Genomic DNA, 273,410 nt, shown 5'->3' with positions numbered 1-273,410 from the left:
TTTCCCTTCAGCTTCATTGGAATTTTTCGGTCACACAACACACCACTCGCTTCTTTCCACTTCATCCATCCAGCCCTAATTCTACTGCATGCATCTCCATCTATTTCTCCATTACTCTGTAATACCGATCCTAGGTACTTAAAACTATTGCTTTTCACAATCATTTCACCATCCAAAGATACCATTTTATTTGTAGTAGCTCCATCTTTAAATGAACATTCCAAATACTCTGTTTTTGTCCTACTAAGTTTTAAACCTTTTTCCTCCAGAGCTTGTCTCCACTGTTCCAGTTTTTGTTCTAAGTCTCTTTCACTATTTCCTACTAACACGACATCATCAGCATACATTAAGCACCATGGAATGTTACCCTGTAGTTTCGCTGTTATCTGGTCCAAAACTAATGAGAATAAATACGGACTAAGCACAGAGCCTTGGTGCAATCCTACTTTCACATGAAATTTATCAGTCTCTCCCACACCTGTCCTAACACTAGTCGTTACTCCCTCATACATATCCCTCACAATCTTTACATATTCACCAGGGACTCCTTTCTTATTGAGTGCCCACCACAGAATCTCTCGAGGAACTCTATCATATGCTTTCTCAAGATCAATGAATACCATATGAGCGTTTGTTTCTTTACTCCTGTATTTTTCCATCAACTGCCTTATAATGAAAATTGCATCTGTTGTTGATCTACCCTGCATAAAGCCAAATTGATTCTCGGATATTTCGGTCTCTTCACGTATCCGTCTGTCAATTACTCTTTCCCATATTTTCATGGTGTGGCTAAGCAGTTTTATAGCCCTGTAGTTTGTACATTGTTGTATATCTCCCTTGTTTTTGTAAACAGGTACCAGTATACTGCTTCTCCATTCGTCTGGCATTTGTCCGACTTCCATAATTCTATTAAATAGACCTGCTAGCCACCTTGTTCCTGTCTCTCCCAATGCTCTCCATACTTCCCCAGGAATATCATCTGGTCCTACCGCTTTTCCTTTCTTTATTTTTTGAAGCGCTTGAGCCACTTCCTCGTTGGTTATTTTGGTGACCATTGCTGCTACTGTCTCCGTTGACTCTACAGGCTGTCTGTCAAATTCTTCATTTAATAAGCTGTCAAAGTACTTTCTCCATCTCTTTTTGACTTCCCTTTCGTGAACTAGTATTTTATTATTTTCATCTCGGATACATCTAATCTGATTAAAATCTTTTGCTTTCCTTGCTCTCTGTTTGGCTATTTTATATATCTTCGTTTCGCCTTCCCTGGTATCAAGTTGATCATATAGGTTTGAATACGCTTCTGCTTTGGCTTTTGCTACTGCTACTTTCGCTTCCTTTTTCGCCACCATATAGTTTTGAAGATCTGTGTCGGATCTGGTTTCTTGCCACTTTTTATATAATTTTCTCTTCTCTTTTATTTTTCCTTGTACTTCGTTTGACCACCACCAAGTCTCTTTATCCTCAAACTTTTTTCCTGACGTTTTCCCAAGTATTTCAATAGCAGTCTCTCTAATACTACTGGCCATTTTTCTCCAAATTGTATTAGGGCTTCCTTTCATGTTCCAACATATTTTTTCTACTATTCTTCTCCTGAATAGACCTTCTTTCTCATCTTTCAGCAGCCACCATTTGATTTTTTGTGGTCCTCTCCGATATTTTTGTTTAGTTTCGCTTTTTACTTCGATGTCCAGAACAAGCAGCTTATGTTGCTGGCTTACTGTCTCACTCACTATTACCTTGCAGTCCTTGCATTCACGTATGTCTTCTTTCCTTATCATGAAGTAGTCTATTTGGGATTGATGTTGTCCACTTTTGTAGGTAATAAGTTGAGTTTCTCTCTTTTTAAAGAATGTGTTAACAATCGCCATATCCAATGCTGTTGCTAATTCAAGCATGTCATCTCCAGCTTCATTTCTAGTTCCAAAGCCTAATCCCCCATGTATTGTTTCATATCCTGTCTTGGTTTGGCCCACATGTGCATTGAAATCACCTCCTATTATAACTTTCTCCTGTGCTGGAATATCACTCAGTACGTCTCCTAATTGATCATAGAAAGCTCTTCTTTCATTCTCACCCAGACCTGTTTGGGGAGCATACACACAAACAACATTCAATACCTCTTTATCAATTACAAATTTCACTGACATCATTCTATCACTCGTTCTTACAACTTCTACTACGTTACCTTTCATTTCACTATCAGCAATTATACCAACTCCATTTCTAGTGTTACTACTCCCTACATACCACAATTTGTATCCTTCACCTAGTTCTTTCGCCCTTTGTCCTTTCCACCTAGTTTCTTGAATACAAGCAATTTGAACTCTTCTTCGTTTGAGCGCATCCACTAACTCCAGACTCTTACCTGTAAGACTACCAAGATTCCAAGACCCTATCCTGATTTTTCTAACCTGCAATGGTGTTCCCCCTGAGATAGTCCTCACCCGGAGATCCGAACGGAGGCTCATTTTACTTCCGGAACATTTTACCTCAGGAGATGCCATCATTTCAGTATAAGTTTTTACTACGTTTGGAGAAGGTCTTTTCATTATTATGGCCTGAAAAGATTTTTGGATATTTGATGCCTGAATGCCTTTTCTATCAGCACCATACCCTGCCCTGCACGTTTAGCCAATACACCACCAATGCAACCAAAGTGCAGTATTACCCCATATTGGGGAAAAATAATGTGAAAATGAATTCTTTCCCAAAAGAATCTGAACGACGGAAAGTGTGGATTAAAAATATAGGGTTAAAACAAGATCCAAACAAATATGCTGTTGTTTGTGAAGTAAGTTCTTCAAGTAAAATTAATTGAGTATTTGCATTTGATGCATTCTCTTTATAATATTTATATCATTAAAAAATATTGTATTCAATTTTTGAATGTTTAGGGACACTACTTGTGACATGTGGAAAAAAGTTAGACAAGATGGCAGCAGAAAATTAAAATGCAATGCTGTATTACCAACAATATTTAGAGAAGAAAGCGAAAGTATTTAATTATTTATATTGATTTTTTGTTTATTCACCAATTTAACACCTATAGATATTTGTATAACAAGAGAGCGAAGTGCACCTTTTCCTCCCAAGAATAAAGTTTACTAGTTTACTACAGTAATCATTCAAGGGAGGAAAAGGCACTTCTCCCATGTTATACATTTTTCCACCTCCCTCAAATAAGTCATTTTTTCATTTTTAAAATATTTATATAACTGTTGATTGAATACATGAATCATAATTGAATACAGGAATTTGTGTATTCAATAACAATAGAACTAACAAAATTTATTAGAGAACTAAAATTAACAAGTAGGTACAGTATAACTATCAAATTATTAATGAAAAATTTTTAAATCAAAATAACAATTTACTGTTTTTACCATTTTGCAACATCTTTAAATAAAATTTAAAATGTATGGATACTTACCTAATAGAAAATAGAGTAATAGTATAGGGTGTCAATAAGTTATTTCATCTATGCTAATAGAGAGATTTTAGACCCTCTACTTTTTGACGTACGTTAAACGTAAAACGTTATACTTGTCATGCGCAATGAGTTATAAATAAGGGATAACGTTTTCACTTCCTTTACTTCAAAAACAGTTTTTGAATCCTTTCAGAAACTACCCACAAAATACAAATTAACGTTAATTGACATTTGACAAACGTAACCTATAAAGCAGCAGTTTTGTGTTTTGTGTCAGTGTACTTATTTGTTTAATTATTTGCGATTTGTCACAATAATGGAACAAAATATTGAAAATGTCTTACAACGAAGAAGACACGGTGATCCAATAGATCACAATTTAATAAGAGGGATAATTCTTCATGACATTTTTGATCCGATAATACCTGTTGGAGTTGCACCAAGACCCCATTTTGTGTTAGAAACAGTTGACGAGAAAGATGCAGAACAAAATTTTCGATTCAAAAAAAGAGATATTCCGCTACTAGCTCGGTATTTACGCATTCCAAATCGCATTAGAACCAATTTTTTTTTGGTTTCATACTCTTTTAGAGCACATTGTCTCTCAGCTAATGCACATTTTCTTTCCTCCAAAGATAATCTTCTCTTCTCTAGATCCATTTCACCTTTTTTGATTTCCAATTGTTCTTTGTCATATTTTTCTAAATATTTTAATCCCTGCCTCTGGCTATTAATTTTTCTCGACTTTGATTTTACGGGCCCTAAAAAATTAGTAAGGTAACAAAATTACCCATAAGTATTTTTAACATGTTGATGGACAGAACGTCTATATATGTCCAATTTCCCTTGATGTAACGTGACAACGTCTATAGATGACATTTTTTAAAAAGCAAGGTTGTGACAAAATCCGTGTCCAAAATGTCACATTACGTCTACAGATACATATGAAAAGTGATACAACATCTATGGTTGTCGTCCACATGTTTACAATAACTTTAAAAAACTCATTATTTCCATAAACCAGTGATAGGCAAAGTATGGCCCGCGGGCCAACTCCGGCCTGTAAAAGTATTTACTCAGGCCCGCCGAGGGTCCATCGACATACATATTATGTATATTATAGCTTTAACACAAAATGCTTTCTTTTCTATAATTCTTTGGAAAATACACAGTGTCACAACACTATGTGTATATGCGTTACTTATACATTTGACGCACTGTCTATCAACATGTTAAAAATAAGTGTAGTAAAATAAAACTTTTAAATTGAAATAAACCTTTATCGCTACATTTACTATATTTTACTAATAAAGGTTTTTATACATAGTCTATAATACACTTTTAACAAAAAGCTGATTTACATACCTGCTATTCTAAACCCTTGTGATGGACCAGGACCAGGCAATTCGTCCATATCCCTCTTCATCTTTGGGGTTTCATTACTTTGATGCATTTGGGCCTTATCATTTGCAATATTTGGGAAGCTTGCATCTATATCGATATATTCGATATGAGAGGTCTGCATCTCGGCTTCACCCTCTTCTATAACTTCTATTACATCTAAAAATAAAAATGATTAAATGTAGTTAAGTGGGTAGGCACAAAATGTACTAAAAAAGATAAGTGAGAAAAACGAGGTCTGGGGTGCACATGCACCCCGCACCGCCTTACGAGGGTTAAATGTATTAAACTTTTTGGAATCCTATGAAGTTTAAACACAGAATGAAAGATTAAATTATTACCGAGGGCTGAAAGCCTCTGAAAACTTCTATAATGTTTATTTGAATAAGTTACAGGGGTGAAAAAAAGAAAAAATTCAGTGTAATTTTTAATTTCAAATATTTTATTCAAAAGAAACCTTTTGTTTATTCAAAGGTACTTTTGATTCTCGTTAGCAATGTAATCTTTCAATCTACATTTAGTTTTTTTTAAATATTAGCTCTTTCAGGATTTAAAAAAAATGCATGGATGCAAGAAAATGTCCTGGCTCTGAAACAGGGGCGTCATTTGATAGGGGGCAGGGGGGCATTTGCCCCCCCTAACCCTGAAAATTACTGAAATTTACAAGAAATAGATCAATTTTGTATTATGTTTGCATATAAATGTATTGTATATATAATGCTTGCCCCCCCCCCCCCTATCAAAATTTCAAATGACGCTCCTGCTCTGAAACATAAGGCAATGGACAGGAATTAACAACATACAATCTCTGACACACATTGTAATAAACAGAGAGTTAATGGAAAATGTGATCGCTAACATCCATCACTAAGGGCCGGTTGTTCGAACGCTAATCAACAATTATCACTATCAAATATTTAATTACTGTCAAAACTGTCAATGTCAACTTTGGTTGGGTTGCTAGAAACATAATTGATTACAATTCTGAGACTATAATCAATTAATATAACAATAATTATTAACATAATTGATAATAAATCTCATAATTTTAATTCATTATGTTTTCAGCAACCCAAACATTTTGAGCAACAGTTGACATTGACACTTTGGTGACAGTAATTAAATATTTGATAATGATAATTGTTGATTAGCGTTCAAACAACCGGCCCTTACTGTGTACATTCAGGGAATATCAGCTATTTTTGATTAACACTTCATGTATCAAATATACCAGTTGATTTCCATTAAATGCATTCATTGTGTTTGCAAATAATATACAGTAGGAAAAATGAAAGAATACCCATGAACGAACATATAAAACACGCTGTATTTTCTTGTCACCGTGTCACACAAAAAATTGGCCAGAGCAAGTACATGTAATAATTATTGTTACATGTACTTGTACTGGACAATTTTCTTTGTGACACGGTGACAGGAAAATACAGCGTGTTTTATATGTTCGTTCATGGGTATTCTTTAATTTTTCCGACTATAGAATAACTATTAATATACTTACCAGCATTATCATGGTTAATTGCATGACCTATGCTAGTTTCGCCATTGTCGGAATTTGTACTTTGCAGCAATGCCCATTTAGTTCGTGCCTCCACACCTTTTTGTTTTACCAAATTCGAAGTTTTATTTCTTTTTGGTTTTTGGGCTTTCGATTCATTCATAAGAAGGTATATGTTATGGCACAGAAGGTCTTTTTCTGTTTCCGTGACTTCTATGCCAGATCTATAATTAAAAACAAATGCAAAAGTGAATATTATCTATGAGTTAATTTTGACACTTTATTCATTCTCCAAATTCTTGGATACTTACTTGTTACGTAAAATTTTGTATTCCTGAAGCCATGATCTTATTAGTCTGTCGAGATGATCTTTTAGTGTTCTGGTACTAAACTGCTTTCCAGTAACACTACACAAATTCTCCTGAATTACGTTCCAGGCATTCGGATCAACAAACGGATTATTTCCCAGAACTTCCCTTAACAGAGTTAAATCGTCGTGATCCGAAAACCTCTGACGTTTTCTTAAAATATCCATATTTAATACACAGTTTTTTTGTTCCATTTTAAAAAAAAATACAAACAAATAATCACTTCCTTTTCTATGAGACAATTCACAAGACAAAAGACAATTGAATATTGAATTCTGAATTCAGTCACGTCAAATGTCAGATATCTCAAGAAGTGGCTATTTTAACAGGGTTGCCAAGCAGATTATAGCTTTTGTTTATTAACTGATCCTTCTTAAGAAAAACAAATTTTGACCACAAATTTTAATACATCATTACTATATTTTTTATTCTAGTTATCTTTGGTTACCCTTATGACTTTTTTTTCGTTTTTTATGATTTACATATATGGCATTTGGCAACCTTACAAATACGTAATCCCTTAATAACGTCGACCTTATTTCTACCTAAATAAGGGGATACCTTATCCCTTAATAAAGTAATACGTTATTTTTCGGTTAATGCGCATGAGCAGAATAACGTATAACGTTTAACGTAACTGAAATAAGGGGCTTAAAATCTCTCTAATAGCCACTTTACACCATGCAACTAATTGCGCAATTAATTGCACAATTTCTTGCAGCAATAGAAATTGCATCGTGTCATACGCGAATTGCACAGAAAAGCTGCAACTCCTTGCTGCAAGAATAAGTTGCAGCTAAATAGAACATGTCCTATTTTTCATGCAATTTTTTCTGCAATTTGGTTATATTTTTAGTAACTTTTAAGGCTACAGTGTTTGTTTTTACTTTTCTGCTGTCAACAAATAAAAGATTTTGATGACATTGAACTTCTGTCATCTTAAATTTCAAACCAAACAATTTATTAACAAAACTAGAGGAACTTTTTACCAATTTCACGCTTCACAGATAATATTATTCAGGTGAATAACTTTAATTATGCAACATAGGGATTAAAAAAAACTATTTTATTTCTTACAACTTGTTTCCTTTTGTAAATGAATAATATGTATTACATACTTGGATTAGGTATTAATTGATTTTGTTATACTTAATACATAATATTATAACTTTCTCAAATTATAATCTAACATCTTTAATCTAATATCTGATAATTCTACTCAAAAAATTACATTTAATTTGTAAAAACAAACATAACCTAAAATTTATGCTATTTTGTCAAAGTTTCTGTCTATTTCATGTCAGTTTATGCAATTGTTTGCACCGTGTAATCACTTTATTGCAGAAAGTTAGTTGCAACTTATTGCACAAGTTCTTGCGCAAGAAATTGTGCAATTAATTGCGCAATTACTTGCATGGTGTAAAGTGGCTATAATGACATAGTATGACGTCAACATCACTTTTACTTTTACTCCCTAGGGATTAAAAGTACTTTGTTTCCCTAGGGAGAAAAAAATATGACTATGCTCCCTACAATGAGGCCAGGAAATGTATACTTTGGATAGAGGTAGGTGGGAAAATCTGTTTTATTCTGTTATTGTGATTTGTTTCTTACAGACAATCGGTTTGTTCTAGCACAAGTTTCAAACGGTCTGAAACCATTAGCGAATAGTGGACCAGCGCGAGTAGAGTGGATAGCACTTGTAACTGTATTATGTTCTCTCACTGACCAACTGTTTGCTGACTAGTTCGACTGTTTGCTAGAACAAACCTATTATTCAAACAAAATGTCCTCTACGTCAGACTGATCAGAATTTTAAAAATATGTCATATCAATCAAATCAAAAAATTTCAAAAATTGTTCCTGTAACCATTTTTAGTGGAAATAATAACAGTACTTATATTGGATCAGAGAGCTACCCAATTCATTGTTAAAGTATGATAAACTAAAAGTTAAACAATTAGGCATGCACTTCATATTATATTTAATGAAATATAACCCACTGGTACTCGTACAAACTTGACGGCAAGCAAATTCAACAAATTTTTCCTCATTTATTAGTTTTTCACTACCGTTAAGTTTGGAAACAAGCGCTGTTGCCAAATAAAAACATATACAGTCAGAAAAATGAAAAAATACTCGTGAACGATCACATCAATCACATATTTTGTATTTGCTGTTTTTTTTTTCATAAATAATAAATGAGAGAGATAAATTATTAATAATCTGAATAATATGTGATTGATGTGATCGTTCATGGGTATTCTTTACCACAGCAACTACAGGTGACACTGTTTCTCTTTGTCTTGAGTGTGAAACAAAGGTAACTACAGTGGGAAAAATAAAGAATACCCATGAACGATCACTTATTTTGTGTTTCCTATCTTTTTCTATAACAAACGTTTATTATTTATAGAAAAAGACAACAAACATAAATTAAGCGATTGATGTGATCGTTCATGGGTATTCTTTCATTTTTCCAACTGTATCTGTAATATATGCTGAGCTCGTAGGTAGAGGGGATAATTAAAAAATCGCGAGAGCCAGTAGTGACAAGTCTGTAAACCTTTACTGGAAATTTGACATAAATGTCAAAGTGAATAATTTAAAATTGAAATTAAAAACATTAATTAGAAAAAATATTAGTTGGTCAAAGCTGTGGTATATATTTTTATCTTAAGTATACTTACGGTTTAAATACTGAATTAAGTTTTTTTAATATTTTGTAATATCTAATTATAATTAGATATAAATCATCTAAGCGCCATCTACATTTCATTAAGAGAACGTTAAAACAGTTAGCAAAATTTTTTAAAAATCGATTACAATTTAATTACTTTTTTGCGTTGTAAATATTAAGCGATAAAATTAAATAATAAATTTAAAAATTACTGGTAAAAGTTGAATTAGTAATCCGCTAGGAGCGACACCAGCGAAGCTCAGAGCGTGTAAGTGGGTGCATTTGGACGACCATAGCGGCTGACTGTCAGCAGAAATCGGCTGAGTGGTTGTATCCAGCTGTGATAGGGAAAGCTTAGTAAATCTCTCAGCGGCTGACTTCCAGCGGTGACGTCTGACAGCTACTGCTGGCTCAGCTGTCCAGCCGCTGTGGTCATCCGAACGCACCCAGTGTCAGTCATGTTTTCCTATAGTATAGAAGGCTTAGATAGAAGGTTATGTAAGATTTTTGTTTGTTTATTTTTTCTTCTTCTTTTGTGGCCTTTGGAAGCTGTGCCCATTTAGCCAGCAACATTTCGTAAAATTAATGCCTAACTAAACCTACCATACAAGAAAACCATTACGAACCTAAACGACCAATCAAGGATACGGAAGGGAAAGTAAAGTTATTTAAAAAATAAACTGTTGTTAAAATATAAACTAAATAAATAAAATATAAATTGAAAACAATAATTTGACATTATAAATGTAACTTCCAATATTATGACAGACGTCAGTTACCATGACATCATATATTATACTCGTCACTAATTCTTGCCAATGAAATGCTTGCTGTAATAGGAATGGCATATCAAAAAAATCTGACTATTCTCTACATATTTTTTCAAATTTAGAATATGGCAACAAGGGGAAAGTTCTGTGCATTCCTCATTGTTTGACTTTTCCTATATCTTTATTATCAGGTCATCGTACAATACAAATACTTCCTACAATGATTGGAAGTAATGCAGAACAAGAATTGAATTTGGAATCGCCGAGAAAAAGGATTGGTGTACAAAATAAGAAAGTATATAAAGGACAACAAACATCTTCCATAAGCGATCAAAATTGTATAACTGAAATTCAGGAAATAGATTCTGCTCCACCTTTATGTATAAAAAATATTTTGACATTTTTTTTTTATTTAATACACAATTTAATTTACCATCTGATCATGAAGCTATAAGTAAATGGTGTGAATGTTGAACACATGAGGGAGAAGCTGCCATGTGGCAACTCTCCTGTATAATATATTTTATATTAGTTCACATAACTAGTTAATTTATTAAGTCTGTTGGCCATGGTTTCTTCAGTCACCTTTCAAATCCAGGAGGGGTATTTAGCAGTCTTGATTCGTTACTTGGATGATCCGTTGTCCATCAAGGAAGTTTCTTGTGATTATTCTAATTTCTTCCTCTACCAGGGATGTGGCAGAGTCATCTTGTATAGGGTTTTGTTCAAGTGTAAACACTTTTTTGCGCCAGTCCAGAGCTGTCTGCCAGCGCTGTCTTGAATAGAAAGGTGGTCTATTTTTCATGCCACTGGCATTCCAGTGAGACTGGCACCAGTTTCTGGATACATGTAAACGTTACTTTATTTTATGTAAATATTATTTTCATTCTAGAATCAAAGGGAGACTCTTTTAACAGGTAAATGACGCTATCATTCTTTTTGTTCTAGAAAAACTGTAAATAGTATTTAAGGCAACGATTGTGAATGAGTGAGAAGTCTAATAAAGCGACGACAAGATACTGTATTAGAGCGTACGAATTGGAGGTATTTTTGATTAGATAAATTTTGTAAAGTACAATATAAATTAGATTTGATAATGTGTAGTATTTCCTAATAAGTTAAATACTATTAAGTGTTTATTGTTCTTGTAAGTTAGTGTGGTAAATAAATAATATGAAGTAAGTCTGTGTATTTAAATTAATATAAGTGTTCTTATTTTTTTTATGGCATAGACTTGGGTGTCATTTAGCCAGTCACAACTTTTTTTGTTTTCTGTTCATACATAAGGAAGGCAATGAGGTCCTTAGAGTTCCATAGCAAACTCTTCTACAGCTCTCTACTCAGAAAAGCTCTTATTTTATAATAAGTGTTCTTATTTAAAAATAAATAAAGTCAATTCAAAATAAATATTAATGCCTAAAAATCAAATTAGTAAAGTCGCTCACATGTCACTAGCAAAGAAACTTTGAAAACAGCTTTGAAAACCGGAAACAGCTTTTTGTTTCCGGTTAATTTGGACAGGTTAAGAATTTAAAGTGGTAACACTACATGTTAAATCAATCATTTTAAATTGTTTACAGTTTTACTTACAGTAGGAGATGTAACATACTTTTGTTTACCAGTATGCAAAAATTAAAAAATCTTTCATAGATATTGATTCACCACTCAAGAACTAACAAATTGTGAAGAGCACAAATATGCCTGTACTTCGTTATCTGTCCAGGGCCGATATCAATTGATTGTCACAATATTGTATAGGTATAGAATAATTCATTTTATTACAATTAACAGTTTTTAGGTTTCCATACTTCTAAAGGAAAATGGACCCTTATAGGCTCGCTATATACTTATACTATGGCCAAAAAGCAGTAGTGAGAATAGAAGACATAACATCAGAAGAAATAGAAATGAAAAAAAAGGTGTTCGACAAGGGTGTATACTTTCACCAATATTATTTAATATATAGGTACTCGGAAGACACATTAAGTAAGACAATGGATGAAATAAACATAGGCATTAGAATTAATGGCATGATCATAAATAACCTGAGATACGCTGATGATACAGTTCTTTTAGCCGAATCACATGAAAACCTACAGATACTGCTTACTTAATAAAGTGACCGCAGTAAGTGGAGAATATGGACTATTGCTTAACATAAGCTTTATTCCAGCAATGTTCCATTAATTTTATCTGTCTCTTCCACATTAACCAAGAAGAGGTGTTGAAATTTCTGATACATTTCCACTGGATACATTACCAGCTATTTGTGATGAATAATGAGTAATACAGACTTAAAAATTCATACAGACCTAGCAGTCATTACTTAGCTTTTGATTAAAATTGACAAATCTAAACGCACAAGTGGTCTATTACTTTTCTGTCCAAAAAACGTTTATATGTTTTTTGTCATTTTGAATTAAACACCTATAAGTTCGTTTATGCTTTATGTTTCTAGCTTGATTCTATTTTTGAAGTTATTAGGTGCGATTGGGAAAAATGTTGTGAGTTTTTTATAAAACTAACAGTATGCACTATTGTGCACACAGACAATATAAAGTTAGTTGCTAAATATAAAGTTACGTATCGGTGGAAATAAAGTGTGAACAAAATATATTGGTGTTTTTAGTAAATATATGTTTTATAATTTTTTAATTTGTGCTATTCTTTTAATGAAATTTTTTGGAAAGTAGTAAGTATTAAAATTTAATTTAATATTTAAATAAATTACAAATAAACTGTTTGTTTTGAATCTATTTATTTCCTTGAAATAGTTGAAAGCATATATACAGTAGACGCTCTCTTAACCGACCATGACGGGAGCTGCCCATAGGTCGGATAATCAAAAAGTTGGTTAAACCGAAAATCTTTAAAACCACCCTCAGAAAGACATTACATATGTAACTCTATTAAAAATATATATATTTTATGATCTATAAACAAAAAAGTAGTATGTACATATAGTCCATCCGCTATAACTTTTCCCATGGGTCACGATTCATTTTTAAACAAATTAAGTCAAAATATAAAGTGAAACGAATGTCGATGTGTATATACATATGTAATTAACAATATCACTCACAAGACAAATTATGAAACTTGTATGACCTCTAATCTAAAAATAGTATCATCCAAAAAGGTGTAGGGTCGGTCGGTTAAGAGGGCGTCTACTCTAAGTATAACTTACATACATAAAAGTACACACACTATTTTTTAATCCATGTTTAAACACTGGTTATGTCACTAGTATTAAAAGAGGCACCTAAACACATTTTGCAAATTATCACAAAAACTAATCTTGTAAGTAACAGACCAGTTTAGCCCCAGCATCCTCATCTGATCTTCCCCCTTTTCTAGCAACAGTTTATGCCTGGGAGAATCCACCTGCAGAATAACTGATAAATGCTTATACTTTTCATTAACAATAACCATACTAACTCCTTCCACGCTATGTATTCTGCTTTACTATTTTGACCAGCTTCTTATCTTATTCCCAGTATCTTCCACACATCCGAACCTAAATGACTTAAACTCATACTCTCACCTTTTCTATAGAATTATCACAATACCGTTTTAGCTTTTTAAGAAGCAATTGATATTTTTACATAATCAGTGTGAAACCAATTATTGCAAGCTCCACTGCAGCCCATCCATAATGAGACCAGAATTTTGTTTACAATGATTTGGTTCAGATTCATTTAGTTTCTGTTATGAATTAACGTCTTTTTTCTCCGAATCAATATTGCACTATCTATAGGCACTTCAGACTTTCTCAAAACAAGCAGTTCTAATAAAAGAACATAACATTAATTTAATCAAAATATAATTTTGCATTTTCTATTTTTTGCAATGTTTCTATATAACCTCAATCTTCTTTTTACAAACTGACAGTTATGTAAAATTTATATTTTTGTGTGCGACTAGGGCAACCAGTGATCACTGAGGGCGGCCATATTTTGCTCTGGTTTCCGGGCTTGGCTACACTCTCCCTGGACGCACTCTTGGTGTGACAGTGTTGCCAATGTTGCCACAAACCAACACGTCACAAACACAAACAAATATTTTGTGTTGTTTTAAGATTATTTGAACTGAATTTTTGCACATATTTTTATTGTCTATTAGCTATGGAATGTAAAGTTGAAATTAAGAAAGAAGTTGAAGAGTATGATCAAAAGAATATAGAGCTGTCCACATCAGTAGATCTGGAGGATTTGAAAAATGAACCAGGGGAAGATAACCCAGGTAAGAAAAGTAATCAAATGCTTTATTTTTATCTCGTATTGATAGTCTATTTCTATATCAAACACGCCTTGCTAGACTTGCCCATTCCTTGTTACTAAAATCAAAGAATATATTTTATAGTATTATATTCTCTGCCAAAATGTATACAGGGTGTCCAGAAACTCTTCTTACAAAAGAAGATTCCTCAAATAATTTTAAGACATTAATTTAACAAATTTAACTCCATTCACCTAGTCCGCAAACGCTTCCTAAGGGAGCTAGAGTTTTTTAAAGAAGCGTCTTGTAATTAGTTTTTTAAAATAAATCCAGAACGCTTCTATTGAGAAAAACAAAAACTGGTACGCCTATTTAACTTACAGAGGTCAATCATTTTCATCATCTTCAAAGAGCTCTAGCTCCCTTAGGAAACATTTTCGGACTAGGTAAATTGGGTTAAATTATCTGAGGAATTTCCAGTCTTCATTTGTCTGGACACCCTGTATGTATAGGGTCTTTAGCTGAACTCTACGTAGAGTTTGTATGAACGGCAAGAAAACATCACATTTCCTACATTTTAACATCTTTCATCTGGTTATTATATTTGAATTGTTTATTGTTGAAAGGAGTAAGCACCATTTTCAACTTTTCAAATTATTGAGCTCTAGCTCCCTTAGGAAAAATTTTCGGACTAGGTAAATTGGGTTAAATTATCTGAGGAATTTCCAGTCTTCATTTGTCTGGACACCCTGTATGTATAGGGTCTTTAGCTGAACTCTATGTAGAGTTTGTATGAACGGCAAGAAAACATCACATTTCCTACATTTTAACATCTTTCACCAGGTTATTATATTTGAATTGTTTATTGTTGAAAGGGGCAAGCACCATTTTCAACTTTTCAAATCTTTCTATATGCACGTCATTTGTTCTTAAATGCAATTTCGCAGTATTAACTATATCCATGCAGTGCATCAGTGCTTGCTTCCTTTTAACACTAAATGACAGCTCTAAAGAAAAAGATATGGGATTTTGATTGTAAACTCGAAAAGTAGAAAACGGTGCTTACCCCCTTTCAACAATAATTGATTCATTTATAAAAAAAAGAAAGTGTGTATGTACTTTGTACGCATGTAAGAAGTTATACTTCTATTATATGATTTCAACGAAATTAATATACTTTAAACAGTTTAATTATATTTTATTTAAATATTAAACTAATTTTAATACTTACTACTTTCCAAAATTTTTTATTAAAACAGTACCAAAAATAAAAGAATAAACACATTGAAAAATGCCACAAATGATTTCTGAACAATAATAATTATTGGCCAAAATTTTAACTAAATACCTTTTTTCTGAAAAAAAAATATATAATAAATATACTTACAATCATAAAATGGATAAAAAAATAAAAATTTGCATTGGGGATCGAACCCGCGTATATTAGGGCGGTTAGATTATAAATCCAAGCATCTTAGATTTTAGCTACACCCCTTATGTGGGAAGATAGACGAACTGAACATTTTAAACTTTTGACAGTTCTGAATTTAATGAAATTAGTTTGATTTTTGTGGAATTAAAATATTAAAATATAACAAAACGTTGAGTAAGAAAATAATATATTAGGTGAATATTGGTAGAAATTTTGTTGGTAATAAAATTATGTAAACGGAAAAAAGTTTTTTTAGGTTTTTTGGATCATTCCAAACAGAAAAGGTCTTTAGTGACTTTTCTTTAAAAATGATAGTTTTTGACATATAAGCGATTAAAAATTGAAAAATTGCGAAATCAGCCATTTTTAACCCTCAAAAACTATGTGAAAAACTGAAAATTTGAATGTTACCAAGCTAGGTAGATATTCTTTGAACATCGATTGATGAAATCCCGAAAAGTTTTTTGCAATACAATATTCAAAACTCCTTTGTTTTTTAATTGCTAATCAAGCGTGCTCGACACTATTTTCCACCGACGTATCGGCGACAGTATGGTGCAAATGAAAGGAATAAATTCGTTATTTCGTAAACCGGCGACTTTAAGGAAAAACCCGAAACAGGTCGATTTTTATTTTTAAGGTATGATATTGTGGCATATATGGTATACTAGTGACATCATCCGTCTGGGCGTGATGACGTAATCAATGATTTTTTTAAATGAGAATAGGGGTCGTGTGCTAGCTCATTTGAAAGGTTCTTCAATTCTCTATTTAGTAATATAAACATTTACATAATTATTTATACAGGGTGTCCAAAAAACTTTTATTAAATTAAATTATTTGACAAAAAAAGAAGTAGAAGGACACCCTGTATAAATAATTATGTAAATGTGTACATTACTGAATAGAGAATTGAAGAACTTAAAAATAAAAATCGACATGTTTCGGGATTTTTCCTTAAAGTCGCCGGTTTACGAAATAACGAATTTATTCCTTTCATTTGCACCATACTGTCGGTGGAAAATAGTGTCGCGCACGCTTGATTAGCAATTAAAAAACAAAGGAGTTTTGAATATTGTATTGCAAAAAACTCTTCGGGATTTCATCAATAGATGTTTAAAGAAAGGTACTCTTACTTTGAGTCGGTAGGGTGCACCATTTTCTAGGAAAATTGATTTGAATTTTTTTTTAATTTGGAAAAGATTTCCAAAAATACTATATAGAAAAACGGTAACTGGTACATTTATTTATCTTCCAGAGATGAATATATTTTATCAATTGTGAATTTCTAGTAGCGGTCATAGGCGTCCGTTTTGGGTAGGTCAACAATTATTTGATTGAATAACTTTTTTATCTTTAATTTGTAAGCATGTTTAAGACTAGATTATTAAATTATGAGGTATTCTAGTACTAAAAGTTACTCTTGCTTTAATTCGATAAAATACACCGTTTTTTTTTTTTTTAATTTAAATTTAAATTTTTTTCAAATTTAATGAACGAAAAATGTTCAACTCAATTTTTCTAGAAAATGGTGCATGCTATCGACTTAAAGCAAGAGTACCTTAAGTACTAGAATATTATACCTCAGAGTTTAATAATCCAGTGTCAAAAATACTTAAAAGTTAAAGGCAAACAATTTATGAAATAAAATAGCTGTTGCCCTATCCAAAACGAAGGCGTATGACCGGTACTAGAAATTTGCAATTGATGGAATCGATTTATCTCCGGAAGATAAATAGGAATACCACTTTTCGTTTTTCTAAATAGAAGCGTTCTGGAGCTATTTTAAAAAATCTAATTACAAAACGCCATATTTAAAGAGCTCTCTAGCTCTCTTAGGAAGCATTTTCGGACTAGATGAATTGAGTTAAATTATCGGGTATACTATCACAAGAGAGTGAGAATAAATTGAAAATAATGCGACAGTTTTTCGAAAATTTGTTGTCTGGCAATAGACACGAGAGCCCACAGGGCTCGAGTGGCTCAGCAACACAGCAACACTTATAGCACTTTTAATCATATTGGCCAATTATATTAGTCCTGGTTACTGGATAAATCTCAAGGCCATAGCCCAAAAAAGAATACGAAGAAAAAATAAGATTGAGGTTATGTTATTAAAAGGTAAACATTGTACTACAAGCAAAATACCATTAATTAAATTCACTTAATTAGTTGCATATCATATCAATATTGTGGAGTAACATTAATTTTTACAATTTATAACACATTTGCGAAATCCCATTTTCTTCATGAAATATACCTATGTCAATTTGACAATTTCAATTAACAGTATGAATTATTATTATTAAGGAAAAATATTGAAAGAGTTCTTCGCTATTCGCGCACGATCGTTTCTCGTATCCCCTCCAAGTACTTGCACACAGCGAATAAGTGTTGTTTAGTACCATTGTCTTTTTAACAAATTATAGTCAGGGATCCCAGGCCTATTTTCACCATTTACTACTAATAAGCTAATTTTTCGTGAGTAGCTTCATTTTGACGAGACACCCAACTTTTTTCCTTACAACACTTTCCGTATGCGGTAGATAACAAAGATAGCAGGGATAGTCCAGTCGGGTTAGACAAATAAGAGGCCTAACCTTGGATACCGAGCTACCCCAAATTTTATTTTTCTAATCTTTAGGGAGGGTCAGTAGTAGTGTAAATTTAAAATCTCGACTGAATTCCGCCGTTGCGTTAGCCGTCATTTTGATTTTAAACGGGAACCGTTTTTGCTCAATATCTCCGCCATTTTCATTTTCTCGACAAAAAGTATAAGAACTAAAATTGTTGAAAATGTGATTTTCTTTAATTTCTTTCATTACAATTTTTTTGTGTGGTCTATATTTTCAGAGTTATGGGGGAAAATAATGACAGTTATTATGTGCCTGGGATCCCGGACTATTAAGTGTATTTTGAACAAAAAGAAAATATTTTTGGTATATTTTGGTAGATGTAAATTACATATTAAATGATATTTACTTGTACAATATCTTTCTGGAACTCTTTTTACTATATAACTGAGATACGCCATAAAATGATTATTTTACAAGTAAACGAATATCAAACGTAATGAATTACAAATTATAATGATCTGACGTCACGACCAGTGACGGCGTTTTTGGCTGGCTGCTATAATTTGAATTTTCTCTCGACTTTACGGGCCAAAAACGGAAGACAAAAACATCTTTTTATCTTTGATACATGTTTCAAATAATTGTTAAAAAGGCAATATCCTAAGTGTCTACTATATACTAGTTCATGTTGTTTTATTAGTATGCTTTTAAAAGGTAAATAACTTCAATAATTGTCATTAGATTGTCTAGTTTATAAATACTTAAAATACATTTTAAATTCAAGATCCTGAACTTTATTTAACTTCTGCTGCGCACAATAGTATTATAAGATACTAATAATACTAATAGGTTATGGGCCGCTCCAGTTAGAAGAATATTTTGCAGCAAAAAAAAACTTAAAGATTTGTTTTTTGTACGATGGCTGAAAATGATCATTCGGGACTTGGAAGTGTTGAAAAACTCAGAGGCAGAGAAAATTACAGTACCTGGAAATTCCAAATGACTGCTCTCCTGAAGTATGATGGTTTATGGTATTGCGTTCAGCCAGAGATTCAACCAGCTGGTAATAATACTAATGATGGTAATAATGTTGTTAATTTAGACAATCCAGCAAAAAAGCGTCACGAGGAGAAAGCACGTTCAAAAATAATACTTTCTCTTGATAAGAGTACATCTACATATCCTCATGTAATGCAATGCAAAACAGCTGTAGAGACATGGCTTGCACTTGAAAAAGCATTTGAGGATAAAGGTCTTCATCGTCGACTTTGTTTACTACGAAATTTATGTTCAGTTAAACTATCCAATTTTAGTACAATGGAAGATTATGTAAACGAAGCGATTGACTTATCTCAGCAACTATCTTTTATTGGAAAACCGATGGATGATGAATTTTTGGGTGCAATCATGCTGCAGGGTCTCACAGAAGCATATGACCCAATGGTAATGGCTCTGGAAAATTCAAATGTTGACATTACAGCTGATTTTGTGAAAACTAAACTTTTGCAGGACAAAAAATGGCAAAAAGGTAAATGTAAAGAAGACAATGCACTCTCGGCGCAGAGATTTAATAAAGTACCACATTGTTGGGGTTGCGGATCCAAAGGACATTACAAAAATCAATGTACTAAGAAGAAAATGGAAAAATCGCCCGAAAGAAGTAAATATCAAAGCAAAAGTAACAAAAAAGGTGGTACAACATGTTTCGCTGCATTTGGTATCAACATGAAAGAAGATGTATGGTACGTTGACAGCGGTGCATCTTCACACATGACCGGAAAATACGAAATTTTAACAGATATTACCTACAAAAATTCTGGTCAAGAGATTGTGGTAGCAAACGACTCCGGGCTTACAGTAAAAGGAACTGGTAATGCTACAGGTACACTAAGAGAAAGTCGAGAAGAAAAATTGATACAAAACGTTAGGTATGTACCAAACCTATCGGTGAATCTCTTATCAGTGAACGCCTTAGTAAGCAATGGTTGGTCTGTTATATTTGACATCAACGGATGCAGACTTTTTCACAATCAAAAGATAGCAGTGAAGAAGAGACCTGAAGCCACAGCAACAAATCTCGATGGATTGTATAAACTTAATACAATGGCTAAGGAAAAAGTTAACATTGCTAAACCTCAAAATTCACAGATGTTATGGCATAAAAGATTGGGTCATTTAAACCATTTTAGCATGGATCTATTAAAAAGTGGTATGGCAACTGGTATACACTATGAAAAACAAGAAACACCTGAGCTTTGCGAAAGCTGTATTAAGGCAAAGCATGCCAGAAAACCATTTCCTAAAAATCCAAACAAAGAAGTTGCTAAAAATAAACTCGATTTGGTTCATTCAGATCTAGCTGGACCTATGGAGGTTCCATCATATGCTGGTTCAAAATATTTGTTTACCCTTATCGATGACCATACAAGAAAAGCATTTTGTTATTTTTTGAAGTCAAAGGACGAAGTTCCTGAGAAGTTTCAAGAATTTTGTGCAGAAGTCGAAACTGAAACTGAAAGAAAAATTAAAGTTTTAAGAAGCGACAATGGTGGTGAGTACTGCAATGCTCGTATGAACAAGTTTTTAAAAAGCAAAGGCATCAAACATGAACTTATTGTGCCATATTGTCCTGAACAGAATGGTGTTGCTGAAAGGTTCAACCGCACTATTTTCGAAAAAGTACGTTCGATGCTGTTCGAGGTAAATGCTGAAAAACAAATGTGGGCGGAATCTGCCAACACAGCAGTATATTTATTAAACAGATCACCGACCAAGAAACTGAAAGGTAAAACTCCAGAAGAAAAATGGTCTGGAAACAAAGTTGACCATACAATTCTACGTATCTTTGGATGTTATGCATATGCTCATGTTCCAAAAATAAAGCGGAAGAAACTCGACCAGAAAAGTAAAGAAAAAATCTTTGTTGGGTATTCACAAGCATCTGCCGGATACAGACTGCTAGATCCTGTTACACACAAAATTGAAATTGCACGAGATGTTGTATTTTTGGAAGAAAAAATGAATGACAAACCGTTTGAAGAAAGAAGCATGTCATTTCCTCTTGAGCAGCTTGACATTGAAGTTTTAATGGTTCCAAAGTTGTCTGAAGTTGAAACAGATGAACCTGCTGATCCTGAAACTGTTACAGTCCAAGAAAACAATCAAGTTTCAATTCGTCCAAGTACTAGTAAGAGTGTGAATGAGAATGATTGTGGCGAGAATGAAGCGAATGATTGTTTGGAAGTAAGTAATGTAGAGAGTTTCAATGATTTTGAGAAAGATATGACTGAAAGTGTGCATGGAAGTGTAAACGAAAATGATGTAAATACTAGAAAGTACGTTTCAGAGCAAAAGGTAGATGATACATGTAGTTCGCGATATCCGAAAAGAGATAGACGAATGCCAAAAATGTATGATGATTTTGCAGTTGATAATGAGAGAGTTAGTTATGCAATGCCTTGCCTTCCTATTGATGATTTAGAACCCACAATTGTTTCAGAAGCGTTATCAGGTTCGAGAAGTTTTGAATGGATTAAAGCTATCGAAAAAGAGATGAATGCGTTCAAAATTAACAACACTTGGGAACTAGTGGATAAGCCGTCTAACAAAAACATTGTAAAAAACAAATGGGTTTTTAAAATAAAAAGGGATCAGAATGGTGACATTTTAGCTTATAAAGCTCGTTTAGTAGCCAAACGCTTTACTCAAAAACATGGCAAAGATTAAAACGAGACTTTTTCACCTGTTATTCGTTACAGTAATTTAAGGTTTTTACTTGCATTGACTGCTGAACTAAATCTAGAAGCAGATCACATGGATGTAGAAACAGCTTTCTTAAATGGTAACATTGATCAAGAAATTTATATGTCTCAACCTGAAGGTTTTGAAGTGCCCGGTTTTGAAAACAAAGTTTGCAAATTAAATAAAGCAATATATGGGTTAAAACAATCTTCTAGGCTTTGGTATGAAAAGGCAACACAAGTTCTTCAAAAATTAGGTTACAAACAATCTAAAATTGAACCTTGTATTTTTGTAAAAATTTCTGATAAAATGCTAGTTATCATAGCATTATATGTTGATGATTTTTTCATTTTTTACATTGATGTGAGTGAGGTAAAATTTCTAAAATCAGAATTACAAATACATTTTCGTATGAAGGACTTAGGGACAATTTCATATTGTTTGGGAATGAAAGTTGAGCGAAATAGAAAGCAAAACGAGTTGAAACTTAGTCAAGATCAGTATGTTGTGAAATTGCTTGAAAAATTTCAAATGACTGATTGTAAGACTATTAGTACACCCCTTGAACAAAATCAAAAACTTTCGTTTGAGGGAGAATATCATGAAGTACCTTTTCAGCAGTTAAAGATATTTTAACAAAAGCTTTAGGTACTCAAAAGCACAAGTTTATATATAATAAACTTAGTTTAAAAGTATAGGTGACCTTAGGTATTGAGGGAGAATGTTAAAAAGGCAATATCCTAAGTGTCTACTATATACTAGTTCATGTTGTTTTATTAGTATGCTTTGAAAAGGTAAATAACTTCAGTAATTGTCATTAGATTGTCTAGTTTATAAATACTTAAAATACATTTTAAATTCAAGATCCTGAACTTCATTTAACTTCTGCTGCGCACAATAGTATTATAAGATACTAATAATACTAATAATAATGTTCTGTTGTGATTTATAGCATTTTTTTCGAATTTAAAATTTTATGCAAGTTCCCTATTAACAGCTAATAATTATAATGAAAAATTGACTTTTTCTGATCATTTTATTATGCTTCCTCTTGTCTACTAAATTTATTTTCTACATTTGTATTCATTTTGTTACTGTTTGCTATTTTTGTTGGTTATTTTTCCTTGTAAAAAATTTTGATCCTGGGTTTGTGTTTTAGGTTGCCTCCAAGAGAAGAACAAAATGAAAATTATGAAAACAACTGAACCTTCTTCTCCTAAAGAAACATGTAGCAGTAGAAACACTGAAGAAGCAACATTAAATACAAATATGAAACTTCCGACTGGCCGAGGACCCTACACGTGTCACATCTGTTTAAAGCAGCTTTCCCAAAAATTTAAGTTACCGCAACATTTGATGACACACACTGGGGAAAAGCCTTATAAGTGTGAAATTTGTTTAAAGCACTTTTCCCAAAAATGGTCTTTAAAACAACATTTGAGAGTGCACACTGGGGAAAAACCTTACAAGTGTGAAATTTGTTTAAAGCAAGTTGCTACAGGAGGTGAGCTGAAAGTACACACGAGAGTGCACACTGGGGAAAAACCGTACAAGTGTGAAATTTGTTTTAAGAGGTTTAGTCAACAAAGTTATTTGAAATCACATATGAGAGTGCACACTGGGGAAAAACCTTATAAGTGCGAAATTTGTTTAAAGCAGTTTAGTGAAAAAAGTACCTTAAACCGACATTTGAGATCGCACACTGGAAAAAAACCATATAAGTGTACACTTTGTGATAAGGAGTTTGGTGAGGCACACCTATTGAAACAACATGCAAATACGCACACGGGAGAAAAACCTCACAAGTGCGAAGTTTGTTTTAAACAGTTTTCTCAACTGGGACATATGAAACAACATATGCGATCCCATACTGGAGAAAATCTTTACAAGTGTGAAATTTGTTTGAAGAGCTATACTAGTATATGGATTTTTAAAAAACATTTGATGGTGCATACTGGAGAAAAACCTCACAAGTGCAAAATTTGTTTTAAAAAGTTTTCTCGACTAGGACATATGAAAGAACATTTGAGAATTCATACAGGAAAACAACCACATAAGTGAAATTTGTTTTAAGCACTTTGCTAGAAAAATTATTTAACTGAAGACATGAAAGTTCACACTTGAGAAAAACCTCACAACTGTGGAATTTGTTTTAGGCAATTTAGGAAGCGTTCAAGTATTACGTAACGAAGTTTGGGGGAGGGGGGTCTTGTAAAACGTTACGGCGCGTTACATGGGGGGAGGGGGGTTCGAACAGCGCGTTACGTAACATTCTTTTTTAACTTAAATAAAAAAAACTACATAATTTCTTTTATGTTTTACATAGACCCCTGAATTGTATTATGTTGCACCCTCACGCAGGGTTACCTAGGTCTACTGATTTTTCAACTCCGACCTACTGAAAACTGTATGAAACCTACTGATTTGAACTCCAATCTTCTTATCTACTGAAAACTGTATAAAATGTACCGAAAAATCTAAAAAAAAATTCATTGCTCAAATATAAACCATTTCTCATTCATATTATACAACCCAAAGCCTAACATCCAACAGCGCATTCTTCTTTCGTTTCACTTCACCTAAATTATATTTGATGGTAAAGTTAGCGACATAGGATTTTCAGGGTAAAAATGATGTCAAGTGCGTTTAAGATAACAAGGGACTCTTTCGTTGAGATTTGTTTTGTTTTCAATAGACCATGTGTCATATTATGTTTCCAATATCCGGAACTGTTCCCTTCGGAGTTATTTATGAGTTTAGGGTTTATCTGATGAATAGATAGGTAGGTACTTTATATTTTGATAAAAATGAAATGGGTAATTTTTGTCTTTGCTTTAGTTTAGTACTTATTCTGTTTCCAATTTCCAATAACTGCAGAGCGTGTTTTGTTAAGTTGTGGTAGTTAGACTTTGCGGTGCTGATTTTAATAATTAAATATCAGATAAGCAGTACTTTGTTTTTAATTTTTTAATTAGAAATGATTAATAATTTATATTTTTGTTGGGAATAAGCACTGAAGCACATAAGATGGGTTTATTTTGAAGTAAAATAAATAAATAAATAATAAAACGTCAAAATAAACTTACTTTACAGTGAAGTTGTAGCTTTTTTGTAGTATTTTATAACTAAAGTATGAAGGTTTTAAAAATATGAGATTATTTGGCCGCGTGCGTAATATAAAAGTGGTCGTTGATACCAGTTCATACGTAAGGGAATCTACATAAATATAATTGGTTTGGACAATTTTTAAACTGGCCGTTAGTTAGAAACTGGGCGTTAGTAAAGGTGGCCGATTTTAATAGGCTGCCGTTAACACAGGGTATTATACATGGTTTAAAAAATCTACTGATTGCTACTGATATTTTGAAATCAAAACTACTGAAGAAATCAAAAGTGACCTGGCAACCCTGCACCGATATCAGTAATCAGTTCGAAGTTCGATCTCTCAGTCGTTGTCGTCGTTAGGGCTCCCGCCTAGAGTTTTATTCATCAACCACTTATTTTCATAATTTAAGAAATTATATTATACCTATTTATACGAATTGTATAATATTATAAATATACTACATATATTATTATGTAACATAACACAGCGTCCGGCTGCCTCATCGGGTCATTTAGAGCATCAATGAATAGGTCCATCCAATGGATTATAATGTGCCCCTATGAGGCGCCCAACATTTTAATCAACTACGCTGAGGATTCCTGTTCCTGGAGTTTTTCTGAAGTGCCTAAGCAGTCCATGTTCCTGATTCCTCGACCGGATGAGGAGTTTTGGAAGTCATCAACCCCATACAGTTCATGGAGTTTACCAGGATAGCCAGTCACTTTCTGGTAGTAACTGAACGCCGAAGAGCATTCAGACTCTGCTACCACCGTCTGGACATAGCATATGGATTCTTAATGACCTAGAGGAGGACAAACGCCGAGGAGGATGACATCCAAACATTTTAAACAGTGAGATTTTTAATTTTTGTGTTGTGTTGTCCAAACCTTATTTTAATAAACAAAACATTTCTTTACAATTTTGTCATTATACATATTTGCATTTTAGCACATTTTTCGATTATTTTATACTTTTTTATACCTCATGTATATTTTCTATCCAATTTTAAATACTTTTTTTTTTTTGATAATTTACGATCTTCTACGCAGTTTCGTTGAATTTTTAATCTAGTTCGATATTATTATACATCTCACAATATGTTTTTCCTATTTTCTGACTTATTTGTCACTAAATCTTTTTACCTGCGAAAGCGTCGTTATTGTCTTCAAGTGCAGAATTTAAACAATTCTCCGTATTTGATGGTCAATATCCACCCATCGTTCATAGAATACAATACCCAACGGTATTAACTGTATGTTATTTATGTAGGTATAGAAATTTGCAATTCGTCTTATTTCTGTAAACTCGGAGGTATAATAAATTAGGTACCATTGTCACAGTATAAAGAGGGACCTCTATATACTGTGCCATTGTTTAAAAAATAATATTTTAAACAATGTAGATACATTATGTCGACATGGTGTTGTTTTGAATACGTTTAATCCAACTATTTTCTAGTTGGATTATTCAAATTTTTTATATTTATATTATCATTGAAATATGAATTTTTTACATAGTGTTCAGTAAATCACTGTTCATTTGGTCATTAGATATAAATACAGGGCGGTTACTTCAGATGATTTGTTACAGTAGCAATATTAATAGCTTTAGGTACTATTTGAAGCACTAAAATGCAAAATGTTACATTGTTTCAATAAATGTGTATCTACTTTATTATATTAATTTATTATTTTATTTTTATTTATAATTTTATATAGATAGTAATAGGTAATATTTGTATATTATGTATTTCTTTAATGCTGCATTCATGTATAATTTTGAAAGTTTGTTTGTCCAGTTTGTTATTAATAAATAAATATCAATAAATTAATATATTATAATGTAATTTGTAATAAAAGTTCCTTTTCCCTAAAAACTAAGATGTCCAATTTACATCCCCTAGGACGTCCCATTAAGGTTCAATTTACATCCGATTAAGTTCCAATTTACGTCATATTAAGGTCCAATTTACGTCCCCTCGGACGTTAGGTGGACGTCCATTGGACGTTTGGCAATGTGGCTTTGGACCAAACTAGGACGTCCTGTTAAGGTCCAATTTACGTCCCCTAGGACGTCCGATTAAGGTTCAATTTAAAGTCCCCTCGGACCTTAGATGGACGTTCGGTAGCGCGACATTTGGACCAAAATAGGACGTCCTTGGACGAAAACGGACGTCCGTGAAGGACGTCCTTGTGCTATTAGCAACAAGTGCGAAATTTGTTTTAAAATTTTCACACTGAAAAAAATCTTTACAAGTGTGAAATTTGTTTGAAAAGCTCTATTAGTATATGTAATTTTAAAAAACATTTGAGAATACATACAGGAGAATAACCACATAAGTGTGAAATTTGTTTTAAGCAGCTTGCTAGAAAAAATTATTTAACTGAACACATTAAAGTTCACACTTGAGAAAAACCTCACAAGTGTGAAATTTGTTTTAAGCAATTTATAGTGATACAGGTTCTTTGAAAAAACATTTGAGAATGCATACAGGAGAAAAACTTACAAGTGTGAAATTTGTTTTAAGCAGTTTAGCCAAACAAGTAGTTTGAAAACACATTGAACCACTGAAGAAAAACAAGTGTTAAAATTAATTTTGGTAATTTAGGGAAGCAGCTTATTTGAAAAAAAAAAATGTTAATGAAGACTGGTCCACTTACAAAAGTGTTATATGAGTAATTAATAAATTGGCAAATTTTACCACTAAGTTATAAAATAATTAAGATTTTTCAAACATGGTTTTTTTTCGTAATTGGATTGAGATATATAGCCACTAAGAAATGCTAGAGGTCAAGCTAAATACCTATAAAGTATTTTTCCCCTAAATTCAAAAAAATAATTTGTCCACGAACTTGACAATTTTTATTTCTGATATATATGTACGTAGAGTAAATAAAATATAATATGCATTATTTAATTCTGTAATAAGTTAGAAGTAAACTAAGTTAAACCTTTCCTTTTTATTTTGTTTTAATTAAATATAGTTTCACTTGTAAAATAAAATCACGTCCGTGGAGAACAAGAATCCACGGACGTGACGAAAAGCACGTTACTAAAAATCTGCACGTTATAGTGTAGTGTGGTCCCGTTTTAAAATAAAATATAATGTTACTTGTAAAATAAATTATTACGACCATGGATATTCTGCCACGTCCATGGAAAACGAGAGTCCACGGACGTGACGAAAAATACGTTAATAACAATCTACACATCACATTTTTGAGATTAGAAAATGTTTTGACTGGAATATAATCAGCTTCATTATATTGTGGAATTTAATGCAAATGACACTTAGTAGGTTTTAAGACATAGTTATTCCGCATTTTTTGACATACAGTTAAGAATTTTATATTCACCATTGACGTTCATACGGGTAATATGACCCGCAGAGGCGTGCGGTCCATGGAAGCGGGGGAAGCGCCGCTTCCCTATTATATACTTCGATATAACAAAATACATTATTAGTCCTGTCGCCAGGGGGGGTACAACGGCCTCCTTAATTCAGATGGACTTACCCAAGTTTTTTTTATATATTTTGACCCGCAAAATACGAATTTTTTGGGTAACAGTTGATCCGGATGTCGATAAGATTGTTATAGACAAAGAACTTGAGGAATTACATAACAGTGATTTCTCGCAAAACAAAACACCTTTTTGTATTTTTTGGGTCATTCTAGGCATAAAATGCTCTGACAAGTTTTTTCGTAGGATGCATAGTTTTCGAGATAACTGCGGTTAAACTTTCAAAAAATCGAAAAATTGCAATTTTTGAACCCGAATAACTTTTGATTAAAAAATAAAGTAGCAATTCTGCTTACCGCATTTGAAAGTTTAAGTCAAATTATATCGGTTTTGATTATTTGCATTGCTAAAAACTTATTATTTTATTGTTAAACAAATCTATAAAAACCCAGTGCGTGAGTGATGTTTTCAATGATTTCTCATTTAAAATCGAACGAGTAGGTAGAGTAGCTACAAGTGAAAGCGAGGCAATTCCTACGTAGCATGCGTTAAAACGCATGTATTAGGCACGGGAAACACTATGTGTTTATAGCTTTATTTAACAATAAAAAAATTAATTTTTAGCAATGCAAATAATCAAAACCGATATAATTTGACTTAAACTTTCAAATGCGGTAAGCAGAATTGCTACTTTATTTTTTAATCAAAAGTTATTCGGGTTCAAAAATTGCAGTTTTTCGATTTTTTGAAAGTTCAACCGCGGTTATCTCGAAAACTATGCATTCTACGAAAAAACTTCTAGGAATATTTTTTGCTTAAAATTACCCAAAAAATACAAAAAGATGTTTTGTTTTGCGAGAAATCGCTGTTATGTAATTCCTCAAGTTCTTTGTCTATAACAATCTTATCGACATCCGGATCAACTGTTACCCAAAAAATTCGTATTCTACGGGTCAAAATATATAAAAAAAAACTTGGGTAAGTCCATCTGAATTAAGGAGGCCGTTGTACTCCCCTTGGCGACAGGACTATATTAACTAATATTTAATTATCAAAAATTTTCCCCAATCCCAGTAATCTACATATTATTACTTAGGCAATAGGCATTGAAAAATATTAAAAATTAATCGCATAGGAAGGAACTCAATATGCACACAATTCAACTACTCGGTCCACCCCTGATAGAAGCGCATCTCAAAATCGCCGCTTGTCATGCAGTTGTCCCGTATAAAAATTGGTCAGGGTTCAATGACGGCACCCACTAGTCGCGAGTTACGCCACTGGATTCTGCAGATTCTACGATACTAGAATCTGCGCAATAATACCTTATAAATAGAGGGACTTTCATATCATAAGAACTTTTTGCTACTTGTATTCAACTTTTGCTTAACTTAGTTCAGTTTGTTTAACACTTCTGTTGTTTCACATTTTGATTTATATTTTGAAAATAAAATACTTTTTTAAAAACTCCTTCTCGAACATCAAATACATAATTGGCGCAGTCAGTAGGATACGTGCGGGATCGGAAAAGACAATTTTACGCATACAGTGATAAAACTTTTTCGGTCTTTGGTGTTTTTACATCGCAGCGCGTATCGAAAGAATCTCTACCCTACAGTGGTATCCAGCGAGAAGCAGAGTTCCAGAAGAAGTAAAAGTTCGGAGAAGAGAACCAGGTGCTCCAGATAACTGTAAGTGCCTTTCCTTTTCGCCTTTCCTTTCATATCTTTGTGAGGAAAGATAGATTAATTTTTGAATTTTGAAAAAGAATACATTTTTGATACAGTTCTGATACATTTTTGATATATTTATATACTGTTGCAAATATTGAATTTTATTGAATAATTTTTTGAAATATTTGAAAAATATTTATATTGCATATATATTTTTATTTATTTACATACGTATTATTTTGTTAGATATTTTGAATTTGAATTTATATTTTATCTGATAATATGGCTACTGCAGCTCAAGCTCAAACTCAAACTCCCCTTAATTGGGATTTTCTCAAATCAAAACTAAAAAATATTAGACCCTACGACGGAGATTCTAATAATCTGAACAAATTTATCTCAAGATGCGATGAATTAATGCGAACATATACTGTATATAAGGATGCAGATTTAAATAAACATATTTTGGAATGCATACAGGATAAACTAGTTGGAAAAGCAGAAGCACTAGTAGGAAATCGCATGGAATTAACGACATGGGATAGTATAAAGAAAGCATTACAACAATGCTTCGCAGATAGACGTGATTTAGACTGCTTAATGCAAGAACTAACACGAACAAAACCATATAAGAATGAAAGCCTCCATAATTTTGGAACAAGGATACAACTCTTAAGAAGTAATGTAGCCCAAAGAATAAGTAACGATACTAGTATATAACTTGCAGATAAAGTATGCCAAATTAACCATTGCGACAAGATCGCACTAAACACTTTTATTGCGGGATGTACAGGTGTTCTTAAAAATAATATGCACCTTAAGAAACCAAATTCTCTTGAAGATGCCATTGCATATGTCGACGAGTTTCATAATTTTGAAAATTTATATGGACATTCCAGTAATAATTTTCCAAAAAATAATCATAATTTTAAGCCACACAATTCTTTTAATCAATCTAGCAGGCAAACTCAGCCTAACAACTATTATCAACCCCTAAGTTCGAAACCCACACATCAATATCAAACAAATCCAAACTTTACTTATCAAAATCAAAACCCTTTCAATTCTAATTATTTTAATCGTAATCAAGGTTATCAAAACCAAAATCCTTCAGGACCCAGACATTTTGAAAATCATTCCACATCTCAGAATCGTTCCACAAATTTTCGACCAGAAAGTAATGTATTGCAGGCCCAACCGAATTTCTAGTGATAGGTTGCCTAAGCCACAACCGATGGAAATAGCATCCAGAAATACATTAAATTCAAACTCTAGATCAAATTCCAATAGATACAATAATTATCGAAAAAATTATTTCCCAAGAAGAATTCCCGATACTATAGCTGAAGAGCTATACACAAATAATTATCAAAACGAAAATATTAATTCAAGAGAGCCTCAACATACTAGTCAGTTTGACTATTTTAGAAATCCTGAGTACGATGATGATCAAAATTTTTATATGGAAGCATTGGAAAGAAAACCGTCAACAGAAATATATTTCAATAATCCCCATAGGCGTAACCAGGGGGGGGTTTTGGGGGTTGTAACCCCCCCCCCATTGGGATGTACTTTGAGCTCTATACGCTTAACACCATAGCCCTCAGAGACCTTCCAGTAGTTGTAACCCCCCCCTTCAGGTAGTTGTAACCCCCCCCCCCTTAGGATCATCCTGGTTACGCCTATGATAATCCCCTACCATATATTGAAGTAGGAAATTCAAAAATAAAATTATTGATTGATACCGGTAGTGCCAGGTCCTTTCTACGACCAAGTATTGCAAAAAAATATTTTCCTAATTGCATCTACCAGTCAAATGTAGATATAAAAACTGTTCTTAATAGTAAGACTATCAAATATCAAGCCGAAATACCAGCATTTCCAGAATTCGGAAGTGACTTTTATATCAATTATGTCCTATATGATTTTCACGAATATTTTGATGGAATCTTAGGATTAGAAGATATGATGAGAATGAATTTAGTTATAGATTTAACTAATAAACTAATTTATAACAACAATGTAATGATACCGATTAATTTATATCACCACAAAATAACGAGTATTAATATAAGAGAAGAAATGTATAATAATAAGAAGAGAAGATACAATAAAAATCAACATAGAAGAAATAATGGAAATAAAAGCAGAACATATAGAGGGTATAATAATTATAATGAAGGAATATATAATCAAAATTATGGTAAATATAACGATAATGGAAGAAGATATTATAATAATAATGATAGAAGGTATAATGGAAATAAAAGAAGAATATATAGACGATATAACAAAAATACGAGAAGAACATATCGAAGATATAATGAAAATAAAAGAAATATATATAATCATGAAAATTTTCTAGACCAAACTTCAAGGAATATCATTGCAACGAAGAATACGAAGCCATAAGTAAATTATGTAATAAGGACAGATATTGTTTATACAAACTCGGAACGCCCTAGGTTTTACGATTAAAATAAAGCATAAAATAGATTTAACTAATGATACCCCATTTTATACAAGAAACTATAAATATCCTGAAGTTTATAAGAAAGAAGTTAGCAGACAAATAAACGACATGTTAAAGATGAAATAATACAAAAAGAGATAGAAAACTTATCAATTCCAAATCAGGAAAGTACCGATCAATTATTTGATCCAAATGAACTTTATTTACCTGAGCTAAGTAATGAAGACGTTTCTGAAACATTAAAAGACAAATATGAACAAGAAAAAAGGATAAACGTAATATCTGATGTACAAATTAGACCTCCAGATATTAATCAAAGTGGAAACGAAGATAGCGAAGGAAATACAGTACATACTTCAGCCGAAAATCCAATTCTTAGCATACCAATAACAGATCGAGCCTTGAACTTATACAAGAACCAAATTTTACTAACTTATGGAGAAATTAACGAAATAAAAACTAAAAGAGAAAAGATATTCGACAACACAAGACTATTTGTTATCTTACCCCAAAGAGATTTACAAAAAGGAATAATAAATTTTGTAAAAGATTATATAGACCCAAGAAAATTATACGCCTTGTATTTTAGAGCACCGCTATCACCTGAAACATTTGTAGTTTCATTACAAAATTATTTTAAAAATTCTGCATTTAAATTTGTACACTGTACAAAAATATTAGATGATATTGAGACTACCGACGAACAAAAAGAAAAAGTTAATTATTATCATGTTTATAAAAAAGGACATCGTGGCATGAATGAGCTAAAAATGTCATTAAGTTCACGATACTACTGGCCCAATATGTCAGAAGATATAGAACAATATGTCAATAATTGTGAAGTTTGTTTAAAAAATAAATATGATAGAAACCCACCAGTCATTAAATTTAATCTTACGCCAACGGCTTCTAAGCCATTTGATCATATTCACATGGATGTATTTAGAATATCCAATACACCATTTCTTACAATAATCGACACATTTTCTCGATACGGACAAGCATATCAAATTCCCAGCATTAGTGGAATTTCAATAGTCGATGGTTTATTAAACTACATCACACATCATGGATTACCCTATAAAATAACAACTGACTCCGGCACTGAATTCAAAAATTATGACTTAGAAGATTTTTGCAAATTACATAAAATAGAATTACATTTTACCACTCCTAAAAATAGTAATTCGAATTCTCCGGTAGAACGCTTTCCTTCTTCCTTAATAGAACATTTTAGATGCCTTAAAGAATCAAATAAAGACATGTCAGTTGAACAATTAATGAAACATTGTATATTATCATATAATAATTCCATTCATTCTGTAACTAAATTTACGCCGTTCGAAATTATAAAAGGGCATATAAATAACCCAGATCCATTCGATAACAATGATCATCTTATTTTATCAGAATATGTGCAAAATCATAAAGAACAATGCAAGATATTATACGGGAAAATACACGAAAGGAATGCCAACGTGAAAACTCAGCAGATAGATAAACGCAATTTATCGAGGTCAGAACCTGATGAATACACAAATGAAGACAAAGCTTATATTAAAAGTGGAAACCGTAGCAAGGCACTTCCTAAATTTAAACAAACAACTATTCTTAAAGACGATAAGCTGACATTACAGACTAATAAAGGAGTTTATCACAAAAGCACAGCTCGCAAACCAAGATCTAATAGAAAAAACTTTTTACAGGTTCAACAAAATGAAGACGATAATCGTGTTGACTCTGATACAAGTGATATACCGGACGTCTCACCAGGTTAAAGGAGATGACATCGATATCAATATAACGCCCCTTGAAAACCTTTTACTCCCAATTAAATTAGGCACATGTAGATTAATTTATAGTAAACATACATTTATCCATTATATTAACTTAAACGAAATAGTTAGGCAAGTAGAATCTCTTAAAGATAATTATCAAATAATAAAAACTAGTGTAGTAAAAGTTAATGCCTCAAATCCTATTTCATACCATGGATTGGCAGAAAACATGTTAGAAAGAACAGAAGTTTTAATTAATACATTAGAGAAAAAATTAGAAAATATCTATCCCCATATTCGATCAAAAAGAGGCCTAATTGATGGCATAGGTAAAGTTAATAAATATTTATTTGGAAACTTAGATTCAGATGACGGAGATAGATATGATAAAGCGATAGAAGTCCTGGAAAATAATCAAAAACATATTATCCATGAGACGAACTTACAAATATCTTTGTATAAAAAACTAATCGATCACTACAACAAATCTTTAGCCACACTTTGGCAAAACCAAGAAAAAATGCAACGTAACTTACAGAAATTCCAATTAGAAATCCAAAACACTATAAATAGTTTAGGAAACTATATTACTTTTCAAGGTACCATAAGTCAGATAAATTTAGATTGTCAAAATATGATAGATTTTATTGAGAATTTAGCAAACGGAATTATGTTTTCAAAATTAAACTCATTGCATAGTTCAATTATCTCAAGTAAAGAAATTCAAGATATGATTGAATATTTGCACAGTATTTATCAACCTTCTCAAATCCCAAAATTTACAAATATTTTAACATATTACATGCTATTAGGGACACAAGTAACTTTTTCAAGTTCAAAACTGAGTCGTCGCTGGGCCATCGAGGTGTAAACATCGTTAAAGCGCTCCGAAAAACCGGTGATTAAGAATTCTAATTATCTTATCAACAACAATAAAAAAAAACCCATTAGCAGTAAGTGAGAAAAACAAAACAATATGTTCCCTTCGGGGAATCTTATTGGGTTCAGAAATGGACAACCAGTTTATCAACAACAAAACATACAGAGTGATCCAATAAATTTACAAATACCACAAGCAACCAATAACCAACTACAGTGGCAGCCAACAATGATGAAGCAACCAGAAAATGCAATGAACATGAATATGCCAACTATGCAACAACAGTATCATACAACTCCTATACAGACAGTAAATACCAACCAGTTCAGCTCTCAACCAGTTCAGCAGCAAATGCCGACATCAAGTAAAAATAGTGCAAATATCGAAGACAGAGAAACTCACTATATGACATCAACCAGTGAAGATGAAGAAGAAAATCAGACAAACAGTAAAAACGCTTGGCAAGTCATGGGAAGCAATAAAAGAAAGAAAATACATAACAACAAACCAAATCCAAGCGAAATTGAAACAGGTAACCGATTCCAACCGCTGTCGAAAGAAACAGAAGAAAATATTGGAAACGTCGAAACCAACAAAATACCAAAACCTCCACCAATATTTGTACACGGGGTACAGGATTTCAAAGAGATGACAAAGCAATTAGAGGAAATAGCCAAAAAAGAAGAATACCAGACAAAAAGTTTAATAAACAACGTTGTCAAAATAAATTGTGAAACACCAGAAATATACCGAAAATTGGTTAAGGAGTTCAAGGAAAAAAATATATACCATCACACGTACCAACTAAAAGAAGAACGAGCCTACAGAATCGTGATCAGATACTTACATCACTCAACCAATACTGATGACATAAAAAGTGAGCTATCTCAGTTAGGGCACAAAGTGAGAAACATAGTTAATGTAAAACAACAAAAAACCAAAGAACCACTTAATCTCTTCTTTGTAGATTTAGAACCCGCGCAAAACAACAAAGATGTCTATAATATAACAGGCCTACAGAACAGAGTAGTACACATAGAACCTCCACGAACTCAAAAAAACAGTATAATACAGTGCATGAGATGCCAACAATATGGACATTCCAAATCATATTGTAATAAACCATACGTCTGTGTAAAATGCGGAGGCTCACACAATACCACCACGTGCAAAAAGTCAAAGGAGACGCCAGCCATATGTGCGTTATGCAATGGAGGCCACCCAGCCAATTACAAGGGATGTGATCACTATAAGAAACTTACCAAAGGAAGCAATAAAAACAATGGAGAGCATCAAAACCCATCAGCAATCTACACAAATGATATATACACAAGAAACACACAACAACTATCCAATCCACTGCCCCAGGGCATGAGCTATGCTGAAGTAACTAAACGCAACCAAACAGAAGATACAACCACTGTGTTAAACAAGTTTTTGGAAGAATTCAAGAATCTATTCAACCAACTAATCCAACAAAATAGCATGGTCCTCAACATGCTTACCATGCTTATGAACAAAATGAAATAAATGGCTAAGTTTCTTCGAATAGCCCAATGGAATGCCAACGGCCTTCCAAGCCATACAGAAGAAGTGAAAATATTTCTAGACATAAATAAAATTGACATATTTTTAATTAGTGAAACACACTTCACAAACAGAACTTATTTTAACATACCTAAATATAAACTATATCATACTGAGCATCCTGACGGCACAGCCCACGGAGGTACAGCAATACTCATCAAAGAAAATATTAAACATCATGAACTACTGAAGTACAAAGAAGAACACATACAAGCAACGACAGTAAGCGTTGAAGCACTTCCATATAATGTCAACGTAACAGCTGTGTACTGCCCTCCTCGCCATAATCTAAAACGAGAACACTATGAAGAATTTTTCCAAACTTTAGGACCAAAATTCATTGCTGGGGGAGATTACAACAGCAAGCATACCTTGTGGGGGTCACGACTTATAACAACAAAAGGCAGAGAACTGGCACATGTTATACAAAATAAGAATTACTCATTTATCTCAACGGGAACACCAACATACTGGCCGACCGATCCCAACAAAAAACCAGATTTATTGGACTTCTTCATAACAAACGGTATCGGTATAACTTATACAGATATAACACCAAGCTATGACCTAACTACTGACCATAGCCCAATAATAGCAACGGTAAGTACAACAGTTATCACTAAAAAACCAAAACTCCACCTGCACAACAATAAAACAAACTGGGACACTTACCGACAAATAATTCACGATACTATCGAAATAACAACGAGGCTGAAAAAACCGGAAGAAATAGAAGAGGACTATAACAAATTTATAAACATACTACAGTATGCAGCTAAATCAGCTACCCCACAAAGTAGTCCCAACAGAAACATAAGTAATATACCTTTAGAAATAAAAAAACTGGTAGCTGAAAAAAGAAAGGCCAGATCTGCATGGCAACGAACACACACACCAGACAGCAGAACAAGATACAATCGCATCAGCAACAAATTAAAATCAAAGCTGCAAGAAGTCAAAAATGAGTCATTTACGAATTATATCACCAATCTTTCAAGACAAGACAACTCTATATGGAAGCCCATAAAAAGTAAGAGAAAGCCAATAACAGCATTACCTCCAATACGTAAAAATTCAACACCACCAGGACCATGGGCAAAAAGTGATAAAGAAAAGGCTGACCTATTTGCCGAGTATTTAGCAGAAGTTTTTACTCCACTAAATGACGACCAAGTACCAGAAGCGAACCAAATATTAGAAGAACCACTACAGATACAGGACCGAATAAAACTATTTACTCCAAAAGAAATTAGAGACGTAATTGCCACCCTAAACCCAAAGAAGGCACCAGGCGAAGATCTGATAACCGCAAAAATGTTAAAAGAAATACCCAAAAAGGGCATAGTTAAACTACTGCACATATTCAATGCAATACTTAGATGTGACTACTGGCCCAAAGCACTCAAAATTGGACAAATAATTATGATACCAAAGCCTGGCAAAAACCCTCTAGATGTCTCATCATATAGGCCTATCAGCTTATTACCAACAATCTCCAAGTTGCTTGAAAGACTTATCCTAAACAGAATAAATGCAGAAATAAATCCACAAAATTGGATCCCAGATCATCAGTTCGGATTTCGACAAAGCCATTCAACGATACAACAATGCCATCGCATAGTCAACGCCATTAACCAGTCACTTGAAAATCAGCAGTACTGCACAGCAGCCTTTATAGACATCAGTCAGGCTTTTGACAAAGTCTGGCATCCAGGCTTGTTATGCAAAATAAAAAGAATTCTTCCAGCAAGTTACTACAACCTACTGAGAGCCTACCTACACGAACGGCAGTTTAAAGTAAAAGTTAATGAAGAAGTCTCGGAATACAAGCCTATTCACTCTGGCGTACCTCAAGGGAGCATACTAGGACCATTATTGTACATACTATATACATATGACTTGCCTACAAATGATAAAACAACCATCGGGACATTTGCAGATGACACTGCTATTTTTGCCAAGCATGACGATCCTATTGCAGCAACACAAAATCTCCAAGAGCATCTAAACTCACTTGAAATATGGCTGAAGAAGTGGAAGTTTAAGGTAAACGAAACAAAATCATCCCATATAACATTCACTCTCCGGACTGGAACCTGCCCACCAGTAACCATCAATCAAATAAAAATACCACAAAGTAATCAAGTCAAATATCTAGGGCTACACTTTGACAATAAACTCAACTGGAAACACCATATAACAAAGAAAAGAATGCAACTTGACCTAAAAACCAAAGAACTTTACTGGCTCATTGGAAGAAATTCCCATCTTTCAATAGAAAACAAATTGCTAATATATAAAGCAGTGATAAAGCCAATCTGGACTTATGGCATTGAACTGTGGGGCTGTGCTAGCAAATCCAATACTGTGATTATCCAGAGAGCGCAATCCAAGATACTTCGAGCAATAGTTAATGCACCATGGTATGTATCAAACCAAACTCTACACACAGATCTAAAAATTCCATATGTAACCGAAGTCATCCGAGAAAACAACAGAAAACACCACAACAAACTAGAAGACCATCCTAATCCACTACTTCATCCACTACTGCAACCTGTCCACAATAGAAGACTAAGAAGAAGCTGGCCCTCCGACCTAAGAGGTAACTGAGGAAACATCGCTGGATGTTTACCTCTCCACGTCACCACATTTACAATAATTTAATTTAATGTAAGACCAACAAATTGACTTATAGATGTTTGTTTTATATCTGATTGTCAATAAAGGGAGATAATAAAAAAAAAAAAAAAAGTTCAAAACTGATCTTTGCTACACACATACCTATCCTAAAACCAAAAGTCCTTGATTTTTATCATATATACCCAATAATCCAAAAGAACAAAATGTATACTCCCACATACCCTTATTTGGCACGAACCTCCGACGAAATGCACCTAGAAAAAGACGAATGCCCAATTTTAGAAGAAATATATTATTGTAAAGAAGACACTATACTACAAGACAATTGTACTTTACGTTTCCTCAATGGTCAAAGTTCAACCCAATGTTTTACCACAGAAGTCACTCTTCAAGAATCCATTATCGAACAAGTAACCAATAATGAAGTATTGATAATGCCATTCACATCTGAACGAGTCCAATCAAAGTGCAAGAGAGACATTTTCGAAGTCCACAGTCCATCTCTCATCAGTATACCAGAAAATTGTGAAGTCACAATCAATCAATTGAAATTCAATAATAATATCAAAATACACAGAGGGAAAGCTCTAATTTTACCAAAAATAAAATATTTTTCTACAGAAAATCTACGAAAATTCCAAAACCATAATATTACCAAAATTGATTTTGAAAATCTTTACGCAATTAATAATATGGCGAAACAATTAGTACCAATAAGAGAAACAAATACTACATTGCATACAACTCCATTAGTGACAACCTCAGTCATAGCAATTATCCTAATCCTGATAATCCTATATATTATTAAACAAAGAAGACCAAAGCAACGGAACGAGAATGAAATAGAATTACAAGAAGATTCCGGTTTTGAAGAAGAAGATCCAGCAACCAGCAACCAGCATCCCAAAAATAACTCCATTATTTTTCGGACTCAGTGAGGGAGGAGTTACGCCACTGGATTCTGCAGATTCTACGATACTAGAATCTGCGCAATAATACCTTATAAATAGAGGGACTTTCATATCATAAGAACTTTTTGCTACTTGTATTCAACTTTTGCTTAACTTAGTTCAGTTTGTTTAACACTTCTGTTGTTTCACATTTTGATTTATATATTTTGAAAATAAAATACTTTTTTAAAAACTCCTTCTCGAACATCAAATACATAATTCGCGCGAATTTTGGTACCCTGCAGAAGCGATCGTTCGATCGCCTTCCAAGAGTGGGATGCTCTGACTGTTACTGCTTTTAAAGGGTGCTTAGACATACATTCGCTTAAAGAATATTTCGATTTAAATTTTTTGCAGAGATTTTTCCTTTTACTGATCTTTTATTTGACATTTTACAGATGAAGTCAATTGACATTGCATTTTGTATAAGACAAATTGATGACTTTATTAATACAATAATTAAACAACGAGAGCAGTTTAAAAATATTTGGGATAAAACTGAAAATATGGGGTTTGAACATGAAAGAAAAAGAATGAAGATTGATAATGTCGACATCAGAGAGACCCTTTTGATAACATTCTACAAAAAATGAATTTTCGCTTTCAAAATTTTAACGAATTAAAATTTGTAGAATTATATAATATATTCTTATTTAATATTTCTAATTATAATTCATCAAAATTTCCCACAGAGGAATTTATTTCACTACGATTAAATATTGAAAATATTTTGATATGCCAGCTTTGCATTATAAGTTAAGTGTTGTTTATGAAACAACTCACATTAGTGATAAAGATATACTCAGAAATCTGGGTATTTCTTATAACTACTGGTTTAAAAAAGTCCCTGTGTGAAGTGTCCAAGTTGTGTGAATTACTACATAACTATCCCAGTCACAAGTGCATCAGTTAACGAAGTTTTTCAGAAAATGCATTAAAAGTTTTACAAGAAATTCAACAAGCGAAAACAGACTTTACAAGTCCATTGAAAAAGACCGAATTCAACAATTATCAGAAGTTGATAGGAGAATAGAGCTCAAGTATAAATAAGTGTTATATTGTTGAAAGTTGTGTGTTGTGGAAAATGCCTCGGAGTTAAAAAAACATTTAAATAGATCTCTTCTTTAGGAAACGAAGCCCGGAGCGAGGACTTGAGGCCCGAGCAAGCAATACAGATCAATGATAGGTCACTATAGTCACTAGAAATAGCGGCAATAGAGTGCCTCACGCATTGATCGGGGTAGAATTTAGTGTGTGACTCCTTGTACCCAGGACGTCTCACATAAGCACTTTGCTGATAGAGAGCCCCTATAGCGCATCAGAGTGTTATCAGGTGCGAAGTGGCTCGACCCTTAAGAAAATATTTTTATATCCTTATTGAATCGCTTCCCCTTTAGAAAAAGTCACCGCACGCCACTGATGACCCGCGAAATTTATTTTAAGCAGTTCTCTATCAGGTAGTGTGAAAAGTCATATGAGAGTGCACACTGAGGAAAAACCTTACAAGTGTGAAATTTGTTTTAAGCAATATATACCGCAAAAAGTATGTTGAAAACATATATATTTGACAGTGCACACTGGAGAAAAAGAATAGGTACTAATGAAAGTGTAGTATATTTTATAGAACTTTATTGTTTTAAATTAAATATGTACATTATTATTATTTATTTACTCATACAATTGCTTTGTTTAACTCTTAAGGACTATCCCGTAAATAACAAAAGGCTGATTGAAATACCCAAACAATAATATACCTACATTGGTAATTATTATGCCCCTAACTAGAATACACACAGTAACTTAATCCAAGGTATTTTTATTTTCTATGCTGACACCAACTTTTTTTAACACTGTTAACTGAGGTGTAAAAATAGAAGGCCAGTGGAGAAGAAGAACCAATAAATAATTGGAAGAACTATATAATAGAGCCAACGATAACGACGACGATCAAAGCACAAATAATACGCTATTTGGGGCACATCGAAAGAATGGAAAGGAAAAGAATGCCAAAAGTGGTAGTCTCACGAAGACCAATACAAAAGAGAAATAAAGGCAGGACAAGAAAAAGTTGGAAGGACAGTGTATAGACCCATTATAGACCTGAAGAAAAGTAACATTGAGATATGGAAGGAACTAGCATTGGACAGAAGGAGATGGAGGGAGCTAATGAAGGAGTGTATAAAAAGACTACTGCGAAGTATAATTAAATAAAATTTAAACGACTAAAATAAAATGTAATCAGAAATGTAAACGTTTTAGCCCTAGGCCTACAAGACCTGTTGAGCTTAATAAATAAATATCTTACATAAAAATTGATAATAATGGAATAGGTCATAGCCACCTTTACTTAAAGTAAAGTAAAGGTGGCTATGAATAGGTATATATTTTTGAACCACTTTTGCTCAACCATGATGACGAGGCCAAATTTCGAAAATAGCCCAATAAAAAGAAGACTACTTAAAAAGCACGTGGTAAAGACATCTGACAGTTTGACACCGACAAGCGACAAGTAGGTGGCTGGCTAGAGCCACTGGCCAGAATTATTTATTTGTATTTTGTAATTTTGTATGATTTGTATCCTGTCTTTACTGTGATTTGTATCAGAAATGGTTCATTTTAGTTGCATATAATATACTTCCACAGTTTTAAATTACAAAAATCTATAATATGTCTGCGGTCAACCCAAGTAAAGATTCTTTTACTTGTATATCATGTAGAGTCGCCTTCAAAGATGCAGAGTTGCAAAGGAAACACTACACAACAGACTGGCACAGATACAATTTGAAAAGAAAAGTAGCAGAGTTACCTCCAGTTACTGCTGAAGAATTTCAGATAAGAGTGTTGAATCAGAGAAAAGCTGACGAAATAGCCACTCAGGATAAAAGTGTCTACTGTTCCGTATGCCGCAAATCATTTGGAAACCAAAATGCTTATGATAATCATTTAAACTCCAAGAAACACAAAGATAATGAAAAAAGTAGAAAGATAGAAAGCACTGACGGTAAGAATTTTGTTTTGTTTTTGGCCAATTTCATGTAATATTCACTTTTTTCTACTGTAGAATATTTAAAGATTGCACCATGATCTGCAATTGTTTTTTTTTTGGTCCATTAGGCATAAATCTGCCCATTTTTCAGTGTGTTTCTCGTTCTCTTGGACCATCACTACTAGTGGAATATTAAGTGCATCTGCGTTTCTTGGCCGATGGTGTAAGACAGCTGGTGGCCAGCTCAGCTTATCTTGGTGTGCTTCTAGGCACCATTATTCATTACCTGTTTTTTGACCATCTTATAGAGAGGTACCTATCCTTATTCTAAGGGCTTAATTAATTAATTAAAATATGTGTGATTTTAAATTTTATTATATTAGATTTTATCTTTCTACTGCATGTGTTTCTATAAATTTATTTCCACTTGTTTCTTCAATCATTTAAATCTAAATCACACTATTTTTATCATATCAATTTTTGCCTTAATTTCCTTTTCAATATGTCTTTGTGTTCCTCAAATGATTAATATTGCTCAGTGGAGATCTTTGTGATTATACAGGGTGATTGATTAGTGGGGTATAGCTCAATAGATCCGCTATAGTAATAGATAGCAATAAAAGTTAATAAACAAATTGTAGCCCACTTTAAGCTTCACATTTTAAAATTAATTAGAATGTTACAAGGTATTCGATAACATCGTGACAGACCAAACTTTTTTTTTAATGGAAAACCCTATATTTTATCTTATATTCGAAATCTTCTTAACTTCCCCATTATAAAAATATCAAGGTCTGTTATGTTATATAGGGTATTTACAAAGTTATAGCCAATTTTCTATGAAAATCGTTAACAAGTTCAGCTCCCTGTATAAATAACAAGCTGAAAATGCGAGCATTATCATAACGAAAACTTTGTATATTTACGTATTTTAATTCATAATATGGAAAATTTATATTATGAAAAGTAGTTCAGAATTAATAATTATGTTTTAATGTGCAATTATATCATTCTAATTTAAATGTTATGAACTATAAAGGTAGTTTACTCTTGATCGAAATTCATATTTTTTATATACCTCGTATAAAATTAATAAAATTTTATATATGATGGTTGCATCATAAATCTTAGAACATGAAGAGCTTTTTATGAAGAATAACTTTTCTTCGTCAAATTAAAAATAAAAGAGTTATAAATGAAAATGTTGGTATCCATATTTTGAGAAAAATCTTCAAATATTTTTTTCCATTAGAAGGATGTAATTGCACATATGAGACCATAATTTTTTATACCAAACAATATTATTTCATATACTGTCTGTTCGCTAAACTCAGACACAACTGGCTAGTGATTTTAGTCAATAATTTTGCCAATTCGACAAAAAAATAATTTCTAATTAGTTAATAATTACCAAATAATTAGTAATTTTGTCAATTTTGGCGAAATTCTCAAAAAACAAAAAAATTATCTACTAAAATCACTAGCCAGTTGTGTCGAGTTTAGCGAACCAACAATTTCATAGCAAATGGAACAGTCCATTTATCATAAAGGGGAAACCGTATACTGGTATAAACCTTTTTAACCTTTAACTACACGCGCTGGCGTACTTTGTACGCCAGATATAAGAATTCTACTGGAAATATATTTAAAAATTTAATTTTTGACCTTGCTTATTTTTCTAACCTATCACTGGAATGTGCTTTACAATTTGGTTTTAGTTTCGTTATAATCGGCGTTCTGGAAAGATCGTAATTTACATTTTATTATTTGTTGTTTCTGGTGGTGGACAATATACCCCAGGATTATATTACTATAAGTCGTAATATAAGTACATATTTTAATTGTTTTTTAGTCATTATGGCAAAAAATATATTTTTCTTTGTAAACAATACTTTTTCTCCTGTAAAAAATCACATTTAAAAAAATTTTTTATTAGTAATTTTATTTATCATGGAATCCAGTTATTCCATGATTCCAGTTATAAATCCCAATTGGCTTACTGAAAAGGAACTCCAAGTATTCACTGATGCCGAATAAGGTTTATAACAAACAACTAAGTGTATTTTTTCAAAAAAAATTAAACAAATCCGCTGTTTTTAAGTGTATTTTCTTGTGGCGTATAAAGTACGCCACGCGTGTAGTTATAACTTGATGCGCGGGTAGTTAAAGGTTAAAACTGTTAATAAATTATTGCTTTTAAAATATTATACTCAAATTGTATTTTTGAACATCTTATTTATTTTATATAATAATTAAATTCACTATCAAATGTCATTAATGTTTTATTAATACTTAATTTAAAATTTAGTTTGACATTCACAAAGTGTCAAATTCAAATGTAAATAACCTATGCTTTGCTTAACAAATCGAGATTTAAAAACTAGCCTTCTTAATAGCAACGATTTCAGCTGGATGTGTAGTGTGTCGGTAGAAAATAAACCGATTGTGACGTCACATTTAAGACTTTAAGGTTGATTATCTCGAAGACGGTTAGAAATATCTTTCTTTGAAAATAAGCACAACAGCAATGCTTTATTGATGCCATATTTTTTTTATTGTCAAAATTTTTAAAAATGATTGACATTGCTCATTTTCTTTATATCCAATACAGGGTGAGTCTAAACGCAAGTACATTATTTTCTCAGTAATTTTAAATGGAACACCCTGTATTTTATATCACTATTGAAAAGTACCATTATCGTACTTTAATTTATATACTTACAACATTCCCTATGTCTAAATTTATTAGTTTTCGAGATATTTTCATTTTTCAATGGACCAGTAGCGTGGCCACCCAGATCACCAAAATTTAATAAACTGGACTGATTTTTTTGGGGTTACGTTAAGAATGAAGGTTATAAAATGGCTCCAACAACAAGGGATGGGATTAAAAATAGAATACAAACTGTATTTCGAAGTGTTAACTTACAAATGCTTCGTAGTGTAAGTAACTCATTCACTCAACTCATTTTGAACACCTTATGTAATTAAATATATAAAATATTTTACTAAAAGTAGCTTTAAAATTTTTCAAAAATGTTGTATTTTGTGTTCATGTTTTTTTTTGTAAAATTTTTAACTGATAAATTATTTTTCGTTCTTTATTTGTTACATTGTTACATTTACATACAAAAGTAGTTTTTAATTGTTTTCACAAAATGTTGTATTTTGTGTTTGTATTTTTTTTTTGTATAATTATTTATAACTAATAAACTATTTTTCTTTCTTTATTTGTTACATTTACATACAAAAGTAGTTTTTAATTGTTTTAAAAATGTTGTATGTTGTGGTTGTGTTTTTTTTTGTAAAATTTATTACTAATAAATTAGTTTTCTTTCTTTATTTGCTACATTGTTACAATTATTACCGGATTGATAATCAGTTATCTTAAATTATCAGTTTTAAAAATTCAGTCATGGCTTACTTAAAATTTGGAAAGATTTAGACCCCTAATTAATAATTTGCTCTGAAAAATGAAAATATCTCAAAAACTAATAAATTTAGACATAGGGAATATTATGCAAAAAATAAAGTACAGTAACAGTATTTTTCGATAGTGACATAAAATACAGGGTGTTCCTTTTAAAATTACTGCGAAAATAATGTACTTGTGTTTTGACTCACCCTGTATTCGATATAAAGAATATTAGCAATATCAACCATTCTTAAAAATTTAAACAATCAACAAAAAAATATGGCACCAATAAACCATTGCTTTTGTACTTATTTTTACTTATACAGAGAGCTGAACTTGTTAGGATCTTCATAGAAAATTGGTTATAACTTTCTAAATACCCTGTATAACATAACAGACTTTTATATTTTTGTAATGGGGAAGTTAAGAAGATTTTGTATATAAGATAAAATATAGGGTGTTCCATTTAAAAAAACATAAGTTTGGTCTGCCACAATGTTACTGATTACCCTGTAACATTCTAATTAATTTTAAAATGTGAAGCTCGAAGTTAGTTACAATTTTTGTTCTTAACTTTTATTGCTATCTATTACTATAGCGGATCTATTGAGCTTTACCCCACTAATCAATCACCCTGTATATAGTCTTCTTCTTCTACTTCCCCTTTATAATCAATTTTGCTTGTTCATTGGTGGATTGGTACCTCTAAGGAAGGTTGTCACTCCAAATTTTGCGTGGTTGGTCTATACTTCTTCTACTGATTGGTAATTTAGGTATCTCTTGCTATTTTGACCACCTGTGTCTCCCCCATTCTGCTTTTGTGGTTATTCAATTTTTTTTATTTAGTGTCCATTCGTTTATACACTGTACATTACATTGTCTTCACTCATCTCTCCATCTCAGTACACTCATCACTGCCATTTCTAGTAGTCTTTGTGTTATGGCTATATGGGGCCTTGTTTCTGATGCATATCATTATTGGTCATACACAGGTTTTATAAATTCTTTACTTCATCTCAGTGTTAATACGTTGGTTTCGCCAGATAGTGTTATTAAGACATCCTGCCACTCATATTTGCTTTTTGTACTTGATTTCTCACCCCTTGACAAGGTAATTCGAAGGTATTTTATTTCCATTACTTGTTCAGTACTGATACTATCAATTTCTATTTTACATCTGATTGGTTCGTTATTGTTTTAGTTTTCTGAAATAGATTTGTCATATTGAATTATTTTGCTTTTATGTTAAATCTGTGGACTAATCTTCGCAGACTATAAGTATTCAATATTCATCTTGGGCTATCAATATTGCGTAATAGAGGATTTTTACTTTATTGTTTCCCATTCGGTATCATCTTATTTTGTTGACACTTTAGATTATTGCATCCATGATTGAATTGAAGAACATAGGACTCAATGAATCTCCCTGTCTTATTTCACTGCTTCTATTCTGTAAGTTATCCATCTATTCTGACTTCCATTTTTTTGTTTTGGTAGATATTTTCAATGGTTTTTATGATATCTAGGGGGATTTCTCTATTATACAGAAGATGCATTACATCTTTGAGTCTTATTCTGTCAAAATTAATGTAAAAAATCTGGATTTTCAGAAAACATAGAGATCATACCTACAAATAAACCAACAATTGATGTTGAAGATGAAGACATGGAAACTGAAGAAGTAGATTCAGATGAGTGGGATGATGTATCCGAAAATCCCATTGATAACAATGATTGCCTGTTTTGTTCACATCACAGTGGTAATTTTTACAAGAATTTGGATCATATGACCATTGTACATTCCTTCTTCATTCCTGACATTGAATATTGTAGTGATCTTCAAGGGTTGTTGAGATATTTGGGGGATAAAATTTCAGAAGGTAACTATTAAAACTTATGTATTATTATAAAATTATAGTAAAAATCTTCAAGGAAAATGAATAAGTTGGACTTTCAGTAGGTATAATTTCAATTTTAGATATTTTTTTTGCTTAAATAAATTTGGGCCATGGACCTGATTTTGAAGTATTACCTGATGAATTTCTTGATAAGTTCAGATACCTATCTTATTCTTTGGTACACACTGTCTTTGTGGGTAAATTCTTTATAAAGTTGGGTGTGCCAAACTTACCACATTCTGTAGGGTATATCTTGCATTTTGTTTTTTGTGAGAAGATTGTGAGTCATCATCATCATCATCACTGGCTCGACAACCCTTTCTGGATCTTGGCATGTTCCAGAATTCTTCTCGATTCTGATCTGTTTCGTGCTTTTTTTCTCCAGTTTTTTATTTTTAAGGTTATTATATCATTTTCTATTTGTTCTAAATATCTCAGCTTTGGTCTTCCTCTTGTTCTTTTTCCTACTGGCATTTTTTTGAATATTTTGTTTGGTATTTCGCCTTCTTCCATTCTTTCTACATGTCCCATCCAACGCAGCCATCCTATTTTAATGAATGTTATGATATCCATTTAATCTCCAGTTTCATATATCCTATCTTCGTAGTATTACCTTTGTCTTTTTCTTCTTTTGCCATTTTCCTAATTTTTGCTTGTATTTCCCTTTCCTTTCTTGTTAAATCTGATTCTATATACACCTTTTGTCCCTGTAGATTTTTCAGTTTTCCTTTGTTTTTTAGTACACTCATCTTATCCGTTAGGTTTTCCATTTCTGCTACAAAGATTTGGTCGCCGATCTTCACCGCTCCTCTCAGTCTGACCTCTAATTTCAGATTTCTTCCTATGAAGTGTTCTACTGACTCCTTTACAGGCTTTCCGTCGGTAGCATCTAGTGTTAGGCCTTTTAATACTATATTATTTCTCCGTCTATCTTTTTCCAATTGTTCTATTCTATTGTTTGCCATTTTTAAACCTTCTTCCAATTTTTCGTTTTTTTCTTTCAGCTCCTTAATATATTCCATCGTTTCTTTTTGGTCTTTCCGTATGGTTCTTATTTCTGCCATCATTTCATCATTTTTCCACATAACTTCCCGCATCATTTTTATCATCTCTTCATTTGTGTCGTTGCTTTTATTCGGTGTTCGTCTCGTCAGGTTACTCTTTTCAAAATATAATTTATCTTCTTTATATTTTTTCTTCTTAGATTCTTCGTCGCCACTATCAGATAGTTCTTCATTCTTTCTATAGGTTTCCTTTCGGATTGTTCCTGTTCCGCCACTGGCCATTTTAAATTAAATGTTAACCTCAGCACTAATATAAATATTATTATTATACACTTAGAAGTTTATTTTTATTTCGCACAAGAACGCTTTTTAAGTTTAACGATTATCGATAACGATAGGTCTTTTAAAAAACCGGTGTTTTTATTGTGATAGGTTTCGAATTCGAAATTACCTTATCGCCAATACACCTGCCACACGACCTCTCGCCTCGCTTGCCAAACTCGAACTCAAAACAGAGTAGCTCAAAACAGAGACAGTTTCGCCATGTTAATCGCCAACGTCAAGGGGACTTGATAGGGCACGTTAAGAAGAAGGACCCCTATAACCCAAACCTCTATATTTCCTGCAGTGGTTTCAGTGGACAACTAACAATAAGGCCAAAATGCCCTATTTTAAGAACTTTAGACTACCAGTAAAAATTAACGGTGCATTTCATGTCAAATCACTCAGGCAAAATATTTTGGATCTCCGATTTGTCTGAAAATTGGTATATAGCATCTGCGGGACGTAAAAATAAGATATTTAAGGTAAAAAAATCTTCTTTTTTTTCTCAAAATGTTATTTTATGCGATTTTACAGTGATTTGGTGTTTATTTAAACAAATTTGCATTTTGTGTCAAAGTATCAATGAGAAACATAATATTTTGAAAAGAGTAACCTGACGAGACGAACACCGAATAAAAGCAACGACACAAATGAAGAGATGATAAAAATGATGCGGGAAGTTATGTGGAAAAATGATGAAATGATGGCAGAAATAAGAACCATACGGAAAGACCAAAAAGAAACGATGGAATATATTAAGGAGCTGAAAGAAAAAAACGAAAAATTGGAAGAAGGTTTAAAAATGGCAAACAATAGAATAGAACAATTGGAAAAAGATAGACGGAGAAATAATATAGTATTAAAAGGCCTAACACTAGATGCTACCGACGGAAAGCCTGTAAAGGAGTCAGTAGAACACTTCATAGGAAGAAATCTGAAATTAGAGGTCAGACTGAGAGGAGCGGTGAAGATCGGCGACCAAATCTTTGTAGCAGAAATGGAAAACCTAACGGATAAGATGAGTGTACTAAAAAACAAAGGAAAACTGAAAAATCTACAGGGACAAAAGGTGTATATAGAATCAGATTTAACAAGAAAGGAAAGGGAAATACAAGCAAAAATTAGGAAAATGGCAAAAGAAGAAAAAGACAAAGGTAATACTACGAAGATAGGATATATGAAACTGGAGATTAATGGAAAGGAGTGGAAATGGGACCATAATAAAGAGAAACTTATACTAACTCACAGAAATATCGGGGAAGGGACTTCAAAAAACTAAAAGAAAATAATGAGACCGGACCCACAACAATGACAACCAAGGCAATGAATGGGAAAAGCGATAGGGAAAAAGATGATGCAAAGGTAAACAAGGATGAAAATAGGAAAAAGGGGAAAGCTAGATTGCAGAAAAAAGGAGAGATAAAAATGGGAACATGGAATGTGAGAAGCATCAATGGAAAAGAGGAAGAACTGGTAGAAGATATGATAAGACAAAAAATAGAAATACTAGGAATAACAGAAACGAAGATGAAAGGAAAAGGTCTTAAGAAAATACACAAAGGATATTGGTTACTTTGGGTAGGAGCGGATACAAAAGAGAGAGCAAAAGAAGGAGTCGGGATAATAATTGCACCGAATAGACTACAACACGTTATAGAAGAAACATATGTTAACCAGAGAATATTATCGGTGAAAATTAAACTGATGGACGAAGAAATATGGACAATAATAACAGCCTACGGAGTAAATGAAGATGCAAGAAAGGAAGAGAAAGATAAATTTTTCGAGGAGCTCCAAATGCAAATTGATAATGGGGAAGAAAACATAATTGTAATGGGAGATCTAAACGGTAGAGTCGGAAACAACAACAGCGGAATAGAGGAGTGCATGGGAAAAGAAGGAGAAGAAATGCTAAACAGAAATGGTGAAAGAATAATAGAAATATGTATGGAGAATAAACTAGTTATAACAAATACAAAATTTAAACATAAAGAAGTACACAAATACACGAGAGTACAAGACAGCAGAAACGAAAAATCAATCATAGATTACTTTTTGGTAAGCAGCAACAAATGGAAAAGAGTACAGGATACGAAAGTGAAAAGAGGCTCGGAGATTGGCAGTGACCACCATCTAGTAATAATGAGAATGAGAACAACAGAGGAAAAAGAAGAAAAGAGAAGAAAGGTAGTAAATGAAAAAATAAAAAGTTACAAATTAAAAGAGGAAATATATAAGAAGAAATTCCAAGAAAAATTAGATAATACTTTGAAAGGTAGGGCAAAAAATACAAATATAGAAAAAAAATGGGAATATCTAAAAACCAGCATAATCAAAACAGCTGAGGAAACTTGCGGGAAAGCAAAAATAGCAAACACTAACATGAGGAGAACAGAATGGTGGACGGAAGAAATACGAGAGAAAATAAAGAACAAAAAAGACAAATGGAAAAGATACCTAAGCACAAAACACCCGGAAGATTACGAAGCATATAAAGAAAAAAGGAAAGAGGTTAAAATAGCGGTGAAAGCAGGAAAGGAAAGGTCATGGGAGAGATTTGGACAAAAAATGACAAAAAATTATAGGGAAAACCAAAAACTCTTCTACGGCGCATTAAAACAACTCAGACAAAAGAAAGAGCACACGATGCCGAATATAAAAGACAAGAATGGAAACGTACTAACAGAAGAAAAACAAATAATGGAAAGATGGAGAGAACATTTCAAAGAGCTAACTCATGTAGACAAGGACAACATAGGGGAGATACAAGAAAGGAATGAAGAACAACAAGTGGAATCCATAACAAGAGAGGAATTAGAGAAAGCAATAGAAAGAGTAAAACTGGGCAAAGCACCAGGCAAGGATCATATCACCCCGGAAATGATAAAATTCATGGGGACAGAGGGAATGGATAGCATGAAAGAACTAATGAATGATATCATAAATAGAGCAGAATTACCAAAGGACTGGAAGAAAGACATTATATTACCAATACACAAAAAGGGAGACAAGAGAAACTGTAATAATTACCGAGGTATCACCATATCAAGTATCCCTGGGAAGGTATTAGCAAGAATACTAGAGACAAGAATAAAAACACAAATAGAAACAACTATGGAAGACACACAGTGTGGATTCAGGAAGGACAGAAGCACGCAAGACCTAATATTCACATTAAGACAAGTAAGTGAGAAGGTAATCAAGAAAAATAGAGAGATACATATGTGCTTCATTGACCTGGAAAAGGCGTTTGACAGAATCCGAAGAAAGGACGTTTGGAAGACACTAACAGAAAGGGGAGTCGACAGACACATAATAGAAGTAATAAAGGATATGTACAAAAATAATACAAATACAGTAAGAACCAATAACGAGGAATCCAGAGAATTTTCTACAAGTCAAGGCGTCAAACAGGGATGCGTGCTGAGTCCACTGCTATTCTCAGTGGTACTGGATGAAGCGATAAAGAAAGCCAAGAGAAGAATGAGAAAACTAACATTAGGATACTGGCAAATGAAACAGACTCAACTATCGGAGCTACTATTTGCAGACGACATGGTATTGATAGCAGAAAACAGAGAAGACTTACAGAACAATCTTGAAATCCTAGAAGAAGAACTATCAAACATAAATATGAAAATTAATACAGAGAAAACAAAAACAATGATAATTTCAAATACGAGGAAGACACACGCAATAGAATTAGACGGGAAACAACTAGAGCAAGTGGAATATTTTAAATACCTAGGAGTAATAATCGAATCAAATGGTAAACAAGACATGGAAATAAACGAGAGAATGGGACGAACAGGAAGCTTATTTAACACTATGAAAACAACATTTTTTGGGAAAAAAGGGATACCGGAAAAAGTAAAAACGGCAGTCGTTAAATCAGTAGTTAGACCAACAATTATGTATAGCAGCGAGACATGGACATTGACGGGGAGACAAAAATCCAGAGTCAATGCTATGGAAATGAGGTTCCTGAGGAAAATAGCAAACAGAAAGAGGACAGACAAAATACGAAACGAAACAATTAGACAAAACCTAAAACTAGAACCAATCAATGAAAAAATAGTAGAAGGACAACTTAGATGGTTCGGGCACGTGTGTAGAATGTCGAACGAGAGGCTAACAAAACGAGTGTTCGAAACGAGAGTGCAGGGGAAAAACAAAAGAGGGAGACCAAGAGTTATGTGGGTAGATGAAATCAGGAAAGAAGTCGAGAAGAAGGGATTGACATTGGAAAGTGCAAGAAACCTAGCGCAAGATCGGAAAGCATGGAGACTACAATGCCAAACTCAACTCCACCAGCCTTACACCTAAAGGTAGAAAGGCTTAGGACTAAGTAAGTAAGTAAGATGATATCCGGATCCTGGTATATTTTGTATAGTTCAAAGTTGTACCTTCTTCGCCAAATTCCGTTTTCTTTTGTGCCCTTATATATGTGTCGCAAGATTTTTCTTTCAAAGGTGGCAGCAATGTTTCCTCTCTTTTAGTGAGTGTCCAGGTTTTTGAGCTATATGTGAGAAGATTGTGAGTATGTATTGCATTTTATCCCGTAAATACTTAAACTCCTCTTATTTAGTCTTTTTGCATAAATATATCTATATATCTCTCTATCTCACAATGAGAAATTTGGTATTATTTATTATTATTTGGTATATTATCTGGTATTACTTTTTGTATTATTTTTGTATTAATTTTTTGTTTATATACTTACTAATCATTCTGTACTCATACTTAAGCATTTAATATTTTACAGGTTTCATGTGTTTATGGTGTAATGAAAAAGGCAAGACCTTCCACACTGCAGAAGCAGCTAAACAACATATGGTTGATAGAGGCCATTGTAAGATGATTCATGAGGGGGTAGCTCTTGCTGAATATGCAGATTTTTATGATTATTCAACATCATATCCTGATGCAGATGCAGAAAATATTGATGCTGATGAAGAGGTAAATATGGATAACACAAAATAACTCATATCTTGCATATAAAAGATTTGTCAGGGAAATAGTTTCCATGGGCACTTCGTATGGTGCTTACAATGTGTATTGCAAAAGAAATAATCCATAGAAGTCTGGCTAAGACACTACAACTAATAATACATCCTGATATGTCAGTAACTAAAATTTACATACTTATTCCACAACTATCTGAGCCAAAGAATTTGTTTGAAAAAACTTAAAACATGTACTGAATAAACATCCTATCATAATAATTAGCATTAACATCCTATAATAATTTATCCTATCCTACATAAATTATCAGTAGAATTCTCACAAAATACAGAATAAGAGAAATTTATCAACATATTATGTATGGGTGATTCCATTTCAAATCACTAAATTTTGGGTCAAAAAACTTTTGGATCTCCGATTTTTCTGAAACTTGGTGTAGAGCTTCTGCGGGACTTAACAATAAGATATTTAAGGTCAAAAAGTCTTCTTCTTCTTTTTTTCTCAAAATGTTATTTTATGCGATTTTACAGTGATTTGGTGTTTATTTAAACAAATTTGCATTTTCTACCGTAAAGTATCAATGGAAAAAGTAATATTTTAATAGAAGGGACCCAAAAATGTTATTATATGGCATTATAACAAGTTATTTTGATTGAAAACAAGTTTTTGATCAAATTTTATAGTGTAGAAAAGGTTAAAATACCCGTTTTTTACATTTTCCACCATTCCCAAAATACATCATAATCGATTTGGCTGAAAATGTGCCCACAGATAGCCAAAATATAGGACTTTAAGTGGTTAAAAGGATTTGAATTATATTACAATACTAAAAAAGTTACATGCAATATCATAGTCAAAAACATAGGTGCCTACTGCAAGTAAAATTAACCCGGAAAATATCGACCTCACGACAAAAATTGTTAAAAAGAAATAGCAAGAACTGTAAATACGATTTATTTGGAACAATTTCAGTTCCCACCATTTTTGTCGAAAAGTTAAAAATGGCGGAGATATTGAGCAAAAACGGTTCTCCTTTAAAATCAAGATGGCGGCTAACGTAACGGAGGAGTTCATTCGCGATTTTAAATTTAGGCTACTATTGAGCCCCCTAAAGATTAGAAAAATAAAATTTTGGGCAGCTCGGCATGGAAGGTCAAATGCTATCCCGACTGGACTAATATACTTTTGAGTCTGATATTATTGCATGTAACTTTTTTTGTATTGTAATATAATTTAAATCCTTCTAACCACTTAAAGGCCTAGGTGGGCAAATTTTCAGCCAAATCGATTATGATGTATTTTGGGAATGGAGGAAAATGTAAAAAACGGAATTTTAACGTTTTCTACACTATAAAATTTGATCAAAAACTTATTTTGAATCAAAATAACTTGTTATAATGCCATATAATGACATTTTTGAGTTCCTTCTATTAAAATATTTGTGTTTCTATTGATACTTTACGATAGAAAATGCAAATTTGTTTAAATAAACACCAAATCACTGTAAAATCGCATAAAATAACATTTTGAGAAAAAAGAAGAAGAAGACTTTTTGACCTTAAATATCTTATGTTTAAGTCCCGCAGAAACTATACATCAAGTTTCAGAAAAATCGGAGATCCAAAATTTTTTGCCTGAGTGATTTGACATGGAATGTACCATATATAAAATAAACTAAAGAGGACTGAAAGGGAAATCATACCACTACAAAAAATTTTTTCAGGTGACGATAAAAAGATGATTATTTTAAAGTTTATGGTTGTTTTAAAGTTTGGCCTATTGGGACCGTGCAAGTTGCGCAAAGCGACACCTATTTCTACGCTCTGCGCTTTTATTCGCACTTTTAATTGTAGTGACCAATTACGTTAGTCCTGGTTGCTGGATAATTGTCAAGGCCATAGCCCAAAAAAATAATAAGAAGAAAAAATAAGATTCAGCATAGGGATTACGAACACTCGATACGAATCGTATCCGCCATGTTTTCCCGTAAGGCGCTATGGGAAAACATGGCGGATACGATGCGTATCGAGTGTACGTAATCCGGGCCCAGGTTATGTGGTGAAAACGTAAACAATTGTATGTAGTAAATAAAATTAGTGATTTAAATGCAGTACTGCAAGCAAAATACAATTAATTAAATTTACCTTTATATAATAATTGCATATCATATCAATATTGTGGAGCAACATATAATTTTTCTCCTTCAATGACAGTAGATATGAAATGTACGTCAATTTGACAATTTCAATTGACAATATGAATTATTTAAGAAAATTGCAATATTTCTCCGCTATTCGCGCACGATCGTTTCACGTATCCCTTCCAAGTACTTGCACACCGCGAATACCCAAAAAGTTAATAAAAATCTTGTCAGATGCTTCTTTTTATGTAGGAATCTACTGTAAATATGCTAATGTGTAGATATCTGAGTATTTTTAACTACCCGTTCTTAAAAATAGAAAGCTTATCAGTAATTTAAAAAATAAAGATAATATATCTTTGTTCTTCTTTTATGAAGATTAATATACCTACATACAATCGGATTAATACATACAATCAACATTAAAAGAGGGGTACGACAAGGTTGCATTCTTCATTGCTATTTAACTTGTCCTGGGAATTTATTATGCAAGAGTTACTCGACAACAGAATTCCTATTAATAACTTGAAGTATGCATATGACACCATGTTAATGGCAGAAAATATAGATTTGCAGAGAACATGCCAAAAAGTTTATACAAATTTACATGACTTTTCAATTACATTCAATTTACTTTTTCTTTAGACAATTAATCATCTGGAAACATCTGAATTTGGCAATAGCAACTAAAAAATAACATATATGACCAGTTCAAAAGAATCAATACGATGTAAGTTATAAGTTGATGTCGATTACGACGAATTAAGAAGAAAAATGTTATCTATTCATAAAATTATCTTACTATTGACTAATTCTCGCTTGAAATAATAATATCTCTATTTCAGGTTACCGTTCCAGAACTAGATGGTTCAGATTACCAACTCGTTTTACCCTCCGGAGTGACTATAGGACATCGCAGCCTAATGCGATACTACAAGCAAAGTCTTAATCCCAACAAAGCCCTCGCCGTCGTGCCTTCCAAAAATAATAAAAAGTTGCATAAAGTTCTAGCACAATATCGAGCCTTAGGATGGACTGAAACTCAGCAAGCAGCTGCTGCTAAGTAAGTAAACATCATAATTATTAGAGCGCCGAGCCTAGTAGTCCGATGGGTTGATTGACCATTCTCCTCCATCATGGCTTTCATCCTCCAATTTGTGACGATGAATCTTTTTAGATCATCTATATCCATCTTCCACCTTGTTCTGGGCCGTCCTCCTGTTCTAATTGACGGAATAGCATTTTCAGTATTCTACCCTCTAGCATCCTCGTTGCCTAGCCATCTTACTCGTTAACTCTCTCAGATCTTCATTTGTTCTTCTGATCCAAACGCCGTTTTCCATTCAACCATGGTTTTGTAAATAGACATTTTTGTTTTGTTACTTATAGCTCCAGAGGATTTTTTTAATGTCTTGTTGGCTTGTCTCTCTGTAACAAGATCTTGATTGTTTTATAAAATAGATGTAGTATTAAGAACTGGGTTTTTAAAAATTTATAAATTTATCTTTTTAACCATAAACAAAAGGGAAAAATCTATCCTCGTTTTTAAACTAGGAAGAGTAATTCAAATTTACCGCTCTATAATGGTTGTTTGTAATTATTGGTCCAACCGCAGGCGCAGGCAAGTTTACTCCACTAAATTATGAAATTTTGACACTACAGTAGACTCTCTATAACGAACACGGATATTACAAAGTTTCGTTTATAACGAGGCACGCTAGATGTCCCATGAAATTCCTATTGAACTATAACACCTCTATAACGAGGCATAATTGGTTATAACGAGGAAAAATGAAATTGAAGAGAAGTTTTTTTTACCTGTTTTTAGCGAAGTAATGGCTATAAATAAATACAAAAACTGCTTGTATATAGAAATTCCCAACATCTGTGTTATCATCGAGGCCAGTGGTGTAATAAACACCGCCTGTAATAAACTTCTTTCTGTTTATCTATCGACCGATATTGAATACATAGGTATTGTAGGAAAGTTACAATTTACGATGGTACGAACTTTCATTGTTCAGGTCGACCATCGTAAGAGGCATCAAAACATTTCAATATTATTGTTGTCTGATATAACGAGATCCGCTTATAACGAGGTAATTAGTCGGCCATTTCAATTCTCGTTATAGAGGGAGTCTACTGTATTAACATTTATGAAATTTTGACAATATTGACTTTCTTAGTTTAATTAGTTATATCGGCGATTTTTTCTGAGTTATTTCTTTAATTTTTAGATTTTTAATCTGAATTTAAATAAAAAAAAACTAGTTTTTAGAACTCTTTAGCAAATTGTTATTAATTTTATAAGTTGTCCGATACTGATTACTGGATTACCGTCGACATCGTCTACCAAAAAAAAAAGATGAATCTGGTGATCTTTATAGTGACAATATTTGGTGTGAATCTGTCTTTTGAGTTTGTTTTTGTCCTAGTTTAAATCTTCTCTCTAATTTATTTGTCATTATTGGATATCTATAGAAATTACTTATACTTTTTTGGCTATTATTAGCATAATTATGGGGGAAGTCTACTGTGACAAGGGAAAAAACAGGCCGATTTTCCGGATTTTTTTTTCTAACAAAATATGACTCGTACGTTAAGTTAAATTAAACCATCATCTTTATTATACATTCAAGTATTTGTAAAAAAAATTTCAAGTCGAAATATTCAAAATGGCCGTCGTGCACTCCTTCAAGCGCAGGTCCGTTTTTTTAGGTGCCCAAACGGTGTACATGAAATCTCACGTCTGGGTGATCTGAAACAAAAAACAAAATATGGTTATCATCTACATAGTATTGACTCTCGTCCGACGGAGAATTTTGTCGATAAAAAATTTTGGCGCCGAAAAAAAAGTTCTTGAAATTTTTTTCTATTTTTTTGCCCAAATTTGATGTTATTATTGTTTATAACAATTAAACAAAAAACGATATCAAAAAAATCCTCCATCAGGCGAGAGTCAATACTATGTAGATGTAGATGATAACCATATTTTGTTTTTTGTTTCAGATCACCCAGACGTGAGATTTCATGTACACCGGTTGGGCACCTAAAAAAACGGACCTGCGCTTGAAGGAGTGCCACGACGGCCATTTTGAATATTTCGACTTGAAAATTTTTTTACAAATACTTGAATATACAGGGTGTCCAGAAACTCTACCGACAAACGAAGACAGGAGATTGCTCAGATAATTTTAAGACAATTTAACCCAATTCACCTAGTCCGAAAATGCTTCTTAAGGGAGCTAGAGCTCTTTGAAGATGGCGTCATGAAATTAGTTTTTCTTAAATACCTCCAGAACGCTTCTATTAACAAAAACTAAAATTGGTACACATATTTATCTTCCAGAGATAAATCGATTCCATCCATTGTGAATTTCTAGTACCGGTCATAGGCGTCCGTTTTGGGTAGAGCAACGGGTATTTTATCGCATAACTTTTTTGTCCTTAACTTTTATGCATTTTGACAAAGGATTATTAAATTGTGAGGTATTCTAGTACTAAAAGGTACTCTTGCTTTAAGTCGGTAGGACACACCGTTTTCTAGAAAAATCGTTTGAAAGTTTTTCGTTTTTGGAATTTGAAAAAAAATTGAAAGCACTTTTCAACAAGAAACGAAGTATTTTACCAACATAAAGTAAGAGTTACTTTTAGTACTCAAATACCTCATAATTTAATAATCTAGTGTCAAAAATGCTCAAAAATTCAAGACAAAAAAGTTATGCTATAAAATAACTGTTGACCTACCCAAAAGGGACGCCTATGACCAGTACTAGAAATGCGCAATTAATGAAATCGATTTATCTCTGGAATATAAATAAATGTACCAGTTTTCGTCTTTCTAAACAGTTTTTTTTTGAAATTTTTTTTTGATTCAAAAAGCGAAAAATTTTCAAATCGATTTTTCTAGAAAACGGTGTGTCCTACCGATTTAAAACAAGAGTACCTTTTAGTACTAGAATACTTCACAATTTAATAATCCAGTGTCAGAAATGCATAAAAGTTAAAGATAAAAAAGTTATGCGATAAAATAACCGTTGCCCTACCCGAAGCGGACGCCTATGATCGGTACAAGAAATTTGCAATGGGTGGATTAGATTTATATCTTGAAGGTAAATACGCGTACCAATTTTTGTTTTTCTAAATAGAAGCGTTCTGGCGGTATTTAAGAAAAACTAATTACTAGACGCGATCTTCAAAGAGCTCTAGCTCCCTCAGGAAGCATTTTCGGACTAAGTGAATTGGGTTAAATTATCTTAAAATTATCTGAAGAATCTCCTGTCTTCGTTTGTCGGTAGAGTTTCTGGACACCCTGTATAATAAAGATGACGGTTTAATTTAATTTAATGTACGAGTCACATTTTGTTAGAAAAAAAAACCGGAAAATCGGCCTGTTTATTCCCTTGTCACAGTAGACTTCCCCCTTCAGTAATTGTCCAACATTTATTTACCATTTTTGATAAAATTTGTTATACAAAGAATCGCCAAAATTGTCATATTTCGCCGCTACTGACGCCGGCATCGTTTTGTGTATCCCCACCATGGTCAAGCACGGAGCTAATATTGTGTCATTATTATTCCCATTTGGCCACATTTCCACCACCATATTTTAAGTGCCTTTCCAGGTATAATATAACCTATAACGGAGCTAAGGAATATCACTGTCTTAAGTCTTTACTAGTCTGAAAATCATCAACCTTCTTCTGGTCTATTTTGACTGCGCTTGTATATCCTGAGTATATTTTATATTACTACTTACTTTTCCTCGGAAATAGACTACATACTTTCATCGCAGAAGTCTGTTGTACAAGACGTAACCGTTCTTAACCATTTTACAACTGGTAGTGATCATAGATTAGTTAGAGCGAAAGTAGATAGACAACCTGCGTTCTGGCACATCCCCTAAATCGCAACCCTTAAATATTAATAAATGCCAAACGGCTTAACGTAGGATGACGTGTGACGTATCGTTGGAAAGGGGATGAAAAAGGGGGTTGAACGCAGTATGTGGCGTGCGCATCGGAATATGCCAAAAGGGCATTACGTCATATCTTCGTTTCTATTGGTCCGATTTTGACGTAAGAGGGCTCGTCGGAACGGGGAGGGGGTAACGAACACACAAAAACAAAGATGGCGGCAGTGCCAAAAGGGCATTACGTCATATATTCTTTTCTATTGGTCCAATTTTGACGGTAAGAGGGCTCGTCGGAACGGGGAGGGGGTAACGAATAAGTTGAGACAAAAAACAAAGATGGCGCCAGTGCCAAAAGGGCATTACGTCATATCTTCGTTGCTATTGGTCCGATTTTGACGTAAGAGGGCTCGTCGGAACGGGGAGGGAGTAACGAATAAGTTGAGACAAAAAACAAAGATGGCGGCAGTGCCAAAACGGCATTACAGCATATCTTTGTTGCTATTGGTCCGATTTTGACGTATGGGGTGTCAAATGAAAGCGGTGGCAACACAGAAGCCAACTGTCAATTCTTCTTCTTCTTTTCGTTTGTCAATTCTTCTTCTTTTCCGTGTAGTGCCTAACAGAACGTGACATTCGACATCTTTGTTGTCATTGGTCCGATTTTGACGTATGGGGTGTCAAATGAAAGCGGTAACGACACAGAAGCCAACTGTCAATTCTTCTTCTGTCAACGTTCAATATTAACTGTCAATTCTTCTTCTTTTCCGTATAGTGCCTAACAGAACGTGACATTTGACGTAGATATGTGACATTCGACGTAGGACGTGAATGACGTGAAATTCGACGCAGAACGTGAATGACGTGACGTGAATGACGTGACATGTGACGTAGGACGTAAATGACGTGACGTGAATGACGTGAAATTCGACGCAGAACGTGACATTTGAACGTGAATGAGTGACGTGAATGACGTGACGTGAATGACGTGTCGTGAATGACGTAAAATTCGACGCAGAACGTGACATTTGAACGTGAATGAGTGACGTGAATGACGTGACGTGAATGACGTGTCGTGAATGACGTGAAATTCGACGCAGAACGTGACATTTGAACGTGAATGAGTGACGTGAATGACGTGACGTGAATGACGTGTCGTGAATGACGTGACCTGAATGACGTGAAATTCGACGCAGAACGTGAATGACGTGACGTGAATGACGTGACATGTGACGTAGGACGTGACATTTGAACGTGAATGACGTGACATTCGACTTGCTATCTTCTGCTACCGTCTGCTAATCTCTATTACCTTCTGCTTCGCTCTGCTACACTCTGCTGACCCCTTATACCGCTCTGTGATCGTCTGTGCCTTCGTGAAATTCGACGCAGAACGTGAATGACGTGACGTGAATGACGTGACATTTGACGTGAAACATTAAACGTGACCTATTATCGGTTCGATTGTGACGTATGAGGTGTCAAATACGCAAGCCCAACATCAACTGCTCGTCACCAGCCTACTTATTATTGTTCTTTCAAATAAACTAGTCAAATGTCCACTATTATACAGAAGTCTTCCATTCTTTCGTCTATAAGTAATTTTTTTGATCAACACGGTATATACAAGTACTAATATTTTCACACACTAGAGTAATTCCAACGAAAATTTCTAATCTGGACTTTTAAAATTTCCTTATTTTATAACTTCTATTTCACGAATAAATTCGTGAGCCACCCCGTATATACAAATACTAATATTTTTCATACATTACAATTAAAATAGGTAAATAAATGCACAAGAAATGTCGTTAAAGAAGGAAACTGTATATGTGAATCATTTCCAATAACAAAGTAGTTTAAACAAGGATGTTGTCTGCCTCCGACTTTATTCAAAATATATTCAATCATAGCTAGAGCAGTGGAGGAAACAATTATCCGGAATGGGAATAGACAGAGGCGGTGGTAAATATCTAGCAACCTTGTTTTTCGCAGATGATCAGGTAGTCGTAGCGAATGATGAAGAAGACAGACTATATGTTTAGAAGAATACATAAAGAATATGAAAAATGAGACCTCAATATGAATATGTCAAAGACAGAGTATCTTTATGATAGGAGATAATTAAGAAGATCCAGATGTAGAAATTAGAACCACAAAAACATGTAAAGAATATAAATATCTCGGATCTCTAATATGTAAAGAAGGCACTACCAAAAGAGACATCGAAAACAGAACGCAGCAGGGCAAAGAAAAAGCGGTAAATATTCTAAGCTCTCTACTATGGTCTAAAGGTATTATAAGACAAAAAAAATGTTTGACATAAATAAGCGGCATCAATATCTTTATGATAGGGGATTAAGAGGATGATGAAGAAGTTCCAGATGTAGAAATTAGAACAACAAAAAATTGTAAAGAATATAAATATCTCGGATCTCTAATATGTAAAGAAGGCACTACCAAAACAGACATCGAAAACAGAACGCAGCAGGGCAAAGAAAAAGCGGTAAATATTCTAAGCTCTCCTGTATGGTCTAAAGATATAAGAAAATGAAATTGACAATCTAGCGTACCGTGGTAGAGATATTATGATTTATGGGGCAGAAGTGTGGCAAATCACGAAAAAAGATAGAAAAAAGGAAGGAAGTTGTAGAAATGGATTATCTAAAGAAATTAGAACCACAAAAACATGTAAAGAATATAAATATCTCGGATCTCTAATATCTAAAGAAGGCACTGTCACAAGAGACATCGAAAACAGAACGCAGCAGGGCAAAAAAAAGGTGGTAAATATTCTAAGATCTCCTGTATGGTAGAGCCTATTATGATTTATGGGACAGAAGTGTGGAAAATCACGAAAAAAGATAGAAAAAGGAAGGAAGTAGTAGAAATGGATTATCTAAGAAGAGCGTGTGGTATATCAAAAAAAAAAAAAAAAAATATATATATATATATATATATATATATATATATATATATATATATATATATATATATATATATATCACATCAGGAATGAAGATATTAGAAGGAGGCAAATATTACTACTAATAATAAAACACTTATTAATTTGAACACATTTTATTATGTATTTAAAAAACTACTTACGTAAAAACAAGCAACTCTTTCATGTTTATGTGAACAAAAAGTACATAGATACGTAAACAGCATTTATCTCTATTTTAGGGGAACAAAATTATATTCTACACAAAAAAAAAAAGACTATTTTAGCGAAACAATACAGCATCCTACATAAAAAAAATCAGTTAATACTATTAGTGGTACAAAAAGACATCCTACATGAAAAACAAGTAGCACTATTTAGTGATACAAAACTACATATTACGTAAAATAAAAGTAACTTTATATAAGTGAACAAAACTACCTACGTAAAAGCATTTTAACAATTCAATAGAAACCAAGATAACAGATGATCACAAAAGAAAGACGTAATCAGAAGCAGACACATAGCTAGAGCTGTTTACCGTCCAAACGCTGCATCACGTTTGGTCGCTGTGGTACACATATTTCACGAACCATCTAAAAACAAATTATACGTACAACACAACCGTATAATATGATTTTTACATTAAATATGTAAGGACGTAAAATATCTGAACCACTCGCACGCACGCACGCACGCACGCACGCACGCACGCACGCACCCACACACACACACACACACACACACACACACACACACACACACACACACACACACACACACACACACACACACACACACACACACACACACACACACACACACACACACACACACACACACACACACACACACACACACACACACACACACACACACACACACACACACACACACACACACACACACACACACACACACACACACACACACACACACACACACACACACACACACACACACACACACACACACACACACACACACACACACACACACACACACACACACACACACACACACACACACACACACACACACACACACACACACACACACACACACACACACACACACACACACACACACACACACACACACACACACACACACACACACACACACACACACACACACACACACACACACACACACACACACACACACACACACACACACACACACACACACACACACACACACACACACACACACACACACACACACACACACACACACACACACACACACACACACACACACACACACACACACACACACACACACACACACACACACACACACACACACACACACACACACACACACACACACACACACACACACACACACACACACACACACACACACACACACACACACACACACACACACACACACACACACACACACACACACACACACACACACACACACACACACACACACACACACACACACACACACACACACACACACACACACACACACACACACACACACACACACACACACACACACACACACACACACACACACACACACACACACACACACACACACACACACACACACACACACACACACACACACACACACACACACACACACACACACACACACACACACACACACACACACACACACACACACACACACACACACACACACACACACACACACACACACACACACACACACACACACACACACACACACACACACACACACACACACACACACACACACACACACACACACACACACACACACACACACACACACACACACACACACACACACACACACACACACACACACACACACACACACACACACACACACACACACACACACACACACACACACACACACACACACACACACACACACACACACACACACACACACACACACACACACACACACACACACACACACACACACACACACACACACACACACACACACACACACACACACACACACACACACACACACACACACACACACACACACACACACACACACACACACACACACACACACACACACACACACACACACACACACACACACACACACACACACACACACACACACACACACACACACACACACACACACACACACACACACACACACACACACACACACACACACACACACACACACACACACACACACACACACACACACACACACACACACACACACACACACACACTGAACTAAGAATGCCTAAAGACTGCAACGAATAGAAAGGCGTGCTGAAGCGGCCAGAGAATGTAGAAAACGAACCGAGTAAAAAAAAAGAAAAAAGCCTCAGATGTGCTACATAAAAACCCTTATGCGTTGGAAAATTTCAGATCGGCATATGCAACATTCCTCTAATTCGTTACTGCAGGATATGCAGACAGCTAGATGTCTGCAGGGTAAAAATAAAACATTCATTTCATCATTCAGACATACCTTGCACACAATTCTACCATCAATTTTTTTGGGGGGCAAATCCATATCTAGCATTACACATACGTCTGTATGTATCACCCTTTGATATACACCCGAATAGAAATAGCCGTTTTCGGCAGCTTTTTTCTCCTCTACCAATCTCGTAGACACGACCGGACCAGGCCGTAATGCAAGCGTTTGTAACCGCACGTTGGGTAAAAATATGTGTTGTTTCGTCACATACCGTAACGTCTCTCCTGTAAAATAGAAACCAGCTCTAGCATATGTCTCTGCTTCTGAACCTCCCCAGTTCTTAAATGTTTGGAGACGACCCTCGTAAGTACTTAAATGGTAAAATTCTTTAAATGCTTTTACATACGTGCAAGTCGGCTTATGGGCTTCCATTGGTTTGCTGCTACTTGGCCAGTTATGCAACCGTGTGTTGCAAAAACAACACAAGACCACGTCACTATTCCCTGTGTAACGGAATCCCGCAAGGCAAAATTCCAGAGGTTGAATAGGTAACGCGGCCGGCCATGTTGCATATGTTGCTAATCGCAGTGAAAACGATGGGAAGGATAGCATTGGTGGTACGTCTGCCATGTTATACTAAAAACAAAAGAAAAAAAAATCATAAAATATGTAGAAGAGAAAGAAGAATAACTGCTTATAAATGTGTTAAAAGTATGCGTATTGCACAAACAATAACATCAATGGAGTGCCTAAATGAAGTGTTCTAAATAACGTCTACATAAAGTGTAAAACTATTCTGTAGATACTAATAAAAAAGTGGTTATAAAAATGTCTAAAGAAGTCTTCGCCCATTCCAACGGAAATAGAACAAGCCTGCTGTGTTACACACAAGATAATAGAAACGTAATACTGACCTAAAATACCATTTTAAAAGAAGCAGACGTGGATAACAAAAACCTCAGAATAATTTCAGGCATCTACTGAAATCAGACCAGCATATATGAAAATTAACGGAGAAGAAACAGATCACATAAAAATTTCTAAATAACGTCTACATAAAGTGTAAAACTATTCTGTAGATACTAATAAAAAAGTGGTTATAAAAATGTCTAAAGAAGTCTTCGCCCATTTCAACGGAAATAGAACAAGCCTGCTATGTTACACATAAGATAATAGAAACGTAATACTAAACTAAAATACCATTTTAAAAGAAGCAGACGTGGATGACAAAAACCTCAGAATAATTTCAGACATCTACTGAATTAACGGAGAAGAAACAGATCACATAAAAATACTATGTGGAGTTAGACAGGGATGTATCCTATCCCGTTGATATTTACTATGTACTCAGAGAGAATTTTTAACGAGGCTCTATACGGAGTAGACGAAAACATCCTTCTAAATGGAGAAAGGGTAAACAATATTAGATATGCCGACGACACCATGGTGACAGCAGATAGTTTAGAGAGACTTCAGAGGCTAATGGACAGAATCAACGAGTACAGTCAGGGTAAAACTATTCTGTAGATACTAATAAAAAAAAAGTGGTTATAAAAATGGTATACAAGCGAATACGGGGAAGACGGCCAACGCTACGGACTGACGGTCTCAAAAGAATGGTGACATAGCGGATAAGAGAGGAACAAAACAGAAATAGATGGAAATGTGTGAACAAAATTGTATAAAATTATGATTTTTTCAAAAGTTACCAAGATACAATTTTGATTTTGATCAGAATTGATTACGGAAATATCTACTTGTAATAATCTTAAATAATTTTGTGGGTGGCTTTCATATGGGGTTAAAGTCGCTTGTACATTACCGTGGTATATTAATGTATGTTTTTTGCAGCGAAAATAAATAATAAAAAAAATACAAATGTTAGTTATTGATGTGCGTGTGTGTGTGTGTGTGTGTGTGTGTGTGTGTAGAAAAAGCTATTAGTTATTGGCTTTGTAGAAAATCTTTACGATTCTTGCTGGTATTGACCGATTGGTTTGGCTAACTGGTTAGATTTCTGCAGGCGTTTTCCAACAAGATAATTGCTACATAAATAGGAGAAAAGAATTAAGCTAACTAGAGAACTGCTTTATATGTTAGATTGATACAAATGTTACATACAAATTTAAAGGAGAGATGTTTGATAAGAATAGATATTACTAGATACAAAAGAAGTGTGGCAAACGTATCATAAAATGGATAACGTATGGCAAAGGTATACAAAAAAAAAATAATGAAAATGTACAGATGTCGCCAAACCAATAATTATTACATCAATATATTAAGCAATGGGGGTACTTACCAATTATTTTTTTTTGCCTCGATTTTTACACAGCACTCCTTTCAGCAGCAACACTAGCAGCTGTTTTCCAACAAGATAATTGCTACAAAAATAGGAGAAAATAATTAAGCTAACTACAGAACTGCTTTATATGTTAGATTGATACAATTGTTACATACAAATTTAAAGGAGAGATGTTTGATAAGAATAGATATTACTAGATACAAAAGAAGTGTGGCAAACGTATCATAAAATGGACACCGTATGGCAAAGGTATACAAAAAATAATGAAAATGTACAGATGTCGCCAAACCAATAATTATTACATCAATATATTAAGCAATGGGGTACTTACCAATTATTTTTTTTTGCCTCGAATTTTACACAGCACTCTTTTCAGCAGCAACAACAGCAACACTAGATACTAGTAATAGTGAAGGCAGCACAGTATGGGACTTTTTAGCAGGCTACTCATCCTTTTATACACAATAAATCTGCTGAATATAAAGCTTCGTTTTACTGCATCAGGAAATTTGATAAAATATTGCAACACGTTTGCTGAATTTGTACACTTATTACTACACATGCTTATTTGCCACGGATGTCCCGTATGTGGTTCTAGCTGAGTAGACGATGAAAACGGGTGCATACATATATCAGTAATAAGATTTTATTTCCCCTAACAACATTCCTTTTGAACATTTAGCTTTTCCATAGTAAGAAAATAATGTACAACAACTATCGCCGAAATACTTTGTTCCCTTAAATTTATTTAATTGTGTGGAAAGGGAGCTGTATAGATTGTTTATCCATACATAGTGGTATCTAATCGAAACTTGCACATCATATTATTTATCTTGAATAAGAAAATTCACATGTTTATCCTTCTTCTTTCTTTTTTTCTTATCGTTCTTTTCGTCAAATATGTTGGGTGGGTTTTCAAGTCTCTTTCATCTTTCTTAAGGTTATATACACATTAGTCGACATATTTTTTTTTTCGACTTTTTCCGCCTCTTATGGCTTTTTCCATGAACAAAATCATATCCTGAGTTTTCGATGGCCTCAGATGCTCAAGAAGAGATCATACAAATCAGCGGTAAAGTAAAGAATTCAGAAAATTGTAACTTATATCCAACCCCTTTGTTAATTTCCAAAGAAAAATATAGCGATCTGAATAAATTGTGCCAATCGAATGTCATACCCTTACCTAGAATATATACCCTTACATATAAATTACCTAGAGGTAATAGTGTAAATGATGCCCTTATAGATACTGACGAAGAAGATTGAGTTCAACTTTAATATATTGCTGATGTGTTTTTTATTGTTTTTGCCATGAACCTCACTTTTTTTTTTCGTAGAAATAAAGTATTTTCTAATAACTTAAACTATTTCTTTTTGTTTTTAATGTGGAATGTCTAGAATATCTAATAATTATGCAATAAATATAATAAAATAGTAGAATTTAAACCGAGAATGACTTATATTCTTGTAATTTCAAAAGACATTTCTAGTAGCTTGCACTCATAAGATAAATATATTATAAAACATTTCACCTTCTCATAAAATTACTCATAAATGGTAAATTAACCTGATTGCATTCAAGAATCACTTTGTATAATGCGCCATTAATTTTAAAACTAGATAATATTTCCTTTAGAAATTTATACCATGAAAGCATTCTATTATGAAACATTTATATTCCTAAGATTTATCAAGATAGTAAGCGTACAACAAAAATTATAATTTTTTTTTATAATATTTCAAACTTTAAAGGGTTCTCCTGTAAAATTCGTAGTTTGCGTATTAGCAGTTTTACCTTTCAAGCGTCGATATAATATCTATAATAAGCAAGGACTGCTTGGTGTGGGAATATTGATATTGAATTTGTATGTATTACTATCATTTTTCATGTCTACTTTTGCTGTATTCTACTGTATCGGATTTTGCCCAACATGCGTTAAATAATGTCGATATTAATTTATCAGAAACCACTAACCGTTTTTTTTTATTTTATTTCGAAATACACAACTACTATTATAGGCCATTACCCCCACGTAATTAACAACAAATTAAGTCATTAATGACCGCTAAAGGATTCCTCATCGTTTTGTGTGACTAATAATTCATATTCATTATGTATTCTTCTAAACATATAGTCTGTCTTCTTCATCATTCGCTACGACTACCTGATCATCTGCGAAAAACAAGGTTGCTAGATATTTACCACCGCCTCTGTCTATTCCCATTCCGGATAATTGTTTCCTCCACTGCTCTAGCTATGATTGAATATATTTTGAATAAAGTCGGAGGCAGACAACATCCTTGTTTAAACTACTTTGTTATTGGAAATGATTCACATATACAGTTTCCTTCTTTAACGACATTTCTTGTGCATTTATTTACCTATTTTAATTGTAATGTATGAAAAATATTAGTATTTGTATATACGGGGTGGCTCACGAATTTATTCGTGAAATAGAAGTTATAAAATAAGGAAATTTTAAAAGTCCAGATTAGAAATTTTCGTTGGAATTACTCTAGTGTGTGAAAATATTAGTACTTGTATATACCGTGTTGATCAAAAAAATTACTTATAGACGAAAGAATGGAAGACTTCTGTATAATAGTGGACATTTGACTAGTTTATTTGAAAGAACAATAATAAGTAGGCTGGTGACGAGCAGTTGATGTTGGGCTTGCGTATTTGACACCTCATACGTCACAATCGAACCGATAATAGGTCACGTTTAATGTTTCACGTCAAATGTCACGTCCTTCGTCAACCGACACGTCCTACGTCAAATGTCACGTCATTCACGTCACGTCATTCACGTTCTGCGTCGAATTTCACGAAGGCACAGACGATCACAGAGCGGTATAAGGGGTCAGCAGAGTGTAGCAGAGCGAAGCAGAAGGTAATAGAGATTAGCAGACGGTAGCAGAAGATAGCAAGTCGAATGTCACGTCATTCACGTTCAAATGTCACGTCCTACGTCACATGTCACGTCATTCACGTCACGTCATTCACGTCACGTCATTCACGTTCTGCGTCGAATTTCACGTCATTCAGGTCACGTCATTCACGACACGTCATTCACGTCACGTCATTCACGTCACTCATTCACGTTCAAATGTCACGTTCTGCGTCGAATTTCACGTCATTCACGTCACGTCATTTACGTCCTACGTCACATGTCACGTCATTCACGTTCAAATGTCACGTTCTGCTTCGAATTTCACGTCATTCACGTCACGTCATTTACGTCCTACGTCACATGTCACGTCATTCACGTCACGTCATTCACGTTCTGCGTCGAATTTCACGTCATTCACGTCCTACGTCGAATGTCACATATCTACGTCAAATGTCACGTTTTGCGTCAAATTTCACGTCATTCACGTCCTACGCCAAGTGCCACGTTCTGCGTCAAATGTCGGACGGAAAACTGAACAATGTCATATAAATGTCACGTCATACGTCAAATGTCACGTTCTGTTAGGCACTATACGGAAAAGAAGAAGAATTAACAAACGAAAAGAAGAAGAATTGACAGTTGGCTTCTGTGTCGTTACCGCTTTCATTTGACACCCCATACGTCAAAATCGGACCAATGACAACAAAGATGTCGAATGTCACGTTCTGTTAGGCACTACACGGAAAAGAAGAAGAATTGACAAACGAAAAGAAGAAGAAGAATTGACAGTTGGCTTCTGTGTTGCCACCGCTTTCATTTGACACCCCATACGTCAAAATCGGACCAATAGCAACAAAGATATGCTGTAATGCCGTTTTGGCACTGCTGCCATCTTTGTTTTTTGTCTCAACTTATTCGTTACTCCCTCCCCGTTCCGACGAGCCCTCTTACGTCAAAATCGGACCAATAGCAACGAAGATATGACGTAATGCCCTTTTGGCACTGGCGCCATCTTTGTTTTTTGTCTCAACTTATTCGTTACCCCCTCCCCGTTCCGACGAGCCCTCTTACGTCAAAATTGGACCAATAGAAAAGAATATATGACGTAATGCCCTTTTGGCACTGCCGCCATCTTTGTTTTTGTGTGTTCGTTACCCCCTCCCCGTTCCGACGAGCCCTCTTACGTCAAAATCGGACCAATAGAAACGAAGATATGACGTAATGCCCTTTTGGCATATTCCGATGCGCACGCCACATACTGCGTTCAACCCCCTTTTTCATCCCCTTTCCAACGATACGTCACACGTCATCCTACGTTAAGCCGTTTGGCATTTATTAATATTTAAGGGTTGCGATTTAGGGGATGTGCCAGAACGCAGGTTGTCTATCTACTAGCGAACCTAAGCATTAATGGTCAATTTGAAATGAAAAAGACAACAAAAAATTTACAAAATTTTAGATATGGAAAAATTAAGGGAAAATAAACAAGAGTATAAAGAGAAAATAAAAAAAACATCATGCCCGATAAAAATCAACTCGTAAATAAAGGAGTCGACGAAATCAATAACATTCTAACACAAACATTACTGAAAGCCGGGAAAGAAGTGGCACCCATGAGAAAGAAAAGACAAGAATGGATCTCACATGAAATAAAAACATTAATGGAAAAACGGAGAACACTAGCTCAACAAAACAAGAGATCAACAGCAGAGTATTCGAAGATAAACAAAAGCATCAAGAAAAAGATAAAAGAAGAGAAAAGAAAGAAACAAGAAGAACAAGTTGAAAAAGTTATTCAACAAAACAAGAATATGAAGTGCTTACGACCAAAACTGGGAAAAACAGAAATAAATGCCATCAAAAATACTCAGGGAGAAGAGACCAACGATATACATGAAATATTAGCAATATCACAACAGTATTACTTAGACTTATATCAAGAAAAGCAACCACCGACACAAGAAACTCTTCAAAAATTTAAAACTAAAATAAAAAATGTTAACTCTGACCTACAACCAGAGATTAGCAAATCAGAAATAAAGAAAGCCCTGAGAGAAATGAAAAATAATAAATCACCAGGAAGAGACGGCGTTACAGTGGAGATGATTAAAAATGGCGGAAAAATTACAAGGCAAGTCTTATATATATTATTGAACAAAATACTAAGTACACGAAACATACCCAGTAATTGGAATGAAGCAATCACTCTATTATTGTTTAAAAAAGGAGACAAAAAAATTTGAAAAAGTATAGACCGATTACCTTGCTTAATGTTATGTATAAATTGTTAACTAAAATATTAACCAACAGACTAACCCCTAAATTCGACAATTATCAGACCAAAGAACAGGCAGGATTCAGAAAAGGCTACAGCACATGTGATCACCTACTGACAATGAAGTTACTTATTGAGAAAATAAATGAATACCAAATACCCATATATATGGCATTTATAGATTTTGAAAAGGCATTCGACTCCATAGAACACTGGGCAGTGAAACAATCACTACGCAATAGCAGAGTAGATTACAGGTATACAGAACTAATCTCTAATATATACAGTAAGGCCACAACTACGATCCAACTTGAACAGAATACACACCCCATACCTATCAAAAGGGGCGTTAGACAGGGAGATACGATTTCGCCGATGCTCTTCAACCAAGCTCTAGAAGACATTTTCAAGAGATTACAATGGGAAGAATATGGAATCATCATTAACGGCCAATACTTAAATCACCTAAGATACGCTGACGATGTCGTCATTATCGCTACAGACAAGGAACAACTACAAATAATGATACAACAACTAGAACACGAAGCCAATAAAGTTGGATTAAATATGAACTACAGCAAAACAAAAGTGATAACAAATCAAGAGGATGAGTTAAAAATCGTAGTTAAACAAAACCAAATAGAGGAAGTGCATGAATACATATACTTGGGACAAATAATAAAATTGAATAGAGAAAACCAAACAGCAGAAATAAAGAGACGAACGAAGTTAGCGTGGGTCTCGTTTGATAAGCTCAGCTTCATATTGAAGAATAAAAAATACCCTCAATATCTAAAAACGAAAATCTACGACCAATGTATTCTTCCGGTCCTTACATATGGATGTCAAACATGGACGTTCAAACAAGCGAATATGGACAGAATTGCGAAAACACAAAGAGCAATGGAAAGACAAATGATCAACGTAAGACTGTCAGATAGAAAAAGGAATTCCTGGGTAAGAAATATCACAAAAGTTAAAGATGCTACTCGTCAAACAGCTAAACTAAAATGGAAATTCGCCGGTCATACGATTAGACAAAAATACGAAAGATGGAATAAAATTATTACAGAGTGGAGACCATGGACATATAAACGAAAGAGAGGAAGACCACAGATGAGATGGGTAGATGACCTAAAACACCAAGCAGGCTCGAAATGGATGCACATGGCTCAGGATAGAGAAAGATGGAGGAGCGAAGGGGAGGCCTATGTCCAATATTGGATATCGCAAGGCTAATAGATAGATTTTACATTACAGCTTTAATGTAACATTTACCGACACCATTGTTTTTCACGCACAATCACAATTTATTTAATGGTGCAGTAACATAGGTTTTCTGAAGGTCGACCAGGTTTTAATAGACAGTTGATCATGTTTCTTACAATTTGTTACAATATTTTTAATTATCATCCTTCCCCTCATAGGCCACCCCTTATTTCTTACAGTTCTGTTGGTCTTGAGCTTCCTGCAGCTAGTCCTCAGCTATTCTTTTTACCCAGTCTGTCCATATTGTAGGCGGTCTACCTCTGCTGTTTCTATCTGTTCGTGGTATCCACGTTGTAATTTTTTGAGTCCGTTTATGTAATTAAACCAATTATTAAAAAATATTTTTTTCTTTTAGGAAAGCTAGAGACCTCCACTTTTTGAAGAGAATGCAATCAAAATATAATATGAAGATGGGCATGAGAAATAATTCATTATTACAAACACATTTTAGAAGACAAGTTCAGTTTTAAATTGTGTACAATGTGTACCTATATTTCTACGACAATTATACCACGTTATACCATTTTGTTGTTAATATTTTCGATTAAATTGGGAATAATTTATACATACATTTATAATTTTTAAATCCTTATTTTTACTCCAGTTTCCCACTAGAATATTCATCGTAGACAATAACGTTGTAAGTATTTCAAAATACCGGACAGCAGAAACTCCGGTCTTGTGAGGAACTTATCCGCTAATATGACTCAATTATCTACACATACGTCTCCAAAGGGGAAAATTAAATTGGTTCCGCTGTCACCACTACAAACAATGTTATAAGCTACCTGCACTACTGTTTCCCATCTTATTGGGGGGTCCATTTAACCGAACTATATGCTATAAAATGAAAAAAACTCACATTTTCAATAAATAGAAACACAAACACAGCATTTTTTTCAGTTTGTTATGATCTTAGTCAATTAACCAGAGATAGAATATGAATCCAGGAATCACATCAAAGGACGGGTCACACAGAAATGAAGTGATGTGATAACCCACTGCAGAAAACAGGTTTCAGTTATCGAGGTCCATAAAACTCAAAAAAAAAGAATGTGTGTGTACTTTGTACGCACGTAAGAAGTTATACTTCTATTATAATATAATCTAACTTCATGATTTTTTTTCCTCTGGGAAACACCTGCACAATGCATGAGTGATGTGCAGGTGTGCCACTGCATGACCTGCCCATCTTATACGTTGGGATTTAATCTCTTGGGCCACGTCGCTAGCCCCATACATCTATCTGTTAACACCTCGGTATTTGGTCTCATTTGGTATTGGTTAGTATTCGGGTCGCGATAAGGTCCAAATATTCTTCTGAGGATTTTTCTCTCAAAACACCCGAGTTTTCTTTCGATTGCCTTTATCAGCGTCCACGTCTCACACCCATACATGAGCACCTGTCTAATCACTGTCTTTTGATGTTCGTGTTAGGCTCTTAGATTTAATAGTGTTGTAGAGGCTAAACACATATCTATTTACTGCCTGGATTCTCCCTTTTATCTCTTCCGTGATATCGTTATCTGTGGTAATTGTCGCTCCGAGATATTTAAAAATTTCTATTATTTCAAAGGTATATGCGTCTATTGTAACATTTTGCCCTATTTTATCTTGTCTCTTTTGTCTGTTAATACACATATTTTTGGTTTTCTGATACTTAGAGCAGTTTTGTTTTGTCTCTACCTCTAATTTATTGAAAGTTGCTTTCACGTTAGTGACTGTGTTTCCCACAATGTCAAGGTATTAATAAAGGGTATTAAATACAATTAAACATCAGATAACGTAACATGATTTATTAGATTATATCAAACAAACTGGTTCTATGCTAACTACATATCACACCTCCTCCAACAGTCGTTCTTTTTCAATACTATCATCCTGCACAGGCTTAGGAGGATTATGAACAGGATTTTGCGAATATAAGTACGTAGCACCCATAACAGTAGCAATACTTAATACTGTATTTAAATAAATCGGAATACTGAATAAAAGGTAACTTAATAGAGCCGTAAAAACTAGTTCTAGAGCACTAGCGAACGTTTTCAAAATAGAATTAAGATTCTTCAAAAAGAAGCTCGTTACAATTCCTATCGCTGCGTTATTGAACATCATTAATAAGACATAAAACTTTAAGAATATTTCCGCTTCTAGGATGTTTCCTTTCAGTATGAACAGAAGAACGTTGCAAACTATAGAACCCAAACACAGTCGGAAAAATGAAAGAATACCCATGAATGATCACATCAATCACTTATTTTGTATTTGCTATCTATTTCTATAAGAAACGTTTGTTATTTATAGAAAAAGACAGCTAATACAAAATAAGTGATTTATGTGATCGTTCATGGGTACTCTTTCATTTTTCCTACTGTACATGAATACGTTTTGCACGAAAATATTTATAGAAGCACCTTTATCTTTTAGTTGATATTGGTTGTCAACACGAGCTAGAGAAGAGCAAATTATCTGAATACATACAAATATGGCGTCTATTCCTAACAAAACGGATGCGAGTTTTGGGTATCTCTTGCCTAGATATGCCACAATATTGTGACTCCAGTTACAGCTTCCACTAATTTTGCAAGGAACCACTTAAAATTCAAACGTACCATTTAAGATTAACAAGTATTATTGGTACTAGCGGACCCAGATAACTTTCAACTTTCCAAGTCGAGATACAATAAGCACTTGTAATAGGTACATTACGAGATACTTACTTACTTTCCGTGTCCGGAACACCAACAACATTAAATTCTGTATTTCCAATGGTTGGCCACATAGATGGCCCTGTCATTTGCTATAATTAAGTCTTGTTCTGTGCAGGTCTCTCTCATCTCTGTGCATGATAGTAGATGCCGGCTGGTCTGAACCGCGCCACAGTCGCAGGTATCGTCCTCCTGGTATCCCCATTTTTTCAGGTTACTAGCACAACGTGAAACGCCGGTTCTTAGTCTGTTTCGCGCTTTCCAAGTCGGATACGGTAAATTGTGTCCAGCAGCCATTTCCTCCGAGGGAGGAAAATGTGTCGCGGTAGCTGACGCTTGCCGTAGGTGTATTCGGCGCGTCTCTGGCGCTTCGGGGATGGATCTTGATGTTTTCAGGAAGCTTTTCCGAGATCTTAGTCTGCTTGGCTGAGTTTGCTGGTCATATAAGGGGTGTCTTCGGTCCGTCTCCTGCTTTTTCCGTTCTACCTCTGACGTGACCTTCCTCCTGATAGGTGGTGGAGCAATTCCAGCAATGGGGTATACCTCTTCGATAAGTGTCGGTTTCAGGCAACCCGATATTATACGGACCGTTTCATTTAGAGCCACGTCGACGTTCTTTGCGTGAGCAGAGTTTGCCCATACTGGTGCTCCAAACTCCGCGGCCGAAAAACATAATGCCAAGGCAGAAGTGCGGAGAGTGTGGTTGTGCTCCCCATTTTGTATTAGTTAGCTTGCGGATGATATTATTTCTGGCACTTACTTTCTTCTTGACATCTTGACAGTGGCATCGGTAAGACAGTGTTCTATCCAGACGGACGCCAAGGTATTTTGGCGTCTTGTTGTGTTCCAGCATCTGACCACGCCATTCCACGTCCAGCGACCTTCGGGCATGCTTGTTTCTCAGGTGGAAAGCACATACCTGGGTTTTTGTGGGATTGGGTTTCAGATGGTTTTTATCATAGTATAGAGCTAAGTCTCCCAGGGCATCTGTCAGTTTCACTTCGACTTCATTGAAGGTTCTTCCCTGAGCTGCCACCGCTGTATCATCAGCGTAAATAAATTGCCTTGTTTGTTGGTGTATATGTTGTATAGAATCGGCGCGAGGACACTTCCCTGTGGTAGCCCATTTTTTTGGTCCCTCCACCGACTGTTCTTGGACTGAAGCGTTACGTAGAAGCGTCTATTCTGGAGGAGACATTTCACTAACTTTGTTAGTCGGAAATCCTTTGTAGTTTCGTAGAGTTTTGCGAGTAGCCGTTGATGGTTAACTGTATCATAGGCGGCAGTTAGGTCTATGAACGCTACTCCTGTTATTTCCTTCCGTTCAAAACCATCTTCAATATGTTGGGTGAGATTAAGAATTTGACTGCAGCAGCACTTTCCGGGCCTGAATCCTGCTTGTTCTGGAATAATTTTAGTCTCCACATATTCTGCGATCCGGTTCAGTATCATTCTTTCAAAGGCCTTGAAAAGGTGGCACAAGAGAGATACAGGTCTAAAATTCTTTGTATCCGCCGGATCCTTCCCTGGTTTTAAGAGGGCTACCACTCTAGCTTTTCTCCAGATTTTGGGGATTTGTAATGTACGGATGCAGCAATTCATGATTTTTACGAGCCACTCTACGGTTTTTAGTCCAAAGTTCTTTATTTGCTCTGTTCGTATGTCGTCCAGGCCAGCCGCTTTATTATCTTTCATTTGATGGATCGCGCCTCTCATCTCCTCTAGACAAAAAGAGGTACCTAGAACGTCTCTTTCTTCGTCGATATTCCGTTGAGCTCTCACCTTGTTCTTTCTTGATGTCGTCTTACCGTTCATTAGAAGATGATGGGCTATCTGATCGGGTATGACTTCTGTCATGTTGACTGCCGGAGCAGCGGGATCGTTGCTAAGATTCAGAATCAGCTTCCAGGCACGTCTGCTGTGTTGTTTCATGTCCAGACTCGTGACCAGCTTGCACCACCTTTCCGTTCTGTTGGCGGATATCGCATGTAACATTTCCTCCCCAGCCTGTATTGTCGCTTCCGAGAAAGGGTCTTCTTCATATAGCTGTTCGTATCTTTTAAGTAGGGGTTTAGATTCTTCATTGAGCCCCGCTATGTACTCAGTTCGACAACCTCTAGGGATAAATTTCCGTGATACTTGCTTTACGATTTCTACAAATTTATCGTATGAATCAGGGCAAGGTTCTAGCTGGGAAACTTCTTGATCCAATGTTTCAGAGAATTTTTCCCATTTTGCTTTAGTAAAGTTGAACCTTCTCTTGAAAGGAACAATTTCGTATCTGATTGCCGCGTTGGAAAGACAAATTATTGGTCTGTGCTGTGTCTTTGGGAGGGCGCTTCCAACGATTTTTGTCACCTGGTCTCCAATTCTGTCGCTGACAAATATATTGTCTGGGTTGTAACCTCTGCGCCATCTTCCGCTGTTGAACGACGCAGGCTGCTTTGGATCGTAAATAAGTTTTAGGTTCATGCTTTCAGCCCATTTTCCTAGTTCTTCGCCATTGGAATCTGTTTCGTTGTAACCCCACGCGACACTGTGACAGTTAAAGTCACCCAGTACGAATTTGATTTGCTGTGATTGAAAGTTATTCGGTTCCTCAAAAGCAAAGTCAGCGTTTGGTGGTTTGTAGATTGACGTTACTGTACAGGGTTCCTCAAAAGCAAAGTCAGCGTTTGGTGGTTTGTAGATTGACGTTACTGTACAGGAGTTTATCTCCACTGTGAGGATCTCGATGTCATTTTGATCTGTTAGAGATGTGGATGCTACGTCGATATCTGGTCTGACGAAGACTGCGCTACCATATTGGTCGTGTGGTCTCTCCAGTATGAGCTTCATACCCCGAATCCTTGGTCTGCGGCTTGCAGTACCTCTATGGGTTTCTTGAACCAGTAGAACATCGACACCATGTTCTCTGCACATATTAGACAATAGGTCTTCTTTATCTGCTGATAGTCCTTCAATATTAATTGAGGTCGTCATCAAAAATGGCCTTGATAAAGACCGTTTTGATTTTGATTGCATCTGTGTTGTTGGTGCACCGGTGTTGAAAGGATTAGCCGACATTACTCGTTTCCAGGGGACGCCCGATTGTATTCACAAGTGATCACAATCTACGTGGAGGCTCCTTTCATGTCCCCCCATTACGAGATGAAACATTGTGACTACTTGTATCGTCTGCCACGACTATTTTTCGACTGTGTTCTACGAGAGATGAAACAGAAACACTACGAGTACTTGTGTCTTCTACCGGAACTATTTTTCGACTGTCTTTATGTTGTGTTTTTACGTGACTTGGCGTACGAAAAAGAAAGCTAGTTCCTGACGTCAGCAGAATTGGAACTGTTCGTACCGTACTAAGCTAATCACAATCGAAGCGTCAGCGCACTTCCCTGAAAGTAGCGCCTGGGTATATCCCAGGTGATTAAATACAATTAAACAACAGATAACGTAACATAATTTATTAGATTATATCAAACAAACTGGTTCTATACTAACTACATATCACACCTCCTCCAACAGTCGTTCTTTTTCAATACTATCATCCTGTACAGGCTTAGGAGGATTATGAACAGGATTTTGTGAATATAAGTACGTAGCGCCCATAACAGTAGCAATACTTAATACTGTATTTAAATAAATCGGAATACTGAAAAAAAGGTAACTTAATAGAGCCGTAAAGACTAGTTCTAGAGCACTGGCGAACGTTTTCAAGATAGAATTCAGATTCTTCAAAAAGAAGCTGGTTACAATTCCTATCGCTGCGTTATTGAACATCACTAATAAGACTTTATAATGTAAAACTTTAAGAATATTTTCATAAACGAACGCTTCTAAGATGTTTCCGTTCAGTATGAGCAGAAGAACATTGCAAACTATAGAATCCAAATACATGAATACATTTTGCACGAAAATATTTATAGAAGCACCTTTATCTTTTAGGAGATATTCGTTGTAGACACCTGCTAGACAGGAGCATATTATCTGAATAAATATGAATATGGCATCTATTCCTAAGGAAACTGAAGCGGCTTTGGTGTTATTGCTTGACGAGGTATTCGAGGTAGTCTGCGTCAAGTTAATCTGCTTTAGCATGCAGCCAAACGTTAGTATCACTAACGAAATCCATTGTCTTTTGCTTAAAATCTTTTTAAAGATGGCCTGAAACAAAATAAAAAAATTAATAAATCAAGGTTACATGAGGAATGAAAAGTTCGTAGACTGACAGATAGATGGCACTACTGGTGTTAAATCCATATGATTTTTAGGGGCACGCGAGCTTTCCCGATTGAGGAAAAATTGAGGAAAGAATCTCAAGTACTCAATTCGGTTTTCGCTGTGGCCTTGGAACGCGTGATGCACTATTCGCAACCCAAGTTTTAATTCAAAGATGCAGAGATGTAAATCATGACGTTTTCATGTACGCGATTGATTGTGAAAAGGCCTTTGATAAAGTTCGCCATGAAAAAATGCTACATATTCTCAAAACTACCGGTCTGGATGGTAGGGACATTAGAATAATCGCAAATTTGTATTGGGGCCAGGCTGCATGTATTAGGGTTGCGAATCAGTGCTCTGAAGAAGTAAAAATCAAGCGCGGAGTTCGACAAGGCTGTATATTGTCACCAATGTTGTTTAATCTTTACGCTGAAACAATCTTAAATGAAGTCTTGGAAAACGCAAAAGAGGGAATACTCATTAATGGTATGCTTATGAACAACATCAGATACGCAGATGACACCTTGTTGCTGACTGGATCAATTGAACATCTTCAAGCGTTATTGAATCGAATGGTGGCATTCTGCGCGATATATGGACTCAAACTCAACGCAAGAAAAACAAAGTTTATGGTTATTAGTAAACAGGCAGCCGTAAATAATAATAACTATAACGTAACAATCGGTAATGACTCAATTGAACGAGTAAGTAATCTTGTATATCTGGGTACTCATATTAATGAAAGCTGGAACCCCAGTACAGAAATAAAAAGTAGAATTGCCAAAGCAAGAACAAGTTTTATGAAATTTAAGAAAATCCTGTGCAGTCATGATCTAAATTTGGAACTTCGCATAAGAATGGTCCGATGTTATATATTCCCAGTACTACTTTACGGGGTTGAAGCATGGACACTGACAGAATCGCTTTTAAAAAACCTAGAAGCATTTGAAACGTGGGTCTACCGCCGTATTCTGAAGATCAGTTGGGTAGAAAGAGTCACAAACGAAAGGGTTTTGCAACCTTTGAATAAAAGTTGCGAAGTAGTGAACACGGTTAAAAGGCGCAAATTGGAATACTTTGGTCATATAATGCGTCACCCAGAAAAATATGACATACTTCACCTTGTCATGCAAGGTAAAATAATGGGAAAAAGAAGTGTGGGCCGCCGTACAACTTCTTGGCTTAAAAACCTACGCCAATGGTTTGGGAAAACTAGCACTGAACTATTTCGTGCGGCTGTAAATAAGACAATGATTGTTAATATGCTGCGCAACATGAGAGCCAACGATCGACAAGCGGTCTCGGCACCTTAAGAAGAAGAAGAAGAAGAGCTTTCCCCAACACGACTCTACCTTATCGGCAGAGTCTACGAGAGGTGTACGGTAAATTGAAGCTGTAATTACAAAAAAAAATATGTATGTCTTTGTACTCACTTTATAACGCTCAAAAAATTACGGGATCTGGATTTCAATGCATATTTTTTTTATAATTCTCGTATAAAATTTACGCGTGAAGTTAGTCGTATTGATGACAGTTGGGGAAACATCCGCGACCCGATTTTTAGTCAGCCCCAACCTTCAACAGATGCGTGTATAAATTTGACAGATGTCGAACAATTAGTTTATGAGATATAGGACTTTTAGTGAAGCAACTTGAAGCCAAGGCTTGGCTAAATAAACATTATTAGGAATCTGCCCGATCGGAATGTTTAAAAAGGGTGATAAAACAGTACCCGAAAACTACACAGGAATAAACCTGCTTAGTACCGCTCTGAAATTGACCACAAAAGTCATAACCACCAAAATCACCAACGAAATAGATCTAGCAGATGAACAACAAGGCTTTAGATCCGGACGATCCTGTAACGATCCAGTTTTTGTCGCCTGGAAAGTCATGGAAAAATCACTAGAATACAACGTCCCAGCTTACTGTTGCTTCATAGATCTACAAAAGGCATTCGACCGTTTAGAGCTGAATGACGTAATTCATCTGTTATATAAACGAAATATATTCTTGTTGTCATGATCATTTTTCAGTGCGTCATTAATTATGACGTCATATACTGTATTGGGCGTGTCGAGACTTATTTCATGTAATTATTGACGAATCTGACAAATCCTAGAATCGTACTTAGCCATAGGTGAAAAGCTTGTGGAATTAAATGAATTAGTAATTTAGTAGATTTGATTTTTACACAATATGTTAACGTGTCGTAGGTATTTTTTATAAAGGGGAATAAAATTAAAAAATAATCAATATTGTTAATTAAATTTATAAATATGGAAACATTAAAAAATGACACAAAACTATTCATAAATTGTTTTTATTTTCTTCTCTAGGTGCAGTCTCCGCTTTAAAAGTTGGCAATCATCAGAGAGATCTTTATTTCTGAAACCGCAGCTCTAAATAATTCATTGTTATTACATTCAAACCAGTTCCTAAGGTTCTTCAGCCATGAGTTACGTCTTCTTACTATGGATCTTTTTCTTGCATAATGACCTGGAGTATTAGATATACGTCTCTCATCACATGTCCCATATATCTCAGTTTTCTTCTTATTTGTTAGTTCTTCTCGTTCCTTATGCGTAAGTCTCATTACTTCCACGTTGGCTATTCTATCTACTCATGAGATATTTAGCACTCTTCGGTACATCTCGAATGTCTCTAGTCTCCTCACGCCAATGAATAACTTTTAACGAACTAAATTCTAAACCAAAACACAAAATAATGCACAAAAACGTTGTGAAACACAAGGGAAGTCGAATTCGAAATTTCAAAATGACAGGTACACAAAATACTGACCTGAATAATAACCGTCACTTGACTCTTTGACACTTCTAAAAAATGGCCAAAATGGAGAAAGTTTTCGTCAAATGTTCGTAATACGTGTATTTGATTGGCTAGAAAAAACGCGCATTCTAAATATCAACGAATCAAACGTAGGTTAGGAATAGACACCTTATGTATATAACTATTGTAATGCTGCATTATTTTTGTGTTTAATCACGGAGCTACCGCTTTTTCCGTCTCATCTAACTTAATGCATTAGAGAGAAATCGAAAAACTGTGACGCACTGAAAAATGATCATGAGAACAAGAATACCATCAGATATTATCAAGACTATCGAAAACATATACAACAGAAATAACATACTAGCCAGAATTAATGACAAACTAACACAGCTGATACCAGTGGAAAGAGGCATACGCCAATGAGACTCATTGAGCCCGCTGCTGTTTAACCTTATCATGGATGAAATTATTTATAAAGTTAAAAATCTGAGTATAGGGTAGGGGAGAGTTGGACAAATCCGGGTAGGTTGATAAAACCGGGTACCCCATTATTCTTCTAACTGTCTGCTGCTATCTATTAGACAATGTTAAAATTAGTGTCCCTTTACCATCAACAGTCGTGTGTATTCATTTCTACCTCATTTGAGTAATCTGTGTAGGAGCAGTAAGACCTCACCTGTTTTTTGATGCAGGAAACTCGATTTTTAAGGTAAGTTTATAGCTGTTTTCTCCTCTAATGAATAACTAAGGGTCATTTCAAAATTTAATACATGTAACCTAGTATATTACCTTTAATTTGGCCAAAAATTTTGAATATTATATCTATATCATAACTTAAAAATTTAAATAACATTTAATGTCTTGTTTACGAGTTTGACAAAACCGGGTAGTCCGAAAATCTACAAAACCGGGTACCCTATTTTATCAGACCTGTTGTTACTTCCAGTTTCTGCAGTGTTTTTTTGCTTTTAATTAACTACAACGTGTGGCTTCTTCTGTGGAAGAGGCTAGTAAGAAAGCTAGTAGGAAAAATTTAAAAAAATCTCCAGTCGTAAAAAAATTAAAACTAAATGAACTGGACAAAAAAAAAAAGAAAAAACGTGGTAAAAAGGGCTGCACCAAAAACAAAATTTTGGAGAGTTTGGAGGAAGAAGATAATAATGACGATGCGTGTCTACATATATTACAATTAACTATTTTCAAATTATAATGTGAAGGGAGGCTGGATAAAATGTGTGTCTTGCACCAAATGGGCTTATGACGCCTGTAGTGACTATGATGATGTAGATGAAGTTTTAATTTGTGACTTCTGTTCATATATTTTCGATTTTTGTTCACATACTTTTAATAAATATTTTATTTTCTGCCCATTAGTCTTTTTACATGGTAATTAAGTTACTACCCGGTTTTATCATACCGGTTGGACAAAACCGGGTATTTTGCAATATTTTCATAAAAATAAAAAAATTAAAAGTCTAAGAATATTCTTAAAAATTGGCATTGGCATATCAAACTTAAGTCATTTGAGAATATTTCAATCTGCAGCAAACATTTGCTACTCTCACATAGCAAAAGATACAGACGGTTTTTGGAGTGGTACCCGGTTTTGTCCAACTCTCCCCTACATAATGGGTGAAGTATGATATGCAGATGATGCCATACTTATTGCAGAGAGTGAAGATGACCTTCAGATACTTTTATATCAATTTAATAAAACAGCAAGAAAATTTAACATGATAATATCACCAAATAAAACAAAAAGTATGGTAATCTCTAAAGATCCAATAAGGTGCAAGTAGGAAGTGGACATCACAATAATCCAAAAAGAAAGAAGTATCAGCTACCTGGGAGCACTAATGCACAGTTATGGAGATGCAGAAGAGGAAGTTGTCCAACAAATAAACAAAGCCAACAGAATAGAAAGGATGTCTTAAACACACTATTTGCCGCAACACACATCTACACCGACAGAAACAAAGGCCAAGATTTATAGGACAGTAGTTAGGCCAATTATGACTTACACTGCGGAAACAAGACCTGACACGTCTAAGAGCTAGCAACGTTTTCGAGAAACTATTTTAAGACAGCTGATTCTTTAATATATTATTCCCTATGCATCCTCGAACACCTTACCGTCCATCTGGCTACTGAGACAGGTTGCGTTCATTACTGCGCAGCGCACCTGTACAGGTAAATATATCGAATTTAAAATTATTTTAAGACGAAAAATTTTTTTGCCATTACTTTTTAAACATTATTAGAAACATGAATTATAATTGCCAGACATTTCTGTGGTTGCTAAATGCGCGCCAGACGCTATTAAATATGCAATATAAAAATGCAATTTTTTGCATTTTCTAGCCGCCTTTGAAACTAAAGCAATTCAGATTTGAATTCCCCGGAAAAAATCCTATAAGACTGTACCTTTAACTCAATTTTGATAAAAATGGAGTTGTCCGTCTTTGATACTAAGCTCCTCATTTATTATAAATAATAATGGAGAAATTTAAATAATTTTAGTATGTCTGTAATTTTAATATTATATTATTTACACATAAACAAATGCAAAATTAATTCGCCAGACATTAAGTCGGTTGCAGCCATCAGCCAGATGGATTTAAAATCGTTTAAAATGATATATATTTTCAGCTAAACGATCGCTGGCTGTGTTAAGAAATAAAACAAACAAAAGATACAGTTAAATATATTTAAAATTAGTTTAAGACGAAAACTTTTGTTGTCATTACTTTTAAAACATTATTAGAAACATGAATTATAATTGCCAGACATTTTTGTGGTTGCTAAATACGCGCCAGACACGATTTATTATAAATAATAATAGAAAAATTTAAATCATTTTAGTATGTTTGTAATTTTAATATTATATTATTTACACATAAATAAATGCAAAATTAATTCGCCTGACATTAACTCGGTTGCAGTCATCAGCCAGATGGATTTAAAATCGTTTAAAATGATATATATTTTCAGCAAAACGATCGCTGGCTGTGTTAAGAAATAAGACAAACAAAAGATACAGATAAATATATTTAAAATTAATTTAAGACGAAAACTTTTGTTGTCATTACTTTTAAAACATTATTAGAAACATGAATAATTATAATTGCCAGACATTTCTGTGGTTGCTAAATACGCGCCAGGCACGATTTATTATAAATAGTAATAGAAAAATTTAAATCATTTTAGTATATCTGTAATTTTAATATTATATTATTTACACATAAATAAATGCAAAATTAATTCGCCAGACATTAACTCGGTTGCAGTCATCAGCCAGATGGATTTAAAATCGTTTAAAATGATATATATTTTCAGCAAAACGATCGCTCACTGTGAATTGTGACTGACCCATATGCATGTGCGGACAACATGCACCCGTGCACCCCCGAAGTTGTAGTATCGTTTGTTTGTCTTATTTCTTAACCCAACCAGCGATCGTTTTGCTGAAAATACACATTATTTTTATGATTATAAATCCATCTGGCTGGTGAATGCAACCGAATTAATGTTTGGCAAATTAATTTTGCATTTATTTATACGTAAAATCGGAAAGCATGGAGACTACAATGCCAAACTCAATTCCACCAGCCTTACACCTAAAGGTAGAAAGGGTGAGGACTAAGTAAGTAAGTATATGTAAATAATATAGTATCAAAATTACAGACATACTAAAATGATTTAAATTTTTCAATTATTATTTATAAAAAATAGCGTCTGGCGTATATTTAGCAACCACAGAAATGCCTGGCAATTATAATTCATATTTCTAATAATGTTTAAAAAGTAATGGCAAAAAAATTTTTCGTCTTAAAATAATTTTAAATTCGATATATTTACCTGTACAGGTGCGCTGCGCAGTAATGAACGCAACCTGTCTCAGTAGCCAGATGGCCGGTAAGGTGTTCGAGGAAGCATAGGGAATAATATATTAAAAAACCAAGTGTCTTAAAATTACTGTTTTCCCGACGTTGCTAGCTCTTGGTCCACCACAAGGACAAAAAGACTGATGGAAACGTGTGAAATGAAAATAGTCCGAGATATCGCAGAAAAACCATTATGGGACAGACAACGTAGCACAGACCTCAGGCAAAGCTGTAATATAGAGAACGTAAATGGCTGGACACTGAAAAGAAAAAAAGAATGGTATAGCCATATAAGCAGAATGGGAGAAGGAAGACTGGTAAAGAGAGCACGAGACAGATCACCAAACCGCCGAAGGAGTATAGGAAGGCCAAGGAAGAGATGGAGTGACAACCTGGATATCTGATGAGGAGGCATTAGAAGATGGAACAGGCGCGAGCCTATTGAGAAAGCAGGAAGAAGAAGAAGGAATCTGCACCAAGAAATTAACAGTTGAGAAGTGGTTTGCTAATTTTAAACGATGCGAAATGAGCACCGAGGTCGATGCACGCAGTGAACATCACAAAGATATTGGATTACCGACGAGAACATCAAAAAAGTCCACAAAATAATTTTGGATGAACGTAAAGTGAAGTTGTTGGATATATTGTGCATGAATATTTGGGTAAGTGAAAGCTCTGTGCAAACTGGGTGCAGCGAGAGCTTACAATCGATCAAAAACAACAACGAATTGATGATTCTGAGAAGTGTTTGAAGCTGTTAAATCGTAATAAAACCGAATTTTTAAGTCAATATGTTACAATGGATGAAACACGGCTCCATCATTGCCATGGAAATTCAAATTTCCTAAATTTGACATACGAATTTGATGCGTATTTTATTTATCTTACTATATTAAAGGTGTGTGAAGATTCTGATAGATATTTATGTTTTTAATCCAATCGGTTAAATGTAGCATTAACGTACAAATCAATTTTTTATTCCTTTATCAGTACTTATATCCCCTTATCAGTTAGGTAACTTTAAGTATATTTGATATCTGTCTTGAAAGTATTCTCCTGAATACTAAATAAAATGCTAAACAAACATAAATATAACTTCTATCTATACAGTATGGTGCAAATGAAAGGACTACATTCGTTATTTCGTAAACCGATGACATTAGGGAAAATCCCGAAACAGGTCGATTTTTGTTTTTAAATTATGATATTTTGGGAGATATATCATACTAGTGTCGTCATCCATCTGGGCGTGATGACGTAATCGATGATTTTTTTAAATGAGAATAGGGGTCGAGTGATAGCTCATTTGAAAGGTCATTAAATTCTCTATTTAGTAATATAAACATTTACACAATTATTTGTACGGGGTGTCCAAAAAAATTTTTTAATTAAATTATTAGACAAAAAAAAAGAAGAATGTATGTAGTTTATTTAATTTAAAATACATTTTACTGTTGCCCAGAAACATAAAAAATGTTTATTTCAAAAATAAACATTGCTTTTCGATTAAATTCAATGTTCAAACCAGCTCCCGCCAGCCACCTGTCTCTTAGGAAGTTTGAACATTTAATTTAAGCGAAAAGCAAAGTTTATTTTTAATATAAACATTTTTTACTGATTTCTAACAGCAATAAAATGTATTTTGAATTAAATAAATTACATAAACTCTTCTTTTTTTGTCAAATAATTTAAATTAAAAAAATTTTTTGGGCACCCTGTATAAACAATAATGTAAATGTCTATATTAATAAATAGAGAATTAAATGATCTTTCAAATGAGCTAGCACACGACCCCTATTCTCATTTTTAAAAATCATCGATTACTTCATCACGCCCATATGGATGACATCACTAGTATGACATTTATGGCAAAATATCATAATTTAAAAATAAAAATCGACCTGTTTCAGGATTTTTCCTTAAAGTCGCCGGTTTACGAAATAACGAATTTATTCCTTTCATTTGCACCATACTGTATATACAAAAATTTGCCTTTACCTATATATTTTCGAATATGAAATATTACTGAAACATGTAAGAGAAGCAATCAATCAAATGAAGAGAAAATCTTAAATTATTGCTTTGTTTAAATTACATATTGAGTCTGGCCGATATATCTGTACTGTTAGTGGTTAAGGTGTTACTTCAAAGTAATTCACAAAAGTGAATATGAAGCAAGTATAGAAATTCGTATGTATGGATAATGTATGTATGTATGGATGATAAGTATGTATAGATGATGTATGTACGGATGATGTATGTATTGATTTCTTCTTGTGGACTAGTCTGTCATTACTCTGTCAATGCGTGCTAGTGAATACGTGCTTTCACGGCAGAGTAGGCAGATGTTTATCTATCATAATATTATTATCTTTTCTATTATTATCTTTTCAAAGGCTGTTCTATATTTTACAAAGTGTAGGTGATAGACCATAACTGATGAATTTTTAGAAATGTTTTTGTTTAGAGGTTTATTTTTAAAATGTAGATTTATTTATATCATTTTAGAATTGCTATTGACCGACAAATCCATGTTTATATATTTCTCACGGTTATTTTTTAACCTCTTAATTATTTTATTTTTAAACATTCAAATACTGTTTTAAAGTAAAAGTTTTTATTTACTCATCAAATAAAAGTTCAAGGTCGATAATTTTTCATTGCATTTTAACACCTTCCTAGCATGAGCTAATCTTTTTGTGATTAATGTTATCCTGAATAATTGAAGTAAAAGGAGGTCAACAGAATTTTTTATTAAAATATTTATCTGAATTTACAACTGCGATGTTTTTTTAAACGCCTAGTTATCGTCTGATGATAATATATTTCCGGACTATATAAATATGTACATTAATTGAATTTTTTTTGATAAAAACAGTTTTTATTGTATTCATTATAGACAATACCTTCCTTCTTATCCCTACAATACTATCGTGGTTTTGAAATACGTCACTACTACACCAACGTAAATTTTACGAATATTAAAATAAAATCAGCATTATTACTACTAGACCAGTAAGGATCTGCGAAAAAACGTCTATTTTTGGATGTGAGAGGATTCGGATTTTTGCAGATAAAGTTAGGTGACACCTTCAGTAATAATAATTGACTTATGCTCCTTCTCAAATATGCCCGGAACATTAATAAAAAAATTAAAATATTTAAAAATTTCGAAAAACATCGATTTTTTTCTGCTTTCTTTGCTTATAACTTTAAAACGATTCATTTTGAAGATAATTGAATTTTGTATGATATACGACTGGTAAAAAATGTCTTAAGGTATTACCTTTTCTGCAATACAGCAATAAATACAAAATAAGGGGGCAAAATAAGTCTGTTGTTATTCAATATTTTTTAACCACTTTGGTGGAACTTAGAACCTTAGTAATTCGCTTAGGAAATTCTTTATAACATACTTAAATCGTGTACCAAATTTCATTAAAATCGACCTAATAATTTTTGCATAATAAATTTGCAATATAAATGTTTTTTAAATGTAAAAAGTTCAAATTTTTAAAAATTTTTCTGAACGAAAAGTAGACCATTTAGAAGTTGGCTAATTTTTTACATATAAAGAGGTGCTCTACCTGTCTAATACACTTTACAGAATTAAAATCGGATTATATAAGGGGCCCCAGCAATGTTTTAAATTTATAAACAATTTTTTGGCTTATAAACAAATAGCTTTGTTTAATAATAAAAAAATTAATTTTTAGCAATGCAAATAATTAAAACCGGTAGAATTTGAATTAAACTTTCAAATGCTGTCAGCAGAATTGCTATTTTATTTTTTAATCAAACGTTATTCGCGTTCAAAAATTGCAATTTCTCGATTTTTTGAAAGTTCCACCGCGTTTATCTCGAAAACTATGCATCCTACGAAAAAACTTGTAAGAACATTTTTTGCTTAGAATTACCCAAGAAATACAAAAAAATGTTTTATTTGGCGAAAAATCGATTTTATGTAATTCCTCAAGTTATTTGTTTATAACAATCTTATCGACATCCGGATCAACTGTTACCCAAAAAATTCGTGTTCAACGGGTCAAAATACATAAAAAAAACTTGGGTAAGTCCATCTAAATAAAGGAGCCCGTAGCACCCCTCCTGTAATTTGTTTATAAGCGAAAAAATTGTTTATAACTTTAAAACATTGCTGAGGCTGCTTAAATAATCCGATTTCAATTCTGTAAAGTGCATTAGATAGGTGGAGTACTTCTTTATATGTAAAAAAAAAAGAATGTGTGTGTACTTTGTACGCACGTAAGAAGTTATACTTCTACTACATATTATGTAATTTTTAAGACAATACCAAAAATTTAAAAAAATAAAAGAATAAAACGCACACAAACACATTGAAAAATGCCACAAAGAAAAAATGATTTCTGAACGATAATAATTGTTGGCAAAAATTTTAAATACGCATTTTCTGAAAAAAAAATTATATAACAAATATACTTACAATCATAACATGCATAAAAAAATAAAAAAATAAAACTTGCATCGGGAATTGAACCCGTGAATTTCGTGGCCGATGATTCGTAATCGAAGCGTAGACTCACTCGTCCAATCCCACATTATTTATCATGTGGAAAAATACGGTAACTGAACGTTTTACTGTTCGACAGTTGTTTTGAAAATTAAATTATGTAGTTTAAATTTTGTGGAAGAAAATATAAAAATATAACAAAACAGTAAGAAAACAATATATTAGATGAAGATTGGTAGAACTTTTGTTGGTAATCAAATTAAGTATGTAAATCAAAGCATTACATACCTACTAGATAAATAAATCTACGCCAAAAAATCATAATTTAAAAATAAAAATCGAACCTAATTTGGGATTTCTCTCTAAAATCCGCATTCTTGAGAAAATAAATGTATGTATTTCAACCTAATCCAAATGTATAATTACAATATGATTATAATAAAAACTACTTACCAAATTAGAATGAGTTTTCCTTGTGCAAAATAGTCCAAAAGTCCAAAAATATAGGTATATGAAAACTATTTAAAAAGGCAGTATAACTATTAACTAACTTTTGTTTGTTGTTTCTTTTCACACAAATTTTAAAACGCAACAACCATAAATAATCTAACTACAGCTGTGCCACAGCCGCCATATTGAATAATTTTTGACATGTCATTTGAACATCCCATCAGAACAAAGTTATAATGCGCATGCGCCCGGTCGCTAGGTTTTACCATATAAAAATTCACCCTCTATCGCCGGTAAAGAAGTATAACTTCAAAAATTGACAAATCTTTGTATGTTCTAGTTTTTGTTGTGCAAGATTTTAAAAAATTTAAATTTTTTTAAAAAAGTTTTAATTGCAAAATTATTATGCAAAATCTAGTAAGTCAATTTTAATGAAATTTGGTGTACGGTTTTAGCACATTACAAAAATTTTCTAAGCGAATTAGGAAGGTTCCAAGTGTAACCTAAGTGATGTAAAATCATTGAATAAGGACAGGCTTGTTTTGCCCCCTTATTTTATATTTATTGCTATTTTGAAGCAAGGGTGATAAATTAAGACATTTTTAAACAATCGCATCTGATAGAAAATTTAATTATCTTTGTTTTATTCCTATAGGATTTTGTTCTAAAATGAATAGTTTTATAAGCAAAAAGAGTAGAAAAAAAAACGAAATTTTTTGAAATTTTTAAATATTTTATTTTTTTTATTAATGTTCCGGGCATATTTGAGAAGGAGCATAAATCAATTATTATTAACGAAGTTATCACCTAACTTTATCCGCAAAAATCTGAATGCCACCTCTCACATCCACCTAAAAACAGATCCTTACTGGTCTATACATACTTTTATTTTTATTGCAAAACCAAGAAATAAAAGTTTATTATTGCGAGGCACATTCAGTATAGTACAGTCCCCGAAGGTTTTCACTTCCGATTTCAATGAACCTCCATCGATTTCCATAAAAAAATGGTGAGTAGTTAGAGGATATCTCAAGAAACAAAAGTGACATGATGCCGACTTGAGCTTTTAACCTGGGAGTGGATGCCACCCGTTCTCGGGGGGTGAAAATTATTTTATTAAAAACTAGTAATTTTACCAGTCGCCATGTGACGGGGAACACAATCAATAGCGCCCAATAGGCAATGCACTAAATGTTTTTACTTCTTACTATTTTATCGTATATCACTCTAATTTTCTCTGACTTCTATTTTTTTCTGATTCCTCAAATTTTTCCTGACAACCTTTAATAATTGTTACCGACTCCCTCTATTTTATTTTTATTATACATACGTATATTTCAAAAACGAAAGACAATAAATAGCGGCATGTGGCACTTGCAACAGAACTGACTACGTTTTATAGCGCGTCTATACTATTTAAATTTTATGTCTCCTTATCACTAAAGTATCGTCGTGCTATCATACTATATTTAACAAAACCAGCTTCGTACCTTTTATTAGATATCACAAATCAGTTTGGCTGATTTTGTCTGCAGATATATGTTTGAGGAATCCCTTTTGTGGGACTAGATATATGACATTTCTCAAGCATTAAATCACGTTCATGGTAAATCGTTAGTATACAGGGATATTAAACTGTCGAATGTTGTGTGAGGTACATGGCAACTATTTCGAATTAACCAGTTTTGTCACATTGTTTCATCTAATGTGTTAAATAATATAATATAGCATGTATTCATTATACAGGGTGAGGTAAATAAAGGGCCTATTAGAAATATCTCGAGATCTAAAGAAAACAGAATCATGAAAATTTGAATTAAAGGGTTTTGAAGAGTCATCTGTTTAATGAAAATATTTTCATCTATTTACTACTTCTGGTTATACCGGAAGTTGCTTATAACTTCGTTTTTTTAAATGGGACACCCTGTATATTTTTACATTTTTGGATTCTCTTCGATGTCTTTTTTCTTAAAATATGAGGTTTTGTAATGTTATACAGGGTATTTTAAAAGATAATTACGTTTTTTTTATTAATTTCGTAGCAACATTTACACCCTGTAGAATTGTAGTAGTTTGACATCTAAAACTCTACTTACATTCAAATGATTTTTAATATTGTCTACTATTGTTAAGAATCATTAGTATAGCTAAATTTTTAATTTTAGTATACAGGGTTGGTCGAAACACGGAATGAGTATTTTCTGAGTTTTCTTAAATGGAAGAACACCCTTTATTTTAGTATTGTAATGAAATGATATTTTATGGTACTTTTTTATTTCTTAAGCATTCCCTATACCTAACTGCTTTAATTTGTGCTTAATTGTTAATCGCACCAACAATCTTAACTACGTAGGTATTTTTATAGCTAAACCATTATTGGTAATTGTAAGGATTAGTCTGGATTAATATGTATTTATTTCTGAAAAATTATTTGTATTTTTAAGTATTTTTAAGATATATAAATTTTAAGTATTTTTTGTTGCAATTAACGTTTAGCTTGAATTACCAATAACTCACAAATTAAAGCAGTTAGGTATAGGGAATACTCATAAAATAAAAAAGTACCATGAAATATAATTTCATTACAATACTAAAATACAGGGTGTTCCATTTAAAAAAACTCAAAAAATATTCATTCCGAGTTTCGACCAACCCTGTATACTAAAATTTCAAAATTAGCTATACTAATGATTCTTAACAATAGTAGACTATATTAAAAATCACTTGAACGTAAGCAGAGTTTTTAATGTCAAACTATTCCAATTCTACAGGGTGTGAATGTTGCTACGAAATTAGTAAAAAACGTAAATATCTCTTAAAATACCCTGTATAATATTACAAAACCTCATATTTTAGGATAGAAGATATTGAGCAGAATCAAAAAATGTAAAAATATACAGGGTGTCCCATTAAAAAAACGAAGTTATAGGCAACTTCCGGTATAACCGGAAGTTACAAAGAGATGAAAATATTTTCATTTAATAGATCATCCTTCAAAACCCCTTTATTCCAATTTTCATGATTTTGTTGCCTTTATTTCTCGAGATATTTCTAATAGGCCAGTTATCTGCCTCACCCTATATACATTTTCATTATTATGTATCTTATGTTTATGTTTAATTACTATAGTCCAAGTAATGAAGCTTGAAATAGGACAAAACCTCGCAATTTTTACAGAATGGATCGATTTGCTTGAAAATTTGAAAATAAGTAGTGGATAGTCCAAGGATCAAAATCTATATGATGCCGAAAGGCGCTTTTACCATGGGGGTGGTTGCCACCCCCTGTTGGGGGTGGAAATTTTTAATTAGATTTTGACCGCAAAAGTTGATAAAAACGTTCATTCTAAGCAAAACATGTTCTATACATTTTTTTGATAAAACTAATAGTTTTCAATTTATTTGCTATCGAAAGTGTTAGTATTATATCGAAAAATCAATGTTTTTAATAAGTTTTCTGCTAATAACTCCAAAAGTTTTCGTTTTATCAAAACAACCTTACTTAACAAAAATGTACTATTTAATAAAATAAACAAAATCGTCTTTTTTAATTTTCTTCAAGACCAACAGTAATCAAGGTATACTTTATTATATGTAAGCTCTTCTTTGTCAAATGTTAAATATTGTAGTTTCAAAGTCAAAAGACGGGAAAAATATGCATTTTTCGAGAATAACATGTCAAAACTAATTTAAAGAATTTAAAAATATCTATCTATAGAAATAAAAAAGAAGTCTCTAGCTCAAAAATTAAGTGACTTATAATGAAAAGAATGTCAGTCCCTATTTTTTTCAGCGCAAAAGTGGTCGGAAGCAACCCCGTAACCACCACCCTAATTAAAACTAGTCATTGACCTTATTTGGTCTTATTTATTTATGTATTATTAATAAGTTCGAGAAGTTTGACCGACTTAGAATGATTCGTTTAAAAAAAATGAAGTTAACAGCGATTAACGAATTTTTGTAGTTTGGAAAAAATGGCCTTTTCTTCTGAATAGAAAGATTAGCATCAGAGATGTGAAAAAATGTGCAAATATTAAATTGTAGCTAATTTAGTTCCCAAGAATTTGGTATGAAAAAATTTTTCTATGACAAAAATTAAGTGAGCTATTGACAATTAAAACTTGTAATAGCATGCAAAAGCCACCTTTACCAACCCTTTCAAAGTCACCTCTTTTTGTGACTAAGCATTTTAATAATATCTAATATTAATAGGCTTGTAGATCTTGTAAAAACCTACAAAATTATTTTACACCAAACTTTTTAAGATACAAAATAAAAAAGTTACGGTTAAAAATCAACATTTTTTTTAGAAAAAAAAAGGAGAAATTCAATTGTAAGCATAATAATGCAAGTTAGCGGTGTTTTTAGGCATTGGCCTTATTCATTCTTCTTTATTTGTGTATTATTAATAGATTCTAGAAGTTTGGCTGGCTTAGAATGATTAGTTTTAAAAAAACTGAAGTTTAAAGCGAATAACGAATGTTTGCAATTTGGTAAAAAATGCCATTTTCTTCAGAATAGAAAGATTAGCATCAAAGATAAGAAGAAATGTTTAAAATTAAATTGTAGGTTATTTAATTCTTAAGAACTTGGTGTAAATTTTTTTTTCTACGACAAACATTGAGTGAATACTATAGAAGAACATTGATTTTTTCCATACAAAACTAACACTTTCGATAGCGAATAAATCGAAAACTATTAGTTTTATCAAAAAAATGTATACAACATTTTTTGCTTAGAATGAATGTTTTTATCAACTTTTGCTGTCAAAATATAATAAAAATTTTCCACCCCCGAGATGGGGTGGCAACCACCCCCATAATAAAAGCGCCTTTCGGCATCATATAGATTTTGATCCTTGGACTATCCACTACTTATTCTCAAATTTTCAAGCAAATCGATCCATTCTGTAAAAATTGCGGGGTGAAAAGCTTCGGTTCCTGGACTACTAGTAGATAGCAATAAAACGCATTGATTATTTTTTGGTATGTAAGACGCCAACGTTTTCCCTTAATTAAAACAAAAGTTTAATTGAAGTTTTCTCTGCGTTTCTAAAAGCTTATTTTTCTTATTGTTCCTAACATAGTAAGGATCTTTCAGTAGCTCATCAGCAAGGCCAACCGCGAAAAGTGAAAGAATTGTTCAAAGTTACATTTCGATTGCTATTGTAAAGAGTTTTTGTTAGTTGTTTTACAAAAAATCATAATTTAAAAATAAAAATCTGAAAATCATCCTTTTTCGGGATTTGTCTACCAAGTCGCTAATTCACAAATTACATATATATCACTGTATACTAACTTTGTTATCTTACATTTATTTGCAATTTTAATTAAGAATTTTATTACCCTGAATTATTATACAGTGCGTCCATAAAGTAACGCATAAATTCGTTATTTCGTAAACCAGCGACTTTAAGGAAAAATCCCAAAACAGGTCGATTTTTATTTTTAAATTTCGATTTTTTGGCATATATATCATCCTCGTGACGTCATCCATCTGGGCGTGATGACGTAATCGATGATTTTTTTTAAATGGGAACAGGGGTCATGTGATGGCTCATTTAAAAGGGTATTTAATTCTCTATCCAATAATATAAACATTAACATAATTATTTATACAGGGTGTTCAAAAAACATTTTTTAAATTAAAATAAGTGAGACAAAAAGAAGAATATATGTAATTTATTTTAAATCAAAATGCATTTTACTACTATCAGTAAAGAGAAAAAAATTTTATTTGACAAATAAACATTGATTTTCGCTTAAACGAAATGTTCAAACTGCCAAGAGACAGGTGGGTGGCAGCTTTAACATTGAGTTTAAGCTAAAAACAATATTTATTTGTCAAATAAACATTTTTTTCCTGGTTTCTGTCAACAGTAAAACGTATTTTGAATTAAATAAATTACATACATTCTTCTTTTTGTCTCAATTATTTTAATTAAAAAAATGTTTTTTGAACACCTTGTATAAATAAATATGTTAAAGTTTATATTAGTGAATAGAGAATTGAATACCCTTTCAAATGAGCTATCACATGACCCCTATTCTCATTTAAAAAAATCATCGATTACGTCATCATGCCCAGATGGATGACGCCACTAGTATGATATATATGCCAAAAAATCGGAATTTAAAAATAAAAATCGACCTGTTTCGGGATTTTTCCTTAATATCGCCGGTTTACGAAATAATGAATTTATGCGTTACTTTATGGACGCACTGTATATGTTATCAATGTTCACATTCGACTTTTCGCAACCTTTATTAACAAAACTAATAAAGTAAATAATAAATTTTTTATAAGAGTTTTCTGTTTATAATTTCTGTCATCATACCACTCAAAACATACATACATACATAATCGGAAACCTCTTATAGCTGTAGGTGTCGAGCTGTACAAGCTCTCTTAAATTTTGTCTACTTTACGCCACTCTTTTCTGTCTCTAGCTAGTTATTTTGCCTCACTCCATGTCTTCCCTCTTTCTTCGAGAATCTCGTGTATGCTTTTGTTCCATGTTTTTCTTGGTCGTCCTCTACGGTTTTTCAATATTTTTCTCGCTTCCGATATCTTCTTCACCTGTCTAGTTTCGTTCATTTTGATCATGTGTCCCCACCATTTCAGTTTCTTTTCTTCTGCTTTAACCTTTAGTGACCTCGTTCCTAGTTCTTGTCTAATGTCTTCGTTTCTTCTTCTGTCTGTTCTTCTAACACCCAGCACTTTCCTCAAATATGTCATTTCACTTGCTTGCAGTCGCTTTGTTTGTCTTTCGTCAAGTACCCAGTTTTCTGCCCCATAGGTTAATACAGGTTGGTACACTGTTTGGTACACGATCATTTTAGTTTTTGTCGTTATTTATTTTCTCTTCAAGAAGTTTTTGTATCGTGCATGATATATTCTAGTTGCTGAGTTTATTCTGGCACCAATATCGTCTTCGTGTATCCCTTTATTATTCAAACTTATCCCTAAGTACTTGAATACTTCTATCTGTTCGATTACATTTCCTTCAATGTTAATGTTTATTTTTGTGTTGTTTTTTGTTACTACCATCACTTTAGTTTTCTCGGTGTTTACTTTTAAGTTGTATGATTTTAATTCTTCTGTCCACATTGTCATGTTCTTTTGAAGGTCGTTTCTGTTTTTGCTATAAGCACTATATCATCTGCAAATACGCATGCTTCTACTTTGACTACTTGCATGTTTCTGTATCCTGCATTATATATTTTTTGTTTTTGGCCAGCAAGCTTTTATTACTTCGTCCATAACGCTTATAAACAATAATGGAGTCAATACCCCACTGTCTGAGCCCATCGCTATTTTTGAAGATTTTTGAAGTTTTGTTTCTTGTTCTTACTTGGTTATTCATATTTTCATACAGACTACGTACCACCTTCAATAGTTCTTCATCTACATTCTTGTTCTCTAGGCTCTGCCAGATTCCTGTCCTGTCCAGCATATCAAACGCCTTTTTCATATCTAAGAATGCTAAATAGATGTCTTCATTTTTGACTATAGCTTTTTCAATTATTTGTTGCAAAGTAAAATTGTGGTCTTGTACACTGTGCGCTGGTCTAAATCCACTTTGTGCATCTGCTAGTCTTGGTTCTTAGTCCATGTGGTGAGACCGCTCCCGTCTGGAAAAATTTCTGATTCGGTTTCTTTGTGGATTCCTATTCAAAAATGTCCCCTTTAAACAAATCTGAAGGGTGCCGGGCGGAATTTTTGGGCAGAAATTGTTTAAACAAATACAAAAGATCACGTTTTTTTGCTCCGAAACATATATTTTTAAGTTTTCTGGGTAATTCTAAACAATAAAGGTATCTTGTAAATTTTCTCAAAAATTTATAGTTTTTGAGTTATAGGCGATTCAAAATCTGAAAAATGCGAAAATACCCATTTTCAAGGCCTAAAAACTCATATTTAGATTAGTATTTTTGAGGTTGCCAGATACTTAAATTGAAGTTTAGACATTCAGCTTCAAGATTCTGGGGAGTGATTGCGTCTAACCTTAATTTATACCGTTGTTTTTTAATTGTTAAATATGCTTGTTTTTTTTGCCGGTGCGGTGAGCCCTATTTCAAAAATCTCCTATTTTCCCACGAAAAATATTTCTTCTGGTTTCTTTGGAATATTCTAAATAAAATAAGTTTCTTGACATTTTTCTCAAAACTTAACAGTTTTAAAGTTATAAGCGATTTAAAATCCAAAAATGCGTTTTTTGGAATTTTTCGGATTTTAAATCGCTTATAACTTTAAAACTATTAATTTTTGAGAAAAATGTCAAGAAACTTATTTTATTTAGAATATTCCAAAAAATCTAGAAACAATATTTTTCGGAGGAAAATAGGAGATTTTTAAAATAGAGCTCGCCGCACCGGCAAAAAATCGGATAAATTACAAGATACCTTTCTTGTTTAAAATGATCCAAAAAACCTAAAAATTCGTGTTCCAGGGCAAAAAAACGTAATCTTTTGTATTTGTTTAAAAAAAATTGTTAAAACAATTTCTGCCCAAAAATTCCGTCCGGCACCCTTCAGTTTTGTGTAAAGGGGACATTTTTGAATAGGAATCCACAAAGAAACCGAATCAGAAATTTTTTCAGACGGGAGCGGTCTCACCACATGGACTATCTATCATCTTACGTAATTTACTTTCTATTATTATTTCGTATATTTTTAGTCCTGCGCATTTAGTCCTCTATAATTTTCGCAAACCGTAGTATCTTCTTTCTTATGTATTGGCAAGATTGTTGCGATGTTCCACTCCGATGGAATCTTTTTAGGTTTCCAGGCCATATTTAGTATTTCCAGCAATTCTTTCTTTCCATTTGGCCCTAGGAATTTTGTTAATTCTGCATCTAGCTGACCACATCCTGGTGCTTTACCTACTTTAATCTTACTCAAAGCTTCCTCTATTTAGTTCTTTCATATGAATTTCAGTTTCATTTGATTCGGTTATGTTGTTGGCCCCATCTTTCTTTTCCTTTATCAATATTTTATTTTCACTATTTAGTAGTCCTGTAAAATATTCTTGCCATCGCTCGATAATTTTTTCTTCGTCTGTTATGATATTTACCTGCTTCTCAGTGTTCTGTAAAATAACTTCTTGTGTCCTTCACTATTTTCCTGCATATTTCTTCCGAACTCTTCCCAGCTATCCTTTTTTGCCTCTTTGATATTTTCTTTAACTTTATTTCTTTGTACCTATTTTGTATATGTCGCATGTTTGTTGACTTCTACTTTGTAAATAATTTTTCCAAAATCTTTTCTTTTCTTGATATTTCCGCTCCACCAGCTTGTTTGTTTCTTGGTATTACTACTTCTACTATATCCACATATTTGTCTTGCCACTTTAATATTGAATCTTTGAATTCTTTCCATTTATCCTCTAAATTTATCCTTTGTTTTTCCCTGTTACAGTTTTGTATTTCCTTTCCGTTTCTTCCACATATCTTATCCTGATTTGTAGATCTCGCAGCTTATAGCTCTTTATTCGTACTGTTGTGACACTTCCTCTATCTCCACCCTTGTTATTTAGCATTGTATTAATTCTAATTCTAGTTTCTACTAGGTAATGGTCAGTGCCTGCTTCAAAACTTCTTTTGACTCTTACATCTCTAATTTGTCGCATTTGATTTCAAAACAAATACTTTCAATTTATTATTTCAAGGCTTTATTGTTTTTTTTTTAATTTTTATTACTCTGGGAAAATTAGAAAATTACAAGGAAAAGTTATTTAACAGCAATTTTATTGCTGGAATCGAATCTTATGATTGTATATATTAATAATATAGGTATGCAAAGTCCGCAGATAGTGTGCTACTTTTTTTATAAACAAAATAGAACTCCGAAATCGTGTTTTTTTTTAATTATTACTCTATAACTCCAAAGATTTTAACTTTACACCAAAGACACCCAAATACAAATTCACCATAATTATTAAATTCTGCATACAGACATGTTTTTCTCGATTTTATTTGACGAAAATTTTCCTAGGAAAATGCGGGTTCTTCCAACAAAATCTTTAATTTTTAACTAAAATTTTAGGTAAGTAATTATTTACCAATAAATTAAATAACTATGTGATATAAAAGCTTCTTTGGTGTAGATATTTCCAGAAGCTGGTGGAAATTAAATGAATAGTTTAGCAACAATTAAATTGTTAATTAACAATTTACGGTCACAATAATAAGCATAATAATTATGATACACTAGAATAACTATGAAAAGGCACTATACCTATCTAACAAACTTTACAGAATCGAAATCAGACTATTTGATCAGCCTCAGGAATGTTTTAAAGTTATAAACAACGTTTCGGCTTATAAACAAATAGTCTATTAAGAAAAAGAAAATAATCGTTTTCGTTTTGATTCAAATCTAGAGTCTTGCCATCCTCTGACACAGTGTTTCTGGGTCTCTACCCTTTTTTCAAAGAGGCTATTGCAAGTAGACTGAATTTAATCAACTCGAAACGAAGAAGAACTGCATCTATTAAAATATCTGCAGTATATTGTGGTTAGACTGTCCTCTAACGGGGAATGACGAAATAAATAAAATAAATTTCGACCAAGAGTCAGGATTCTGTTAACCGAGATACGATAGTATCACCTCGATAGTATCACCTTGATACTATCGTATCTCGGTTAACAGAATCCCGACTCTTGGTCGAAATTTATTTTATTTATTTCGTCATTCCCCGTTAGACGACAGTCTAACCACAATATACTGCAGATATTTTAATAGATGCAGTTCTTCTTCGTTTCGAGTTGATTCAATTCAGTCTACTTGCAATAGCCTCTTTGAAAAAAGGGTAGAGACCCAGAAACACTGTGTCAGAGGATGGCAAGAGACTCGAATTGAATCAAAACGAAAACGATTATTTTCTTTTTCATGCTTTACTCGGTTTTAGAGTACAAAATGACCAAGTGTTGTAAAGTATTCTGAGACGCATTGTTGGAGAAGCTCCTCCTAGCGGCGCCGCTTGATACTATCGTATCTCGGTTAACAGAATCCTGACTCTTGGTCGAAATTTATTTTATTTAAATAGTCTATTATCCCATAATCTGCCCAGACTATATGTATTTGTGATTAAATTGCTTTAAAATAAATATTGTTTGACTTCATATGTAGGTTTTTAAAACCCGCTTGAAATACTTAAATTAAGAAATATCAGATGATTCCATATACGTTTGGTTGTGTGAAGTAATGATTAAAATAGAGCTTACCTGGAAAAGCACACCAGTTACAACTACCCTCAACTGTAGCAATAAAAAATAAGTAGTTGGATCAAACGAGGATAAATTCAAAAAGGCCAAATTGTTGTATAAGCAATATAAAAAAGCCGGAACAAAGTAGAGGAGTAATACATGTTTGTGCTTGACTACTTCAGAGATCAGTTGACCAGTAGAATTACTAAAAAAATTGAAATCATTTTATGTCTAACAATAAGTTTTGTTACTTACTCTTTACAATATAGGACTGACGAGATGACTAACTTTAAAACTTCTGTCAATAGTACTACTGTTACGATATTATAGTTGTAGTTGTTGTCTGAGCGTTGTGAAGCTGTTACCAAAATTCCTAAAAAATATATTATCAGAAGAAAGTTAATAATAAACGTTATCCTTAACAAGTCATCTAAGGAAAACAAGATTCTGATTCCTCTAGTCACAAAATTGGCTTATTCCCAACTAAAATAGTAAATTGATATGACAAAGTATTAATTTGTAACATTAAAATAATAATTATTCTGCTTAATGTGTTTTATTCACTAACTATGTAAAGATTTTTCTGCTGACACTGGAATATAATACAAGTTATACACTGCATCCCTTGATAGACCATAAGATGTAGCAGAAATGCGAAGGTACATGGTGTACTATAGTGGCACCCCATTTTTTTTTCATTCTCCTCAGACAAATATCTTTTGAAATTGGTCTATCAACAGCATCAGCCATTCTACAGCCAATTCTAGAGAATATGCTGATCTCTTTCAGTAATCTTTGAAGTATGACAAGTTTTAATATTTTGTTTCAACATTCCCCATTTTTTTAATTGTTAAAATTATATTTCTGTTTTTTGCTTTAAATTGTGAGCATATTTATGTCCAGAAAGTCCTTAGTTGTGGGCTGCAACAATGTAATTTCGTAAATCCCTAGATAACTACTTTCTGCAAACCAATTAGGACCTAAATTAAATCACGCAAATAACTTGGTAAATTATTTCTTCAACACAAACTTGAAAATATAATTTTCAGAACATATTATACAAGAGATTGTATTCAATAAATAAATATTTATCACTGATTGGGTGATCATCCAAGTAATTTGCTCCAGACATCACTTTTACTTTTTATTTATTTTACAATTATTATAAACTTACGTGCATAGAAATCGGCCCACCTAAAAATTTGGTCATTTTTGAAGTCTCGTATTTCCTAAACCTGTTGGCCGATTTAAGTGATTTTTTTTAATATGGTATAGCCTTATACTTCAACAATATCGCTGTAATAATATTATTGCTAAACAGGTAAGTTTTAGTTTATACCGGGTGTAACAATGATAGTGTGTTTTTTCCTCAAAGTTCGGAACACCCTGTGGAATATTCTAGCGTATATAAAATATTGAAATTAAAACTAAACTGTAGGCTTAGGCTTTCTTAACATTTTGCTTTTTGATTCATTCGCTTATGTTGGATAATAAAAAAGTTAGGCATTTTAACAACTATCAACGTTCTTCATCAATACAGGGTGTTTCTAAATAAGTGCGACAAACTTTAAGGGGAAATTCTGCATGAAAAATAATGACCGTTTTATTTATAAACATATGTCCGCAAATGCTTCGTTTTCTAGATACGGGATGTTGAAATTTTTTTTACGAATTGACAATTTATTTACTGCTCTAAAACCGGTTGAGATATGCAAATGAAATTTGGTGAGCTTTAAAAGGTAGTTATTGCGCATATTTGACATACAATTAAGAATTTTATATTCACCATTGGCGTGCATACGGGTCATATTACCCGTATGCACGCCAATGGTGAATATAAAATTCTTAACTGTATGCCAGAAAATGCGCAATAATTACCTCTTAAAACCTACCAAATTTCATTTGTATATCTCATGCGGTTTTAGAGCAATAAATAAATCGTCAGATTGTACGAACAAATTCAACATCCCGTATTTCTGAAACGAAGCATTTGCGAACATATGATTATGAACCTAACAGTCATTACTTTTTCATGCAGAATTACCCCTTAAAGTTTGTCGCACTTATTTAAAAACACCCTGTATTGATGAAGAATGTTGCTAGTTGTTAAAATCCCTAACTTTTTTATTATCCAACATAAGCGAATGAATCAAAAAGCAAAATGTTAAGAAAGCCTAAGGCTACAGTTGAGGTTTAATTTCAGTATTTTATATACGCTAGAATATTACAGGGTGTTCCGAACTTTGAGGAAAAAACACACTATCATTGTTACACCCGGTATGAAATAACACTTACCTGTTTAGCAACAATATTATTACAGCGATATTGTTGAAGAATAAAGTTATAACATATTTAAAAATCACTTAAATCGGCCAACAGGTTTAGGAAATACGAGACTTCAAAAATGACCAAATTTTTAGGTGGGCCGATTTGTATGCACGTAAGTTTTGGTAATAAAAGTATTAGATAAAAGTATTATTAAATAAGCTTAATCTTATTTAATTTCATTTAATTCCGTTAAATAAATTCTAATTCAGAAAAATAGCACTGTGTTGCATATTGGTTTTCATCCAATTCATAAGCGACTGGGCTCGTATATGATACTGCTATGTTTAATGTATTAAATAAATTACTCACGACACAACGTATGAAATAAGTTACATATTTAAAAACAAAATTACTCTCTAGCAATGGAAGTACAAAATAGATAGAACTGCAAAACTATATTGAACAATAGAAATAGAACAGAATGGCTTAAGCCCTGTTATTATTATATTGTTAGCTCATGAAGCTAGAAGACCTACAAGTCCTTATGAACAATATACTATTTTTTCACTTCCTGGAACCCAATGAAAAGACGAAAAGAATGGTTCAGTCATGTAGAAAGAATGGCAGGGAACAATAGCAGGCGGTCTACCTCTCAAGAAATACTTCAACATAGGAATTAACAGATCGATAGATCTACAACAAGTATAAGAAGAAGAACCCAATGAACAAAATCACATATTACAGTCAACAATATGGACTCAATATTAATGTAAATAAGACAAAGCTTAGACATTAGCAAGAAAAAGATAATAGAAGGTCAACTCTGTGTCAAACAAACTCCTGTAGAAACTATGAAGTACTAATACTACCTCGGCACCGTAATAAATGAAGAATGGTCCAACAACCAAGAGATAAGAGTGTGCATAGGAAAAGCTAGATCCACCTTCAACCAGATTGGGCCTTCTTCACACAATTCTTGACGGGACATGGATCGTTTAGGAAATTTACCTATCGTATAGGAAAGACCGGGGACGATCTATGTCCCGACTGTGGAGTGGTGGATGACGCACAGCATGTTGTGTTTGAGTGCCCTGCATATCACGCGGGGCGTGCCGAGCTGCAGCTGGGGCTGGGATCCCCTCTAGGCAAGCCTCATGAGCTAACCGATAAAGCTATCGACAGCAAGAGAGACTTTGACCTGATCATTGCTTTTGTCACCAAGACAATCAAGCACAAAGAGAAAAAGAGAGGCGTCTGCAAGCGGGATGACCAATCGTCATTATTTATTTTTTTATTCATTTTTTTAACGTGTTTGTGTCATGCAAGGCAGTCAGCGGGGGAGGACCCTTTACATCCGATCTACTCTGACTGCCCTTATTTTATATTATATATTATTTATTATGTTTTATCGATCTATTTATTTATTTATCAATTTTATTTATATAACATTTTACCGTTTTTATTCTAATCTTATTTAACTGTGGTGCATGTCTCAAGAGGCATTCAGTAGGGGACTTTTACCTTTTATTCAGGCTGAGTGCCTCTTGTGTTTCTCGTTTTGTTTCTGTTTTGATTTATGTTTTCCTTGTTCTGCCCGTGTCCATCCTGGGGCAGCTGGCGGGGGAAGACCTTTTACATCAAACCTACACCAACTGCCTCCTTGTTTTAAGTCTGAGATTTTTAATGAATGTGTGTATTGAATGAATGAATTGATGAAAGTAAGAATGTTTGGCGTTGCTCGTAATTACCAACTGGTTCTGTTTTGCTAGTTCCATCGTGGGGGGGGGCATCCCGGTCGCCCTACCCGCGGGAGGGTTGCGCTGGACGGTCGCTTCACCAGCCGGTCTGGCGTGAGGCTCTTGCGGGGGGAGGCTAGGAGGCCGCCAAACTCATGGAATGCGCACGCGAAGAGTGCCGGAGGGGAGTTAAGAGTAAGGTCGGCGGGTCAGATATGCACGCTAAGTGTGGTTCCAGACCCGTCGGCTGGAGAAAGAGGGGGTGAGTTTAGTCGGTAGGCGGCTCTGCCCGCGATAAGGCGTGCCGGACTGAATCCGACACACCTGGGACACCTTCCCAGAGGGTCTTTTAAAGATTCTCACCTCCCAAAAAAAAAAAAAAAGATGGGGCCTTCTTCAAGAGCCACAACCTCTCACTTGGTATAAAAGTAAGAATACTGCAATGATAAGTCTTCTCTCTCCTTTTTTATGGTGTTAAATCACGGAAGATATGTGCAGAAAATTGGAAGCATTTGAGATGTGGCTATATCAGAGAATACTTAAAATCCTGTTGACTGTCAGTCAACACTTGACAAAAGTTGCAGTACTTCAGACACATTATGTGAAATGAATCCAGATAGGTATGCCCTTGTGCAAAGAAAAATATTACATTGGTGCAGCTTTTATGTGCTGTTGCAGGTAAGATAAAGATTGTCATGATGATCCCCAACATTCGTCATGGATAGGCACATCAAGAAGAAGCTCATGAAGAAATGAATATTATAAAATCTTAACAAACCAAGAGATCCACAGGAAAACATTCAAATTAGGGGATCTGGTTAGAACTAAGAAGTAACATTAAAACAAATATCTAAGGAAAGAAATTAAAGTAATTGACAATAACAATATTGAGGTGGAAATGAGACAGGTGGATTAGATAATATGTAATGACGACAATCAAGAACTACATCAGTAAATATTATTTGAAGAAAGTTAAAATTTAATTTTCCATAAAACATGTACTGGTACATTTGTCAGAACTTAAAATATTGCAACATATACAGCAAAGCTATAAATAAATATAATTATAAGATCACTTCTAAAAAGTATTGAATAGATAAGCCTACATGCAAAACTTACCTTGATTAACAAATAAAAGTATGTAGCCGATAAAGATAATCAAACTTAATTTCGTTGGAAAGAGTTCTTTCCAATTCAAACTAGACATTGTTTTAATACACCGGTTAACATCGTTTTAGCATAATTGACAATATATTTAAATCTGAGTGTATATTTTAATTCATTACTTGAAGCTTTTTTAAGATATCATTATCTTGCAAACTTGAAAAGTTAACTAAATTGTTGATGTAATTTGTTGATGATAAAAATTTTATTGTGTTTTCCCCACTATGTCATATTTACATTTGACACTTGACATAATCTATGACAGAAGTTCAAATGTCTCAGCTTAAATTAGAAGAAGAAAAGGGATGATATCACAGTGGATACAAGGATTGGTATCAGAAGAAATCAAGGAGTGTCATGTGATGTGTCAGCTTTGTCAAACATGTCAAATCTGCTCATCCTGTCATCTGTCGTTACTTTTTAGTAGTTGTGTTTTTGTTTTAGTTGATTTAGGGCTACGGCATTTACCTCTCCCCAAATGGAAATCAGGTAATTAAAATATACATTTTCTATATATTCTGCACGTTTATTAAGTATACTTATCAAGAACAATGAAAATATTTCAGTTTGATAACCTTTTAACAAGTTTTGAGGTGGTCTGTCAACCGACCCCCAAACTAAATAGCCTTTGTTTCTATACATCCTTAGGAGAAAATTAATGTTTTATTTATGGTTTAGTTCTGCTATGAAATCAATGTATATCAAACACATAATCTCACATCCCAAATTTGAAGTTTTCCCTTTTATGACAATAATGGCGAATTCATGAAAATCGTAAAAAATGGTATCGGCGTAAACTTCAGAATTTAGATAAATTTTCCATGTTAGCTGATTTTATTTATAACTTTGAGATTATTTCGAGTCTTTTTAATAATACTTTTTGGATTTTGATTCTGGCGACCTACTTTATTAATGAATTTCTGGTTAAATTTTGGTGGCCATTGAAACTTATTGACCAAAAATATTTCAATATTTCTGACAGGTTTTGGTGCTATAATTTAAACCTTTGGAATAATCTGGAGGAAATTTACAGTAGACTGAATATTCTATATTGTGTGATAGATGTATAGAGAAATAATTTGGTGGCCATACCACAGCTGTTTTAATTTCTGTACACTGTTGGTCATTAATTTATCATTTTTTTCTTTAATGGGCTCTATTTGTTAGGATAATAAAAACATACGATATTTATCTTTATTTCTTACTGTTTAAGATGTTTCAAAATCAAAAATTGTGCTAAAATTTGTTTGGAACAAGTTATTCAAATTTTCTATTTTTATTTCAAGTTTTTTTGGTAGTATAAACCCAAATTATATTATTTATTTATTTATAAAGCACAATAAACCTTAAATACTTAGGACTTCAAGGCGTGTTGGGCATTCAATTTACATTTATTTATATAAGATAGATTCAATATTTCTTATAGTCTTTCCACACTTATATTTCTTAACCGCTTCCCTCTATTGTTTTCTTTCCAATTCTATATACTACTTTTTTATAATACTTCATATAAGTTGTCCTTGGATCTCTTTCTTGGTCTACCTTTTACTCTTTTTTGTCTTTCCTTTTGTGCTAGTACCACTCTCAGCATGCTTTCATTTCCCACTGTTTTAATGTGACCTAAATATCGTATTCTCTGTGTTTTAATTGCCACTGATATTTTTGGTTTATTAAGTTCTTCAAGTTCTTTACTATCCTATCCTCTCCATTGACCATCTATTTTCACACCTCCATATAAATATTACCCTTTTTATTTTCCGCTCTTATCTTTCTAAAAGGTATATTTCTGATTTTTTAAGCCCATGTTTCACATGTAGACCTGATTAACCTCTGTATGTTTTGAGCTGATCCCCAAACTAAATAGCCTTTGTTTCTATATATCGTTAGGAGAAAATTAATGTTTTATTTATGGTTTAGTTCTGCTATGAAATCAATGTATATCGAAGACACAATCTCACATCCTAAATTTGAAGTTTTCCCTTTTATGACAATAATGGCGAATTCATGAAAATCGTAAAAAATGGTATCAGCGTAAACTTCAGAATTTAGATAAATTTTCCATGTTAGCTGATTTTATTTATAACTTTGAGATTATTTCGAGTCTTTTTAATAATACTTTTTGGATTTTGATTCTGGCGACCTACTTTATTAATGAATTTCTGGTTAAATTTTGGTGGCCATTGAAACTTATTGACCAAAAATATTTCAATATTTCTGACAGGTTTTGGTGCTATAATTTAAACCTTTGCAATAATCTGGAGGAAATTTACAGTAGACTGAATATTCTATATTGTGTGATAGATGTATAGAGAAATAATTTGGTGGCCATACCACAGCTGTTTTAATTTCTGTACACTGTTGGTCATTAATTTATCATTTTTTTCTTTAATGGGCTCTATTTGTTAGGATAATAAAAACATACGATATTTATCTTTATTTCTTACTGTTTAAGATGTTTCAAAATCAAAAATTGTGCTAAAATTTGTTTGGAACAAGTTATTCAAATTTTCTATTTTTATTTCAAGTTTTTTTGGTAGTATAAACCCAAATTATATTATTTATTTATTTATAAAGCTCAATAAGCCTTAAATACTTAGGACTTCAAGGCGTGTTGGGCATTCAATTTACATTTATTTATATAAGATAGATTCAATATTTCTTATAGTCTTTCCACACTTATATTTCTTAACCGCTTCCTTCTATTGTTTTCTTTCCAATTCTATATACTACTTTTTTATAATACTTCATATAAGTTGTCCTTGGATCTCTTTCTTGGTCTACCTTTTACTCTTTTTTGTCTTTCCTTTTGTGCTAGTACCACTCTCAGCATGCTTTCATTTCCCACTGTTTTAATGTGACCTAAATATCGTATTCTCTGTGTTTTAATTGCCACTGATATTTTTGGTTTATTAAGTTCTTCAAGTTCTTTACTATCCTATCCTCTCCATTGACCATCTATTTTCACACCTCCATATAAATATTACCCTTTTTATTTTCCGCTCTTATCTTTCTAAAAGGTATATTTCTGATTTTTTAAGCCCATGTTTCACATGTAGACCTGATTAACCTCTGTATGTTTTGAGCTGATCCCCAAACTAAATAGCCTTTGTTTCTATATATCGTTAGGAGAAAATTAATGTTTTATTTATGGTTTAGTTCTGCTGTGAAATCAATGTATATCGAAGACACAATCTCACATCCTAAATTTGAAGTTTTCCCTTTTATGACAATAATGGCGAATTCATGAAAATCGTAAAAAATGGTATCAGCGTAAACTTCGGAATTTAGATAAATTTTCCATGTTAGCTGATTTTATTTATAACTTTGAGATTATTTCGAGTCTTTTTAATAATACTCTTTATATTTTGATTCTGGCGACCTACTTTATTAATGAATTTCTAGTTAAATTTTGGTGGCCATTGAAACTATTGACCAAAAATATTTCAATATTTAAAAATCCACTAGGAAGAATTTCCTGTAGCTGGCTGTATACCATTAATTACAAGTAAAATTTAATAAAAAATTTTTGGTCTTGGTAAAAGGTATATTATTTTAAAAAGCCCTATAGGGCTACAAACATCGAACAGAACGTTTTCGCTCTAAAAAGAGCATCATCAGTGTTGCAAGAACATGGTGAGCCAACCAAAAAATACGAAGGTCAAAGCCTTTCAAAAATGGACTAAAAGTCACATCAAAATGCTAACATAGCAAATTCCAAAGGATGGATATAATCCCTAAGGATATGGCCCTAGGATAACATATGACTCCCACACGTTGTAAGTGGGTCAAAGGTAACAAATTAGGTCATTATGTTACAAGAGCTGACAGGCAACTCTGTAGACTGAATATTCTAGATTGTTTGATAAATGTATAGAGAAATAATTAGGTGGCAATACCACAGCTGTTTTAATATCTATACACTGTTGGTCATTAATTTATCATTTTTTTCTTTAATGGGCTCTATTTGTTAGGATAATACAATCATACGATATTTATCTGTATTTCTTATTCTTTAATATGTTTCAAAATCAAAAATTTAGCCAAAGTTGGGTTTAAACAAGTTTTACAAATATTCTATTTTTATTTCAAGTTTTTTAGGTCGTACAAACCCAAATTGTATTATTTATTTATATATCTCAACAGATCTTAAAGGTCTAGGGGACAAAAGTTAAATTTTTCTGTCTAAGAGCCGTTTTACATGACTGAGATTTACTTCCAAAATTATTTCAAGAATAATAACGAAAAACTATGTAGTAAAATTATATAATTTTTCCATTGTTCCTTGTTTTACACCTACAGTTAAATCTTAACATAATTGTTGTGAAACGCATGCGTAGTGTGTAATGTGACTGACGTTAAATAGAATTTTGTTATAAATAAAAGGCCACTGTTTAAAGAAAACTAAGTTAGAGGTACCATAAGAAAAGAAGAAATGTGAAATGCCATTTAAGGTTATAAGTTACAACTTTCATTTGTTTATTTTTTAGTAATATATTTGGATAGAGAAGTAAATTCTTGTGCAAAAATAATTATTAATTTGAACAAAGCAAAGATACTTCACTGAATAAACAAATCGTAATTATTGTGATGAATAACAACAAAGTTGTAATTATAAAGGTTATGTTATTGTAAAAACCTTAGAGTTCTTTTATATATTCTAAGGTAAAAACCACCGCGTTATTTAACGTTCTGCGCAGAAACTCGTGCAGTTTACTCTGAAAACTTTCTAGAATATAGAACAGGGTCTAAATTTTTATATTGGAAATTATCATGGTAAATTTCAGAGTAAATCTTGTGTTTTACATCTAATATTTTTATTAGATAATTTTTCATGGTAGTTATCAGCATCAGTTTCGAAGTAAATCTCAGTCATGTAAAACGGCTCTTAAGCATTTTATTTCCAATTCTCAATATTACTTTTTTTGTAAGTCTTCATATAAGCTGTCCTTCCATCTCTTTCTTGGTCTTTCTTGATGGTATTTTTGGCATTCTTTCCTTTCCTATTCTTTCATTGTGTAATAAATATCATATTCTCTGTGCTTTGCTTACCAGTTTTATTTTTAGTTCATTATAGTTCATTGTTATTCCTTTTTGTCCATGTATCATCTATTTGCACATTCCATATATTGCTCTTTGTATTTTTGTCTCCCATCTCTCTAAGATCTATTTCTGGTTTTTTAAGCATCTATGTTTCACATACATATGTATCTGTAGGCCTGACAACTGTTCTGTAGATTCTTATTTTTGTTTTTTGTGAGACATATTTGGATTCCAGTAATTTATTATTTATTTACCGACCGAAGTCCATTAGTACATGATACAATTAAAATGTCACACAAATTAGAAAAATAAGATCTAGTAGGTACAAAATTGGTAAATACATAACAAACAATAATAAAGAATAAAATTACTTGCTCTCATTTAACAATTGAGAGCTAGAACATTTTGAAATTGACAAATACAACTTATCCTAGAACAAAGACAATAACAGTAGTTGACAAATCAGTCTTGAAATTAGAACACTAAGTTAAGTATAAAAATGTAATTGTGTGGAAAACGCAGTAAAGTCGTTCACAAAGAAATCAATTTGCGGAGATAATGTGTTTGCTAATTTAATAGTTTAATGATCACAATGTTCCATACTTTTAGTTTTCTTTTGCTATTCTTTCCTTTATCTCCCCTTCCCCATGTCCCTTTTGATCTAATTTTACACCCAGGTATTAAATTATTGTGAAACTCGTTTGAACATGCATTCATGTATGCTGTTCCATAAATCTTCGTTTCTCATAAGGATAGTTCATATCTATGGCTTAGTGTGAAAACCTCGTATCTCATTAAATTACAATTTTACAGGAGAGGCAAAAAACTGATTTTCTGCATAATATAACCAAAAAACCAAAATTACTGTTACATATTTTTAATTCGAGCACATTGAGTGTTAAATGTTACTATTAAATTGGAAATACAAATATTAACTATGAAAAACACGTAAATATCCTTGCAGTATATAGAGCCTTTGTCCAAGTAACTATGATAACCTCGTATATCTTGATATACGTGTTTTTCATCTTAAATGAGGTTGTCTTTATTATTATTTACGAGTTTTTCATTTTTCATAGCTTAATGCACACCTACAAATACTAGGTTGATACAGTACAAATCTTTTGATTTAAGGTTCATAAAATGTTTCTGTATACAGGACTACCTTTTACTGTTCACAAAAAACATTTCTCCAAGTCGAATCTCTCAAACAAATACTCCAAATTAAGTACCAAAGTCTTGGTTATAAATATACGTGGTATTCACACTAAATCAAGAGAGCAATTGATATACGTGGTTTCTTTTTTCGGCTGTAGAAAATAGTCTAGAGTCTAGTGTATTTGGATTTTTTCTAACAGTTGTAAATCGTGAGATACAAGGTTTTCAAACTAAAACCACCAAAATCTCATTTTCGAAAAAAAAATGAGATACGAGGTTTTCACACTAAGCTAAATCGATATCTAATTTGTTATTAATTCTTTCTTTTTTTTTCTTCTTCTCCTCAAATCCTTTTGCCCTCCCAGGTGTCAGAATGGGATTCTGGTTCTTCCTTTATCCATCTTTTCCATGCATTTCTATTTTTGGCCATCATCTTTAATTCTTCAATACTATTCCCTTTATTCCTACCTATTTCTTTGATCTGATATATCCATATCCTTCTGGGTCTTCTCCTTCTTCTTTTCACTTCTACTTCCCAATTATAATATTTGCCTTATAATTCTGTCTGCTTTCATTCTATTTGAATCTAACCAGAACATTTGCTTTTGTTTAATGTAATCCGTAATAGGTTTCTGCTGATATCTTTATTTGTCTTCGTCTTAGTGTGAAAATGTCTAGATTAATATTTTTAGCCTCATATAGTATGATTTCAAATTTTCTTGTTAGTGATTTTACATTCCATGTTCCTATATTCATTGTCCTTTTTTCATAGCCGTTTTTGTCTTAAGAGTTTATTATCTACATTTTCGAGGGAATATTTTGATTTTTTGGTAGCTTGCATTTTTTTAGTACTGGAAAACTGGTTGACTAAACCTCTTTCTTCTTCTTCTTTTTGTGTAGACATGCCTCGTGTCTGTTTTTTTTTTTTCGATGTGTCTTCAGTAAGTTGTCATTCCATCGTTTTCGTAGTCTCAATAGTTACAGTCAATTTTTCGAAGGCCTTTCATCTCTTCTGTTTCTAGCATTCTTTTTGTCCTTTCTGTATCAGGTTGTCTTTCTGCCGTGGATGTCATTATTGGTCTGATGACTGTTTTGTAAATTTTGCCTTTCACTTCTCTTCTTATTTATTTATTTACGGGCGAACCCATTTTACAAATTAAGTACAATTTTAAAACAAGTACGATAATTTAAAAAAATACAATTAACATGTTAAAGGTTTAAAACAAAATAAAACATTTATAAGCTAAAAATTACAAGACAATTAAACATGAAAGTACACAGACATAATATAAATAATAAACATAAAAAGTAGGTACCTACATCTGATAATAACTGATAATAACTGTCGTGAAGTGATATGTGACAGGATATCACGTTTCACAATTAAAATCTCGTACTACAATTAAAACTTACCCTGTTCCAGTGTTCCCATACATCAGTTTGTCTATCTAGACACTGTTAAGCTATTAACAAATTTTTAGCTTGCTATTAATAAACTTTTTTTTGGTACGCGGGATGCTGACCTAATACTGACTGTATATATGTCAGGTTTGTTTTTGTTATCAGCATCCAGAACTGGATTTTTTCGATGCAAGTTGTAAAGATATTCAGAAACTTCTGGTGGGCTGGGATAATTTTCAGATGCAATTAGAAGTTATATAACATATATATCTATATCATATATGTGTATATATATGTATTTTCTTTTGTTATTGTTAGTCTGTTGTTTTGTTTGTTAGTTTGTAAGTTGCCATCACCTGTGATTACCATTGTAACATTTTTTTTGTTTATTACTGGTGTTTGTGATGTGTACCAATAAATAAATAAATAAATTATTATTTTCTTTTTAACATCTTTCCCATGTCTTATTTTTAACATCCCTGAGGTAACAATACCACTTCATCATTTGAAAAAATTACCCAAACTCATTTGATTCAATGAAAGATTGCATTTTGATGTGAAGGCAATATGGTTTTTGTCATTATCAAATCTATTGTCATTTGAAGTAGAATCACAATTATAGAAATATAAACGGAATTGAGCATTTATGGGATAGGTTTTGTTTGAAGTTTTGTTTCTGTTGAAAATAAAATGATAATTTATTCTATTTAATTAAGTACCTACATAATGTTACCTTAACTTTTGAATAAGTTTATATTCAATTAAAAACAAATTGAATCATCTATTACATATTCCAAAATGTATTGTGATTTTATCAAGTATAATTTTAAAAAAATGGCAATAAAATTGAAAATTAGTGGGCCGATTTTTTTGTACATAATATACAGGGTGTAACAAAAATACAGGTCATAAATTAAAGTACATATTCTGGTACCAAAAATAGTTCGAATGAACCTAACTTACCTTAGTACAAATATGCACATAAAAAAAGTTATAGCCCTTTGAAGTTACAAAATGAAAATCGATTTTCTCGAATATATCGAAAACTGTTAGAGATTTTTTATTAAAAATGGACATGTGGCATTCTTATGCCAGGAACATTTTAAAGAAAAATTATAGTGAAATTTGTGCACCCCCTAAAAATTTTATGGGGTTTTGTTCCCTTAAACCCCCCCCAAACTTTTGTGTACGTGCCAATTAAATTATTATTGTGGTACCATTAGTTAAATTCAATATTTTCAAAACTTTTTTGCCTCTTTAATATTTTTTCGATAAGGCAGTTTTTATCGAGATGCGGCTTCTTTTTTAATATGTTTACATAAAAAAATTATGGGGGTTTTGTGCCTTTAAACCCCCCAAATGTTTGTGTACGTTCCCATTAAACTATTACTGCGATACCATTAGTTAAACACAGCGTTTTTAAAACTTTTTTGTCTCTTTGTATTTTTTCGATAAGTTACCTTTTATCGAGATGTGGCTTCTTTTTTAATATGGTTCAAAATATACCTAAAAATGTAAATCATAAATAAATTTTCATATTTTTAATAAGTCTCCATAATCGTACTTAACCATATACAAATATGTGGTGGATTTGACAAATATTCAAAATATCTCGATAAAAACTAACTTTTCGAAAAAGTACTAAGAGGCAAAAAAGTTTTTAAAACATTGTGTTTAACTAATGGTACTACAATAGTAATTAAATTGAAACGTACACAAAAGTTTGGGGGTTTAAAGGAACAAAACCCCCATAAAATGTTAGGGGTGTCCAAATTTCACTATAATTTTTTCTTAAGATACTACTGCCATAAGAATGCTACATGTCCATTTTTAATAAAAAATCTCTAATAGTTTTCGATATATTGGAAAAAATCGATTTTCATTTTGTAAATTCAAAGGGCTGTAACTTTTTTTATGTGCACATTTGTACTAAGGTAAGTTAGGTTCAGTAGAACTATTTTTGGTCCCAGAATATGTTATTAAATTTATGACCTGTATTTTTGTTACACCCTGTATACACCTATAGTTTGGGTTTTAAACAATACCTTGATGATGGGGAATTAAAAACAATGTTAATCCTAATTTTCGATTTATACTTCTGAACCAAATCTCAAAGCATGATGTCATCATCATCATATCAATTTACGTCCACTGCTGGACATAGGTCTCCCCAATTGTTTCCACACTTCACGGTTTTGTGCTGATTGTTGCCAGTTTTTACTAATCCTCCTGATATCATCTGTTCATCTTGTAGGCGGCCTTCCTCTGCTGCGTTTATCTTCTCTTGGTGTCCATTCCATCAGCTTTCGTGTCCATGCAACGTGTCCTGCCCAGTTCCATTTGAGCTTGGTGACACATTCTATAACTTCTGTGATACCGGTTCTTTGTCTGGGATCTTCATTTCTTATTTTATCCCATAGTTTTACGCCCACCATGGATGTTTCTATACGCCTTTGAGTAATCCTCGTTTTTGACGCTGTTGCCTTGGTTAGAGTCAGTTTCTCTGCTCCATATGTCATTACCGGTAGCACACGTTGATCAAACTCGTAATCGGTATACCTCTCGTAAATATGTCTCTCAGCGCTCGGTAGGCTGCCTAAGCAAGAGTTAATCTTCTTTTTATTTCGCATGTTTGGTTATCTCTGCCAGTTCTAATTTCATGTCCAAGTAAATGTTCTTTTCCACTAGTTCTACTTCTTGTTCACGTATAATCAGCTGTCCGCTAGGAATCAGATTAGTCATAAATTTAGTTTTAGTAAAGTTCATTTTGAGGCCTATTTTCCAGCAGATAGCACTTACATAACTCATTTAGCATTTCCTTTACTTCTCTAGGTCGTCAGTTATAAGGATCATATCATCTGCAAAACGAAGATGATTTAACTTTTCTTCATTTATTGTCCCAGTTGAGCATCTTAAAGGCATATCCCAGAACAGTTTTGAATAGTTTTGGCGAGAGTATGTCGCCTTGTCTTAGGCCGCGTTCTATGCTTATTTTTTTGGTTTATCATGTATCTTAACACTCATTGTTGCCTCTTTATAAATATTATAGATGAGTGTACTATAACGATAGTTAATGCGACATTCATTTAGAGCTTCTAAAATGATATCCAGATCTATCATGTCAAAATCTACGAATGCTAGGACAGGCAGCACATTATATTCTATTGACTTTTCAATTAGTAACTTTACTGCCTGCAGATGGTCGTTTGTTCCAAAGTTTGTGCGAAATCCAGCTTGTTCTTTTGACTGGTAAAAATCTAGCTTCTTTTCTACTCTTCATGTCACTACTTTTGTAAAGAGTTTGTATAAGTGGTTTAGCAGACTAGTGGGTCTGTAATGTTCGAAGTCTGTCTTATCTCCTTCCTTATGCAAAAGTATTGTTACTGCGTTTTTCCATTTTTCAGTTATCGACTTTTGATGAAGGCATAAGTTAAAGAGATTTTTTATTTTACCTGTAAGAATGTGGCCTCCGTTTTAAATGGCCTCTATTACGACTCCATCTTCCCCTGGTGCTTTTCCATTTTTCATAGTGCTTGATGGATTTCGCTAGTGGTTATCTCTGGTAATATTTTGGAGCCTTGGTTTAGTATTTTCTTTGAAACCGCTTCCCTCAGATGATTTTGATTTTGCCTTTGGCTCCCATATAGTTCCAAATAAAATTCTTCCACAATATTTAGTAAATCTTCTCTGTTTGATGTTATTTCGCCCTTTTTATTTTTTAATTTATGTATTTCTCATTTCCCGTTGTTCAGTGTCCTTCGTAAAACGTTCAAACTTTTGTTTTCTTTTATGGTTTCCTTGATGCCTTGAGTTTTAAACTTCCTTAGGTCTTTTCTGAATTCCTTTGACACTTTCCTGTTGATGCCTGTTAATGCACGTTTTTCAGTACATATTTTCGCTTCTCTCATTCGAGGTTTGATTAGTTCTCTAGTTTCTGGGCCTTTTTTTTCATCTCTCTTCTTTTTCGGACAGTTTTTTCGTTGACTTTCTTCAATGGCTCTAATTATGTTTTAATAATTATAGTCTCCCGTTTTATACCGCTCACGTGGCTTTGGGAGTATAGCAGGGTAGTCTGCTATATCTAGGGCCTACGGTATATAAGGAACGCCTATTATTACCCCTGGTTTTACCCAAGGTACTCATTTTATTCAGGATGAGTCGACCTGGGGTCTATAAACATTTTCAAAATGTCTAGTTGCTCTTGCCGGCGCCGGCGGTAGGATTTGAACCCCGGACCACCGGCACGCGAGCCAAGCACACTATCGCTTAGCTACGTCGGCCCTTCTGTTTCTTGTTTTCATTTAAGTTATTTATACTTCATCTGAAGTTGTATTTCCTTCCAAAGCAGCGTTTATATGGTGTTGGTATTTATCAATATTTAATGTTGGCGTCCAGGTTTGCAAAGTTTTTGTTGTAAATGCTTTCGTTTTTTTTTAGGTCTATTTTTACTGTTGCTCTTACTATTCGATGGTCACTTCCTGTAGTAAATTTATTAAGAACGCTCACGTCTGTGATAAGTGATGTTGAAGCTTTTTTTAATGTTCTAAAAAATCTAATTTTGCAATTTTATAACAACTATTTAGCTTTTCAATGGGGTGCAAAAAATCGCTTTTTGCACTAAATTGTTAATAATTAAAAAACGGCTCCGAACTCTAGGCAGGAAGCAGGTAGGCTTTCGTCCTATACAGTATGGTGCAAATATCTGGAATAAATTCGATATTTCGTAAACCGGCGACTTTAAGGAAAAAATCCCAAAACAAGTCGATTTTTATTTTTAAATTACGATATTTTGGCATATATTTCATACGAGTGACGTCATCCATATGAACGTGATGACGTAATCGATGACTTCGATATGACTTTGGTATTCAATTCTGTATTCAGTAATATAAATATTAACATAATTGTTTATACACGGTGTCCAAAAATTTTTTTTTAATTAAATTAATTAACAAAAAAGAGGAATGTATGTAATTTATTTAATTCAAAATACATTTTACTATTGTCAGAAAACAGAAAAAAATGTTTATTTGACAAATAAGCATTATTTTTCGCTTAAATTCAATGTTCAAACCAGCTCCCGCCAACCACCTGCCTCTTGGACGTTTGAACATTTAATTTAAGCGAAAAGCATTGCTTATTTGTCAAGTAAACATTTTTTTCTGCTTTCTGACAGCAGTAAAATGTATTTTGAATTAAATAAATTACATACATTCTTCTTTTTTTGTCAATTAATTTAATGTAAAAAAAAATTTTGGACACTGTGTATAAACAATTATGTTAATATTTATATTACTGAATACATAATTGTATACCCTTCCAAATGAGCTATCACACGACCCCTAGTTTCATTTAAAAAATCATCGATTACGTCATCATGTCCATATGGATGACGTCACTCGTATGAAATATATGTCAAAATATCGTAATTTAAAAATAAAAATCGACCTGCTTCGGGATTTTTCCTTAAAGTCGCCGGTTTACGAAATATCGAATTTATTCCAGACATTTGCACCATACTGTACTGCAAGCGCCAGTTAACTTGGCGACAGCGAATACGCACAACGACACTGAGACTGATGATCATCCCATAAGCCACTGTGCAATGCGTCTCGCCAAGTTAACTGGCGCTTGCAGTATGTCTATAATAACTAAAAAAGTTATCAGATATAGTCGGTTCGCTAAAGACACAACTGGCTAGTGATTTTAGTAAGTAATTTTGCCAATTTCGTAAAATTTTCAAAAAAAAAATTACTAAATAGTTAATAATTACTAAATAGTTAGTACAGTAAAACCTGTCAATAACGGTCACTAAAAATGACAGAACAATTGGCCGATATAAAAAGGTGGCCGCTAATACCAGGTTTTGTAGTCCACAAAATTTGGTTTGGGGAACTTTGAAACTGGCCGGCTAGTTCAGGTGGCCGTTAATACAGGTTTTACTATAATTTTGGCAATATTGGCCAAAAACAAAAAAATTACCTACTAAAATCACTAACCAGTTGTGTCTGAGTTTAGCGAACCGACTACAGGATAATTTAGTGTCCCGAACATGGTCTATTTTTTGCTTATTTTCCTGAAGTATGATACTGTTCTATTTTTTTTCTTTTATGTGACGGGATAAATGATGTGACGTGTTTTGAGACTTATTGAAAATATACAGCAAATTGCCATGGGTGCTTGTAACGACGTGTTAAGGTGAAACAGTAGCGATCAACAGGTAGCGAAAACGCGTTCCAAGATTGCGGCTGTAATTTTGAATATTTTTTCGAGATATTTGGCACACGTATTCGTAATATAATAAAGAATGGCGGTACAGAGCCCAATTTGAAAAATATATTAATATGTGGAAATTACCCTGTAATTAAAAACAATATTAAAAAAACGAGCCTGTACCGCCATTAAGAAGAACAAAAAAATACACTTTCTTCAAATAAACCTTTTTATCCGATGCCTAGATTTTGTGTCATTTTGGAACTACTAATGAAATAAAAAATTTTAGTAGTTCCAAAATGACACAAAATCTAGGCATCGGATAAAAAAGTTTATTTGAAGAAAGTGTATTTTCTTGTTCTTCTTAATGGCGGTACAGGCTCGTTCTTTTAATATTGTATTTAATTACAAAGTAATTTCCACATATTAATATATTTTTCAAATTGGGCTCTGTACCGCCATTCTTTATTACATTACGAATACGTGTGCCAAATATCTCGAAAAAATATTCAAAATTACAGCCGCAATCTTGGAACGCGTTTTTGCTACCTGTTGATCGCTACTGTTTCCTCTTAATTAGACTTTAATTTATCTGGACGAATTTTCTTATTCGTGTAAAACTTTAATCCATCATCACTAATTCCTACTGTACTTTACTGTTCTGCATGAAAAAAAAAGTAATGTATACATTACAAACAATATTTTTAAAACTGGATATTGATAAAAGTTCTTTCACATTATTTTTTAATAGGCAATAAAATTGTATTGATCGGTAAAATATTAGATAGACAAACTGCATATTAAAATAAAAAGTATTCCCCGCGTATGTATTGATTCGTCAACGTATGTTATGCATTTGTAATTTATCAAATCATTTATTGCAGCCAGGCAAAATATATTTTATTAAACATTAATTATTTGCGTTTTTATTTTATAAAATACATACACTCACCGGCACAAAATACCGCCACTAAAATTTTTGATCAAGTTTGACAATGTATAACTTTATTATTTTTGTACTCCGATTTTCAAGATTCTTGCACCAGTTGGTAGGTACATGTATTTACATCGTTTGGTATTATTCCGGTAACAAAAAAATTTTGTTTACGTGGCATTATACATTTTTATAGTCCATTGAAATGTTACATTTAGGGTTGCATTTCTTAGAGGAGTCAATTTTATTTTTTTAATGTGTAGGGGGGTTCAGTAGAAGCTTAAGTTCAAGTTTTTGGGGTCGTCACCCTTGTCCCCCGGCCGCCATATTGGAAAAGGGGTGCAAAGGGCTTTCGCACTCTATCTCCTAAACTAGCAATCCTACAGAAAATTTAATTACACATAAAATGTAGCAAATTTAATTTCCTACAATTTTATATGTATTACTTTTTATCGTCAAGTGACCAACAAAAAAGTTAGAAACAAAAATAAGAGAAAATTTTGTAAGAAGTTTACTTTTGGAGGTTATAACTTTTTTCCGTTCATTTCACAATAAAATAACATCGTAGCGATTTTGTAGAGGATTTTTCAATGAACAATTTTCACTATAAAGTTGTTTAATTTAATACTTTTCTATCTATATGTTATAGTCAAAGCCCGAATTTCAGGCACTCCTAGGTTTGACTAGGCAATCCTCAGGTCTGACTGACGGTCTTAGTCAAAGCCCGAAATAAAGTACAGATTCGGCCTTTGACTAGTCAAACCTAGGAGAGACTAAGTTTGTCAGGCAAAGGTCGAAATGTAATTTTATGAAATCGGGGTTTGACTAGTCAAACCCCGATCAGCTATTAAAATGTCGTAATTTGTTAGATTAGGTTTAATAAAACGTCATTTTTTAATTTTATTGTTTATTATTTTTATATTGTCGTAATTAAAATAAATAAATTAGTGTTTATTCTCACATGTTGAGGCATTGTAGCATTTTGTTTTTCTTAAATATCCCCAGAACACTTCTATTTAGAAAGACGAAAACTGGTACGCTTATTTATCTTCCAGAGATAAATCGATTCCATCAATAATTACGAATTTCTAGTACCGGTCGTATGCGTCCGTTTTGGGTAGGTCAACGGTTATTTTATCCCATAACTTTTTTGTCTTTAACTTCTAAGAATTCTTGACACTGGATTATTAAATTATGAGACATTCTAATACTAAAAGGTATTCTTATTTTAAGTCTATAAAATGGACCGTTTTCTAGAAAAATCGATTTGAAAATTTTTAGTTTTTTGAATTTGAAAACAATTTTCAGTAGTTGAATTGCACGAGAGCTCTAAAATTATCAATATGTTTCCCGAGTGACACTTTGACAGTTTTATGTCAAAAATTATGACACTAATTATATAATTAATTATATAATAATTATGATAATAAAAAATTATTATAATTTTAGAGATCGAGGGTAATTCGCTGAGATTATTTCATGAATAAAACTGTATTTTTAAATAATTTTAACTAATATTTTATTGATATCTTCACCCGAATATTTACTAAACGTGTTTCTTGGTGTTCTCTGTGACAAGTTGTAAAACATCAATTGCCATTAATGTCACTGAATGCTCATTTTTGCATAGTAACGAAGGGCATCTGACGTAATGCTTGACGACGGGATATTATCAAAAATTATCACTTTAATTTTTATTTCTGTAGCTTTCTATTGGTCATAATCTCCTATGAATGAAATTATCAGAAAAGCACGGTGTATTTTACCGACTTAAAGCAAAAGTAGCTATTAGTACTAGAATACCTCATAATTTAATCATCATACCTAAAAATTAGAGACAAAAAGTTATGCGATAAAATAACCGTCGACCTACCCAAAACGAACGCATATGACCTGTACTAGAATTTTGCAAAAAACGTACCAGTTTTCGTTTTTCTAAATAGTTTTTTTTAATGGTTTTTCAAATTAAAAATTGCCAAATCGTCTTTTCTAGAAACGGTGCATTCTACCGACTTAGAGCCAACGTACCTTTTAACACTATAATACCTCACAATTTAATAATCCAGTGTCAAAAGTGCTTAGAAGTCAATGACAAAAAAGTTATGCGATAAATTATCCGTTGCCTTACCCAAAACAGACGCCTATGAACGGTACTAGAAATTTATTAAGCTTATTTATCTCTGGGAGATAAATAAGCGTACCAGTTTTCGTTTTTCTAAATAGAAGTGTTCTGGAGGTACTTAAGAAAAACTAAATTTCATAATGCCTCAACATGTGAGAATCAACACTAATTTTTTTATTTTAATTACGACAATATAAAAATAATAAACGTTAAAATTGAAAAATGGAGTTTTATTAAACCTAATCTAACAAATTACGACATTTTAATAGCTGATCGGGGTTTGACTAGTCAAACCCCGATTTCATCAAATTAAATTTCGACCTTTGCCTGACCAGCTTAGCCTCTCCTAGGTTTGACTAGTCAAAGGCCGAAACTCTAATTTATTTCGGGCTTTGACTAAGACCGTCAGTCAGACCTGAGGATTGCCTAGTCAAACCTAGGAGTGCCTGAAATTCGGGCTTTGACTATAACATATATATTAGGCGAGCGGCATCAACCGTTATGCCACCAAATGTAAGGTAAATGACCAATTTTAGTCTATTTTTATGATTTCGAGGTCGCTGAATCCGAATATGAAGTTTATTTTTATCTAAAGTTGGTGGAACATGTTCAAAATTCAAATTTTATACAAAAATGCCAAAAATCAATTTTGATGATTTTTCAAATTTACCTCGCTGTATCTTCGATAGCTGTAAATATTTACTTTTGAAAATTTTACTGTGTCATCTTTGAAGTATGTAGATAACAATGAAATTTGTCCAAAATGTTTAAACGCATTAAAAAAGGAGTTGTTAATTTTTAAACATTTTGTCATCATATTTCGTTAGTTTCATGTTTACTTAAAAAAGTTGAGTGACAAACTTTTTAGTTTATACTTTTAACCAACACAACAATAAAATATAATTCATGAAGTTTTTTGGAAAATTTTAAGTCAAAATAGACAATAGGAAAAAAGTTATGTTACTTCATAGACAAGCGGCACACCCCAAAAAACGCTAATATCTCGAGATCCTGACCACGGTGTGGTGAATGGCTAATTTTGATCATACTTTATGATTTTGATATCAAAAATCGTTTTTCTCTTCTTAAGAATTTTGCATTTCTTAAGAATTTTGCGGTTGCGTCATTCTTCTTCTGAACGGCGAGTCCTCAAACAACTTCTTGGTCGTTTTCTATATATGCTTAGGGTTATAAGTTTTATAGTGGGGAGAAAGGTCAAAAACAGATTAATAATAGCATAGGAATGTTAAAATCATAATAAATTGTATGAATAAAAAATATATATAGATAGAAAAGTAAGCCTAACTTTTGTTTTTATTTTATCCCTATGAGCATTCGAGAATCTGGTCAAGTTTGGAGCGCTGTAAAACCTATATAAATAAATAGAATTAAACAACTTTATAGTGGAAATTGTTCGCTGAAAAACCCTCTACAAAATTGCTATAATGTTATTTTATTTTAAAATGAACTGAAAAAAAGTTACAACCTCCAAAAGGAAACTTGTTAAAAAATTTTTACATATTTTTGTTTATATCTTTTTTGTTTGTCACTTGACGATAAAAAGTAATAGAAACAAAATTGTAGACAATTTAATTTGCTACATTTTATGTCTAATTAGATTTTCCGTAGGGTGGGTAGTTTACGAGATATAGCGCGAAACCCCTTTGCACCCCATTTCCAAGATGGCGGCTGGGGGACAAGGGTGGCGACCCCAAAAACTTGAACTTAAGCTTCTACTGATCCCCCCTACACATTAAAGAAATAAAATTGACTCCTCTAACAAATGCAAGGTACGGATTAAAAAATGTAACATTTTAATGGAGTATTATACAGTGCGGTGGAATAAGTGTTGCCCCCCCTGTTAACTTGTTTATTTTAAAAATTTAAGCAAAACGCTCGGACAGGTCGATTTTTAAACTAACCGTAGTATATTATAGCATCAACGTTTCGAACTTTACGTGATCCCTCTTCAGGTGACAGCCATAATTTTGATTTTTTTAAATGGGAAAGTACATCATTTGACACCTCATTTAAAAGCTCTTAAAATACTGATTTCAAAAATGTATAAAACTTTTTTCCTGTTTGAGAGCGTAGGCGCAAAATTTCGGTCGAATTATTTCTAAATGCAATTATTTTTTTCGAATCCTGAAAAAACTAATGAATATTTTTGAAAAATTTAAACGCAGAATGAAATATTACAGTATTCTCGATGGTCCAAAGTCCCTGAGAACTCCTATAATGTTTATTTTAGTAAATCACAGTGGTGAAAAAAGAGAAAATTTAGTGTGATTTTTAATTTCAAATATATCATTTAAAAGAAACTTTTTGTTTATTCTAAGGGACTGTCAGCCCTCGGTAATAATCTAATCTTTCATTCTGCGTTTAAATTTTTCAAAAATATTTATTAGCTTCCTCAGAATTCGAAAAAAATTAATGCGTTTAAAAAGAGTTCGACCGAAATTTTGCGCCTACGATTTCAAAAAGGATTAAAGTGTTATACATTTTTGAAATCAGTATTTCAAAAGCTGTTAAATGAAGTATCACATGATGTATTTTACCATTTAAAATTATGGCTGTCACCTGAAGAGGGATCACGTAAAGTTCGAAACGTTGATGCTATTATATACAATGCTTAGTTTAAAAATCGACCCGTCCGAGCGTTTTGCTTATATTCTTAAAATAAATAAGTTAACAGGGGGGGCAACACTTATTCCACCGCACTGTATGAATGGAAACGTTGTATTTTCTCCTAACCTTAAAAAATTCTGTGGAAAAATTGAAGAGCTGATTTTGTTTCATTGTCTTTTCATATTATCCCGGAGGTATCATTAAGATTTTGTTTTTGCAATAATTATCCGAATATCTCTTTTCTTGTAAGAGTTGCACATTTTTTTGTAAATAAAATCACTGATTGGCTCATAAACATAAATATCTTAGAGGTTGGATTCATAAGATTAGAATGGCCCGCGTGCTGTCCAGATCTCAATCCTATCGAGCATTTATGGGATGCATTGGAATAGCTATTCGTCGTCATCTCAGGCCTCCAGAAAAGTTGGTCCAGTTATGGCCCTGGTAGAGGAATATCGGGATATTCCCCAGGCAATGATAACAGATCTTATTTAATCGATGCCAAACAGATTGCGAGCAGTCGTTACTGCGAGAGATGGACACACGGACATACCCGCCATTGAATTGTTTTGTTGTTAATGTCATCCCAGGCCTCCAGAAAATTTGGTACAGTTATGGTCCTGGTAGAGGCATATCGGGCTATTCCCCAGTCAAGGATAACACATCTTATTTATTCGATGCCACACAGATTGCGAGCAGTCGTTGCTGCGAGAGGTGGACACACGGACATACCCGCCATTGAATTGTTTTGTTGTTAATTTTGTTTTGTGTTGTTAATTTTAGTGCGTTTGATATTTTTAACTAAATAAACCTTCAAAGCATTTTATTTACAGCTTTTACAAGACAAAAAATGTTCGGGAGAATTCAAAAAACAAAATCTTAGGGATTTTTTCGAGATAATATAAAACAAAATCAGCCCTTCAATTTTTTCACAGAATTTTAAGTTAGGAGAAAATACAACGCTTCCATTCGCCCCCGTATAATGCCGTCTAAACGATATCAGTTCATGTACCTTCAAACTGATGCAAGAATCTTGAAAATCGGAGTACAAATAATAAAGTTATAAATTGTCAAACATTTTAAATGGCGGAATTTTGTGCCGGTCAGTGTATGTATTTGCAACATAACAATTTAATGCTGAACACTGATTTTTTCAGTTTTTTCGTGTGTTCGAAATCGTTTTCAGTATTTTTGGAATTTTAAAATTTTAGTCTAAGCCTTAATTAACATTTTGTTTCTGACTGCTTGTTTTGGTATTAGATATTGCCCATACCGAAGATCTTTTATCATCATTCTCTTTGCGTTTTGACCATTGCGGAATCGGATTACCTAATTAATTTTCTGCATAAGTTTCTCTCGTGTTTCATACCAATAGCAATGTTTTCCCACCAGGTCTTCTGTGGTCTTCATATCCTAATCCTTCCAGAAACCTGTCATCATTTTGGCATCAATCCACGGCTCATCTAGTCTTCTCCCAATATCATCATGGTCGACCTGTACGCGTCCACTGCGGACATGTCTCCCTCAGCTCTTTTCATATGTCTGCCTTGTGCGACTTACATCCAGTTACTAACAACATGCCCAGGTCGTTAGTTCATCTTGTTCGTGGGCGACCTCTTGGACCAAGAGCTAGCAACGTCTGAAAAAAGTATTTTAAGACAACTGGTTCTTTAATATATATTACCTATGCTTCCTCGAACACCGTACCGGCCATCTGTCTACTGATACAGGTTGCGTTCATTACTGCGCAGCACACTTCTTGTACAGGTAATTATATCTAATTTAAAATTATTGTAAGACGAAAAATTTTATTGTCATTACTTTTTAAACATTATTAGAAATATGAACTATAATTGCAAGACATTTCTGTGGTTTAAAAAGTAATGACAAATAGGGCAGTCAATGAGGGTATTTGGCTCCGAATTCCATCCTGCAATCCTACTACATCGATTTACTTGATATTTTCACAGTAAGTAGGAAATAGCTCAAGAAACAAAGTCTACCCTATGCCGATGTTCGGTTTTATCTTGGGGATGCTTCCCACCCCTTCTCCGGGGGGTGAAAAGTGTTTTGGTTAAAACAGCCATGGAAGAGTCTAGAGAACCTAATTTTAAGCAAAAACTGTTCTATAATTACTTTTTGAAAATTCGATACTTTTTGAGTTATTCGTGGTTGAAAATTGGGCATTTTCATTGAAAAATGACACCTTTTCGGACGGATTTTTGCGAATACCTTTTTTGGGAATATGTACCGATTTTATCGAAAAATCAACATTTTAAATCGCGAATAACTCGAAAAGTATTGACTTACGTAAAAAACTTTATAGAACGAAAGGTGTTTAAAATAAGTCAATTTATCCATTTCCGGCCTTATTTTAAACAAGCGTTTGTCACCCCCCGAGAAGGGGTAAATGTCACCCCCCAACTAAAAGCTACCAACGGCACAAATTCAACTTTGAAGTGGAGGGTAAGTAGAACCTAAGTCCAAATTTTCATGAAATTCGGAGTTGCCCCTGGAAATTATACTCCAAAACGGTCATTTATTGGGCTAACAATGATTTAAATTCAATATACAACGTGATTGATGAGTGCGATAAAGCTCAGTAGATCTGCTATGCAATAGCAATAAATGTTAATAACAAAAATTGTATCCAACTTTGAGCTTCACATTACGAAATTAGTTAGAATGTTACGATGTTTCGATAACATAGTGGCAGATCAAACTTATGTTTTTTTAAATGACACACCGTATATTTTATTTTATATTCGAAATCCTCTTAACTTCCTCATCACAAAATATAACGGTTTGTTATGTTATATAGGGCTTTTAAGTTATAACCAATTTTTTATGAAAAACGTAACAAGTTTAGCTCCCTGTATAAATAAAAACAAGCACAACAGCAATGGTTTATTGGTGCTATATTTTTTTGTTGATTGTCGAAATTTATAATATTGCTAATTTTTCTTATATCGAATACAGGGTGAGTCAAAACGCAAGTACATTATTTTCTCAAAAATTTTAAATGGAACAACCTGTATTTTTTATCACTATCGAAAAGTATCATTACCGTACTTTAATTTTTGTATAATATTCCCTATGCCTAAATTTGTTAGTTTTCGAGATATTTTCATTTTTCAGAGCGAGCAAGTGATTAATTAAGTTCTATTTAAAATTACTGAGAAAATTATGTACTTGCGTTTTGACTCACCCTGTATTCGATATAAATAAAAAATAGCAATATCAACCATTTTTATAAATTTTGACGATCAACAAAAAAAATATGGCACGAATAAACCATTGCTGTTGTGCTTATTTTTATTTATACAGGGAGCTGAACTTATTACAATTTTCATAGAACATTGGTTATAACTTTGTAAATACCCTGTATAACATAATATTTTTGTGATGGGAAAGTTAATAGAATTTCGAATATAAAATAAAATATGGGGTGTTCCATTAAAAAAAAAAGTTTGGTCTGCCACTATGTTATCGAACATGTAACATTCTAACTAATTTTGTAATGCTACAATTTTTGTTATTAACTTTTATTGCTATCTATTACTATAGCGGATCTACTATGCTTTATCACCCTGATTTTGTATTTACCTGTACAGGTGTGCTGCGCATGCGCAGTAATGAACGCAACCTGTATCAGCAGCCAGATGGCCGGTACGGTGTTCGAGGAAGCATAGGGAACAATATAATTATGAAAGAATCAGCTGTCTTAAAATACTTTCTCGAAAACGTTGCTAGCTCTTAGACCATCTGCTCCGTAGTGCTTCTTATCTTGGCCTTCATTCGACAATACATTATTTTGTCTATCGGTTATTTGAATCGGGCGATATGTCCTGCCCAATTCCCATAGCTTCCTCCATGTCACGCTGCGCCGTCACGCGAATCTTGTTCACTACCTTTTTTGTGAGTGTTTGTGTTTTTGCTCCATAAGCGAGTAGTCTGGGCTGATTATCGGAGAATAGGCCATTTTTGGGAAAAGTTATTTACCAGCAATTTTATTGCTGGAATCGAATTATAAGATCCTATATATTAATAATATAGGTATGCAAAGTCCTCAGATAGTGTGCTACTTTTTTTATAAACAAAATGGCGCCCGAAAATCGTGTTTTTTTCAATTATTGCTCTATAACTCCGAAGATTTTAATTTTACAACAAAAACACCCAAAATAAAAATTCACCGCGATTAAATTCTGCATAGAGTTGTGTTTTTCCCGATCTGCTCGGATGAAAATTTTCCTCGGAAAATGCGGGTTTTCCCAACAAAATCTTTAATTTTCAAATAAAGTTTTAGATAAGTAATTATCTACCAATAATTAAATAATTTGGTGACTTAAAAGCCTTCTTGGCTTAGATTATAGTTCCAGAAGCTGATGAAAATTAAACGAATATTTTAGCAACAATTCAATTGTTAATTAATAATTTAGGGCCGCAATAATAACCAAAATAACTATGATACACTGATCAAACTTAGAAATCTTATAAAGATGAGATGCCTATTTAACATTTTGTCGACAAAATATAAATTTTTAATTTTTTTGCATTATCTTTAAATGTTTAAAAAAAAAACTAGTTATAAACAAATTAACGTTTCTCAGAAAGTTTTTATTGTATTGTAATTTTAAAAAATAGCTAAAATGCGCATTTCAAATATCTTGAAAATGAATGCTTTAATACTTTTTTGCAACTATTTGCAAAAAAGTTATGAAACAGCAAAGTAAACATACGATTTCTACGGTGTTTGTAATTTTTTTTAATTCTTTCAAAGCGTAGAAGTGAGTTTAAAGTACAAGCTAATCATTTACAAAAAAATATCGGTTATCAGTTTAATGCTTATATTTTAATTAAAGATTATAAATATATTTTTTTGTAATTTACACGCGCGAAAGTAGAATAATACAGCACTGTAACTAAAATTTTCACTCGGAGCGACGACGGGCCGCGCGAGACGTACACTTTTATAAATAATGCATGCTGCGTGTCAGTCGCTTCGAGTGAACATTTAAGCTCCGACTCTGTATCAGGCCTACTTTTGCGCTAAAAATTAAAAAAAAAATGTATTTTTAATCTTTGATTAAAATATAACCATTGCACTAATTTTTGATATTCTTTGTGAGTAATTATATTATACCATAGACTCACTTTTAAGCTTTGAAACAATTAAAACAAATTATAAACAACGGAGAAAACGTATATTTACTTTGCCGTTTCATAACTTTTTTGCAAATGGTTGGAAATTTTTTTTAAAGCATTCATTTTCAAGACCTATGAAATACGCATTTTAAGTATTTTATAAAACTAGAATATAATAAACAATTTCTGAGAAATGTTCATTTTTTTATAACAATTTTTTTTAAACATTTAAAGATTATGCAAAAAAATGAAAAATTTATATTTTGTCAACAAAATATTAAATAGGCATCACACCTTTATAATCTTTCTAAGTTTAATCAATGTCTCATGATTATTTTGGTTGTTATTGCGACTGTAAATTGTTAATTAACAATTGAATTGTTGCTAAAATATTCGTTTCATTTTCACTGGCTTCTGAATTTATAATCTATACCAAGAAAGCTTTTATTTCACAAAGCTATATAATTATTGATAAATAATTACTGGTCCAAAAAATTTATTTGAAAATTCGAGATTTTGTTGGGAAAACCCACATTTTCCGAGGAAAATTTTCGTCGGAGCAAATCGGAAAAAACGTACTTCTATGTAGAATTAAATTGGGGTGAATTTTTATTTGAGTGTTTTTGGTGTAAAGTTAAAATCTTCGGAGTTATAGAGCAATAATTGAAAAAAATAAGATTTGTCGGCGCCATTTTGTTTATAAAAAAAGTAGCACACTATCTGCGGACTTTGCATACCTATATTAATAATATATAGGATCTTATAATTCGATTCCAGCAATAAAATTGCTGGTAAATAACCTTTCTTTGTACTTTACTAAGAATACCAGCGTATTATAACTATTTTTTTTCAAAATTTAAAGATTATGCAAAAAAAAGAAAAATTTATATTTTGTCGATAAAATATTAAATAAGCATCTCATCTTTATAATCTTTATAGATTTGATCATTGTATCATGACTATTTTGGTTATTATTGCGATCGTAAATTGTTAATTAACAATTGAATTGTTGCTAAAATATTCGTTTAATTTTCACCGGCTTCTGGAATTACAATCTATACCAAGAAAGCTTTGATGTCACTAAGTTATTTAATTATTGATTAATAATTACTTACCTAAAACTTTATTTGAAAATTAAAGTTTTTGTTAGGAAAACCCGCATTTTCCGAGGAAAATTTTCGTCGGAGCAAATCGTGAAAAACATATCTCTATGCAGAATTTAATTGCGGTGAATTTTTATTTGGGTGTTTTTGTTGTAAAGTTAAAATCTTCGGAGTTATAGAGAAATAATTGAAAAAAATACGATTTGTCGGCGCCATTTTGTTTATAAAAAAAGTAGCACACTATCTGTGGACTTTGCATACCTATATTATTAATATATAGGATCTTATAATTCGATTCCAGCAATAAAATTGCTGGTAAATAACTATTCCATGAATTTTGCTAATTAGCCCAGAGTAGAGTAGAGGTAACGCGCAATGGTCAAATAAATTTTCTTTTGAGACTTCTTTTAATTTACCAAACGTTGCCCAAGCTAATCCTATGCAACGTGGAAACTCTAATGTCTGGTTATCTTTACCCAGTCGAATTTCATGTCTTTAGTACTATCCCTTCCATCAACAGCAATATTATGATTTAACACGAGATTAGTCATTATTTGCGTCTTGTTCATGTTAATCTTTAGTGCAACCTCCAAGGAAGCGTGATATAGTTTTTTCACCATCCATCACCTCTTCCCCCATGGTAAAAGCGCCTTTCGGCATCATATATATTTTGATCCTCGGGCTATTCACTACTTATTCTCAAAGGACCCCGTAGAAAGCTTATGGGAAATGGCTCTCTGTCAAATGCTCTAAAACTTTGAATTTTGGTAGTCCTTGATGTGTAGAACAAAAGACTCAATCGGCGCGTAGCTCCAAAAATTCATGGTTTTAAGATATAAGCCTCTGAAGTTATAGGTCCAGTGAGGACGTTTGAGTTGGATTAATTCATTTTCTCGAGAATAAGCGACGGTAAATTACAAATCAGGTCGATTTTTATTTTTAAATTTTAATTTTTTGGCATATATATCACACTAGTGACGTCATCCATCTGGGCGTGATGGCTCAATCGACGATTTTTTTAAATAAGAATAGGGGTCGTGTGATAGCTCATTTGAAAGGTTGTCCAATTCTATATTCAATATTATAAACATTAACATAATTATTTATACAGGGTGCCCAAAAAATTTTTTTTAATTAAATTAATTGAGACAAAAAGAAGAATGTATGTATATAATTTATTTAATTCACTTTACCTGTTAAATATTGTTTTTCGCTTAAATTCAATATTAAAGCTGCCACCCACCTGTCTCTTAGCAGTTTGAACATGTAATTTAAGTGAAAAGCAATGTTTATTTTTCAAATTAACATGTTTATTTTTCAAATTAACATTTTTTCTGTTTTATGACAGCAGTAAAATGTATTTCGAATTAAATAAATTATATACATTCTTCTTTTTGTCTCAATTAATTTGATTAAAAAAAGATTTTGGGCACCCTGTATAAATATTTATGTTAATGTTTATATTAGTGAATAGAGAATTAAATAACCTTTCAAATCAGCTATCACACGACCTCTTTCGCTTAAATTAAATTTAATTTAAATTTAATATTGAATTTAAGCGAAAAACATTTATTTATCAAATAAACGTTTTTTCCTGGTTTCGGACAACAATAAAATGTATTTCGAATTAAATAAATTATATACATTCTCGTTTTTGTCTCAATTAATTTAATTCAAAAATATTTTTTGGGCACCCTGTATAAATAAGATTGTTAATGTTTATATTATTGAATAGAGAATTTAATAACATTTCGAATGAGCTATTACACGACCCCTATGCTTATTTAAAAAAATGATCGATTGCGTCATCACGCCCAGATGGATGACGTCACTAGTATGATATATATGCCAAAAAATTATAATTTAAAAATAAAAATCGAGCTGATTCGTAATTTATCTCCAGAGTCTCACATTCTCGAGAAAATGAATTTATTTCAACTCAAACGTCCTCACTGTACCTATAACTTCAGAGGCTTATATCTTAAAACCATGAATTTTTGGAGCTACGCGCCGATTGAGTCTTTTGTTCTACTCACCAAGGACTACCAGAACCCAAAGTTTCAGATCATTTGACAGATATCCATTTCCAATAAGGTTTCTGCGGGGTCCTTTTCAAACAAATCGATCCATTCTGTAAAAATTGCGAGGTTTTGTCATATTTTAAGCCTCATTACTTGGACTTTTTCTCATTGTTCATTTCTTTTAAGGTTCCTGTTATGGACCAAGAGCTAGCAACGTCGGAAAAAAATTATTTTAAGACAACTGGTTCTTTAATATATTATTCCCTATGCTTCCTCGAACACCGTACCGGCCATCTGGCTGCTGATACAGGTTGCGTTCATTACTGCGTAGCACATTTGTACAGGTAAACATATCGAATTTAAAATTATTGTAAGACGAAAAATTATTTTGTAATGACAAAAAAATGTTTCATCCTAAAATAACTTAAATTCAATATACAGGATGATCGATGAGTGTGATAAAGCTCAGTAGATCCGCTATAGTAATAGATAGCAATAAAAGTTGATAACAAAAATTGTAGCCAGCTTTCAGCTTTACATTACGAAATTAGTTAGAATGTTACAGGGTGTTCGATAACATAGTGGCAAACCAAACTTATGTTTTTTTAAATGAACACCCTATATTTTATTTTATATTCGAAATTCTCTTAACTTTCTTATCACAATAATATAAAGGTTCGTTATGTTATATAGGGATTTTACAAAGTTATAACCAATTTTTTATGAAAAACGTAACAAGTTCAGCTCCCTGTATAAATAAAAACAAGCACAACAGCAATGGTTTATTGGTGCTATATTTTTTTGTTGATGGTCGAAATTTATAAAAATGGTTGATATTGCTAATTTTCCTTATATCGAATACAGGGTGAGTCAAAACGCAAGTACATTCTTTTCTCAGAAATTTTAAATGGAACACCCTTTATTTTATATCACCATCGAAAAGTATCATTACCTTACTTTAATTTTTGTATAATATTCCCTATGCCTAAATTTGTTAGTTTTCGAGATATTTTCATTTTTCAGAGCAAGTTATTAATTAAGGTGTTCTATTTAAAATTACTGAGAAAATAATGTACTTGCGTTTTGACTCATCCTGTATTCTATATAAAGAAAATTAGCAATATCAACCATTTTTATAAATTTTGACAATCAACAAAAATATGGCACCAATAAACCATTGCTGTTGTGCTTATTTTTATTTATACAGGGAGCAGAACTTATTACGATTTTCGTAGAACATTGGTTATAACTTTGTAAATACCCTGTATAACATAACAAACCTTTATATTTTTGTGATGGAGAAGATAACAGGATTTCGAATATAAAATAAAATATAGGGTCTTCCATTTAGAAAAACATAAGTTTGGTCTGCCACTATGATATCGAACACCCTGTAACATTCTAACTAATTTTGTAATATGAAGTTCAAAGTTGGCTACAAGTTTTGTTATTAACTTTTATTGCTATCTATTACTATAGCGGATCTACTAAGCTTTATCACACTAATCAATCGCCCTGATTTTGTATTTACCTGTACAGGTGTGCTGTACAGGTAATCCTGCAACCCGTTGCATCGCTGCAATCTGTATCAGCAGCCAGATGGCCGGTACGGTGTTCGAGGAAGTATAGGGAGCAATATGAAAGAATCAGCTGCCTTAAAATAGTTTCTCCAAAACGTTGCTAGCTCTTAGACCATTATCTTGTCCAAACTGATTGGCTAAATTTCGTCTTCGTCTATTGGATCTGTTGTAAAGTCTCTTTAGAGGTAATACAAGGTAATTTATTTTGCAATGTGGTTTTTCTTCCTTCAATAGGGATTTGTAATATTCTTCCCACTCTGACATAGTTATAATTACTTTTATTGGTCTTTATTTATGATAGCTTATATCATAAAATGATTTTGGTTTGACAGGGATAGGAAAATAAAACCCAAATTGTAATATTCTCTAACATCATTTATGAAAATCATCTTTTTGCATTGCATTGACTTAAAGAATTAGCAACTGTGGCAGTAAAAACATAAAAAATAATGGGCGTGAATGGCGATAACAATAAATAATTATGTTATGGGCATCTTACAATATAAATAAACGGCATAGAAAAATAAATGAACGGCATAGAAAAAATATCAACAGTTTTTTGTGATGTATTTATTGTCAAATAGGGTTCTATAATCGAATTTGAATCTAAGCATATAATTTTAAGAACTTGTCTTAAAATAAGGAGTTGGTTTCTCAACTGATCCCCAAAACAATATCGTTTTTGTGCTTTCATGTCTCATGAAAAATATAAAAGGAACATCAACTCTGAAACCAATACTAGAGTAGCTCCTAGGTAGAGCAACTATGGTTGTGGCCGCTGCTTCAGTGCCAGCTTCAGTAACCTGCAGGAAGACCTTGTGGATGACTTTATCTGCGTATAAACCTGGATTTAGGTAGTTGTTATCTGCTGACTGTTTGTTGATAAGATGTCTCAAATTATCTATAGTATCTCTAGAATCCGAGAATGGTTTTCTAGAATTTTTTATAGGTTTTTCGTTCGACATACTCTTTTCTATCCTACGACCTATTTTGTCTCCAAACTTCTTGTAAATAACTTTATGTTCTCCTTTGGCATCTACCACAGTTTCTTCACAAGTGGTAATATTAGTGGAGTTGTCAAAAATACCTGAACAGTTTACTGGATTTCCAGATTTGTTAAAAATAATTACATCGTCAGGATCTTGGTTTGGAGTTAGAGGGTTTATTTCAGATTTTTCATGTGGGTTTCGTTTAAATGGAATGTTGCCTGGTCCAGCCGAGATAAGGCCCAAATTAGCCGTTACAGGATTAAACAAGTTCGTTATATTTAATTTGGCCAAAACAGATTTCATATTTAAAGTACTTTCCAGTGTCATTTTAGGAAAGCTTACCAGAGCTTTTTTGTAAATTGCTTTTTCTGCTAGAGTCTCCAGGTCCATTTCTGTGATTCGATCTTCAAATTCTTTAAGCTTTTGAACGCTTGAATCAAATGGCATGATTATGTAAAAGACGGTTTTGTTTCCTTTGTAGGGGAGTCCCAAAATTTCACAGCCCAATTTGCTATCTCTGAAATATGGAAATTCGGCTCCGACTGCCATCATTTCTACTTCAAACTCCGAAGGGGACTTCCTCCCATTTGGGTAAAAAGGTCTCCTAGAATAAAACAAAAATTATTTTCCTTTTGTAAGTGAATATAGGAGAAAAATTTGTTGGCTTTAGACTAAAATTAATAAAAAAAGGTCTTACAAGTAAATTTTTGATCACAAGTGCTTTTTTATATCATGTTACATGTTTTGATTCGTCTTCTTCCTTTTCTTCGTTTGACTAGGATTACCCCTGTTTGTCTGCTTCTTATTCTGTTTCAGTTGTTGGCAGTACATTATCTTTACACCTTTTCGTCGGCCTTCCAACGGGTCTTCTGCTACACGGCTTGTTGTTTTTACAGATGTTCGATAATCTATCTGATCCCATTCGGTTTACATGTTCGTTCCCGTTTTTTTTTCTTGTTTTTATCCACCTGTTAATATTTTTAATTTTGCATTGTCGCGTATACTTATGTTGCTTTGGTAGCCCACTGTCTGTCTCTTATGCCTGGTAGCCCAAAGGATCTTAAGCTTAAGACGTGCCTTAAGCTTAGCTTAGGAAACATACGCTTTGCGCCATCGAGATCAATTTTCAGCTTGAAACAATGATGTGCAAATCGAAGAAATCATGTAAGAATCGAAAATCATGGTGCAACGTAAGTGAGATATAAAGTGACCCTATATAAGAGCTGAGCTGGGCTAAACTGAAGCCTAAAATTTGTTGGTGCAACCAACCATTAATGATATGCCCGCTATTGATCTTAATACTTTCATTTCGATATTGTTGATTTGTTGTTTCGTCTTTCTTGTATCGGTTCTTGTCTCCGCTGCATATGTTAGGATTGGTCTTACTGTTGTCTTGTATACCTACTTTCATTTTGCTTTCCGTGGTCAGATATTTGTTTCTCCATATGGTTTCTCGAAGGCAGCCACTTACTCTTGCTGCTTTTGCTACTTACCTTGTGGTGTCTGTTTTTATATTCCTCTCACTAGTAATCTCTACTCCTAGGTAATTGAATTTCATTACTTGTTCTACAATTTTGTCATCTATTTCTAGTTTGCATCTACGCGGCCTTTTTACTGATCACTATACATTTAGGTTTTTCTACCGATCTTCTCATTAAGTTTGCTTGCTGTGATAATGAAGCTGTGGAGCTGCTTTTGTAGGTCATCCTCGTTATCAGAAATTAGTACTGCATCATCGGCATAGCATACTATCGTGATTTTATGCGCTCCCATGTGGTATCCATGTCGCTTTCTTACTTCGTGAATTATTTGATTCATCACCATATTTAATAACAATGGGCTGAGTGAGTCTCCTTGGCGGATTCCTCCTTTTAGTTGTATGCATTCTGTTTCCCCTGTTCACATTATAACTCGGGTCTTGTTGTTCTTGATAATTTCATTAATTATCCTTATTAATGAAACGATGTACTATTTACCTGTTTGGCATATTTGATATTTGCTGTCGAAAAGAAGTTAAAACTCTTTCAAATAATAACACCAAAAGCTTTTTAGAATTTATTTAGTATCAAAAACTATTCTATAATTAGATTTGAGTAAAAACGTATTATTTTAAGAACTTGTATTGAAATAAGGAGTAGGCCTTTCGACTGATCCCCAAAACAATATAGTTTTTGTGTCTTCATGTCTCATAAAAAATATGAAAGGAACATCAACTCTAAAACTAATACTTGAGTAACTCTTGATCAGCAGAACTGCTGTCGTTGCTGCTGCTTCAGTACCTTCTTCTGTAATCTGTAGAAAAATCTTGTGAATTATTCTATCTGCATATAAACCAGGATTTTGATAACTGTTATATGCTGGCTGTTGGTCGAGAAGATGCCTCAAATTGTCGATATTCTCACCAGACCTCATAATTGTTCTTTTCGTTTTTCTGTTCGATATATTTCTGGCTACTCTGCTGCCTATTTTATCTCCCGTTTTGTTGATCACTTTGGCTTCTCCTTTGGTATCTTCCATACGGTCTTTGCAGGGTGTGGTATTATTGGTATTGCCAAAAGTATTCGAACAGTTTCCTGGTTGACCAGATCTATTAAAAATAATTACGTTATTGGGATTACTTGGGAATGGTCTTAGAGGATTTAATTGAGCTGTTCCCTGTGGAACTGGTCTCAATTGAGTCGTTCTTATATTTGCTGTGGTAGGTGAGATAAGCCCCAACTGGGCAGATTCAGGATCAAATAAACTTCTTACGTTCAATTTAGTCAAAATTGGATTCAAGTCTAAAGTACTTTCCACCGTCATTTTGGGAAAACTGACTAAAGCTTTTCTATAAACTGTCCTGTCTGCCAAACTTTCCAAGTCTGCTTCTCTAATTCGATTTTGGAAATCTTTAAGCTTTTGAACGCTTGACTCAAACGGCATAATTATGTAGAAGACGGTTTTGTTTCCTTTGTAGGGAAGTCCTAAAATTTCGCAACCTAATCTGGTATCCTTCAAGTAAGGGAATTCGCCTGCATTTGACATCGATTCTACGTCAAACTCAGAGGGGGACTTTCTACCATTTGGGTAAAAACGTCTCCTAAAAAAAAACAGAATGATTTTTATCTTTTAAATTAATATAGATATAAGTAGGTATATACAATACGTTTAGTCTTGGATTAGATATACCCAACTGAAGGAAGCGCTAAAATCGGCAACATTGCAAGCATTGTAGAAGGACGGAGCAACGGAGTTATGCTGGGGCCACACTAACGTTAACGTTTAACGTTCATTATCGTATTAATTTAGACACCAAAAATTATGGATTAAACTGCGCGTTTAAGTGACTGGCCTCACTTATTGTAGCGCGTTTTAACGAGATAAGTGTCGTATTGAAGTCCTTTGATGTTTCGAAAGCGACCGCCACTCGAGCTATCGCGTAATGCTTAACGTGATTAATAATGACAGTAACAACTTAGCGCGCTAAGTCGTGGCTACACTCTTTAATGTCAAATAATGCCATAATTAACGGCATTAGACGCTAGTGTGGCCCCAGCATTAGAATCGGTGAGACGCAGGTGCATTAGTGTGGGTAGTGGGGACCGTCTGATACTCAACGGCGTGCAGTGTTGCCATGTATAGATAGTATATCTAATTTAAAACTAAACATGCTGCATATACATTAAAGCTTGGATGCTACTTATTGAATAATTTTATTATCGAATAATTTTTAGCAAATTTTTACAAAGCTTATGATTTTTTATTCAGTGTGCCGCAAAAATAACACATATTATAATACATAATTTTGTTCCGTAGAAAAACACAAAGAAAGGCCGATTTTTATTTTCAAATTGTAATTTTTTTTGTTGCATATCTATTTTTTACATAGCGTCGAAGTTATGACGTCATATACTTTTTTTAAATAGAATATCCAGTAGGACATATGGGTTGACCACTTTCGATCACTGTTTATTAAAGCTGTCGTCACCAGAAATGACGACAAACTAAGAAATAAACATTGAGGATGAAGAAGTAAAGGAAGCATTAAGTACATTAAAAAATTATTAAAATGAATCCAAATAATAATAGAACAAAATAGAATACCATCTACATATATTTATAATGAGGCAAGTCCAAGAGAAATCATTAGAATACAACAAACCGGCATATTTATGTTTCCTGGACCTTAAAAGGGACCTTAAAAGCTAATGAACTTTTAAAATACGGAGGAGATAGACTTCACAAAGAACTGAATATCCTTATAAGTAAAATAATAAATACAGGAAGAATTCCAGAAGAATGGAGAACCACTCAAATGATAGCGTTATTTAAGAAAGGTGATAGGGCAGACCCCAGTAATTATAGAGGGATAAATTTACTGAGCACTATACTGAAACTCACAACAAAAATACTTATGGAGAAAATAATGGCGTGCATAAACATATCGGATGAACAACAAGGATTTAGAAATGGAAGATCATGTAACGATGCAGTTTTTGTGATAAGGCAAATAGCGGAGAAATCATTAGAATATAACAAACCAGCCTTTTTCTGTTTCATAGACCTAGAGAAAGCGTTTGATAGAATCCAATTAAAAGATGTGATACACCTACTATATGAGAAAAATTTACCACTGGATATCATAAAACTGATAGAAAACATATATGTAAGAAATAAAATAGAAATGAAAGTCAATGGAATAATAACAGAACCCATAGAAACAAGCACAGGAATCAGGCAAGGAGATTCACTAAGCCCTCTACTGTTCAACATAATATTGGATGCAATAATAAAACAAGTGAAGAAAAAAAGAAGGTACAAAATGGGCAATAGAGAGATAAAAATACTTTGTTACGCTGATGACACCGTGTTAGTAGCAGAGTGCAAAGACGACCTACAAAGATTATTGCACGAGTTCAACATTAACTCGAAAGAAATGAATATGAAAATATCAGCCCAAAAAACAAAAAGCTTAGTAATTGCCAAAGAACCAATAAGATGCAAATTGGAGTTAGACAATCAAATTATACAACAAGTAATGACTTTCAAATATCTGGAAATTAATCTATCAGCCGACAACAATATCGAAGAGGTAAAAGACCAAATAATTAAAGCCAGTAGAACGGCCGGATGCCTAAACGACACAATTTGGAAAAACAAACACCTAAGATTGGAAACAAAGGCCCGAATATATAAGTCAGTTATTAGGCCAGTTATGACTTACACGGCCGAAACAAGACCAGATACAAGCAAAACACGAAGACATCTGGAAACCAACGAAATGAAGATCTTACGAAGGATTGCTGGAAAAGGACTACAGGATAGGGTAAGAAGTGAGGAAATCAGACGCATATGTGGGGTAGCCAATATAAATACCTGGGTAAAGAACAGAAAAGAAGAGTGGAATGAGCACATAAGCAGGATGTCTGAATCAAGGATAGTAAGAATAGCCAGGGAGAAGTCACCGTTAGGCAGGAGAAGTATAGGACGCCCAAGGAAAAGATGGAATGACAACTTAGGGGCAGAATGAAAGGCACTGTTGAAGAAAAACAGGCAGTACTGTCTATATAAAAGAAGAAGAAGAAGACCTTAAAAGGCATTTGACAGGGCCAAATTAACAGCCATTGTCCTGTTCACTGATTGTACGCAAGAGAGAGATACCTCTAGGAATATTCAAAAGGATCAAAGCTATCCACGAGAACAACACAATAAAGGTAAAAGTAGAAGAAGCACTAACTGACCCAATTGAAGCTGGTAATGGGATAAGACAGGGGAATTCCTAGAGTTCTCTATTGTTGAGCTTGATCAGAAATGAATTTTAAAAAAGTAAGATCGAAAAGGGATACCAAATGGGGAAACAAACTTAATATAATCTGCTATGCAGGCGAAGCAATATCTCAAAGCGAAGATGATTTAGAATGTATGTTGCACAGCTAGAATAGTTACAAAAGCAATTGAAAAACATAGAAACAGAAAAATAAACAGAGTGGCGGAATACTTCGAAGGTCTCTTAATAAACAGATCACCAAGAGGAACTAGAGGTAGATGTAGATGAGAATTGACAACAAAATGAAGAAGCAACGTGAGAGGAACCAACTGTGAACGAAGCCAAAGAAATAATAAAAGACGTAAAAATAACAAAAGGGCAGGAGGAAGTGGTATCCCAGCTGAGATTTTTAAGGAAGAAATAAAAGAAAGAATATTCCGCTTGACATTAGCAGTTTAGTAAAAGGAAGAAATCCCGAAACAATGGAATATTTCATATTTTTGCCCTACCTAAAAAAGGTGACAACGGAGTGCGAAAACTCTAAAGGTATTAGAAGAAATCTATAAGAAACTTGTAAAAATAATTGTGAAAAGATTAACGCACTATGATAACAAAATGATCGGAGAATACCAGGGAGGGTTTAGACCAAGAAGAACTTACTCATCAAATAATGAGTATGTATGAAAAACCAATACTTACGACAAAAATACGGGCCCAAAGAGCTAGATGGCTTGTTCACATTATTCGAATGCCAGAGAACCGAGAGAGAAAGAGAAGTGGCTGGAAACAAAATGCGTCGAAATAAAAGAATTGCAACAAAGGCACGATTTTTTAATTTACATAAAAAGGTAAAAAAGTTTACATCAACTACCAAGCGAACAACTTTTCACACCCTGCTGAACACGGATGGCAAATTGCTAGAATCAACGGAAGATAAACTGAAAGAATGGGAAAACTATATTAAAATTATTTTTCATGACATACGAGAAGAACCAAAATTGGAAAATAACAACGAAGGGCCAGCAATTCTGAAATCTGAAATTATAGATGCGATTAATCAACTCAAAACAAATAAAAGCCCAGGTTCAAAAAAGAAATCTTTGGAAGCAGTAAAGCAAGACTGGTCAGAAATACGCGTGAGAGATTGGAGAGAAAAGGCAAAGGACCGGAAGAAATGGAAGAAAATAACAAGTTTTTGGAAGACAGGGGCATACAAGGTCTGTAGGGCTGCTGTATATTCTGAATGTCTCTTTAATCTTTGAAATGCAGAAAGGTATCCATTGGCCGATTCAAGAACGTGTGGACTAAAATGGTTTGTTTCATGCCCAGTGGTTTCTTGAATCAGCACTGATTGCAGTCATGTTACTATTTGTATTGTGATAAAAAGATAAAACAACTGGTGTTGAAATAATAATACTGATAGTTTTTTTATAATTTATTTATTTTCAAGTGATTTTAAGAACCTGTATTGAAACAAGGAGTTGGTGTTTCAACTGATCCCCAAAACAATATAGTTTTGGTTTCTTCATGTCTCACAAAAAATATGAAAGGAACATCAACTCTAAATTTAACTCTTGCATAACTCTTAACTATAAGAATGGCTGTCGTGGCTGCTGCTTCAGTGCCTTCTTCTGTAATCTGTAGAGAAATCTTGTGAATTATTCGATCTGCATATAAACCTGGATTTTGGTTATTGCTATCTCCCGATTGTCGATCGAGAAGATGTCTTAAGGTGTCAATATTACCTCCATCATTCGAAATTATCCTGTTAATTCTTTTGTTTGCTTTTTTGGAGTCTTCCTCTATCTCTTTACAAGTTGTAATGTTGTTAGTCTTGTCAAAAATACTCGAACAATTTACAGGGTTGCCAGATTTATCGAAAATAATTACATCATCAGGGTTACTTGAGGACGGGGTTAGAGAATTTTTTACAAATTCGTCGTATTCAGATTGTCCAGATAGGATTCTCCTAATAGTTGCCACACCAGGTGAGATAAGCCCCAACTGGGCAGATTCAGGATCAAATAAATTTATTACATTCAATTTAGTCAAAATGGAATTCATGTCTAAAGTACTTTCCACCGTCATTTTGGGAAAACTGACTAAAGCTTTTCTGTAAACTGTCCTGTCTGCCAAGCTTTCCAAGTCTGCCTCTGTTATTCGATTTTGGAACTCTTTAAGTTTTTCAACGCTGGACTCAAATGGCATAACTACGTAGAAGACAGTTTTATTTCCTTTGTATGGAAGTCCTAAAATTTCACAGCCTAATTTGTGATCTTTTAAATATGGGAATTCGCCTGCGTTCCCCATAAGCTCTACCTCAAACTCTGAAGGGGATTTTCTGCCATTTGGGTAAAAAGGTCTCCTAGAATTAGAACAGATTTTTCATTTTTGATTTACTTAAATGGTTATATATACAGAGTGAATTTTATATACAGGGTGTTTGGTAAAGAATGGGCCATAGCGTAACCTTAGATTTCTGAGGTTAAAATAGGTCGATTTAAGCTAACTTACCTTAGTACAAAAGTTGATAATAACTGAAATACAGGGTGTCAAAGTTAAACTTTTATTTTATTTATTTTTGAATATTTCCTGACAGGCATGGGGCAACAACACGAAATTTGGTAAGTGGTGCTGGTTCTGTATGCCCTACTAAATTATGTTAAACAAACGTTTCTGGCTACTACCAGAGGCATACGACGGGGGACCGTGAATGGTTGACCCGTTCCAAATTCTACGCCACTGGCGGAATTTCTATTTTAGTGCAATTTTTTGATTAGCCAATACTTTCTATGTAAATAACGTACTCTTCATTCGTAACGATAAAGCCATTAGTTTTCGAGATATTTTAAGCTAAAAACGAGGGAGCATAATACATTAATCAAAATAAGTGTGCATTTTCATTTTTAACTTCAAATATCTCGAAAACTAATGACTTTATCGTTACGAGTGAAGAGTATATTATTTGCATAGAAAGTATTACAGAATCTAAAAAATATGCTAAAATAGCAGTTACATCAGTGGCGTAGAATTTGGGAAGGGCCAACCATTTACTTTCCCCTGTCGTACGCCTCTGGTATTAACCACAAACGATTATACAGTACCTACACTTTCTGCCAAGTACCATACGGATATGTCAAATAGTTTTATAGTACCGGGCACACATAGTTCTTAAAGTTTTAAATAAAGAATAAATTATTAAAAAAAAAAGAATACTTTAAAATAATTTGACATATCCGTGTGATACTTGGCAGAAAGTGTAGGCACTGTACACCGTACTAAATTATATTAAATAATCTGGCGTTTCTGGCTACTACCAGAGGCGTACGACAGGGGAAACTAAATGGTTGACCCTTCCCAAATTCTACGCCACTGATGAAACTGCTATTTTAGCATAATTTTTAGATTCATTAATACTTTCTATGCAAATAATATACTCTTCATTCGTAATTTGGGAAGGGTCAACCATTCACGTTCCCCCGTGGTACGCCTCTGGTATTAGCCAGAAACGTTTGTTTAACATAATTTACTAGATTGCACAATACCAGCACCACTTACCAAATTTCGTGTTGTTGTCCCATGCCTATCAGGAAATATTCAAAAATAAATAAAATAAAAGTTTGACTTTGACGGTATTTGAAGTATTTCGGTTATTATCAACTTTTGTACTAAGGTAAGTTAGCTTAAATCGACCTATTTTAAACTCAGGAATCTAAGGTTAAGCTATGGCCCATTCTTTACCAAACACCCTGTATAGAACATCTCAATTATCTCGGAAACTGCTTGCACGTTTTTTTTAGATTTTAATGAGTAAGTATCTTGTGATGCGGCCGATATTATGCTGGTATTTACATTGTTGTCATACCTTCCGTTTTTCTGGAGATCTAATGAATTTTCTTATTTTAATTGTAAATGTAAATGTTTAAATATATATAAATCTTGTATATTCTTTGAGTTTTGAAGTCCGTGAGAAATACTGCTTATTTTTTATGTAATGTTCCCTATACATAAATGCCATAATTTCGGAGGTATTGCTACAGTATTGCTACCTTTTTTTAAATAAATTATTAAAAAAAAATTTTTTTCAGCCTGGTCAGATATATTATGTATATGATGTTATTTGATAATTTGGAATTATTGTATCAGTTACCGATAAATATTTTAGACTTATTTGATTTTAAAACCTTGTTTTTAAGTTGTTGCAGCCCGATCGACCGTCCTCTCATAAGCACTTAATTAACAATTAAAAACAATGTTTTATAATAAAACATATCAAAAATCCTTATCGGGAGATGATATAAGAAGATTTGAAATTGAATTTAGGCATTTCGTAATGCCAAAATTAGTATTTTTACTTTTGTTTTTGAGGCTTGAAAATCGTCATCTTTTCGTTTTTTTTTTTCAGTGTTAAATTGTTTATAACTCAAAAACGATCAACTTTAGGGAACGATTACAAAATATCTTTTTTGTTCCGAATAATTAAAAAAAAACTAAAATAATTTCTGCCCGGGTCAAAAAAATTGATTTTTATAATTTGTTTAAAAAAATTGTGTCAACCCTTGCAATAATTCAGAAATTATTGCATTTAGGTATATGGAACGTTATGGTGCAAATGGGCGGTATTTCTTAAGGATTTCAAAACTCAAAAAATATAGGTACAGGATGTTCCATTTGAAATAAGAAAGTTAATTAGATTTCCAAAAAAACGGAAGATCTGACAACAATGTAAATACCACCATAATATCGGCCGCATTATAAGCCCCTTGCTCACTAAAACCTATAAAAATCGTGCAATCCGTTTATGAGATAATTGACGCGTTCTGAATATAAAACTCACTGTATATTATATTTATATCAATATGTCCCAACACCAGCCATTATGAATTTTATTTTTATTTAAAATTAAATAGTTTTTTTTATTAATTATTATAAGAATGCTGTTAATAAAATGTTATCATTTCATTAATTTTATAAAAAGATATGGATGATCCATTTATTGAAGAATTCGAGATGGGAACAAACCCCAAAATAAATATAAAGTTCATACCAAACCCGTCTTTCAGTGCGTCATCGATAAAATGTCGAAATATTCTAACCTAGAGTAACAATTATTGTAATTTTATCCCTTGACATTGTGAAAGTGTGCAACTATCACTGAAAGAATACATAATTTTCGACATAAAGAGAAATCGACAAACTACGATGCACTAAAAGAAGGGTTGGTGTGAACTTTACAAGTGTATGCTCCAACTAGGGACAAATCAGATAGCGATATTGAAGCTTTAATGATAGATTTTAACGCAAAGGTTGGGTAAAAAAAGTAGAAGAATGTACAGGAGGCTACAATCTGGCAAACATAGACAAACTGAGTGATAGGCTCATCGAGAGTACAAAATGACCACGTTTCATATAAGTAATCCGCGTCGCATAATTGGAGCGTTCTCCTAGCGGCGCCGCTTGGTAGTGTGTACCTCGGTTAACAGATTACTTGATTCGTGATCGAAATTTTTTTCACTCATTTCATCATTCCCCGTTAGAGGACAGTCTAACCATACTCAGGGCAAATATTTTAATATTTGCACTTCTTCGTTTCGTTATGGTCCAATTCAGTCTACTTGCAAAGCCTCTTTGACAAGGAATAGATTCCGAAATATCAGGTGTCAGAGGATGGCAAGAGACTCGAATTGAATCAAAACGAAACGATTATTTTCTTTTTTGTCATACCTTATTCGGTATTAGAGTACAAAGTGACCACGTTTCATATAAGTAATCCGCGAGCATTATTGGAGTGTTCTCCTAGCGGCGCCGCTTGGTACTGTGTATCTCAGTTAACAGATTACTTGATTCGTGGTCGAAATTATTTTTCACTCATTTCATCATCGAATTTTGCCGAAACAATAATTTTGTTGTAACGGATACATTGTTTAACCTGTCAAAGAGAAGACTATACAGGTGGAAGTCACCAGCAGATCAAGAAAATTGTAAAAAACCAAATAGTGTATTAGTTAGACAAAGATACAGTAACGCAATCATATCAATAAAAACATTTCCTAGTGCCGACATAGGATCAGATTACAGCCCAGTAGTGACCAAAATTAGGCTCAAAATGAAAATAATAAAAGGAAGAACAACAGATGCAAAAATCGATACAAGTAAATTAAGAAACCCACCCATAAAACAAGGCTTGACAAATTAAATCAATAATCGATTAATGAATGGTAAAGATTAAATCCTACAATGTACTGAAACGGATACAAAATGGTTACTAACAAAGAAAGAAATAGATCAAAGTCAAAAAGAAATTCTGACCCCAACCAGATACAAGAAAAAACAATGAATGATTATAGATTAATGGAAGAAAGACGTCAACCTAAGGATAATCAGATGTACAAAACAGTGGATAAGCAAAATAAGAAAGCGAAAGAAAAACAATGTACAGAATAGAAGAATTCCAGAAAAGACGTGATAGTTTTAACAACTACAAAAAATTAAAGAATTAACTCACAACAATAGAAAAAGAAAACCGGGAATACTGAAAGATACAATTGGGAAACAAGTGTTGAATAATAAAGAAAAATTAAAGAGATCATCAACGAGTTGTTCGAACACAATAGAACAGTACAGATGGAAGTGAAGTAGATGATGGTGTGGTTTTAAAGATATCAAAAGAGGAAATTAAAATGGCATTAAAAACTAAATATGGAAAAGCAGTAGGTACTGACCAAATCCCAGTAGAAATCTTGATGCATAAATGATGAAGCCTTAGACATTATAGTAGACTTGTTTAATACAGTGCACAAAACAGGGCGCATACCGAAGCAATGGTTACTCTCCACCTTTTGCGCTATTTCTAAAAATACAAACGCTAAAGACTGCAGCGAATACAGGACAATATCATTAATAAGTCATGTTCTCAAATTATTCTTGACAGTAATCTTCTTCTTCACGTGCCATCTCCGCGACGGAGGTTGGCAATCATCATGGCTATTCTGATCTTAGATGCTGCTGCTCTGAATAGTTCGGTTGATGTGCATCCGTACCATTCCCTCAAGTTACGCAACCACGACATTCGTCTCCTTCCTACACTTCTCTTGCCCTGGATTTTCCCCTGTATAATCAATTGAAGTATGTTGTATCTCTCATTACGCATAACATGCCCCAGGTATTGCAGCTGTCGTGTCTTGATGGTTTCCAATATTTCCAGTCTTTTGTTGACTCTTCTCATGACTTCGTTGTTTGTTATAGCTCGGTCCATGATATCTTCAGGATTCTTCTATACACCCACAGTTCAAATGCTTCCAACTTTTTAGTAGTCGATGCGTTAAGTGTCCATGTTTCTATTCCGTAAAGCAGAGTAGAGAAAATATAACACCTTGCCAGCCTAACTCTCAAGTCTAATTTAAGTTCTCTTGCACAAAGTACCTTTCTCATTTTATTGAAGTTTGTTCTTGCTTTCTCTATTCAAACTTTGATTTCTTTGGAGTAATCGTTTGTGTGATTAATTATTGTGCCAAGATAGTTGTAGTTTTCTACTTGTTCTAAAGTTTTACCTTTAATTGTCAGGCTTTCATCATTATTTTGGGTTTTTGATATCCTCATAAATTTAGTTTTCTTGATGTTTATTGATAATCCATATTCTTCTCCATACTCAACTATCTTGTTCATTAGCTTTTGGAGGTCTTTAAGGTTGTTTGCTATTATGATAGTATCGTCTGCATATCTAATGTTGTTAATTGGCGTTCCATTTACCTTTATTCCTGCTGTTTCTCCCTCAAGAGCTCTTTTCATAATTTCTTCAGAGTATGCATTGAATAGTAGTGGTGATAATACACACCCCTGTCGCACTCCTCTTTTAATTTCGAACTCTTCTGATGTGTGTTCGTTAATGCGTATGTGTGCTTGCTGTTTATAATAATATAGATTTGTTATAATTCGAAGGTCATTGTATTGTAATTGTTTTGCTTTGAGGACATCCATTAGCTGTTTGTGGCGGACTTTATCGAAAGCCTTGTTGTAATCTATGTGTTGACAGTAATACATGGTCGTATAACTAAAAACTGGAAGAAGAAATAGATAAAGTGAGACTTAAGAATAATAACTAACCTTTACTAGAATGAAAGAGCAGAGCAAGAATTGCAGTAGATAAGGAACAAAGTTCAGAAATTGAAATTAGGAGAAGATTAGAAAGGACGTACTATGTCTCCATTACTACTTAATGTATACAGTGAAATGCTAAGATTGATAATACAGGAAAAGATAAGAAGAGGAATGAGTATAGGAAGAAGCAGAGTGTCATAGTTAAAAAATGTTAAGGGACTGATTTAAATGTAGTTCAATAGACCTCTTCAGAGCAGGCAGAGGTAGATAGAGTAAAGATAGTGATGATGATAGACCTGATAATAAAGTCCATAGTAGTCCACTATAAGCTTTCATTCTGCGAAGTTGTAATAGTATTATAGTAATGACTGAAAAATTTAAAACCACTGGAACTCTTATACTAATAATAATACTAATAAAGATTTCCTGTAATGTATTTATTATCTAAAGATATTATAATTGAATTTGAGTGTAAGCATGTAACTTTAAGAACCTGTGTTGAAATAAGGTGTTGGCTTTTCAACTGATCCCCAAAACATGATAGTTTTCGTTGCTTCATGTCTCATGAAAAATATGAAAGGAACATCAGCTCTGAAGCTAACTTCTGGCTTAGACCAAAATGTGAAAGTTGCAGTTGCAGCCGCTGCTTCAGTTCCAGATTCCGTAACCTGCATGTAAACCTTGTGGAATATTTTATCTACATATAAACGTGGATTTCGACCATTGTTATCTCCTGATTGTTGGTTGATAATATGTCTCAAACTATCGATGGTCTCACTATAGAACGAACTTACTCTTTTGTTTCTTTTGTGTTCACCTTTGTAGTGCTCCCCAATCTCTTCACAAGTTGTAATGTTATTAGAAATGTCAAAAATATTTGAACAGTTTACTGGTTTGCCAGATCTACTATAAATGATGATATCATCATCGTGATGACTTTCGTCTGGGGTTAGTGGATTTAGTACATATTCTTGCTGTGGAAGCAGAAGTCCTCTGGAATTTTCGATACCAGGTGACAGAAGCCCCAAGTTGGCGGATTCGTCAAATAAATGTCGAACATTTAGGTTGGACAAAATAGATTTCACGTCCAAAGTACTGTCCAACGTCATCTTGGGAATGCTTATCGTGGCGTTTTTGTAAGCTGTCTTCTGTGCTAAAGATTCCAAGTCGGCTACTGTGATTTTATCTTCAAATTGTTTAAGTTTTTGGGCGCTTGACTCAAATGGCATAATTAGGTAGAGGACGGTGCTTCTTCCTTTGTAGGGAAGTCCTACAATTTGACAACCTAATTCTGTGTCTTCGAAATATGGAAATTCGCCATCAACTGTCATCAGTTCTACTTGAAACTCTGAAGGCGACCTCCTGCCGTTTGGGTAAAAAGGTCTCCTAGAATTAAAACAAAATGTTTCTCATCTTGTTTTGTGCAATATGCTATAAAGCACGTCAATTTGAATTTTTGAGTAGTTTTCTATTGCTATAATATATGTGTTGCACATTACGTCATCAATATTGCCGTAATGACGTAATCCACAGCTCATTTGAAAGGTCTCTAATCTCCTTTGCAACGATGTAATTGGTAAACTATTGGTTTATTATACAACTAATTTATGTTGAAATTGAAGACCTTCACCAATGATGCCATGAGAAAGACGGGCAGTAAATTATTTCCTAACATTATCGATGACTTCAGGAGTTATCAGTAGTAATTGCACAAGAGCTAATTCTATATTAATTTTAGAGATCGAGTGCAATTTGTTGCGATTATTTCATGAATAAAACTGTTCAAAACCAAAATTTTATTGTAATTTACTTATGTAAGTACAAATTAGTACAATTAAACACACAGTTGTTATAAATATTTGACGGTTAGAGTCATCACTTTTATAATTTTTAAAACATTAATTGTCATTTATGTCACTGAATGTATTTTTTCATAGCAACGGAAGGGCATCTGACGTAATATACTTGACGACGGGAAATTATCAAAAATTATCGGGTATAATATCACAAGAGAGTGAGAATAAATTGAAAATAATGCAACAGTTTTTCTAAAATTTGTTGTCTGGCAATAGACACGAGAGCCCGCAGGGCTTGAGTGGCCATTGCCCAATGACAACAAATTTGAGTAAAAATGAAGCATTATTTTCTTATTTATTCTTACTGTTGTGTGATATTCGTAAGATTATTTTTTAATACGTATATTATATGGATATTTTCTTAAATGTAACAGAAACAATCTACTTAAAAAAATTCTATCGGTAATTTTCTACAGTAGATAATTCTCAGTATAATTTTAATCTGATTGGACAGAATTAAACACGTAATCAAATATCTTACTATACGATTGTAAGTTAAAATCATCAAAAAATAATCAGGTTAATTTTTATTTCTGTAGCTTTCTATTGGTCAGAATCTCCTATGAATGAAATAATCTGTGCAACTTACGTTCTCATGCGTTCTTCAACTCTTGTACATTAGTCGCTCAACTTTGATATATTTTGCTCTTCAAATATCCCTATTAAAAAAATCTAACGGGGTCAAATCTGAAGACCTTTGTGGCCATTCGATAGATTCCCTTCTATCTATCCACCTACCTGGGAAAGCGTTAAGAAAATAATTTCGTACCTTAATGCCGTAGTGTGGAGGGGCCCCATACTGTCCACAACCACAAATCTCATTTCTGCCATCAAAAGGAGAGGAAAAACGTCGTCCCTAGCACAGCATGTCTTGTGTAAAAACATCTTGTGTAAAAAACTCTTCGGGGTGTATATTAAATATTAATGGTGAAAGTGAACAGCCTTGTCTCACTCATCTACTTATCTATTGCGCATTTATTGGTTGATTTAATTAAAGAATTACTTTGTCGGAAAGCGGCTCACAAGGAAGAAATAAGTCGTAAGTGATAAGTAGAAAAGAATATATTTTATACTTGAATACAGTTGAGTCCACGAGTCTTTACCCGTACGTCATCATTTAAAGCATACGAAATAAGTCGATGATAAGTCGGAAATTGAAATTTACTAAACGCAACAGCAAGTGACAGTAAGTAGCTACTGCTCCTATTACGGGTTAAAATTTGCGTTATCAAATATGTATGTGTTTTATCTCGCCAGGTATTAATGACGCATGGATAAAGACTCATGGACTCAACTGTAAGTAATCGTGATAAATTACATACAATCACATGTAAATGATAAATATCAATAAAACGATTGTTTTTTGCTTTCATATTGTTATTTTCAACTCTCAATTGCATTGGAGTGTGAAAAATTATAGCAACATTTTCAACTCTCAATTGCATTGGAGTGTGAAAAATTATAGCAACATAAAGTGCAACGCGGCTCGAATTATCTCTAGTGTGCACAGTTTGGACAGTTTAGCGCGCTCGAGTTAACTCGAGCGTGCACGTTAAGGGGTTAATTACTACAAGTGTTGTAATATGCGTATTTTTTTCTAGGTAAATATATATGATGCCCTTGAAAGATGTGCAAACTCAAAAGTCCTACAAATACTTGCAGGAAGTTGAAACGGTGGCACAAGACATACTAACACTCAAAGAGGAAAAGTTGTCGATCTCAAATACTCACAACAAACTAAGAGAAGCTTTAACTGCTCTAAAGTACGTAGACGATAGGAACACTTGGGTGGAAATCGGATCCATATACATACAACTACCAACCGAAGAGGCCAAGTGTCTGTTACAAGATGAAATTGGGAAAGCAGAGGACGATTTAAAGGATCTACAAAATAAAATTCGATCGAAGTCGCAGGATCTTAGAGATTTAGAACACCAACCTAGAATAGAGGGACTAACGTTAAAACCTATATCTAATATTGAAGCTAAAGCTCTGAATAAGGCATTTGGATTTAGTTAAAGGTATGTCTCCTTATATTTTTCTAATGAAGATATTGCTGTAGACAATTTTACTATTTATAAAAATATCGCAACAAGTAACACCTTGTCTTCTTCTTCCTCTTTTTGTGTAGACATGACTCTGTCATGTTTTGCCTTCAGCAAGTTGTCAGTCCGTGGTCAGTTTTCGTGATGTTCCCACTGATCATCTTCCTATTAGGGAACCATCTCTTGCCGTCTATACTACTCCATTTGTTGCTATTCGGCTCATATGCTGCACCCATTCTACTCTTTTCTTTCTTACCCAGTCCTTATTTTTCTCCACTTTGCATCTCCGTCTTATATCTGCGCTTCTAGCTCTGTCTCATAGTGTCTTACCATCGGTGTTTCTAAGGGCTTTCATCTTCTACTTCTGTTTCAAGCTTTCCATAACTAGATAGAGTGACGCCTAGATATTTAAACTCCATCACTTGTTGTAATTACAAGCATGTTGTAGTTACCCAGCCAGCAGCATTTACATCTTAGTAAAGTCGTTCTAAACATACATTTTGTCTTTTTTGGGGAAATTAACATGTTCAATTTTCTGGCGGTTACATTAAATTGGTGCAGAATACATTGTAAATCATCTTCACTTTGAGATATTAGTGTCGTCTGCATAGCAGATTTGTTTAAGTTGTTTTTTTCCCATTTTTTTTTTCGTTCTTACTTTTTTCCTTCATCCATGAACAGGTTGGATAGAGTTAATACAGGTCTCAATTATTCCATTGGATCTTCAATTGGGTCAGTTATTTTTTCTTCTACTTATACTTTTATTGTCTTGTTCTGGTAGTTATTTTCGAGCGTTTTAATTATTCCTAGAGGTATTTCTTTTGCGCACATTAAGTGGATAATGTTTTTTGTCAAATGCCTTTTTAAGGTCCACGAAACATAAATATGTCGGTTTTTTGTATTCTAGAGATTTCTCTTGCACTTACCCCATTATAGATGTAGCGTCGGTACATGATTTTCCCGACTTAAATCCTTACTGTTCTTCTTCTAGTGTTATAATTTCATTCAGTTTATTTCTTATCGCTTTTGTTGTTAATTTTAGTGTTGTGTTTATTAAGTTAATTCCTCTGTAGTTCTCCAGGTCCGATGTGTCTCCCTTTTTGAAGAGAGGTATTAGGATGGTTGACCTCCATATTTGTGGTATTCTGTTTTGTTCTATTATTTTTTGGGTTATCTTTAATAATTGCTTGGTAAAATTTGGTCCTCCGTACTTTAGGAGTTTGTTCGGTATTCTGTCCTTTTCTGGTGATTTTCTATTTTTTTAATTTCCTTAATGCTTCCTTTACCTCTCCCTCTTCAATGTTTATTTCTTCATTTGTCGTCACTTCTGATGTTGGTGGTTCATTATCGTCACCTTTACCACATTGGTCTTGCACATGTTCACTATGATCATCAACACTGTAAAAAGTTTAACATCCACTCGAACAGTGTAGTGGATCTAACTTTGGTAACAATTATTCCAATAACAGCTTGTTTATACCAGCGGTATCAAGGATGTCCACACTGAGTGTGAAGTTGCAAAAAAATTAAAAGTCGAAAAAAAAAGAATTGAAGAAAAAATTTGGAACCATTGAACAAACCATAATTCCTGCAATTGCAACAATACTGGACCTATTGTTTAGAACCGTACATTTTCATGATTCAGTGGTGCTTGCGAATAAAATGCACTATATGAGAAATGAAATGAAACTCAGGAATCAGCATCTGCTTCTGAGACTGAAATTCTAATTTCCGGTAAAAAGCAAGAAGGTGAAGATCTATGGGTCTATCATAAAAAATAGCTCACACAAAGAAGCGCCCTGGATCAAGGGATGAGCTAACTCATTATTTCGATCTTTCTGTAAGAAACTAATAAAAATTTTCGTAAGATATTCCGATTTTTTGATTTTATCGATATTTCATTCATATATCGATGTATAATTTGTTTTTATTTGTGAAGTACTCACTTCGAAGAGTCTGCCATTCAGCTGACCTGTCGAACTGACTGTTCTGTTTTTGAAAACTTGAAAAAATCATCCTTTATCCTTTAACATTATAACATTTATAACATTATGAACAAATTTGTATTTTTTTTAATGTTCCAGGTAAATCGTCAGTATTCTAAGGGAATATTTGGATTTAACATTGCCGCTAAATATAGTGGTGGTATTTTGTATATTTAAAATCCAATCCATCTAATTTGTCGAGTTGCATAAAAATGCCCAGTGCCTCTTTTATGGCGTCCAGGTCGTATGTGAGGAGGTCCAGACGGAAAGGGGCCAACAGGATACCTACACCATCTAGAACAACTTCAGCGGAACCATGCGAGCCCTCGTGTCCAATACAACCGAACCAGAACATTCCAGCATCTTTTCAGGCTTTTCCTCATTTACCGAGTGTTAGTAGCACAAGCAGTGGAGGTAAGAATACTTCTTTAGTTAAATCCAGTATAATACATTGTTTAACTCTTTAGTTTAAATACAACGAAAAAAATCACCAAGAGTAGTATGCTGCCTCCTCGTTCTATCTCGGAATCATATTGTTATACAGTCTTTCCCTTAGCTCTTTTCTGAACAGGAAATTTTGTCACTATACTTTTTATTTCAACATTATATTCTTCGTTATATTCCTTCCTTTTCTCACAAAGTCCTTAAATGTTATCATTGACATTATACTTTTTAAATAAAAATCTAGTTTTCTTTGGAAAATATTAAATACAAGTATGTATTTTTTTCCTTTATTACAAAATTAGACCAAATTAGCAACAGAATACCGAAAACCGCATGTCGATACCTTTTTTCTATCTCGAGATATCTTAAGAAACGTGTAAATTTTATACATAACTGTTGCTGTCATATAAGTGGAAATATATAGAAGCACGTAGTGTGCTATGAAAAAAAAACAAAGGAACATTGTCCAGATGTCACCGTATATAATGAATCAAAACAACAATAAGACAAATAACACTATAAAATATAACAAAAAAAGAGTGTGTACTTTGTACGCGAGTAAGAAGTTATACTTCTATTATTATGATTTTAACGAAATAAATATATTTTAAACAGTTTAATTTTATTTTTATTTAAATATTACACTAATTTTAATACTTAAAATAATACCAAAAAAATAGCGTTAATATGTAAATTTTTATTAATTGTGGCCTCCGCGCATTTGCTCTTCTCTCGATGAATCGTAGAAAATGTAAAAACGTCAGATTTTCTGCACAAATTTTTAATTTTTATTTCATTATATTTTAATATCAATTATCCTATTCCCAACTAAGATAAATACATAAAACTGTTATTGTCACCGGTAAACTAAGTTAAGGAAGTCAAAGTGGAAACAGGTAGTTTTTGGAAAAAAATATATGGAAAAAATAGAACTGTTAGAAGTATTAACTTCAACAAGTCATCATGTGTCAAAATCAGTAAAACATAAAAATTTGTGCATTGATGGTTTGTTGCGGTTTGTTTCTATTAAATTTTATATAAAATTTATACAGAGTGAAATTCAAGATGATTCTTACAGACTAAGAAGTATTTGACATGATAGCCACATTCTTTGAATGCATAAGAAATGCAACTGTTGCGGTTAGAATATATGCAATTAAATATCCCCAAAGACGTCACCCCAGTAGTAGAGTTTTTCATATTTTGTTTTGATTTATTATATACGGTGACATCTGGAAAATGTTTCTTTGTTTTTTTCCATAGCACACTGCTTGCTTCTATATATTTCCACTTATATGTCAGCAACAGTTATGTTTAAAATTTACACGTTTCTTAAGATATCTCGAGATAGAAAAAAGGTATAGACATGCGGTTTTCGGTATTCTGTTGCTAATTTGGTCTAATTTTGTAATACAGGAAAAAAATACATACTTGTATTTAATATTTTCCAAAGAAAACTAGATTTCTAAAAAGAAAATAAATAGCGCCTCCTGGCCGGCATATTACGCAATAGGCTGTTTTCAAATTATAACTATTAGATTGACGAAAATGAGCTGTTTTCAACAAGACCAAGTTTGCAAAAATCGATTAAGCAGAACCGGACTTACAGCGATTTTTTCATAACAAGGTTCCCACTCACCCCCACCTCTTATTTGCACAGGTAGACTTAAACTTGTGAAATAAAATATGCGCAGAATTTTATAAAGAATGCGATAATCGGATTTCCAGTGCCCTTTCATTAGGCAAATTTTGTAAAATTTCGATTTTTTAATTTTTGATATTCAATTACGACCTCTAGCGGTGGACTTACAATTATGAAAATAATTTCCAGGCTTTTCTCGAGGCAACTTTTCTTATAAAATTTTTTTTCCTAAAACTGTACTATAAACGGTTCCTGAGATATGGCCGAGCGCCATTCTTATTGGGACATCCGGTACATTATCACTCCAGTCCAGCAATTGAAACTATCGCTGAATTGCAAGGTTGATCGTCTACATTACTCTAGTTTAAAGGGGATTGGAAGTGTCAACTCTACATTGACAATCATGTCTAGAAGACACCTTTTTGTCAACGCTGGAATAGGACTAGATTGACCATCAGTACACTTCCAGTTTTGTGTACATGGGAGCTTAATTTATAAGTAGACTGTCAATCCAGTTATTGAACTTGCTTTGTCACTACATAGATCGAGTTCCTTCCAGTGACAGTTCAAAATTACCGTTGGAATCCAGCGCCGTGTTTCGACCGCTTGAATGGAGTGCTACTGGAGTAATCTAAACCGCTTTTAAAACCATGTAAAATCCATCAACGGAAATGAACTGGTCGCTTACCGTGATAGACATCAATAAAACGTTGTTCATCCTTTATTCAAGTTCTAATGAATCCTATAATTACACATGCCTACAAGCTTGAGACCTAGAGAACAGAGTATACTTGCCGGAAGGTTTTTGGTGCGCTGACTACGAATCTGCGCTCCGAATTGCCGAATTGGCTCGGTTTTGTGAGATATCCTAACCTAAAAGTGCAAAAATAGCTGATTTTAACCACTTTTGGGGTTATGTAGACCCGTTAGGTGTGGTTTCTAGGGATTAATGATAATTTTGCTATTAATCTTTCAAGTTCCAGGGTTAGATGAATTTTCTTGCACCTGGATTAAAAGAGAAGGATATGACAAAAAAAGCATCAAAATTAGATTAAGACTTATAATTTTTTCTAGCAGATGTTGCTAGGGCATCCCTGCCATTTCGTGACTGGATGCCTAGCGATTATTCTGGTTCAGTCAGAGAGAGCTGCATATGTACCTCCTGACGAGAGACTAAAATCTCGAAACCGGTAGTGGGGCTTGCCGCACTTTCTGATTGAACTAAAATATAATCCGGCTGTAGTTTCCTATTGCAACGAAATTGAAAATCTTTATTAATTTAATTCGTGGGTTTGCCTACTTGTGAACTAAAAAGGGTATTTTTAGGGGTTAGTTGGTTTAAGAATGTATTGGTTTAAATAAACTGGTTTGCTGTACGTGATTTCCTTTTAATACGAAAAAATAGCAATTAATCTTATGAATTCGAAGGTTTTGTGGGTTTTCCTGCTTCTTGATTAAAAGGAGTGCTTTAGAGTGTTTTGTTTACTGATACACAATTACTGTATGTGATTTTATTTTGATATGATACACTAAGCAATAATTACAATAATTATTAGTCTTAGGGATTCCAGGGTTAGGTGAGTTTGTCTACTTATGCACTACAAGGGATGGTTTCTAGGGGTTGGTAGGGTTTGAGGTGTGTAGGTTTGAGCTTGTTAAATTTTGGGTTGTCAGGTTTGAGGTTGTTGGAATAAGGTTTTACGAGTTTGGAATTTCTAAATTTAGATTTTTCGTTATACTATATGTTCAGATTGTTTATATAACGTACATACTACAAAAGATCGAGACTCTTATACTTTGAGATGATTATAACATTTTCTGGGAGAAAAATTGCATTACAATGTTACATATCCTCAAAAATGACCAAAACCATAGACATATATAGACTGATAAATGAGCCTATTAGGTGGGAAGTCTTTATAATCGACGGGGTTTTCACGTCACTTTCCCACTGTCGCCGATTGGATGAACTCCGATTAGAAAGAGACTTCCCACCTAATAGGCTCATTTATCTCTGTCGCAATCGTCACCCATTTTAAGATAGCAGCGCGTAGTCTTTTTTTTTTGGATTGAGGTGGAACGCACTTAGCAGACTAGGGAAGGTGTCCCTAGTACTGTTGGACTCGGACAGGAGAGGAGAACACGCTAGGGCCCACAAACCAGAGTATGATTCATGCGTCCCTCATGATCCCCATAACCAGTCGCCTACCAACTAAAACCACCCCCTCTTCCGACCCGGAATATCCCTGGACGTGTTCTGTAGAGAACAATACATGGGGACATTCGATACAACGATACAGCAGCGCGTAGTCTGGATATTATGTCTATGGCCAAAACCCTCTATTTTTGCACTTTTAGGTTAGAATATCTCAGAAACTATATCCAATTTGGCAATTTGAATATCAAATTCACAGCCAGCGCGCAAAAAAACCTGAAAAATATATTCTGATCTTTGGGTCCGAATATTGGTCAAATTTTGTTGGCCTGTGTAATTGTACAAAATATTTTCAAAATATAGTCATTTATAATGGGTGTTCGGATTTCTATGACACTTAGTATAAGTATACTTTTCTGTTCCTACCCCCGCAAATGATTTTTTCATTATAAACCTTACGATTAATCTTACATATTTTGCACTTTCACTTAATTCAAAGGGTTGATGATTTTGTAATAGGTTACACCACTATGATGCTTATCAAATTTATGTATAATTACGTGGTGTTTAAAATTTCTTAGCGTATCTTATTTTAACTGTCCACTTTTCAAACTTTAGGTGGTGGAGCAGTACCCGCTCATCATTCCCCATATGATTTAAGGAGGAAGTCGCCATCCCACCACGATGGTCCAGGACCCAGTACTAGCGCAGCTACCGCAGGCTCTCCCACTTCTCCTGCTACTCCGACGATCCCCGCTCAAGGATACACTTCAGTCATGCTGCCTGCTAGAAAGAGGCCCAGAAGAACTTGCTCCGCATCATACGAGAATTGCACTAACACAGCTGCTCATTACTTGCAGTACGAGCTTCCAGATGAAGTTTTGCTCACTATTTTTAACTATTTATTAGAGCAAGACTTGTGTCGCGTTAGTCAGGTGTGTAAGAGATTTCAAGCCATTGCCAACGATACCGAGATTTGGAAACGTTTGTATCAAAGTGTATATGAATACGATTTGCCATTATTCAATCCGGCTCCGTGTCGTTTCGAATTTATAAGTCCCGAGGAATCAGATTTGGCTAATCCGTGGAAGGAATCGTTTAGACAGTTGTACAGAGGAATTCACGTTCGTCAAGGCTATCAGGATATTACTTTCAAAGGTCGTAATTTGGTCTATTTCAATACCGTTCAAGGAGCTCTCGATTACGCTGACGAACGTAGCGGTTCCAACAGTAGCACTGGTTCAGTATCTGGTTCTTGCAGTAATCATTCCGCCGAAGGTTCATCACAAGGAGCTTTAATCTTTCTTCACTCTGGAACATACCGCGGAGAATTTCTTGTTATTGATTCCGACATTGCTTTAATTGGTGCTGCCTCTGGAAATGTTGCAGAGTCTGTCATCCTCGAAAGAGAATCCGAATCAACTGTTATGTTTGTAGAAGGAGCGAAGAACGCTTACGCTGGCCATTTAACTTTGAAGTTTTCTCCAGATGTCACATCGACTGTTCCACACCACAAACACTATTGTCTTGAAGTGGGCGAGAATTGTAGTCCCACGATCGATCACTGTATTATTCGTAGCACGTCTGTGGTAGGAGCTGCTGTTTGTGTGAGTGGAGTAGGTGCTAATCCAGTTATAAGACATTGTGATATTAGCGATTGCGAAAACGTGGGCCTATATGTAACAGATTATGCACAAGGCACTTATGAGGATAACGAAATTAGTCGGAATGCTTTGGCTGGTATTTGGGTAAAAAATTACGCAAACCCTATCATGCGCCGGAACCATATACACCACGGGCGAGATGTTGGTATATTCACATTCGATAATGGTCTCGGTTATTTTGAAGCGAATGATATTCACAATAATCGAATAGCTGGTTTCGAAGTTAAAGCTGGTGCTAATCCTACAGTTGTCCATTGTGAAATACACCATGGACAAACTGGAGGAATATACGTGCACGAAAACGGACTAGGACAGTTCATCGACAATAAAATTCATTCAAATAACTTTGCAGGGGTGTGGATAACATCAAATAGTAACCCTACGATCCGTAGAAACGAAATATACAACGGACACCAAGGTGGAGTTTATATATTCGGAGAAGGTAGGGGTTTGATCGAACATAATAATATTTACGGAAACGCTCTCGCTGGAATACAGATCCGCACTAACAGTGATCCAATAGTAAGACACAACAAAATACATCACGGACAACATGGAGGAATCTATGTACACGAAAAGGGCCAAGGACTAATCGAAGAAAACGAAGTGTATGCAAACACTCTAGCTGGAGTTTGGATAACTACTGGAAGTACACCTGTTCTAAGAAGGAACAGAATCCATTCCGGAAAACAAGTAGGTGTTTACTTTTATGACAATGGCCATGGTAAATTAGAAGATAACGATATCTTCAACCATCTTTACTCTGGTGTACAAATTAGAACCGGAAGTAATCCGGTCATTAGAGGAAACAAAATTTGGGGAGGGCAAAATGGAGGTGTGTTAGTGTACAATGGAGGGCTTGGTTTGTTAGAACAAAACGAAATATTTGACAATGCCATGGCAGGTGTTTGGATTAAGACTGATTCGAATCCTACATTAAAAAGAAATAAGATTTTCGATGGACGTGACGGAGGTATATGCATTTTTAATGGAGGAAAGGGTGTATTGGAAGAGAATGATATATTTAGAAACGCTCAAGCGGGCGTTTTAATTTCAACTCAAAGTCATCCGGTATTGAAACGTAACCGTATCTTTGACGGTCTTGCAGCGGGTGTTGAAATTACCAACAACGCTACAGCTACATTAGAATTTAATCAAATTTTCAACAATCGATTCGGCGGGTTGTGTTTAGCAAGCGGGGTCCAGCCGATCGTCCGCGGCAACAAGATATTCAACAATCAAGACGCCGTCGAAAAAGCCGTGGCTAACGGACAGTGCTTGTACAAGATCTCCAGTTATACTTCATTTCCGATGCATGACTTCTACAGATGTCAGACGTGTAACACGACCGACAGAAACGCCATCTGTGTGAACTGTATTAAAACTTGCCATGCTGGTCACGATGTCGAATTCATTCGACACGACAGATTTTTCTGTGATTGTGGTGCCGGTACCCTCACTAATCAGTGCCAGTTACAGGGTGAACCTACTCAGGATACGGACACCTTGTATGATTCGGCAGCACCTATGGAGTCTCATACACTTATGGTTAATTAGGGGCTCTTCATATATTGGCCGCCTCCGTACTATGTTAGTATTTAGAACATCAAGTGTTCGAAAAGTACTGATTATTAGTGTGTTTATGACCGACGTTTTAATTTTATAATTTTTTCAAGCCATCAATTTGATTATCTATTTAAGCTTCCTATATATACGAAGTTCATTCGTAAAAAAGGTTTTCTACGCCGCTGAGATAGAGTGCGAAATGTTTGGAGAAATCTGGCAACACTGCCTTACACATCAACTCTCTCTCTCTCTTTCTTACCTCACCGCTTTCGCACTTTCGCCTCTATACATCGCTCAGTGTCGGCGTACCAGCCTTCGCAGATGGAGGTCCCGGTCCCTGTTACCGCCAATATGAAATTCATACTGTGATGCCTTTTTTAAATGCAAAATGGATTTCATCTGTTGACATTAATCGTCAGTTAATCGCAATTTATGGGCAAAGATGCATATCTGTTCAACATGCTCGCAAATGATGTAAAGACTTCAGTGAAGGCCGAACGGCAATTCACGATGAATCTAAAGCCTTCCGCTCCGATCTTGTCCGACCATTTACCATGTTGAACAGATATGCACTTTTACCCGTAAACTTTGATTAAGTGCCGATGATTGTCAATAGGTGAAATCCATTTTGCATTTAAAAAACGTATAACAGCATGAATTTCATATCGAAGCGACGGGACCTCGATCTTCGAACGCTGCTAGGCCGACACTGAGCAATGCAGCAAGGCGAAAGTGGTGAGGTTAGAGAGAGGAAGATTTGATGTGTAAGGCAGTGATGCCAGATTTTTCCCAGTACGTCTAATTTTTTCTCAGCGACGTATGGAACCTTTTTTTACGAATTGCCGTCGTATATTATATACAATTATAAATATAACAATGCTTTGTAGATGTGTAAATATTTTAGCTGCGCAATTTAGATGTAAAAATTGACGATTAAACAAGATTAAGCTTTTTTGTGGGATACATGTTGTTTTATTAAATATTGTAATTTTGAAAAACTCTAAAATCGAAGTGAAAACTTCTGTTTTAATTGGTAAATATATTTAATTAAAAATTCAAGTGAGACTACATACTTGAAGTATATCAACGACATAAACTCGATGAAAATGGATATAACTATCCGGGAACAGTATGTAGATATGTGTCCCGACTCGGAAAAACAATTACATGTGTCTTGGTCTGCAATGGAGTAGGCTTGGAGGTAATGGAGCCAAGACATATGTAATTGCTATTTCAAGTAAGGACACATGCTGTTTCTGGTAGCTATATCCATTTTCATTGTCGTTTAATTTAATACTAAATATGTAATCAACAATTTAAACCCAACCATTGTTTGGTTTTGCGGTTATTAGCGCAAGTAATTGCAAAGTTTACTGATGATGGACTGATAACTCCGAAAACGTTCATTCTGAACAATAATTAACTGTTGTAATCCATTTGCATTTTTAATTACACATTTATACCAATTACAACAGAAGTGTTCACTTTAAGTTGTGGCGACACGCTTCAATTACTATTTTGCTAATTTTAATTTTTAATAAAATTCACAAACCATATGCGTAAAGGGCCTGTTAAATTTTAAGAAACGAAATATATCAGTATTCAGATAAAACGCCTTCTCAGCTTATAAAGCACCAGATGATGATGGCCTGTTCAGTTTATGTATGGGAAACGCAAATTCCATAATAGATTACGGGACGATAAAGGGCCAGCCTCCTTATGTCAATAAATCAGTCTTCAACTTCTTTAAAAACCACAGAAATGTAAAACTAATGTTTTTAGTTCATCCACAGGCAGTCTGACACAAACCCTCGTCCCGCGAAGAATAACAAACCCTCTTACGAGATATAAGCACGCCTTTTTAACCAAAAATAAATAAAATATTTTATTGTTCGTTGTCTTACACTTATTTTAATTTCATTTAATCGATTCCGTAAACGGCCAACGGAACAAAGTAGTTTTAACTAAATGGTATACAGCCAATTCCCGGCAACTATCTCAATTTAGATTTTAATTTTGATCAGTTGTACAATTATTGTTGACACTCCTTTGTGATAATTTTCGCCAAATACTAAACGAAATTACAGTAAAAAAGACTGTCTCACTATTATCAAAGATCTTAGGGAACACCCTCTATATTGTTACAATTTTGGGCTCTTCTCGATTTCCTCCTTTGTGCAATATAAGGGTTTGAAGGTAGTAAAAGATAATTACGTTTTTTTATTAATTTCGTAGCAACATTAACATCCTGTAGAATTCTAGAGATTTGAAATTAAAAAATCTGTTTATATTTGTTCCGGTGGTGGGTGTTAACGGAATCAATTAAAAATAAGTGTAAACAACGAACAGTAATATTTGTTTTATTTTTGGTTAAAATGCGTGCTTATTCATCACTTAAGAGGGTTGTTTATTGTTTTGGGGCAGCGAGGGTGCGTCTGAACTGCCTGCCTGCTATGACGATACTGAAGAGACCATAACACGGTCATCATGTTTGTGGTTTTACAATATGGCTAGAAAAGGCAATAAATTACTACATCTGGCGTTTTAAAAGCTCAGAACCTTTCTGTAGCTTTAAGAGACGTCTTTGAATGCATTTCCAAAGTGCGTTGACATAAGGTCTGATAAGGTAATTAATTTATGGGGAATTCAGTTTGTCAAACTGAACACACGCAAAACATAATATGGTTAGGGATACATTTCGTTTCGTAAAACTTCTTAGCATCTGGTTTGTATATTAAATGTGAATTTTATATGACCGTTTTTGAGAAAAGTTATTAAAAAATAAAATTAGCAAAAATAGTAATTAAAGCGTGTCGCCACATATTCAAACAATTTTAAGTATAGCTACTATTATCCAAACTTCTTAAAATAGCGAAATATTTAATTTTGGTATACAGGATTGGAATAGACTATTTTGTGAGTGTATTATACTTCTTAAATGGAGCACTGAATTTAAACAGAATGTTTGATTATGCATCTTTTAATCAGAATAATGTATTTTTGACTAAATTTCCTATTTGAATTTGTCGCAAAATGTCATAAAGGAGTGTCAGTGGGTATTAAAATAATGATGAAAATTCGTTTTTAAATGTTTAAATAAAACACCCGGTATCGCATATATTAGCAAACTATTTTGTATATCGTCAAGTTTTGATATCAAAATTAGATATTTACACATATATTAATTAAACACCCTGTATATCTAATTGTAAGACTTTTGGGTGTGTGGATATTTTTTTACTGCAATGTTTTCGTATTTTTAAAGCACTACGCATTTAATTAATTCATTGAATCAACTTATGTAATTGAATCTATATAATAGTATCAATAAAATAATTTTTATACGTTTTTTTTGTGTTTTTACAGTTTTTAGTTACAATTTCGTAACGAAAGTAATTGTGTGATAAAGGAAATATTTTATTCATATTGGACATTTGTTTTGGGAGAAAACAAAGTTTTCGTATTTTGCAAGCTATTTTAAATATCCTCTGGATCTGGTTATAAAATCTGTATTTAACTTCTTCTAACAATAAAAAGATAACCTTCCTCTGAGGCCAAGCTAAAGGATATTTTAATTGAGGGGGCCAGACGTAAAAGGGTTTAAGTGCAGTTTTGATAGTTCTGAGATAATCAGCTTCAAAGTTGTTTGAGTTTTATAAATTCTAGCAGTCATTAAACTAAAATATGTCTAGTGTACAATGTACTATAAAATGATAAAAATATAAGGGTATATTATTACTATTACTATATCTTTCCTTTTTTTTTCAATTATTAAAAAAATGTACTTGAATCGGTGTATGGTGTTGATAAATGTTACTGGAAAAACGGTTCAAGTGCAGATGTTAACTACGTATTACTAATCATTTTTGTCCCAGCTGTTATCCACCGTGTAACTACATCTGGCACGTTGCATAATACTTAATTAGTCTTTAAAATTTGTCACAAATCTAATATTTATTTACTTGAAATTAATCCTGTATTAACATGTGTTTACACGTTACAGAATACTAAAAATTGTTTTGTGGTAAAATGGTTCAAGCGCACTTCAACCCGTTTATTACTATTTGTTTTTACAGAAAAGTAAAAATAGTTTTGTGGTAAAACGGTTCAAGCGCACGGTTAAACCTATTTACTACCAAAGCAAACTGCAATTGTTTTCAGTGAACTAAATGTAATGATGATAGGTGGCGACTGTAGGGTGAAATATGCTTAAATCGTTTTACGAACAAGTTCTAATACCATTTAAGTATGCGAATCTGTACTTAGAGTAAAATTTTAAAAAAAGTGCACTTAAGCCCTTTTACTTCTAACCCCCTCAATTATGGGTTTCCTTGTTTTCAGGTAACACGTCGTAAGTTTTTTAAACTTACTAAACAGTGCTGGGCAATCGCGTACAGTGCTGGGCATAGGCCTCCCTTAGTTCTTTGCCGTGTTATCTACACAAGATTGCTTGTAGCCGGTTTCCCGCAACTCTTACGTCGTCGGTCCATTTAGTCGGTGGTCGTCGTCAGATTTTTTACAGTTTCTGGGCCTCCATTCCACGATTCGTCTTGTCCACTGTCCATTTTGTGTTCTAGCTAAGTGCCCTGCCCAGTTCCACTTAAGTGTCGTGATTCTTTCGATGAAGTTTTGAACTGATCTTGTCTGATTTGTTGGTTTGTTATGTGGTCTCGAAGGTTCTCGAATTCTAAGCAGCTTTCTGTGACACCACATTTCAAAAGACTTCACAAGATTCAGAGATCTCACTTTAAGTGACTAGGTCTCAATTTTGTACATCAGAATTGGCCATATGTAGCATTCCAAGACCCGAATTCTAATAGTCCATGTGGTGAGACCGCTCCCGTCTGAAAAAATTTCTGATTCGGTTTCTTTGTGGATTCCTATTTAAAAATGTCCTCTTTAAACAAATCTGAAGGGTGCCGGGCGGAATTTTTGGCCAGACATTGTTTAAACAATTTTTTTAAACAAATACAAAAGATGACGTTTTTGCTCTGGAACATATATTTTTGGGTTTTTTGGGTCATTCTAAACAAGAAAGGTATCTTGTAATTTTTCTCAAAAATTGGTAGTTTTCGAGTTATAGGCGATTTAAAATCTGAAAAATGCGAAAATACGCATTTTCGAAGTTTAAAATCTCATATCTAAATTAGTATTTTTGAGGTTGCCAGGTACTTAAATTAAAGACTAAACATTCAGCTTCAAGATTCTGATGAGTGATCGCGTCTAACCTTAATTTATACTGTTGCTTTTAAATTGTTAAATATGCGTGTTTATCCTAATTTTTTGCCGGTGCGGCGCGCTCTATATCAAAAATCTCCTATTTTCCTCCGAAAAATAATTTTTCTAGATTCTTTGGGATATCTAAATAAAATAAGTTTCTTGACATTTTTCTCAAAAGTTAATAGTTTTAAAGTTATAAGCGATTTAAAATCCGAAAATACCAAAAAACGCATTTTCGGATTTTAAATCGCTTATAACTTTAAAACTATTAAGAAAATGAGAAAAATGTAAAGAAACTTATTTTATTTAGAATGTCCCAAAGAATCTAGAAAAAATATTTTTCGGGGAAAAATAGGAGGTTTTTGAAATAGAGCGCGCCGCCCGGCAGAAAAATCGGATGTACATGCATATTTAACAATTAAAAACCAACGGTTTAAATTAAGATAACACGCGATGACTCTTCAAAATCTTGAAGCTGAATGTTTAAACTTCAATTTAAGTATCTGGCAACCTCAAAAATACTAACTTAGTGATGAGTTTTTAAGCCTCGAAAATGCGTATTTTCGCATTTTTCAGATTTTAAATCGTCTATAACTCGAAAACTATCAATTTTTGAGAAAATTTACAGATACCTTTCTTGTTTAGAATGACCCACAAAAATTAAAAATATATGTTCCGGAGCAAAAAACGTGATCTTTTGTATTTGTTTAAAAAAATTGTTTAAACCATTTGTGCCCAAAAATTCCGCCCGGAACCCTTCAGATTTGTTTAAAGGGGACATTTTTTTAATAGGAATCCACAAAGAAACCGAATCAGAATTTTTCCAGACGAGCGGTCTCACCACATGGACTATAAGGATGAAAAAAACTTCACGACCAAGGAGGTATTTATCACATTCAAGGCATTCCGAGTAGCCATTGCTGCTCTTATCTTCACTTACAGGTCAGAGTTCCTCTTGATGTTTAATGTAGCTCCAAGGTATTTAAAACTTTCAACCCATTCAATAGCTCTATTATTTATATTTAAATAAGATTGCATATTGGATTGTCTGCTGAATACCATATATCTGGTTTTTGCTATGTTGATGTTAAGGCATTCCCGTACTCCTCTCTCACTCCATTTAATATATTCACCAAATATTAAAGCTCCTCTATAGCTATATTCTTCCTTGTTTTCAATTGTCTAACTTTATTTGCACCTCTGTTTCTTTATACAGTCTTTGTGTTATATTCACCCATTTCTCTCCAACGTGCATTCTTCTCATTGCTTTCCGAATTGTTTCCTGGGAACGCTATCATATGATCTTTACAACTAGATAAAAGTCATGTGTTTCAATATTTTTCTCTTGTGTTCATTCGTATCACTTGTCTTATTATTTAGAAGGTACCATGTAGAGCAAAAAAGTCTTATGACATTTTTTTCTAAATTCAACCGTTTGGCCAAAAAACCAAAATACATTTTGGTGTGCAAATTGAAATCTGACAACTATGTATACAAAAATCTAAATATAGACAATCACAATTCAAAAATAGTTGCAGCATTAGCCTTTAGTATTTACATTAAACCCTGTCTTCATCCTAAACAAACAAACAAATTCTTGTTTTGTTATTTTCTAACATGGGGTGGTATAATTATTTTGCAGGTGTACCTGTCTGACCTACATTTTTCTGGTGTCAATAACCTAAATCACTAACAGTTCTTGTACAGTGATGCCAAATTTTTTAATTTAATGAAAATAAAAAATTTTGCTTATATGGAGAACAATGTAATTTTTTTTGGAAACGGTTAACTTTAGAAAAAAATGTTATAGGACTTTTTTGTTCTACATTGTGTATTATATCCATACCTTAAAGGAACGCACTATTTTCGGGGACACCCTGTATAGCCGATTTTGTGTATAGGCATGCCATAAAATAACTAACGAAACGATGTTTGAAAAGCTTGCTAGAGCGTCACAAGATGACCAATCTATACATCGTCAAGTTATTATACCATCACATTAAAGAAAATTGTAACAATTAATGCGGTGGCAAAAAGCCGATCATCAACTTAACAATTTTATGTTGCACTGCTACATTTGACGCGCGTAATGAAACAAACAATTTGCTCTCTGCAAAGCTCGCGTTAAGGTACAGCGCATCATCAAATTGATTCTTTAACTGTCGGTGATTGTCTCATCACACGAAATATCATTTCTATTTAATGCAATAGTCAATTTTCAATTGCAAAAGGCCAGCCATCTTCGTCACGGTCTGATATTGTAGCTTGAGATTTTTGAACAGTGTTGGGTTTATTGTTGTGTTGCACATCTATAAACAGAATGGATAAATAAAATATCAATCCAGACAAAGGACACCGCACACATCTTATGGAAAATATAATATTCAAATGAAATAAAATTTAAATGAATAGATTCCAATCATTTCTTACCTTTGCACCAACTGTGAATTTTAAATAATAACGGCGTAAATTTATATAAATAAATCTAAAATCAAATGGGTATGTACATGAGTTAGAGAGAGAAAAGAGATTTTGTGAATGGGCAATTCCTAAATCGTTCTGCAGGTATTAAGGTCTCTTAAATTAACGCATTTCCAGTGACGTACTGCAAAATAAGGGTAACCCTCTCGCTGGGTTAAGCTGTTGTTCAATAGCGACTAGTCTAATCATCATAATCATCAATCCGTACGCGTACACTGCTGGACATAGGCCTCTCTCAGCTCTTTCCATCTATATCTGTTTTGTGCGGCTTGCATCCAGTTGCTTGCATATTCGGCTCATCTGGTTGGTGGGCATCCACTGCTCCGTACTGCTTCTTCTCATGGCCTCCACTCGACAATACGATTTGTCCATCGGTTGTCTGACAATCTGGCGACGTGTCCTGCCAGGACATTGTTCCAGAATCTTGTTCATTACCATATTTCGGCTCCATAAGTGAGTACAACAGGCAACACACACTGGTCAAAGATCTTTTGTGGCATATGGGTAAGTCCGATTTAAATATATAGTTCAGTTTACCAAACGCTGCCCAGGTTAATCCTATGCGACGTGGGAGCTCACACGTCTGGTTATCTCTTCCCAACCGAATTTCATGTCCCAAGTACTTACAAGATGCAGTCTGCTCAATATCCATTTCATCAACAATATTACGATTTAGCACCAGATTAGTCATTATTTGCGTCTTGTTGATGTTAATCTTTAGTCCGACCTCTAAGGAAGCGTGATATAATTTGTTCAACATTATTATTGCATCATCCATACGATCGGCTATAAGGACGATGTCATCTGCGAATCTCAAATGACTGAGCTTCTCTCCATTTATGTTGATACCATATTCGTTTAGATCGGCCTTCTTAATAAAAGTGTGTTCAAAAAGAGATGTGAATAGCTTTGGTGAGATGGTGTCTCCTTGCCGTACTCCTGGCTGTATACAGAATTTATTTGTTTGTTGTTCAGATACTAACTGACTAGAGACTAGACTAATAGTATTTACGAATATGACAGTTTTAAGAACTTCAAAAATGTGATTTCCATAAATTTTAATTAAAATTTAGGCCATTATTAATCAAAATTGACAGTTGGCGCAATGATATAAAAATGATTTTTCGAGAGGAATCTATTCATGTAAATTTTATTGCATTTTAGTGACATTACATTTTCCATAAGACGTGTGCGGTGTCCTTTACACAATAATTGGCGCAGTCATTTATTTGCATGTGGGATAAAACATTGCAAAATAGGTAATTCAAATGATGGTTTGATTTAATTGCGAGATTACAATGGAGGACATGTGTGTTTTTTAATTTTTAGTTTTACTTTAGTCGTTGTAATAATGAAAAGCAACAGCCTATTTGGTTGCGGTGGTTTTACGAAATATTTAGAATTAAAAGTATACGTAAAATGGTACGAGTTTTAAGGACATATCTCAAAGAATGTTTCGCATTCTTCTACTTTAAATTTTATAAGTGTTTATTGTTGTGAACATGCTTAGCAATATGAAACTCAAAGCACCATTTAATCTTAACGCTAGATCTACTACTACGTACTGTACTGTCATGTCTCGACATTTTTTGGAAACATTAATAGCCTAATAAAATAAAAAAAAAATCAAAATGTAATTTCGTACAGGTTGGAACAAATTTTATACCAAAGTTTAGGTCAATACAAAAGATATTTTCAAGAAAGTATTCAAATCATATAATGTGATAATTTTTTTAATTATTAAAAAGCATCAAATCACTTTTAGCATCAAGTGTTATACATTTTAGAAATGAGTACAAAGAGAAGAATCCAAATATCAAATAAAAAAGGTGGAAGTAATTTAAAAAAAAATAAGAGATGATACGGGGGATGAGAGGGTGCCTTTCCCGGCAAGCTTAAATATGGCATAATTTTCCCCCTTCAAGTATTATTAGACGTCTTTTTGCATTTTTTCTAAAAATCATTCAAAAGTTATTTGTTGGATAGTTTTATCTGAAAAACGCTATAATTATTTAAATAAATCAGGGGCTAAATTTAATTTAGTAAGTCTTAAAAGTGAAAGCTTTATCCTTCAACTATGCAGAAAAAAATTATAAAGACCTTCATAAAAATGTGAATTACATTTAAAAAAAGAAAATATTGTGCAAAAATGACCCCTTTTTAATTATTTAAGTAATGCTCCCCTTATATGATTTGGATACTTTCTTAAAAATATCTTTTTATTGACCTAAACTTTGATATAAAATGTGTTCCAATATGTAGGAATTACATTTTGATTTACATGTATTGCAATTTTATTTTACTAGACTATAAGTAAAGTAGTGCTACTAGCTAGCAGCTTGTAAACATTGTTGATTTATTTGTTTTTTATTTTACCATTAAAGTTGTTTGGCATATTTATGGGTAATATGGACTTTATTATACTTTGTTTATGGGTTCAGGATATCTCATCTGAAAAGAGCAACGGGAAATTGTGATATTATTAAATTCGTTCATATTTGAGTTCATTGCAGTTGTAGAAGATGCCCAATTTTCTTTTTTGTTCAAAAATAAAATAAAAACATGAAATTGAGAGACGTAGTTGAAAATAATTGTCCTAGTGTCGTAATTCAACTTAAGTAGAATCCGCTGAATAGACGTATCCAGTGCATATTAATATTTTTAATAATAAACAATATTCATAGTAAAACTGATTTTTTTATTTATACACACTATATTAAAATAATGAGTAAATTTTCTCGACTAATGCTAAAACGCCGTTATAAAAACAGAAAAAATTGTTCAGGAAAAGTGGGGAATCATAGAAAAATATTCTTATGACATTAAAATCTGAATTAAATGCCCCAGACACCAGATACAACAATTTAAAAATATTTCTGAGGAAAAGTACAGTGTTTTTGAATATTAGTTGCTAATTTGAAGTGGTTTGTTTGCTTCAAAAATCTTAAACGTTCAAGATTAGTTTGACTCTTATTAATTATCAAACAATTTGATCAGAAAAACCGTATTTTGATAACTACGTGGTAATAGAACATTTTGGTGGCACTTTTATATTTCATTCTAAAAAAACAAAGAGCTCTTCAATGGCATCCTTAGTTGATACTAAGACACTTATTTTTAGCTTACACGGTACTTTAGGACAATTAGTATTGTGTAAAACTTTTCGTGGTTCATTACTTAGGTACTATAACCGTTTCACCAGCACTTTGGTTTTGTTAGATGTTATAAAATATATACTAATAGCTAAAGTAAATAGATTAAGATGTGTTATTTTAGTGGCTACTTGAATAAATGAGAGTAACAAAATTTAAGTTAGCATTTAAAATATGTTGCCGAGCAACTATATTTTTAAACCTAACCTAACTTAACCTTAAATTCCCCGTCAAATTAAGACTGCCGTAAAGATGTTTTCATATTTAATCGCAATAATTGTTTTTATGGCTGATTAGAAAAAATTGAGTTGCATTAGCATTTAAATAAAAAAGAGCGAATAAACCAAATATTGTTAACCAAAACAAAGTATTGTTGTTTTAAAATTTTTCACGCCATCTTTTTATGTCTCTTTCCCCACTGTTGATATAATTTTCTGTCATATCTAGCTCTCTGACCTTATTAAAGGTGTAATAAGAAGTTAAGTCGAAGTTAAGTACCATGTTCGTTGTGAACGTTGATTATTAACATGGCAATTTTGGCCTTGCTTAAGGCACTTCTAAATAGTCGACCTATGTTAGCAACCATTTTCACAGATTTTGGAGCCACCAGTATCTTCTCATGCCTGGTCATAGCATGCTGTCTTTTTTCCTATTGACGTAGGCGGGACTGATCAAGTCTCAAGATGTGGCCTGGATATTCAAGTTTTCTTTGTTTAATTGTGCTCACGTTTTTTTTTCCTGTACAATCTATGGATTATCTCTATATTGGTGACATGTTCGGTCTAGGAGATAAGAAAGAATGCGTCGGCACACCCACATTTCGAATGCTTCTACTTGTTTCATGACCGTCTCTGTCAGCGTCCAGACACCTTACAGTAAGATCCGTAAAATGTAGCATTTAACTAGCCGTAGTAGGAATATTAAGAATATTATCCTTATATTCCTTGCATATAACAAGCCTTTTACACATGTGGTTAAATACTCGTTCCATTCTTGCCTTAATTTCTTTGGCCTATTCCTATTTTTCATTTACGTTGGTGCCAAGGTAAGCATCCATTTTGTCTTCTTGAAGTTGAGGTTCAGCTCATAAACCTCACTGACTGCATTAACCCTTTCCATTGCCCGTTATCATTTATCTGTTACTAGCAACAATCACTGTTTTATTGGTTGCTTTTTCCAGACATGTTTTAAATATTTCTTGTAGATATGAAGAGGAGTAGGGGACAAGATGGGCTGTTGGGCACATCTTTTTGACCCCAGTATAGGTTTGCCACAATCCGAATATCCTTGACGTTAATACACAATTGTGTCTTTCGTAGAATATCTTTTAGCCGTTCATGATCCACATCGTCAAATGCTTTTCTAAAATCCACAAAGCACAAATACACATCCTTATTAAAATAGTTAACATGATTTTATATATTTTATAAGGGAAGAAATTATACAAGAAAAGGTAAATACCTTTTGATGAACCGCTTGAAGCTTTAAGACCAAATAATGAAGGATAAAACGTTTTAAACCTAGTATCGTCTACTCAATCTTTTCTTTAGAGTAAAGGTTCAAAAGTGTTTCTCTTAGGGACTACTGAGATTTAACAAATTGAATTAGCTATTATTAATGTTAATAAAACAAATCATTTTACGATATTTTAAGGATATTTTAAAAAACTACAATGTCAACGGCTGCTTGACAGTTGAAACATTACACAGCTTTAGTTTCTTTTATTATCGTTAGGTATAGGAATTATGTCATTATAGGTGTCAAATAAAAATTAATTAAAATATGATATGAAATATCATAAATGTAATAAAATATGAATTGTTTGTGATTTTGAACTAAAAATGAATGCAATGTAAATTAAAAACTATAAACAAATAATATTGCCATATTATAGGAAAAATATCTTCTTCCCTATATCTAGGTTTGATGCTAACTCTTTATTGATCCTCTTGTATCTTTTTATGGAATTTCAGACATACTATATTAGTCCAGGGCGCATCTGTTTTGAGATGGACGTTGAAAGGTGACTCATATTTTTTGCAGAAATTTTTTGGAAGTAACTCATATTGTAATAAGTGAGTTATCCTTCCACTCAAACAGGTCCCGAACATTGTTTAAATAATTAAAATGTCAAAAAATGAAGGAAAAATTCGATTTTGTTCTTCGTTTTTTGATTATAATTTTAAAAGTATTCACTTCCGAGAAAAGTTGGAATGGCATTAAAGTTGCGCAATTAAATTGCCTACAATATTGGAATGGTTGCAAATTTTAAAAATTGTCAGCCTTGTTTCAAAACAACAATAATTGCGAAATAAACCATAAGAAAACAAGTATTCGCATTTTACGTTTTTCAACCATTTCTGCTACACGTAAGACCTTCATATTTTACCCAGAAAAAGCATATAATATAATAAAAGAATACAGGAAATTTCATTAAGATCGGTTTAATAGATTTTGCAAAATAAATATTGCAACCCAGCTTTAGCAAAAAAAAAATTATTTTTTCAAAATGTCGCAGGACTGAAAATAAAGCAGATAGCAAGTTGAATTGTTTTGCATATAGAAGAATACTGTACCTTTCATTTGCAATTTGTAAAATTAAAATCGGTTAACTAACACGGCGTCAGGAATTTTTTTTAAATAAACATTAATTTTTGGTGCTACGCTCAGGACAGCGGTGTTCGATAACACACAAGTTGATTTCCACCAAAATTTCTTCCAATGTTTATCTTAGATATTATTTTCTTTCTCTATATTTTGTTGTATTTTAATGTATTAATTCCACAAAAATCAAATTAATTTGACTATTGATTGTGATATATTGTTTAAACAATTGCAGACAGTTTTTGCTAAAAAAGTGTTATTTCAAAGGACAGAATATGTGTTTTTATTTTGCAATAAACAAATGTATTTATTTATATCGAAATGTACTAACAAAAAAATTATCGATCATTATCAAAGGTCATTGGAATGCCCAATCAGAGCAAACGTATCCGCTTGGAGCACCAAAAATTAATGTTTATTTAAAAAAATCCTGACGCCGTGGTAGTTAACCGATTTTAATTTTGCAAATTGCAAATGAAAGGTACAGTATTTTTCTATATATAAAAAAATTTCAACTTGCTATCTGCTTTATTTTCGGTCCTGCAACATTTTGAAAAAATGAATTTTTTTGCGAAAGCTGGATTGCAAAATTTATTTTACGAAATCTATTAAACTGATCTTAATGAAATTTACTGTATTGTTTTATTATATCATATAGTTTTTCTGGATGAAATGTGAAGGTTTTAAGTTTAGCATAAATGGTTGAAAAACGTAAAATGCGAATACTTGTTTTATTATGTTTTTTTCGCAATTATTGCTATTATGCAACAAGGGTGACAATTTTTTAAATTTTTAGCTAATCCCATATTGCAGGAAATTTAATTCCGCAACTTTTATGTCAGTACAACTTTTCTCGGAAATGAATAAGTACTTTTAAAGCTATAATCAAAAAACGATAAAAAAAATCGAAATTTTCCTTCATTTTTTGACATTTTGAGTATTTACACAATGTTCCGGACCTTTTTGAGTGGGAGGATAACTCAAATATTATTATTTGAGTTATTTTCAAGCAATTTCTGCAAAAAAATATGAGTCACCTCTCAACATCCAAATGTACTAATATTTTTACAGATGCGCCCTGGTCTATATGGAGATCATACGTTCTAACTTATTGGTGACTTTTTGAAATTTTCCAGTCCTTGTTCGGTTCGATCTGCTATTTCCAACTCTTTTATTTCTACCTGAACCATAACTTTCTTGGTCGCCCCATTCTTTTTGCAAGCTTAACACGTCTCCCAACCATTTAACGAATTACCGAGTTCCCAACCGTCTACTTTTGGTTAGTTCATCTCCATTATTTTTCTGCTGCGTTTATATATCATTGGATTTTTCTTAGGATCTACTTATCATAGATCTACATTTTTTTCTTCCTTCTGGTTCATGATCCATATTTCACATGGTTACAGTTATGTTGATTGAGTTAATGTTTCATATGTTCGTATTCTGTACGCTCTATACTCCTTTGTTGTCTTCAATGAGTTGATGATCCCGATGCTTTGCTACATTTTATGTCTTGTATTCCTTCTTTCTTCGCCTTCTTTATGTATCACTGTTACTCCTAGATACTCGAACTCTGCTTCTCTTCTTTCGGTGCTATATTAGGTACCCCTAACGTTAGCAATTACATTGACCAGTTGTTCACGGTCTTCAGCTAATCGGAATAGTTGTTCAGCACTGCGTATTCTTGGCCATCCTCTTCTAAGAACATGCTGTAGGTATGAAATTTTTCTTATTTTAATACTTTTCAGTAACTCATGAACGGAATTTGCTCTATTTAGTTCAGTTTCGTTGATCTGGATCGGCATCCAGGTTATTTGGGACACTCTTGTATGCAACCACATCTCAAATGTCTCTAAGCGATTGATCGTATCAGTCTTTAGAGTCCAGGTCTCAGTGCTATGTAGTATATAAGTTCCACTTGATCCAAGGAATATCCTTAATAATCAATTTTAGATCAATAAGTCAAAAGGCACCAAAGTTGCAGGTAGCTTTCAATGTAGAGGATTTTTATTGAAATAGTTTTCTTGAAATTTGGTATAAGGTATTTTCTCAAATTGGGACCAGACTCAAATCAAGGGTGCTCAATAAATATTGTTCATGGTTGACTGTTCACCTTGAGCTGTACGACAGTTTCGTAATCTTCTCTGTTGGTTTAGGGCCACCATATGTATTTCCTAGTTAATAATTGATTTCGTTGAGTTTTAATGTTATAGTCGTTATTAGGAAGATTTTTTTTATGATTTTACGTTCTCGTGTGGGAAGTGGTTAGAATATACTGCCACATTCTTCTCGTAGGTTTCTTGCATGCTTTAAAAATATAAACAAATTTTCAATTTCGTTTAAAATGAAATAGATCTATAATAAAAAATATTCACGAACGATATACAAGAAATGGTTGAATATAACTAAAATTATAGAAATATTTATTTTTTATATATTTTTTAGAACAGCATATTTTGCCAATTCTCTATTTATTTTCTCTCTGTTATATTTTATATTAACTCGAATTTGTTACTGAGTTGATTTTAGACGAATGATTCAGGTATTAGTAATTACTAAATGATTCTAACGAAATTTAGGTAGAATACAAATCCGGAACTCAAGTTCTCGATTTGTGCCTTTATTTATAATGTTTCAATTCAATATCGTGTTTACTGACTTTTTTGTTACAACATGCTTTTTAATTAGTACAAGAAAAGTAGGAAGCAGTTAAAAAATAGGTAAGGTTAGCGCCAGTTAGGAAGATATAAAGCCATGCAACTACTATATCCTAAACAGAGCGGTCTCATGCTTTTTATATTAATAAAACACTTACCAAAACAAATCATTTATTCTTCCTCATGATGACTTTTCCGGTTCTCTAAAATTGACAAGATGTACTGCTAATTCTTCTCTTTTCTTCCGAACGACGTTTTGCGAAGCATTCCAACACATTTCCTCCTAAATTCTGTGCTCTCTTAAATATTACTTACCTTTATGCCCTAAATGAAAGAATTTCTCGCACTTTGGCAAAGCCGGGTCGGTTTGAAATATGATATTACGGATCTACATTTCAAATGGTTCTATTTCTATCTATTTTTGTTAAGACCTTTAAATACCCTTATTGAATTCTCTTTGGAGGACTTCTTCTTTAAGTGCTATCTGCGCGACGGAGCTCAGTAATCATCATAGCTATACGGACTTGACAGACGGCTGCTCTGAAAAGTTCATTTGATGTACATCAAGTTGCGCAGCCACGATATTCTGCGTCTCCCTATGCTTCTTTTTTCTTTAATCTCCCTGCATAATCTTGAACCAAGTTGTAATTGAGATTTCAATTTTTTTATTTATCTTTCTCAGAACCTCTTTGCTGTGACGTATTCTATCCACGATATTTTCAGAATTCTTCTATACGTCCACAGCTCGAATGATTCAAGTTTTTTCATTGATGCCGCATTCATGGTCCAAGCTTCCACTCCATGAAACAAAGTCGAGAAAACGATGGCCAACCTAAATTTTAGCTCCAACTTCAAATCTTGTGCAGAGCACTCTTATTTCTAGTTAAAATTTGCTCTAGCATTTTCTATTCTGATTTTAAATTCCTTGAAGTAATCATTTGTGGAGTTGGTCATTGTTCCAAGATATGCTTATGCATTGTGTAGTAGGTTTCGAAGCAGACATGACACTTTGGCAATGTTGAGGGGGTAAGAGTACGGGTTCGCCCAATATTCTACTGGTTACCTACGCCACTGGCCGTGTGCCGAACCGAACACAACAAACCAGTCAGGTTGAAAAGACACTTAGTAACACTTTGCGCAAGTGGCAACACTATCTGGCGCTTACTGTATCCTAACGGTAATCCAAAGTGCAACATATATACCTCTTGTTTATAGTAATTTTACTTATTGAATAAAATGTATGCCAAACAGTTTTACTGGGCTGTACGTTGGGTAACAATCATATAAAAATTAAAAAAGGTCCGAGAGGTCGAATAATGATTTAATCAATATTTATGTAATTCTTTCGGTTTCTAAATAGTCGCAAAAGTAATTGTAGTTGTTAGGTAAACACATAAATGTATTAAATTAAATTGTACAATAAAGGTTATACTCTTTTCTAGTTGTGTTGTTTCTCTTGAACGATCAAGGCAGAATAAAAAACCCGCAGAAGAAAAACTAATTGAAACGGAAGATAATACCAGAAATGTGAATCAGTCATACGAAAACATCAAAGAATGTATACACGCCGCTGCCTTAGAAGCACTAGGGCGATATGAAAAAACCGTACATCGAAAACCGTATTGGTGGGATCAGGATATTTCGCAGGAAATAACAAAGAAAAGAGAATTGTATCAAAAATATCTGAACACAAAAAACGTGGAAGACAGAATACATTATAAAAGAATGCAAGCGAGGGTCAAAAGAAAAATATGTCGAAAGAAAAACGAATCATGGACAAAAAAGTGTACCATGCTAAATACATACATAGGTGGAAGCCAAAGTTCAGAAAGTTGGAAACTATTAAAAAATTTAAGAAACGATAGAAAGAAAGATATTATTCAGTCCATATCACCACAAGCTTGTGAAGGATACTTTGAAGATTTACTAACAGAGACAAGAGAGCCCTTCAAACAGATACAATCCAACGGTATACAAGGCGTCAGGTGGCAATCCGAGTAAATGAGAGAGAAGTCGAAACCATATGCAAACAGTTGAAGAATGGCAAATCACCTGGCCCAGGAAATATAGCTCCGAAACTCATCAAATATGGACCTAAAGTTCTAATTAAGCGGCTAAGACAACTTTTCCAGCAATGCTTGAATAACCATGAAATACCTGAAGAATGGAAAGAGTCACATCTGAGCTCTATCCACAAAAAGGGAGATAAATCAAAACCTGAAAACTATAGAGGAATTGCAGTCACTAGTAGTATCAGCAGAATATATGGAAAACTTATTAAAAATCGAATAGAAGAAGAATACCAAAATATGGAAGCCGAAGAACAGGCTGGTTTTCGCGCAGGTCGATCTACAATAGATCATGTTTTCTCCATTATTCAGATAATTGAAAAGAAAGTTGCTCGTGGCCAAGAAGTCCATCTGATGTTTGTAGACCTTAGAAAAGCGTATGATAGTGTCCCGCTAGTTAAATTATGGGAGGCACTGGAGAAAACAAATGTAAATATAGAATTGGTTGAAGCCGTCAAAACGTACTACCAACAAACAACAAGAATTAAAACGGGAAATCTCATAACACCTGGATTCACAGTAACTAAAAGACTAAGGCAAGGATGCTGTATCTCACCAACACTATTCAAAATATACCTCGAAGCAGCACTCGACAAATGGAAGAAAAAATGTACGAATATGGGCATACCACTAACGGACTCAACTTTGTACACGCTGTGCTTTGCGGATGACCAGGTGATCATCGCACATTACTCAGAAGATCTTAGTTACATGATGCGAAAACTATTAGAAGAGTTTACAGAGTGGGGCCTAAAAGTGAATATGAAAAAAACTGAATACATGAGTATCGGAGGAGAACAACATAGCCTCCGAGTAGATAAAAATCAAGAAATAAAATTATGTGAAGACTACAAATACCTGGGAGTAAAGATCACTCAAGACGGAAAATTAGATGCAGCTATTAAGGAACGAAATATACACGGAAGGAAAGGCATATCCTTACTGAACAACGTACTGTGGGATAAAAATATTTCTAAGGAAAATAAAAAAAGAATATATATAACACTAGATATAATAAAAAGCATCACAACATATGGATGCTAAGTTTGGCCCCTAAAAGACAGAACAGAGAAAATGCTTAGAGCAACAGAAATGGACTTCTGGCGCCGTTCGGCGGGAATATCTAGACGCGACAGAATAACAAACGAGAGAGTCCGAGAAATCATGGGAGTTACACATACTATTGTTGACGACATCAGGACGAAACAACTCAGCTGGTACGGACACGTAAGGATAATGCCGGAGAATAGAATACCAAGACAAATCCTCGAATGGCAACCAAGAGGAAGGCCTAGAAGTTTGAGAGGAGTTGATAGAGAAATCGGGACAGAGAACTCGAGGACGATCTATGGAATGACAGAACGAGATGGAGATTGGAAATCGGAAGACGTCGAAGAACGGTGTAAACCGATATTATATATACATATATCAAAAACCCGCCCATAAATGATACCTTTTAAAAGAAGCAGACTTGGATAACAAAGAATAATTTCAGAACTCTACTGGAATCAGACCGCATATATATTATGAAAATCAACGGAGAAGAAACGAATCACATGTTAGACAGGGATGTATACTATCTCCGTTGATATTTAATATGTACTCAGAGAGAATTTTTAACGAGGCTCTATACAAAGTAGACGACATCCTTCTAAATGGAGAAAGAGTAAACAATATTAGATATGCCGACGACACCATGGTGATAGCAGATAATTTAAAGTGACTTTAGAAGCTAATGGACAGAATCCACGAGTACAGTCAACAGTACGGAATAAACATTAATACCCAGAAAACGAAACAAATGATTATCAGCAAGGAAAATATAAACGGGGCTCATCTATACATTAACGGAACGCAGATAGAGCGCGTAAAACAGTATTGCTACCTGGGAATTATTATAAATGAGCAGTGGAGCAATGAAAAGGAAATAAAGTGCCGCCTAGGAAAGGCAAGAACGGTCTTTAACCAAATGAGCGCCATCTTCAAAAGCCACAATAGAGGTACTAGACACAAAAATGAGACATTTAAGACGTTACGTTTTCTCTGGATTGTTGTACGGAGCGGAGGCATGGACGCTTATTACAGACACCACTATTAAAAAACTTGAAGCATTTGAGATGTGGCTTTATAGGAAAATGGTGAGAATATCATGCACAGCAAGGATCAAGAACAAGGAAGAATAAAGAAGAAACCGGAGATTGTTTTTACCATCAAACGCATAAAATTGCAATATCTGGGACAAGTTATGAGAAATCAACACCGTTACTCCCTGCTGAAGTCCATATTGCAAGGTAAAGTCAAAGGTAAACGAGGGCCCTGCAGTATGAGAACATCATGTCTGCGGAATTTGAGAACATATGGTTTAAGAAAACCTCAACGGAACTGTTTCGAGCCGCAGCGAGCAAGGTTATGATTTCCAACATCCGAAAAGGATAGGAAGAAGAAGAAAAGGATACCTAGTCAAATTCAAATCCAGTGGCGAAGAATTCAAAGAATAGCGAAGTATGTTACATTCAAAGAGGCGTTAGATAGGGATGCATTATATCCCCGCTATTTAATAGACCACGGCGGATCTGTGAAAAAACCTCTATCTTTGGATGTAAGAGATGGCATTCAGATGTTTGCCGATAAAGTTAGGCAACAACTTTAATAATTATAATTGACTTATGCTCCTTTTCAAATATGACCGGAACATTAATAAAAATATTAAAATATGTGAAAATTTCGAAAAACATCAATTTTTTTCTACTTTCTTTGCTTAAAACTTTAAAACGATTCATTTTGGAACAAAGTTGTAGCCAAATAAAATAAAGATAATTAAATTTTATATAATATACCATGGTTAAAAATGTCTTAAATTATTACCCTTTCTGCAAAATAGCAACAAATACAAAATAATGGGTCAAAATAAACCTGTTTTTATTCAATGTTTTTCAACCACTTTGGTTGTACTTAGAACCTTCGTAATTCGCTTAGAGAATGCTTATAATATACTTAAACCATCCAACAAATTTCAATAAAATCGACCTAATAGATTTTGCATAATAAATTTTCAATCTAATTTTTTTTTTAAGTTCACATTTTTTTAAACTTTCTGAACAAAAAGTAGACCATTTACAAGTTTGCTAATTTTTTTGCATTTAAACAGGTGCTTTACCTATCTAATAAACTTTACAGAATTAAAATCGGATGATTTAAGCAGCCTCCGCAATGTTTTAAAGTTGTAAACAATTTTTTGGCTTATAAACAAATAGAATATCTCCGTTACTATTACATGAAATTAAATTCACAAAACGAAATTAGAAAATACTCGATACGACCCTTATTTTAAAAGTAAAAAAGTTGAATGGTGGGGACTAGTTCCTGAGATACAGCCGGTTAAAATAAGCGTCGTACCGAGTATGTTCTAGTTCCGTTTTGTAAATTTAATTTAATATAATAGTAACGGATAGATTCTATTTGATTATAAGCCAAAAAATTGTTAAACTTTAAATCATTGCTGATGCTGCTTAGATAAGCAGATTTTAATTCTGTAAAGTTTATTAGATAGGTAGAGTGCCTGTTTATATATAAGAAAATTAGCTAACTTCTAAATGGTCTACTTTTTGTTCAGAAAGTTTTTAAAACATTTGAACTTTTTTTTTAAATTAGATTGATTATTTCATTCATAGGAGATTCTGACCAATAGAGAGCTACAGAAATCTGAATTAAATCGATAATTTTTTATTATTTCATTCATAGGAGATTCTGACCAATAGAAAGCTACAGAAATCTGAATTAAATCGATAATTTTTGATAATCTCCCGTCGTTAAGTAGGTATATTACATCAGATGCCCTTCGTTGCTACGAAAAAATACATTCAGTGACATTAATGACAATTAATGTTTTATAAAAATTATAAAAGTGATGACTTTCTATCGTTAAATATTTATAAAAAATGTGTGTTTAATGGTACTTACATAAATAAATTACAATAAAATTTTGGTTTTGAACAGTTTTATTCATGAAATAATCGCAACAAATTGCACTCGACCTCTGAAATTAATATAGAATTTTTGCTCTCGTGACACTTTGATATAATTTCACTCGCCTTCGGCTCGTCAAATTAAAACTGTCAAAGTGTCACTCGGGAAAAATTCAATAATTTCAGAGCTCTTGTGCAATTACTACTGATTATTTATTATGCAAAATCTATTAATAGTCCAAGTAATGAAGCTTAAAATAGGACAAAACCTCGCAATTTTTACAGAATGGATCGATTTGTTTAAAAATTTGAGAATAAGTAGTGGATAGTCCAAGGATCAAAATCTATATGAAGCCGAAAGGCGCTTTTACCATGGGGGTGGTTGTCACCCCATCTCGGGGGTGGAAATTTTTTATTATATTTTGACCGCAAAAGTTAGTAAAAACATTCATTCTAAGCAAAAAACGTTCTATACATTTTTTTCATAAAATTAATAGTTTTCGATTTATTCGCTATCGAAAGTGTTAAGTTTTATATCGAAAAAATCAATGTTGTTAACAAGTTTTCGGCTAATAACTCCAAAAGTTTTCATTTTATCAAAACAACTTTACTTAACAAAAATGTACCTTTTGAAACAATAAACAAAACCGTTTCTTTTAATTTTTTTAAGACCAATAGTAATCGAGCTATACATTATTAAATGATAGCTCTTCTTGGTCAAATGCTAAATACTGTAGTTTCAAAGTCAAAAGACGGTAAAACTATGCATTTTTCGAGGATAACTTGTTCAAACTAATTTAAAGCATTTGAAAATATCTATCTCCAGAAATAAAAAGAAAGTCTTTAGCTCAAAAATTAAGTGACGTATATTGAAAAGAATGTTAGTCCCTACTTTTTTCAGCGAAAAAGTGATCCGAAGCAACCTCCTAATCACCACCCTAATTAAAATTAGTCATTAACCTTATTTGGTCTTCTTTATTCCTATATTATTAATAGGCTCTAGAAGTTTGACCGGCTTAGAATGATTAGTTTTTAAAAAAATGGAGTTAGAAGCGAATAACGAATTTTTGTAGTTTGAAAAAAAATGGCCTTTTCTTCAGAATAGAAAGATTAGCATCAGAGATACGAAAAAATGTGTAAATATGAAATTGTAGCTTATTTAATTCTCAAGAAACTGGTTTGCAAAAATTTTTACTACAGCAAAAATTTAGTGAGCTATGGATAATTAAAACTTGTAATAACATGCAAAAACCACCTTTACCAACCCTTTCAAAGTCACCTCTTTTTGCGACTGAGGATTTTAAAAAGAACTAATATTAATAGGCTTATAGACATTATAAAAACCTACAAAATTCTTTTTTGCCAAACTTGCTAAAATCAAAAATAGAAAAGTTACGGTTAAAAAATCAATATATTTTTTAGAAAAAAAAAGGAGAAATCCAATTAGAAGCATAATAATGTAAGTTGGCGGTGTTTTTAGTCATTGGCCTTATTCATTCTTCTTTATTTATGTATTATTAATAGATTCTAGAAGTTTGACTGGCTTAGAAAGATTAGTTTTTAAAAAACTGGAGTTAAAAGGGAATAACGAATTTTTGTAGTTTAGTAAAAATGTCGATTTCTTCAGAATAGAAACATTAGCATCAGAGATACGAAAAAATGTTTGAATATGAAATTGTAGGTTATTTAATTCCCAAGAAATTGGTTTGAGAAAATTTTTTTACGGCAAAAATTGAGTGAATCGTAAATTAATATATTATTGAAAAACACTTATTTTTTCGATATAAAACTAACACTTTCGATAGCGAATAAATCGAAAACTATTCATTTTATCAAAAAAATGTATAGAATCTTTTTTGCTTAGAATGAATGTTTTTATCAACTTTTGCGGTCAAAATATAATAAAAAATTTCCACCCCCGGGATGGGGTGGCAACCACCCCCATGGTAAAAGAGCCTGCCGGCATCATATAGATTTTAATCCATGCACTATTCACTACTTATTCTCAAATTTTCAAGCAAATTGATCCATTCTGTAAAAATTGTGATGTGAAAAGCTTTGGTTCCTGGACTATAAGGGAAGTAATCATGATTTTTTTAAGTGTGGGCCCAAGGTCTAAAACTTAAATAACTTAGAGAAATAATAATATATAAATTATACATAAATATGGTCATATAATATATTTTAATGTTATACCTTTGTGTCACCCCTTCACCCAAGAAAGGAATTTCCCATTTAGCTTTGAAGTACATAGCACTAGCTAGAATTATTTTAGTGCTTGGTAGTGGAGGCTCACTCAGAATGTCCTTGATCTTTCCCACAGTTCTATCGGAGACCCAAGCATTCACATACTTCTGTGCTTTTACTGGTTCTCGTTCAAAATTAAGATTAAAAATTTCGAATTTATATAGACTATCGGCGGTCTCCTTGTATATTTTTCTAATGGGAAAGCTTTCTTGCACAAAAATTGCATTAGCGAAGTTGATTTGCTGTTCGTCTTCTCCTACAGAGTAAGGACGTTCCTCTATTCTTCGCAATATCTGCCCTAGATGTTCGTGTACTCGTTCAGAGTTGTTTTCGATGTCCAGTCCTGTAGCCAGTCCTAATACCGTAGCTAATTCTTTAAATGTTTGACCATTTGATCCTAGTAAGAGGAGTGCTAAAGCTCCTGCAAAAATAACAGAAATTAGTGGTGGATGTACAGAAAAAGCAGCAATGACAGAACAGTTAACAACATTAATTCATAAAATTATAAAATACCCGAAGAAAGAGCGAACTAATCTTTCTATTCAAAAAATGAGGTAAAAACAGCCAGAAAACTACAGAGGTACCAACTTGTTAAATACTTTCCTACTTACAACTAAAATTTAGTAGGGGAGACCGGGGCAGAACGGGAAATGCATCAGTGTGTATAACTTATTATAGTCGTCATAATATCGGCAATAGCGCCATTCGAACGAACGTGGGTTGACTCACTTCAGTCATTAGAAAGAAACTTCTAGTCACGTAGTGTGCTTCTTTACAGACATAAAATCCGTTGTCTTTTGTTTTGTTAAAAATTTTGGTGATATTTATAGAAGTGCTATAAGGTAAGTAAGCAAGTTTTATCACGTTTTTCATTCAAATATGATAGATATGTTACCGAATTTTAATATTGCGTGCTGTGGACCGTTTTATATATTTTACGTTAGAAATTACTAATTTTATTTGAAATGATGTCTGTTGGGGCAAGACGGGATATTATCCCATCTTGCCCATCTCTACTAAATTGCCACTACTTTACAGCATTTAAACTTTGTGAGAAGAATCTGACTAAAACTGAAACTAATAAAAAAAGCAAAGAAAACTAAAGAAGAAACCGAGATGGACACTGACTCATCAGATGATGAAGATTGTGGTTGCATCTACTGTGGATACTTATATTTGCAGTCAACTGAAGGATGGGTACTGGGTAGTGTGTAGATAGTGTCTGCAATGGATGTGCCCATAATTCCTGCGCAGGTTTTGAGGATGATGATAAAGCTGCTCATATTTGTGAACTCTTCCAGCCTGACTAAAATACATTCCCATTTTGCCCCATAGCATTTCCCATTTTGCCCCTCAACCGGGGCAAAATGGGAATTTCGGACTGATACGTTAAGTTCTTTACAACCAAATAACTAAGTAATTTGGATTATAAGTGGAGTAAGTTATATGAAGTTTAATAGCAAGTGATCCTGTCTGACTTTGTTATTTTTTAATACACAGTTTAGTTTTCTTTCTATGATTTTTTCTTTCTTAAGTATCCCGTTCTACCCCGGTCTACCCTATAATTAGAGTATAATAGACCAGCATTTCTATGTCTGATTGACTTGAAGAAAGCATTTGACAGAGTAGACTCGTCTTCTGTATAATAGAGAAGTTCATAGATATCATAAAACTATTGAAAATATATCTACCGAAACAACAAAATGGAAGTCAGAATAGATGGACAACTTACAGAACCCAAAGACATTAGACAGCGGAATAAGACGGGGGAACTCATTGAGCCCTATTGTCTTCAATTTAGTCATGGATGAAATCATCAAAAGCGTCAACAAAGGAAGATGATACATAATGAGTAATAAAGAAGTAAAAATACTCTGTTACCCAGACGACCCATACTGACAGCCCAATATGAAGATAGTGTACAAAGATTAGTCCACATTTTTAACATAAGAGAAAGAAAATTCAATATGGTAATTTCATATCAGAAAACTAAAACAATAGTAATCAGTAAAAAACTAATTTGATGCAAAATAGAAATTGATTGCATCAGTATTGAACAAGTAATGGAAATAAAATACCTTGGAATTATACTGTTCAGCTACGGAGACGTGGACGAAGAAAGTGACAAATCAAGTACAAAATTCAAATAGACTGGCAGGATGCCTTGACACTATATGCGAAACCGACATATTAACACAGGTGAAGTAAATAATTTATAAAGCCAGTGTAAGACCAATAATGATATATGCATCAGAAACAAGATCAGATACAGCCACAACACAAAGAGTACTAGAAGCGGTAGAAATGAGAATACTGAGAAGAGTTACAGGAAATACGCTGAGAGATTGAAAGAGGAGTGAAGACATTCTTCTTCTTCTTCATGTACCATATCCTTTCAGAACGTTGGTTACCATCATAGCTATCTTAATTTTATTCACTGCCACCCTAAATAGCATGCTTGAATCAACAACATACCAATCTCGTAAGTTCTTCAACCATGAGGTTCTTCTTCGTCCTGGACTGCGTTTGCCTGCTATTTTTCCTTGCATGATATTTTGTAGCAACCTATATTTAGGACCTCTCATTACATGTCCGAAATACTCCAGCTTTCTGTGCTTGATGCTTTTTATGATCTCAGTAGTCTTGCATCTTCCCAGTAGTATTGTGGAGTTTCGAATCTTTTCCACCCAGGAAACTTTTAAAATTCTTCTATAGCACCACATTTCGAAAGCCTCAAGGCGATTTAGATCGATTTTATTCACAGTCCAGGACTCGACACCATAAAGTAAGACCGAGAACACGTAGCAGCGAAGTAGGCGGATCCTCAATGCCAATTTTAGGTCTCTGTTACATAACACCTTGGACATCCTTCTAAAAGCCGCTCTAGCCTGCTCTATCCTAGATCTAATTTCGCCGTAACTTTCTGCGTTACAATTTAATTGCTGTCCAAGGTAAACGATTTTATCAACTTGCTCAAGTTTGGTATTATTTACATATATAGACGGTTTTATATGCTGTTTGTTTACTTATTACGAGTATTTTGGTTTTCCGTATGTTCAGATCCAGACCTGCCTCCCTACAACTCTCAACGACACTGTCAAGTAGTGTTTGCAGATCTTCTTGACTAGAAGCTAGGAGTACTGTATCGTCCGCATATCGCAAATTATTGATGACTTTACCGTTCACAAGTATTCCTTCTTGTTTTTCAGAAAGTGCTTTTCTGAAAATTCTTTCGGAGTAAACGTTGAAAAGCAGGGGTGATAAGAGGCATCCCTGCCGTACTCCTCTTTTAATATTAAGAGCCTGTGATTTCACACCATCTACTAAAACTGATGTTTGATTCCAATATAAAGGCTATAGCGGGATAAGATGGTAAAATCTGCACTCGGCTGGATTCTTAGTTGGGGTTGGGCAATCGAAAGTACATAATTCAAAAACCCCCTAACCAAATTTTTAGCTCCCTATGTGACCCCATGTGTCCCCTATCGAAAAAAATGTGTTTTTTCGAAAAAAATTTTTTTGGAGCGATTTTTTGCTTTAAAAAATGTGAAAAAAATTGTCAATGTACATTATTATACCCTAAATCCCACTGATTTTTTTCAGATTTTTTGGATCAAAATTGACGCCAGAAAAAATTTTTGAAGTTTTCAAAAAATTTTTAGGTTATGTAGGTAATTTTTGGCTAGCTCCGACAAAATTTTTTTTAGTGTATTTTTTTCCGTTCTTTTGAATGGCAGGGATAATTTTGCCATTTTCTCGCCGGAAATTACTCAAAATTCGAAAAAACCCATTTTTTTGGTTACCCCCCTCATATTTTTAGTGTTTACTGAGCGATCTTTTCTTTAAAAAATCTGAAAAAAATTATGAACATACATTGATGCCCAAAAATATACTATTTCTTTTTTTCAGATTTTTTGGATCAAAATTGAAAAATTTTGAATTTTTCAAAAAAATTTTAGGTTATGTAGGTAATTTTTGGCGAGCGCCAACATAATTTTTTTTAGTGTATTTTTTTCCGTTCTTTTGAATGGCTGGGACAGTTTTGCCATTTTCTCGCCGGAAATTGCTCAAAATTCGAAAAAACCCATTTTTTGGTTCCCCCCTCAAATTTTTAGTGTTTACTGACCGATCTTTCCTTTAAAAAATCTGAAAAAAAAATTATGAACATACATTGATGCCCAAAAATATACTGGTATTTTTTTCAGATCTTTTGGATCAAAGTTGAAAAATTTTGAATTTTTCAAAAAATTTTTAGGTTATGTAGGTAATTTTTGGCTAGGTCCGACATAATTTTTTTTAGTGTATATTTTGCCGTTCTTTTGAATGGCTGGGATAGTTTTGCCATTTTCTCGCCGGAAATTGCTCAAAATTCGAAAAAACCCATTTTTTGGTTCCCCCCTCATATTTTTAGTGTTTACTGACCGATCTTTCCTTTAAAAAATCTGAAAAAAAATTATGAACATACATTGATGCCCAAAAATATACTGGTATTTTTTTCAGATTTTTTGGATCAAAGTTGAAAAATTTTGAATTTTTCAAAAAAATTTTAGGTTATGTAGGTAATTTTTGGCTAGGTCCGACATAATTCTCTTTAGTGTATATCTTGCCGTTCTTTTGAACGGCTGGGATAGTTTTGCCATTTTCTCGCCGGAAATTGCTCAAAATTCGAAAAAACCCATTTTTTTGGTGCCCCCCTCATATTTTTAGTGTTTACTGAGCGATCTGTTCTTTAAAAAATCTGAAAAAAAATTATGAACACATTGATGGCCAAAAACGTACTGTTTTTTTTTTATCAGATTTTTTGGATCAAAATTGAGGCTAGAAAAAATTATTGAATTTCTCAAAAAAATTTTAGGTTATGTAGGTAATTTTTGGCTACCTCCGACATAATTTTTTTTAGTGTATTTTTTTCCGTTCTTTTGAATGGCTGGGATAGTTTTACCATTTTCTCGCCGGAAATTGCTCAAAATTCGAAAAAAACCCATTTTCTGGTTTCCCCCCTCATATTTTTAGTGTTTACTGAGCGATCTGTTCTTTAAAAAATCTGAAAAAAATTATGAACATACATTGATGCCCAAAAACATACTTTTTTTTCAGATTTTTTGGATCAAAATTGAGGCCAGAAAAAATTATTGAATTTTTCAAAAAATTTTTAGGGTGTGTAGGTAATTTTTGGCTAGCTCCGATATAATTTTTTTTAGTGTATTTTTTCCTTCTTTTGAATGGCTTGGATAGTTTTGCCATTTTCTCGCTGGAAATTGCTCAAAATTCGAAGAAACCCATTTTTTGGATTTCCCCCCTCATATTTTTAGTGTTTACTGAGCGATATTTTCTTAAAATAATCTGAAAAAAATTATGAGCATACATTGTTATGCCCAAAAACATACTGATTTTTTTTTAGATTTTTTGGATTAAAATTTTACTCAGGGAAATTTTTTGAATTTTTCAAAAAAAATCGTTTATGTAAGCCATTTTTGACGGACTTCGAAATAATTTGTGTATTTTTTTTTTCGTTCTTTTGAATAACTGGGTTAGATTTGCCATTTTCTCTCCGGGACTTCCTCACAATTCGAAAAGAGCCATTTCTTTGTGTCCTCCTATGTGTACACATAAACTCAATTGCATGTCAATAAATAACGATTTTCCGTTATTTTGAATAGCGTGATCAGGTTTTTTGAGAAGAGAAGGTAGCCATTTTGAGAAGAGAATATGCATAAAATACGACAAACTCCCTTTGTTGATATTTTTCCTATGTTTTTAGTAGACAACCTTAACCCTTAACTATAGGTACATGGCTACCTTAATTACATTATGTATAGATCAATTCATAGATATTTCTTCGTCTTAGTTGTGTTTTCCGATTTCTCAATTGAAATTACCATATTAATATTAGCTTTTGCGTATTTATTAATTAACTTAAGGTAATTGAAAGTTAATTTTTTGATAGGCTAGAGCACCTATTTTAAAAAATATATCAATATTATAAATATTTAAATATATATAGACATTATTAATGTTATTAATAAGTAATTATAAGTAATTAATAAGTAATTAATAAGTAATAAGTAATTATTAAAAACGTTTTCACAGCATGAAATATGCCATACAGTTATAGGCAAAGGTTTATTTTCAACTTTATTTGATTTATTAATTTTACTTTTCAAAGGTGTAAATTAAATAAAATTATTCGTTAAAAGTTACATTTTAAATAAGCAAATTGCACCGTAATCAAGTTATTTCCATAAATGTAGCTTACTTACTAAATAAGTATGTGAATATCTACATACATATTTATATTTTCAATCCATGATATACATAGATAGAATAATAATACAATAATACTATAGGTAAGCATAAGCCAATTCGTGCTCGATTTTCCACGTGCTGCGCACTGTGCCGGCGAGAAAATGGCAAAACTATCCCAGCCATTCAAAAGAACGGAAAAATATACACTAAAAAAAATTATGTCGGACCTAGCCAAAAATTACCTACATAACCTAAAAAATTTTTGAAAAATTCAAAATTTTTCAATTTTGATCCAAAAAATCTGAAAAAAAAACCAGTATATTTTTGGGCATCAGTGTATGTTCATAATTTTTTACAGATTTTTTAAAGGAAAGATCGGTCAGTAAACACTAAAAATATGAGGGGGAACCAAAAAATGGGTTTTTTCGAATTTTGAGCAATTTCCGGCGAGAAAATGGCAAAACTATTCCAGCCATTCAAAAGAACGGAAAAAAATACACTAAAAAAAATTATGTCGGCGCTCGCCAAAAATTACCTACATAACCTAAAATTTTTTTGAAAAATTCAAAAATTTTCAATTTTGATCCAAAAAATCTGAAAAAAAAACCAGTATATTTTTGGGCATCAATGTATGTTCATAATTTTTTTCAGATTTTTTAAAGAACAGATCGCTCAGTAAACACTAAAAATATGAGGGGGAAACCAGAAAATGGGTTTTTTCGAATTTTGAGCAATTTCCGGCGAGAAAATGGCAAAACTATCCCAGCCATTCAAAAGAACGGAAAAAAATACACTAAAAAAAATTATGTCGGAGGTAGCCAAAAATTACCTACATAACCTAAAATTTTTTTGAGAAATTCAATAATTTTTTCTAGCCTCAATTTTGATCCAAAAAATCTGATAAAAAAACAGTATGTTTTTGGCCATCAATGTATGTTCATAATTTTTTTTTCAGATTTTTTAAAGAACAGATCGCTCAGTAAACACTAAAAATATGAGGGGGGGGGGAACCAAAAAAAGGGTTTTTTCGAATTTTGAGCAATTTCCGGCGAGAAAATGGCAAAACTATCCCAGCCATTCAAAAGAACGGGAAAATATACACTAAAAAAAATTATGTCGGACCTAGCCAAAAATTACCTACATAACCTAAAAAATTTTTGAAAAATTCAAAATTTTTCAATTTTGATCCAAAAAATCTGAAAAAAATACCAGTATATTTTTGGGCATCAATGTATGTTCATAATTTTTTTCAGATTTTTTAAAGGAAAGATCGGTCAGTAAACACTAAAAATATGAGGGGGGAACCAAAAAATGGGTTTTTTCGAATTTTGAGCAATTTCCGGCGAGAAAATGGCAAAACTATCCCAGCCATTCAAAAGAACGGAAAAAAATACACTAAAAAAAATTATGTCGGCGCTCGCCAAAAATTACCTACATAACCTAAAATTTTTTTGAAAAATTCAAAATTTTTCAATTTTGATCCAAAAAATCTGAAAAAAAAAATAGTATATTTTTGGGCATCAATGTATGTTCATAATTTTTTTCAGATTTTTTAAAGAAAAGATCGCTCAGTAAACACTAAAAATATGAGGGGGGTAACCAAAAAATGGGTTTTTTCGAATTTTGAGTAATTTCCGGCGAGAAAATGGCAAAACTATACCTGCCATTCAAAAGAACGGAAAAAAATACACTAAAAAAAATTTTGTCGGAGCTAGCCAAAAATTACCTACATAACCTAAAAATTTTTTGAAAACTTCAAAAATTTTTTCTGGCGTCAATTTTGATCCAAAAAATCTGAAAAAAATCAGTGGGATTTAGGGTATAATAATGTACATTCACAATTTTTTTCACATTTTTTAAGGCAAAAGATCGCTCCAAAAAAATGTTTTTCGAAGAAACACATTTTTTTCGATAGGGGACACCTGGGGTCACATAGGGAGCTAAAAATTTGGTTAGGGGGTTTTTGAATTATGTACTTTCGATTGCCCAACCCCAACTAAGAATCCAGCCGAGTGCAGATTTTACCATCTTATCCCGCTATAGCCTTTGCAATTATTCGAACATCTCGGCCATCCAAGCCTATGTCTTTTAGAGCTTCGATCAATATAGAATGCTTAACACGATCAAATGCCTTTTGGAAGTCAATAAAACAACAGTATATGTCTACAGATATATCTCGACATCTTTGAGCAAGTACGTTCATTCCAAACAGTGCCTCTCTCGTTCCAAACCCGTTACGGAAACCAAACTGTGTGTCATCCAGGTATTCCTCGCATTTATTGTAGATACGACCATGTATTACCTTCAGAAAAATTTTCAATAAGTGGTTTAACAAACCTGTGGTTCTATAATCAGCACAGGTTTTTGCTGTTGTCTTCTTAGGTAGAGCTATAAACAGTGAATTAGACCAACCATTAGGTAGTTGACCGCTGGTATAAATTGTATTGAAAAACGAAGTTATAGCCTCTAAAACATTGCTATCATTTATAAGCTTGTATATTTCAGTTGGAATTTCATCAGGACCAGTCGCTCTGCCACCTTTTGATGATTGTATGGCTTTTATAACCTAAGAGCGTGTTATTAGGGGTCCGTCGCAGTTAGTAATATCGGGAGGTGAACTACTCCTATCGTTTTCGAATAGGTTCGTGACGTAATTTTCCCATTCTTTAAGTGTGTGAAGACATTAAATAGAAAAAATAATGGAATAACCACATAAGTAGAATGGAGGAGGCGCAAAAGATGGAGTGACAACCTTCCATAGAGATATCAATTTGACAATGAACATGCAAAATTGCTTATAAAGACGAATAATAATGTAACGAGTAGATGGTAAACAAACAGCTTAATAATAAACATTATGCTAATAACAATAGGTACTCTAATAAAACTTTCTTTACCTGCAATGTTTATAGGAGAAAACACAGTATTATCAACCTTTATCAACCCATTTGTTTCCTGATATTTCTGGTTGATTTCTAAGCATAATTTATTAATGCCCCTTGCAATTACCAGATCTACATAATTTTCATATGGACTTCCTACAGCCTGTTGTAAACTGGAAGCAGGAAAACTAGAGTCTCCCGGAAAATGAATTGATGAATCCAATTGAGCAGCAACTAATGTTGATAGAGAAAGTAAGATAATTGCAGGAGTTAATCTTGCCATCTGAAAAAAAAATAATAATTAAAAATACAACAGACAAACTTTTGAAAATATTTTAAAACACAAAATATGAAGGTACTCGTACATAAAAACAAAGAAAAAAAGGTACAGTAGGCGAAGCTTTTTATTGCAATATATAACACCGGAGTGGTTTCCACAGATTGGCTCAAATCCATCTTTGTCGCAATACCTAAAAAACACAATGCGAGAAAGTGGTCAGAATATCGACTAATTAGCATAATGAGCCACCTCTTTAAGATTTTCCTAAGAATACTTCACAACAGAATTAGACGCAAATGCGAAGAAGAACTCGAAAATACCCAATTTGGTTTTAGAAATGCTATGAGAACCAAGGAGACACTTTTTGCGCTAAACATCCTATTACAAAAATGATGTGACCAAAGAAAATATGTGTTTGCATGTTTCGTGGACTTCGAAAAGACATTCGATAAAGTACAGAATGTAAAATTAATGCAGATACTGAAACATATAGGAATAGATGACAAATATATTCGTGCATTAAAAATTTGTGCTGGAATCAAACTGCTATCGTAAAAAGTGGAGATAACTACACCGATGAAATCTCCATACAACGAGGAGTCAGACAAGGTTGCATTTTGTCGCCAACATTGTTTAAGGTTTACTCGGACCAGTTATTAAAAAGGCACTTGAGAGACAGCCATATGGAATAAAAATCAACGGGGAACTACTTAATGTGATTAGATACAATAATTCTGTCAGATAATATTGAAGGTCTCCAAATTCTGCTAGATCGTATTCACGAGGTAGGAGAGGAATTGGTCATTAAAATAAATTCAAACAAAACCAAAGGATCCCACAGAAACCTTATGGGAAATGGCTCTCTGTCAAATGCCCTGAAACGTTGGGTTCTGGTGGTCCTTGATGTGTAGAACAAAAGGCTCAATGGACCCGTAACTCCAAAAAATCTTGGTTTTAAGATATAAGCCTTTGAAGTTATATATACAGTGAGGTGAGGACGTTTGGGCTGGAATAAATTCATTTTCTCGAGGATGGGCGACTCTGGAGATAAATACCGGATCAGGTCGATTTTTATTTTTAAATTATAATTTTTTGGCATATACGTCATACTAGTGACGTCATCCATCTGGGCGTGATGACACAATCCATGTTTTTTTTTAAGAGAATGATGTCATGTAAAAGCTCATTCGAAAGGTTATCCAATTCTCTATTCACTAATATAAACATTAACATAATTGAAAAACACTAAGTTTTCAATCCAATGGCATATAAAACAACATAATGCTATTCTACACCCCGCCAGACTGAAAACAATGGGAACCTTCTCTGGTTACACCTCCGAGGCTTCTACAATTTGCAAGGCATAACGGATGCTGAGACTAAGGAAGATGAGGGAATTTTACAATTTATAATTCACGTCCCATCTGCTCAGCACGGTAAAGTTCCAACGAGAATGGTTCCCTTTGTATTCCAATCAGAGTAAACATGGAAATCAAAAATTAATATCCATTTTCAATTTCGTTGCAAAACGAAAATACAGCCGCACATATTCTAGTCCAATCAGAGAGTGCAGCAAGCAGCTCTACTGGTTTCGGAACTTATTAGTCTCTCATCAGGAGGAACTTTACCGCGCTGAGCAGATGGAACGTGAATTATAAATTGCCTCATCTTCCTTAGTCTCAGCATCCGTTATGGCTTGCAAATTGTAGAAGCCTCGGAGGTGTAACCAGAGAAGGTTCCCATTGTTTTCAGTCTGGTGGGGTGTAGAATAGCATTATGTTGTTTTATATGCCATTGTATTGAAAACTTAATCTTTTGCTAGCAGAGTGCCCAAAAAATTTTTTTAAATTAAATTAATTGAGACAAACAGAAGAATGTATATATTTTATTTAATTCGAAATACATTTTAATGTTGTCCGAAAACAGGAAAGAATGTTTATTTGATAAATAAATATTGTTTTCACTTAAATTCAATATTAAAGCTGCCACCCACGTGCCTCTTAACAGTTTGAGTATTTAATTTAAGCGAAAAGCAATGTTAATTTTTCAAATTAACATTTTTTTCTCTTTTCTGACAGCAGTAAAATGTGTATTTTGCATTAAATAAATTACATATTATGTTCTTCTTTTTGTTTCAATTAATTTAATTATAAAAAAATTTGCACCCTGTATAAATAATTATGTTGATGTTTAAATTAATGACTAGAGAATTGAATAACCTTTCGAATGAGCTATCACATGACCCATATTCTCATTTAAAAAAATCATTGATTTCGTCGTCACGCCCAGATGGATGACGTCACTAGTATGATATACATGCCAAAAATTACAATTTAAAAATAAAAATCGACCTGATTCGGAATTTATCTCCAGAAAATATTCTCGAGAAAATGAATTTATTCCGACTCAAACGTCCTCACTGTACACATAACTTCAGATGCTTATATCTTAAAACCATGATATTTTCGAGCTAGGGGCCCATTGAGTCTATTGTTCTACATATCAAGGACTACCAAAACTCAAAGTTTAAGAGCATTTGACAGAGAGCCATTTCCCATAAGGTTTCCGCGGGGTCCTTTTTAGTTTTTAATTGTGGCCCACATCCATATGCTGAGCTTTAATTAAATGAAATCCAAAGTGAGAAAGTTCACAAAATGACATATTTGGGAACTTTGAAGCTAGATCCAGACATAGGAATAAAACGTAGAATAGCAATTACTAAAACTACTTTTATGAATATGAAGTCATTTCTTTGCAATAATCGTTTCAGTTTAGAATTAAGGTCTGATTAAGTGGTTAAGTGGTTATAAGTGCTATGTTCGGTCTATGTTTGGTACGTTTGTATGGTTCAGAAATGTGGACGCTAAAAGTATCGATCATGAACAGAATTAAGGTACTTATTGGAAATGTGGATTCATAGACGGATACTGAAGATACCTTCGTCAGCAAGAAAAACTAAAATTATTTATTAAACATAAAATACCTAACCATAAAAGGAAATGATTATCGAGTGCTGTAATAAGATCATTTTATATCCCACGTTTAGCATTATTTATTACACTTACCTAATTTTATTGGTTATATAATAATGGCTTGAGACAATACAGTAACTAATAAATTAATATTGCTATGATTTTATAAGGGGCCAACCAATGTAAAATTTTGTGGTACGCCAACGTATTGACATAAAAATAAAAGTTTCAGAATCGGATTTAGGAAGTCAAAAAATTTAATATTATTTATTACTAGAGGAGTCAGGAGTCAATGGAGCTTTTATTTGCGAAAAAAATCAAACGAGATAAAACGTTTTATAATTTTATTAAGAAATAAACAACATATCAAAAAATTCTACTCCAAAAGTGGGTGCTTAATATTTTATTAAACAAATGAACTGCAAAATTAGTCGTATTTATAAATACCTAGGAAAATTTTAGAAAAAAAATTCATTGAAAAATTCAGAAAATTTTACTCAATCTTATATAATTTTTTTTCTAAAATTAAATCTAGAACTTCTATAATTTTTTGTTACGTTCAAGTCACCCCTCTCACAAACATTGGCACACTGTATGCCATCGTTCGACGGAGCGCGCGTTTGAGTTAAATTAACATATTTTTTTAACTAATTGATCAAATTAAATTTTACTATGATTGGAAATGAAAGAAGAATGTTTAAATTATTTTATAGTTAAAATACAAAGAAAAAAATGCTGACAAATGCCAGACGAATGGAGAAGCAGTATACTAGTACCTGTCTATAAAAACAAGGGAGATATACAACAGTGTACAAACTACAGGGCTATAAAACTGCTTAGCCACACCATGAAAATGTGGGAAAGAGTAATTGATAGACGGATACGTGAAGAGACCGAAATATCCGAGAATCAATTTGGCTTTATGCAAGGCAGATCAACAATGCAATTTTCATTATAAGGCAGTTCATGGAAAATACAGGAGTAAAGAAACAAACGCTAATATGGTATTCATTGATCTTGAGAAAGTATATGATAGAGTTCCTCGAGAGATTCTGTGGTGGGCACTCAATAAGAAAAGAGTCCCTGGTAAATATGTAAAGATTGTAAGGGATATGTATGAGGGAGTAACGACTAGTATTAGGATAGGTGTGGGAGAGACTGATAAATTTCATGTGAAAGTAGGATTGCACCAAGGCTCGGTGCTTACTCCGTATTTATTCTCATTAGTTTTGGACCAGATAACAGCGAAACTACAGGGTAACATTCCATGGTGCTTAATGTATGCTGATGATGTCGTGTTGGTAGGAAATAGTGAAAGAGACTTAGAACAAAAACTGGAACAGTGGAGACAAGCTCAGGAAGAAAAAGGTTTAAAACTTAGTAGGACAAATACAGAGTATTTGCAATGTTCACTTAAAGATGGATTTACTACAAATAAAATGGTATCTTTGGATGGTGAACTGATTGTAAAAAGCAATAGTTTTAAGAACCTGGGATCGGTATTACAGAGTAATGGAGAAATAGATGGAGATGCATGCAGTAGAATTAAGGCGAATTTATACTCATTCACTTTAGATGTACATTGCGGATGTTTCATCAGCAATGAAAGGTATAAACATACTCTTCATCTGGATTTCATCCAAGATGCACATCCAAAGTAAGCAGTGAACAAAGTAGAACGTCTTCCTACTTTCGATGAACTGGCTGGATGATTCATCCACCGTGAACCCCTAGTGTAAAGTGTAAACTTGTTTTTTTCGGATCATTGAACATTTCATGCCATCAAAACGCAGTTGAATATTTTTTTTTGATACATAAAATGGCTTTTCAATGGAAAGACGAACATATGCATATAATTCTAGAAATATATCGTAATCATGAGTGCCTGTGGAATATTCAATCTGAGGACTACCATAAAATAAACATCCGTGAAAATGCATACCGGTTTGTATTAAAAGAGCTACATTGATCTGGATTAAATATAGGCGACATAAAATCAAAAATCAAAACTATTCACACTCGCTATTGTCCAGAGTTAGCAAAAATTAGGAAGTGAGAAAAGAGTGGATCAGGAATTGCTGATGTCTATTCTCTTCGTTTATTTTGGTTTAAAGAGTCAAACTCCTTCTGATTTTTTGCTAATTTTCGACATTCTTCTAGTAATGCTTTACTTATTAACTCCACGCCGACACTTACAATCGTATTCGCCATTTTGAAAAGACTGAAAACAATTCCGTCAGTGAAAATGTAAATTGCTGGCCTTTCAATCTACACTTTCACTATTCATGTATCATCCGCAGTGTACATCTAAAGTGAATAAGTGTAAATTCGCCTTTAGGGCTGGATGGATGAAGGGGAAGGAAGCGAGTGATGTGCTGAGTGACAGGAAAATTCCAATGAAGTTGAAGGAAAAATTCTATAAAACAGCCATAAGACCGGCTATGATGTACGGAACTGAATATTGGGCAGTGGAAAAGAAAGAGGAACAATGGATGCATGTGGCGGAAATGAGAATGCTTAGATTCATGAGTGGAGGGACAAAAAAGGATAAAATTAAAAATGAGTATGTTAGGGGAAGTCTAGGTGTGGCACCAATTGATGCCAAAATGAGAGAGCATAGGCTGAGATGGTTTGGTCATGTTCAACGTCGAGACGCTAATCACCCAATACGGAGAATTGCTGAAGTGCAGATTCCTGGAAGGAGTAGGAGAGAAAGAACAAAGAAGACGTGGGGGGAAACGATTTAGCAGGACATGTTGGTAAAGGGGATTAATATTGATATGACCCAAGATAGAATTGTGTGGAGAAATGCAATTAGGGAAGCCGACCCCGCATAGGGATAAGGCAAAGAGAATGATGACAAAGAAAAAAAATTATGTGCAAAAGTAGGTACAGTGTGGGCTCCCGCTTCGAATAGTACCCTGGACAGAAAACAATTTTTAATCAATTGCTTAGTTCCAGCTATGTTGAAAAAATATTCGCATTTGGATGGATGAAATAAAATAATAGTATGGAACGATTTTATAAATAATAAATCAACAGAAAACAAAGGTTTTATATAAGCTGCAAATAAAGGTAAATTATTATTTGTATCGCCGTCGCATTTACATTAAAATAAAAGGTTAATTAGCGAGAAATTAAAAAGCAGAACCGGATTTAGGAACTCAAAAACTGTTGGAACTTAAAAATTCTAGAACGAGAAGGTTTGTCTTTGGTTGATACAAAAATAATGGTCTAAAGAAATATAGTAAAAAAATAAATAAACGTTAATATAACCAGCTGTATATAGCAATATGCTGTGTGGTAGAATACTAAGAGGACTAATAGAGTCTGAATACAATCATTAAGAATGAAGATGGATCAACAAGATGGATCTAAAGCTGGTTGCCCATTAAGATAACTAGATGGTAGATAATCTTTTTTTACTTAATTATAACAAATAAAATAGCCAGAAACAGAAATTCATTTGATATTTGTATCAAAAACAAAAGTTTTTTGACAGGAGTAGTTCCTCCTCAATTAAATTGAGCGTATCAGTTCAGTAAGCTTACGCTTATTAGTGAAGGATACTATTTTAGTTTTGGAAGGGTTCACAGAGAGGTTCTCTTTCAGACACCAATTCTCCATGTAATGAAGAGCATATTGCATCTGATCCGCAACACCATTGGAAAATTTTCTCCTAGTCGTTATTACAGTGTCATCTGCAAAACCCCGCACCCCGATAAATCAGATCATCAACGACTATCTTCCATAATGTTGGTGACAATACACCCCTTTAAGAGTACTCACTAGTTGCCCTCAGGTTTATGGCACCCCCATATGCACCAATCCACTTGCATGTTGTGTTGTTGATTTTCTTCCTCACCAGTGCACTATGTATTGACTCTATTGAAATATGTATTATCAAATGTTACCTTCTATGTCTAAAAATGCAATAAGGGCAACGTCTTTCTCGTGTAAACTCCTATTGAGTTCTGGGTTCTGGCATCGATTGTGCAGGACGGCTCCACCCGATTTCTCTGCTTGTTTTTCTTGATGATTTATTCCATTAGTGCGGCAGATTCGTGCAAATATTATAAGAAGTGTGCATTTAATGATCGAAGCATATAATTTGGACCACATATACTACGCATATAAAGGTTCAAAATTAGATATGAGGCCATCTCAGATTTTACTTCTTACGAAAATGGCGGGCATTCAAAATGGAGACGATACATATGTGACTAATAGTATGGTATAGTTAGACCCAAACTCAGACATCCAAAGTGAAAGTTATCCTTTAACACCAAATTGTTCTATATGGTCCACATAATGTTCAGAAAAAAGTCACACCATTTTGAGCGTCGGGTTTGGGGGGAGAAATCTGCAAATTCGTAGTTTTTTAGGTTTTTCGTCAATATTTCTAAAACTAAGAGGTTTAGTATGAACAACTCTCTACACAAAATTTTACTACATTAAATTTTAAATAAAAAAGGCCCTATGCATAACCCTTCTAAAATGAACGGTTCCAAAGTTACGGAGGTAGTATAGTATAATTGGTCCAAAAAAGGCCTAACCCAGACATCCAAAGTAAAAGTTTTCCTTCAACACCAAATTGTTCTATATATGGTCCACATATTGTTCAGTAAAAAGTTACACCATTTTGAGCGTCCGGTTTGGGGGGGAGATGGGGGAAAATTCGGTAAATTAGTAGTTTTTTTACGTTTTTCGTCAATATTTCTAAAACTATGCTTTAGCGTAAGGAATGTTCTATATCTATAGAAAAATATTCTACATAAAATTTAAAACAAAAAAGGTTATGTACATAATTGTTATAAAATAAACGGTTCCAGAGTTACAGAGGGTGAAAAGTGAAGGTTTTCGATACTTTTTATATTTACCGATTTCTCCCCCCTTCCCCCCCCCCCAAACCCGACGCTCAAAATGGTGTGACTTTTTTCTGAACATTATGTGGACCATATAGAAAAATTTGGTGTTGGAGGATAACTTTCACTTTGGATGTCTGGGTTTTTGGTATAGTTATATCATAAATATTGCCCAAAAAATATAAAAAGTATCAAAAACCTCGACTTTTCACCCTCCGTAACTCTGGAACCGTTGATTTTATAACAATTATGTATAGAACATTTTTTGTTTTAAATTTCATGTAGAACATTTTTGTATATAACATTGATTACGCTAAGGCATAGTTTTAGAAATATTGACGAAAAACGTAAAAAAACTACTAATTTACCGGCTTCTCTCCCATCTCCCTCCCAAACCGGACGCTCAAAATGGTGTAACTTTTTACTGAACAATATGTGGACCATATAGAACTTTTGGTGTTGAAGGAAAACTTACTTTTACTTTGGATGTCTGGGTTAGGCCTTTTTTGGACCAATTATACTATACTACCTCCGTAACTTTGGAACCGTTCATTTTAGAAGGGTTATGCATAGGGCCTTTTTTATTTAAAATTTAATGTAGAACAATTTTGTGTAGAGGGTTGTTCATACTAAACCACTTAGTTTTAGAAATATTGACGAAAAACGTAAAAAACTACGAATTTGCAGATTTCTCCCCCCAAACCCGACGCTCAAAATGGTGTGACTTTTTTCTGAACATTATGTGGACCATATAGAACAATTTGGTGTTGAAGGATAACTTTCACTTTGGATGTCTGGGTTATGCCACCTTTTGGATCAACTATACTATACTATAATAGCACCATAACTTTTAAACGAAGAGTCCGACTTAAACCAAATATGGTATATGAGTTCTCTGTTTGATGTATAAGATCGAGCTCCTAAACCGGAAGAATCGGTTTACCAGAAGTTGTGTTTTTATTGATTTTTTATGTAAAAATATGTTGTTTTTTTTTCAATTCTTTCACCCTGTATTTATTAATTTTTCAAAAAGGTAATACCGGCATTGAAAAGAGCGTAAAAGTATTTTTTAGGAAATATTTTGAACTTTTTAGTTAAGTTAATTACCATGTAATAAATGCATAGCTTATCTTCACATGTACCTATGTGCGGCAGATTCGTGTAAATATTATAAGAATTATTGTGCATTTAATGGTAGAAGGATATAATTTGGACTACATTTATTACACATTCTTCTTCTTCAGGTGCCATCTCCGCTACGGAGGTTGCCAATCATCATAGCTATTTTAATTTTTGAGGCAGTAGCTCTAAATAGTTGTTTTCAGCTGCATCCAAAACATTCTCTCAGGTTCTTCAGCCATGAAATTCGTCTTCTGCCGATGCTTCTTCTGCCATCTATCTTTCCCTGCATTATGAGTCGCAGGATGCCATACTTCTCGCCCCGCATCACATGTCCGAGGTACTGTAGTTTTCTTTCTTTAATTGTAAGTTCAACTTCCTTCTCTTTACCTATTCTTCTCAGTACTTGTTACTTCTCAGGTACTTGTTACTTAGTCTTCTCAGTTACTACACATACAAAGGTTTAAATTTAGATATGAGGCCATCTCAGATTTTGTCTCTTACAAAAATGGCGGGCATTCAAAAGGGCGACTATACATATGTGACTAATAGCACGATAACTTTTGAACGAAAAGTCCGATTTCAACCAAATTTGGTATAGGATATAGGTTCTTTTTCTGATGTACAAGATCGAGCTCTTGAACCGGAAGAATCGGTTTACCAGAAGTTGTATTTTTTCCTGATTTTTTATGTAAAGATATGTTGTTTATTTTTTTAATTCTTTCACCCTGTATATATTAATTTTTCAAAAAGGTAATACCGGCGTTAAAAAGAGCGTAAAAATATTTTTTAGGAAACATTTTGAACTCTTTAGTTATATTAATTATCATTTAAAAAAATGCATAACGTATCTTCACATGTACGTACCTATGTGCGGCAGATTCGTGCAAATAATAATATAAGAATTATTGTGCATTCAATGGTAGAAGCATATAATTTGGACCTCACATACTACACATACAAAGATTCAAATTTAGATATGAAGCCATCTCAGATTTTGTCTTTTACAAAAATGGCGTGCATTTAAAATGAATCTGCCGCCCATAGGTACTTGTGAACATACGTTATGCATTTATTAAATAGTAATTAACATAACTAAAAATTTCAGCATATTTCCTAAAAAATATTTTTACTCTTTTCAATGGTGGTATTACCTTTTTGAAAAATTAATATATACAGGGTGAAAGAATTGAAACAGAAACAACATATTTTTACATAAAAAAAACAGTAAAAACACAGCTTCTGCTAAACCAATTCTTCCGATTCAAGACCTCGATCTTATTCATCAAAAAAATAACCTTGATACCAAATTTTGCTGAAATCGGACTTCTTTTCGTTCAAAAGTTATCGTGCTATTAGTCATATATGCATAGTCGCCATTTTAAATGCCCGCCATTTTTGTAAAAGGAACAAAAACTGAGTTGGCCTCATATCTAAATTTGAACCTTTATATGTGTAGTATATGTGGTCCAAATTATATGCTTCTACCATTAAATGCACAAATATTCTTATAATATTTGCACGAATCTGCCGCACATAGATACATGTGAAGATACGTTATGCATTTATTAAATGGTAATTAACATAACTAAAAATTTCAGCATATTTCCTAAAAAATATTTTTACTCTTTTCAGTGGTGGTATTACCTTTCTGAAAAATTAATACATACAGGGTGAAAGAATTAAAAAAAAAACAACACATTTTTACGTAAAAACCAGGAAAAACACAACTTTTGGTAAACCGATTATTTCGGTTCAAGACCTCAATCTTATACATCAAAAAAAGAACCTATATACCAAATTTGGTTGAAATCTGACGTCTCGTTCAAAAGTTATTGTGCTATTAGTCATATATGTATAGTCGCCATTTTGAATGCCCGCCATTTTGTAAAAGGCAAAATCTGAGATGGCCTCATATCTAAATTTGAACCTTTATATGTGTAGTATATGTGGGCCAAATTATATACTTCTATCATTAAATACACACTTGTTTCACATATCGGCTGCACTACATGGTTTTCGACATGAATGAAGTCAGACTTATTGACATATAGGCCTTTACGATTTTGCTAAGATGTAATCTGTTTTTTCTGGTTTGGGAATAAACGCCGTCCTCGCTCTCCTCCAAGCTTTGGGAATGTATTCCAGAGCAGGGCTAGATAAAATCCGAAGCCTATTGATAGCATTAAGTATTCGGATAAAATCCCAACCCTATTGATGACATTGAGTATATTTATCAAGAATTCATTATTGAATCTTGTAGCTCCAATTCTATTGTTGATGTGTCTCGCAGTCTCACATTAATTCAAACGGATTTTCTGACATTTCTCTTTTTATATTTTACTGGTATCCATGCTTAGCGAATTCTTGTTAAAATAATAAGAATCTTCTTCTTCTTCCTTCTTGTATGTAGGCTTTACACCTGTTTCTTCTTTAATATTAGCCTCCTAAATTGTTTAAATTATCGCACCATCCTTTTCTTGGTCTGCCAATACTTCTGCGTCCATTTGGTGACTTATTTCATGCTATTCGTACTATCCTATCATCTGCTATTCTACTAATGTGTTCGTTCCATTCCTGCTTCCGTTTTGTCGCCCATCCATTTATGTCTTCTACATTGCATGATCATCTTATGTTTTCGCTTCTCTCCCTATCTAACAGACTTTTCCCTGATATTCTTGGAAGTATGTTTATCTCTGTTGTCTCTAGTAGTCGTCTCGTTTTAGATGTGTCAGGTCTTGTATCCGCCGTGTATGTCAATATAGATCTAATTGCTGCTTTATAGATTCTTGCTTTTGTGTCTTGTCTTAGGTGTTTGTTCTTCCAGATTGTGTCATTAAGAGATCCCGCCGCTTTACTTGCTTTTAAGTTTGTTGTCGTACTTCCTCTTCAACATCTCCGTAACTGGTTATATATATTCCCAGATATCTAAACATTGCTTCCTGCTTTATTATTTTCCCATCAATTTCGATTTTACATCGTAGTGGGTATTTCGATGTTGTCATACATTTGGTTTTTTTCTGCTGATATTATCATATTGTATTTCTTAGCTGTTGTATTGAATATGTATGTGTGTTAATCTTTGGAGACGTTTTCTGTCTCGGCGATTAATGCGGCGTCATCTACATAACATAATATTTGGATTTCTTTGTTCCCCATTCTGTAGCCATGACCTTTACGTACTGCTTCTATTATTTTGTCCATTATTATATTAAAGAGAAGTGAGCTTAATGAGTCACCTTGTCTGGCTCCGCTTTGTACTGGTATAAACTGTGTTAGTTTTCCATTTATCTTTGCCTGTATTCGATTATGGAAGTAGATGTTTTCGATAGTTTGTATAATATTGATTGGTATGTTTCTTCTATAGAGTAAGTTTAAGACGTCTTCTACTTGAATGTGATCGAAAGCCTTTGTCAGGTCTATGAAACATAGATAATATGCTGGTTTATTGTACTCGGTGGCTTTTTCTGTGATTTGTCTCAGTACAAATACGGCGTCTAAGCAGGATCTGCCTGTTTGTTTTGAGCGCGAAGACTGGATGGATTGAATAGCTCAGAAGCCGCGTTCACGCTCACAGCCTGTCCCAAGCCCGAATAAAAAGGGAGGGTTGATGGGCCAGGTTAGCATCCTTCCCATTGTAAAAGAAAACAAGGCTCAAATAACCGATATAAAGCCTCGGAAATAATAAAAATAATAGTGCAAACCCTATTTGTATGTTTTCACATAATTTAGTTTATTGTTATTTCCACTGATCTAATTCCACTAATTTAAGAGTTAATTATTACATGCGTTTATCTAGCTAGAAAAATTATAGTAGGTACTAAACATCGCAATAAAAATAAGCTACCGTTTCCAATCAATATCATATACAGTCGGAAAAATGAAAGAATACCCATGAACGAACATATAAAACACGCTGTATTTTCCTGTAACCGTGTCATACAAAAAATTGGCCAGCGCAAGTACATGTAATAATTATTATTACATGTACTTGCGCTGGGCAATTTTCTGTGTGACACGGTGACAGGAAAATACAGCGTGTTTTATATGTTCGTTTATGGGTATTCTTTCATTTTTCCGACTGTACATATACCAGCGTTAATTTATATAGTGCAGTTACTGTGACATTTTTCTTCTAAATTTTAATTTTGCAGACTGCACCAATAGGGCAGTCAATGAGGGTATTTGGCTCCGAATTCCATTCTACTACATCGATTTACTTGATATTTTTACAGTAAGTAGATAATAGCTCAAGAAACAAAGTCTACCCTATGTCGATGTGCGGTTTTATCTTGGGGGTGGTTCCCACCTCTTCTCGGGGGTGAAAACTGTTTTGGTTAAAAGAGCCACGGAAGAGGCTAGAGAACCCAATTTTAAGAAAAACTGTTCTATAATTATTTTTTGAAAACTCGATACTTTTTGAGTTATTCGTGGTTGAAAATTGGCCATTTTCATTGAAAAAGACACCTTTTCGGACGGATTTTTACGAATACCTTAAAAACTACACATCTAACAAAAAAACTATATAAAATATTTCGGTAGGTTATAAAAAAACAAAGACATTCGTTCCTTTTTAAATCTTCTAGTTAAAATACAAAGAGGGATATGGTAGGTAAGAAGAGTTTGTTTTTTTTGCTGCATGCTCAAATAGGTCTATTCAACTTGAAATAACAGAGAAACTGTCGATTTTAGGTGCATAATGATACTAATAACTTTTGTAGTGCTTGAAAAGACCTTTAAAATGAGCAAGCAATACTAAATGTCGATTACTTTCAAACAAAGCGAGATATTCTGCAAAAAAGTTGATGACTAATGTATTTTAAGAAGAAATGAGAAGTATATTTAACCCCTCATCCATCAGAATTTAAATACATGGTTTTCCTTCTACAATACTTTTTATATTATAGTGTTATTTCTATGTTCAAAAAGTTGGACTGGATTCAAATGAATGATTTTTGAAAAAAAATAAGATCAAATTATAGAGCACATTTTTAAATTTTCTTAAAAATCTTCCTTTTCCTCCATGTAACTCTCGAAAAAGATAAGAGATACGAAAAAAAGATACCACACAAAAATATAGGGCTTTTTCAGGTAAAAATTTCCTTTTTATTTTTCATTACTGTATCTCTTGTCATTTTCAAGTTACATGGAGAAAAAGGAAGATTTTAAGAAAATTTAAAAATGCGCTCTATAATTTGATCTTTTTTTTCAAAAACCATTCATTTTAAACCCGTCAAACTTTTTGAACATAGAAATAATACTATAATAAAAGGTATTGTGGAAGGAAAACGATGAATTTACATTTTGGTGGATGGGGGTTAAAATTACTTCTCATTTTTTCTTAAATCAATTATCAATTTATCAGTTATCAATTTTGTTTGCAGCATATCTCGCTTAGTTTTAATGAAATAGACCTTTCATATAGCTCTTTTTAATGGTCTTTTCAAGCACTATAAAAGGTATTAGTAGCATTATACACCTAAAATCGACCGTGTCTCTGTTATTTCAAGTTGAATACACCAATTTGAAAATGTACCAAAAAACAAACTACTTTCACCTACCATATCTCTTTTTGTATTATAAGTAGAAGATTTATGAAGGCAAGTATCTCTTTGTTTTTTTATAGCCTAAAAAAATGTTTAATATAGTTTTTTTAGTTAGATGCATAGTTTTTAAGGTATTCGCAAAAAACCGTTTGAAAAGGTATTATGTTTCAATGAAAATGGCCAATTTTCAACCACGAATATCTCAAAAAGTATTGTTTACAAAAAAATTATAGAACAGTTTTTGCTTAGAATTAGGTTCTCTAGCAGCGAATTCCTTGGTAATTTTAACCAAAAAATTTTCCACCCCTAAGAAGGGGTGGGAACCATCCCCAAGATAAAAGCACACATCGGCATAGGGTAGACTTTGAATTAGGAGATAAGTAGAGGCTATTCCCAAAATTGTATTAAAATCCATGCAGTAGGATAGAATTCGGAGGTAATATCCTATTCTTGCTCCCATTGACTGACGTACAATTTGTCTGAAATGTGTATAGTTGGTAGAAAATAATTATTCAAAAAACATAAGTTATATGGTGTCGATGCATGCCTCTACCCCTGGGACGGTTGGCGCCATTTCTCGGGGGTTGAAATACACTTAAAAGGGTAGTTACACTTAAAAACCCCGAAATTTGATAGAGAATCAAATTTTAAACAAAAAATATCCTACAATTTTTTTTGCTAGATCAATACATTTTGAGCTATTCGCACTTGAAAAAGTATGCTTTTCGCAAAACCATGATTTTCATTGATTTTTTACGAATAAATAATGGAACCTTTTATTGGAAATGTGCAATGAATAAAAATAAAAGACCGTTCACATGACAGGCGCTTAACGCGCGTTTTGATAACGCGCGATTACAACTACAAACGTACATTTTACTTGAGACCGTTCACATGCCAACGTGCGTTTCAATGACTTAAACATAAACATAAACACTATATAAATTTATGTAGTTGTAATCGCGCGTTATCAAAACGCCTGTCATGAGAACGGGCCCTAGTTGTAATCGCGCGTTATCAAAACGGACGTTAAGCGTCTCTCATGTGAACAGGTTCTTAAGCTTATAGAAAACACAGATATTGCTTTTTTATAGAGTTTTCTACGTACAATACTAAGCGATTTATAATTGCGAAATGACTTTCTATTTTTTGGGGTACTATTCTCTATGTTTTTAATATCACATATCGAAAAATGAAACCTTTCTCGATAAAAACTCATAGAACACTTTTTAAAGGTCTTGAGACTTGAGAACACCTTCAAAATAAGCTATGTTAAAAGGCATTTCGATTAAAACAAAGCGGAATACAGTGGAAAGAATTTGTGTTACTCTAATGCTTGAAAAAAAGTGAGCAGTATAAGTAACAATATTTTTATCAGAATTGAAATTAAACGTACCTATATCTTCTACAATTCAGTTTGTTTTAGTATTATTTTATAACCTTCAAAAGTTTAGCAGGTTTAGAATGCGTATTTTTTTTTGAAAAAATCATGTTTAAATTGTAGCTATTTTAGCATAATTTAATTATTATACAGGGCAATTCAACAAAACTAAAAGGATAAAACTATGGAATGTTGAGTGTCCGGTAACTTTTGCGGGTCAGTGTGTTTATGACATATGTAGGAGGTATATAGACCATGGCTGATCTGTGAAAAAACGTCTATTTTTGTATGTGAGAGGTGGCATTCGGATTTTTGCAGATAAAGTTAGGTGATACCTTCAGTAAAAAAAATTGATTTATGCTCCTTCTCAAACATGCCCGGAACATTAATAAAAAAATTAAAATATTTAAAAATTTCGAAAAACATCGATTTTTTTCTACGTTATTTGCTTATAACTTTAAAACGATTTGTTTTGGAACAAAGTCGTATAGAAATAAAATAAATATAATTGAATTTTGTATGATATAAGACTGGTTAAAAATGTTTTAAAGTATTACCCTTTCTAAAATATAGCAATAAATACAAAATAAGATGGAAAAATAAGCCTGTTGTTATTCAATGTTTTTTAATTACTTTGGTGGCACTTAGAACCTTAGTAATTCGCTTAGAAAATTCTTATAACATACTTAAACCGTCTACCAAATTTCATTAACATCGACTTAAAAGATTTTCCATAATAAATTTGCAATCTAATTTTTTTTAAGTTCAAATTTTTTATAAAATTTCTGAACACAAAGTTTAGAAGTTCGCTAATTTTTTTACATACAAAGAGGCGCTCTACCTATCTGATACACTTTGCAGAATTAAAATCGGATTATTTAAGGGGCCTCAGCAATGTTTTAAAATTATAAACAATTTTTGGGCTTATAAACAAATAGCTTCGTTTAAAAATTAAAATTCTTTTTTAGCAATGCAAATAATCAAAACCGGTATAATTTGACTTAAACTTTCAAATGCTGTCAGAAGAATTGCTATTTTATTTTTTAATCAAAAGTTATTCGGGTTCAAAAATTGCAATTTTTCGATTTTTTGAAAGTTCAACCGCATTTATCTCGAAAACTATGCATCCTACGAAAAAACTTGTAAGAAGATTTTTTGTTTACAATGACCCAAGAAATACAAAAAAAAAATATTTTATTTTGCAAAAAATCGATGTTATGTAATTCCTCAAGTTCTTTGTTTATAACAATCTTATCGACATCCGGATCAACTGTTACCCAAAAAATTCGTGTTCTACGGCTCAAAATACATAAAAAATACTTGGGTAAGTCCATCTAAATAAAGGAGGCCGTTGCACTCCCTCCTGGCGACAGCACTAATTTGTTTATAAGCCAAAAAATTGTTTATAACTTTAAAACATTACTAAGGCTGCTTAAATAATCCGATTTTAATGCTGCAAAATGTATTAGATAGGTATAGTGTCTGTTTATATGTAAAAAATAGAAAACTTTTAAATGGTCTACTTTTTGTTAACAAAGTTTTTAAAAAATTTGAACTTTTTAAAAAAAAATTAGATTGCAAAATTATTATGCAAAATTTATTGGGTCGATTTTAATGAAATTTGGTGGACGGTTTAAGTATGTTATAAAATTTTTTTAAACAAATTACAAAGGTTCTAAGTGCAACCAAAGTGGTTGAAAAACAATGAACCAAAATAGGCTTATTTTTCCCCCTTATTTTGTATTTATTGCTATTTTGCAGAAAGGGTAATAATTTAAGACATTTTTAATCAGTCGTATGTTATACAAAATTTAATTATCTTTATTTTATTTTTCTACGACTTTGTTCCAAAATGAATCGTTTTAAAGTTATAAGCAAAAGAAAAAATTCGATGTTTATCGAAATTTTTAAATATTTTAATTTTTTTATTAATGTTCCGAGCATATTTGAGAAGGAGCATAAGTCAATTACAATTAAAGAAGTTGTCACCTAACTTTATCTGCAAAAATCCCAATGCCACCTCTCACATCCACCTCAAAACAGATCCGTCCTGGTCTATTAGTAGATTTAAAGGGCTAAGGGTCGGTTGTTCGAACGCTAATCAAAAATGATCATTATCAAATATTTAATTACTGTCACCAACTGTCAATGTCAACTTTGTTTGGGTTGCTGAAAACCTAATTATGGATTACAATTATGAAATTAGTTAATCAATTATGTTAATAATTGTTATGTTAATTGATTAACTAATCTCATAATTATAATCAATTATGTTTTCAGCAACCCAATCAAAGTTGAAATTGACAGTTGATGACAGTAATTAAATATTTGATAGTGATCATTGTTGATTAGCGTTCGAACAACCGGCCCTTAGTATTGCAATTAACCAGAATTATTTTATATAATCATATAATTACCTGCATTATAGATTATATCGAACAAGTGGACAAAATGAACTATAGCAGGGGTTCTCAATCTGTGGTACATGTACCACTGGTGGTACATTTCATTAGGTGCGGTGGTACACAAAATGCAAAACCACAGCCAAAATTCAGCATATTTGTAGTTAATTAGATTATCTACCTCCATAGATACTTCAGTTAGGTGGTACCAAAAATAATTATAAGAATTTTGGTGGTACATGGCTCAAAAACATTGAAAACCACTGAACTATAGTATTTTTACTACAAAAGCGATATTACGCAGGTCAAAATTTTTGACGTAAGAGAACTGTCAAAACATTGGAATGTGACTTTTCATTATAATATTGAATTTGTGCCTTTGTAGTAAAAATACTATACTTAGGAGTCTGGATTATGGAAGATCTAAATACGATATCAGAAATTCGAACAAGAATAGAGCAATCAAGAGCAGCCTTTTTGAAGATGAGGAAATTTCTGAGTAACCAAAGACTCAATCTGCAAATCCAATATCGGATGGTAAAATGTTATATCCACTCTATTCTTCTTTATCGTGTCGAAGCTTGGACTATTAATGTTGGCCTAATGAGAAAGCTGCTTTTGAGATGTGGCTTTTCAGGTGAGTTACCAGAGAACGGCAGTTCTCGCCAGTGGCGCACACCCACACCCACCTACAATTGAAAATTGGGCCAACTCCCATCTTAAAGTTCAGGAAAAGACTCACCCATTCATATGTCAACCAATCCTTTTTGTCCAGGGGTGTGGATTTTACGTACCTTCCTATTTAGGGTCTGTTTTTCGTTCTCGTTCCCAAAACTTCGAAAATTTAAGTCCGACCTTTGCAGTTCCTAATAGTACTGATCATTACCTTTCCAACGCATGTCTAAATTTGAAAATCGGTTATACCATTCAAAAGTTACCGAGCTCAGAAATATGACTCAATTTCTATTTAAAAAAGGGAAAATGTTTGTGGAAATGTATGTAGGTGTGTGGAAAAATTAAACCGATCTGAATTTTTTTTTCTGTGTTTGAAGAGGGGGTCAGGGCCGATTCAGAACCGGTGTAGGGTGTAGTTTGTGACTTTTGACCACCCATAAGCCAACTATTATAGGACTTGGTAGGTACCAAACGGCATATTTTTTGGGGGTATATATCTTTGGTTCAAGAAGAGACAGGAGAACCGCAAATACACCAAATCAATACTGTTGAGTTAAGCTTTTAATTGGTATGTAAGCCGTCAGGTTCAGACATACACACGGCTCAGTATAGTCGAAAAACTGAAAAACTAAACTTTGAAAATTTTGGGTTTTCGACTATTACTCAAAATTTCAACCTACGAATTGCGCCAATAACTGAGACTTTGTAGGAGGACTTTAGAGGAATCTAACGGTGTATACCTCATATCCGGCAAAATTCGCATTTTAAGTTGTAGGCTTCATAAGTATGATCAAATCTATTATCTATGGGAAAAAACGGTTTTTCAAGCTCAATAATTCCTGTAGTAGCTTCAATTATCATACTTGACCTTAGATGCATCAGATACTACTTGTCAATATGTTTCAAACTCATGTTTAATGATCAAAATCAGTTAATCCGTTTAGAAGTTATTAAGCTACAAAAGTATAATCCAATTAACGATTATTCCTGAAATGGTTTATGTAGTTGTAGTGGTTACGACGCTAAATTTGATCTTGCAACGGACAATCCGAGTTTATTTCCCGGCCATCCCAATATTTCTTTTCAACCTATTTCGAATAGAAAAAAATCTAGTGTACATTCGATGGAAACTAAATCATTTGGGAGGTAATGCGACAAAGGCGACCATTTATAAAACTTAACTTGTAATCGAGAAACATCGCATTCAACTTCATACATTTAATTTATAAATAACTTTGAAAGCTCCTGATACAAGAATAAAAAACTGCTAAACGCCGTAAAAATGAGTGGCGCATACAATATTCCAGCTACAAAAGATCTGACATGAATATTACGTGGCGCGAAAATGTATTTTCATTTTGATGCAAAACAAAAGTCCAGTTTTATTTTAAAATATTTTTCTGTAATATTTGTGAAATTTGAAGTAAACACGCCACAAAAGAGTTTCAAAATTCAAACTGTATCAAAGTTACTCTTTTGTGGCGCGTTTACTTCAAATTTAGCAAATATTATGGAAAAATCTTTTAAAATAAAACTAGAATATTGTATGCGCCACTCATTTTTATAGTCTTAAGAGCTAGTGAACCCACCGACTAACGGTTGTCCTGTAAGGCTAGAAATTTGTCTAGTGATAATTCATAGCACACCAAGGCTAAAAACCATGACCTGGCAGGCATCAGCGGTGCACGTGTATCTACCAGGTGAATCGAAAGTGCAAATTTAGGGGGTAAAATAAACTTTCTCGTGTAAAGTTTAAATTTAAGTATGTGTTTGAGTAAGTCATTTAGAAGAAATGTGTACAATGACAGGTGATTCTGAAGAGCATAAGACCTTGCCAGGCGAGGGGAAAGATTACGTCATCACGCCCAGATGGATGACGTCACTAGTATTATATATATGCCAAAAAGTCCTAATTTAAGAATAAAAATCTGCCTGTCTTGAGGATTTCTCTTTAAATTTGCCCTTTCTCGAGATAATGAATTTATGCAAACTCAAACGTCCTCACTTATACTACAGTGTCGCGCCCGCTTGATTAGCAATTAAAAAACAAAGGGGTTTTCGATATTGTATTGCAAAAAACTCTTCGGGATTTCATCAATCAATGTTTAAACAATATCTATCTACCTTGGCAACATTGAAATGTTTAGTTAAATGTCCGATTTAGGGTTAAAAATGGCCGATTTCGCAATTTTCAAAATTTTTAATCGCTTATATAACAAAAACTATTAACCTAAGAGAAAAATCACCAAAGATCTTTTCTGTTTGGAATGATTCAGAACCCCTAAAAAATCTTTGTTCTATGCAAAAAAAATAATTTTAGGAAAAACACATAATCTTTCCCCTCGCCTCGCAAGGTCTTATGCTCTTCAGAATCGCCTGTCATTGTACACATTTCTTCTAAATGACTTACTCAAACACATACTTAAATTTAAACTTTACAGGAGAAAGTTTATTTTACCCCCCAAATTTGCACTTTTCGATTCACCTGATATATACACGTGCACGGCTGATGCCTGCCTGGTCATGGTTTTTAGCCTTGGTGTGCTATGAATTATCACTAGAAAAATTTCTAGCCTTACAGGACGACCGTTAGTCGGAGGGTTCACTAGCTCTTAGACTATTACGGCGTTTCGCGGTTTTTTTATTCTTGTTTTGAAAATACCGTGGACCGATCATATTATTACGAACGAAATGGTGTTGCATGAATGGGAAGAGACAGAGAACTTTTGACCACCAATAAAAAGAAAAAACAGCATATTTGGGGCAGATACTTAGAACTGATAAGTATGAGTTAATGAGTTAATAACAGCTCATTATGAAGAATAAATTTGAAGTAAAAAGGAGTTAAACGATTGTCCGGGTTAAACACACACAGACGCTTTTCAGAAAAGCAGAAGGTAGAGACGAATTTGAAATTGTTATAGCCAACCTTCATATAGTGGAGTCGGCACTAGAAGAAGAAGAATAGAAGATGATATAAATGCACTACCAAAACGTTTAATGATTTTTTACAATTATTTTTATAAAAAGGGGTGGTTTTTAAGACTTTTCGACAGTTTAGAATGCTTTAATATTCTTTTTTTCTTCAATAAGGGGTGATTTTCACCACTTAAAAACAAAAACCTCCCAGCGCATATAACTTTTGAAGGTATGATAAACATAATTTCAAATTTTTGGCAAAACTGATTCAGCTATAAAAAATTTAGACCTATTGACGTGTTTTAATCCACAGTGACTGGAGTATTATGTAGATGAGTATGTACGATTGGAAATACAACGCTCATAGAACCACAGGAAATTCCCGTAAGCGTAAAATAGTTTCCACTGCATTGAAAAAGATTAGTAATAAAAATAACAACAGTAATTAAATAATTCATAATAGGTATTGCTTATAGTTTTTTATATTTATCATAATGGTCCGGCATCAGTGAATGTGAATTGTGTAAATTATGCTTTTGGGGAATTTTTGATTTTTTTTAAAATTAATTGAATTCTTTTACTTTATATTGATGTTTAATATATTATTTATATTTTTTAGAAATATTTGACAACGTACTAAATCAACCATTTAAATAGATTTAGGTACTTGTCATCAAAATATGTATATTAAACATTTCGGTGCAAATGTAAATAATAAATTAATTATATTGTATCTCGTTGATGTACAGTGGCGTAACTAACGCCAATGCAACCAATGCGGTGCATTGGGGCGCAGGCCTTAGGGGAGCGCCAAAAACTGACAATGACCTACAAACGCAAAAGAAAAGTAAAGACTTTTTTGACGAACTTTCTAGTGACTATGAGTTTAGTGATCCTATGCATGTGCATTGCTTTAAAATTAAGGTATTTTTGAGAGCTGTTGATATTCTTATTTCACAGTTAAACGAAAGGTTTAAATCTATGGTATGTATAACTGACACGTTCAGTTTTTTAAACCCAGATAATTTATTATATTTTTCTGACGAACAACTTGTATAGTCAGCCTCTGAGTTTTGTAAAAAATATGAATCTGATGTGACTCATGCTTTGACCAATGAAGTAATTTGCTTTAGAAATGTAGTCAAAGACGATATCAAAAGTAATAAAATAAGCAAAATCAGCCACTTGGCAGATTATCTATTGATTAGGAATAATTTATTGCATCAAGTGTCTCAAACGTAAGTAGAGCATTAATAATGTTTCTTACATTACCTGTAACTGTGGCAAGTAGTGAAAGATCTTTTTCTAAACTAAAAATAATAAAGAACTACTTAAGGAAATCTATGTCCAATACTAGACTGTGTGATCTTAGTGTAATTAGTAATGAACATGAAAGAGCTCGGTCTTTAGTCTTTAGATGCAGAAAAGTTAGCAAGACTGTTCCTAGAAACAAAGAGCCGCAGGGGCTTTGTCAGGGAATAGGAATTAACGTACAGTGTTGTTCCTATGAGCTGTAGGTAGGTTTGACTGTAAGAATGCATCATATAGTAAAATTAATCAAAGTTTGAGAAACGGAACATAAACATTATATTGTGGTTTGCGATATCATGCACTTATACTATATTGTATAGGGCACTAAATAAATAAAAAATATTGAGTAAAGTAAGTAGTGTATATTTTATCGTCCTAAAAAGTACATTAATTAATTGTAAGTATATAATGTGATCCTTACTTCAGTTATATTATTGGTATTTGGAAATGTTCAGTAACTTAAAGGGCTATCCTAGTGTAAAAGTACGAAATTCATATAAGTACCTACTTTTTTTGGGAATTTCTAATATAAAAAGTACTGTGCCAATTGTTTTGAAAATTGGCATAAGCATGTACTATAAAAAGAAGTAAAACAATTTTTTTTTTAAATATTAAAAATTAAACGATTTATGCGCCAGATACTGGCACCGTGAAAATAAAAAACGTAACTTATTTCCTATACCATCAACTATGATTTTTGAAAAATATTAAAATTTAGGAAAATGACGAAGTGCTGAAATTTTTTTAAAATTAGCTAAAACATTTGCAGTTTCAGAAACCGCCAAATTGACATTTTTTATCCGATCAAATACCCTTAGTTGATGGTATAGAAAATAACTTATATTTCAATAATAGGGCTTTTCATCGATTGTCATTTGTTTCGAGCTTCTGTCAGATGTTGTATAATCTGTGTGTAATATTTCTATACACGGATTATACGACATATGACAGAAGCTCGAAACAAATTACTGTGAATGAAAAGCCCTATAGGGCTTTTCATTCACAGTCATTTGTTTCGAGCTTCTGTCATATGTTGTATAACCCGTATACATATATATATTATACACGAATTATACGACATTTGACAGAAGTTCGAAACAAATGACAATCGATGAAAAGCCCTATACCTTTGAAATGTCATGTTTCAGGGTCTCTATTAGTCCCAATCACTGCATCAGTGGAACTATGTTTTTATTTTCACGGTGCAATGCTCATGCAAATTTTCAAAACAATTGGTACAGTTCTTTTTATTTTAGAAATTAAAATAAGTATGTGAATTTCGTACTTTTACACTAGGATAGCCCCTTAATTTTACTTTCAATTAATTTTTTGAATAATAACTTTTTAATAATTAACTTTAAAATTATATTTCTTTGTATAATCTTTCTCTGGAGAAATGTCGTTGTTAGTTTCGTTGGAGGTTGGGGGGAGAATAAGTCTGGGAATAGGGGCGCACGAGGAATACTTGCATTGGGGCGCAGGTCAGACTAGTTACGCCACTGTTGATGTAGGAAAAATTGTGATAAATCGCATTTAAAATAAAAATGTAATTTTTATTTAAATGCGATTTTTATCAGATTTTCGTTTAATTCTGTTATTTGGCTAATTGTGCCATGATAGATGATTTAATAGATATGAATTGATTGAAGCAGCAATCTTCACCTTACAATCCATAAATAAACACCACAGACTTGCCAGTAAAGTATTTTTTTACAAGTCCAGAAGGCTTTCAATCAAGTCTGGTAGGCAAGCTTGATTGATAAACTTTACCTTGCAGGATTGCCAACTCCCTTTCTAAAAATACATACATACATACATTCCTATCTTTCCAATCGGACAATTCGCGTCAATGTAGAGAATCAATTCACAGCACCATTTACTCTACAAGCTCAATTTAAGCTCCAATTTTAGGGTTCAATTCTAGCTCCAATTTCACACACTCTATAAAAGCTACTGACTGTAATGTATATTTAGGATAGGGTAAGGATACTTTATTACGAGAGGATTTAATAATAATAATAATAAGACGTTTATTGTTCAAAAAAAAATACAAATTTACAAAAAAAAATACATTTAGTAATTTATACATTTAGTGTCCCTGTTTTAGGATTGTGGTCCTTTTCAGGGTTTGCGGTTGACTATGTTTGTGTAGGTCGCAAAAAGCAACAGTCCGAAAAAGCGCTGGGGCAAGTGTAGTATTGGCTTTCAGGATGATGGACGGTGTTTGTCCATCAGACTATCAGAACCAGAGAAGGGAGTGTGAATTTGGAAAATATGTTCTTTCCATAGTGTGTAGTCTGTGTATGCTATAACAGCTGCCTCCCCCACCCTTTAAATAGATCCGAGTATATCGTTCCATTTGCTGACGATACTGCAGGTACCGCTTATGGGACGCTGAGACACCCATCTGTATTCGATAGAGCCCAAAACCAACTCGATAAAATTATAAGGTGGTGTAATAAATGGAGAGTCAACCCTTCCAAACCACTGGTTATCATATTTAGATATCCTAGTACTCCTCATTATAAAGGTGGGGAAACCAGATAATACTCCTTGGAGAATGGCTCCACTTCGGAGCTCCGTTGTCCTATTTGGGAGTTTTTTTGGACACAAACAAAACACAGACAAAACCTATGTAAGGCCCATTATCGAATACAATGCACCTGTCTATGCGTCATTTAAATAATTGCCAACTTAACGTCATTATGGGCACCGAAAGAAAATTCCTTAGGAAAAACATGAGGAGACATGAACATTATCCAACAGCTCCAACAACAAAGCAGAATAGGTCTGAAAAACTCCTTCCCATTGTCTAGGGTACAGACTCACCAGGCAACCCAAGAAAAAAGTTGCAGTGCTTCCAGCCAAGCTTCTAAATTTGGAGGGTAACGAACTTTCTAATGAGTACCACGATGTTCTAGAAGAAACTTATATTAGATATCGCAGATAATAATAAGCTGCAAGCCAAAAATGCATGCTGATCCAATAGCCGTTCCTAATGTATAGTTGGTAAAATCTTTTTTGAGATACCTTCATTCTCAGAACTGGACAACTTGGCTTCTCCTTCACAAAAAATAGGCTAACCAACTAACTACTAAACAAAAAAAGAGTCTAACCAACTAACTACCAAATTCATCTTAAATTTTCTTGACTCCAATAGCAGTTTCCTCCTAAGCGCAGTTTTATAACATTCAGATTCGATGATTTACTATTTTTGATTGGGACTTAACTACTTTGACTTTTCCAAGTCAATTGGGCAATAGGAGTGGGAGTACAAGTTAGGTCGATGTAGTAGTCGGGCTGTGATGGAAAATTCGGACACTATGGTCACCTTATCCAAAGAGCAGCTTTGATTTTGAAGTTTGAAGTTTGAGCTAACTTGTAAAAGCGCAACTTTTCGTCAATATTTCGCATTTGGTTGTTGGTTTTCCTGACTTCTGTGAACATTTTTCCTTCTTGCGGTGCCTTATTAGGTCCTCCAACGATGACAATTACAATAATAAAACAACCAATACAGAAGTAAAAACTTCGAGATGTATTCTGGTATAAAATCGTTTATTTAAAACTAGTCATGGATTGCAAAACGTTTTCGTTCTATACAGAACATCTTCAGTGCCTAGAATGAAGTATTTCCACGTTAGTTTAAAGCAAAAGGTTAAAATTGTGACTGTTAAAATGAAAAATGTGGGAATACTTACATCCTGCCGAGTAGTTTGAAACTAGCACACTGTAAATAGTGTTAACCTCATCGTATATGGTTTACATAATGTAATATATTAAAATTTTATGACTACAAGTCGATGTTGGTAGATAAAGTGGAACACATGCTAAAAGGGTGCCATGGTTCCCTGTTCGAAGATGCTAGGTACTTGCGAATTCAATGGGCACAGACCAACTGAGAAATTAGTAAGTGGATATACAATTTAACAAGAGTGACGTGACATGACATGACAAGATAAAGCCAATTTTTGGTTAAAGTTTCACTTGATTTTGGATTTTTTAATAAAATGCAAAGGTTTGTCATAAAGTTGAGTTTTGTTGAAACAAGGAAATACACTACATAATAAAAGATAATTAGACTTGCGTGGAAAAACAAAGCTAAACAAACCAGAAAACCAGAATTTAAGAGTATTTTTATGTGATGTACTGTTGGTTGCCTAACAAGGCAAGCAGGCAACAGGTTGAAGGTAAACGGTAGAATATTGCGAGAAAACAGTATATATACAAAATGTGGCTATTTATTGTGTTAAATTTATTAGTATACTATTGCAATGAATAATTATGTCTGTTAAAGGTTGGAAAATAATTGTTGACAAAATTAAATAACTAAAGATTACTGTTAGTGAGGTAGATATATGTGTGAAGGATATGATTGTATATAATATTGTGGAATGAATAAAAGTATGTAATAATATAATAAAATTAAACTATGTGACATAAAGTCTAATTCATCTTTATGTAGTTTTGAAAGGACTGAATGAATTGGAAGTAATGTATCTTGATAGGCTACCAATGTAGATTAGTGAATAAAATAATTAGAATGAGAGCTACCAATATAGGTCAACTTGTGGGTTGGTGTCAGTATGTAAAGAAGAATCTAAATTGAATAAGCATATGACATAGAGAAGTATGAGATTGATTTCTATTGGTGATAGTGGAGTGAACAGACTGAACTAAATGAAATATATTTAAGTGCAGAACTTTATGAACGTATGTGATTGCAACTGAAATCAAACAAATGTAAAATGTGAAAAAAATATTTTAAATTGGGATAAATGGATATTGGAATAAATAAATTACAATAATGTTCCGAATGTTCTTGAATCATGACATTTGCTTCCTTTTAATTCCTCTACGGCCCTCAATTTTACCTTTCATGATAAGCTGAAGGATTCTTTACCGGTCTCCTCTAAAAACATGCCATAGATATGAAATTTTTCTTATTTTAATAACTGCCAGTAACTTACGAATGCTATTTGCTGTATTGAACGCAGCTTCGTTGGTCTGCATCGCTTTTCAGAGTATTTAGAGCATTCTTCTATGCAACCACATCTCGAGTGCCTCTAGCGTCTATTGATCGTACCAGCCTTCAGAGTGCAGGTATTGGTGCCATGTACCATCACTGACCAAATTTAGCATTAGATCAGTCTGTGGCGTAATTCAGGTTTAAGCTGTGGTTACAGAAGAATGATGTCATGTTTAGAAATGCTGTGAAAGCTGCTTTAATTCTGCACCTGATCTCTTTAGGTAGTTGGGTCTACTTGTTCTAGAAGCATTCATTTTTTAATTGAAGTTCTTATGGTTTTTATGTTTTTAATAGTTGTCTGTGAAATTCTCTTTAAGTCTTTAAGTTCTTTTGATGGGTACAATTCATGTTGCGATGTTTACAGTTCTCGTTCTGGTTCAGTTGCGATGTCTACAGTTCTGGTTCTGGTTCAGTTGCGATGTCTACAAAATAAAATAATCAATGTACACTTCAGGTTCTATAAACATTTACCGAATTCTCTATAAAGTCTGAAAAACTGGGCTTTTTACAGACAATCTATTTTTGTCAAGATAAATAATAGTTTTACAAATTAATAATAATGCACTTGCCGATTGTTAAACAATATATATATATATATATATATATATATATATATATATATATATATATATATATATATATATATATATATATATATATATCTTTTTACAATGAAATCAAGGTCATAGATAGTTCGAAAGGTTATGTTGTGGTATTGAGATTAGATACTTAAAATCGGAAGCAATGTGCTAGATGAGATACTGTAAATATACACAATATATTATATTTATATAACACATAGTAAAATATATTGTAAATATTTTATTTGCAATGCATTGATTAATGTTCCAAGGCATTGAAAATTCAACATCGTTAAATATCAGAGTCTGTTCTTTACAAGAATAAAAAACCGCTAAACGCCGTAAAAATGAGTGGCGCATAAAATATTCCAGCTACAAAAGATCTGATATGAATATTACGTGCGCGAAAATGTATTTTCATTTTGATGCAAAACAAAATTCTAGTTTTATTTTAAAATATTTTTTCATAATATTTGCCCAATTTGAAGTAAAACGCGCCACACAACAGTAACTTTGAGACAGTTTGAATTTTGAAACTCTTTTGCGGCGCGTTTACTTCAAATTTAGCAAATATTATGAAAAAATCTTTTAAAATAAAACTAGACTTTTGTTTTGCATCAAAATGAAAATACATTTTCGCGCCACGTAATATTCATATCAGATCTTTTGTAGCTGGAATATTTTATGCGCCACTCATTCTTGCGGCGTTTAGCGGTTTTTTATTCTTGTATCAGGAGTTTTTCAAAGTTATTTATAAATTAAATGTATAAAGTTGAATGCAATGTTTCTCGATTACACGTTAAGCTTTATAAATGGTCGCCTTTGTCGCATTATCTCCCAAATGATCTAGTGTCCATCGAATGTATATTAGATTTTTCTTTCTATTCGAAATAGATTGAAAAAAATATTGGGATGGCCGGTAAATGAACTCGGATTGCCCGTTGCCAGATCAAATTAGCGTCGTAACCACTTCAACTACATAAACCCTTTAGGGCATAATCGTTAATTGGATTATACTTTTGTATCTTAATAACTTCTAAACGGCTTAACCGATTTTGTTCACTAAACATGAGTTTGAAACGTATTGACAAGTAGTAGCGTATGCATCTAAGGTCAAGTATGATAACTGAAGCTATTACAGGAATTATTGAGCTTGAAAAACCGTTTTTCCCATAAGAAATAGATTTGATCATATTTATGAAGCCTATAACTTAAAAATTCGAATTTTCCCGGATATAAGGTATACACCGTTAGAATCGTCTAGAGTCCTTCTACAAACGCTCAGTTATTGGCGTAATTCGTAGGTTGAAATTTTGAGTAATTGTCGAAAAACCAAAATTTTCAAAGTTTAGTTTTTCAGTTTTTCAGCTGTACTGAGCCGTGTGTATGTCTGATCCTGACAGCTTAGACATTATTTGAAAGCTTAACTCAACGCTATTGATTTTTTGTATTTACTGTTCTCCTGTCTCTTCTTGTACCGAAGATATATACCGCCAAAAAATATGCCGTTTTGTACCTATCAAGTCCTATAGCTGGCTTATGGGTAGTCAAAACTCACAAACTATACCGGTTCTAAATCGACCCTCACCCCCTCTTCAAACACAGAAAAAAAATTCAGATCGGTTTAACTTTTCCACACACATACATACATACATACATACATACATACATACATACATACATACATACATACATACATACATACATACATACATACATACATACATACATACATACATACATACATACATACATACATACATACATACATACATACATACATACATACATACATACATACATACATACATACATACATACATACATACATACATACATACATACATACATACATACATACATACATACATACATACATACATACATACATACATACATACATACATACATACATACATACATACATACATACATACATACATACATACATACATACATACATACATACATACATACATACATACATACATACATACATACATACATACATACATACATACATACATACATACATACATACATACATACATACATACATACATACATACATACATACATACATACATACATACATACATACATACATACATACATACATACATACATACATACATACATACATACATACATACATACATACATACATACATATCCACAAACATTTTCCCTTTCTTAAATAAAAATTGACTCATATTTCTGAGCTCGGTAACTTTTGAACGGTATAACCGATTTTAAAAATTAGACATGCGTTGGAAAGGTAATGATCAGTACTATTAGAAGCCGTAAAGGTCGAAGTTAAATTTTCGATGTTTTTGGTAGTTTTGGGGACGTGAACGAAAAACAGACCTTAAATAGGAATGGCCGTAAAATCCACACCCTTGGACCAAAATGGATGTTTGACATATAAATGGTGACTGAGTCTTATCCTGACCTTTAAGATGGAAGTTGGCCAAATTTTCAATTCAGCCAGATTTAGACAATCTAAAATTTCGTGTATATATAGTGTCGCGTGTAGGGGGTGTAGGCGTGCGCCACTGGCGAGAACTGCCGTTCTCTGGTAACATGTTTGATAATAGTTCAAGCGGCTTAAGTACCTACATCTATTCCAACAAGTGTGTTTTGCGAATAGTAGCAGACAACAAAACATACAAGGAGGACAAGAACTTATCCAGAAATTCAAAACTGAAAATACCTACACAAAGTTGCAATCAGACCAGTAGTTACATACGCAGCCGATACCATGTGCCTCACAGATAAAGATGAAGAAAAATTAAGAATATTCGAAAGGAAAATCCTAAGAAGAATTATTGGTCCTATAAGAATTGAAAACGGAGAAATGAGAAGAAGAATAAACCATGAACTAAGAGACATAATGAAAGGAGAAAATATAGTTAAATTTATTAAAGCGCATAGACTGAGACGGCTAAGACACAGAGAGAGAAAGAAAAACCGCCTACTCAATAAGAATGTCACTAGATGGAAGTCAGAGACTAAAAGGCCAAGGAAAAGACCCAGATAGTGATGGTGGGACCAGTTCATGAGTGACATCAAAATTCTGAAAGTGAGAAACCGAAAGGAACTGTATGCACATAGCGAAATGAGTGAAAGAAAATTGTAACGAAAACAAGCCATACAAAAAGTTTTCACAATACACAAGAATCATGCTGAGTTATTCACCGCAATAAGTGAATCAGAAAGCTCTAAGCAAGAGCGGCAAACATTGCATCCGGAATGAAAAGCCTTGATGATGATGATATAGTTATTCATTTTATTACTCTTTACATATAAATCGAAAAGTATTTGACTGCGTTAACCATCAAAAGATGATCAAAATTCTAAGAGCAATTAGAATTGGCGAACAAGACTACTTACGAATTATCTCAGAGAAGCCTTAGACGAGGATCAAGGTATAGAATCAAGATTAACCAGCATAGACAACATCAAGTGCGCCGATAAAATTAAAAGCCAGTGTAACCCAAAAAAAGAAATCACATCAAGAATCGAAGAAGCGAGGAAAACACTCATGAAGATAAACATTTTGTTTGCAAGATGTTCTTCTTCAGGTGCCATCTCTGCTACGGTGGTTGGCAATCATCATAACTATTTTAATTTTTGATGCAGTAACTCTAAATAGTTGTTTTGAGCTGCATCCAAACCATTCTCTCAGGTTCTTCAGCCATGAAATTCTTCTTCTTCCGATGCTTCTTCTGCCATCTATCTTTCCTTGCATTATGAGTCGCAGAATATGTCCGAGATACTGTGGTTTTCTTTCTTCAATTGTAAGTTCAACTTTCTTCTCTTTACCTATTCTTCTCAGTACTTCGTTGTTCGTAACTCTATCTACCCAGGAAACCCTCACAATTCTTCTATAGGTCCACATTTCAAAGGCGTTAAGTCGTTTCATTGTCTCTACATTTAACGTTCATGATATCACTCCATAGTATAGTACACTGTATACGTAACATTTTGTTAGTCGTACTTTAAGAGCTAATGTTAAATCTTTGCTACATAGGACCTTTATCATTTTCATCAAATTAGAACGTGCTTTTTCGATTCTGACTTTTATTCTGCAGTGTAGTCATTATTTTCTGTTATAAGTGTTCCTAGGTAAGTGTACTTTTTTACTCTTTCGATCTGCTGGCCCTCTACTATTAAGATTTCGTTAGTATTATGGTTGTTTTTACTAATTTTTATAAACTTCGTCTTTTTGATATTGAGAGAGAGTCAGTACTCCCTACTACACCTTACTATTTTACTCATGAGTCTTTGCAGGTCTTGTAAACTATCTGCATATCTGATGTTGTTAACTGAGACTCCATTTACTCTTATGCTGACTGTTTCATCTTCTAGAGTTTGTCGCATTACCTCTTCAGAATAAGCGTTAAATAATAGAGGTGATAGTATGCAGCCTTGCCGGACTCCTCTCTTTATTTCCATTTCTTCAGATGGTTCTTTTTCAATTCTTACTATTGCTCGCTGATTGTAATAGAGGTGTGTTATTAGTCTTAAATCTCTTTCATCTAGGTTTTTAGTTTTCAGAATTTCCAATGAGTCGATCATGTTTTACTTTATCAAACGCTTTATTGTAGTCTATAAAACAGACGTAAAGAGGACGGTTAACATCCAAATACCCTTACCATTGCGGAACCCGTATTGAGTGTCACTAATATCCAGCTCCAGTGTAGAGTGTATTCTGGCGTGGATAATTTTCAGCAGAATTTTCAAGGTATGTGACATTTAAGCTTATGGTTCGGAAGTCACTGCATTTTTTGGCATTCACTTTCTTTGGCAAACACACAAATGCTTATGTTTGCAAGATCAGACGCTGAGAATTCCATGGGTACTAAAAGTCACCAATGATGAGGTACTTTGGCGGATGAAAAACAAAAAGGATTACTAAGCGTAATCGAAGAGAACAAAATACAATACGGGATGTGTTGAGAGGTAAAAGATATGAATTACTCCAAATCATATTGGAACGTAAAGTACAGGGCAAAATATCAGTAGACAGACTCCAGAACTTGTGGCTGTAAGACCTTAGGAGATGTTTTGATGACAGTACACGAAAATTATATCATGACCTCATGACATAATATAATACATCATGACACTTAATAGGTATATATAAACCACGACACACATATACTTTAACCCACATACTACATGAGTGTCAATAGGAAATAGGAATACTTTCGGGTAGGGGGGGTTGCATCTGAATTAGAAGGGATGGAATTTACATATATGCATATTGTCAACCAATATAAAACGTAGAACTATAATATATTGTAGTCCGCTACCGGCGCTGCGCCCATGTCCACACATTAGATATTAACAAACATAAATGTAACTGAAATAATCGACAATGAGAAATTTTATGTCGGCTGTAAATTTTAATTCTTTCTAAGAAGCTTTTAAATTATAATATTTTATACCTGAACAGATTATGTAGACATAACCCAGAAAAATATGACATACTTCACCTTGTCATGCAAGGTAAAATAATGGGATAAAGAAGTGTGGGCCGCCGTACAACTGCTTGGCTTAAGAACCTACGTCAATGGTTTGGGAAAACTAGCACTGAACTATTTCATGCGGCTGTAAATAAGACAATGATTATTAATATGCTGGGCAAGATGAGAGCCAACGATCGACAAGCGGTTTCGGGACCTTAAGCAGAAGATGAATATGTAGGTACATATATTATGTAAAAATGGTACATAAAATTATAAAATACATGGATAAACAAGGTTGCAGAATATAGCCCAAGAGGAACAAGTAGGAGAGGACGACCGAAAAGATCATGGACATATGAAGTCAATGAAACCGTGTCAACGAAAGGATTGGAAGACGGAGACTGGGAAGATCGTGAAACATGGAAGTCCTGTTTGAAATTATTCGTCACTTGTTTAGTGGTTTATGACAGCGTCCAAAAAAAAAAAATAGAATGTTTGAATGGAAATTGTCCAAAATAGCCTTACAGATGCATTTTTCGTAGACCGAAACTTGACTGGTGAGAAGTATTTAGATTTACTAAATAACCAAATTATTCCCGCATTTCAATAGAATGGCCAGTTACCACCAAATTTTTGTTTTCAACAACATGGAATGCTCCCACTATTATATCGACTGATTAGAAATTTTGTGACTGCGAATTTTCCAAAGAAAACTAAGATTAGTGCAAAGACGAATGGAGCGATCAATGGTAGGGGCTACTCTACAAGACAGGATTAGAAACGACGATCTACGAGCTAAGACCAAGGTCATAGACGCCATTGAAAGAAGCTGTGACTTAAAATGGAAATGGGCTGGACACGTTGCCAGAATGAAAGACGGAAGATGGACTAGCAAACTAGTTTAATGGAGACCAAGAGCCGATAAACGTAGCAGAGGAAGACCACCAACACGATGGCAAGACGACTTACGAAAGACAACTAAAAACTGGATACAGAAAGCACAAGATAGAACACTTTGGAGACAAACAAGGAAGGCATATGTCCAGCAGCGGATCGAGAGAGGCTGATGATGATGATGATGCATTTTCCAAATGGATAGATCAAAAGTAGATGATTCATAGAGTGGGCTGCTCGTTTTCCGGACCATAATCTATTAGATTTTTTCCTTTGGGGTTATCTAAAATCATCTGTTTACATTAGGTGATCAAAACATAATTGCAGGATTTAAAACAAAGGATCATTGATGAATGTAAATGTGAACGTTGAAAAGTCTTGGAAAGAGTGACTCACGAATTTAATTAAGGCTTGCACATGGACATTCCCAGGAAGTGAAGATTTTGAAGAGTTAAAATGATTTTTTAACACGTTCGCTACGTATATTTTAATAAGTACTTTTCCCAGAACATGAACTATTTTTTTAACGTAATGTATGTAAACACATGTCGCTCATTGGCGACATCCGCACTGGAGAGGGAAACGAATGTCGCCGATGAGCGACATGCGCAGCGAACGTGTTAAAATATTATTCTCATTGGTAAACAAATAATAACTTTACTTATTCGTTAACGTGATTTATTTCTCGATTTAACGTTTTCCTACCAAACTTAATATGCATTTTGTGCATAATAACAAGTTCTCTTAAAACTTGCAAAAATATACAGGGTGTCCCGTTTAAATTAAATAAGTTGAGGGCATTTACGGTGAAACCGTAACTAGAATAGGAACAAAAAATATGGACTGAGATACGTTATGTATCATTGTACTTGCAAACAAAGTTTCATGAATAGAGTCTTGTTTGTTCAAACATATTTAGTTGGTTCCATGCTTTATCCCAACCCTGTATATTATATTATAGAATATCGTGAGATATTTATGAGATGTAATGATAGTTTATAATAAAAACAAGTGAAACAAGTTTTTATTTACAATCATAATGTTAATTATTAATTATTTATTATAGTCGAACATTTGTTTTATAGAAAAATATTGTTAAATCGTTATTCAGATTTTATTTTAATTTATGGTAATTAGATAAATTTGGGAATGTTGCAAATTAATTGTATAATAGCTTGTTAACCAATTTCTCAATTGTATTGTTAAAACTATTTTCGATGATACTATGCTATATTGCGTAATAGGCGGTAATAGATGCTAACTGTGATATTAGAAAAGGGGAACAACAGTAACATCAGTATTCCTTTTTTACGTAGTTTTAAAATTAAACACTTTAGTGCAGCCGATATGTGAAACAATTGTGCAATTAATGATAGAAGCATATAATTTGGACCACATATACTACACATATAAAGGTTTAAATTTAGATATGAGGCCATCTCAGATTTACCCTTTTACAAAAGTGGCGGGCATTCAAAATGGCGACTATACATATGTGACTAATAGCACGATAACTTTTGAACGAGGCGTCAGATTTCAACTAAATTTGGTGTGTAGGTCCTTTTTTTGATGTATAAGATCGAGGTCTTGAACGGGAAGAATCGGTTTACCAAAAGTTGTGCTTTTTCTGGTTTTTATGTAAAAATATGTTGTTTTTTCAATTGTTTCACCCTGTAGTTATATTAATTTTTCAAAAAGTTAATACCTCCATTGAAACGACCGTAAAAATATTTTTTAGGAAATATTTTGGATTTTTTAATTATGTTAATTACCATTTAATTAATGCATAACGTATCTTCACATGTACCTATGTGCGGCAGATTCGTGCAAATATTATAAGAATTATTGTGCATTGGATGGTAGAAGCATATAACTTGGACCAAATATATTACATATATAAAGGTTCAAATTAAGATATAAGGCCATCTCAGATTTTGCCTTTTACAAAAATTGAGGGCACTCAAAATGGCGACTAAACTTATATGTGACTAATAGCACGATAACTTTTGAACGAAAAGTCCGATTTCAGCCAAATTTGGCATCAATGTTCTTTTTTTGATGACTAAGATCGAGATCTTGAACCGGAAGAATAGGTTTACCAGAAGTTGTGTTTTTAGTGTTTTTTTTTTATGTAAAAATATGTTGCTGTTTTTTCACTTCTTTCACCCTGTATATATTAATTTTTCAAAAAGGTAATACCGGCATTGAAAAGACCGTAAACATATTTTTTAGGAAATATTTTGAACTTTTTAGTTATGTTAATTACCATCTAATAAATGCATAACGTATCTTCACATGTACTATGTGCGGCAGATTTATTTTGAATGCCCGCCATTTTTGGCGGGCCTCATATGGTCTCAGATGGCCTCATATCTAAATTTGAACCTTTGGATGTGTAGTATGTGTGGTCCAAATTGTAGGCTTATACCATTAAATGCACAATAATTCTTATACTATTTGCACGAATCTGTCGCACATAGGTTCATAGATACATATGTGAAGATACGTTATGCATTTATTAATTGATAATTAACATAACTAAAGAGTTGAAAATATTTCTTAAAAAATATTTTTACGCCCTTTTCAATGCCGGTATTACCTTTTTAAAAATTTATATATACAAGGTGAAAGAATTGAAAAAATAAACAACATATTTTACATCAAAAATCAAGAAAAACACAACTTCTGGTAGACCGATTCTTCTGGTTCAAGACCTCAATCTTATACGTCAAAAAAAGAACCTACAGTGGAACTTGGATATTACGGCCTCGGTAGTTACGTCACCTCGCTTTTATCGTCTAAAAATAAAGTAACCCTCGGCTATAGCGTCATAAAATTTTACAGTAGGTAGTCGTTTTTTTTATTTTATGAAGAATAAAGTGCAATGAATTTCCGGCTTTACGGCATTGTTCCTTCCAAGAATATGAGAAACCGTGATTATCCCTTCTTTGTACAGTTATGTGACCATGACAGTACTATGATTTCTTATTTATCAGTGCCATCCAAACAGTCAAATTTTCTGTTTTAGAACAAACAGGCTGTTTAAGAAATTTCCGCTACCGTGAAATTGTGTTCGGCTCCGGCTCTTTTTTTAGATTTTAATTTAGTGATTAACTTTTTATTTTTTAATATGGCAAGTGGTAGTAGTAAAAGGAATGCTTTGCCTATTAAAGATAAAGTGCGTGTTATAAGAGCATTTGAAAGTGGTCGAAAAATTGCTGATTTATGTCGGCAATTTGGACTTGCTAATTCGACTGTCGGCTCAATCCTAAAAAACAAGGACAAAATTTTAAAAGCTTTTAACGAGGACGGTGAAAACGTTAAAAAGATTAGAAAGTGCATTTGTGGTGATGTGGATTCAGCTCTGCTCAAATGGTTCAAGCAGTGTCGCAGTGCTGATATTCCTGTGTCCGGGCCACTTTTAAAGGAGAAAGCTACAGAGTTCGGAAAATTGTTTGGGGAAGATTTCACATGCTCTAACGGCTGGCTAGATCGGTTTAAAGCCCGGCACTCAATTTCTTTCGCGAAAATTGTTGGAGAGGCAAAATGTGTGGACGAGAACGTGACAGGTGATTGGCTGCAAAACACATGGCCACAACTAAGGCAACCATACAAGGATGATGATATCTTTAATGGTGACGAAACTGGTGTCTTTTACAAATTAACGCCAGACAAAACTTTAAACTTCAAAAATCAAAAGTGTGTCGGCGGAAAGTTTTCAAAACAAAGAGTCACGGCTTTTGTTTGTGCAAACATGACAGGTACAGAGAAAAGAAAGCTTTTGGTTATTGGGAAAAGTTTACGTCCTAGATGTTTCAAAAACATAAAAACACTGCCTGTAAACTACACAGCCAACAAAAAAGCGTGGATGACTTCTGCTATTTTTGAAGAAGAATTGAGAAAGTGGGACAAGGAACTCTCTTCAAAAAAAAGAAAAATTCTTCTCATAGTTGACAACTGTGCAGCCCATCCCAAGCTTAATTTGACGAATATCAACCTAGTTTTCTTACCAGCCAACTGCACGAGTGTCTTACTGCCTATGGACCAAGGAGTCATAAGAAGTTTAAAGTGCCATTATCGGAAACAGCTTTTGAAAAGGATGATTTTTTGTATGGACAATGGGGAACCCGTGAACATTACCATCCTTGATGCAGTTCAGTTTTTAGACAATGCGTGGAGTGCGGTTACGTCAGTGACAATTTGTAAGTGCTTTCGTCAAGCTAAATTGACTGTAGTTTCTCCCAATGTTCAGGATGTTGACGAGGATGACGAACTGCCTTTGTCAGAGTGGATTCAAAAATTTAATATAAACCAGAGAGAGTTTGGAACTGATCTTGACTCCTACATTTCAGTAGACGATCAGGTAGAAACATTTCAAGTTCTAAGTGATAAAAGAAATTGTGGAACAAGTGCAAAATGTGGAAATGGATGTTGATGAGGATAACGAAGAAGAAGAAGGCGGCGTTGATTGTCCTACAATCCAAGAAGCAATGAGAGCTGCTGAAACCATTTCCAGGTTTTACCAGTTCAGGGAGGCATCCACAACTACCAAAGTAGCAGCTCAGATTATTAAGGACACTACAGAAAAACTTTATTTTTCGGAAAGGGTTGTGCAGAAGAAGATAACTGACTTTTTTCAGCATTAGAGAACTTTTTCATAAAATGTAAGTTTCATATACATAATATGTTTAATTCCTTAATTTTTTTATCCTAAATGCAGCAATAATGTTGTAATAAAATTTTACTTCGTTAAAATGTCATTTTTTTTCTACCTCTTTTATAACGTCACTCTGATATAGCGTCATTTTTTTACTGGGCCCTTCAATGACGCTATAGCCAAGTTCCACTGTATATACCATTTGGTTGGCATCCGACTTTTTGTTCAAAAGTTATTGTGCTATTAGTTATACAGTGCGTAAATCGTTCAGCTGGACATAGGGAACATACATTGTATATATTTAGGCACATAAATACATACATTGTATTATATTAAGATAATTGTGGCAACTTCGCTCTCTCAATGACAATACAGTTGTTAGCATTAAGGGGCATTAACCTCAAAATTGACAATTAATTTCGGGTGATACAAATAAACGTCAAAACATGACATTGTAGTAGAACTACAGTGTCTGTTTAATTTGGAAATTAATTTCTAAATAAAAGATATTTTAAAAATTAAAGTAAAATTATTAATTCATCAGTCATAATCTTTGTTTTTGATTTATTTATGGACTGCCTTGCATTGATAATCACTCATTCTATTCGTTCTAACAGTTCTATTGCACCAGAAACTCGTACTCGAACAGAAGTTTCAACTAACACAGGTTACCGCAGTTGCCACAATGATCTCAATGTATATTCCCTATGTCCAGCAGAACGATTTACGTACTGTATATGTATAGTCGCCATTTTGAATGCCCGCCATTTTGTAAAAGGCAAAATCGGAGATGGCCTCATATATAAATTTGAACCTTTGTATGTGTATTATATGTGTTCCAAATTATATGCTTCTACCATTAAATGCACAATAATTCTTATAATATTTGCACGAGTCTGACGCACATAGGTACATGTGAAGATAAGTTATTCATTTATTAAATGTTAATTAACATAACTAAAATGTTCAAAATATTTTTGCGCTCTTTTTAATACCGGTATTACCTTTTTGAAAAATTAATATATACAAGGTGAAAGAATTGAAAAAAGAACAACATATTTTTACATGAAAAATCAGGAAAAACACAACTTCTGGTAAACCGATTCTTCCGGTTTAAGAGCTCGATCTTGTACACCAAAAAAAGAACCCATATACCAAATTTGGTTGAAGTCGGACTTTTCGTTCAAAAGTTATCGTGCTATTAGTCACATATATATCGTCGCCATTTTGAATGCCCGCCATTCTTCAGAATATATTTTTGGTGTTTTACAGAATAGATTCAAATTTTTTATATCAAAAATAAATTGGTAGGGCAAACTAGGGCAATATTATGACGGCGTTGCTGTGATGAGTGGTGAATTGAATGGTCTCCAGACAAAAGTTAAAACTATTGCATCACAAGCTTTATTTACTCACTATTATGCGTATATAATGAATTTAGTTTTACATGATACGTGTAAAAAAATAAAGAATATCGTCTTTTGTTTGAAAATTTGTTTCGAAAAAAAAGCGAAGAGTTTGTCAGACTCGATGAAATTTTAAATCTCGGTTAGTTTTATCTAAGCAGATTATCTCTGGTATTTTTAGTATCTGTAGCAAATTTTCGTGAACAGCTTTTGGAAGTTTTTGATTTTATTATCGAAGGCGATGATTTTGAAAGTGGCGATACCTCGATCCTTGAAGCAATCGGTTTGAGAACTTTATTAAATAATAATTACTCTTTTAATATTCTTTTAAATATTTTTAAGACAGAGTTTGCCCAAGATATTCCTTGTTGTTCAAAATCAGTCAACTGACATTATTTATTCCAAAAATAAAATACGAAAGCTGGTGCAAAATCTCAGAGATTTTCGTAATGATAGTAGTTTCCAATATAACGCACTGACGTTTTGGATTCGCTTGATATTTCCGAACCATCCCAAAAAAGACAACGACATGATACATATCTCGAAAAACGATTAAGTATATCTTGAAATTTTGGATTCCTACTATTATATGCAAATTTTTGACCTCTTTGACGATTCAAAATTTAAAAGTTACCTTCGCCAAAGAATTTCCAAGATATTTATTATTACAAGTTAGGTAAGTACTTAAAAATTATGCCGATCCAAATATTTTCAGAGAGTGGGATAAGTTACAAAATATGTATGTATAATTCTATGTAGTAAGTACTGCAATTCATTACAAAAAACTGTTCATCAATTTTCTTATTACCACCAATTTCTGCCTTAAATAAACGGAATTTACCTTGTCTCAAAAGAATCAACACGTATTGTCGAAACACCATGAAACAAGAGAGAAAAAACAACAAAAAACAACAAAATCTCCTATGATGATTTAAGCCTTTTAGTTATACCTATATGAGGAGACAAAAAAACCTTGCCGACCCTGTCTCCAAGGCCACGAGCCGCCACTGGTATGACGGTAAGTCTAAGCCAAAAATAAAACAAAAAAAAAACCCAACGGACCTTTACAGGCTGGTAAAGGGCACTAATATAGTGGATTGGGTGTGATGAGAACAAACGGAAGAAAACGCAATAAGCCAAACTGATCCGTATGTTAATAGGTATGCACTTTTCAAACACTTTTTCTTTCAGACATATGAGCATATCATTTTACATATTTCCTGTGGTTTACCAAACGCAGCCCAGCCCAAACCTATTCTGCGCTGTATCTCGTGCGTTTGGTTATTCTTTCCAATTTGTATCTCATGTCCAAGATATTTACACATGTGTTTCTGTTATGTTGGCGTGGTCTATTCTAATGTTTTGTACAAGCACTAAATTTATCATTACTTATTTGAGTTTTTCTTACGTTCATTCGGAGACCTACTGCTGATACCTCTTGTGCCATTTCTTCAAGCATATGCTTTGCCTCGCCGATGTCATCTGTGAATTTAAGGTGCAAGAATCTTTCGTCATTAATATTAATGCCTCTATGATCCCAGGATAATAATTTCATTATGTATTCAAGGACGGCTGTGAAAAGATTAGGCGAAATGGTGTCCCCCTGTCGAACTCCTCTGTTCACTTTAATTTTACCACAGTTATGGCGGCAGTGTTGTATACAGGGTGTAACAAAAATACAGGTCATAAATTAAACCACATATTTTGGGACCAAAAATAGTTCGAATGAACCTAACTTACCTTAGTACAAATATGCACACAAAAAAAGTTACAGCCCTTTGAAGTTACAAAATGAAAATCGATTTTTTCGAATATGTCGAAAACTATTTTATACTATAACTAGAGATTTTTTGTTGAAAATGGACATGTGGCATTCTTATGGCAAGAACATCTTAAAGAAAAATTATAGTGAAATTTGTGCACCCCATAAAAATTTTATGGGGGTTTTGTTCCCTTAAACCCCCCCAAACTTGTGTGTCCGTTTCAAATAAATTATTATTCTGGTGCCATTAGTTCAATTAAATATTTTTAAAACTTTTTGCTTCTTAGTATTTTTTTGATAAGGCAGTTTTTATCGAGTTGCGGCTTCTTTTTTAACATGTTTACATAAAAATTTTATGAGGGTTTTGTTCCTTTAAACCCCCCAAATGTCTGTATACGTTCCAATTAAACTATTACTGAGGTACCATTAATTAAACACAGTGTTTTTAAAGCATTTTTGCCTCTTTGTATTTTTTTGATGAAGCATCTTTTATCGAGATGTGGCTTCTTTTTTAATATGGTTCAAAATATACCTAAAAATGTAAATCATAAATAAATTTTCATATTATTACCAAGTCTCCATAATCGTACTTTACCATATACAAATATGTGGTGGATTTGACAAATATTCAAATATCTCGATAAAAACTGACTTTTGGAAAAAGTACTAAGAGACAAAAAAGTTTTTAATAACTTGTGTTTAACTAATGGCGCTACAATAATAATTAAATTGAAACGTACACAAAATTTTGGGGGGGTTTAAAGGAAACAAACCCCCATAAATTTTTTATGGGGTGTCCAAATTTCATTATAATTTTTTTCTAAAATAATACTGCCATAACAATACCACATGTCCATTTTTAATAAAAAATCTCTAATAGTTTTCGATATATTGGAAAAAATCGATTTTCATTTTGTAACTTCAAAGGGCTGTAACTTTTTTTCCGTGCACATTTGTACTAAGGTAAGTTAGGTTCAATCGAACTATTTTTGGTCCCAGAATACGCGATTAAATTTATGACCTGTATTTTTGTTACACCCTGTATAATAATAATATGTGCTTATTATTAGGAAGACATTGGATACAAAAAATTAACATCAATTAACATCAGTGAAAAGTTATTTGATTAACAGCAGAATTGACCACAGATATACCTACAGACGTAATAGCCAATATACATAAGGAAACCAAAACAACAATTAAAGTATATTATGAAGGAACAAAATCAATACAAATAAATAGAGGCGTAAGACAGGGTGACACAATATCACCGAAACTTTTCAGTCAGGCTCTGGAAGATATTTTTAATAAATTAGAATGGGAAGAAAAACATATAAAAATTTGTAGACAACGCTTGGACAACCATATAAATTACGCTGATGACATCGTATTGATAACCGATAAAAAAGAAGAATTGTTTGAAATTATGAAAGAACTGGACATAGAAGCTGGAAAGATAGGCCTTAATATGAATTATAGCAAGACCAAAATCATAACAAATACAGATGAGGACATCACAATGAGGAACGGACAAGATTAAATAAAACAAGTTCATGATTGTACAGTACGTCCACGGTTGGGGTGCCCAAGAGGAAAAACTTTTTTATTTTCAATTTTAGTGAAAAATGTCATTCTTGATAAAAAATTTTGCTTGTTCATAAAACGAAATAAAATTCAAGTTTTTCAAATCCTGCTTAATTTTGTAGCCAACTTTATGTCAATCCCTATAAATTTTTGCACTAAGTTTGAAGTCGTAACAATAATCTAGTGTTGCCAAGCCCCAATATAGCTTAGTAACTGTCAACTCCGATAAATAATTTGCGAATTGTCATTTTTTTCTTCAATGTTTAAGAATTTATTTTGTGATAAATTTCATTATTAAAATTATTGGCATAATAATTACTTAATTATTAAATAATTAGATGTTTCATGGAGAACGACAAAGTCTGGCTTTATAATCCTAAGAAGCAAAAGGGTTGTTCTCTTAAGTTATTATTGTTACAATTTCAAACTTGTGCAAAAATTTATAGGGATTTACATAAAATTGGCTACAAAATTAAACAGGATTTGAAAAACTTGAATTTTATTTCGTTTTATTGGGTTGTAGAACAAGCAAAACTTTTTATCAATAATGACATTTTTCGCTAAAATTGAAAATAAAAAGTTTTTCCTCTTGGGCGCCCCATCCGTAGACACACATATATCTGGGTTAAATTATAAAACTTAACACGGAAAACCCAACAGCAGAGATCAACAGACGAGTTAGACTGGCTGAGCGGCATTTGCCAAACTAAGCTACATACTTAAAAACAAAAGATATCCACAACATCTTAAGACTAATGTATACAATCAATGCGTATTCCCTATTCTCACTTATGGTTTCCAAACGTAAACGCTTAAAAAAGCAAGCAAGCAAGCACAGTGATTTAACCCAGCCTGGGAGATTTGCTCACCCCTAGAGAATGACATTCGGGTGATACAATTCATTGGGGCGAGGAGGATTAACTCCCGTAAGCAGGAATCACTCCACCCCGCTTCAATGCTCCAGACCATCCACTTACCCCCCGATAGCACTCTGATGCGCTATAGGGGCTCTCAATCAGCAAAGTGCTTATCATATGGGAGTCTTGGGTACACGGACTCCCATATGAAATCCTATCCCGATCAATGCAGGCCAGCGTGAGGCGCTCTATTCCCGCTATCTCTAGTGACTTATCTTCGATCTGTTTTGCTTGCTCGGGCGCCGAGTCCCCGCTTTGGGCTATGTCCAGTTCGGTGACTCGGCGCTCGAGGATGTGGGCCCCTCATGCCCGTTTTTTGGGTTTTGTTACTAATATTTTTTTGTGGCTTTCGCCTATTGTTAATATTTTATTGATTTGTTTAGTGGCTGAAGCCGTTTTTAAGTTTTTTGTATATTTTTTTTGAGGGATGTCTAAAACGTATAAAAATCAACATTAATAAATATAATAAAAAAGCAAACATGAACAAAATCATAAGAACGCAAAGAGCAATGGAAAGGCAAATGTTGCACATAAGACTAATGGATAAAAAGAAACGAGTGGATAGGAGAGAAAACAAAAGTTAGGGATGTTAGACAAGATGTTGCAAAATTGAAATGGAGATTTTCCGGACACAATAGACAAAAAGAAGAACGATGGAACAAAAAAAAACGAATCATAGGAAGGCCCCTAATGAATGGGATGGGCAGATGATATCAAAAAGCACGAAGGCTCTAGGTGGATGACTCTAGCAACATACAGAAAGGAATGGAAAAGGATTGAGGAGGCATATGTCCAAATATGGACCGCAGAAGGCTAATTAGATACATATAGTCCGTCCGCTATAACTTTTCCCATGCGGTACGATTCATTTTCAATCAAATTAACTCAAAACATAAATTGAAACGAACGTCGATGTATATATACATTTTGTATACTGTATACTATATACTACACACATCGGCGTACGTTTCACTTTCTGTTTTGACTTAATTTGATTGAAAATGAATCGTACCGCATGGGAAAAATTATAACGGACGGACTATAGATAAACTTATTTTGTTACTTTATTTTATTTTTATTTATTTCTGTTAGTTTATTTACGTAGTACCTATAGTAGGGGAGCGAAGTATGCTAAATGTGCAGTCACTCGAGCGCTTTGGGGACCTATTGGGTTGTGAAGAGTAGGTCCTAAAACCAAAAATAAAGTAAAACCAAAGTAAAGTTTTCCATTTTAGTGGGCGCTTGCCATTTTTTAATTTAATTTTTCAGTTCCAACATTGGTTTTTTCCGATTATAACGCCATCTATCTATAATTCGAAAAACTGTTTCGAATAAAAGTTACTTATTTTTGCATAAGGAATCCAAATCTGCACTAAAAAATGGGAGCTCCTATTTAAGATTTTAAAGTAACCCCCACCCCACCTCCGTGGGGGGTCGTGTTTGGTGCCATTCGATAGATTTTTCAAAAATATTGAATAAGTGTATTTTACAGTTTTTCGATCTGATGTTCATTTCGCGAAATATCGCGGGATTCGTATTTAAAATATTAAATTTACCCCCCACCCCTCTCCGTGGGAAGTCTTGTTTGGTATCATTCGATAGATTTTTAAAAAATATTGAGCACATATTTTTTAGTTTTTCGATCTGTCATTCATTTCGCGAAATATTCGCTTTTTTCTTGTGAAACTTTGGGACTCACCCATTTCCTTACGCCCGCCCGGCTCAAATCATCAGATTTTTGAAATATACACTCTTTTGCATGTACTTAACTTACCTTATCGTAATCTGACAATTTCGAGTATTTTTAAGGATAGATTTTGTTTTTCGGGCCCCCCTTAACGAACTCCCCTGTGTTAAGAGCCAATATATGGTAGAGGTACATCTACAGGGTACCAGGTTTCTCCCCATATGCCAATCTGACGCGCTCGAGTAACTGCAAAAATCCCCGCTTGGGCTCCCCTACCACTACATATATATGTAGAATCCGAAACCAAATTACCGGCTACTGTGAATGCACCATACAAATGTGGTATTTCCTCTTTTTTTGACCAGAATATAGTCCCATTGTGCTTAATTTATGTCAATACATTGGTAAAAACCCCAAATAATAATAACATAAATGTATTATTTAAAAGTCAAAACAATGTCCGTGGAATTAGATGTCAATGGTCCCATAATTAATATTCAAATGAACTGGGCACCCATATTATGTTTTATCAAAAACTGATATTTTGTATAAATAATTCTATTTAATTTACATAATATGAGTATAACTTTTGTTTGTAATGTACTGTAATTGTAAACAGACTTAAAAAAAATTATCTCTCAAGAAAGTGACACTCTGATAAGTAGTTATTATTAGTATTCTTCGTGAGTTCATGACAAATGTAATATTGTGAAAAGTACATGCAAAAAGATACCCAGATATATTTATTATCATTATTATTAATTTTTCGATAAAATAAATAGGTACTATGCATGCATAATGCATAGGTACACATTTTTTCTTCTTTTGATAACAAACTTGTAAAAATCGTCCAAAATAAAATTATCGAAAGATGGGTTAAATATTTTGAATAACTCCTAAATATCCATAACGTCTCTGATGAAAACAATGAAAAAAAAACGATGATGGACATAACGGAAAAAATGAGTATCAAACTGTCGAAAGAGAAATCCCTCACCAAGCCTAAAGGAAATTAGATAGGCTATAGAAACCTAAAAATAAATAAATCCCTGGGCCTGAAAAAAAGAAAAAATAGGATGCCGCCGAGATGTTTCAAATTAAAATTCGTTTTTTAATTCTTCGTTTAATTTGTGACAAAAAATCTTTCTTCTTTTTTTTTCGTATCATAACTAGCACAATGGCATTAAACCAGAATAATAATAATATAAAGTAAGAATAAAATTTTAAATAGGCGCAAAACTACAAAAAATGTTCATAATGACCTCCCTGAAACGTGACAAAATATTCAACTCAGCCTCATTGATTTTACTTATGTAACAGTGGTTGCACTTAAAGTGACCGAGAGTTAAAAATCATATAATTTTATTCCATAAGTGAAGTGGTTTCTACACTGTATAATTTAAAATTTCATATGTAATTCGTTGAGATTATGTTCTACGCAGATGATACAGCGATAGCTTTTAGCAGTACCCACCCAGATTTTGCAACAAGACACCTACAAAGAGCTCTTGACGAACTACAAGAATGGTGTGTGCAGAGGAAAATAGCTGTCAATCCTGAAAAAACACAGGCCATCATGTACCAAAAGAGAAGAGGCAGACCAAATAAGGTACTATCCCTATTTGATACACAAATTGAATGGTCAAATCAAGCCAAATACCTGGGCGTAATGTTGGACAAAACGCTTACCTTTACAGAACACGTAAAATAAACAATCAACAAAGCTAAAGCTCCTAGGAGTCAACTCTCATCGCTAATAGGTAGAAAGAGTAAATTGAGATTTAAGACTCATTCAGATTTAAGATTAATATGGCAAATTGTATAATTTTTCCAACACTGACATCCGCACACGTGTAAAACCAACAAGAAAAAAATACAAACCATCCAAAACCACATGATTAGGGAAGCTCTGAATATACCTAGATATGTCCCATTAAGATACGTATTTGGACACACGCAACAAAAGAAAGTCCTGAGAATGATAGACGAAAGAGCACACGAAATATTCGACAACATCAGGAACCATTCCAGCAGATTATTAAGAGAATTGACTTACTATGACGAAAACCAAAGAGCGGTACATAGACGGCCTAGACAGCAGTTAGCTGGATATAGAGGAAACCCTTAAGAATGAATAATTGAGATAGCCACAGGACAGTCGAAGCACAAACGTCACTCTTCTGACACTAAGTACCCTTCAGTTAGGTCAAATGGACCATAGTCGCGGAAGTTGAGCATCGAGGTCACGTACCAACAGACGTGGGCTTGATGGCCACACCTTTCGGGAGCTCAGCCGTCGAGGAGAACAAAATTTATTTTGCCAATTCGGCGGCTGAGTGCCGAGCACACACGGTCTGGACAGCGAGACACCGATTTAGATCGGTGCCTTGATGCCAAGAACACATTTTTTTAGGACACAAGTCCAAAGTAAAGTAACAAATTAACTTAGTCATTAATAGGGAGAAAAGCTCTTCTAGCTACCCCTAATGTCAGGTGGCTTAACCACATGAAGTAATACAGAGGATGTCCCATTACCCAGGGCATCCAAAGTAACGTTAAGTTCAACGCCTCCCCATTCGGTATGTCCTTCAATGGGAAGGGGTGGTGGTATAGCTTGGGGGTCAAATAGGTACCACTCCATTACGGAGTGTGACCGGTTTAATCTTCGGACATGTGGGTCCCACTTTTCCATTGGAACACACATGTCCTCCGGGGCTGGGGTTGATACGAGCATGTGTGTGTGTGAGAGAGATTATGTTCTTAAGGAGCTTTTAACAATTTTAAAAAATACATGGTGTTTCATTAAAAATAAAGATGGTAAACTACGCTAGACTTGCGTGAATCACCCTGTTCATTCAAATATAGTCAAAAAGTACACATTTTAATTTAAAAGTTAACGAATCCCATCGTTCGTTTACTTTTTTAAAATAAGGACCCAAACAATTTTATTCCACAAAGTGATTTCCACACTATGTATGTATTGGGCAAAATATATTTTATTTTAAAATAATTTTCAACTACGTGATTTTTGCAACAGGAAATTTGAACAATTATTTAACCGCATTTTTGTCGTTTTTAACCACATTATAACATCCGTAGATATCAATAAAACTATAGACCACAGTCTGGAAGATTTGAATTGAACAGGGATATAATCTTACAACTAAAAAACATAAATCTTAAGGGCTATAAACGAAACAAAATACAATAAAATTAACCCTAGAACGTACTACTGTTGGCGTACTACTGTCCTATTAGATGCTGTACTTATTATTTCGATAATTGAATTCATTTCGTCATACTTTTATAAAAACTTGGCAGTGGACTGTGGACCATAAATAATCCCCCTTGAGTACCTTTAACACCATCCCAAAATGGAAAGGGACGATACCAATAATTTTGCAAATTAGCAAACTCTAAAAGAAAACAGATCAATAAGTGGGCAAAAACACCATGCCAGAAGTATGTATGCGGTAAGCACAGCAAGAAATCAAATGTTTCTAATAAAAGGTTGGTCCTGCAAGAGTTAAGCCGTAGAAGAAAACACCAATTAGGTGAACATTTTGAACTCGTCGGTGAAATAGTTAGCCATTAAGGCAGCGTTTAGACACCTCGATAAATCCGAGCCATTTATCGATATCAATCGAGTTGTTTCAATGTATCGTTGTGTGTAAACGGTACATTGCAGCGATTTATCGGAATTGTAGTTGGTATCGGATTGCATCAATTTATTGTAACGATTGAATTGTTTCAAGTTTATAATCTGCGACAATATATGGCAGCGTCTAAACAAGCTTTAAAAAATGAAAAGTTTACATAAAAAATAATACCTTGTACTAGTCCTGTATCTTCTCTTGGTTGGTTTTAAGTCCAAGGCACAGTCCACTTCACTAAATGTCACTTTACAAAGGAATAGATACATTAAGAGTACATCAATGAATGGTTGTTTCCATAGTTTATAGAAAAATTCAGCATTTATTTCTTAAAACAAATCGGCACTACTCGAACAAAAATATTGAAGAACTCAGTAGTCCTTTCGTATATTAAACGGGATCAAAGAAAAATATAAAAGCAAGTCCATGCATTAACTATGATGTCAGAAACTGCTAACACAAAAACTTCTAACTCCTGCTTGCATCCGAAAATATTATATACCGCATTGGTATAAGTAGTCGCGTTCGCCTAGAAACGCCGAAAACGCGGTGTTCTAACCTGTTTAGACCATAGTGGAAAACTTTAGCTCCAACACAAAGATTTCTGCAATAAAATTGCACAATCACTTCACCTTACACAAACTTAAAATGGAAGTTCAACCTTTCAGGTACTGCAACCCTGCAGACCTCCGAGCCTAACTCAAACTTGACTTCTTTACAGCTCCAACGTAACTGAATTTTTTGACCTCTCAAACTTAATCCTCAGAAACCAAACGCCCCTTCCAAAATCATTTGATCTCCCCATCAATAATAATCACAACCAATTACAGACTTAAGGCACTCACTTAATCAAAATCTTAACCAATAGGAGAATGCAAAATACGCTCTGGGTTAAACCTTCTGGCGTAAACCAAAAACAGCTCTTCCAATCACCAAGAGGGTAAACAAAACCGATTTTAGTAGTTCGTGCAACCTTTATCATAACGCTGACTCAGGAAAAAGACACTTGCGACTTGTTGATAAAACTCTGAACCACTTTATCCCGATAAGATAAACATTTTCCAGTTTCACAGTCACCAAAAACCATTACTGAAAGACTTATAGCTAAAGATCACTTAGGAGGATTGAAACAACGTAATCACGTGGAGAAATAAAAAATTATCTATTCACGAGAAACACAAGATCGATCCAACACTGTGAGAAAAGAAAAAGAATCACAGATGACCTAACTCTACGCAACAACTCAATACAATTTCTGAAACGGATTTAGCATACAAGGTGGAGCAAAAATAATAATGACTTTCGGACCGTTACAACCTTCCTCTGCACAATAAATTATTTTTTACTTCATAACCATGGTCAAATACCATGGATTGTTTACCCTCTGCGATATTTTCCATTTGATAATTATTAGTACTTCACGCCATCTTTCAACAAGTCTATTGACAAATTCACAAAAGTAGCATACGTTGGACGGAGGTAGCGGAATTAAAATGAGCTCACTGCCATGGCAACCGTTCCGTAACATGTTCTGCAAGTAGCGCCACATTGAGAGAACGAATTCTCAACAGTTGCGGAACCGCTTCGTCATTTTTTCGTCTCTTGAATGCGACAAATGTCAACGTCTACATAGCTACACTTAGAGTACTTAGACCAGGACATTTAGCACTAAAAGCATCGGAACAAATCGATTTTTAAATACAGCACCTAGAGATTTGCAATTTTGGCACTGTGTTCAGGATGACGTTGACGTTAGGAAAAGAGTCTACTATACGCTCTGAGCTTCGCTGGTGTCGCTCCTAACGGAATAGTAATACAACTTTTACCGGTAATTTTTAAATTTATTATTTAAGGTGATACAGTAGCGATCAACAGGTAGCAAAAACGCGTTCCAAGATTGCGGCTGTAATTGTGAATATTTTTTCGAGATATTTGGCACACATATTTGTAATATAATAAAGAATGGCGGTACAGAGCCCAATTTGAAAAATATATTAATATGTGGAAATTACTCTATAACTAAATACAATATTAAAAAACGAGCCTGTATCGCCATTAAGAAGAACAAAAAAATACACTTTCTTCAAATAAACTTTTCTATCCGATACCTAGATTTTGTGTCATTTTGGAGCTACTAAAATTTTTTATTTCATTAGTAGTTCCAAAATGACACAAAATCTAGGCATCGGATAAAAAAGTTTATTTGAAGAAAGTGTATTTTTTGTTCTTCTTAATGGCGGTACAGGCTCGTTATTTTAATATTGTATTTAATTACAGGGTAATTTCCACATATTAATATATTTTTCAAATTGGGCTCTGTACCGCCATTCTTTATTATATTACGAATACGTGTGCCAAATATCTCGAAAAAATATTCAAAATTACAGCCGCAATCTTAGAACGCGTTTTCGCTACCTGTTGATCGCTACTGTTTCCTCTTAATTGTTATCGCTTAATATTTACAAAGCAAAAAAGTAATTAAATTGTAATCGATTTTTTTAAGATTTTGCTAATCATTTGACGTTCTATTGATGAAATATTAATTTCTTACTTCGGATACTTTCACAATTATCGTGTAGATGGCGCTAAGATTAATAGATTAATTTATAATTACATATTACGGAACATTACAAAAAACTTAAATTCAGTATTTAAGGCGTAAGTATATTTAAGGTAAAAATATATACCACAGCTTTGACCAACTAATATTTTTTATAATTAATGTTTTTAATTTTAAATTAACCACTTTGACATTTACGTCAAATTTCCGGTAAAGGTTTACAGACTTGTCACTACTGGCGCTCGCGAATTTTTAAATATCCCCTCTACGTACGAGCTCACAGCGTATACAAAAATGGGTGGAAATGCATAATTGCCCTTTAAAATGAGTAGAACGCATTCAAAACGCATAAACATGTCAAAATAAGTATATCAAAATAAGGCCAGATGTTGTTATTGAGACTTAGTCCAGAGAAATAAGATTTTTCTCGTGGCACATCCCCCTCCAGGCCGAAACCAAATTTTTTGAGTAGTATCGACATCTATATTAATAACCTATAGGTATGTTTCCTGCAGCCGATTTTGATGATATACATAGATAGTTATAAACAAATGAAGATCAAAAAACGGTAAATTTTGGCTTTTTTCGTCTATTACTAAAAAGTGAAGCATTATAGTGAAGTCTAAATAAATTTGAGAATAAGAAACTCATAACTCATATAAAAAGCTTCAATATGGCGTTAGCTGAATATTTCTATCCTTATTTGTTGCTTAGAAAATTGCAAAATAAGTCATACATTTTGAGATTTTATAAATGTTCATAACTTATGTAAAAATTAAGTTAGAACCTTCTTATTACACGGAATGCTGAGACTTCTTGTGCTTAAATTATATTTTAAATTTCAAAGCAATTGGTCAAATTATTTAAAAGTTATTTAATTTGTTTATCCCAAATTAATTTTTTTTTGCAACACTATAAGCCAGAAAATTATGAGGTTACAGTAATACTTCGGACAGTTTATAAAAGAAGAACATTTATACTATTACCCTAATTAAAATAAATGACAAAAAATAATATGAAAAAATTTTTTTGACAAACGCTTTTCTTTAGTTACGAGTGACTAAAATTAAAAATATTATAAAAAAAATCAACTAAAAAGCAAAAAATAAAAATAATTGAAAAAATCTAACACATTCGCCAAAGAAAAGCGTGGCGCGTCTTCATCGAATAAACGGTTTTCGCCCCACGCTTTTCTTTAACGAATGCGTTAGATTTTTTCAATTTTTTTTATTTTTTGCTTTTTGGTTGATTTTTTTATAATATTTTTAATTTTAGTCACTCGTAACTAAAGAAAAGCGTTTCTTAAAATTTTTTTTTCATATTTTTTTATTTTTTACTTTTTAGTCTTACACTTTTCAAACATTAAAATATATCGTCATGTTTCTTAAAATATGTATAAAACATATTATGATGTACTAACATGAAAAGTAGTCGGAATCGGCAAAAAATTTGAAACTTTATTGTTTATTTATGAAGCATAACGTAAACAATTAACGTAAAAAGTGAAATTATATACAGTTCATATCATTAGCTACAACACGTAAAAGTTTCAAAAATCCACAAGGAAAAAAGTTTTCCTGTAGTTGGCTGTATACCATGTGATACAAAAACAATAAATGCTGTATAAAAGGTATATTTAAAAAAACCCTCAAAAGGGCCACATCAATTCACATAACTAGTTTTCGACTGGTTTACCAGTCATCATCAGTGCTTACCTAAAATGAATATAACCTGATAAAATCCCCCCCACATCTTTGCCCCCTTTTTATCAGGTTATATTCATTTTAGGTAAGCACTGATGATGACTGGTAAACCAGTCGAAAACTAGTTATGTGAATTGATGTGGCCCTTTTGAGGGTTTTTTTAAATATACCTTTTATACAGCATTTAAAAGTTTCAAGTTTTTACATTGTAAAAAACAAGAGAACTTAAGCATTTTCCATTAAAATCGTTTTTTATTTAAACAATTAATAAACATAAAATTTTTTTTATTGATTATTCGTGTATTGTTCCCGCGAATGCATATGTCTGAAAATTTTCATGCATTTGCATTGGAGAAAAGGCACTCACATTAAGGTCTAAAGATTTGACGCAAACTATTGAACTAAATAAAAGCGTTTAAAAAGTAATTTTAAACAGTGCAAAATTATTTTGCAAAAATATATCGATTTTTTGCTTACTTATAAACAATTAGAATAACTTTTTAACCGATACCCGTAGAAAAATGATTTTTTTCATATTTACAAAGACTGAATTTTTATACACATTTAGAAAGCAAAACAATTGTCCTAGGACAATTAGGGACGAAGTTAGCCCCCCTTTTTAATTTACATGTTCTTGCAAAATAATTTTGCAATATTTAGAATTATTTTTTGTCATTTTTTTTTAAATTAAATTAATAGTGTAAATCTTCTTCTTTCATAAACTATTCAAACTATTACTGTAACTTCATCATTTTCTGACTTATAGTGTTGCACAAAAAAGTTAGTTTGGGATAAACAAATTAAATAACTTTTAAACTATTTGACCAATTGCTTTGAAATTTAGGGTATGATTTAAGCATCAGAAGTCTCAGCATTCCATGTAATAAGATGGTTCTAAGTTAATTTTTACATAAGATATGAATATTTATAATAACTCAAAATTTATTATTTATTTTTCAATTTTCTAAGCAACCAATAAGGATAGACATATACAGCGAACGTCATATTGAAGTTTTTTATACGATTTATGAGTTTCTTACTCTAAAATTTTTTTAAAATATTTAACTTTTTGGTAATAGACGAAAAAAGCGAAAAGTTACCATTTTTTGATCTTCATTTGTTTATAAATATGTATATCATCAAAATCGGCTGCAGGAAACATATAGGTTATTATTATAGATGTCGATACTACTCAAAAAATTTGATTTCGGCCTGGAGGGGGGTTGTGTCACCAACAGGATATTTTTTTTTTCTATATTTCTTTGAATTAATTAGGCATGTCATCTGGAGCTTCGAGGGGTTTCGGTACTCAATGGATGAAACAGCCCTCGGAACACCTGGTGCCCAGGCTCATTGCTGAGGCTCTTCTGGAGTTTCGAGGATTTTGGGCACTAAATTTATATAAACGGGAGGTTCCCAAACGCGACACCAGAATCCTCTGAGTAATCTGTTTGCATCAATTGAGTGCCAAAATCATCGAAACCATCGTACCATCGAAACTCCAGAAGACATACCTTAGCAGTAACCCTGAGCACCAGGTGCTTCGATGGCTTGGAAAAAAATAAATGTTGATGTTTTTGTTTTGGCGATCACAAAAAAACACAAATAGGTACATTGGGTTCTGCTCGCACATGTCAGAATTCTGTCCGCAGTGTAATATTTATTTGTTCCCAAACGCGACACCAAAATCCTCTGAGTAATCTGTTTGCATCAATTGGGTGCCAAAATCATCGAAACCATCGTACCATCGAAACTCTAAAAGACGTACCTTAGCAGTAACCCTGAACACCAGGTGCTTCTATGGCTTGGAAAAAAATAAATGTTGATATTTTGGTTTTGGCGATCACAAAAAAAAAACACAAATATTGTTCGTCCGCTAAAACTTTTCCCATGCGTCACAATTCATTTTCAAACAAATTAAGTCAAAACATAAACTGAAACGATCTTCGATGTGTATATTCATATTGTGTACTGTATACTATATACTACACACATCGGCGTACGTTTCACTTTATGTTTTAACTTAATTTGTTTGAAAATGAATCGTGACGCATGGGAAAAGTTATAGCGGACGAACAATAGGTACATTAGGTTCTGCCCGCACATGTCAGAATTCTGTCCGCAGTGTAATATTTATTTGTTTTTTTTTGTATAAAATTAAACTCACTCAAAATACATGCAGTTAACCTTTAAAAAATGTATGATAGCTGGAGTAATTTCAATAACGGATTAGTCATGTAGGTGAAAAAATCTTATAAAATTATATCTATATAATATTTAACTTCCGGGAGCTTTGCATTGGCTACTTATTTCGATCATTCAATCCATGTATTTTTGTGAAAGTTAATATTATCCTCCCTTTTGTGCTAGTTTTTTTTAATTTAGTTTAATTCGGTTAAAGAATGTATTTTTTTCAAACAAAACCTACGAGGTCAGCCGTGCATATAGGTAAACAATTTCCTCTTACTTAAACACGTGTATATAAATTTCAATTATTCACAACGTGAAAACAATGTTTATTTATATGGAGTAGATTAATATAGAACTTAGTAAACAATATTAAAGTGAAGAAAATGTCAAAAAGCAAAAATATCTTGAATGACGGATACTTTCCAGTTAAAAATGATTCAGAATTTTCAGACGTATATGTAAGTGAAGCAGGAGTGCCACAGGGTAGCGTATTAGGGCCATTTAGGTCAATTATATATCAGCTTTTCAGACAGATTTACCAACCTCAATTACTCGGAGAAAAAAAAGTTATTTTATTAATAAACAACATTCATACTAAAATATAGGGTGTAAAAAGGGTGTAGGTCATAAATTAAATCACATATTCTGGAACCAAATATATAGTTTTTTAATAAAACAGATGTTAACAATTGTTTTTCTTCTAACAATGAATTTTCGTTAGAACAAGTCATTTTGGCTCTATTTTTTCCTGGTTTTCTCTCGTGATTTACTATGGAGTCTCTAGCGCGAGAATTTTACTGCCACCGTTGCATTTGGTTGTCTTTTTAAAGACAGATCACATGCTATGATTTCTTTGTGACGGATATTCTTGAGTTGGGTTGATTTTGATTTCATGTTATCAAATGAACTATCTTTTAGTAAAGTCGTCCCAGGAACGCAACTCATCTCAATATTGGCAATATCATTTTAAAGTCTTCTACTCTACTGTATAATACATGTCAGAATTGCCGATATAAATGAGTCAGATTAAATAAATTATTAGAAGAATTTTTTACTAAGCAACAACATTTTTGTTTAATTTAAGTAGTAGTATTTTGTATTTTGAAAACAACACCCAACTTGGGCGTCGAAACGTTAATAAAATCATTTTTTTGGTAAAATTGTGGCTTATTTCCCATTAAAAATAGTTGATTATAAAAATGCCACAAGGAAATAGCTTCAGAACAAAATTTCTATGGGATGCACACATTTCACTGTTATTTTTTTTCTTCAAAATGTTCCTGCGATAAGAAAGCCACATGTCCATTTTCAATATAAAATCTGTAACAGTTTTCGATATATTGGAACAAATCTATTTTTATTTTGAAACTTCAAAGAGCTGTAATTTTTTTCTACGTGCACATTTGTACTTAGGTAAGTTATGTTTAATCAAACTATTTTTGATCACAGCCCAGAATATGTGATTTAATTTATGACCATTCTATTTAATTTATGACCAATGACTCAATTCAATATATTTATCAACTAAATTTTCGTTTATAAAAATTAATTATTTTTTTTATAATGTATTGTAATCTCGACATTTTTTTTTATAATGATTGTGTTACCTCGACACCTCAAGGTATAACAGGATCATCGATTAGTATGTATGTATTGTGATCTTTATTTTTATACAAAAACTGTGATATAGCCAGGGCCGGATTTAAGGGAGGGCAGGCTGGGCAGCTGCCCGGGGCCCCCACATTTCGGGGGCCCCCACAAAGTCCCAGACATAAGAGATTCATTTAAACAGATATTGGCAGGAGATACAGGAACAATGTATGACAAGTATAAAATGAAGGAGCGAAGGAGTGATAATATTGCATTGTTCATGGTTATGTTTTTGACCTTCCACCGGGTGGGTGTATTGCTTCGTTTGTAAATTCTTATAAAGTGATGAGAAGAGAATTTTGTGATAGGAAACATGTAGATGCAGATAGTAGGCTTATGGATCACGAAATGTCTAAAGCACACGAAAGAATTGGGCGTATTGATACTGAAGTAGCAAAACAGACCGAAGAAATAAAAAATTATTGGAAAATGGTAACTCAAAGACTAATTTTAGAGTTATAAAGTTTATTTGTGAACGAGATTTAGCATTTCGCAGCGAAAAGGAGTTGTCGAGTTCATCACAAAATGAAAATTATTTGAAAATACTCCAGTTATTAGCTGAATATGATCAATTTTTGAAGCACCATATTTTAATAAATATTCAAATCCTGGAAGCGGACATGTCAACTATCTTTTATCAGAGATTAATGCGTCAGATATCAATGGAAAATACAATGGTGTTCAGGGTGAAATTATACAACAAAAGGTACATATCCATACGTGGGTGCTCCGTGCTCGGTGTAGCTGCTTAAATGGATACGGCATGCGCTCCCCTACATATAAACAGCAAACCGGTTAAATCACTGGTTGGCGATCACCAACGTATCTACTATGTGGAGCTGCTACACCGAGCACGGAGCAACCACGTATGGATACGTACCTTAACATCTTGGAGTTGTGGATTCCTTGTGTCGCCCACTCTCTAAATTTAATTTCAAAAGCTGCAACTGAGTGTTATCATGCATTAGCATAGCACCGCATTCTTTAATTTCTTAGAAGAACTAGCTTATATATATTTTTCACTGCCTCTACATATAGATACAACTTAACAGAATGTTTTAAAGCTGCGTCTTAAAGCGACAGCAATACAGACCGTGCCAAAAATATTATTGTTCCTAAAAGAGCAAATACTACTAGATGGTCATCGAGATAATGCCGCAAAAGAACTAGTTAAAGGTTATATTCAGATTAAAGGAGCAATATCCAAAATTTCGGAAGACTATGAGCAACAATCTAAAACTCACTGCAAATGGTTTGTTGTACCTATAATCGAATGTGTTTACTGGAAACAGAGAGGATATCAGGGAGGACAAACAGCACAAGTCGTATTCTTCAAGATACAAATATTGAACTTAATTCAGGAGTGGCAGCACTTAGATCACTTATACAAATTTTACAGTCAAGACGTGACAATTTCGAAAGATATGAGAACATCGGGGAAGTTTAGAACTCAAAATTTTATCGGTATTATAGATTACGTCTAAGTCAGAGGCTTTCTGCATAGGATTCCATCCATTCCAATTTTGGATTTTTACATCATTTTGGAAAATTGGAAAATTTAACTCTGAATGAAATTGAAGCTCACTCACTAAAGCTTACCAACATTTATAGCAATGCTTTAGATGAAAACTTATGTGTCCATCTGGTACAGTTTGTAAGATTCTTAAATATAAGCAAAGAATTTCAAATGTACCAACTGCTAAAAAAAAAAGAATATGAATGATGCTTTTCCAAATGTTGAGGTGACACTTTGTTAATATTTAGGTCTGATGCTAACTAACTGCAGTGGTTAGATATCATTCTTAAAATTTAAGTTAATTAAAAATCGACTTCGGTTTATGATGGGCCAAGAGTGTTAGACTCATCTCTCTACAATGAGCATTGGCCACGATGTCTAAATGCAACTTATGTCCCACATAATCAAGAAATTTTTAATTAAAATATCTCGAAAAGTTCCCGGACTTTAACCATACATCTTACTATTATTTTTAGTATTTTACTGTAACAAGTTACAGCTCTTGTACTTTTTATTATTTAAAATTATATTTATAAAAGTAGATCAATATTTTTTTAATGGTAGGAGGTAGGGCCCCCACACCAATTCTGCCCAGGGGCCCCCACAGGCTTAAATCCGGCTCTAGATATAGCCATACGTTAAATAAAAAATAAATAATATGACCTATCTTTTTATTGCACCCTCTATATTTAAAACAATATATTGAGATTAGGTACCTAAATGGATTAAAAATATAAAAAATACACGTAATAAGTAAATAATATCAAATACACTATACTCCAAGAAATTAACGCACCAGCTTTAATAGGGTCATTTTTGATGTCTCGTATTTCCTAAACCTGTTTTGTCATTTAAGTGATTTTTTTTAATATGTTATAGCCTTATTCTTCAACAACATCGCTGTAGTAAAATTGTTGCAAGATGGGTAAATTGTCACGGCATGTCTACCGGGTGTACCAAACAAACTGTATTTTTTTCTCAAAGCTCACCACACCCTGTGTAATATTCTAGTATTTATAAAATACTGCAATTAAAACCCAGCTATAGCCTCAGGTTTTCTTAATATTCTGTTCTTATATTCATTCGCTTATGTTGGATAATAAAAAAGTTAGGTACCTACTTTAACAACTAGCCATGTGCTACATCAATACATGGGGTTTCGAAATAAGTGCGCAAATTTTAAGGGGTAATTGTGCATGAAAAAATAATGACAGTTTGCTTTATAAACATAATGTCCGCAAATGCTTCGTTTCCGAGATACGGAATGTTGAAATTTTTCTTATAAACTGAAAATTTATTTATTGCTCTAAAACTGGTTGAGATATGCAATTGAAATTTGGTAGATTTTAAGAGGTAGATAGTTATTACGCATTTTTGACGTACAATCAAGAATTTTATATTGTCCATTGGCGCGCATACGGGTAACATTACCCGTCATATGCACCCCAATAGTGAATATAAAATTCTTAATTGTATGTCAAAAAGTGCGCAATAATTACTTTTTAAAACCCATCAAATTTCATCTGCATATAGCTACCGGTTTTAGAGCAACAAATAAATCGTCAGTTTGTAAGAAAAATTTCAACACTCCGTATCTCGGAAACGAACCATTTGTGGATAAGTTTATAAAGCAAACTGTCATTTTTTTTATGTAGAATTACCCTTTAAAGTTTGTCGCACATTCTGTATTGATGAAAAACATGGCTAGTTCATGGGCGTCCACGGGGAGGGGCAGAGGGGGGCAGCTGCCCCCCCCTAGAGAGGACGAGGCGAGTGTAAAATTGGTGAATAAGCAATATAGAAAAATACAAATTTGTAACTTAAACTTGATTTTGAATGCAACCACTCTGTTTCTATATTCTAGCTGGGATGAAAAAACCACATAAACGTAACAAAACTTGAAATTTGAAATCTGCTATTATTTTATTTACCTAATATTTTTTTAAATCTGCAAGCAACGGCAACCACCCCTGAATTCGTACTTTCTTTCTATTCGAATCTTTTTTTTTTCACTGTGCGTCACACAGCTTAAATTTAGTTGTGAACGATTTAAATAGCTTAAATGAAGTTCGAAATACTATTGCAACTATTAATTATACAACCAATTTCTTCCGTGAATCAGTATTAAGAAGGAATATGATAGCAAATATCCCTAGCCTCTGCGAAACGCGGTGGTTCGAGAAATACAAGATAATTAGGGTTTTTCGAAAAAATTTCATTGAAATTGTACAGGCCTTGCAATCCCTATCCGTTAAAGGAAATGTGGTCACTAGAAAAACATCTTATCAGTTGCATTCTGTGGCATGCAAGTCAGGATTTATCGTCGCTGTCATTGTGATTGCAAAATATTCTGAATACCTGGAGCCTATAGTCAACCGCGTACAATCTGCGCAAACTAATGTTTTAAAGGTAGCGGAACATATTCGTCAAATCATGGATATTTAAAAAAAACACAGACAGAACGCAGAGAACGTAACAAACACTTTATTGCATGAAGCCAATAAGATAGCCGAAGAATGCGGTTTTGAATTATCTACCCCTAGAACTGTAGACAAGCAACAGCATAGAAGCAATCAACCAGCTGATACGCCTAGTAAATACTGGAGGCGATCCATGATTCTTTCATATCTTCTCTAGAGACACGGTTTTCCGAAGAAAATACGCCAGCCTTCGCTCTGACTCTTCTGCATCCCAAACATTTATCAAAAATTGATTTAAATGGCCTTAAATTAGAACAACTGAAACAATCCTTAAACCACTATGAAAGAAATGGAATAGATGCAGAGCTAGAAGTACGAGTAGAGCATTGGAACAAAAAAACGCAATGAGTTAGACATCTTCAACACCCTTGAAATTTTTGAAGTGGTTCGAGCGTCCACTACTTTTTATCCGTTAACAAAAAAATTGCTGGAAATTCTCGTAACATTTCCTTGCACTACGTGTACAGTTGAGAGGTCGTTCAGCAGTCTTCAAAGTATAAAAACATGGCTGCGGAGTACAATGGTCGAAGATCGCCTTAATGGGTTAGCTCTAATGAGCATTCATCGAAAACAAATATTACCAAAAAAGAAAGAGTTTGTAGAGAAAGTTTTACAAGAATTTACAATTGAGATCCGCGTAAATTGTTGTTTAAATAATAGTGTTTAGGAACAGACAATTTATCTTGCTTCACAAATCGAAGACTTATCCAGAAGGAAATAAACTTGTTAAATTTGCATCACGTTTTTGTAAAAATCATTAAAAAAATTTTAAATATTTAAATTATATTTAGTTTGCTTCATTTTTGTATGAAGTCATTGAGTTATAATTTTGGCTCCAAAAACATTATTTTCAAAACTTTTCTTAGGAAACCCCTTCACCCTCTCCCCTCTCTGAAGACTCTCAATTTACGTCTATATTTATTATTGCTTATCTAACCAATTTTTTTATTTCTAAAATCTGCCCTCTCCTAGTTTTGATCCTGCGGACGCCCATGGGCTAGTTGTTAAAGTACCTAACTTTTTTATTATCCAACATAAGCGATTGAATAAAAAAATAATGTTAAGAAAATATAAGGTTATAGTTGGGTTTTAATTTCAGTATTTTATAAATGCTAGAATATTTCACAGGGTGAGGTGAACGTTGAGAGAAAAAAAAACACAGTTTGATTGGTACACCCGGTATGCAATGGCAATTTACCTGTCTGCAACAATATTATTATAGCGATATTGTTAAAGAATAAGGCTATAACATATTTTAAAAAATCACTTAAATCGGACGACAGGTTCAGGAAATTCAAGACATCAAAAATGACCCATTTTTAAGGAGGTGCGTTAATCTTTTGAAGTAGTGTATAAACTTTAAAAATAACATCGACTTACATTTCTGCTATTGTTTTAATAATAATTGTCCAATTTATCACCAGATAACGAGGTTAGTCAGGATCGCACCAAACACCGCAAACAATAAATAATCGAGTGCTAATCGCAAAAACACATTGTCATTCAAGAACACAATACTTTTTCATTGACATTCACATACAGAATATTCTAACCGGAGTGGTATGGATATGGATTCCCATGTGCATATACAAGATGACCTTCCAATCCCCTTCCATCTCTTTAACGAAATCATCACTTTCTGCTTTATTTATTTTAACGATGTTTCTTTGGAATTACACGAATTTTCAATAAAATTGAAGTTACAATACTGCGTGTACATACATTAAGATATTTTATTCATTATTTACGGCATTGTTCCAATCACTTAAAGATATCCGGATTAAAGGAAATAAATTTCCCAGTTTTGTGACATCATTAGTTTAGTTTTTTTGCGGTTCAGTACTCTCAATACTCAATGTCCTTGCTTTGTTGGCGAGGTATTTTTAATAATGCATTATAATAACTACTATTTTTGATATGGATATATATCGCTTACGCTTACAGAAGACGACGCAAATTGACCTATAATTAAACATTGTGGTGATATTTTTTTCTGTTTTAAAACTAGAATTTTTTAATCTAACAACTATGCAGTGTAATATAGTATTCACATGGATAAAAGCTCATATTGGTCTTGAAAATAATGAAAAAGTAGATCAGTTGGCAAAAGACAGCATTTTCAGTGTCGAGGAAACATTGAATGAGATTGGACTTCAAGAATATATTATATAACCATAAGTAAAACCAGACTACATGATAACTGGAAACTTCAATGAAATCAATACTGTATATGTAATTGTCCGACTAGGGGCCGGTTGTTCGAACGCTAATCAAAAATGGAATCAGCTGATCATTATCAAATATTTAATTACTATCACCAACTGTCAATGTCAACTTTGATTGGGTTGCTGAAAACATAATTTATTACAATTATGAGATTAATTGATTAGTTAATTAATTATGTTAATATTTGTTATGTTAATTAATAAATCAATTATGTTAATTATCATAATGATAATTAACATAATTGATTACAATCCACTAATTGGCGTACGAACAACGGATTTTGTTATTTGATGGCTGTTAAGGGGACTGTATAATTAAATTCTTGATTAGCGTTCGAACAACGGCCCTAAGTCTTTTACATCCGAAAATCCTGAGAGATTATTGGCATAAACATTTAGATTTTTCAAGACACGATATTGTTACTATCTCTCGACTAAAATTTGGCCATGCCTGTTATCCCGCACATCTATATAAAATCAATGTAATACGGATTTGTGCGAAAATTGTAATCAAAAATGGAATCAACTGATCATTATCAAATATTTAATTACTGTCACCAACTGTCAATATCAACTTTGTTTGGGTTGCTGAAAATATAATTGATTACAATTATGAGATTTATTAATCAATTATGTTAACAGGTAATTGTTATGTTAATTATTTAATGAATCAATTATGTTAATTATCATAATTATAATTAACATGACTGATTACAATCAACTGATTGACGTATGAATGAGGGGTGTTGTTTTTTGATGGTTGTTAAGGGGACCTAATTATAATCAACTTCTTGATTAGCGTTCGAACAACCGGCCCTTAAGTGACGGATCATATATTTTTTGCATGTGACAAATTGACAAATATGTGACACAAAGAAATCTATTGAATATGCAGCTATTGCAAGAAAACGTTTATCCCCCATATAATCTGATGAACTTACTAGCTTTGAACAAATTGTCAATCTTTACTATTGTCAATCTGAAACTTTAGATTATAAAATTAGTCGTGTAAATTAATAATACTCTGTATCCCTACTTAGTCTGTGGTTAGTCACCCTGAACGACCTGGGTGCGAAAAGTTTTTTTCCCTTCCCTACCCTTCCCACATAACAATGATGTTCGCATCACGTTCTAAGCATATACTACCAACATTCGTCGGAGTATATTCTTTTTAGTATATGTGTACATGTGTAGTACAAGCATAGCATCTACCTTAAAAAACATTCTAAATTTCATGTTCTTTGCATATACTTCAAAGTATATTCTCGTACCGAATATACTAAGTATATTCGTGTACGTAGGATCTCGGAATATTCGTAAAAGTTTATTCTTAGAATATACCTTTATCGAATATTCTTAACACATACTTATAAGTACATTCTTAACACATACTTATAAGTAGATACTTTTAAAATATCTTAAAAATAATTTGTATGTATAGGAAGTATAATATTAGCCTTATAGATTATCAACTTCGTTATTTTTTAGAATACATAATTAATAAAATTTATGTATGTAGGTAGTATTGGACGAATTTCATTTCAAAATTGTTGTAGGGTAAAAAAGTTTAAACATTAATTGTATTAACGTTTACATAGATACTATTAAAAATTGGTTTTCATAATTGAAATGACTTTACCATTTCGAGTTTATCATGAATCATTAGTATTTTTACATCCTTGGAATTTGAATTTAGGTACATTCAATTCAATAGGCCATTTCGCAGAACCAAAACGTGCCAAACTGCACAACCAAAGCAACCAAAGGCTTTGGCGTTGCCAACCGTCGAGTAAGCTTTTTCCGTCAACTTACCTTAAAAATTCCCACTTTTATAAAAAAAAACTTCCCTCCTGTTTACAAAATCTGAGAAGATATGTTGAATTATTTTCAAATATTTTGATTTTTTCTTAATATTTTACAATTTGGACTGGAACAGTAATTCCCTTTTGAGTTAACTTTTTCCCTTTATCACCGTTTATGTTGAAAATTCCCGCAAAAAAGGAAATTTCTCTCCGTTTGGCAACACTGACCACCGATTTTGTTATTCCACAATACATTCATAACCCCCCCCCCCCCCCACCCCCCATCATATTCTGACCATTTCTATTACCTGAATGGATCAGGGATAGGAAAAAACCGTAAAATATGAAAAAGAAAACAGGCATTATTTCATTATTTGTATCATCTATGGATCTATGCAGTGTTAAGGATGAAGGCGAATGATGTAGTACTAATAGTACTAAAGAACATACATAATCTGTTTATTTTGTTTGCGGTGCTTCAAAATACATATAATCTATTTTGATAACTCAATATTACTTAAATAGGTAAGTACATATAAGTATTATATAAATTTTAGTTACTTATTATGTATAGTTTAGTTTAGCTAAATATTATATAATGATTTATATAAATAACTAAAATTTATAAATATGTACTTACTTTTTAAGTAGGTAATATTGTAGAATGTAGGTACTAACTACATTCTCATTTGCAATTAAAATATGTAAATAGATATTTGGTAGAACCAGTAGAACCTAAGATGAGATTAGGTGATGCTGAAAACATACTTCTAAGCAATATAGCACTTGATAGCACTTTCTTAGAATATTCTTAAAAATATAATATTCTTCCCATACAAAGATGTGCGGTAGTACGTTCTTAGTATATAAATAGAAGGTTTATAGCACTTCCTTGGAATATTCTAAAAAGTACCTTCTTGGTATAAACTAAAAAGATGTGCGGTAGTATGTTCTAAGTATACACATAGAAGGTTTATAGCACGTCCTTGGAATGTTCTAAAAAGAACATTCTTGGTATATACTGAAAAGAAGTGCGGTAGTACATTCTAAGTATATACATAGAACGTTTAAGTACTGTAATGTAGTATATACTCAGTATCTGCTTTGCACATTCGCAATGGTAATTACGCACATTCTCAGTATATACTTTTTGTGAAAAGTATGTTCTATGAATCTACTAAGAACATGAAATTGTTATGTGGGTTAATTGTTCGATTCATTATCATCATCACGTAGCGCTACAACCCTGGGTGGGTCCTGGCTGACTGTACAACTTTCTTCCAATTTCTTCGGTCTTCCATCAACCTAGGGTCAAATGGGATGTTCATTTTTCGGAGATCTGCTTGGATGTTATCTCTCCATCGCATTCTGGGACGTCCGAGTGGTCTTTTGTCTGTAGGAATCTCCTCCCATACCAGTCTTATAAGTCTCTCGTTATGAAGTCTGTGTGTGCACGTGGCCTGCCCATCTTAGTCGCTGTGATTTAATTTCTTGGACAATATCGGTGTCATTGTAGAGTTCTTTTAATTCGAAGTTGGTTCTGATCCTATACTGGTTTGTGTTAATGTCGTGGTGAGGCCAGAAAATTTTTCCAAGTAGTTTTCGTTCAAAACGTCTGAGCTTTTCTTCGTTTGATTTGATCATGGTCCACGTTTCGCCGTTTCACAACCATATGTTAGTACAGGTCTGACGATGGATTTATAGATTTTGATCTTGGAACTTCTAGTAAGATTTTTTGATTTTATAAGCTTATCCAGTGCGAATAGACAGAGATTTGCTGATTGGATTCTGTCTTTTATTTCTTCAGTAACACCGTTGTCAGCTGTGATTACGGCCCCCAGATACTTAAAACGTTGTACTCTTTCGAAATTGAAGGTGTTGACCGTCACATTTTGTCCTATCCTGTCTCTTCGCGTCGTTATATTTATACACATATAATTCGTCTTCTCTTCATTAATCCTCAGCCCTACTTCGCTTGTTGCTCCTTCCACATTGTTGAAAATGGCTTTTGTGGATAGGATGGAGTCTCCAACGAGATCAATTTCATCTGCGTATGCTAGTAATAACTTGGGACCTTGAACCGATAGCAGTTCTGTTTTTATTTCGGCCGACCTCATGGCTTTCTCTAATACAAGGTTAAAAAGTAGTGGAGATAACGCATCACCCTGTTTGAGTCTACTGTTGATTTCGAAGCTGTCAGACAGTTTATTTTTTACACGTACTTTTGATATTCCACCCTCCATACAGACTTTAGTCATCCGAATGAGTTTCTTTGGTATTGAGAACTCCGCCATGGCATTCCATACTTGGCTTCTTTCTACGCTGTCATATGCCTGTCTAAAGTCTATGAAGAGATTGTGTATGGGTCTGTTATACTCCTATCCCTTTTCTAGAAGCTGTCTCAGCGTGAAGAGTTGATCTATTGTGGATCTGTTTGCCCTAAAACCGGCTTGATATTCTCCTAGGACATTTTCAGCATAAGGGGTTAATTAGTCTACTAAGAATGATGTTTGAGAGGATTTTATATGCCTTGTTTAAGAGTGAAATTCCTCTGTAATTCGCGCATTCTGTTTTGTCCCCTTTTTTGTGGATGGGCACTATGATGTTTTCCTTCCATCTTGCTGATATCCTTTCTTCTAACCATATCTGTGTTATTAATTGGTGGATTTGGCGATGTAGTGTTTCTCCACCATATTTCAGAAATATCTCGTCCGTACCCGGCGCTTTGTGATTTTTCAGCTTATTTAAGGCCTTTCGGGTTTCTTCAAAAGAGGGATTTTCGACGGGCATGTCTGCTGTTATATAGATAGATCTCTTCTTTGTGCTGTTATTCCTGTATGATGTTTAGAAGGTCCCTGAAATACCCTTTCCATTCTTCTGTTAGTTCTTTATCATCGATTATCATATGGCCTTGATTGTCTCTCAGGGTATGGATAGAATTGGTTCTATGTCCTCTTTTCTCTGTTCGATTGGATTCGTAATAATGGTCTTGGTGTATGGTCAGGCGTTGATTTTAAGAAGTGTTGCTGGCTAAATGGGCGCAGTTTCCAAAGGCCATAAAAAAACTAGATGAAGAAAATATAGAAAACTAGATGTGAAATGTATCAACACCAACACTAAAAGGAAAAAAAATAAACAAAGCAACAAACGAGGCACTGGGTATTGAACAATACAAGAATAAATAATTATTCTTCTTCTTTAAGTGCATTGTCCCCCCAGAACATTGGCGATATCAGTTGCATGATTTTACTTTGTCCACAGCAGACCTAAATAGTGTCGTGGTATCACTGGCGGAGGTTTTTAAGCCAGGATGTTTTTTTGCATCCGGGGCCGCGCTTTTCCTCTATCTTTCCTTGGATAATTACATGTACCATCACGCGGGCAAAGTACTGTAGTTTTCGTCCTTTTATGATATTCAGTACTTCTCTTTCTTTGTTTAGTCGCTGCATTGACGCTTGATTTGATAATCTTCTTCTTATTCTTCCTGCTTCCTTAATAGGCTCGCGCCTGTTCCATCTTCGGATGCCTCCACATCAGATATCCAGGTTGTCACTCCATCTCTTCCTTGGCCTTACTATACTCCTTCGGCTGGTTGGTGATCTATCTCATGCTATCTTTACTAGTCTTCCTTCTCCCATTTTGTTTATATGGCTATACCATTATTTTCTTCTCAGTGCCCAGTCATTTACGTTCTCTATATTACAGCTTTGCCTGAGCTCTGTGCTACTTTGTCCCATAATGATTTTTCTGCGATATCTCGGA

At 33.4% G+C, this 273,410-nt stretch overlaps 5 protein-coding genes across 6 annotated transcripts; 2 read left to right on the top strand and 3 right to left on the bottom strand.

The window, feature by feature from the left end:
* Nucleotides 1–3,322: 3,322 nt before the first annotated feature.
* LOC126889908 (uncharacterized) lies at nucleotides 3,323–6,960 on the bottom strand. Its single transcript, XM_050658625.1, has 4 exons — nucleotides 6,656–6,960; nucleotides 6,348–6,568; nucleotides 4,796–4,990; nucleotides 3,323–4,191 (listed from the first exon to the last, which is right to left on the bottom strand). Exons 1-4 carry the CDS (start codon nucleotides 6,904–6,906, stop codon nucleotides 3,830–3,832), a joined length of 1,029 nt encoding a protein of 342 aa, XP_050514582.1. The 5' UTR covers nucleotides 6,907–6,960; the 3' UTR covers nucleotides 3,323–3,829.
* Nucleotides 6,961–43,192: 36,232 nt separating this feature from the next.
* LOC126889907 (cytoplasmic 60S subunit biogenesis factor ZNF622) lies at nucleotides 43,193–77,001 on the top strand. The gene is made up of 5 exons (XM_050658624.1): nucleotides 43,193–43,682; nucleotides 48,693–48,962; nucleotides 55,074–55,267; nucleotides 58,259–58,476; nucleotides 76,792–77,001. The coding sequence occupies exons 1-5, from the start codon at nucleotides 43,349–43,351 to the stop codon at nucleotides 76,904–76,906; spliced, it is 1,131 nt and encodes a 376-aa protein (XP_050514581.1). The 5' UTR covers nucleotides 43,193–43,348; the 3' UTR covers nucleotides 76,907–77,001.
* Nucleotides 77,002–78,217: 1,216 nt separating this feature from the next.
* LOC114337969 (UDP-galactose transporter senju) lies at nucleotides 78,218–111,597 on the bottom strand. 2 transcript variants are annotated; one of them, XM_050658623.1, is made up of 5 exons: nucleotides 111,310–111,597; nucleotides 106,442–106,559; nucleotides 106,205–106,391; nucleotides 82,805–83,305; nucleotides 78,218–78,431 (listed from the first exon to the last, which is right to left on the bottom strand). In XM_050658623.1, the coding sequence occupies exons 1-5, from the start codon at nucleotides 111,395–111,397 to the stop codon at nucleotides 78,276–78,278; spliced, it is 1,050 nt and encodes a 349-aa protein (XP_050514580.1). In that variant the 5' UTR covers nucleotides 111,398–111,597; the 3' UTR covers nucleotides 78,218–78,275. The 2 variants fall into 2 exon arrangements, with proteins under 2 accessions (XP_050514580.1, XP_028144356.1); XM_028288555.2 differs by lacking the exon at nucleotides 78,218–78,431 and having other exon boundaries at nucleotides 82,591–83,305.
* A 147-nt stretch (nucleotides 111,598–111,744) lies between these two features.
* LOC114337968 (F-box only protein 11) lies at nucleotides 111,745–186,443 on the top strand. The gene is made up of 4 exons (XM_050658622.1): nucleotides 111,745–111,843; nucleotides 159,050–159,408; nucleotides 161,517–161,831; nucleotides 166,277–186,443. The coding sequence occupies exons 3-4, from the start codon at nucleotides 161,630–161,632 to the stop codon at nucleotides 168,877–168,879; spliced, it is 2,805 nt and encodes a 934-aa protein (XP_050514579.1). The 5' UTR covers nucleotides 111,745–111,843; nucleotides 159,050–159,408; nucleotides 161,517–161,629; the 3' UTR covers nucleotides 168,880–186,443.
* LOC114337971 (uncharacterized) lies at nucleotides 141,054–267,198 on the bottom strand. The gene is made up of 10 exons (XM_050659012.1): nucleotides 267,002–267,198; nucleotides 202,427–202,694; nucleotides 193,233–193,704; nucleotides 156,020–156,917; nucleotides 152,457–152,530; nucleotides 148,895–149,799; nucleotides 148,649–148,781; nucleotides 143,917–144,767; nucleotides 143,182–143,227; nucleotides 141,054–142,292 (listed from the first exon to the last, which is right to left on the bottom strand). Exons 2-10 carry the CDS (start codon nucleotides 202,692–202,694, stop codon nucleotides 141,320–141,322), a joined length of 4,620 nt encoding a protein of 1,539 aa, XP_050514969.1. The 5' UTR covers nucleotides 267,002–267,198; the 3' UTR covers nucleotides 141,054–141,319.
* Between the last annotated feature and the right edge of the window lie 6,212 nt (nucleotides 267,199–273,410).

This window comes from Diabrotica virgifera, chromosome 8 (genome assembly GCF_917563875.1).
Source record: "Diabrotica virgifera virgifera chromosome 8, PGI_DIABVI_V3a".
In the NCBI taxonomy this organism is placed as follows: domain Eukaryota; kingdom Metazoa; phylum Arthropoda; class Insecta; order Coleoptera; family Chrysomelidae; genus Diabrotica; species Diabrotica virgifera.
This window is presented reverse-complemented; position numbering and strand designations above follow the sequence as displayed.

Bases quoted from the DNA above. Each gene is read 5' to 3' on its own strand.
- LOC114337968 (XM_050658622.1), top strand. From the start codon at position 161,630: ATGCCCAGTGCCTCTTTTATGGCGTCCAGGTCGTATGTGAGGAGGTCC. The intron at 161,832-166,276 runs GTAAGAATACTT...TTCAAACTTTAG, and splicing joins TAGTAGCACAAGCAGTGGAG to GTGGTGGAGCAGTACCCGCT.
- LOC114337971 (XM_050659012.1), bottom strand. From the start codon at position 202,694: ATGGCAAGATTAACTCCTGCAATTATCTTACTTTCTCTATCAACATTA. The intron at 193,705-202,426 runs GTAAAGAAAGTT...TTATTTTTGCAG, and splicing joins TTCTCCTATAAACATTGCAG to GAGCTTTAGCACTCCTCTTA. The intron at 156,918-193,232 runs GTATAACATTAA...TTTTAATTCTAG, and splicing joins GGTGAAGGGGTGACACAAAG to GAGACCTTTTTACCCAAACG.
- LOC126889908 (XM_050658625.1), bottom strand. From the start codon at position 6,906: ATGGAACAAAAAAACTGTGTATTAAATATGGATATTTTAAGAAAACGT. The intron at 4,991-6,347 runs GTAAGTATATTA...TTTTATTTTTAG, and splicing joins AATTAACCATGATAATGCTG to ATGTAATAGAAGTTATAGAA. The intron at 4,192-4,795 runs GTATGTAAATCA...CTAATTTTTTAG, and splicing joins ACAAGGGTTTAGAATAGCAG to GGCCCGTAAAATCAAAGTCG.
- LOC126889907 (XM_050658624.1), top strand. From the start codon at position 43,349: ATGTCTGCGGTCAACCCAAGTAAAGATTCTTTTACTTGTATATCATGT. The intron at 55,268-58,258 runs GTAAATATGGAT...TCTCTATTTCAG, and splicing joins ATATTGATGCTGATGAAGAG to GTTACCGTTCCAGAACTAGA. The intron at 58,477-76,791 runs GTAAGTAAACAT...TTTTTCTTTTAG, and splicing joins CAGCAAGCAGCTGCTGCTAA to GAAAGCTAGAGACCTCCACT.
- LOC114337969 (XM_050658623.1), bottom strand. From the start codon at position 111,397: ATGTCTAGTTTGAATTGGAAAGAACTCTTTCCAACGAAATTAAGTTTG. The intron at 106,560-111,309 runs GTAAGTTTTGCA...TATATTTTTTAG, and splicing joins ACTTTTATTTGTTAATCAAG to GAATTTTGGTAACAGCTTCA. The intron at 78,432-82,804 runs CTTTTTTTCAGT...CTATTAAGTTAC, and splicing joins TTACGGCTCTATTAAGTTAC to CTTTTATTCAGTATTCCGAT.